The sequence below is a fragment of the Aythya ferina genome (genome assembly GCF_964211825.1).
Source record: "Aythya ferina genome assembly, chromosome: 1".
Lineage (NCBI taxonomy): Eukaryota > Metazoa > Chordata > Aves > Anseriformes > Anatidae > Aythya > Aythya ferina.
In genome coordinates this window covers 169,450,017-169,724,377 of record NC_140296.1, presented here as the reverse complement: position 1 = coordinate 169,724,377, position 274,361 = coordinate 169,450,017, and the positions used below count along the sequence as shown (strand labels likewise).

The 274,361-nt window shown below is 41.7% G+C and overlaps 6 protein-coding genes and 3 long non-coding RNA genes across 18 annotated transcripts; 6 read left to right on the top strand and 3 right to left on the bottom strand.

Moving 5' to 3' along the window:
- Positions 1 to 4,777: 4,777 nt before the first annotated feature.
- Positions 4,778 to 9,349, bottom strand: LOC311430404. The gene is made up of 2 exons (XR_014688769.1): positions 8,938 to 9,349; positions 4,778 to 5,841 (listed from the first exon to the last, which is right to left on the bottom strand). It is a non-coding gene; the product is annotated as an uncharacterized lncRNA (long non-coding RNA).
- Positions 9,350 to 21,907: 12,558 nt separating this feature from the next.
- LOC311430043 lies at positions 21,908 to 23,633 on the bottom strand. The gene is made up of 3 exons (XR_014688515.1): positions 23,229 to 23,633; positions 22,764 to 23,014; positions 21,908 to 22,669 (listed from the first exon to the last, which is right to left on the bottom strand). It is a non-coding gene; the product is annotated as an uncharacterized lncRNA (long non-coding RNA).
- Positions 23,634 to 73,181: 49,548 nt separating this feature from the next.
- RAP1B (RAP1B, member of RAS oncogene family) lies at positions 73,182 to 105,081 on the top strand. Its single transcript, XM_084492260.1, has 8 exons — positions 73,182 to 73,334; positions 91,750 to 91,834; positions 93,220 to 93,288; positions 96,079 to 96,135; positions 98,068 to 98,208; positions 100,247 to 100,390; positions 102,368 to 102,483; positions 103,857 to 105,081. Exons 2-7 carry the CDS (start codon positions 91,778 to 91,780, stop codon positions 102,452 to 102,454), a joined length of 555 nt encoding a protein of 184 aa, XP_084348386.1. The 5' UTR covers positions 73,182 to 73,334; positions 91,750 to 91,777; the 3' UTR covers positions 102,455 to 102,483; positions 103,857 to 105,081.
- A 6,753-nt stretch (positions 105,082 to 111,834) lies between these two features.
- On the top strand, positions 111,835 to 140,438 carry NUP107 (nucleoporin 107). The gene is made up of 28 exons (XM_084492088.1): positions 111,835 to 111,884; positions 111,976 to 112,061; positions 113,813 to 113,902; positions 116,737 to 116,852; positions 118,772 to 118,898; positions 119,404 to 119,507; positions 120,339 to 120,466; positions 120,790 to 120,838; positions 122,049 to 122,120; positions 122,609 to 122,697; positions 123,635 to 123,713; positions 124,872 to 124,985; positions 127,022 to 127,112; positions 128,118 to 128,194; positions 128,727 to 128,786; positions 130,465 to 130,610; positions 130,723 to 130,771; positions 132,023 to 132,092; positions 132,538 to 132,656; positions 134,965 to 135,003; positions 135,334 to 135,484; positions 136,019 to 136,125; positions 137,126 to 137,228; positions 137,472 to 137,632; positions 137,885 to 138,010; positions 138,740 to 138,853; positions 139,150 to 139,317; positions 140,110 to 140,438. Exons 1-28 carry the CDS (start codon positions 111,877 to 111,879, stop codon positions 140,215 to 140,217), a joined length of 2,751 nt encoding a protein of 916 aa, XP_084348214.1. The 5' UTR covers positions 111,835 to 111,876; the 3' UTR covers positions 140,218 to 140,438.
- A 627-nt stretch (positions 140,439 to 141,065) lies between these two features.
- On the top strand, positions 141,066 to 146,878 carry SLC35E3 (solute carrier family 35 member E3). Its single transcript, XM_084506418.1, has 5 exons — positions 141,066 to 141,558; positions 141,649 to 141,759; positions 142,916 to 143,074; positions 144,045 to 144,127; positions 144,598 to 146,878. The coding sequence occupies exons 1-5, from the start codon at positions 141,169 to 141,171 to the stop codon at positions 144,782 to 144,784; spliced, it is 930 nt and encodes a 309-aa protein (XP_084362544.1). The 5' UTR covers positions 141,066 to 141,168; the 3' UTR covers positions 144,785 to 146,878.
- A 14,492-nt stretch (positions 146,879 to 161,370) lies between these two features.
- On the top strand, positions 161,371 to 178,081 carry MDM2 (MDM2 proto-oncogene). 5 transcript variants are annotated; one of them, XM_084492183.1, is made up of 11 exons: positions 161,371 to 161,470; positions 161,991 to 162,059; positions 163,782 to 163,856; positions 164,174 to 164,307; positions 165,250 to 165,299; positions 166,513 to 166,580; positions 166,719 to 166,812; positions 169,361 to 169,521; positions 169,852 to 170,007; positions 171,110 to 171,187; positions 172,779 to 178,081. In XM_084492183.1, exons 2-11 carry the CDS (start codon positions 161,991 to 161,993, stop codon positions 173,346 to 173,348), a joined length of 1,455 nt encoding a protein of 484 aa, XP_084348309.1. In that variant the 5' UTR covers positions 161,371 to 161,470; the 3' UTR covers positions 173,349 to 178,081. The 5 variants fall into 5 exon arrangements, with proteins under 5 accessions (XP_084348309.1, XP_084348308.1, XP_084348312.1 ...); XM_084492182.1 differs by having other exon boundaries at positions 161,987 to 162,059; XM_084492186.1 differs by lacking the exon at positions 161,371 to 161,470 and adding an exon at positions 161,692 to 161,845 and having other exon boundaries at positions 161,987 to 162,059.
- A 1,207-nt stretch (positions 178,082 to 179,288) lies between these two features.
- CPM (carboxypeptidase M) lies at positions 179,289 to 209,849 on the bottom strand. 2 transcript variants are annotated; one of them, XM_084492224.1, is made up of 9 exons: positions 209,753 to 209,849; positions 209,475 to 209,629; positions 191,276 to 191,369; positions 184,723 to 184,895; positions 183,349 to 183,533; positions 182,911 to 183,081; positions 181,895 to 182,047; positions 180,784 to 180,932; positions 179,289 to 179,964 (listed from the first exon to the last, which is right to left on the bottom strand). In XM_084492224.1, exons 1-9 carry the CDS (start codon positions 209,768 to 209,770, stop codon positions 179,731 to 179,733), a joined length of 1,332 nt encoding a protein of 443 aa, XP_084348350.1. In that variant the 5' UTR covers positions 209,771 to 209,849; the 3' UTR covers positions 179,289 to 179,730. The 2 variants fall into 2 exon arrangements, with proteins under 2 accessions (XP_084348350.1, XP_084348351.1); XM_084492225.1 differs by having other exon boundaries at positions 191,276 to 191,373; positions 209,479 to 209,629.
- Positions 209,336 to 215,576, top strand: LOC311420908. Its single transcript, XR_014684614.1, has 5 exons — positions 209,336 to 209,709; positions 211,022 to 211,108; positions 211,600 to 211,664; positions 212,927 to 213,192; positions 214,568 to 215,576. It is a non-coding gene; the product is annotated as an uncharacterized lncRNA (long non-coding RNA).
- A 34,009-nt stretch (positions 215,577 to 249,585) lies between these two features.
- CPSF6 (cleavage and polyadenylation specific factor 6) lies at positions 249,586 to 274,004 on the top strand. 5 transcript variants are annotated; one of them, XM_084492105.1, is made up of 11 exons: positions 249,586 to 249,700; positions 256,725 to 256,934; positions 258,814 to 258,917; positions 259,694 to 259,839; positions 260,549 to 260,722; positions 261,774 to 262,278; positions 263,503 to 263,595; positions 264,552 to 264,667; positions 265,008 to 265,161; positions 265,922 to 266,113; positions 273,586 to 274,004. In XM_084492105.1, exons 1-10 carry the CDS (start codon positions 249,641 to 249,643, stop codon positions 266,106 to 266,108), a joined length of 1,749 nt encoding a protein of 582 aa, XP_084348231.1. In that variant the 5' UTR covers positions 249,586 to 249,640; the 3' UTR covers positions 266,109 to 266,113; positions 273,586 to 274,004. The 5 variants fall into 5 exon arrangements, with proteins under 5 accessions (XP_084348231.1, XP_084348229.1, XP_084348230.1 ...); XM_084492103.1 differs by having other exon boundaries at positions 265,919 to 266,113; XM_084492104.1 differs by having other exon boundaries at positions 265,919 to 266,113; positions 266,226 to 274,004.
- Positions 274,005 to 274,361: the final 357 nt, after the last annotated feature.

Sequence of the window (274,361 nt, the reverse complement as noted above, 5' to 3'; positions counted from 1 at the left end):
AAACCAAGCCAAACATAATTTCAGTATATTTATAGGGTGTTTTCCAATTAGCCAAGCTGTAATAATACATTTATAGATGGTTTGGGGCTGTCTGGATTCAAAGGTGGGTTTGAATCTTTAATCCAAAAACATAACATGGCACAACACCATCCTGAAATGCTAGGTATTACATTTCTTAACAATGTCTTCCCTATCTTTTTTAAGATAAAGCAAAATACGTTATCCTGAAACGATGGAATACATATTCATCTATATGCATTGATTCCTTTAAATTGTGTTTTAAATCTCCTTATAGCTAAGAGATAGCTTTAGCTGATGTGGAAGAAGTATTTCAGTAAATATGTCAACCACTGAGCTACTTGATGCCCTTTACCACTGCTGATGCATATTAGCTACTTCAAGTTCAACGTATATGCATTACTGAACACACAGTTAGTCAAGACAATATGATGTAAGAATGCTAAAATGCTTAGGCTGCTAAGAATATTTTCGTGTCAGTGCCGAATAAATAATGCAATCATTAAAATGAATCCACGTGCAGGAAAAGTTACAGCATATGCACAAACTCATTGCACTGAAAAGAAAGAAAATATTGTGTCCCAAAGCCTATAGAGGTTTCTGGAAAATAAATTAGCTGGGACTGACACAAACATAAGTCCATTGGTAACTGGTCTGTATTATTTATTGGATCCAATTGCTTAAAAAAAATAAAATAAAATAAAAAATAAAAAATTAAGGCTTGTGTTTCTACACAACACAGTTAAACAGTCTTAAGCGTGATTCAAGTCATTTCAGATTTCCTCAACACTTGGGAGGGTGACTGTTTTCCTCCTTTGTTGCCTATAAAACATGCAAGTATTTTATTTTGCTTTACTGATAGATCTTTAGATCTTGCTGTTGCTGTTCTTCAAATGACTTAACAGATGTAATTTGCTAAATCACACATGAAAATTCTCTTTAATTTTTACATATGTAATTTTAAGTGGATAATTTGTGACCCATGTATTTTTCTTTTCAAATTGTTTGCCAGTTAGCTTGACTGCCTCTTGCTGCATATTGTGACCCTTATCTCTGACCTTCTCTGTCTCTTGACCCAAGCTCTCTGGAGTCCTGACTTCAAGTGTTTGATTAGATTTTCCCTGAGAACCTGTCACTTGAACATCAGCCTGTGAAAAGCTTTCTATTACATCTAAGTAAATGAGGACCTCTTCATGACCTGTTGCTCACGCTGCTTGTAAACTTGCATACTACAAGCAACCCTGCCTTAAAGAATCGGTAACCTGAAGTCTTTTTCCTTTCTTTTGCTTTAGCATTGATGGTCTCTCCTGCCAAAACGCACGATTTGTCAGCAATCCTCCCTGCAGCCAAAGAAGGCTAGACGCAGCTTGCCGTGGAGCCTGTCAACTCCATGTGTCAGCCTGAGGGAATCAAATGAGAGCAATGAAACACGTCTTCTACCTCCAGCGTCTGTAGCCTCTAGCACCTACTGGTACATAAGCAAAGGAGGAGTAGCACAGCTGGCCTGGCTCCAGTCCCATGGTTTTACTCTTAATAGCAAATGTTTCTAGTGCAAACTTGTTCACGCTTATTTTACAACTCATTTAGAAACTGCAGTGTTAAAACTACTCTAGCTTCACTACTCATTTCAATCCACTTTTCAAGTTATAGAGCTGATCCAGCAGTCATTAAAGGGTAGCGTTCTGTTGCTTACAGAGATCTGGATTCAAAGATCCTGGATTTGTGCCTCAATAATGGTTCTTGAGCGCTAGTAAATGCGTTAACTGTTACCTTAAACTAGTCTGTCAGTCTGATACAATTTCATTCTGAATAGCTGACAAGCCTACACAGTTCATCTTTTTAGCAGCAAGAGGTCATAAAGTGAATATAAAACATGGAAAGCAGGTTCAACTCTGGGCCCACCATCCACTTTTTTATACGCTTTGAGCTCTCTCAAGGCAAAACACTGTCAAAAGTGACTGCTGCCTTTGAGAACTTAATTTTTTAGCCACCCAAGGGCAGGCACATACTGCAGAGCTTCCCATAGCCAGGAGCCACTAGCCTCCATGGCAACCCTGGGTGATCTTGAAACTCCACAGTGCCTCAGATCAGACCACTCTTGAAATCGGCATCCTTAGCCTTTCTGTAATTCTCCCCTCGCTAAAATGAGAATAATATGAAATTCTTAGTTACAGTTTAGTATCTGCTAATCATGAGCTTATTTTGATTATAGAAGTAAAAGATTAAAAAAATAAAAACATACATAGAATTCAAGTTCAGAAACAGAACAATCTCAAATGTGTGTGGCTGATGAAAGGGTGACAGTGACCAACTTCAGAAGAAAGCGCAAAGTAGGAAAAGTAGGATAGCGTGTGTAATTTTGATCTAATTTTGATCTAGTGTTTGCCTTGAGAGCACAACACACCCACAGCTGCTCATCCTGCAGTGAAGATGCACATACCCAACTTGTGGCTATAAGCAATAGAGATCTGTTCCTGTGGGCAGCACAGGGAATCACTTTGTTGTATTTGTGTGGTGGCATTGCCAGTCTCCATGGCTGTTCATAATGCAGTAATAATCTCCTTTCAGTTTCTAAAAGTGCGTGAGATTTACACACCACAGTAGCAAAATTGTGCAATGCTGGCATGAATAATGTGTTATGACAACCCCTCAGGGAGCAACTCCTGTTGGCAGTGTGCGTGTAATCCCTGGCTGGCCTGCTGCACTGGTAACGGCACGGTAACAATGGAAACGTGAGCGTGGCCTCGGGTGTCGCATGGCTTGGCTTGGCGGGCTCAGCTGTTGGCAAGGCAGTGCAGCTCAACACCAAAGCAGAAGAAGTGGCTGGTGGTCACTGCAGAGGTGGCCATCTGCTAGATGACCCAAACTCCCTATGCTGTATCAAGAAAAGCTTTTACAAGAGACCTGCTGAACTTTCTGTAGAATTAAACTTTAGTTATCTCTCACTCTGCTCCATATGCCCTCTGTAACAATAATCCACTGTAACACTAGTACAAAATTGTTCTTGCTCTGCTAGTAATGATCTATCAGTGCAATTTGCTAGTGCCTGTTATCCGTGCTAATATCTGTATCTTACCTGTTATCTATAAAAAAAGAGTGTAAGGAACAGAGGTAATGTTCTGAATAAAATGTATGTGAAACTCTTTTTTACAAGAGTAAATATTGAAAGAGATTGCATTAATATCTTAAAATACACTGTACCAGTAGCTGTAATGGTGTTTGGGAGCATGATTTCCCCAGATTGGGAAGAGAACAATATTATCAAAGGGGAAAGCAGGAAAAGCCATTAGTGGCATTTGTGTAGATCATGTATTTCCCTTCATTATCATGAACTGCTTCTCTCTAGGTACCAAGGGTACCTGCCTCCAGACACACAGCTCATTACCCACTTTCTCCCTTACAGATGGGATCTGGAGAAGCTGGATATTCTGCTGTAATATGCATCTGGCCTGTGCCAATTTCTTAGGTCACCACACCAGTTTGTGGTGATGGTTTTCTGTGGCAGAGACACACAGAATTATTTTGTGGTAAGATCCTGAAGTCAGATCAGCTTTTTTATTTACCTACCATTTTATCCATTAACCCTGCAGTAACTGTAGTGCAAATGTCCTTATTCTTGTTTTCACTTTTGGTTAAGCAAACCATCAGCAGCTGGCCAGCCTTCACTGGTACAGCCCCACAATTTACCTGTACCAAACACAGGCCAGACTTTGATTCTTCAGCCTCTTCAATGGGTGCCTCTTCCTGACTCCTACCAGCCCACATGATTAAGAATAATGCTCCAGCAGTTAGCTGCACAAACCTACATCTATCCTTAAACTACACAAATTGATAAATATTACTGTGCCAGCTACAACATGTCTTAGCGAAACTAGATTTGCTGTGCACAATTACTCGATTAGCTCCAGTGTAATCTAATCAGGTTATCTGAAGACACTGATTACAGTAGCTTAGAAGAGGGGTTCCCAAACTGTTCATGCATTCTCCCCAAGCACGCATGGTTTGCAGGACAGTATAGGAGTTACTTTCATTACCTGTGGCCACCGCCACTGCTGCTGGTAGTGGTCCCTGCCACCAGCACAACCACCAGAGGCGATACCTTGCTTTAAAAGTTTGTGACAGCCACATTTAGAAATTTCTTTCCCCTCAAAGAGGGTAACCAGGGCATCTGAATGAGCTTTAGCAACCTTTAGCTATCCCAGCTCAAACCTGCAGCTACCGAGGATCCCGTAGTCCTGGACTACCAACCACAAGCCTTTGTTCTCCTGGTGCTCGTCTGCGCTAGGTACACACAGCAGGTCAGGTAAACACGTCTCAGCCTCGTTTAGCTATTGCAAGGAGTCTGTTTTACTGTGTACCTGTTTCTGATGGGCTGTTCACAAGGTCAAGAGCTTTTGAACACTGTGTAAGCTCCTGGTTACCGCAGCTCAGCGTTTCAGTTGGGATTACGTTAGGTAATAAACAAGAATGTTTCAGGGCACTTAATGCTGCACTAAAACACTGCAGGTGCGAAGTGCCACAGGCGTGTGACTCGTATGTGCTAAAAAAAAAGTTCACTTTTGTATTAGTTTGAGTATATTCTGTCCATACCACTCTGGTTTTATGTCAGACTAGATACTGCCAGTCCCCCACAGACAACGTAAAGTCAGTACAAATACCATATTGTGGATAATTCAGCAGCAGTGCAATCGTGTGCTCCTGCACAAACCATTCGGACTGCTAGGTGATCCAGTACCACACAAATCAAACCTTAGTGGTCCTGTCAGTATGTCTTTACTGTAACTGGGATTTCTTAATTGTCTCGGCCTCTCTTCTGTCTGGCACACATGTGAACACAAAGAAATCTAATATTTACCAGAGCAGCTGTTTCCTACCTCCTTCCCCGCCTGTAGCCCCCCGGGACACCATCCTAATAGAGTTCTGTGTAAACAGCAGTTGGCAAAAATCCTAAAGTCCCTTCAAAGGCAAATATGACATCACTGTGACACGTTATCTCAACTTCTTGAGAAAATTGTTTCCTCGAGATAATGCCCACCGGAGAAATTGAGCAAGATGAGGGTGTTCCCGGAGGGCCTCATCCATGGCTGTGCCTTGTCCCCTGACAGCCAGAGCTCCCAGTGGGGGGAAGCTCTCAGGGCCTTCACAAAACAGGCACATTGGGCATGGCCTTGTTTGCAGCTGGTCTGCACAAACACGATGCTTTCTAGTATTTTCTTTGTATTTGTAGCAAAATCTAAAGCTCTCATTTACTGTTGGAAAGGAAAACGCCACCCAACCAGCAGGCTGGTCCTTATCTCACCTGCTCAGTCTCAGTGTCCAAAAGGCAAGTTTCAGTCAACTTAATCCTGCAGGCCTTTTCAATTTCAGACGTACCAGAGCTTTCAGTACTTTTGAGAAAATATATGCCATTAACTATGGTACATTAGATTCATTTCAAAATACCTGACTTGCAGCAGTACAGTTCCAAAGATAATTTCATTTGGGTTTTTCTTTCCATAACAGGACCTTGAAAAAAAAATCTGCAATTTTCTTCTCTTGCGTAGTTTCTGCTAAAATCAATGGAGTGACCTCAGTGGCACAGTCTACTGAAGGTATCTCTTCTTTCCACAGACCTGATTAGCTGCTTTGCAGGCCAGATCTAGCCACAGCATCACTGGCTCATCACCTCACTAAGAGATCTAAAAAGGATTATGTATGATAACCTTTTGTCTTCCTGTCACTGGCTGGAACTTGGTCTGTGTGAGCAATGGCTTGATGTCATTTACAGGATCACTCTGCAGTTGTAAATTCTAGTAAAACTTTTCCTCAAGTAAACAGGTTGTCCTATGTAAAATTAGGAAGGGAAAAAAAATAGCTTTTTAGTTTCTGGAGTATCTCTAAAAAGTTTGTGAACAAAATGTAGATCTCCCCACCTGCAGAACCGCTGGGTCTCACTATCACCAGTTGGAGGTAAGGTGTCAAAATCCAGCCCATTTGATTATAATATCCATGAAAAGATATCTCGAATTTCCAAGAACAGTTCTAACTTGTGTCCAGAAAGATATCACTAAGTCTTGGATAAAATTCTTCCCTCAGAGGTTGGTGAGGCACTAGAACAGGTTGCCCACAGAAGCTCTGGATGCCCCATCCCTGGAGATATCATGAAGACAGGGATGATGAAAGCATTCATGTAAGGAGCAATATCACAGTAAGTTAAAACTAGCAATGGTGGTGATACCTACTGTTTTTAAAGCATAGTTCAGGCAGATGTTCCACCACTCCTGGTAGCATGAACAAGTTGAAATTGGTTCTTCATCCCAACAGGGGTGTAAAAGTTGCAGGAAAGAAGCCATGTGAACATTAGGTAGATTTTTAAATGCCAGTTTTAAAATACAAATGCATAGGAAAAACTCGTTGTCTTGGTTGACTTACGATGGAAGTTTCCATTTGGTTTTGGATTTGCACATCCAAAAACATAGGGTCAACTTTTTCAGAATATTCTCTCTTTTTTTTTTCAACTCCAAATCTGCATTTTGTCTAGTGTAGCAGCATGGTAACGACAGGCTAATTGTGACTAATTAACACCCATTTGTGAAACTGTTGGGGCCACCACACCAAGCCGAAAACCTATATCCCACCTTATATTTGGAGAAAAGTGTTCAGGGCAACACTTTTACTGTTCAGCACTGCTTTACTGAACTTTTTTACTGTTTTACTTTTTTACTGTTTTACTTTTTTACTTTTTTAAACTGTTTTACTGAACTTTTACTGTTCAGGACTGCTGAACAGTAGTAAAATACTTAGCTATCTATCTGTCCACACATAGCCTCCAGTGTGACATTAACCTCCCTCAGAGTATTTTGTCTGGTAGATACAGTGCTATGTAGAAACAATTGGAAGTTAAGTATTTCATGTGCAATCACCTGATTAAAAAAAAAAAAAAAATCACAATTTTCCAATTTAAAAAGCTTCAAATTTTCCAAAAACTTTAATCTGTGTTGAGGGAAAGAAAAGAAAAGAAAAGAAAAGAAAAGAAAAGAAAAGAAAAGAAAAGAAAAGAAAAGAAAAGAAAAGAAAAGAAAAGAAAAGAAAGAAAGAAAGAAAGAAAGAAAGAAAGAAAGAAAGAAAGAAAGAAAGAAAGAAAAAGAAAGAAAGAAAGAAAGAAAGAAAGAAAGAAAGAAAGAAAAAGAAAGAAAGAAAGAAAGAAAGAAAGAAAGAAAGAAAGAAAGAAAGAAAGAAAGAAAGAAAGAAAGAAAGAAAGAAAGAAAGAAAGAAAGAAAGAAATTGGAAAGTATCCAGCTGCTCTGTTCTTATCAGAAATTGGACTTAGTAGAAATAGTATAAGGAAAAAAGTTTGAAAATCATTTGACGTGTTAATTGAACAATAGCAACAGGATCCAAGAAGGCAATCCAGCTTGACTCCATTATCACAGCTGGTGTTTTGGTCTTGCTTGAGAAAATGGGTGTTTTTGTTTTCCTCACCATTTTGGATCTCTCCTTTAAGCATGGGTCAGGCTGGCAGTCTCCATGAAATTGTTGCCTTTTCAAGCTTAGAAGAATTATTTGAGAGTTAATATGTTTGATTTTTTATTTCAACTCACAGCCTTATCTTCCTCCCAGACACAGTCAACCTCAAATCAACAATTTGCTGTTGAAGGTGTTACATTAGTTCCTGTCATAACACACTGCATCTGTCCTAACTATAACTTTAAAATGTAACTGTAATGCAGCAGCTCTTCCAAGTGATTTTCCTCCTACTCTTTCTACATCTGCACTTACTCCACCCAATACTCACTGAACACTGAAAGCATGGTATTAAGACAGCTTAAAGAAGGCATATTTCTCACATTTCTTCTGTCTATACGATGCTTAATCCTTAATAAATGATGCTTTTCTAATCTTTTTTTTTTTTTTTTTACATTTATTGAGAGCCATTGCTCATCTCTCAGGCATACTTCTGGTTGTGTTTTGAATTGGATTATTTAAGAAGTACTGAGAAAATGCCTGAAAACCTTTATTGGTATGATATCACTTCTAACAGACAAAGAAGTCGTACTTGTTTTTCCTGGACACTTTGGCTAATCGTTTTTCCTGGGAACTTTGGCTAATCCCAGTGGCATAAAGGCTTGCTGGAAGAAGGAAATGAAGGCCCACACATCCCAGATGGTGCAGGAACTGAGGTGATGGAGTAAGGGTTAGGTCCAACAAGACCTTTTATCAGCAGTTTCTCTCAGAGAAAGTCATAAGAGATCCTAGGTTTAATTTAAAGCTAATCTCATAATATATAAGATTATAAAATAGCAGTTTCCAGAAAAGAATGGAAGCAGTGCCATGTTTTCCTGTCCACCAGGCTTCTAAAGCAGCCTGGGGTTTTGGATGGCTCCTACTTCCTCACCAGGGCAAATCAAATATTTAATCTCTGTGTGGGGACAATGCAGATTTTATGGCACAACAGCTTCTCTGAAGACTTGAGTGCTGACTTTCTTTTCAATATTGGCCTGCATCCACTAAACTGTGCATGAATGTACAATACCAGAAATTTTCCACTGCAGCCAATTCATTATAACTACAGTCTGTTTTCTGGCTTGTTCAGTGCAGAGAGATTGAAGTCAACAATTTCTTGTGTTGAGTTTTGGTCAATAAATATCCTGGTCCAGATTCATTCCTGGTGTAACTCCAATGCTGCAATGTTTTTTTCTCACTCCCTGAGTAAAATCGTACAACCAAAAAGATGACAAACCTTCAAAAGTATTCTGCTGGAAATGTCACTGAACAAAGACAAATGGAAAAATTTTAATTTAAAATTTGCTGAGGATTTGCTGACAACTGGTTGTTAAGCAGATCTCTTCAGAGTGGAGTTTAGACAATAATCATAAATCAAAGCGAAATACAAGCTCCGTTAAATAAAGATGTTTAGAAACATTTCGTTTTAAGCTATACCTTCCAGGGTTCCCAGGCAATATATGGACTGTTGACAGCTGTGTTATGACTTGGGCAAATGAAGAAAGCTGCAGAAGTGGCAACGAGGGAGGACAGCATGAGTCTGTATTTTGCTTTTTTATTACCACACCGCCTCTGGCTTTGAGGCCCAGGCAGAGGCCAGCTGTAGTGGGCAGGCAAATTGACAGATATTAACGCTTGCCTCCGGCATTTTCTTTCAAAGAGGTTATTACCCGCGGTTGTCTGCGGGCTAACGTGCAGTTTGACAGCGAAAAGCCAAAACTTGACTTGGGCATACAGGGCACGGACCGGTAACTTCGGACTTAAGCGAGTGAAAGCGCATTGGGAGCGCGATTATTTCTCATTAGATTTGAGAGCCCGGCGCTGCGCCACGGCCGGGACGCGGCAAAATGGCGGCGCCGCCGCTAGGTGGCACGAAGCCGATGCGGCGGGAGGGCCGCGGGGCGCCATGCGGCGGGCGGCCGGTGGGGGGGAGCCCGCGGCCGCCACACCGGCAGGGCCGGGCTGCTGAGGAGAAGCCGCTGGGCTGCGATTTGTTCAGCTTTTTGCTACATAGCAGGGGAAGGAGGAGTGTGTTCGCGACAGGACTGCGTGAAAAGTCACTGCTGTGACTGAAGTTTTCTGCATGTCGCCGCAGCCAGGCCTTTGAAGCGCACTTTTTTTTCTTTTTCCGGCTTGGAGTTGGAGCGATGTGCAGAGCACGGCAGCACCATAAAAGCTCGCCCAGCTGACTGACACTGCTGTCCCGTTCCCCGCAGCCACAGCCACACCTCTGGTTGGGTCCAGGCTTGCTTTCAGCCTCGAGGTTGTACACACCAGCCTCACAGCACTGCTTTTAGGCCGGGCAGATCCCTCAGTGCCCCCAAGCAACCCCCAACATTTCTTCAGGGATATGCACTCCTCATATCTTACACAACTCATCTTTTATTCAGATTCGCTGGTACCTAATCCATTACTTCACACAGCATTTGTAGGTGATTATGATGATCAGTCTCCCCTAAAACACAAGGTTGGCCACGCCGCTTACGATGCAGGAGACAGCTACAGAAATAAGTTCTCGTTAGGCTTACAACTGTTGGTTAAGATGTTGTAATAAAATTTTATTTCTTCAGTATCGCAGATGTGGAAAGCACCTTCAAGAATAAATACTGCAGGCCCTTTTTCTAAAATAACTGTGCTTTAAATGTGGTATCATATATGCAGGAGGCACTTGAAAGTAAGCAAATGGAAGGTCCTTGTACCAAAGCACCTATACTTTAAATGAGATTAAGCGCAGGATAAAATGACAATAAACAAAGGGCTAGATGAAAGGCTGGCAATGGGAAACAGTCAGACTTAATAATATGACCATATCTTATTTCCTCTTTAGATTTTTTTTAATACAGTAAATTTATTGTAATAGGATTTCTGGACAGCATCCACTTTGAAAGCCTGTGTAGAGGTTAGCAATAGAAGAGTGGCTGAAAAAAAAAAAAATCTGAGTCACAGCAAAGGATTTTAAGGGAGTCTGAGGTTGCAGGAAGCAAGAGATCAGAGACTGGTCCTCTGGAAACGCTTTTAACAATACCTATTTCTTATAGAAACAGCGTGTTTTAATACATTGCTCTTATGTAAGTTCCTGAGTCATCTGTGTCAAATGTGAATTTGGGTTGGTTTCCTGGAAGTGTGATGCTACGTTCAGACACTACGGTGACGAAGGTTATATACATGAACACAGTCAGAAGTTGCGTGCAGGAGTAAGAAAGAGGTTCCTTACAGGAAACTTGATATTTGCCAGAAAACTCACCATGGTCTCAATTTTGGTCGAAGAGTTTTTTCCAAAAAAAAAAAAAAGAGGGGGGGGGCAGGGCAGGGCAGGGTAAAATATTCTTGTTTTGTGAATCACAGAGGAAACCAAACTATTTTTGAGAAATTTTTCATTTTTCCCAAAACTGATTTTTTTTTTTTTGTCAGCATAAGTTTTATTCAGCAACATTCAAACATTTCTAAAGCATGTAGATGAATTGTCACACTGCACGTGCCTTGCCTGAGAAGGACCATTGTGGTTTAAAAGGCTGGGCTATAGGGCATGGCCCTGAATCTGAGCTCAGGCTCAGAGTCCAGCTCATCTGCAGGAAGCAGAACCGTACACCTGCACAACTTATGCCTGGAGCAAAGGCACAGAGTGATTGCTGGGAGTCGGTAGTTGCCAAAAAAGAAAGAAAAAAAAAAAAAAAGCATAAATGCTCACATCAGGGATGCCTAATCAAAACCTGAAAAAATTCAAAATATCCACTATTCATTCTTTTCCTATAGAAAGAGAGGCTGGAATCTGGGCTATTCCACATGCAGTCGGTCTGTGCTATTTCAGAGCACCAAAGAAATCCAGGGAGAGGCACTCGCTGTTGCAGCCAGAGCCCAAAAAGCACAGCCCTGGACTTCCTCGTCAAGTCTGCTTTGCCCCTTTCCAGCCCAACCCTTTGCCTCCACCCAAAGTTCAGAACGACGCAGCATTTTGCTGCACAACTTTCCTGAGCAAAACAGCCTGTTTGTTATTGATGGGCTGATCAGATTCAGGTCTGTGCTATAATCAAAGGAACTAATTTCGACCAAATCTTCCTGGGAGAATCTCCCTGCTTATTAGATCTTCTTTTTCTCTGATTTCTGTTCCTTCTAAAAATAAATACAGATCAGCAACTGGAAATCTGCTGTCCTAGTAGCAGCCCTTCTATTATTAATATATTATTTTCTGAAGGAAAGCCTTTTCTTGTGTCAAAACATTGCATGGGAGTGCTGTCTGAGGTGCTACACAAAACATCTGTACGTGTTCCCATTAACTGCTCGCGTGCCAGATCGATATTCAAACAGGGTCACTTGTTCTCCACGATAGCGACAAGCATCTAAAAACTCTCTAAAAACTGGGTGGTTAATGTGAACCAGGCATTTTTAAAATAGATCATCCAGCCCACCCATGATTATAAGGCTGAGCATAAGGGAGCATGTTTTACAAGGTCAGTTCCAATTAAAGCTCCTTTCCCAACCCAAATATCTTTAATCTCCAAAGACTACTTGTGTGCATCATTTCACTTATGTAAGTCTGTTTTGTGATTGCTTCCAATTATTTCCCTGCCCACGTAGCTCCCTCACCCTCATCCACCATGGTTACAAAAACACACGGAAAGAAGAAGCCAGCCCTAGCTTACTACAGCTGCTTTCCTGGGGAGCTTTTTGTAGGGCAGTGCTCTCCGAGTGATTTAATACTCTGCAACAAGCAGGCAAGTGGGGGAAGGGAGAAGAACTGCTCAGATGATGACGATGCTTAGTATATCATGTCCCTGCTAATTTAGTTACTAGCTTTACTTTTTACTCTATAGTTTATACACAGGCATGACGCTGCAAAGACAATAAAAAAGAGCTTAGAGGAGGGGTTTTTTGACAGCAGAAATAGAATGAAATGCTGGTCTTGAATCTGGCAGAGTCAAAACTCCTGGTCTAAACTAGGGACAGGCTCAGATGTCAAGGGCAAATTTTCATCTCACTTCTCTGAAGTGATGCCACGCTTTGTCGAATGTCCTGCTTTGTTGGAAATCTCACTGAGGTTCCAGTCCAAGCGTGAGTCTTTGGTCTTCAGCGTATTGATTCAGGTTGCAGCAGAGACCCGCTCGTGAACTCTGGCGCAATCTGGGACTGAGAATGGAAATTGGTTCCAGCCCATTTTAATTAAAACATGCGTGTTAAAGATGTTAATACCACAAAGGTCAATCAGGACACAGATCACTACGTTACTTGAACAGAGCAGGAGGGTATCTTTCAACACACTCTACCATAACAGACTGATTTCTTTCTTACTTTTCAGCAGGCATAAGAAACGATGGGCTTCTGCAGCTCCAGGAAGGGGAGTTTCAACTGATTTCACTGATGCAGCAGTGCCCATCTGCCTCCCTGCTTTTCATCACTCCACTAGCCCACAGGGAGGTGGAAGGTGGCCTCCTGGGCTCGCTGCCCTCCCCTGAGGAATTTCCATGTCCCCCTACAGAGAGGGGAAAGGCAGGAGGAAGGTGGCTGCTCGTGGTCCTCCCAGCCTTGGGAGGATGGAGAAGCCTCCAGGCTGCAAGTAGCTGTTCTGATACAGCTCGTCCCAGCTCAGGCGTGCCAGAAAATCAGGCCCCATGGAGTTACACCAGCATGCATGAAAGCAAATTAAGGCCCTGGCTCCTTAGTTTCATTGTTTTGCATTTTGGTGATACAATATGACTAATTTGTTAGGAATAATAGTGCTGCACTCAAATATGCCCCTCTCAGAAAGCATTTCCCCACAGCCTCATTTTAAAAAAAAAAATGCATTTGCCTCAGCTCCTGAGAGCAGAGTGGCTCTTTCAAATGGCATATTCTCATTTTTTTCTAATACCCCTTTGAAACTGCAGCATCTTGCCAATGTATTAAGTAAACGGACTAGATAGCACCGTGCTTTGTTTGGGTGGTGCATTTGGACAGGCTCTCTCTCCATCCCCACCAAAAAAACAATCACCTAAAAAAATCTTTTTGAATGGAAATGGCTTTCTTTGTATCATTCATCCACTCCAGTACCAAGGCTTGACATTTTTTGGCTAGGGTTGCCACTACACAGGGTTCTTGTAGTGCCAAGACCTTTCATCTGAGCTAAAGAAAGCAGGTATTTAACTGAAGGAAGACCCCAAACGTGCACAGAACATTTCTAACCACTGCCCCTAAACACAGCTGATGGTGGGGGAATTCTGCCTTTGAAGTCATTGTTCCTATCAGATTTGTTTTTAATTGAGTTCGGAGAGTTGCACTGCGAATATTTTTTAGAAAGGAAGCAGTCGTATGCAGAAAAGATTGGGTTCTGTGCATTGCCATTGGGGAGCAATGGTGAATTTTGGGATTGTTATTCTACTTCTCCCTGATGATTGTGTTAAGGATTGGAAATTCTAGCATATTTTATTTTCTATGAAGTAGGAAGATGTGAATATCTATCTTAGTGGACCTCACCCAATACGCAAGAGGCCGGAAAAGCCTTACACACTAGAGTCCTCCTACACATTCAGTCTCCATGGTTTCTGCAGTTCTGGCAAATCTAGCCCCAGGTTTTATGTGTGGGTTTCCTAGGAAAGCTGGTGATTGGATGAACACAAATAAAAATGGCATAAAATGGAAAATGTTCTGGTACAGTATCAACCTCAAGATAAAAGGAATTCCTTTGAACGTGGAAATATTTTGGGAATGCCTGAGGGATTTTCCATTGCCCTCCAAGCTCATCATCTGTAATCTCTGCCTTGCTGCTTCCCACCATATTTCAATTTGAAAGACTTCTAAGGTCATAGCAGAAGACAAGAAGTACTAGGAAAGATGCCACATGAAACTGGTGTATTTATGACATATACCTATACAATGAGCCTAGGTTTGGAGGAGAAAAAGAACAAATATATGCATTTGAATGAAGCAATATGTTTATCAGCCAGGCTTCCTGCACTGAGTATTTTCTACATTTTACGAAATATCTCCCATATAAGTCTGGTCTTTGCAGAACTTACTGCAATAAGTGGGTTATCTGAATGGTGAATTGTACCTGAAGTGTTATTCCCAATAATCACATTTGATTAGAGAGTGCATCTGTGCTTGCTTTCTGCAGGAGTTGCCCACGTTCTGAGGGTTGGGAGTTACACCTGTTTTCACCAAGGTAGACCTTTGGAGCAGATGTTGTATCGATCAGACTTCTAGGACACACATCACTGCAGAGCCCAAGTCACCTTAGGCAGCATATTTCAGAGCTATGTATAAAGAATATTGATTTTTGGCCATGTATTTCTAAACACAGCAAAAGCAACATCTGCATCTTTGTCCTGAACTTGCACCTGGCATTTTCAGTTCTTTCTGTACAGACTGGCTGTGAAACGTTTCTAATACCTAATCCCACTGAAGTCAACAGCAGCCATCTTCATGTGGACAAGATCAAACTTTGAAGAAGTAGATTAAGATCAAGGTGAAGGAGAGAGACATAAACTTCAGCTTCACAGCTTCATATTGGAAGCCTCTTTCCACTAGCAAATGTCTGATAAATTGCTTCATCCAGGGGAAAATGCTTTGGAAGAAGCGATGCTGTTGCAAAAGATTGGACAGCAAACTTCTGTACTCCACCCTTTACCCCTACCAGCTCATTCTCAGCTGATTCCTGGATTAAAAAGTGGGGCATCATCATAGAAACAGAAAACACGATGAAACAAAATAATGGTCCTGTGGAAAAAAAGGAAACACACCTCACAACACTTAGATCCAAAGGTAGAAGCAAAGGGTTACGCTATTACTGATACTCTCATGAGCCTAATCACCAATATTCAAGAAGGCCTGCCTGAAAGTTATTTTCTTCACACATTTTTGCAAGCACAACTTGCAAGTGCAAACAAGAACATGACCACAGAGTAAGTTTAGGTTTAGATTGGCGATAACTCTAGCGGAGTGGAGACTGTTGGTACCTGATGGTGCCCAGTGACTCTTGTGAGTTAGGATGGTCCCTGCAGGGAACAAATATTGCACATGGCCAGGAAAAACACACCGTGCTCTGGTTCTTTGAGCAATGCAGGTATGACCCTCTCTAATAAGCAGACACAGGTGCAAAGAGTGGACCCAGCTCACACCTTGGAGGTAATTTAACTTACATCTCAAGGTTTTATCCAACGTTGAGAACTTTGGGCAAGCTGTACGTGTAACTTATCCTGATAGATACAGGGAACTTGCTTGCAAATGTTGATCTCGTTGACAAATGCAGGCTATTAAAAAAGTCTTGCATTAGCAGCACTGTAGTTAGATGACATATGAGCAAGTCAGGGGTGATTAGGGAGAGAGAGTCCTTATACTAATTGATTGGTTATGTTCTCTATTATAGGGAGCTCATCCACTATGTTTTAGCTAGGCATAGGTTTTAAACGACAAGGTTTTAAAAGTGCCTTTGGCGTTGAGAGCTAATATGAAATATATTGCAACATAAAGTTCCTTCAGAAAATGTAGCCCTGTTTAACACACTGGCGTTAGGAAGACAGTGAGGATTATTTTCATGAATAAAACGTGCAGAATTTGGCCCGACTTTTTATATACTGCCTGAGTGGTTCTGTGTGATTGCTTCTGCATTTGTTTTTGTTTCCAACTAAAAGCAAGTTGTTTTCTGTGGGAATCTGAATTGTGCTCTGTGTATTATTTACGTGTGCTGAAAGAAGCAGTGATGTACGATAGGAGCCAGTATGAGACTGCAGCAGAGGAAAGCCATTAAAACATATACATGCTGAACTCATTAACTAAATTTATCCAGTATTATTTTTAGTAAAAGTCCAGATGACTGTGTATCCCCATTACATCTCCCTGGGCTTGTAAATGATCTATTTGTAAAACAAGAGAAAAGGAAGGCTTAATGGAAATTTATCAAATTATCTTTCTAAAATGTGTTTCATCCACCTTGTAGCCGAACACTGAGGGGCCACAGCAGCTGCCCCTGTAGCTCAGTGGTTGCAGCAGAAGGCAGGCCTACACCACATCCCACCTTCACGTCCTGCCTCCCCAGCCGAGTGCTCTTAATTAAGGCATCATTATCCCCTGTATAAGGGAGCCTCTGCAATAGGAGAGGCTGAAAAAAACCCTCATGCTGTGAAATGAGTTGAAAGCCGGTGCCTTGCTTGTCTCCAGCAGAGGAGGTGTGGAGTCAAGCACCCTCAGGCCAGGGAAGACTTTCAGCCTGCCGTCACCATGTCTCAGGCAGGTTTCTCTCCAGGCAGCAGAGATAATGCAGCAGAAAGCCTGAGCAGGGACACTGTCACCACAGAGTCCCTTAGGAGGACAGACTCCCCAGTCGCAGTGGCTTTTATCACTCCCCTGGCCCGGTGCCTTATTCCCCCCCAGGTCTGCACAATGCCACGGCTCTAATAGGTGACAGCTGATCCTTTACAGAGCATTTCATCCCGGGCTATAGCGGGCATTTTTCCATACTGCAGTGACAGTCAAAACTCAGTCCTAATGGAGAACACCAATTTTTTCTACCCAGACCTCTCAGCTGAGCAAAGCCCTCTGCACCAGTGCTTGCTCCACCCCTGCCTCACACCTCCGAGCTCATCTTCCCCACCACTGGAGGGTGAAGCATCCTCAGGACACCAGCAAGACAACTCCTTCTTCCAGCACCCTTTCCTCTTCACAGATGCTGTTTGCTACATGTCATTCAAAAGCAGAGAAGCAGGCAGTGAGATCACCCTGGCTAATTGCAGTCTGTCCCTCTGGCTCTTGACATCTTCACTCTTGGCAAACAGCGAGACGCTGACTGTGATGGGGGGACAGGGACCTGCTGGGGGAGTTTTATGGCAATTAAATCTATGTCAGAATAATTCAGGCACACTTCATTAATTCTGGTGCACCATTGATTTTACTGCAATTAAGTTCTGAATCTTTCAGACTTGGTTGAAATGTCAAATATCAATTAAAAAAAAAAAAAAAAAAAACAACTCAGGCATTCACAAAATGGATACTTTCTGGAGATGATTTAGCAATACTTCACCACTCCCTTCCATTTTGGTCACCAGCTCTGATAAACTTCAAGTATGAATCTTCGTCTGATAGTGTTAAAATGTTGGCCAATGCGTCTGGGAATCATTAACACTTCAACCTTAGAGCTAAATTCATGAACATTAACCAAGGAGAGGTAGGTACCCAGTTGCCAATGCAGGCTTGAAGACAACATGAAAATGAGAAAAAGCTCTGCTATCATGTGTGAGCCAGTGCAAGGTAAAATTAAAATACATAATGGGAGGAGTCAGTCAAGTTTTAATACAGAATAAAACATAATACAGTGGTGATAACACAGTGATCACAGAATCACAGAATCATCTAGGTTGGAAGAGACCTCCAAGATCACCGAGTCCAACCTCTGACCTAACACTAACCAGTCCTCCACTAACCCATATTGCTAAGTTCAACATCTAAACGTCTTTTAAAGACCTCCAGGGATGGTGATCTTCAGGGATGGATGATGCATCGATGTCCCTCCTAAATAGAGCTGGTGTCTCATGAGCTCTGCTCCTGGTGCCAGGACCAGCTGTGCTGGATGGGGCTTGTCTGTGGACCCCATGCACAAGGGTCCACCCTCCTGACTTCCACGTGTTTCCAGTGCACACATGCTAGAAATCCCTGTTGCACCTTGCCCACATCCTAGGAACAGCATCCCTCCTTCCTCTGCTCCTGCAGTGGAGAAGGGGAGAGGACATGATAAACACCACTGATTACGCTCGAGAGATCTGGAGAGTGAATTTCTAAAATATGATGCTCATTTTGTTAGACACTGTTTGAGGATATTCTAGATGAGAATTAATGAAAACCAATAGCTTTCTAGTTGTGTTTATTGTTTTCTCATTTAATTAGGGACTTAGCTCCATGTTCCAGTGTCAACAGAGCCAGCAAATATTTAAATGAGGTTGGGATACTCATTTCTTCATCACTTTGCTTCAGGGGAGAGGAAACTCCATTATCAGTTTCTCCAATATTTTATTATGAAGCTGCAAAACAGTTTTTGTCCACATCGTGCATTGCCAATAGAGGGGGAGAACACAAGACGCCGGTGCACAGGAGGCTAACACACCTTGTGTCTGCATTATGCAGGAGCACAGCTGGGCTATGGCAAAGTGCTGTCCTAGGCAAAACGCAGCACGGAGCCCCCTGATGCTCCCTCGACTCCCCCAAGGGCACGCCGTGTGCCCTCACATCACAGGGGACTTTGCTTCCCTGGCAGGCAGAGGCTGGGACTTCCCTTCCAGCCACTCCTGGCACCGTGCTGGAGGCCAGGGGACATCCTGTAGCATTTCCCCATGCTTTTTGTGGGGTGCCCTGCTGTGTCACACTCCTCCTGCCACATCTCCCCGCCAGGATGCAGTCACTCCTCAATTTTAGGGTTTGCGCTCTAATTTTATGCTTTGGGCCAGCCTGCCTGCTACCAGCAGGCTCGGGCATCACCGCACCCACCAAACACTCCTCGCCTCCAGCACATTTCCTCCTGAGCACGAGACCTAGAAAGACACACGAGCTTATGTAGCTTATGTTCAGATGCAGTCACACGTCTCCCGGACGCAGAGACCAAGGCTCAGGTGTGACGTTCGGCTGCCAGCAGCACATCTAGCGCAGGGGTTGCTGCTGGGAGCTTTCTTGTTTCATGCCAGAGTTCCCCTAGCATGCTGAAAGATCGGGAATGGAAGGCTGCTTCAACCGTAAAGGTAGCATCCATTTGTATTTAATAGCTAGCATTGATTTCCAATTTCATATCTGCTGAACAGTAGCCACCGGCCACATTAAAATTCATCATCATCTTCGCTGCACCTTCCAGTTCAGACTCTGCCATCACCCTTAATGAATCAATCCATGTCAGCACAGCCTGCGTGTGTTCTTAAACAGCTCCTGGTGACATTACAGAGTGAGCTCAGCTGGACCCTGCACAGCCCGGTTTTAGTCCACGGGGCTACAAGGATGATTTAGGCATAAAACACTCAAGCAGCTGGAAAGATGTGCTCAATCTTTATGGAAGAGCTACTCTTTGTACTCGTTGTGCTACTCTTTGTCCTTAACGCACACGTTTATTGCAGGATAATTGTATTTATCCGTCATTGTAAAGCTTTGCTGTTCTTTAAAGCAGCACGGAAGGCACGGGATCAGCTGTGTTATCCTCTGCCAGTGCTGAAATACAGCTCCCTGCCTGGCCTGCCCTGCGTGCACACCAGCCAAACCTTCCTGGGGGTCACGTGTTTTGCCATGCAGGCTTTGTTGCAGATGACCCGGAGCCACCCCACTCTTTTCACCTTATTACAGGGCATAAATGAAGCGCATGTCAATGCTGGTCTCCTCCAGGCCTGTGCAGCCCTGTGCCGGGAAGAGGCCCGGATATTTAGTGAATTTAGTGCACTGTCAGCAGACAGCAGCAAGCTCACATCAGTGCTCGGTGCCACGTTCGAGCGGGGCTTTTGTTTGGGGAAGGGCGGCTCTGCTCGGATCACGTTCTCCTTCAAGAGATTAGTTCTCCCTAGACCTAATGTTAGCACAGTGAGCCCAGAGATATTACTCATCAATTAAAATTTCAATAAAAATAAGCTGTCATTACCATAAGCCTTCTGACTGGGAAATGTGGAGTTGAGAGCTTTACCACCCCGGCCTCTGACAAAAGCCCCGAAGACGGGCGGCCGTGGTGTTAATTGATTGGTGTCATTTATAAGTAATCTAACAATGCTGAATAATTTATTTGGCAGTGACAGGCACTGAAAATATACAGCTGCAGGGATATGGGCCCAGCCCCGGAAGAAATGGTGCGAAGCAGGGCGCAAGGCAACGATTAAGATGCGGCGATGTCCTTGGGAACACTTTCTCGTGTGCTTTGCTCGCCTGTGCTTTGATTATGGCAGAGGTGTATAGATCTGACAACGGGAGAGTATAGATCCGGGTGGCCAAAATGCACGGCCTCGATACTCTCTTTTGCAGCAGATCACCTATAATGAATTTTAAAGGCCTGCACCGTGGATGCCTAGCAGGAAATGTGTGGTGTTGAGTGCAGCCTTGCCAAAAGGACGTAAAAATTGACCATAGCATTTCCACGCTGAGGATGCTGCTGATGGGAAAAGGCCATATGGTTTCATCTGTCTGACCAAAATGGAATCAAAATTCTTGCCTCTCAGTGCCTGCGGAGTAGGCTTTCCAAGGGTCACCTAATAGGGAGTGCCTCTCATTAATCTGCATTGTTTTTGCAACTGCGTGAGTAGTCCCAGTTCGTACGCTTTGAAATCAAGAGAAATCACCCCAGGGAGCAAGAAAGGCTGGAGAGGCTGGCTGGCAGAGCACAATCTCTGCCCTTGCAGATGTAGGAGTGAAAAGTTGGACTTAGCTCTGTATTCGCTCAGGCAAATCTCCCCCTGCAGCTGATGGCTCAAAACCGGGACCAGATTCAAGCCCACGTCACAGCAGCAGGCGGGTGAGTCCTGTGCGGGGGCATCCCACCCCCACAGGCCAAACCACGGCTTTTCAGTTCTCTGGAGCACAGGATGATTTTCTTAAAGGTCCATTTTACTGGGAAAATTAACTGCATTTCTGGGACTTGCTTTAGAAAAGGTTCCTGTGCTTTGTAACTCTGACGTTGGTCCCACTGGGGTTTGTAGAAGAACTCAGATTAGCCCCAAAACAAAAAGGACGGTCCCTTTACTGCATCATTTCTACACTGTTGAATAAAATGTAAAAAAAAAAAAAAAAAAAGAGAGAGAGAGAGAGAATTATATTGTTTAGACCTTATTCATGTGGCTAGCTTCAAGTTGCGTGTTTACAAAATATAGGTACTTTAACAAGCGATGCAGGGTGGGGTATTTCGCCAGTTTTTGAAGTCAGGCGATTATGTGGAAATCTTAACTTTCACAAAGCCTTTAGTTCTCCAGTCTGCTCCTGGAAGTGAGCCTAAAAATATAACCAAATATAGCCAAATGCCTCAGAAACTAGAATGTTAGAAAAAAAAAAAAAAAAAAAAAAAAAAAAAAAAAAAAAAAAAAAAAACATGCAAAACTCTAGTTTAAATCCATCTTTTCTTTTTTTTTTTTTTCCCTTTCCCCTAGTTAGATGTTCCTTCTCAACATGAGCTTGATGATCTCTGCCTTCTCCGAGTGACTCTTCAGCATTTCCAGAGCTGTGCTTACTGGAGGGGAATGCTGACTGCAGACAGCGGCTCCAGCCTTGCTCTGAACGAGTCAGCAGCAGAGCTCTCACCGACTTCACTCAATGCTGGATGGGGTCCAAAGAGAACAAGGGCAGGAGGGAATATACTTGTTTTCATTACTCATGTTGGTTGTGTAAACAGCATTCACTTCTCACTGAGAAATATGCGACTTTATTTCCATCATTTTTAGAAAAAAAAAAAAAGAAAAAAAAGGAAAAAAAAAAGCATTTACCAAGAAAATAATCATTACTGCACGCTGATTGCTCTTTTATTTTTTTTTCCATTGCTGCGCACATCAGAGCACACATTGGTACAAATACAACTGATCTGGTTAAGTGTTTTAATACACAGGGGAGTAAATTGTTTGGGATGAAAGAAATTCATTATCCACAGTTTGCAGGGCTGAAAGTCTGGCTGTTTTAATGTTACTGCAGAGCAAAAAAAATTTAAAAGTGCATGCTGCGACAAGCTGAAGGCATCTTTAGGCTCCATTATACTAGAGTAAGCATATTAATTAGATTATTGTTCATTCCTTCAGGAAAGCTGAACCCCGACATGGCCAGTAGGAAAACCGAAGGCAATCAGCCAAAAGAATGGCCAATTTCCCCAGATTCTTTTTTTTTTTTTCCATTAATTTCCTTCACAACGGGAAAACTCCTGGTTCCCTCCTGAGATAAGGATGGGGAAAGCCTAAGTGCACGTTGTGGGGAGGCCACACGTGAGTGCAAGCAGCGATGTGTGTGCTCGGCAGGGCAGGAGCGTGCGTTAGGCTGCAGACCCCGACAGGGTGCACGCTCCCGCTCAGGGCGATACGGGTCAGAGCCTCTCCTCCCCCTGCAAACAGAGGTCTCCCACACACAGCAAACACATCCAGGCCTTACACAGAGCTCAGCTGTTTGGACAAGAGATTCTGTGATTAAACATTAAAGGACCTCCTCGTCCAGGCTTTTGCATCAGCTTTTTCCTGCAGGGCTGTTGTTTTTGTCCATACTACCTGCCAGCTTCTGTCTGATAAAGGAAAAAGAAGACATATTTATTTACTCCCTTATTTGTTTACATTTTACCCCTACTTTGGCAGAGTTTTGTGATCCAGAAAACTCACCTTGTGCTGTCTGAAGCTTTGTGTACAGCATTGGAGCAACATCTTGGGAAATGACGTGTTTCCCACCCGGGTTCTTGTACAGGGCTGCTGCCAGATCCCCCTTTGAGCCCCGAGGTCAAGACATTAAAGTGAAATCATTTCCAATCCATGAAAAAGCTTTGTGGGGTGGGATGGCCCAAGGTTCAGCACAGAGCTGTTCTTATAGGGTTGGGTTTGCAAGTACTGGGTTATCTGCCTTCACAAGAAAGTACCTCGAATGATTAGGTTAATTACCTAGAACCAAGCCTTTTCCATCCAGAGGAGCAGCGTGAAGGCCGAGCAGGCTGCAGGTGTTCCCAAGGCAGCCCCCAGCTGCAGCTTTCTGTCCAGGTTGCATTTAATACATCTGTTCTTATAGGGTTGGGTTTGCAAGTACTGGGTTATCTGCCTTCACAAGAAAGTACCTCGAATGATTAGGTTAATTACCTAGAACCAAGCCTTTTCCATCCAGAAGAGCAGCGTGAAGGCCGAGCAGGCTGCAGGTGTTCCCAAGGCAGCCCCCAGCTGCAGCTTTCTGTCCAGGTTGCATTTAATACATCGCCCAGTGATGCTCAGCTCCCCCGAGCCCAGCAGCTCCCTGCAGTTGAAGGCACCTCTGCATGAATTGCTGTCGTGTCTGCCTCGACGATCCTGGTTTTGGAGTCTCTGGTCATATCTGCCTGTGTCAAAGCATCCCTATCCTGCCCTCCAGCTGGAGAGGAAGAGGCAGGATTTGTTCCTTCACAAAGAAAAAGGCATCACCCCAGGCATCGCCCCTAAATTCCTTCACACCGTGGGGTCCTGGCTCGGCTAGGAGCTGCAGCATTGGCCCTTATCACGTACTGACTGTCTGGGAGGACAACAGCACGAGGAATTTTGTTTGCTCAAGTAATGGCAGACTTTATTATAGAGCAACCATGCCATACCAAGCACGTTTAATAATTAAGTGGTGAGATATGACAAGTGGTGAGCTCCAGCACAATTTTTACATGCCTGGGATTGTAGTACAAGGCCAAAAGGCCAAAGAATTTCCATCAGAGGAACAAACTATTTTGCATTTGAATCACCTATTTTGTCTATTTTTCTGCAGTCTGTAGCACAGCTGTGATATTCTGTCATAAATATTGTAAGCATAAAATTTCTCATGGTCTGAGACCTTGGAATCTCTTCTCCCCAGCAATGCATGCGTATCGCCAGCATGCAGGACACCGGAATACACCCCTCTGTCCCTGATTAAGTCTGGAATTGATTTTCAGACCACAGCTAACAGGTCTGAAAAACAGGTTTGCTGATGGAATTGCTGACAGATTAACTACATCGATGCAAGGGCCATCACCTCAGTGCCACAGCTGCTAACGCTCGAATATTTCTCCTTATGCCATAGCAAAGGGGAGAAGAACTTGAGATTTCAAAATGATACTTGTTCTTATCTGCCCCAAGTTTGACGTGAGTTTTGTTTGCTGCTTACTTGTCTCTCTCCAGTGGAACTTGAGCGCATTGTTATGAAATGCAATATTTTCCGCGGAAATGTCGAACTAATGTAGCATCAACCCTGAGACTTTAATCCTAAAGAAAAAAAAAATCAGAACCAAAGTCCTCACAATAAATTTATAACAAGCTCTTTGTGGTATTCTTTGCAAGGCCCTTCTTTACGCAGAGAACATAACACCGAGCGATGTGACGTGCTGTACAGCAAATATTTATTTTTTCAGATAAGCACAGAGGCTTGAAAGGCCTAATGAGCTAATTGAAATAAATAAGGCTCTGCTGGAACTCTGGGCCGGATGCTTGCGGCTGCGATGGGGAAAATGCCCAGCTGCTCTGCTGCTCCTTCTCTGCAAGCTTGCCATGGGCGCGCCAAGCTGCTGGTGGGCCAGGCTCCATGGTTTTAGGCTGCTCACTGCTCCCCACCTCTGCTCTGGCCGACCCATACCTGCAGGAATAATATGAGCCATGCCTGGCATAACCAGACCTGACTGGCGATTAAGAGAGGGTGTGCTTGATCGGGGCAATTAAAATTAGAATCCTGCTCTTAGTAATGGCCAGAACGTGCTGTTCAGCGGAAAGACAGCAAAACCAAACATTAAATCATAGAATCATAGAATATCCTGAGTTGGAAGGGACCCTTAAGGATCATCAAGTCCAACTCTTGACACCGCACAGGTCTACCCAAAAGTTCAGACCATGTGACTAAGAGCACAGTCCAATCTCTTCTTAAATTCAGACAGGCTCGGTGCAGTGACCACTTCCCTGGGGAGCCTGTTCCAGTGTGCAACCACCCTCTCTGTGAAGAACCCCCTCCTGACTTCCAGCCTAAATTTCCCCTGCCTCAGCTTAACCCCGTTCCCGCGGGTCCTGTCACTGGTGTTAATGGAGAAAAGGTCTCCTGCCTCTCGACACCCCCTTACAAGGAAGTTGTAGACTGTGATGAGGTCTCCCCTCAGCCTCCTCTTCTCCAGGCTGAACAGGCCCAGTGATCTCAGCCATTCTTTGTACGTCTTCCCCTCCAGGCCTTTCACCATCTTCGTAGCCCTCCTCTGGACACTCTCCAACAGTTTCATGTCCTTTTTATACTGTGGTGCCCAGAACTGCACACAGTACTCGAGGTGAGGCCGCACCAGCGCAGAGTAGAGCGGGACAATCACCTCCCTTGACCTACTAGCGATGCCGTGCTTGATGCACCCCAGGACACGGTTGGCCCTCCTGGCTGCCAGGGCACACTGCTGGCTCATATTCAACTTGCTGTCTACCATGACCCCCAGATCCCTCTCTTCTAGGCTGCTCTCCAGCGTCTCATCGCCCAGTCTGTACGTGCAGCCAGGGTTTCCCCGTCCCAGGTGCAGGACCCGGCACTTGCTCTTATTGAACTTCATGCGGTTGTTGATTGCCCAGCTCTCCAACCTATCCAGATCCCTCTGCAAAGCCTTTACACCCTCATTCGAGTCCACAACTCCTCCAAGTTTGGTGTCATCAGCAAACTTGCTCAAAATACCTTCTATTCCTACATCCAGATCGTTTATAAAAATATTGAAAAGTACCGGCCCTAAAATGGAGCCTTGAGGGACCGCACTGGTGACCGCCCGCCAGCCTGACGCAGCCCCATTTACCATAACCCTTTGGGCCCTGTTGAATATTTTGTAAGATATCCAATGTTCATTAGAGATACCAAGAGGGTGCTTGTGATTCCCACCCTAAAAAGCTTCTGCTTCTGCAGCAACCTGAAGACCATGCTGGAGACCAAACCCACAGCGGTGACAGGCAGCCTCACCTCGAGGAAGACGGCCATCGTGCCTGGATTGACGGTGGCCATGTGGAGCTGGAGGCAGGCAGGCCAAGCAGGAAAATATGGGATGGTCAGTGAGCATCACCTCAGCTGCTCTTAAAATGCATCCTGTATGTAGGCAGTTTGATTACAATACAGAGAGGCAAGGGTGAGGAAGGGAAGCATCAATTGAGATGTGATCATCTGGCCGCATGGTGAGGTATTTGCACATCTTCCTGTGTGCTCAGCCAGCTGTGTGTGTAACATCTGGAATTAGGAGGGGGAGTACAGCTGGGACACATCCCTTTCCTGATTCCTGCAGATAATCAGCTTGTGCCCCGAGGCACTACACTTTGCTAACCATCTTCTTCAAATCCAATTTTAAATGGACTGCAAGATCATACTGTCATGCTGGCTGACTGGTACGGCACATAAATACATAAACCCAAGGTATGACCTGCATGTTACAATGCAGTTCAGGAACTGGGAAAATGCAGAAGGAAATCTCTTATATTAAAAAAGACAACAGCATTCTTTCTATGTGACCATTCTTTTTATTAAATTACGTATATCAAGATTTCTACCATTTTTCCTGAAGAAGTAAAGGCTGTTTCACAGAAGCTTCAGGGAAATGGCTGCATTTTAATACAGTCTAATTGACTTTTATGGTTATCTCTGAGGAGTCCTGGTCATAAAAGCTAATTAAATTATACTGATCTACATATTCAAGAACCATTCTATTTCTCACCCTTGAAGACAAAAAAAAAAAAAAAAAAAAAGAAAGAAAGAAAGAAAAAGCTGGAGGATCATCCTCATGATTAGGACACGTTACAATCTCCTGACACCCCTCTTTGTGCAGTTTGATTTGCTCAGTGTTGCAGGATATATTTAACCTTCCTGAACAAGTGACTGTCCTTACCAGCTTTAAGGATGTCGGCGATGTTATTTCAGATCTCTCCTTCTGCAAGTGTGTAGAAAGATGTATGTGCTCAATTTACAATTCTACACTCATCTAATAATTCTCTAGAGAAAAGGTTAAAAAAAAAAAAAAAAAGTGAATGCAAAAGTAAATCATCTAAATCTACATGACAAGGGGTTTAAAAGTAGACTTTCTGTATTTCTTCATTTTCTTTTTTTTTTTTTTTTTGAGATTTTTTTTTGTTTCTGCTCTCACCTTGTGAGAGATTCTGACTTTGTTGTAATAACAGCTTAATAGCATGCCAGACCTGATACAGTAAAAAACAGCCTCACTTTTTTTTGTCTGACCTCCCATTATTTTCACATCCTGATTACCCACACAGTGCCAGATTTCCAAGATGTATGAGAGCCAAACAAATCAGACTTGTGCCAAGAAGAATTTTATGAAGCAGGAAAAAAAGAATGAATACCCTGGTAGCAGTCTATCTCTATCTTTCAGTACCCAAATACTTTTGCAAATCTGGCCTAAGGCTGTAAGCAAAATTCTCACCTAGAGTTATGGCCATTGCCCTGAACAAAAATTGCAGAAATGAGTTCCTCTGGAGTTAACATCAACATAATTAGACCAATTTTTTAAAAATAGTCTTCTGACACAATGCCCCATACAAATCTCTGTCCAATGCCTTAATCCAGCTAATACACTGTGCAGTAAATAACTACTAAGAATTGCTCAGCAGCAGCTCAGAGTCCAGCAGGCTCCCTTGTACTTGCAGCCACCAAGTCGGGGGGTATAAAATACTATAGGCAGCAGCAGTGACATGGTAATATCCCCCTTTTTCTCTTTTATTACTGCCTGACTGAGTGGCTCAGACCTTCTTTCATCCTCTACCTGCCTGTCCCTCCTCCTCTGAACTCCTTTGGCTCCAAGCATCCTGGGGACAGCTGTCAACAGAGCATCTGCTGCTTCTGGTTTGCATCTCAGAACGATCTGCCAATACAACAGACAAGCATTGTCATATCCAGTGCTGCTACTTATTGCTGACCTACTCTTTCTCCCAGCTCCCAGAAGTTTTTGAAAACACCCATAGCATGATTTGAAAGAAGTCCATTCACTAAACATAAAAATGTGGGGGAAGGCATTGAAGAACTAATGCAATTGCTTCTGTAGTTCTTATACTTGCTTCTATAGCATCAGCAAATCCCTGAAAAGACCCCCAGTAATGTGGGAGTTTGTAAGGTGAATATATGAAAATATAAAAGTCACTTCCAGCTGGGGAAAAAAAAAAAAAAAAAAAAAAAAAAGAGCTGATTTGTCAATTTTTTTATTTTTTTTTTCTACAGAGCAACATGTGAAACTACCAGATTTGGGCAAAACATCATGAACTTCCATAGGAAAACATGCAAAGAAAAGGAGGTATGACTTCTTGGTAATCGAACCAAATTGGGAAAGGGGATGTTGAGGGACCAACCTCAAGATTGGTCCCTGCCTCTGTTTCATACTTTGTAAGGCTCCACCTCTTTATGGCATGAGCTGTTAACCAGCTCTTAGCCATGCTAGGCAGAGAGCTGGGGGTGGTCTCAGTTTCTTCGGTGAGGGCAGACTGGTGACAAAGCTCCATTGTTCTGGTGCCTCGTCGTCCTGTGCTGTGTGATGAGGAGGTTTCCATGCCAAGCTTCTAGCTAAGGATCAGATTGCAAAAGAGAAAATCCCTTTGGCCTGAGAGCCTGTACAAAACAAGGGCTTTGTGAGACAAAGAATGAGGGCTCCCATCGAGACAGGCACCTCTTGCATTCTTGTTGACACGCATGTTCGGCACCGCGGTGAAATCAGTCACGTGCTTTGCATAGCTTTCTTGACCCTAAATAGGACAAAATTCAGTGTCCCATTCATTGTCTTTTCGGAGAAATTCCTGACCAAACCAGACATTTGTAGTTACAAGAGTTCTCTATTTACAAAGATCCAACTAGTTCTGCTTCCTTGAGCATATAGCTGCCATCAGACAAGGCAGTCTTAGTCCCATGCTGCTGCCCGGGACCAAGGTGGGGCCGGGAAGTCAGGCCAGGATTGAGGGGACATGGCCTGGCAGCACTGGAGACAGCACTCCTGCAGCACAGCTGGTGGCTTTTTGTATATTCATCCTGAATGGAAAGCAGCTGATATGCCCACAAAGCTTAACCTAAACCAGAAAAATATTAGCTAGAACCAGGCAGTCTTAGATACCGTCTTATTTCTATTTGCTTTACACCCAGCCCCTCAGATAACAAGGAACAGCAATATTTCAAGGGTCAGGTTTCAATCGTGAATTTGTGCATACAAAAAGCACAGGTCTTATCTTTGCAAGTGGTCTAGTAATCTGGAAAGTCTTTGTTTTCACCTGGGAAATCTGACCCCCTGGTTTCATAGCTGGCAGGGCTTGGCTGCAGGTGCTGCTGCTAGCCTAACGCAGTGTGTGCAGTGTCTCTAAAGCGGCTCTCAGTGACCTGATCAGGCAGGTCGATAAATATGGCTGATATACTTTAATTGAGTAGTTTCACGGCTCGGTTATGTCCTTGTTTGTAGATGGATTGCTAGTGTGGAGATTCACAACTTTTGTTATTAGAAATGTCTGAGACGCTTCCCCACCACAGCCATAATTCAGAAGGAAACTGCACCAGCTGGACCTCTTCCCTTTTAGCAAAGCCACTCAGCTGTGTGTGTTTGATCTAAGGATGGTTATGTTATATTAGTGTGAAACATCTGATAAACAGGGTGGATGATAGCATTAGAGCCTGTGGTGTTGACAGAAACTCTGCCCATCCACCAAAACCTGCTCAGCCTATGCGGTGCTTGGTGAGGATGTACTGAGTCCTTTCCCTGGTGACCATATCCTGCTTCTACTTCCCACCCTCCCTCACCCACAGTTTTGTTTTGCTGTTGTCTTCTGCCCACAAGGCACCACAGTTTCTGCAGCTGCTGACTTCTATGACTCAAATGCTTTTCTGAATCCAAAGCCGGGTTACAGAAGTACTGATGAAGCAACCACAGCCAGTGTTTTGGCTTCTTCTGTAGGCATATGCTATGAAGAAGGGCAAGTGTACCCTTTTAGCACAAGGGCTGAAATGTAGCTACGCAGCTTCTTGGTCTTTTAGGAAAGCTGTGTATTATCCATTCATGACAGTAATATAAATCCTCAAGTTACTGCCTGACTGTACTCTGCCTGAGTGACCAGGGAGTAACAATTTTTAAAGGTAACTCACATCTGAGAGCCTTCCTTCCTATTGGACTTGGGGTGTATTGGACACTTAAATAGGAGTTAGGAGCCTAAATGCCGTTGGTCAAGGACATTGGCCTTGACCTTAGGGATGTTTCTAGGGGTAGATCTAAATCCTTAGACCTAAATTTAACTTAATATGTGAACAACTGCCACAGATGATTTGTATCGTTCTGGAAAGCCCAAAGACGGCCAGGAATGGTACTCTCTGTACTAGGCCTTGCTTGGACACCAAATGCAAATACAGTCCCGGCCATAAAAACTTACAGCTTAAGGTTAGGAAAATATGTGGCAGATAAGCAGAAAAACAGAGAGGAGAGCAAGTCCTAGGAAGTAATGAAACAAATATTTGTTAGTCTAATAGGTTTCACTTGAACTCATAGAGGCACTGTGGCAAAAGGAGAGTTTTAAGGAAGGACTGAAGAAAAATCGTGGGGCAGCTTTGCTGATGTTTACAGAGATCTCCCAAGTGTTGGGGGTGGCTTAAGACAGAATGTGGAGGCAAAAGCTAGCAAGAGGCAATGAGCACTGATGCAGCGATCTGGTGAAAGGCAGGATTCAGCTTCTCAGCCCTGGAGGATATGGTAGGATGGGATGAGGATAGGCCATGCTTCTCCCCACCATCCCCAAGCTGGCATGGAGGGAAGGTACCCACAGAAGAACTCCCCTAGAGCATTACACACGCTGCCTGACAACTGAAAGCCCCCCTTCTTTTGACTTGCCACAAGTTGAATATAACTAAAAAGCTGAAATGGAAACAAATGGATAGATAAATGCTGAGGAAACAGACATCATAGAAACATTATAAACATGCACACTGTTTTTCAAAGTTTTTTTTGCTTACGATTCAGTAAGAAGATATTGGATGTACCTTCTGAAGTTAGTGAAGAATTTTATACGCTTTGAGTGTAAAGTTTATTCCTCCACTTACACTTTGGCTTGTTTGCACTTATTTTTATAGTTCTTCCTTACCACACTCTTTGTGTTTGCTAACATTTAACATCCACTTCTGGCTTCAGCTGCAGCTTTTTATATCAGTGTAACCACTTTTCTCATGGTCTCTTGGTGCTTGTTCTCTGCTTTGTTTAGATTAAAAGGAAGGACAGGCACTTGCAATCCAATCAATTGCTACTTGAATATTTCCCAGTACCTACTTGTAAATTCCTGGAAGTTTTAGTGAGTTTTGCATAATTCTTCTGATGATTATCTCTATTGCCTTTTATAAAGCAAAACTTGTGTCAGAGTCATCAGTATTCTGCATTCTGTCTGCTCCAGAAACAACCATAAAGTCAGACGTGACATTTGCCTGGATTTGACTCTGCCAGCCTGAGCACTTTCTTTGCAAGGCGTCCAGGTTTTTTCTTTGCACATCCCAGACCATTAGATGTGCAAGTAGGAGGGAACCAGAGCTGCAAAGAAGAGACAACCTTACCTTTTTACACTAGGGACACCGTGTTCCTACCCCTCTCTCAGAAACAAATTTTCTACCCATTGCCAAGGGCTGTCACTGCTCTGAGCCAGTCTTCAGAGTGAGGAGGGTAGGACTGAGGTAAGATCCTATCCTGAAGAGATATGTGTTGAAGTTAAGGCACAGATAGATATCAGAAAAATATATACCACTGTGGTGTTGCTACCTTACACTCAAATATTGTTGACCCTTTCTCTCTTCAACCTTCTGCTTATTATATTCACCTTAAAACAGTGTGGAATGTGCAATCAAAATTTCCCAAATTATCATTAAAATTTATTCCTTCATGATTCTTTTGGACTGATCTCTATCATCTGTGCAGTGCACAAATATTTTTAACTATTGTAAACTATACTGATGGGCCAGAAACATGCAGTTTACTGTATTTCATCTGAAATTGTGCTATTTGGATCAACATACAATGTGAATATTCATGATAAGTCACCTACATCAACAGTGTATTTGTCCCCTATTAAAAACCATACTATGCAGATTGAAGTTCCATAGCTCCCTTTTTAATCTCCTGTTCCACAGTTATGGGGATATGACTGCAACCTCTATCCCATTAGTCCACCACATGGGGGGTTTATGAACAGTCAGGGAAGTGTACATTCAGTGGCTCATAAAGAAGTCCACTTCCACAGTTCTGCAGCTAAGTGCTCATATATAGCTAACATTGCTTTAACTACAGGAGACAGAACATTTCAAAGAGTAGTGTTTTTAAACGGTTTAACCATTTCATGGTTTTTGACTGTGCTTTATGTTTTATGTAGAACCTACAAATATCTGAAAGAAAACTCAAGATTCAAATGTAGGTGACACCAAGATCCTTCACCATATTTCAGTCCCATTATGCCAAATACAGGATTGACATCACAGTGAAAGAGGTTTACAAAACTGACAGCAGCAAATATTCCTTTGGTTCAAGCACTGCTGAAGACAGTAGAAAAACCTGGACACTTACACCAACAACTGCCAGCAGGAAACGCTAGGAAGGGCACTGATGAGGAAATGAAAAGCACCAGGGACAAGAGTGTCTCTGGGTTATGTTGTCCATAAAAGAATTGGGCTTAGGTTTCAATATGCTTGAAAAGTCCCAGGTGCTATCATGAAATCAGGAGAGTGCCCCCAGGCCTGTGGTATGTATATTGTATATCCTGGAAATGCAGCACAGAATTTTACGTGTACATTTTTGAAAACACTGCTATGCAAGATCGACAATCAGCTGAATTATTCATTGTGGAGAATGAGAATGAGAACAGGAATGAGAACAGAAATAAGAATGAGAATGGTCCAGCTGGTCCAACATGGGACTGGGATTAAGAACTGCTGGGTCATGTTCTGGGTCTGTCTTTGAAATGGCTGTTTAAGAGATTGTACAACTCACCTAGCACACATGCACATTGCCATGTTCGTCTTTTAAATAATAATACCAATCTGCTGAGAGGCTTATATAATTTCTGAGAAAGTCATTTAGATACTTGAATGACAGAAGCTATGAGCAGGCATTGCATTATTACTGTCCCATGTGGTCTGCGGCTATCTTCACTGAAATATTAAGCAATGACCCGATTGATTATTCTTATGACTTTTTGAACAGAGCCATTACACAGAGTTACATGTCTTATTTGCTGACTTGACAAGAAGCCTTGTAGTGGGCCCCAGGTTTCTTGCCCATGGAAACAGGACCTTAAGAAGACCCTTTTCATGCCCAGAGGTTTACCAAACAACCAGCCACCATTTTGCTGCCCATGAGTCCAAGAATAGATCTTCGTGCTAGGCTCTCCTCACAGCTTGTTCAAGCTTTGCTTTTATTTCCTTCCCCCCACCCCCCCCCACCCCCACCCCCTTTTTTTTCCTTTTTTGCTGGGATAGGAGAGGGTTATTGGTACCTCTGTCTGTCACACATATTTCTTCCAAAGGTATTAGCCAGAAGGCCTCACATCAATCTTATATAGGCCTTTCCTGTAGGAGATGATCTGCTGACTTTTTTCTTTGTAGAAACTACTATTTTCTAGTTTCTTTGTTACGCCCTCCACCTTTGGAGAGGTGCAGCTCACACTTGTTTAACAGAGTAAAAAGCCTGTTTTTTTCCCCTGCAGGACTCCCAGTGACTTCAGCAATAATGTCACTGCAAACCGAGATCAAAATTTTCCCTGCATTTGGGAGTGCCTTGACTTAGCTGCTAGAAAAGCCACTGTATTTCAAATAAATATTTACATTTGTGTTTTATTTGTAGCTGATACTTTGGGAAACAATTAAATGTTTCTTTTCCTTACTAAATCTGAATGATTCATATTTGGAGCTGATGAGTTCGTTGTGTAATTTTTACTTGCTTTGCTGTATTTTTATTGCTGAATTTGTTATGTTGAAGAATCATGTGTGTCAGATGTAGTCAGCAGGCAATTTCATTACTCATGAGTACACATTTCTGAGTGTCACATGGATTGTCCAGAAGAAAGAGCAGACTATCAAGCTGGCAACATCAGAAAATGTTCCTCTGAACAACTTGGAACTTTAGGGACAAATAAAGGTTTTTCAAACTTAAAAATAACCTGCTAGATAATCATTCTATCCATATGTTCCAGGGCTGTTGTATAGTCATTTCCTTATGCTTATTTAGTTTATATGTTAGTATATGTTGTTTGTAGATAGATTGTGGACTGTTTCCTGACTTCAAAACCCTGAAGTTTCAGCTAGAGTTGAAAAGGAATATTAAGGATGTTTTTAATGGGAACAAAAAAAAATCTACTGATATTGAACCTCTACTGAGTTTCATACTTCTGACTCCAAGTAAATGCAAAAATCATTAGACAGGCCACTCCTAATGTGGTGGGTTTCTTGATGCTGATGATGGCTATCGCATGACTCCATAAACCATTTAGGCAGTTTTATACAAAGCTATCTGTAAGAAAGTGCAGTTCAGGGAACATACACACAATCTAGACTCCTCACCCATGTTCTTCTTACCAACATCCTACTGAGGTAGTGGGAAGCATGCGGAAAAACTAGCAGGTGTGTGCCTTATCTTTGCACCTTCAGCACATGCTTTCCCAGGTGGAGATGTTTTAATCTCCCTGAACTTTCTTGATTAACTATTAAAATTTGTTGATATATAGTTTATTTGAAAGTGTAACATTTTGTATTTGCATTTGTTTTATAGAAGTCCTTACTCTTGGTACAAGAAGTGTAGTTCTAAATGGATATTCCACTGTCCATCCAAGCAATCAGGGCTTTAATTCTGCTTTCAGTGAAGTTTTAGTTTTTAGCAGACACAAAAGCAGATCTGCATTCATGACTGCTTTTTATAATTAAACCCCAAAGAGAGGAGCTGCGATTAATGTAATGCAGTTTTCCAAATCAATATTGTGGCTTCTTCCTCCCTGATCTGCTGAAATACAATTTCAGAACACAGAACACACTGAAGGCTCTTGGGGGGGAAAGGCACAGCACCTAGCATTTCCTCATTGTCTGAGAAACTAAAAACTAGGTAGGTGGACCTTAAAGAAGAGAAGCCAAGGGGAATTGGGAGAGCTAAGCAGTTCTATATAGCAAGGGACATCAGCTTAAGACACTGTTGTGCCTGTGATGGTTCCCTGCAGGGGGAAAGTATTATCAACCTCCTCCTTGCTTCCTCATTAGTTATTTTTGGCTACAGACAAGTCCTTCATTCCTCTTTACCAAGAATGCTAGACTTCCGTCACCATCAGAAGAAGAACAACAGCAGCAAAACAATGTGCATGTCTGCATGCACTCAAAAGAATGATGATCAAGTATAGAAACTGTTGTGACATTTGAACAGAATAGAGTGTTTCTAATTTAGCAACTGCATTTATGTCATAAAATGTTATACTGGCAAAGACATAACATACTTTGTAAATACATTTTCCAGGCTTTTCCAAAGTCGGCTCATGCTACGAATATTTCATTTTGCAAAGTTCAAGAAGTAATATGAATGTTTCCAAAACAGGGAGGCCTGCAATTGCAAGATACAGATTATTAGATGAACCTGCAGAGGACTATACGCCATCAGAGGACCAGGTGTCTAGCTGAAATGTAGATGTTTGAATTGCCGATGACTCAAGCTAGGTGAGATGAATCCTGGCCCATATGTCTTCTTGATTTTACAGGCTCTCTTGGAAGCAGAGCCTGGAGTAGGCAGTGAAAATACTGAGGCATTTTTGTTCTGAAAACCAGAAAGTTTGGTGTTCCCCAGGCAGGTCTACTCACCATATGTCTTTACATTTGTTCTGTATCATAAAATTGACTTCTTGTTGCTTGGTTAAATACAACATTTTTAAGAAGCCAACATATGGCGGTATCATGCCACTTTTCAGAACTGGGATGCTATGGAAGAGCAATGGGGAATTCTGTTTAAAAATTGGTGTTAGGACCTATCCTCAAAAAATCTCTGCTAAATGGGGGAAAGGATAAGTTTTTTTATGAGAAATAAAAATCTTAAAATATTGATAAATTACTTAACATAGTATAAGCTCGCTGAATCAGAAAATGTTTGTGGCAGTTGTTGAGTGTTATATTGAGGATTTGATTCTGTGCAACTAAATGCATGAAAATTCTTTACACATAGACAGATGTTAAGATGCAAATACATTAGAGATGAACCTGTCAAGTCTAAAAAAAAAAATCTTTGCTTGCAGTTTTCTCCATCTTTCAAGTAACATTCATTTCATTATTATTTTTGTGTTTCAGGGTAAGGAGTAAATAATGTAATAGCAACCAGCTGTCTCACTGGCACCAGTCTCCCTGCCCCCTGAGGCTTCGATACAGTCAGGAGGTGTCTCATGCTGTGAAAGCCAGCAGAAGAGAGATCAGAGGGAGGAGGGAAAATCAAGAGTTAAAAACAAAAACAAAAATAAAAATATCTCTCTAGTTCAGATTCAGCACACTCTGGACCAAATTCTTGCCCTCAAGGGTAGAGAAGAAGGCTCTGCAGAAATGTGGCGCTGCCCAAGGGCAATACACGTGTTGGGTGATGGCAATGACAGGAGCCACATCTACATTGTTCCAGAAGAATATGGTGATTTTACGGGAGCTTTCTGAGTGTTGCCATTTCCCTCTGGACTAGGTCGCACAGGTTGTACTGAACATCATCTGGAGGTAATGTGGTGGGAAATATCCTACCCACTTGCTCCCACATCATACTATTCCCTACATCCTAATACTTCAGATTATCAGAGTGTCATCTTCAGAGCCATCCACCCACTTTCGTAACCCCCCTACATCTGAGCGGAGGAAGTCTCAGCGGCAGGGTTCTCTGTCAGCACAGCTCACGCCAGACCTTAGGTTCAGAGTAACCCATCCTGTTTCACACAAGTTCCCAACGCTCTGCTGGCGTGCCAGCATCGCCGCTGAATCACCGAAGCGTCTTAGTCAGCCTGCTTAAAATGGCACAGCTCTGAATTGTCTGGTTGCCTCCTCCAAATTACATCTGACCTTCTGCCAATCCCGCTCACTTGTTTCTAGCTGCAGGCCTCTTCTCTGAATGTGCACCCCCATGCTCCCTGAGGCGTCTATGCTCCACAGGCCATGCTGCTGTCTGCATCCCTTTCCTCCAAAGAGGTTCTGAGGCTTTCCTCCATTTGCTCTATCAGACCATCAAACCTTCAGGGCGAGGGCTTATTGTGTGTTAGGCACTGACCTCTTCCTGTACCGCATCATGTACATTTACAGCACTATCAATTATTTAAAACAGCTCTGCCTTCAGTTCAGCCACACGCTGAGTTAAGCTCCATAGCCTTTGGGTAGTTCGCAGCAATTTTATTTTTCTTCCTCAGTGTTTCACAAATTGCTTGCTACTTTGTAGCACTTGTTACTATTTGCTAGAGGAGATGATATGGTGTATTATCACTCAATAGAAGTGTTTTTGTGGAGATAGTGTTAGCTTTCTTCCCAAAAATTCAGATATGCCTGCATCAGAATGTAATCCCAGACCCTACCCCCAGAGGGTCCTTGACTTCATTAGCACCTTCATTTAGTTCAGACAAGTAATTATTAATATCAACATCTAATTCTAGCAAATCTAGCTGTATGTGCCACAAGGTGACAAGATGTAATAAACATAAAACCATATAGACTTAGAAGAAGGAAAAAATGTTCCCTTCAGTTAGCAAGGGACAGACAAGATAACAATAGCAACAAACACTGATGCACATAAGTAGATTCATATTTTTTATCTTAATCTTGTTCCCATGCACCAAGGTAATTGTTTAATGCTTTTTCCTTTGAAGTGCTGGGGACAATTTTAATTATTTACTCAGGTTAATGAAGATGTTAAGCTCTGCCTTGTGCAATATAAATACCAGGATGTTAGACGACACACATGCTATTTTTATTTAGCTCAGGAATAGCTGCAGACAAATGCACAGGGTACACAGGGCAGTGCTCTGGCTGGCTGCTTCAGCCATCTCCAGCCCCATATCCACCCTGTAGGCCCTACACCCCAAGGTAGGCCAGGGTCGTACAGAGCAACCTCAGGACCTTCACCTCTCCCAGTGGCCCTTCAGCTTGCTGGCTGAAGCCTGGGGGAGGTGGGGGGGGGGGGAAGCCTCTGCAAGCAATGTCCTCGTCCTCTTCCACTCCCTCCTCCAGTGCAGGGCTGTCCTTGCCGTACCTGGGAGGCAACGCTGCTCCTCACCAAGGTCTAGGGCTAAGAGTCCTCCTCTTCAAGGTCTAGGGTCTAGCCCTAGCAAGGCCTGTGGGCTCCCCTCCTGTCTTCCCATCCCATGTGTGCTCAGGGATAAACCAAGAATTATGAGGTCAGGGCACACAAGGACATGGCAAAAGCCAGATGGGATGAGGGACCTGTCCTGCTCTTGCCTGTGTGTGTAGGCATGTGGCAATTCCCAGAGGAATCTGGGAGTAAGCCAGGAGACCATGTCACCAAATAACTCACATGCTATAGTCATGAAGAGTCCAAAAACGTTATTGTTCCTATTTTTCTCTCTTCAGGCTTGGACCTCTAAATAATATTTTTTCATCTACCATGCCAAGAACATTAGACCCTAGAACTACTGAGCCTCATCACAGAAGACACAGCATTCCCTCTATTCAGGCAAGCCCTCAAATCAAAACATTACTTAGACTACTCAACAGACATGGTATAACACACAACAATCAAGCTTTTAATGGAAAAGCTGGAGGGAAGAGAAACTGTTACCTGAACCACTTCCCATGACCTGTAGGTCTGTGCCCAGCCTCCAGCAGTCCCATGGTAGCTGGTAGACTGGGAATGTCTCAGCTGAACGTGACCAGCAGTAGCTCAGTCACTGTCAAAGCTTCTAAACTAAAGGACAGAAAAAAAAGGGGCAAAATCCTAAGGCATAGTTCTTAAATTTTGCTCAGATGTCAAAACCTCTGCATGTGGAAAACTTACACAACGAATTACAGAGAAGAGTCTGTCTCCCTGTTTCAGTGCAGTACATCTGAGCCAGGCTGGGACAAGGTTCTCTGGGGAGACTAACACTGGCTGTGACACTGCCTGGCTGCATCCTCAAAAGGAGTATGGAGGAAAGAGGAAGACGAAGACATGGAAGGTCTAAGCCAGACACTTGAATAGTTCTCCTGATATCTTCTCTGTCATTTTAAGCCTTTGGCCAGCAGAACCCTTTTGCACCATGTGTGAAAAGATGTCATCATTAGAAGTGTTTTTGAATATCTGATTGAGAAAAATTCCTTCGTGCTTCAGTTGAAACCCATTTCTTCTTGTCTGACTGGAGCTCTTGACACTTAGCTTCTTTATTCTTTTTTCTTCTGTATCTCCAGAATCTCAATATTGTGTTTAAAGTCTCATCCTCTCTTCCAGTGAACTCATGGTCACCCCACAAATGGCGCTGTCTGCAAATTTAATAACCCGTTTCATCATTTGAGATGTTAATGGGAACATTAAATAGTACCAGACCGAGAGAAGCCTCTGTCCTACCCTACTGCATACCTCTGTACAGTTTTGGTGAACTATTAGTTACCACTTTCCAGACACAGTTATGCAATGAACTTGGCTAATCACGCCTTGTATCACACTCAGGAGCCCCAGTAACTTCACCAGTGGTCAGGGGAGGTGATCCAAGAAATCATAAGGACACACCTCCAACCTTCAGGATCTTCCACCCTTACTCCTCATGTTTTTGCTGCTTTCTACACTTCCTCCCATTCATCACATCCCTGTTGGAGGCACCACAACAGCAGCAGGATAGTGCCAGTGCCACTCTGAGGAGCAGCTACCAGTGGAGCTACACAGAAAAGACCCTATGGCACTGGGCAGGTGACTCCAGGCAAGTTCTTACTCCTACATTTTGTCTAGGGAAAAACCTAGAAGTCCTGGAGAAGAGTTCAACAATGCTACTAGCTTTTATGATTTCAACCTAGGGATCTTACTCCGAGACCCTGTGGTGAAATGCAGAAAAGAAGAACTTAAGCAAAAACAGACCAGAGACTGAAAATGCCGAATGAGGAGGAAATAATTTTGAAATTTTTGCTTGTCCACAAAGCTCATTAAAAAGCCACAGACACACAGCAGAAATAAGGCCTCTAAAAGCAACACTATAAAACTGTACCCTTTGTTTGACCTGCAGCTCACAGTTTAGGCAGCCTGGGGCTAGAAGTGGATGGTGTTCTTATCCAAGTTTTAAGTAATCATCATGGTGCACTTGCCATTTTTTCCTATGTCTGACCAAAAAGATCCAATTGAAACTACCCACATATTTTTAAAAATGTTTAAAATTCTTTTTTCAGTGAAGCTGAGGTTTTACTCATCATCCCTCAGCTCAAAAAGGGAAGCAATAGAGGAAAAGCAAAGTATAAATTTATGATGGCTGGTCCTCTATGTATTCCCGAAATCTCCTTTACTTGCCTATTATGCATAGTCTTGCTTCTTTCAGGCCTTCCAAAAGATGTACATTTCAGTAAGGAATTTGAGTGAAAGGAGCAGTGGCCTTAGTGACTCCTTAAGGCAATAGCTGCAATAATCCTTTCAGAAGAGAAAATATACATACACTTAACTTGATTAATATTCTACAGGATAAAGTATTACTTTTAGAATGACTTCTTACGTGAATAGATGAGCATCTTCTAATGTTCAAAGTGTCTTTTACTGCTAAAAGCAGCGTGCAATGCAAATAGCATGACCTTGTAGAGCACACTGCAGTTACAGGACATACTGCTGTGAAATGCATGCGGTATGAACAGTCAATTGAGCAAAACCTGTCCCATATAGGTAAAGTTTTATACCTAAGACATTTTCTGGGTGTAGTCCCACAGCAGGAGCCACTGTGGAAGTCGTTTTATAGCTTGTATTTCTGATTATCTTTTACAAGAATAAAATACTTCAAACAATGTGTATTTGCCATCAAACTTGGGGTAATAAACTAATGCTTCTCTGGGACATATTGTGAGGATAATGGTGTACTGGGAATGCTTTCCTCGAGCAAGAAGTCATTCTCTCTCCTTATCGGGGGACCATTCAGAAAGAGCTGTTTTCCATTGACTCCAAGAAACAGACAATTGCAGCCCTTGTACTTGAACATTCTCTTCATGTGCGCTTCTGTGTGCCATGCTACTCTTCAGGAAAAATGATTTTGGAATGGGTAAACACATCCAGACTAACATTAAGCTAGTTAGCAAGTGTAACGAGAAGTAGTGGCATTTGCAGATGACTACTATGTGTACTCAGGCTGCTTGTACTCTAGTTGCTAGCCTGTGCTGTTGTATCTTATTAAAATTAACACAGGTATCTCATAGTCAAATCTATCTTGAGTAAATATTTATATTCTATGTAGACATATCCAGTTCAAAAGCCAGAAAAAGTGGAACAAGTGTCTCTAAAGAAGCACTTCTCCTAATCTTTTTTTTTGTCTTTTTGCATATTAGGAAAATAGGCTTTCTTTGTGGAAGTTGTTATTATAGTCTTAGAATAGATTGGCATGCTAGGGGCTGAGTCATATTGGGTTTGATCTCCCTTATAAGGCAGCAAACCAGGAGTAACTCCGCAGAAATACATTAAATAAAACTAGGCTAAGTGGGATCAGAATCAGCCTCACAAGCTTGTGCAGGGTTTCCTGCTGATGATACATGTATTTTGAAGTTAGCCCTCACCTTATACATCACTACAGTGACAATCACAGTTGTTGGAATTGGACAAGAGTCCAAATCCACACAGGAGAGCACACTGCAGTACGACCTGAGAAAGAGCTTTTGGTTTAATGTATGATGTATGAGAGTCATTCAAACACACTATCGATACTTGCACTCCATAATGTTAATGGGACTAAAAGCATAAGTAAGGGTTACAAGATAATCCCTGACATCATCCTACTAATGCCTTACACTCATTTTTTTCTGATTCACCTGGCTGTCATATAACTAGACCTGTGGACTTGTGCAATTGGTGTGCAATTTTTTGTGAAACTTGTGTAACTGGACTACCTGGACTAGTGCAAAGCATTTGACACTGTTTTGCATGATATCCTCGCCTCTAAATTGCAGAGACAGGATTTGACAGATGGACAGTGGGTAAGGAATTGGCTGAATGGTCGCACTCAAAGAGTTGCAGTCAATGGTATGAAGTCCAGGTGGAGATCAGTAACGAGTGGTGTTCCTCAGGGGCTAGTACTGGGTCCAACACTGTTTAACATCTGTAGGTGACATGGACAATAGGATCGAGTGCACCCTCAGCAAGGCTTCAGGGGTGGGCCTGTGTGAACCTCCTGAAGTTCAATAAGGCCAAGTGCAAGGTCCTGCTGCTGGGTTGGGGCAACTCCAAACACAAATACAGGCTGGGTGGGGAATGAATTGAGAGCAGCCCTACAGATAAGGACCTGGGGGTTCTGGTTGATGAGCCAGCAATGTGTGCTTGCAGCCCGGAAAGCCAACCATATCCTGGGCTGCATCAAAGGAAGCATGGACAGCAGGGTGAGGGAGGTGATTCTCCTCCTCTACTCTGCTCCTTGTGGGACCCCACTTGGAGTGCTGTGTTCAGCTCTGGGGCCCCCAGCACAAGAAGGTCATGGATCTGTTAGTATGAGTTCAAAGGAGGGTTAGAAAATGCTCAGAGGGCTGGAGCACCTCTCCTACAAAGACAGACTGAGAGGGTTGGGGTTGTTCAGCCTGGAGAAGAGAAGGCTCTATGGAGACCTAACAATGGCCTTCCAGTGCCTAAAGGAGGCCTGCAGGAATGCTGGGGAGGGACTTTTTGTCAGGAAGTGTAGTGATAGGACAAGGGGTAATTGTTTTAAAGTAAAAAAGAGTAGATTTAGATTAGATATAAGGAAGAAATTCTTTACTCAGAGGGTGGTGAGGCCCTGGCACAAGCTGCCCAGAGCAGCTGTGGATGCTCCATCCCTGGAGGTGCTCAAGGCCAGGCTGGATGGGGCTTTGGGCAACCTGGTCTGGTGGGAGGTGTCCCTGCCCATGGCAGGGGGGTGGAGCTGGGTGGACTTTAAGGTCCCTTCCGACCCAAACCATTCTGTGGTTCTGTGATTCTATACACTATGTATTAAAAACTACTGGGGAATTCTTTGTGATTTAGCTCTAAAAACTGGTTCACAAATCTTGTGATCTGACTAGCTTAAAAGCCCACTTGTTCCCAGACATGTAAGCACCACTATAACAACATAAAATAGCAAATCATCTCATCTTCAGACAATTCCTGAGAATGTATTATTGCTTAATTGCTATCAGTTTTGTTGGCAAAGAATGTACCTACTTCTTTTCATGGTATATTCATTTCAAACCATTTCTATTGCAGTCCCTGCTGTTCTTCTTCATCATTTTTATCCTCTATGGGCCATGAATCACATTGCTGAATCCAATGTCTTTTCTTAAAAGCCAGTTTTCCTTGCTAAGTTGTTAATTTTTATTTTTTTTTTCTGTTGGCTTTGATGTCTTTCTTCAGTTTCCCAGTGCATCTTCAGAACTCCAATTCATTTCAGGCTTTTATTTCTGTTGATGTCTTCCCTTTAATTTATTACTACATATGCCAGCAATTTACAACTGTCTGATTTCTTTAATTTGAATTTTTCATGCAATAATAAGTAAGACACTAAGTTCATGTAGTGCTATCAACCTACGGTGACAAAAAAAAAAAAAAAGGAAAGAAAAAAAAAAGTGAGTGGTGTACCAGATATCATCTTCAGTTTCTTTATGATTCCAAATCTTCATTACATTTTTGGTCTTCAAATCTAAAAGGTAAGGACAAAGATATGTAAATTACAAACAACAATGAAAATAACTCTGAAGGAAAGTCCAGTGTATTTGAGAGCATAATTGTGTTTAGCAATGAAGCTAAAATACTCACTTTTTCAAAATGCATTCTAAATTTCAAGCCCAAATGCCCAAGGCCATTTGAAACTCACTTTCAAGAATTGTTTGAAGGTGAACTGCTCTAGGGGGGTGAAAAAAAAAAAAAATACATAGCAAAACCATGCAGATATTGCACACAGCAAAACCCAGCCTGAGCCAAAACTGTTCCCTTTGCTCATCTCCTGTCACTGTTTTCATTGTCTCAAATGTTCGGATGTTCATGTTCCACCCTTCATGAGGGCTACAGAGCAGGGAGAAAGCATAGGGGAAAAAGAGGAGAAAGAGATAAAGCAAAGAGGAAGAAACAAAGACTTACAGAATTTCCCTGTGTCTTTTTTCATTCCCTCCAGAATATTTTGTGCAACCCACCGTTCCCCATTTAGCTCACTACGGGCACAAAAGCATAATGTCTCTGTGTTTTCAGTTCACCTTTGAGATCTCACTCTCCTGAAGTTAAATTCCCGTAAAGCTTTAACATACAGAAACATTCTGCTTGTATTACATGGAAAAGGCTTATATTTTATGTAGATGTAATATATAAAGGTGGTGTTTTCTGTATGTGGTTAAAAAGGAAAATGGAGAATATAGCATACTTAAATTCAAAAAGGGAAAATGTGAACATACTTCTAAAGGAAAAAAAAATCAGACGCAATTCTCTTTGTTATGTTCATAAAATCATCGTTTCTGTGTGATTCCTTTTAAGTTCAAAGCACTGGGTTTTTTTAGCAAATGAGACAAGGGGGAAATGGTGAGGAAATGGTGAAAACAGTTTCCCTGGGGAAAACTATTCCCCAGTTCTGAAAAAAGTTTGAACATATTTAAACCTTAGGGAGATGAAAGCATTTTCCATTACATTTGTGCTTCTCCGTTTTTTTTTATTATTATTATTATTATTTTTACATAATATAGCACAGAAAGAAAGTAGTATACCATTCAGATTGATAAAACTGCTCTTCCTTTGGCTGACACCAATCTCTTCTTTCATACAACCTTTTGAAAGGTCTCCCACCATTTTCAATGGGGTGGCAAGGTACTTCTTGCTGTCTCTACATTGGCCCCTCATTCAGCTTTCAGGGTTTTGTAAGTGTTTTGTGTCTGATGGGACTAAGAAGGAAAATTCAGTACAAAAAAAAAAAAAAAAAAGAGTAGTTTGAGTTATGTCCCAGATTTTTTAAATATATTTCCGTATGAAATACCCTGGAAATCTTTATATATACCATTGGACTTGCAAACAGCAGCCAAGAAGGGACCTCAAGGAGGTCCTCTTGCCCACCCCACTTCCCACAGTAGGATGGACTATACCTATGCCATTTCTCACGGGCACTTCTCAAGTTTCCTCTTAAAGATCTCCAGAACTTAGAGATCTGCTTCCTAGGACTACTCTAGTGTTTCACTATCCTTACTATTAAACATCTTCACTGACACCCAAAATGTGTGTTGTTTTTTTATTATCCCCCTTAACACATTTTTACTGGTCTTATCCAATGTGAACATGGAGGTCAGACTGTTTCCTGTCCTGTCTCTGCCAGGCCTTGATGTCTCTGAAAAAAACATGTTTGAAGGCTGGCATCTTGTCACTCCTCTTTCTCTGTTTCTGCACACAAAATAACCTCAGTTCCTCCTGCCTTTCCTCAGAGTCTGTGTTCTCGTGATTATTTTTTGAGCTTTGATCATTCTCGTTGCTTTCCTCATGAAATTTTGTCATTGCTCTCCCTGTCTTCTGAAGTGGGCTATCCAAAAATGGATTCTGTATGGATGAGAAAAAGAGCCCACCCTTCTCAGCCCCTGCTTCTGCTGATATATGTAATATCAGTATGGGAAAGCTTCATCGGATATAGTAGAAACAAATAGTATTTAAAGATCTATTACACTCAGCTTTCAGGAAATTGCAGTTTGGCCTCGTTGTGTCATTTGCAAGCATTAACAGGCATTAAGGCTACAGCCACACGCAGCAGAATAAGTGGATACACACCCAGAGGGAAGGAAAGTTAGAGGTGCTGTTGCATGTAGACCTGGAGTTTCCTTTCTGCCATGTAAAGACCTCCACCACAGCACCCTTCTAAAGGTCATTTGCCTCCCACACACATGAAGAAAAGAGAGGTAGAAAAACTGAGATGAGAGGGAGAAAGTGCTGACCTGCTGTAACTCGATCAGTGCTACTGCAAGATGATGCTTGCATAGCAGGATCATATCTTAATTCTTTCCTTCTCTTTCAAAACTCAATCCAGTTCATACTCAATAAGTATCAAGTTTTCTGGAGACTAGCTTTTGGAGTTAATCTCCTGTAAGACTGATCTGTAGTTTTAATATCAAGAAACCCGTGCCGCATAGCTGCCCAGGGCTCCTCCTGTGTTGTATTTAGGATTCCATTCAGAAGCAGCTCTCACTTTGTCTGCTGCCTTCATAAATAATAGATACATCTTGCAGTAGAGATTAGCAAAGATTGTTAAACTTGCTTTTTTTCCGCATGTGTAAGATTTGGTAGCTTTTAAAATATTGATATAGTTGTGAAAGTTGGTGGACCTATTATATTTTTAAGCAGGAATGTATTTTTTTTAGAAAAAAAAATGCAAAGAAGAAAATGATAGATCTAAAAGGCAGATCTCTGACAGTCAAAAACACCAGAAAATGTGGTCCTTGTTTTCATGTCTGTGGGAAAATAGTTGCATTACTGACTTTTGTGATATTCTTTTAAGAATATTCCACAGATATCGCTGTAGATTTCAAAGCAATTATGGTAGGTCATGAAAAGCCTTCAGGAAAAGCTGCCAAGGTACTGCACCATCTAAAAGGAAGAACACAGTGCTGGAAACTTTTCAAATCTGATTGAGAATAGACAGAGGAAGATAAATTTCCAAAGCCTTCTTTGCTTATTTCACTGATTTTACTTTTAATGTAATACTTTGCAATTATATCTGTTATTTGAAAACACTTTCATGCTTCGCCTTGGTATTCACTTTTGGGGAAAAAAAAAAAAAAAACCAGATAATTTACTGCATGTTTTTGGTAGAAACCAGTTCTATCAAGACTGGTGACTTCTGTTTTTTCTTTTGTGTGCATGCTACTGATTTTAACTGTCTAAGCAGCAACATGGTACTTGTTATTGTGGTTCTTTGGATGAAACGATGTCCTATTTCCAGCTCTCTGGCCCATCCCTTCCACATATCCCACAGACACGACTCTTCAGTGCAGCTTATTACAGGGACAAGTTAACTGGTAATTCCATTGTGCTTCGTGGCTAGGATCCTGAAGTGCAGGCTGCCTATCCAAAAAATGGTGGACAAGAAAAAATATTAAAAAAAAAAAAAAAAAAGAGAGAGAGAGAGAGAGAGAGACTGCATTAAATAACCATAAAAGTTACAGGGTCTGATAATACACACAGCTATGGCAAAAATCATTGCTTTCATGATGCAGCCAACTTGCCATAATCCAGAGCTATGGGAGAGGAGGAGAGGAATAAAGGCCTGAAATAACCCAGCTAATGGAAAATTGCAGGCAATATGGCACTGAGCAACTCAGTGCCAAGGCATCTGAATGGTTTGCTGTGAAGTCAGCCAGAATGGCTGGTGCCACATTAGTGCTAATAAGCCCTTCTGGAGCACATTGATTCCTTCAGGATCTCACAAGCATGGCCTTTCGTCCACGTTGCACGTTGCAGGGATGCTCAGAGCTGGCTGAGGAGCACAGTGCAGATGTAGAAAGGGCTCTGCAGAAGTTAGCTGAGGTCCAGCTGGACTCAATACCTCAAGCTTAGTGCCAGACCTGCTAAACTGAGGCTGGCTTCAGGCAAAGCCACCTTGAACCACAGGGTGCCTGGACACCCAAGGTCCCTCTGAGCAGGGCCAGTATCAGTCTTGTATGATTAGATAGTTCGGTCTTTGGCATACAGAAGTGGCCTAGCTGCCTTGAAGATAAACCTACTCTAGATATAGCTATGCAACACCATCAAAATTATTGGCCAGGTCCAAACTAAGTCTGTTTCCATAATACAGTTAAGCCTGAAAACACACAACACTAAAAATGGATGGCTTTAAGGACAGACCATTTGAGACACACAATAAAACATTTACTCAAGTCTCATGTCAGTAAGAAGTTCGCAGCTGCTTACTGTCCGAACCACTTCCCAAACTTTAGGTCTTAGCCCAGATTACTTTGCAAAAACAGGGCTGGGGTCCATGTCCTTACCTTCCCCACCTGCAGGGAATGGCAGTGTGAGGAATTCCTACCTTGTGAAATGGTAGCTACAAAACCTATCGTACAGCAAATTGAGAATGGAAATAACAGGACTGAGTTAAGGGGGACTGAAAGGTCCAGCTTTCATGACCACAGAGGGATACCACAAAAACAGTCACGAAAAAAAATACTTGGAAGTTGGAAATCAGGAAACAGGTACACTATACCCAAGTGGATTAGCTAAGGCATGGCTAACTAGAATTGCATATGACTTTTTAAATTACACATTTGGCACCACAAGGGATGTGAAGAGAGCAGGGGGGACTGACCGCATTGTTTTCTTTTGACTAAGAGGCAGACTGTTTGGACTGGAAGTGGATAAGAACTTGCAACAAGCTTTTCAGTCTTTGAAGATTCATCAGGTTACATACAACACATCCAAAAAGGGACTTAGCCTCTCCTCAGATCATAAATATATTATGGAAGGAAAGTCAGCAAATACATGAGAAATGCCAATATTTAGAGCTTTCCTCTAATTTTCTTCTCAGTGACCTCTATTCATGTTCTTCTATAAGCTGTCATTTGATTCCTCCTTTCCTCCGACTATTCCCATGACGAAATGTGAAATATCCTGCAGAAAAATTTAAAAACATGGAAACAGGGACACCAAGTCAGACAGTGTCAGCATAGCCCTGTACCCTGTCTCTAACCGTGGGCAGCAGTAAATGCCTGGAGAAGAATTTAGGAGGAGAGCAAGTGCATGATGTTATTCCCAGAATATCTATCTAGTACACAACAATTTGTGGTTCGGAGGATTCCTGAACCAGACATGGTGATTTTGCATTAATAGTCCCCAATGGATTCATCTTTCATTAAGTTGTCTAGTCACTTCGGAATCCATGCTAATTTTAATCATCTACAGCATTTTGTGGTGAGGGGTTCATACTTTCAGCATTCTGTCTTCTATGTTATTGATTAAGATTCTTGGTATTGGTATTTTAAGGAGATATTTCAAGAGATATTTCAAGAGCTGATGAACTAGAGTTGATCTTTGACCCTGAGATGAACAGAGATGTGATTCTTCTTCAGAACATCAGATAAATGTACCTCAAGCTTTAAATGGGGAGAAAAAGGTGAAAAAAAAAAAAAAAAAAGAAAAAAATAAATAAAACAAGAGCACAACAGTAATATATGTCTTTACACAGTGAAAGTATTTGAGTCTGGTTTCAGCTGCAAGCCTTTTGTCATGCACAGCTGAATTTATTAGAAAAGTTCTCAAGAAGTAATCTAAAGTTGGCTGCATAGTGGCACAGTGCATATGTTAGGGGGTTTCTTTGTTTGCTTGTTTGTTTTTATAAGCATTGAGTTGATTTTATGCTGCAGTGTGGCTAGACAGACTCAATGTTGTGTAGTTTCATAATCAGTGTCTTCTGTTTCCCACCATTCCTTTTTACTTAACATGTGCAGGAGAGAGTTCCCTGTAGCAACTCCTAGTAGCATCCAAAGGAATTTACAACAGAAGTGTGAAGTCTATTGTATACTGAGAAAAAAAAAAAAAAAAAAACAGATCCTTTGTGCCATAAGGTAATGGAGCGTATCTAAAATAATACTTTTGAGCATTAAGCTCAGGAAGACGTGCTCTATTCTGTAACCACCAGCTTATTGACAGAAACTGAAACTGAAAAAAACTGGCCAAGTGCACTTCTGTATTTTCTTCATGCCTGGTTGTTGTGTTCAAACAAAGGCCTTCTATTTCCCAGGCAGTATAAATGCTCCTTGTTTTAATCTAGAGTTCATAACCTAAGAATTTGTTCCTATGGAAATTGTTTTATTGTTGTTACTAGTGCTACTGAGAGAAGAGAAAGAAAAACAAAAAAAGCATTAGTGAAGCATTTAGGATTCCTAATCGTATTAATACAGACAGAAAGAGGGGAAATACTAAAGCAGGGAGATGACTTTGGTCAGCCTGGCCAGCAGTAGCTGCTGCACACTGCTGGTTTGACCTGACATCAGGTGGGAATTGCCACAGAGGGAGGTGCTGAGATTTGGTCAGAAAGCTCTGGTGTAGAGGGGGAAGATGAGGTAGGCCACATGGGAACATCACCTGATTCTGTGGATGTGGGTGAGATGAGGTTGGGCACAAGGTGAGCAGGGAGATGAGGACAACAGGGAGAACTGCCCATAGGCATCCCACTGGGCTCCTGCACCTTCAGATTGCCTGGCTAAAGGTTTGGCCCTGAAGAAGAGCCGTAGGTTGTTGTTCAGCCACTGCAGTGTTGCATGCTGCTGTTTGCTGTAAACTTGTGTTCAAAACAGAGCCAGACTTTTGAACCAGAGGTCCCCGGGGAGGCAGAGCTATGTACCATTACTAAATTTAGAAGCTTCTAAAGTGGAAAATGGTAAAATGTTTTGCAAATAGCAAACCTTTCAGGATGTGGTGCACAAGAGGATCTCCACACAGCCTGGCTGCTGCAAGCTGATGATTGGAAAGTAGGCAATCATTAATCTTTTTCTGGAAAGACATATAGATTCCTGAACTGTTCACAGATGACTTCAGCTACATCCGGAGAGAAAGGCCTGATTTTTCTTCCCAGCTCCAGTCACAGAGAACATTTCACACTGGCACTCCTGCCTAGGAACCACTGCTCCCCAAGGAGGCATTTAAATCCTCTACAGAAACAAATGAGTCAAAGTAAAAGCTGACGTGTTTCCTGGTAATATTTGGGAAGGGTGTTTTCACCCGATTTTGGCTTATTTTTAATGAGAGGTTTTAGTTATCATCAAAACAGATAATCTATTATGTCAGATAATCATGGTATTTACAGTCTTTATCACCTTCGGCTCAGTTTGTTGTATTAAACTACACTTCAGCCATAACACACTTTCCTGTGCACTCTTCTAAGTCATCGCCCCAACAGCAACAGACAGTCACCCCCTTGAAGAAGTTATTATTTCTTAACATTGGGAAACGTAATGTTAATTAGGATGTGTTAGTACTTTGTGTCTTACTGTGGCATATTTACAAAGTTCTGTAAGAAACTTGGCTTCGGATTTCTTTACTCTTCTGAGAAAGCTCAGCCAGTGCATTGCACTACATCATCTGCTTCATGTCATCTCCTCCAAGTTCACCAGGACACAGCATAACAAGTAACTACTAGGGGCTAGATGGCTGGTGGATGTAAGTGAAGGTTGCATCGTGCATCAAATGCCACGGTCACTACAAGTGATCTATGTATTTCCATGGATATTCAACACCCCAACTCCCAAGTAGCTCTGTAGTACAGGATCCACAAACTGGAATAGATAAAAAGGAACAAAAAAGCCCAGAGAAATTCTTCCTCCTTTACTTTTTGTTGATTCACAATAAAGAAGCCAGATGCAGTGAAATAAAATGTGTGTACTTAGGCAAGAATGCTTTATAGTTTAGTTAACAGAATTATTTAATAAAAACAGGCAAAATCCCATAAAAATTAACATTTTGCCTCTCTGATGTGGAAGATATGTTGCAGACTAGTGATTCAGAATAAGACTAGGATAATGCAGTTGCATGAATTATAAAAAATTCCTCTTTATACTACAAAATGAGACAACAGAATTTAAGAGAGAATATTAATCTCTTGCAACACCATCTCTTGGTTTAAGTTGCACAGCAGGACAAGGATTTCCTAAGACAAATTTGATAACCACCATGGAGGTTTTTTTCTTTTTTTAGTTGCCTAGTTACACAGTTTGTAAGCACACACTACAAGGTTAGCCCATTTTTGAGTTATCCTAAATGTGTTAGGCCTGAAAGTATAGCCTTGGCAATGTACCAGAGACCCAAAGGTTTCTTGCAGAAGACTGATATGTATCAGTTTCTGGCAAAACCTACAGATTAAAATCATCTTTGGCATACAAAAAGGTCCAGGCAAGACCCAGACTGACAATGACCAAGTGTTTCTGCATGGATTAGTCATTAGGCTTCTTCATGATTCAATCTACATGGTATCTGTAATATGGGAAACAAAGGGGTATTTCCTTAATTTCCATATACAATTTTAAGATCTACAAATCAAAGAATTGTATACTAGTGCCACCATAATATTAAATTGGTAAGCCTGTATTCTGTGAGTCATTGATTTGCCATCTTTTCCATAGTATTTTATAAAGATACCTTTCAATAAATCTTTTTTTTTTTTTTTTTTTTAATATTTTCTGATTTCATGCTCTGAAACTTGCAAGGATGTAAAACATTTGACCTTGCTACAATCTCTTCTCCCCAACACTTTTGTTTCCTCTTTATTTCTGGCACTACCATGACCTCTCTGAATCTGCCTTTACTCAGCCCTCTAGGAGCACATTAATTGGATTAGATTTAGCGACTCCCCCTTCACCCATTACAAAGCGTAGCAGGGAGTTGCGGATCCAGCCTGCAGCTCATCAGGCAGAAAGCCGTGAAGGCAGGAGGCAGAACCGGGCAGCCCAAAGCTGGGAAGCGGGGGCCCAAGGAGTCCCAGAGCGGAGCTGCCAGAGCTGTCTGAGAGCTTTCCTCTGAATAAATGGAGGAGAAAAAAGGTGCTGAACAAACAGCAGCTGAGCCAAGACCTGCGGAGCAGAGCCCAGCTAAATGAGAGGTGTAATGTCTTAAACTCTCCCACTGATACAAGCTTTGTTGAGAAAAGCCCCAGTTAGTTTCACTGTCAAGTTCGGCAGGCCAGCTGGCCACTAGCCACCTCTGTTTGCCCACCCTGCTCTGGTAGCTCCCAAGACAGATCTGCACAAGGCCAGGTCAGGTCTAGAAGCACTGTGGGCCCTTCTGCAGAACTGTGCCTGCCTGGGTATGTATAATGCTAGCTCACTGCTTTTTCCTCTTTGTGTGCCTTTATAGTCTAATTTAGATATGTTTTGTATTACTCACTTTTTTTCTTTAAACCAAGCATTCACCCCTGTCTCCCCTGCCTGCGTTTTCCTAGATAATTAGAAGCTGTGTGAACTATACTTATGGGATGAAGGTGGGCATGGAGAGCAGAGAGCAAATACTAAGGTCCCATTCTTTCACCCTAGAAACAGCATTTTGTTTCAAAAGAGCCCAAGAATGTTGCCATGGCACTTGGGGATTGTTTTTGTGTGTTGGGTTCCACTGTGCAGTGACTTATATAGAGCTTCTTTTAATTTCCTGACATTTTCAGTGAGGGATCTAAACTATAAATTCTCAGATCCCCGAACTTTGCTCCCATTTTGTGATTTGAGCTCATTTTATTGGCTGATAATGATTTTATAATAAGAGAATTGTTCACTCATTAGTGGTGCAGCTACTGTTGGAGGTCTGTGCCCAGCGTAGATTACTTCTTAATCCAGGCCGGCCAGACATTTAAATCAACCATGCATTTTAGCTATTTCAAATGAAGACTTTTCATTAAACTGGCTTCTATTAATTTTCACAGCCCTCTGACAGCTGCTGTATCAGACTTTCCTTTCTGTAATTACGCGTTGCAATTTTTTTTATATATGAACAGTTTTTAAATGCAGGAGGTAAGTGACACTGGTGCTGTTTACACTGCCAAAGCGATTAGCCCAGGGGGAAAATGAGTATAGCAGGGACAATATGGGAAACATTACAGAAGTGAGTTGCTGCCATATGGGATGTCATTTCACACAGTGAAACGTCTCGGAGTCATTCGGGATCGTGCAGCCTGCAACACCCCACACAGCTGCACAAGCTGCAGCCCAGCACGAGCAGCACTCCTCTTGAAGAGGCCTCGTGCTCTGCTGGGCTGTTGTGTCACCAAATTAACTCTGCTGCCTTGTGTTTAGCAGCCTGGATATGCCATAGCTTGCGATGAGTAGCTCGCATGAAATGCTCGAAGCAAAGAGTGAGGCTCATCTCACCAAATCTTTGCCATGAAGACAAAAGGCCAGCCATGGGAGCTCTGAGAACCTCCCATGGACAAGTCACTCTCCTGTCCTACAGCACAGCAAACAGTTTTTCCCCTCTCAGAGACAGCTTAGCCAGGTCTTGCCATTCTTTTAGCCATTCATTTTTGGTCCCACAAGACTTCTTCAAGCAGGTCAGCAAAACCCCGCATGGCTACTCTGTGACCCCAGTCAAGTGATGGATGTGGCCTAACAGGAGCTCTCCTGGATTTCCTGGTACCACACACTCCACCACCTCAGCAGCTTCACCCGCACCATTCCAAGGACAGTGCGGAGGAACAACAAGGCAAGGAGGCAAAAAGAGGTGGAATTTAATTAAATAAGCCACTGGCAGCAAAGGAAACATCTGTGGTGCCACCACCTTCCCCACCGACTGCAGAGCAACAGTCTGGTGGTACACATCTGTCTCTGCTAACCACAGAGCCTTGAAGACCTCCTTAGACTGAACACTAATTTTTCAGATAAAGTCAGAATTAAAGACCCCACCCAAGACATCTCTGGGTATGTTGTGTGAAAGCACCACATCCTGATATCTTGTTTGCTAATCATTTTTCAGGCTGTCCAACGCTGTTTCTGATCATGAAGCAGTCTTGATGCCCCCTCACTACCTACTCTTTTTTTTCTTCCTGTCCTTTCAATTTGTATTTTGACCTCTTCCTTTGCTCTTGCTTCTGTTGTGCTTCTTTTCCTCTCTCTTTCATGTTTTTTTATCTTCTCTTTTCTCCTCCTCTAGTTTCAGCTTTACATTTCCGTATTTTGTTTTCAGTGTGCCACTGCCTCTCAAGTTGTCACAGTAACACCTCGTACATAATTAGCTCGTGTCTTCCTCAGCTTACTGTCAGGTAGAGATCTAATTGGCCTCTGATTTTCCCCAGGGCAGGACAAGTACAACCTTTTTTGTCCTTTCTGCTTCAATACAGCCATCATCTGTGTCCTCCTGAACCCTTCCTCGCCCTGGTCAACCATTTGCCTTTTGTGAGGAAGGCTGAGAAACAGACAACGTAGCCCCAGAGCCAGCCAGCTCCCCACTTGGGTAGCTCATCACAAACCTGCATTCTTCAAACCCAATTTGGAGCCAGCAGGTCCGAAGGCAAGCTTCAGCAGTCATGTGAACACAGGATTTCAGGCTGGTGTTAGTGACTCTGGGGAGCCACATGCACCAGAACGACCCTCAGCCCCGCAGCACCGAAACCTCTGAAGGATGGAAATAGAAATAATTCTGAGAATTAAAGCAAGAGGTGGCTGGGAAAGGGGGGGGAGGAGGAACAGACATGCTCCTCAGTGTTTGCCAAGAGACAGCTTGCTGTTCAATCTGGTTTATAACCATTAGCTTATAAAGAGGTACTTCTCAGCTCTGTTGTGCAATGACACCGAGGAGTCACTGCCCTGCACATCGCGGAGGGCCTGAATGCAGCCTGTCGTAACCGAACTGTGTGGCTGGTATTTTTCCTCCAGGTATTGCCACGCATAAAAAACATCCCAGGCTCTTTAGCTCCATTAAAGAAAGCAATTACGCTGTCTTCATTCAGCTGGACTGGCAGGCCAGTGTCACTGTACAGGAAATTCATCTCCAGGATCTGCAAATGGCAGAGCTGGCCTCTCAGTACACGAAAGCTCACTGCAGCAGCATTAGCTGCAGTACCTTTGCTGCATTCTGCTTACACTGTACAATATCATGTAACTTGATATTTCTCTGAGTGACATTCAAATTTAAGCCAAGAAGAAAGCTGATCGTCTTTTTTTTTTTTTTTTTTCAAAAACATTATGTGAGAATTTTAGACCTGTGTCTCTTGATATAAATCAGCTCTGTGCACAAAAATCTACTAAACTACTCTCGACCCCTGTAAGGGCTATAATTGTCACGTAATTTTGGTGTGATTATTGTTCATCCATTTATGTGTGACTATGATAAACATACTCCCTTGGAATTAGTCCATTTAAAAGCACAGTTCCGTGATCAGCCTGCCCTTCTTAACCCTTCTTGACCCCCAACTGGTAATTTCTTCTAAGTCATTTTAATCATGTTTTATCATTGCGAGGCTTCTTAATAGGACAGTCTAGCCTTCCCTCCTGACTGCATGAAACACTGCTGTTGGAGTTTGATTTGCATGACCTAAATGATTTCTGCAATCACTGCTCTCCAGTTGTTTGTCCTGGAGGGACAGTGAAGGATTATACTGTTTTAAAAGCATTTCTATTTAGCAAATACCTCATTTGCAATAAGACATCAGCATTTACCACATTCATAATGCAACTGGTCCTGCTAATAAATTTCATTTCAGCTTCAATTTTCTTGCTTCGTAGAAGACCAGAGACAAAGATTGCATAATTGAGATCCAAGAGCAGGTAATATTAATTCCTTACCCATTAGCCCTCCAACTGCAGAACTGTAAGCTTGTTCCAAACAGTTCATCAGGAGCTCGCACCATCCATCCTATCACAAGGACCCCACATGAGGACCTGCATATCCCTTTGCATAAAAGGGAAGGAACCACACTCTGCTGAAGCCCTGAAGTTCTGCCTCTCATCCTACTGCTCCTTTCTGCCTCCTATTTGCTTCATGGAAGAAAGGAAGAAAAGAAAGGAAGGAAGAGAAGGGAGGAAGAGTAGGAAGAGTAGGAAGTTTTTTTTAAAGAGGCTTTTAGTATCACAGATACTTTGAAACTAAAGATGCTGCCTCTTCTATTTGAGGGACTGATCCAAAGAATAGGAATCTCATTATGGAGTTAAATCACTCCTAGTTCAAGCCCTTTTTGGGGGTTTGGGGAACAGAAACACAGCGAGGTGTGGTGACAGGCTGTTGTTCAAGCCTCTTTCAGCTGCTCTCCTAAATGGGCAATCCTCAGTACCAACAGCTAATGTAGGCAGTGCTAGCAAGGCCAAAAGCAATTAAGCACATTTCCTATGCTGCCTGCCACTACGGAGTTGCACTGAGGAAGAGTTAGGTAAGAGGAGGCAGGGTCTGAAGTTTTCCCATCATCCGGCAGCTGTGCAATACAAAAGACATGATTTTCTTTGTTACAGTAAGCTAAAGGAAGGTATGAGTTGATTAATGACCACGGCAGAGGAAGAATAAATAGTGAAAGCATTTATAAGCCTCTGTATACCTTCCAGACTGGGAATGGATTCCGAAGCAAACTACTACATGTAGTGGTTGCTGTTACAGAGAGGCGTTCCTGTCATGTTATTGATTTTGTGTATTCATACACTGAAACCACCCATGTCGTGTCAAAAGCAGCAGTAATGGTCTTCCACATCTTCTTGAAATATCCTATGTCTTAACACGGGGTATGTCTCTTTGCCATGTTTCTGTACGGCCTAGGACATCGATATTGGACCTATTAGACCTTGTCATAGTAGGAGGAATAATTATGGTGTAATCCTTCTAAGAACAATATAGTTTAATAAAAGATCTCCTTTTCTCAGCTTCTATATTTAGACAACGCTACAGCTCCACAGTTCTTTCCATAAAACAGGCCTGGTTCTGGCAACTTCTTTTGGGAAAAAAAAATTTCTTCTGCCCATCCTTGAATCCAGAACCATGTCTCCCTCCGGACCCCCAGCAACCCAGGGCATGGCTGCTGGGAGGAGAGAGCTCTTTCCTCCACACTGCAGCCTGCCTTTGTGAGGGAGAAAAAGGAGCTGAGCCAGCGGACACTTGTTGAATTCTGAACATTCTCCATCACCCACCACACGCGGCGCAGACAGCTCAGCTGCTGTCTGCAGAAGCAGCAACACAGAAGGCTTATTAACAGAATAGACCGTAAGGCATCTTATCAGGTTACACAGACCCTCACACGCAAGTACGCACACACGCACCCACTGAAATAGTAGTGGCCAGAGAGAGAGAAAAGCAATTTGTAAGGTTTCCACCTCTTCGTGCCACAGCAAGTTGAGGGACGGGCAACTCCCTAAAACATGGCAAATGGCCATAACTGGAAGTCTCACTATTAGAAGTCTGTTTCTGTGCTAAATTTGGATTAAGGGGGGAAATCATAAAATCTGTTGTTAAACTGAGCAGAATCCCCTATAAAGCCAGTAATGCTAGGGTTTGCGGTGAATTGGTACAGCACACACAGCAGCAGACAACATGAGGTGCCATTGACAAACAACAAATATCTGGCAGATAATTTTAAGTCTGTAGTCTGGAGCAGAGAAAGCAATCGATATATGTTGGCAATATTTACCCACTTACAGTACTGCCAAATGTGAATTTGCAAGGATGTGTTGGCTGTTTTGAACTGATCTTTGACTTTGTCTCTTCACAAGCAAAAGTGGACTGAAACTAGAATAATCCATATTGCAGAGAAAGAGATATGGCAGGAATACACAGGGTCACCCCTATTATTTGCTCGTGCCGTAAGAGTCACTGCTGAAAAAAAAATTAGGTCAGATACAATTTCCAGAGGGATTAAGTGAGGTAAATCAGATTGATAACAGAATACGAGTCTGACAAAATTTGCCATGTCAGACTTGTTCATCCTTCTACTTGGAGTAAAAAATAGAGTTTGGGGGGGGTTGTTTTTTTTTGTTTTTGTTTTGTTTTTTTAATTAGAACATAAATTTTGGATTTAAAAAGAATGAGCCCATATCTGGTACATTATCCATTTCCAGCTCTCTCACTCTCCCTTCCTCACTCCCTTCAGGCTTTTAGACATATCCCCTTAGAAATACAGAGTGAGACAGCAATAGTTGCATGACCTGCTTCATGTGGGCAGTAAGGAAGAATATACATGAGATAGAAAAGTGTCCTGTGGCAACAAAAACTAGGCCAAACATGACTTTGGCTTATTTAATTTGATTCATGATTGCTGTTACAATCCATGAGCTATGAAAATTCTGCTGAAAAACAATAGTAATTTCAAATATCAGGTCCTAATTAAGAGCAGCAGCAATGTCTTTCTAAATCAGACTAATAATCCATCTCATCACATACTCTGTCTTCCTGGAACTTTTTTCCTGGAACTTTCCTGGAAGGAAGGTCCTTTCCTGGAACTTTATCTTCCTCCTCATTCTGCCGAGGCCAAGAAATAGTTTGAAACTGAAGAGCTGGTTTCTGTGTGAAAGAAAAGGCAGGAGAGGAATCTGGCCATCTGTAAGTTACCAAGAGAAATGGAGCTTCCTATGGTCATAAAGGTTTAAAAAATTCAAGAAACAAGCCCAAGACATGGAATAAATCAAAGGAGAAACTAACTATTGTTCCGGGGCTTTTGCTAGCGTTTTTAATTGTGGAAATAAAAAAAAAAAAAAAAAAAAAGAGAGAGAGAGAGAGAGGGAGAGAAAACTCTCAAGTAGAATCTCTTTGATACAATGGTATTAAAGGATAATTTCCATTCCCCAGATACACCATCTAACTCCTAATGAAAGGTGTGTCCTGAAGGACAGAATTTGGTCTTATGTGAGTCTAATGAACCCAACATCTTCAGCAGGCTTCTCAAATACTCCTTTGTTCTGTAAAGTGCTTTACTGTTCTGTTTACATGAAAGACGCTGTACAAAAAATGAGTCAGATGAAATGCTCTCAGGCCAGATTTCATCTGACCTTCCAGTGATACCCGGGTAAAAAATTAAAGGGAGGTCTTGTGCAGGGACTAGAGACACATTTCTTTTTACTGCATGAAGCACCAGGTCTGCTCCCTCACTGCGAAGAAAATGAGGACTCAGGTCTAACTTGCCCCTGCACGGGGGGAGATACTGAAATGTTGAGACAATCAGCACATTACCCCACCATAGCAAGTTAGCGTAGAATAGCAACCAAAATATAACCTTACCTTTCAATAATATCTACAAAAGAATTGTGGCTTTTTCTAAAACTGTGTCTGCAGGGCAGAGCTGCTTAGGGACCATGTTTGAAAGGCATATCAGGAAGGTTGTACAACTGTACAAAGTTGGAGGAAAAAAAAAATAAAAATAAAAAAATAAAATAAAATGACTCTCTTTATCAACCACTAAGTTATATTGTCCCAAGCAGGTGATGAATTCTGAAAAATTAAGAGCTTCGTTTCTCTTCTGTGCAGGTGTATTCGGTTTTCAGATCTCCTGCAGTTGTATTGATACGGCCTTATAGACAATCTACTTCTCAATGACAAATCTGTTTAGGTCCCTGGAGAATTAATTTCAGTACAAACAGAATAACAGGCACCAGGCCTAGAAGGATCTCTAGTTCACATGTAGCACTCTGGAAGCACTGCAGCTAGGTGGGAGCTCTGTTCAACAGCAGAGCAAAACAGGTTGGGAGAATGATACTAAGACAGACTTTGGAGATACTCCGTGATCCTGGGGGAAGGAAAAGTATTTTGGAGATCATTTTTAATTTACTGGCAGAACTCTTCAAATGTTCACGGTAGGAAAGGAGTTGTGTTGTCTGCAAGTCAGTTAATAAATTAAGGTTCTGATTATGTAGTCATTCACTAGAAAAGACTGATAACCTCTAGATACGGCCACACTCCATTTAATGGAAAACCTGAAGGGGACCAAAGAGTCTCCCTCCTCAGGATCACTAAGAGCCAGCTTTAAAGTAGCTTTAAACTGGCATACAGTGTCTCAACAGTAGAGTGTGAGGCCAGGCAGGAGGAAATAATGTTGAATAGCACACGGCGTTGCTGATGGCTCTGCTCCAGTTCAACTGCCCCCACTGGCTCATGCCCTGGGAGACCCTCTGGAGGTCCTTCCCCTTTCCTGGGCACTGGGGAAGGCAACCAGGACAGATGGACTTGTGTGGCCTCGTGGCCCCCACACCAATGTCTGCACCTAGCACACTGCATTGCCTTGGTCCTCCCTGGGGATGTCCTGACAGGACTTCTAGCAGGACAGCAGGAGCAAGGCTCTGACCAGCCTGTTCTCGTGCTAAGCACTATTTGCCCAAAAGCAAGGGATGGACATGTGGCACTAAGCCTTGGGACTGCTTCAAGCACCAGGTCAGTCTTGGGCCTGGTCTGGTGTCTCTTGACTTGGCCACTGAGTCCTAATAATGTTTAAAGCTAAGAAAGAGATTATGGTGTCTGATGGGAATCAATAGATTGCCTCTGACTTTTGGCCTAGCTATTCCCCATATCTCTGTATTTTATGTGATGTTTCTACTGACAACTGCAACAGAAATGTAGGCAGGTACACACCTATCTCAACTCTCCCACGTGTTAGAAGCCAGTGCTCATAAACTCTTTCCTGCCCCTTTCAAGTTGAGAAAACCACACGAAAAGCCACATGCGACATCCAGCTTAAACATCAGGGGTCACAGAGTTTTCTTCTGAGAACTGCTTTGAATAACCTTTGTGAAATAAATGCAGTATAATGTAATGAGGCAGATGACATTAAGCTGTCAGCTCTACATGATGGATGTGTGTTGTGAAAGGAAACACAAAGACATGTACAAGAACTAGAAAAGAACAGAAAGGAAGTACTGAAAATGCAATATGCAAAAAACATTCAGGAACTGGAAAGCAGGAAATGGATACAAAGAGGTAGACTGGAAGTCTTGCAGGAACTAAACAGCAAAAGTGAGATGACAAAATGCTACAAATCAGAGGTAGAACCAAGGAATGTAAACAGGAAAGCTATAGTCCAAGAAGCAGGAGAGAGAAATTGATTTGTCTTCATGGTAATAAAACTGCAACTATTTAGTGCATAGCCTTAGAGGCTGTTGTTACTCTGAGCTTTCAGGTATTCTCAGACAGATAGTGAGCTGAACAACAGCTGAGAAACTTCCAATATACCCACAGTCAACAGGTCCGTAAATGAACATCAGAGAACCAGGTACCCTCCAACAACCCCAGTACAACAGCTCTGGATGCTGGGAGTGTGTGCAAGGAACGGGCCACACAAAGGGCTGTGGGTCTGGCTCTGTATGGCAGCATTTCTTAAATGCTCATGCTCTTAAACCTTTCAGAAATGCTGTATTAGATGATAGTTCACCACCCACCTCTCTCGGTTGTAGTGTCTGATGTTCTAAATGTTCTGAGAGCATTTGTGGCAGCTTCTGTCACACTAAGGACAAAAATTTCCAGGATGGCCCCAATGGGCCACATTGTCAAGTGGTCTTCTGGTGCAGAGGAACCTTTTCAACAGGTCAACATCTCAGACAGGTTGTAGAGAAATCCTGTGGGCACAAGAGAAGAGATGTGGACTAGAGGAACCCAGAAGAAATATTAGATTACTGTGACAGAACAAAATAAAGCAATAAAAAGTTTTCATTACTTGAAATCCAACAGCCAGGTTCTTGCATCCCTTGTGGCAATATAAATCTGAGAATCCCTGATCTGCTCAAAAGAGTTGCTGGTTAATATATATGCAGTTTTCCCTAGAATTGCTGAGTATCTTTGATTCTTGTGTTAATACTTTATCTGCTTGTATGAAAGCAACAACACCATTTTACACTTGGCCCACAAGATCCAGTGTAAGGAGTCATCAGCTCCTATCATTGCACCCAGTAATTATCTTTGTGATAATTAGCATATGTCTCTTGGAGATCTCCATCAAGATTCCTCTTTCTATTGTGGACTATAACTATTAGGTTGGATCTCTGGCTGGAATGAACTGGTGTAGCACCCTTAATTAATATCTTTTCCTCTCCCTCAGAGCTGAAAGAAAGCCCTAGGAAAAGATGTTGTTAAGGGTTACTCAAGGCAGCCTGAACTGAAGATCTGAATCTCTTAAAATCTGATTATGCATTCCTTGTGCACTCAGAACTCTGAAAGTTTTAGCTTGGTCATAAATCCAAGATCAGACCCTCCACTTGTCTGTATGTAGGAATATGTGCTGCACTGAATGCAGGTGTCATTAAACTGATAAACTGGGTACTGATATAAGCATTTTTCTTAAAGACTGAACTCATTTTCAGACTTTAAAACTTCACAGACAGTATCTATGATGCAAAAGTGCTTGGTCTGCCATCCTTCTCATTTTAATTAGCATAATTATAATGGATTGCTTCGTATCATTTAAACAAGTTCACATACCATCATCTCACAACCACTGGCACTTCATGGATCTCAGCTTAAGAGCAGCGGAGGTCATGATTTTCCTCTTTCTTGTTTGCTTCCGAAACACAACTCAGCCAGTTGTAGCTGCAGGACCTGTTTACAACCTGGGGAGGTGGCTGTGGGAGCAGGACAGTCATGTCCCCACTTCCTTTTACTGATAAAAGCCTCAGGATAAAATGTCAGCCAAGCCAAGTGCTTCTGAATGGGCTGCTCAGGCAAATGGCAGCAGGCTGGGACTGAAGTCCAGCTGCTTACCTCTTCCTGCAGCAGATTTATGGTATTTGCTCTGGAAAGGGGAGAGACTTCAGAAGCTGTCGATGCTCATGCACCACAGTGTTAAAGCAGAATTGTTGACGCCTTTCTGTGGTCACACACTGCCCTTGTAAAAGTACAGTAACTTCTGACTACAAATAAATGTTCATAACATGCCCCTCTGAACTTGTGGAGAATCTATGCCTAGTAACAACAGGGTTTCTGTATCAAAATATATATATTTTTTTATTATTATTATTTTTAATTGGAACACCAATTCTAGAACAACTACTTTTTCAAGTGCATGTAATCCACAACAATTATTTTGGTTAATTTTTCTCTCTGAAAATAAGTACTGCTAGTTACAGCTAGCCTTTCTTAGGATACTGTTACAATCTTTCTCATCATGCATGTTGCATTTATGTATATAATAGCAATTATTATTCTTACATACCCCTATATAATGACTATCCATACTATTGGCATGTATATGTGTTATGCTATTAGAATGATGTATATTTTATAAATAAATGTTATACATTATGTGTATAATGTGTATATGTGTAAATGTGTATACATTTACATTATACATACATACATGTGTTTTTATGCATAGATGCAGAAAGGAAAAATGGATAATTGGACATAGGGTACTATATTTTGAGTCATATGTGAATACAAAATAGAGAAATAAAATAAATAAATAAACAGTGGCCTGGACGCTCCTCACTCCCTGGCTGTGGTCTCCATCAGGGCTGTAAGCAGGAGGGTGGTGGTGTGTTTTGGAAGGTTGCTTGATCAGAGAGTGAAGATCCCTGCCAGGATGCCTCTGCCGAGCACTGCATCTTCCAAGTGCCACCCCCAGCTGCTGGCAGCAATTGCTGGCCGATACCTGGATGTCAGTAAATGTCCTTTATTGTCCCCAGGTGAGGCTTGCAAGAACAAAAAAGGTAGAGAACCCTCCAGCCTATAAAACCTCAAAGAATATATTGGCATTTAACTATTGTGACTTAATCAAGATTTGTAAATACATTAGGATGAGTAAGCGCTACACTCAGTGTCAATTGAAACAAGAGGATGACACAGCACCGAGTTTATGCTAGCCAAAGATATTTCTGGATGATCTGAAAACCGCACCTATCCGCTGCTGATGCTTGAGGCAAATTATTTCTGTAGGCTCAAACAATTAGAGATATCCTCCTGAATGATGTTTATCTAATGCTGCTTTCTTCGCAGTAAAGACTGTTAATGCAGCAGTTGAGCAACTCCAGGAAGACACAGTTATCCTGAGATAATCAGGAGCCTGAGGGCTGAGAGGCAGTCATCTGTGTTCTGTGCCCCAATTTCATCGGTATTTTAAATTAAAAAAAAAAAAAACTCTATGTTAATACATCATGAAGGTCAAACATTTCATTGCAAAGAAGTGTGGAAATTCAACAATAGGATTCCCAGAGCAATTCTAGCTGTATACATATATATATTACATGTATACAGGTATGCTGGATTTTCCCAAATACTATGACTGTTGTCACTCAAGTCTCCTAGAAACATGGAGAAATCATTAGGTAATTGATGTCTCAAAAATTGCTTATTTGTTTATTTGCCTCCATATATGTGTTCATGAAGTGTGTGGGTAAGCAGACAGCCAATTAGTTCAATTTCATTTTTGACGTGTATTTATAGATATTCTTTGATGAACTTTGTATTTCATTTCTATGTTATGTGATTGCATATACAGGGGAGGAATTATTGTTGATCTGTCCACCTTAAAATGGAATGGTAAATATTTCCATGTAGCTACATGGAATCTATTTTATGTGATAATGGTGCCAAATCACAGGACACTGGGTGCAGAACACATTTTCAACATTGCTTTGGAGGAATGACAGATCTTTGCCACCAATATTCACTGAAAGAAAATGGGATTGGGATTTATTAGAAGTGTTCAGGGTTCCTAATTATGGGCCAAGCCCCGTTGTACTAGGAAATAGAGTAACAAATCCAAAATGAGGTGTAGCAAGCTGATGGGCATCAGCTCAAGTGAGCTCTGCTCACTTTCTAGAGCACATGTACCTGTATACTGCTGTCCCCACACACACAGCCTCCGTGAGCAGCCAAAGCCACAGACAGCATGTTCCCAGGAGCTGGAAGATGGGTCTGTGCCTGGAATAGGGCAGACACAGCGTGACCAGGATGTGGGCCAACCTGGGAGAGCCTCAGAACTTATTCTATAAAAGGTAGGATTCCATCCTGAGGGCTTTTCCTCCATTACTGGATGCCCATAGACAGACAAAAAATTCTGCTAAACATTAAAAAGCTATTCCCAAGAACTGGCTATAAAACAACTCTTATCTCCAAGGCACTACTCTTTCTCTGAATCCACTGTTATGTACCAAAATTGTTAAATAACATGGTGCTAATCGAAAAGTGTTTTTAGGAAAAAAAACTATCGTCCTCTCCTTTTATGTCACTGGAGGAGCGTAGAGAAATAGAGTAAATGCTGATCTCTGAGCATAAGTTTCAGCATTGTAGTGTCAGAAAGGAAATGTAAAGGCTATCTTGATTATATCACACAACCCAACCCCAAAACTAACATGAAATCTTTAAACTGCTGCATTAAAGTAAAAGGGGAGGCAAGATAAAAGATAGAGAAGAAAGGGGGGAGGGAGAATGTTGCTGTTTTATAAAGTAATGGAGTGATATATAATAAAGCTTAAACTAAATTATATGAGTTGGAGAAAGACTGCATGAAATCCATCACTGCAATTCATTGTGTCCTCACTGGAGTCTGAAGCTCCCATAATTTTCTCATATTTTAATGAAAAGGAAGAAGGGAAGGAAAAGGAAGAACGCAGAAGAAAACGAGTTAGGAGCAACAGTAACAACTCAGGTGGCAATACCTTTTTAAAAATAAAAATTTGAATTTATTTTAGGTCACTAAAATCATGGTCCTGTGTCTTCCTTCACTTGAATTGAATCTGAAATGCCACACCGTGCATACAAACCAGCTGCAGAGCTAGCACAGCCCGTGGAGTATCGCCTTCACGTATGAAACCCAGCACCAGAGCAACTGCAGCATCACCTTCACACAAGGCAGCAGCCTCAACTCCGTCCCCATCTCCAGATGCGACTCACAGGGCTCCTCGCCACGCAGCCATCCCTGAATGCTAAGACACTGTCTACAGCTCAAATCAGAATGAATTTTATGCTGCTCGAGGTTGTAATAGAAGATTCTGTGTAGCGCAGAGGCGGTTAAAAGGCTTGGGACCTTGAAGCAATTCTGAATCTGTTAGGAAGGTTTGGAGAAGACAGCATTTACATTTCAAATGTGTATTTCTATTGATAAAAATTGAAGGAATAAAACAAAATAGACATCTCATGGGAATGGGATATGAACAAACCAAAGTTCAACAGAACTGCATAGTATAGCAGTAGTAAAATGAAAGGACCCGTAAAATAAACCTATTACACAAACTGCCTATTCAGAACCTCAGGCAGGGTAAGGAGCAAGAAGGAATTTGACCTTGTGTCCTTTTGAGCATCAGAAAGTGTCAAATAGGTTGTAGGCCTATGAGCTGATAAACCACCCTGAAAAACAGGAGGAAATGAACTGAGAAAGTGGCAAAGAGCAAGGAGAGAGGGAGCAGGTGGAGACAGAGAGGGGCACCAGCATGTCCCTGAGCAGCTCCCACACAACATGAAAAAATGTCAAAACTTTTCCTGGCCAGGCTGTGAGCCGTGGTCTATGGCAAACGTAGCAAGTCTTTTGGAGATGGCTTCATTTTAGGATAGGATAGGATAGGATAGGATAGGATAGGATAGGATAGGATAGGATAGGATAGGATAGGATAGGATAGGATAGGATAGGATAGGATAGGATAGGATAGTTGAGTTGGAAGGGACCACCCGAGATCATGCAGCCCAGCTGCGTGACCACTTCAGTGCTAGCCAGAAGTTAAGGCACATTACTGAGGGCACTGTCCAAATGCCCCTTGAACACTGGCAGGCACGGGGCATTAACCACCTCGCTAGGAAGCCTGTTCCAGGGTTTGGCCACCCTCACAAAGAGATTTTTCCTTGTGCCCAGCCTGAAGCCCCCTGGCATGGCCGTCCCCACATGTCCCGGGGAGCAGAGTCCCTGGGTACCTCCCTCCTTGGGAAGCTGCAAAGAGCCAGGAGGTCACCTCTCAGCCTCCTCTTCTCCAGCCCAGGCGGCCCAAAGGCCTCAGACTGCCCTCACGGGACAGGCTGCCAGCCCCAATACCAGCTTTGTAATCCTCATCACCCCAACACCCTTTTTGTATTGTAGAGCGCAGACAGCACACAGTATTCAAGGTGAGGCCGCATCAACACCAAACACGCCAGGAGAGTCACCTCTTCTGACCTGCTGGCTATGCTGTGTATAACACACCCAAAATCATTCATCCATAACACACTCATCCAAAAACAGCAAGCTTGTCAACATTTTCTTGGTTTTTATTATGTGTATTCCTTGGTGCCAACACTAACAATCCCTGTTCAGCCCTCCCTCCTGGTTTGTAGCTTCAGCAGCAGCTTCCATGGCCAGAGGAAAGATACGGCAGAACGAAGCCGCATCGGCAGAGCGAGCTGAGGAGAAAATGATGTAATGGAGTTATGAAATACATTCTGCTCTCTGTGCCGTACATTTTGTTCTTCTAACCAACCTGAGTACCAAAACTAATGAATCGCTAACGTAACTAATGATCGCAAGAGATTCCTGTGAATGCTTCTGGCCCACTGTGTTAATTAAGGCTTGATTCTGAAGTGGACAGAAATGAAAGGAAGCAAAGAAAAATCCTATCTATATTTCAGTGTAAATTGTTGTGTTAATTGGGACATAATTCTGCTGCTGGGGGAAGCAGGACAAAAAATACTGAGTATTTTTAGACCTGTCATCATTAAATGTACTTGCTCCTGTCTTAATATTGAGGTAAACCAGATGTGAGTATATGTTTTAAATGCAAGTATTGCTAAATGTTGCACATCCCTCAAGGGCTGAAGTTGAGTCCTGATATAAAGCTCATTAAAATCAACAGTAACTTTTCCTCTATTTTCAGTAGAATCTGAATCTGGACACAAAGGGATATTTAAAAAAAAAAAAAAAAAAAAAAAAAAAAAGTAATTGTGAGAAAGAAAATTCAAAGATAGTCAAAATGTTGGTGCTGACATTCCTTTATACTTATGAACACTGCTTTCGTAAGTTAAAATTCTGTACTTTCATTTTCTGGTAAAATAGGATCAAATAGGACCAAATACGACCACCATTATGGTCCCAGTGCTGTCCTTGTTCAGACTATTCAGATTTTCTTCTCAGTGCATCATTTAAAAAACTCTGGTAACAGGGTGAAGAAGGTCATTCTCAGCAAGAATACAGACTTATAAGTGGAGGAAACTAAGTGTGAGCTCACAACTTCATGCTGCCATGTTATCTAAGGTGTGATTCAATCAGTCATCATCAGATAATTGTCGTTGCGCCCAGCCCTTTTATGGAAGACTTTGAAGAACTCTCCTAGTATCACAGGAGGCGGTGATTCAGAAGGCGGTAACCTTCTGTCTGCATCATGTGCTGCTCAAAGTGTCCTCTCGGAAAAGGAGGGAAGTAAGGCGTCTGAAGCTTTGAAATTGTTAAAATATGTGTGACTTCTTTTTTTTAAAGAAAAGTGTTAATCCATAGCCTGGACACTTTCTGCTCCAGGTAATTGCATTTCCTCTCTACTTCCACGTTATTCTTCATTTCCTTTTTAAAACACTTCTGTTGCTGTGACAGCCTTGTTCCTCATCCGATCAGCTTGTTGTCCGATGCAGTTTGAAAGATCTTTTCAACACAGGATAAAACAAAGTAGGCTTTTCCTTTTACCAAGTTAATCCTTATTTTTAAGAGTTTAAATTCCAGAGCTTTTTCTACAATCTCCCTGCAAGAGTGCTGTGCTTTCACAACAGCCATGTTGTGAAACAGCTATTCCATGCTTTATCTGAAGTAACTACAGTGATATAAAAAGTAGTCTCACAAAGATAGGGGAAAACAGATTTAAAAAAAAATGACACCCCAGTAAGCAAATGTTGACACTTACAATTTAGATTGCAGTAGTGTCCATTGCTTTAGATTGCTGTAGTGTCTGCAGCTTAGAAAAACAAAGGCGGAGTTTGGCCCTCAAAAGAGTTATCACAGTGGAAAAAAAAAATAAATAAAGGGAGGGCTACATTTTATAAACAAATGGAAGGAATGGAAGGACTTGGGCCAACAACATGGAAGAGAGTCAGACGAGTAAGAGATACTGGCAGGCAAATGTGAAGAGAGTCAAACATCCCTACGAGATAGGAAACATTCATTCAACACAAGTTGGAGGAAGAAGAGGTTTGGAGTGATTTAGAGTTTTCCTCAACAATGAAGAAAATGTGGAAAGTGAAAAAGATTCAGGAATAAAAAAAAATGGAGTTGAATTTCTGTCAAGTTTGTGATGAAGCCCCAATTTAAGCAACTGATTAATTATTGGCAATACACCAAGAAGATGCAACTGAGAGAGGTTAGGATGGAGAACTGCATAAATGAAAGCTATGTTGGAAGTTAAGATGATGAACTGGTAGAAATGATAATCATCAGTGTAAAATTCTCAGTCTGAGTTGTCTGAACAGATGAGAAGACACAGAGAAATTGCTCAGAGTTTACAGGGGAAGACATGTCTCTGAAATGTCTGGAGGAGCTATTCAGGCAGGCAGGGATTCCCCACGTACGTTACTACATCTTCTGAGTGTGGAGAAACACTAAATGAAAATCCTGTCAAAGGATAAAGAATGATAAAGATATCTCACACAACTATGCCTCAAAGATAGCAGACAGTTTTCTTTAGTGTAGGAGATGTTGTCTCCTTATTACTCTCGCAATCCAAAGCACATTCTGACCTGTTAAACACCCTCTTGCTGGAACAACACAGCCTTCGAGCTAAGAATCAAACCCTTTCGGTCCATTCACCAGAAAAGACAAGAACTTTGCTTCCTCTCGGAAAGCAAAGCATCCTCCTCTATTAACCAGATGACATTTCTATGCCTCTAGGACAAATTTCTAGAAAAGTTCACAACTAATTGGCACAGGGCCCGGATAACATTCTCTGGCACCGCGTGCCCATTAAACTCCAGAGTTTGCTGGCAGCGCACGCTCTGCATTCTGTCCCCGGGATGGCTGCATTTCAGCTGTAATGAAACTGCAGTGCACAGAACGCCACATTCCTCCCTCCAACACCCATGCAGCCCCAGTGAAAACAATGCAGGCAAAGTTAGAAAAAAATGACGTGGAAGTGACCAAAGGCCATCCTGTCAAACTTTGATTAAAGCATCATTTTTATAAGTCCTTCATTTTTCCCAAATAAACTATCAACTGTCCCCCGTCCGTCCATCTGTCCCCTAGTCATTCCTCAGCATTTTTAACAAGATCTGTCAATATTTTCATCCTCTTCTTCCAGCAGAAAGGATCTTCTGTGTTCTCTTTTAGCTGTTCCTCCCAACAGCCACGACATTACCAGGCAGTTCACTGTGTTAGTGATGAGCAGGCTGAGCGTCCCATGAGCTTCAGCTACACACAGGTCATGGACACGAGAGGTTTTTGAAGTACAGGCAGGCATCTGGAGAATCAGAGAACATACGTCAGAGCACTGAGAAGGAAAGCCAACGTGGCTGTGCTGTCACTATTCAATACAACAGCACTTCAGCCCCATCTCCCTCATTTCTTCTACATTTCTGGCTCCTCGGGGAGCTGCTGCACCATGCAGGCACCTCCGCACTGGCACAGCTGCTGGAGTAACCAGCAGTGAGCAGCTCAGGCACATCTTAGGCACACAACAAGCTGGGCAGAACGAGCTGTGCAGAGTACCAGCCTGCTAAGCGTACCCAATTTCCACTCACCAGTCACACTGATATGAGTAAAGCTGGTTTAAGAATTGTGCAGAGGATTAACCAAGTGATTCATAGGCAAATCCAAACTTAGGGGCCCGATTTACATTCAAAATATGTAGTCCAGAGGGTTGGGAAAAGGGAACACTCAGTCTCTTGGGTAGAATGGATCCTAATTGCCTATTTCTTCTAGTTATTGTGATCAATTTTCAAGCCTGTCTATATTAAGCAAACCATATGTGTATATATGTGTGTGTACACTTCTTTTAAAATATCGGGTTTCAGATTCCCCCGTGTGAAACTCAAACGCCAAGATCTGCTCGCCAGAGACTCATTCAAACTCCCAAAGGCCCCTTCCTGTTTTCTTGTTGTGTAGCAAAGAGCGACACTTGCCCCCACCATCTATAAAACACGGGGTAATTAACGGCACACTGTAAAACATTATTATGGCGATGACACGCATCTGTTCTCTGAACGCTGCCTGTTATTTGGGTTTAATCTAGGTCACCAATGAAAGTTGTGACGGCAGAGGGTGCATCTTTCTGTTTGTTCTTTTAATCTGTATAATGATTGTCTCTGGGAGCTGATAATAATATCTACTTACAAAAAAAAAAAAAAAAAAAGTCTAAAAAAAATTCTTTTTTCTGTTTGGTGAGTAAATATACTATTAAGCTAATTGTTGCAAGAGATGCTCTTATGTTTTTTACTCCGGAGACGCTATCAGTTTTGACATCTGATTTATGACTTCTGCCCCACATAGGATGCCCTGCCGAGAAAGGACTGGTTTCTGCCTACTCGGTTTCTCACCGCCCGAGCTCTCCGGCATTATCCGTCATTTACAGGGATTCATTATCAAAGTAGTACACGAGGCTTTAAGCTGTAAAACACCAAGAGATTTGCCTGGACTTTGGAGATTTTGTGACGTCTGGGATTTGGAAGCAACACTCAAAAATGTTTTCTAAATGTGTCACTTTCATCGTGAGCCTCGATGAAGCTCCTCCAGCCAAGGGCAGATAATTCACTGGTCGCTCTTTGACCGCGTTTGCTCTGGCCTCCAGCATCTCCCACGCACCCACTCCAAGCTGTACAGCCCCCAAACACCCATAGCGAGGATGTTTGCAATGTGCAACGGGGAGAAACATCATCTTTTAATATTTTTTTTTCCTTTTTCTATCTCTGTGCTACAAGCAGAGAGCCTGCGCTTCCTCCACACCCACTCTCCTTGCCAGAAGCCTCCTTGCAACTTCCTGTCAGTTTCACACACCATGCCGTGGACTTCCTCTGAGCAAAAGTTTTATCTCAGCACACCACGTTAACTATTTGCTTTCTTTTTTTTTTTTCTTCCCTCCCAGAATCATAAATGATTATTTTTAACGTTTATCAGCGGAAGTATTTGTGACTGGAAAATATTAGCGATGGGTGGGAGGGGATGGGGATGGGGGGGGGGTGATGTTGGTGTGGAAATGAGGGAGAAATGTGGCGGGGAGGCAATGATGCTTAATGGGGAGATGAAGGGATGAGGAATTTAATTGCAGGTCAGGGGCACCCCGCTTTGTAGCGCAGGGCTAACAGCAGCCAGCTGGCATCCAGAGGCGAAAGGAGCTGCGTAAAGGCACTGACACACCACGGTTTTGATACACCCTCCATCCACAGATCCTCCGAAGGGTGGAAGAGCCCCAATTCCTGCCATTTCTCCTCAGCGCTGACCCGCGGCCACCATTACACGAAGAGAGGGGGGGGGACGAGCCCACGACCCCGTGAAGCCGGGACAGACTCGGGGGGGCTGAGTCCCCTCAGGGCAGGCAGCGCTGAGGGGAAGGCGGTGAAGGGAAGGGGAAGGGGGCGAAGGGAAGGGGAAAGGGGGCGAAGGGAAGGGGAAAGGGGTGAAGGGAAGGGGGCCGGGCGCCTGCGCGGAGGCAGGGTCAGCCCTTCCCTTCCCTTCCCCTCCCCTCCCTCCTTCCCTTCCCGTCCCTTCCCTTCCCTTCCCGTCCCCGCCCCGCCGCCAGAGCGAGGCTGGCCGTGCGGCGTCACGGCGACGGCCCCAAGCCGCGCCCCGGCACAGGCAGCCCAGAGGCGGCGGCGGAGCGGAGCTCGGGAGCTCAGCGGGAGCTCGGCCGGCGGGGTAAGGACGGCGGCGGCGGGGAGAGAGGGGAGAGACGGGAGGGGAGGGGAGGGGAGATGGGGGCAGCGGCAGGAACATGGCGGAGCCGCCGCCGATGCCTCGAGGCTGCGGGGCGCTGAGTTGGGGGGGAGCAGGGGAATGGGGGGGGGGGGTGATGGGGCCGTACCCAGCCCTCGCCCCGCCGCCGCCGCTGCTGCTGCCCGCGGCCGAAGTTGCAGCGGGGGCGGAAAGTTGCGGCGAGGGGAGGGAGGGGAGGGCCGGGCCCCAGCCCCAGCCGCAGCCGCAGCCCCGGTGGTGGCGGTGCCGGCTGCGGGAAGTCCGAGCCCGGCCCCACCTCGTCCGGCGCCGCTTCCGCCCGCCTGGGGCTCCGGGAGGAGGAGGAGGAGGAGGAGGAAGAAAGGGGGGGGGGGGAACCGGGGCCGGGCCCCGCTCGCCGCTGCTCAGCCCCCGGCGGTGGCGGCGGGGCCGAGGCCGGAAGGGACGCGGCCGGGCCCGGCTGCGCTGTGGCAGCGAGTGGAAGGGGCTGGTCCCCTCCGGTTTTGTTGTTTTTACCCCCAAATTTAAAAAAATATAAAAGAAAATACCCCCCCACACACACCCCTCCCCTCACAGCGACACAATGCCGGCCCCTCCCGGCCCAGCGCGGAGGTGGGAGCAGCTGGGCGAAGTTGCTGAAGGGGCAGAGCGAGGGTGACAAAAAGGAGAGGGGGGGAAGGAAAAGCCCCCCCACGGCGTGAGGTGGGGACGGGCCGGCACAGGGGGTGTTCCTGAGGTGTTTCTGCTCGAAAATCGCGTGGTTTGTGTGTGCCCTCCTGCCTTTGGGTGCTTTGAGCGGTATAAGTTGCTGTTTCCACCATCTAACAGTCATGTTTTATCCCAAATTGAGGTGCGCAGACAGGGAATGACAAAGAGTTTTCTAGGGACTCTTTCACGGTAAACTGCGTGATGCAGAAAAAGAAGCCGTAAAACACTCTTCTTGTTCCCATAGATTGTAATTAAGAGATAAAGAAGCAATCACATTGTCTTACATAGTCACCACTCAGATAAACGCATTCCCCTTCGGAAGGAGGTTGGAAAAAACTTGGAAAAACAAACCCAACGCTCTGCTTTGGGGTGGCTTAATTCAGTGCTAAAATCTCCAGCTTTGGGAAAACAGAGCTTAATGTTTAGCACAGCCAAGCGTTTTCACTTTCTTCATCCATTCCTTTTTTAAAAAACTCTTGTTCCAAGTCCATCCCGGAGACTTCATTCTAGCGAAAAACGAGCTGAGGGAATAGCGAAGGTTGCCTTGGTCGTTTGCACCGAAGGCTTTGCGGATAAACTTCCCGAATAACCATGTGCACTGTTCTGATCCTCGGTGCCTGCCTGTTTTCAGGGTCGTTTCATGCACTTGTATGGACTACTTGAAGTTTAGCTTGCCACTGGAGGGTAAGGCTTTATGCAGCTAAATAGCTGAGGTTTGAGTTGCTCCATATGCTATAAATGTCATGCATCCTTTTCTTTTTTATACTTATTTTTTTAGCAAAGCTGATCATACTTGGCACCTGGCTGCCTGGGGGTGAATTAAAGCGCAAAACAGAGCTGAGAGACTATAAGCATAAAAACAGAAGTCATATGAAAAAAAAAAAAAATAGCCTTTTGTACTGTTTGTAACTGGAGGTCCTGCTTCGATTACTGTATGCATGCACCAGATAAGTTTTCTGAGTGCAATTAAAATTTTGCTGTTCTGTTCTCCAGCTCTGCTGCAGGACAGGTCATCAAAAATAAATCTGAAGCGAGCCATGACAGTTTTCTTTGTGCTGTGCCAGTTTTGCAGGGCAAAGCTGACTGTCTTTAATTTGAGAGCCTTTCTGGAGCAGAAGCAAACAGATGGGAATCTAGGTGAGAGCCTACAAAAGCAGAAAGAAATTACTGTATGGCTGAGAAAGGAAGCGTGCTGAAGATGACTTAGCTTGTGATCTAGCACTTAGTAAGCACGGGAACTGAAATAAATAGGTGTCCACCTATCGTCTGGAATATGAGAAGTGCAGGAGTCACAGAAGTACTCGGTGTGTGCTGCTGTAGTGCCGGTCCTGGCATCCGTAGTGCCATGCTGCCTGCTCCGAGCTAGAGAGGTGCTCCGAGGGGTAGGGATTAAAAACGGGCGCGCTGTTATCCTTGAGTGGGTGGTGAGACAATAGCTGGGTCCTTGGCCAGCAATGCTGAGATGACTTTCAGATACCTGGCTGACTTCTGAGAGCGCTCTGTAATTCTCCGGGGCACGCTCTGCAATTTCTCCCAAGCTATTGTGAGTTTTAATCAGAATTACTCTTAGTAAATAGATGGCTAAGTATACCCTATGCAACAGAAGCTTATATTTAGCTTGTGGTTGCAAGCAGTGCCACTCTTCTGTCTCAGAACAAACACAGGAGCAGACTGAAGTACTCTGTGTAATGTCAGCCTATTGAGTCCCCGCTGAGCTGGGGCAGGCTTCTGCTGAGTTCTGTCGCATCTAGGTCAGGTAGAGGGATATTTTAGACAGCCTCCTCCTTTGGAGAGAAGGAGGGAGTGACTGCAGTAACTACACCTTCCTTTCTGAAGGCAGACTTTGTTTTCCTGCGCACATATGGTTGAGATAGTCAGGTTGTATTCTTCTCGCACAAAGCAGGGAAGAGGAAGGTGTTTTTTTGGTTGTCTGAAGGCATTTAACAGGGGACCTGCTTATTGCTTGACACTTCTCAAAGTTGTTCAGCAGCCGACTGCAGGAGAGCCGGAGCATCTCACTCGAAGCATCTCGTGTATCGCTTCCGTCTCGGGGCCTGTCAAGCATGAGAGAGCTGAGTGGGATAGGCAGAGTGGAAGTGAGTTGATTACGAGGCGGTGACGCTTTGCTTGTAGTAGGCAAGCAGTGTTTGGAGACAGCCGGAGACCTCGTCTGGTGGTGCAGATCGTTTCTTGATAGCTCAACTCAGCCAGGCTACCTTCGGAAGTGGCGGTGAGTTCTGGCTTGCAGCCCTTGTCTCCCATGCTTTAGGATGCCCAACAAAACACTGGGCAGCTAAAAAGGCCTCCTATTTATTTATTTATTTTTTTAAACTGTCTGCACATCTCTGTGCAGTGAACTCCCAACTATCTCCGTGGGCTTTTAGCGACAAGGGGAGGGAGGAAGGCTGGACGCACAGGCTTGGCAATCTGCCTCCTGAGTGACTTTCGAAATAAATACACAATGAGTCGCGGGCCCTCTAGCTCTTCAGGATGCTCTCTGCTCACAGGCAGGGTTTTTCCCAGCACGGTCCATCAGTGAGGCAGAGGGGTGAAGGCTCTGCACGACCCCGCAGGGAAGCGAAGCTGAAGGGGCTGCTCAGAGCTGAAGCAGGCAGGCGAGGAGGCGTTTGGCAGCGCCGAGCGCATTGTCCCGCTCAGCTTTCTAGTTATTAATCTGAGGAGCTGCTGCTGTTTGAAGTAAATCCCTGCTCTGCAACTCTGAGAGGAGACTGCCAATTACAGTCAGCGTGGTTAGCTCGGCCTCGGCCAAGGGAGGAAGGCCAGACCAGAGTGCAGAAGTGGGGGAGCCTGCCTGGCCCTTCCCGTGGCCGAGCGCGTGCGTCCTGCGGCACAGCAGCAGCATCTCGTGTTTCCCCCCAGCCTGAGCTCCTCTTCAGGGAACCCCTGGCTGCTCGGATCAACCTATCGTTCCTGCAGCTGTTACAGCACAGGAAGGTGTTCGAAATCCTAATTATTTGACCAGTTCTTCTGCAAAAAGGATACCAGGTGGCGGTGTTCCTAATTCACCAAATAATTCTCCATGTAACCCCAATCTTAGGGCCATGAGAAATTTTGTATCATTAAATTTCTGGACAGGGTTGAAGAAGTGGAACAGGAGAACAGTTTATTTTCCTTAACTTGAAGACAAGCCTTAAAGCAAGCATCTGTAACTGTAATTCCTGGCTTTCCTCAGAGAAACTCTGAAGAAAATGTGCTCTTTGCATCAAAATGTATTGATGTTGGTGCGAATGTTAACTGTTAACCTTACTTGCTTTAACTATGAGGTTTTATTAGTCTTGGTTTTGTTAAGTAAAAGGTAAAGATTCAATTCAGCAACGTTATTTTCTTTACCACAGCCTACTTCATAACTTCATGAAATGAGTTGGTCAAAGCTGTTTCTGAAATGAATTTGCTGTCTGCTGCCCAAATCACACGTGTTGGCCAGCCTCCTCTTCAGTTAATCCAAAATAACTCCCAAATACAAATAGTCCCTGCAAGTGTTCCTTTTTGTCGCTCTGTGTTAATTATCGTAGCTTTTGGAGTCTTCTCATATTTTTTCCCCACGCAGTCTGCTTCTGCAACCTAGTCAGTTGCATCTTGATTTCTTTTTTTTCATGTCTTCAATGAAGGGAAACTCTTTAAGGCATTCTTCATGTATTGAGAAGAAGCAAAAAGGGAACCACCACATCTTAAAGACGAGCTGCAGACACCTGTGAGTTACCTGTGTGGAGCTTGAGAGGGGAGGAAGAGGAAGCAGGAGGAGGACCTGAACGATGCTAGCTGTGGGACTTCCTTCAGCATTACCGAAATCAAAGTGTGTTCAAGGGATGTAGGGCCAGGCCACAGCAGCTACTTCCTTTTTTAAAAACTTAGCCTCACATGCAGTCAGATTTTTATTTAAGATGAAGTTAATATGCTGAAAACCCTTTGGACTGGATGAAACTGATAGCCAAGTTGCACAGTTCTTGTTTGCAGTTAAACTTCTGTAACACCTGGTCTGATACTTCCCCAAAAGTGATTCTCTGGAAGAGGAGTGGAAAGCTGAAGCACATCTTGTTTGTTTTTTCTAAATGTGGAGGGGAGCAAACTGGACTGTAGCATAGAGGTAATCTGTTAAATGGAAGTTGTTTAAGAACCTTTCTCCACGACATAGTATTTAGGACTGGATTTATTTGTTTATAAGGTGATGTTTACACTTGGGACTGAGCTGTGTGCTTGTGTGTCCAGCTTGTGTGGTCAAGTGCAAGGGCAGGAACCTCTTGCTTATTAATCTTGCAGGCCTTAAGTAGGTAAGGTGAATTGTTAAGACATTGTAAGACACAGTCGGTAACCCTCCTCTCATCTTTCATTATGAAACTGCGTACAAGATAATGTTCCAAAAGCTGGATGTCCTTAAAAAAGATGACCCATAAAACATACCCTGCCTAGTTTCTCAGTGGTTGTTGCAGACAGCATTGTTGGAGGATTTACAGGCTGCAAAACCTCGATCCTTGTGCTCCTGCAGTTACACAGTTAGTGTGTATGTGTAAGGGTATATCAGGCTGGCTTTCTGTCACCCTCCTGACTTGTTTTAAATGGAGAATTGACGGTGAACGTGGTGTTCTTGACCACATTGTGCTGTTATTTATGCGTGCTGTTACGTTGCCCAAGTGTATGGGAAGTGCTGGGTGTTTTCACGGATTCCACCATGAGCAGCATCAGAAACGTGAGTTCTTTGCGAGTACAAATTCATCCTCAGAGTTATTGCCCATGCCATTACCAGTCCACAGATGAATTTCTGAAGTCATTTAACATCATCAGTACTCCCTGAATAGAAGCACACAAGTCGAGTTGCCCTGGACTTGTGTTCTTAACGTGCTGTGAAATGCTCTGCTAAAACCCAATGTCTTGCTGACACTAGTTAATTGAGAATATGCAGTGCTTCTAGAAATTGGTGCCAAATAGTCATCTTAGCTCTTGGTGGAGCATAGGGGGCTGTGTAGTAGTCCTGTGGCATCAAGCAGGAACACTGGAAAGGCAAAAATAGCTGACTGTCATGCTAGAGAATCGCTCTTCCGTCTTTCTCATAAATCTCATCTGATTTATGCAGCAGATTAGGAGATATCTCGCTGAAGAGACAAGAGGCATCCTGTTACTTGATTATACATCATTCTGGGCTTTGAATAAGTTTGGAGACCAGCAGGGGGAAGCTTGCGATCCCACAATAAATCCAGGTGCTCATAACTTTCCTTCTAACTGGATGCTTGATTTTCACATGCTCTTACTTCTGGTGCAGACTTTTATGCTTGCTTTTTATATCTGAACACTGGAGAGAAACAAGCATTTCTGAATAACAATCATTTGCTCCTTGTGTGCTCTTTTAGTTTGTTACCTTTTCACCTTGCTTTATGTTTGAGTGTGCCCATTGCTTTCTTTTCTTTTTTTTTTTTTTTTATGATGCTCTTTCCTTTTCTCATCTCCCTCAACCTTTTATTTCAGGATACGCCCTGAGCTATATTGAGGTTCAGCCAGAGATCTTGCATAGAAAACCAAAGTGTGGTGGCTGAAGTTTTGCAAAAACAGAGTAGCTGAAAGCGCAGTTTTACAATAAAGCGCTTTAGGCCACTGTATGTGCGAGTGTTTGGCATCTTTCTGATCTGTGTTGCTTTTCATCAAATTCCTAAAAGAATCTCAGAAGAGAAACGCTGTGTCTGTGCAAGCAGGAATTAGAGGGAGGAAATGGAGTTCTACGTGTGAAGCCATCAATGAAAAGAACAAGTAGGTTGTACAGTTTGTTTCTTGACAAACAAAGATACAAGAAGTCCTGAAGCTGCCTTTTCCTTTTCTGCTAGGAATCTGGGTCCTGTCTAGCCGGCATGTTAACGAAGAAGCAACATTACATGCACGTTAGTTTGGACTCACTTAACTACAGCAGCCAAAAAATGTAGCTTTGCTCACTGGAAGTACATCCTGCTCCTAACTAGAGGCAAGATCTTAAGATGCAGTTTGTGAATATCTATTTTCTTTCAAATTTCTTGAGTTGAAAATCTTTGTAGTCTCAAATCCTGTAATTCTTCCTTAGTTAACTGCATGCAGAGCGCTTTTTAAAAATGAAATTCTGTGCTGGACGTTTCATAAAGGAAAGACAAAACCTTCTTTCAGAAGCTGAATGCTGAACCTGCTGTGGCAGTAGACGTGAAGGTAAGGAACCATTCACAGCCTTATCTACAGGCGGTTGAAGCCACATGCCGAAAACCCAAAAAGAGGATGCACTGGCTGTACCGGGAACTCCCTGAGTGATGTGGAAATAAGAGCGGTTTTGTGAAGGATAAACTTGTTTCACTGGAACGAGGGGTGGACTGAAAAGTTGTTCTTCCACCGAGGCTTTGCCCAAAATACAGATTGTTTAGAGATGCACATCGTTGGTTTCCTGGAGGTAAAACTCGTCCAGGAAAACGTTTAGGATGTGGTGGTAATACCTGTTGAAATAGTGCAGTGATTGTCTGAATAATAGATGACTCTTAGATGACCAGGCATGCTGCTCTGTACATAGAAAGGTCTTCCTGTCCAAACCTCTGGAGCTGACTTTAAATTTTGGTTTGGACAGCCTCTGCTGCCCTGTGAAAGTGCACGTTTGATTTAAGTTAACAGCAAAGCAAATCTGAAGGAAGTACAGGTTTCTCCAGTAAGTGACAAGCTTTGAAGATGTAGAGGAACCAAAAAGCGTGGTCTGAACAAGAACGAGGCTGGTCTTAAGAAGATTGAAATAGACTCTTGTGGAGACTTGTTTAATCAAGTTTAACCCATACTAACTTGATAACTCAAGATCCAGTCCGTGTAATAGCGGCGTGGGGCTCAGTGTGATTCAAATTCATTTGGTTAAAATTACTTAGCTCTGTGTGTGGGTGTCGTGGTGTGTGTGAGCTTAGGCTTACAAACGTGAATTGCTTCTCTTTGGGCTCCTGCTTGCAACTGTCAGATTTTTCCTTCTCGGAAATTTCTGACCCATTTAATAAGATTTTTTTTGGGGGGGGGAGCTGTCTGAGATGCATCAGCGGCTCACAAAGCAGGGAAACTACTGCAGATCGCAGCTTGGCATGCGAAGATAAGCTAGCATTTATTTTAGTGTTTTTTAAGCACTCTGCTGTGAAGCTGCAACAACTTAGCAGTTGCCTCTGACAAACAGGTTGTCTGTGCCTCTGTGCAGGGCTTTGGGCTTGGGGTTAACTTCTGCAGCTGTCGTCTTCTAGTTGAGGTGTGTCTGGGCTGCCTGAGGAGCTGCCATCCCTGGTTCATGGTGTTCTGCCTTGCTGCCAGTAGCAGAGCAGGATGCTCTAGGACAGAAGAGCTGAGTTGGAAGGAACCACCAGAGATCATCCAGCCCAGCTGCCTGACCTCCTCAGGGCTAGCTGTAAGTCAAGGCACATTACTGGGGGCACTGTCCAAATGCCCCTCGAACACTGGCAGGCACGGGGCATCAACCACCCTGCTAGGAAGCCTGTTCCAGGGTTTGGCCACCCTCACAGGAAAGAAATTTTCCATGAAGTGTTTCATATCTCACACAAAACTCACCTTCATCGGTGGATTCAGCTAATAAATGCAAAAAGAAGCGATTAAGTCACGCCTCCATTATTGCAGAAGTAGAATAATCGTGTGGCAGGAGATGGTAGTTGTTGCTGGTGGTTTGTGTGCTTTTTTTTTTTTTTGCCTAACTTAACCTCATGACAGAAATCTTAAGCTTTAAAAAAGGAACTGTTTATGGAATTATGTATAACTCAAGTAATGTTTGCTCACATTCACATAACTGCTTCTATTAAGGAAGCATTGATTGAGAGCTCAAAACAGACCCAAGTTACAATTACGTGACTTTTCTGTTCTGGTTCATTTATCATAGAAGAGCTAATTTTGTTGCCGTAATGATTGCTAGTACCTACTGTTCTCAATTTGCATAGGATCAGTGTCCTTCCGACAGATAAAACTTCTAATCTTAATTAGAATGGCACATGAGAATTGCTAAGACAGATCTCGGGCTACTAGCCTGAGTTGTAACGGAGGGACTGTAAATCATACTACAGAAGGATACTTTGGCATAAGTTGCACTTCGGAAGATGATTTTTTTCTGTATCTCATGATGTTGTTAGCTTCTAACTGGAAATAGGAAATTTTCAGGTGGTGGTTGAAGAGCTGCATGCCAAGGAGCTCCACCAGCCAGTCTTCGGTGGCCAGTAACAAAAGGGGATGTAGTGATGAGGGAAATGTCTGTGCCTTGAGGAGGTGTAAGTAATGTCAACAAACAGGACTGAAATCCAACTTTTAATATTGAAGACGGTGCAAGTAGGCATGGAAGAACGCAAGCTCTGGTGTTGCCAGGCCTGTACACGATGCGTAGATTATAGAGAGAAACTGGCAGGAGTGATAAAGATTCAGGACATCCTGGAATTGCAGCTGGACTCAGCGTTGATGTACATTTGAAGGTGGAAACCTGACACGAGGCTGGATGGGTTCAGCAGCCAGCGGCACAAGCAGAGGAGAGCTAAGGTTGGCAGATGTTACGCAGATAGCGCCTGGAGTTCGAGGGTAGGTCTTGTTTCTGTGGCAGGAGTAAAGCTGCCTCTTTTCCTAAGAGGAGTGCCTTAAACCGACCAGAAAGCTTAATTTTTGACGTAACTTTCAAACTGCAGAAGTGTGTTTTTACAAGGGGAGTATCTTGACTCTGAAAACTTGGGCGCCTTGCTTGTAGTCCTGCTATTTTTATCTCTATCTGTAACTTGAAAGGTAAAATTTACTAGAATGGTTATGAGGAGAAGCAAATGATCAAATCCGCTGTTAATCAGGAGGAGACACTGGGAGGTGCATCAGGTCAAACCTGGCAGGTTCTCCGTGTCCATTAATTAATAAGTTCAGGCAGTCTATTAATTAATAAGTTCTAGAGCTAAATACTGGCCCTACTCTAATGACAGCAGAGACAAGCTTACAGCTGTAAATTGCCGTCAGTTCTCAAAATTTGCTGCATAGTTGAATACTTATGCTGGCAAGATATTATAATGTGATAATTATGCTTTCTCTGAATTTAATACGTTTGTAGGATTTTTAAAAATCTGAGTGGTCTTTCTGCTTACTGTCTGCCTGGATTTTTCTTTGCAAGCATCAAAACCATTTGCAAGTCGGTTTCTTCAGAAATTCTGAGATCATCGTTTTAGCTGGAAGTCAGGCTGGTAGAGCACGCACAAACAACTTCTCTGGGGGATGGTGGCTGCTTTACTCAGACTGGAAAAAAAGGGTGCCATGGCAAACAGTTACCAAAAACAGATCTGATAGAAGTTACAAAGTCCAACTGAGGCTTAAATAGGCTTAATACAACTTAATTTAGAGTCTCTTATAAAACCTGAACTGGCATAGTAGAGTTTTTGCGTAAAACTGAAACTTCAGCTCAGTATTGGAGCATTGCATTATTTTTAGTAGCTTAAGAGTGTTCACGGCATCACTTGTTTTGAAACAAGCTGGCTTTTTACTCTTGGTATGAAGCTGCTGCAAGTTGTGCATGCGCATTAGTCTCATGCTTGGAACCTCATCCTGAGATGTCTGTGGCTTCGAGTATGCGGTTTTCAGCCTTAGAACATGCATCAGGTGTGTGTTCAGATTTAAGATCTAGCTGGGAGGTAACTTTGACTTTGGGAGGAGGAGAAATTACTCAGTTACACTAATTATAGACCCCAGAACTACCCAGAGGTAAGCTTGCATGTGACGTTTAGTGTGCTAGATCCTTTGCAGAATTTCTCCATGTATGTCATACCAAAGTAGTTCCCTTCAATGGTGGGAAGAAAACTTGGTTATCTCTGTAGGATGAGCATCCCCATGGGATGTTCGAGTAGTAACTTAAACCTTCGTGCCCTGCTTGTGCTGCAGTAACTTGTTTTTGTGCTTCTGCCTCTTTCTCAGGTGGTTAGTATGACGTATCCTGTCACTGGATAAGTTTAATCGTCCAGGCAAGTTTTCAAAGATACTCTGGCATCAGTTAAAATATTTGAAGATAATGGAAGAAATCTTTTTGTCCAAGAAAAACTGCTGCATTAGGGCCCAGAAGAACTAGCTAGCTAACTGACAAATCACTTTCTTTCAGAAATAGCTTCTTGTCTTGACAAAAAGGTGTCAAAATCAGGTAAAAAGTAGAAACAAGAGGTTCTGGCGTTTACTGAGCAGCTGATTTGCTTCCAGAAAGTCTGCATTAGTAATGGATTAGCTATTCTTCCCAGAGGCTTGAGTATAAACATCTTCAATTAGACCCTATCATCTTTTCATTGCATCTTGTCTCGAATTGATTTCGGAATAGTGTTTTCTGTAGATAAGTGTGATAAAGTCAACTCTGGAGTATTTTAACTCAGCTCTTCTAAGAGAGATCACCCTACTGAGCAAGGATTATGTGAGTTGCTTTAATTCCTAAAACATCTAAAAGCTTGTGGAAGTGAATGGACTGAGAAAACCCTCCTTGTTTTGGTGTTTAGAGCTAAGAATTTAGGACTTCTCCTCGTGTAAATATTTGAGGAATGGTAGGAACAGCCCATGTTCTCCCTAACCGCTTGTTCCAATAAAGAAGGGGCTCTAAACCAAGAGACTCAAAACTTAGGGGAATCTGAACAGCCCAGGCAATTAGAAAGATTTAGGTTTGGCCAGTACCAGAGCTGGGAAGCAGCTTTCCTTGGATGAAACAATCCCCTGGCCTTGGTCAGAGTGACTTAGTCCTGTGAATGAGCTAGAGCTGTTCTTCGAAATGTCTGACCGCTGTCCTGTCATTCCATCTCAGGGCTAACATCCCCTCTCTGAGAAGTAAGATTTCTCTTCCATGGTGAATTTCTCAACCGGTAAGCAGGTAAACCAGTCAGTTGATTTGCTTGATCTGTCATTCAGATGTTTGAAGCTTTTTACTTATGGAAAGAGTTGAGAGGAGCTTGAGAGCACTGTTCCCAAGGTGGTTCTAATAAAACACCTCTTCTGAAGAGGTAAATATGCAGAGGCAGAAGAGTTATGAAAATTTCAGTGAATGCACTGAACAATACAACCAGTACATCAAGACCTGAACATGAGAGTGGTGTCTGCAGAGTTCTGAGAACGATAATGCTTCTGGGAAGGACTATTTGCTTAAATCCATACCTGAACAACTAACAACTAGTTTGCATAAGCAAGTCTCAGGGATATCTTCAAGGACTGAATGTGTTTAGTTCCTGTTTTGGCCTGGAGGTGAGTTCTAGTTCCAGCTTCATTTGGTTTAATATCCCTTGGAAAGATTGATTGATTGGCTTTCCCATTCCTCAGACAGGTACCAAAGTTGAATCAGAAACCAAAATTTGAGGCTGAAAGAGCTGGGAAAAAAAAATAATTGTCTTCATAACTGTCATATTGAGTCCAAATCGTTTCAGATGCCTGAAATGGTACTTGAACTTGCCTGAATTCTGAGTTCTTCGTTGTGTGGTTGCTTTTTAGCAAGGCTTCACAGGCAGTAAGCATGCAGCATCTTCAGTCATCACTAAAAGAGCATTTTTTATTCCTTGACTTCCTTAGGGTCATCACTTTGGTTCACCTTTGTCTGGAGACATGCTTCAAGAAAGCTTTCCAGAAAATGTCCAAGAGGCACTTCTTCACACTTTATCTGATCAGGGCAGAAGCAGAAAGCAAGCTCTGTGTAGAGGGGTCTTGAAAGCTGTGAACCTTTTAACATGCTTTCTTTCCAATGGTTTGTCTTGCTTAAGCTTTCCTCTTTCTGTTCAAATGGTGTTCATTCAAAGATGCCCTTTGAAGAATGAGCAGTGGTTCACTGGATGAAAGTTGCAGTCATTTGCATAAACTAGAGGAGCAAGAGCTGTATCAACTACTTTGATTTTGAAGAAGCGTGCCAGTCAGAAGTGGAATTAAGCAGGCTGTCCTGCTTCGGGAAGAATTCTCCTCTAAAGAAGTCCCTTGTTTACTCTCAACCATGTACTTTGTTTGTTATCATCTCTGAGTTAGTTATCACCTTTTAGTACTCTGTTCAAAACTGGGATGACCAAAAAACAAAAATGTCATCTCTGCTCTACTCTATATTCAAGAAGTGATAAACCTTTTGAATATAAGGATGTATAAATATAAAAATAAAAGGATTATATCTATATATGAATATAAATGTCTGAGACTAGGAGTAATCCCCTTCCCCTGACAACGTAAGAGATAGCAGAGAAGAGTAAGAAAAATTAACGTTGTTCTTTTTAATGTATTAATGTATGTATTAATGTGGTACATTAGTTACATTAACATGCTGTATATTAATGCGGTGTAGTAGCACTAATGCATTAATATATGCATTAATTAGTAAAAGTAATATTGACGAATAAGAGGCTGCACAGTCTTGGAGGCTTTATGGGCTGTTACATCTCAGGAAGCACACAAGGCAGCTACTGAAGTCACCTCAACTCCATCAGCTGTGAGTACCAAAGGGAGCTTGCTACTTACGAGAGATTGTGTACTTCAGACAGCTCTGGAGTCCAGTTTGTGTGAAAATTGTATTTTTGGAGAAGAGTAAGTTCCCTTATTTTCTAGCTAAATCTTGCTTTGGATGCCTCCAGAATTTGGCTGTGCTGATATCCGTGCATATAAACACTTGTCTCAGTTGTGAAAGACAGTCCCTGCTCCAGTGAAGGGGGGTGAAGGCCACTGTTTTTGCATGCTTCCTATCTTCCTCTTCTTTAGTGCCTGCATAGAGACCACAGTGGACAGAGTTTTTCTCTGAGTTAGAGGAGCAGAAAAATGAAAAAGCAAAGGAATTATTGCTCTCATTCCTTGAACGCCTGTCACCTTAAAGACAGCCACTCTTCAAAGCAGCATAAATCTCTGTTAAAATACTCCACTAAAAGAAGAGGGAAGGTAGGGATTCAAACAAATTGCTTGGTTTATTGGGTCAGAATAAGTTTGAAATTATTTGTGTCTAATTGCTGGGCAATTCTGTGGATACTTCTTATAAACTACTGTCCAATAAATGTTTTTGCTTATCTATTAGTCAGATACTGTGCTATTTTCCTTTTGATTACTCCCTTCTGAGTATATCCATTTCTCATTCCTCCTGAGACTGGGTGATCTGGGGAGTACAGACAAACATTGTTGGACTTGACCCTGTCTTGCTCTGGATGCTCTGACCATGCTGTGATACGGCTGTGGCTTTAACACGTTAAATTTTAGGTAGGAAACACTCAATCTTGACTGTCTCCTGATCTGAATAAGTGAAATCTTGTCATTAGAGCAGTGGATCTAACGATCCTTTATTTTTCCAGTTAAGTAATACAATTGCTTTCTGATTGCTTTGAATTAAAGGCTATCATTGAAATGTCTGGTTAGTGCCAACTGCTGAAAGCTATTCTGAAGGTGCCACTTTGAGCTCTTGTTTGGATCGTACAAGTGGCTTCATAACTGTGCACTCTTACAAAGTTCTTCCAGTCACTTTTTTCTGCCTCTTGGGGTAGTGGGCGAGAAAAGGGCAGGAAGGAGAACGTGTGAAATGCAAGGGGCAGATTTTATAAGGAGAGATTGCACACAGTCAGTATCTGCTCTAGAATAGCTAGTGAAGTTTTTTGTTTGTTTGTTTTTGTGTGTTGTTTTATTTTTCAGGCAGAGAAGGCCATCCACCAGAAATGTGTGCATCCATCTTAGGTTTTACAGCACGCATAGCTTTCAACACTTGAACTTTTTACATCAGTGTCCTGCTTTGAAGCTTAATGGCTTCTGTTGTTTAAAATGCCATTAGGTAACTGAAATATTGTGTGCTTTATGGCTTAAACCTCCCCTTTTATCCTTTGTCTTCCATCCTTCTCCTCTGCTTCCACCATTTGTCATAAATGAGTCAACAAGAAATTGTCGGCGCTGGATGGAGCTGAATGCAATATTAATTCCAGAACCCAGCATTATGTCAAGCCGAAAAGCAAAGGAAGAGTAAGATCAAGGCTTGGGATGCAAGCAGTCTGTACGCCACACGATGCAGAAGGATGGGTTGGAGCTAGAGCAGGGCCAGGTCAGGCTGGTCAGGAACCACGGGAAAGTCAAGTTCAGGCAGGATCAGAGTCCTAACCCAGGCTGGGCACGCTTATAGCCAACAGGCACATACTGGTCAGTGGAAAAAGTGCTAGCTTTTCTTTTACTCCACACAGCTGCTGGTCTGCCATGCTCCTAGCTTTGCAGACTGGTGGTTTCTTGGCTGAGAAAGAAACAGGGACCTCTAACCAGGAAATTTTGCTTTCCTTAGGAAAAGTTCTCCTAGCCATGAAGTAAGTTTTTCCTGTTAGAAAGCAGTGCAAGGAAGGTGAAGTGACTTCAGGGCTGCTACCCGGAGCCTGTGGGGTGGGAGCAGATGGCAGCTGGTACTTCTGCAGGTGCTATTCCAGAGTTAGCTTGAAAAAAAGCGTTTTGGAAAACAGGTGGTTTTGTGTTTCATTGCAAAGCTTTTTGCTTAGGCATTTCACAGATTAAGAAGGCTGGCTGACCGAGCTGTAAGAGTGTATACGTGCTTCAGTTACGTACTGTGACCAAAAGCAGTGAAACCAGCTCCAGAGCACTGGATATTTAGGGCTTTCCTTCCAAACCTGGATGCCAAAAGCAGCTTTGGCTTGTGTTAAACTCTCCTGAAAGTCACAAATGACTCAAACCACTGGGTAAGCAGCAGCTATTGAATATCTATTCTAAGTCCTATTACTTCTAAATTACTGTCAGCCTTCATTACTGACATCTGCATATTTAGTTGCTAACTTCAGACCAAATACTGAAAAATTCTGCTGAAACCATCCTTTACAAGACAGTGAAATTGCTGCAGTTCACCCAGATTACTGCACTGGGATTTCCCCTCTTCTGACTAAGTTTGTCATTCTAGTGACACCTTTCCAAAAATAAAGACATAACTGAATGTTTGTTTTAAAGAAATGACAGGTGAGGTAATTACAGGCTTAACTCGTCATGAGTTTGAAAGGTGTATTTCAGAACAGTTAGATGAGCCTTTTTGTTGGCAGAAAGGTTGGACGACTTAGGGCTTTGTGGGTCTAACTGAACGTTTATGAGGGTGCAAAGCAGGTAAAGCGGTGTGCGTGGCTCTGGTGGAAGAAAACTATTTAAAGGGAGGAATGAAAAGTTGTTCTGTTAGGTGTGAAATTGGAGAGTCCTGATGCTTGTTGAAGCCTGTGGAGAGACCTGCATTGCTGGGCATCAGGTCAGTGTTAGTTCCTCGCTGCTTTCTCCTTGCACACCCATTGCTTGCTTAAGGTGCAAGAAATAGTTCAGGTAAATAATACTTCTCATAACATGTTTGCAAGAAGAAAACAAAATAGGGCCTGGCTTCTTGATTTCTCAGTCTTCAGATAATGTGGGGTTAACCGTTGATGGCGTAGATGAGCACTGACATGGAGGTGCTCTAATTTCTATGTAAATCGTCTTCGTGGTGTGTGCTAAACAGATGGCGTGACTCCCAGAGATGCTGTGAGGTTACTGCTGATGAGAGGGCTATGTCCTACCTTGCTTCTGCTTCCCTTCTTTGCAGGGAAGTTCTTCTGGGGGAGGATGATTTTGTCTTTTGAAGGCGGGGAGGCCGTACAAAAACAAATAACTCCATCTGGTACCTGCTGGAATCAGTGCAGGGGAGGAGCTGAGACCTTCCTCCTGTAGAGTCACAACTGCAGCAGTTCTTGGTTGCTAGCAGGACTGTAAGAAGTACATTTTCTGGTGTGTATAACCCAAAGACCTACCCCAACATCTGCGGCACTGCTTTAGTTTTTGCCAGGTTGGCTTCCAGTGAAGAGGCGCAGGCAGATCCAGCAGGCAGCTGTGGGGAGGCACACCAGCTAGCACACAGCTCCCAGCTTCTCGGAGAAGAAGGGTCTCAAAATAGTATTTTGGTTGCTTCAAGTTAGTTGTAAAACCACAATCATTATAACAACATTTAGGTATCTAGCAGAACATTAATCAGTCCTCAGATTTAAGCAGGTTTTTTATTATTTTTTTAATACTAACTTCTGTGATCCTGCTGTTCTTTTTTGAAAAATGGTTGTTCAGTGGGAAGAGGCCGGTTTAATTTTCTTATACAAGTCTCTCTGTGAATGATTCTTCGTTTGGCATTTAAGTGCTTCAGAATGAGCAAATATATGCCATCTCCTCTTGGATAATTGTTTCTTGTTAACAGTAACTGTTAGCTTTACTACAGTAGGGTTTATTCAATATTTCTTTTATGGCAGAACAGTGGTGTGAGAGAGAAAATACTATTTATCTGATTGTTCGTAGCTTGCTGTTGTAGCTTCATTAAGAGTTGGTGGTTTGAAAAATGGCCATTCTGCATTTAAAAAAATAAAATCTTGAAGCCTTTTTATCAAACTCTGCTTAGTGAATTGGGTTGTGGTGTCAAGGTTGTGCTTTCTGGGTGTAGATCAAACTTGGAGCCAGTAGATAGAAGCTCTGGCTGATAGTCCACATAAATGAAGCCACAAATGAAGAGATGCTGTTCACTCAAGAAGCTTCCTATCTGTTTTTTTTAGTCAGTACTGATGTTCTTAGTGGCATGGTGCAGGTTTTCAGAGGAAACTGGAGACACTTCATGCAAGTCAGCTTGTATGAGCAAAATCCCTTACACATGTGCATGTATATATGAAATCGCAAAAACTTGTGTGATACGAAACGAGTTTGGGGGATGGCTGCGGAGAGGATGTAGTAGCTGTGAAACTTATGTCTTTTTAGAATTGCTACCTCAGTACCATGGGCGATGAGCATTAGCAGCTGTTTCCTTGATAAACGTATACTCAATACTGGGAATGCTGCTGTAAAACTGCAAGCTTTTTAGGCATCTGAGTGACTCCTGGGGATAATGATTTTGGTCTCCTGTTGCAAGACACACAGTGCAAGGAACTTCTTGTGAGGGAAAAAGTTATTGAGAAACCTGGGAAACACCTTAATGCTCCCTGAAATAGTCACAGCGGGGTGCTAAAGACTTGTTTTCCTGTCTAGAAAAGCTTGTATAAGTTCTTGCGGTGAACACAGATCAATAAACAGTGTGCTGTGATACAAGTAATTTCCCTATGAATAGGAGCAAATTTAATTTCTGTGCCTAATTCCTCCATGCTATAAGTGAAGGATACCTATATCCAGAGGCCTCCGAGGGAGTGCTGTATGCATGTAGGTACGAGCAGCTCTGCCAGGTACTTTGACTCTTCCTTCAAAACACCTGGGATATTTGGGCAAGATCATGATACTGAGCTCTTCATTACAAAGAGTCTTAATCTGTTGTTGCCTTTTCTCCAAATTACTGTTTCTTAGGATATAAAAATCTCCGTTTGAAAACCATTTCCAAGTCTGTAATATTTTGAGCGTGAAACTATACACAATAACACATGAATAACAGTTCTTCTTGAAGCTTTCAAATCCTGTTCAAACGAAGCACTTGTCGGTACTTTACTTGCACTAGGTGGAAAAGTATTACTGATCACCATTACTGTCTTGAATAAGTGGCCATGGTGTGTAATAATTAAATGACATCCTGCTTAGGTTAAGCCTGCTTACAATGGTGTCTGTCCTGCCTTTATCATTTTATATCAGTATTTAACTGTTTTTGTCTTGTTATACACGCAAGCTAACAGTAATAATGTAGTAACGCTAAAATAGTAATCCTGTTGAACAAAACTGGTAAATTTATTGTGTGTTTTAGGTATTGAGGGCGACTTATCTCTTGCATCATGCGTGAATACAAGCTAGTGGTTCTTGGTTCTGGAGGTGTTGGAAAGTCTGCTCTGGTAAGTACTGTGAAGCAGCTGAAGTTGTTCTTAGATTCCTGGTGTCTTGCTTTTTCTCTAATACCCTCTGCTAACCCATTATTTTTGCACATTACATGTAAGCAATGACGGCTGAGGGTTCCTGGCTACAATAGCTACACCCTTTGCTGTGTATCTGTCAGCACTTTCCGCATCCAATGGTGCACTCTCGTGTGCTGGTATTTTTGGATGCGGTTGGTTGCTGGAGCTTGGTCAGATCTCTGCCAGTCCCACACAGTGAAATGCATAACCAGAGCATTATGAAGGTCTCTGGCTTCACTGGATAACCCAGGCATGCGTAGGTTTGTGGGAAGTCAAGCTGCTTTGGGAAACCAATATGATGAACTGTGCCAGGCATGTGCCTGGCCATGGTAACTTCTGTCTCTAGAAAGTTCTCTGGTGTGCTGTTTGCGTAATGTTTGTTAGTGTCCAAAACATTAATTTTTTAAATGCAAATACTTCTATCCTTCTACATATTTGTGGGAAGTTTGTCATGTTTTTATGTCTTTGCCTGCAAGTAGGTGAATAACTGCAGCAGGTAGATGACTGTACACCAAAGAGCCTGTGAGTTTCAGCTAAATGGGTCCAGAAAAGTTAGAGTCAGACTGACAGACTAGCACTAAAAAAGTTCACAGAATATGAAGTTTTCAGCTCAACTGAGAACTTTACATCTTTCAGTTTAATTGTGCACCTTATCACAAATTAAGATCTAGAGGCGCATTTTATCAGGTAGAAGCTATTCTTTTACAAAGCAATTCCTAAAGGAAGACATGTGACAAATCATCTTAGGTTATAAAAGAACTTTTTCCTTCACCTCCATTCTTACCTTACTGCAGCATGTCTGGATTTGAACCTGTCTGCTCTGGCTTGGCCATTGAGTAGTAAAGCTCCACTTGTGCTAAAAATCTCCTACACACTAGGTATACAGGAATATCTTACTGAGTTTAGTTAGGAGTAGTAAGTGCTGGCAGTTATTTTGTGACTAATTCCTGTGCTGGCAGGTAAGTAGTAAAAGATGCAGTGCTTCTAAATACAAATGTGAAAGCCATGCAGCTGTACTGTATCCTATTCAACTGAAAACTAATAATGATTCCAACAGTTAGACAAACCTTAAATCAATGCATGTTTTAGTTCTTATGTTCCAAGTGAGAGTGCCTAAAAGAAAGTGTAGTATTACTCTATCTAACAATATGTAGTCAAATAGGCATATGCCTCTAACTTCTTGTAATTTCACTTCATTTATAATCATCACTTGCTTAGTTTGCCTTCAAAGCTGTGATGGATAAGTGAATATACACCTAGAACAGTAATTTAGGACATTTTGTACATTATTCAAGAAGGATCTTAAAAGAACTTTTGTCTTGCAGACTGTACAGTTTGTTCAAGGAATATTCGTTGAAAAATACGATCCTACGATAGAAGATTCCTACAGAAAGGTAGGTGCAAAGATGTTCTTGCATCACAGGAACTTAAATGCTTGCTTCAAGGTGCAGTAGATGTTGTCAAATATTTGAGGTTTTTGCTTCAAAAAGGGTATGCCTGGTAATGTCGTGTCATATCTAGTAACTGAAGTTTGAACTGTAAAGTTGTTCTTGAAAAGTTTGTCTGAAAGGAGTAATGCAAGATTAGCATTTTAATAGTTAGGCATAGTACTTTACTGGCCTGTCAGTTTAAAAAAAAAAAAAAAAAACTTGTCAGAAATGAACACAAATATTTTTATTATATAAGTATATACGCATATATGCTATTTTATACATATATATATAGATATATAGTAATGTATTTATGGTTTTGTATACAAATGCGTGTAGGTACATACAGCTGTATATTGAGTTAGTATCTGCAGGCAGATTTCCAGAGGCTCTAAGCGTCTTTGCTCCTATGAGAGTGTACTAAAACCAAATTCAGGTTCACCTTCGGAATACAAGAGGAAACATGCAGTACTCCTAACAATTTCACTGATAGCTCGATACGCTTCCATTAGATGGACTGCTGTTTTATTAATATATTGACACAAACCTATCATAAATGAACAAACACTCTGGCCTGTTAGTTCCTCTCTTCTCATCTTCAGCATGACAGGCTGCAAGGCCTGACTCTGCTTGCATTATCTTGAAATCTCCATATTGCTCACTTTTCAGTTTCAGCTGAGACCATGATTAATATTCCAGGCTTACATCTGGACTACTACCAAAAGAGTTAACCATTTGGTGAAGCAGATCAGTGTCAGTTTCTCAAACTTTGTTACCTGAATTACTGTCCAGTCTCACTGATACTCCAATGTAAGTCACCAGGGGACCACAGAAATATTACTTTCTATATAGAGGAGGCAAGGTGAACAAACCTAGCTAGGGATGGGGCTGAGACTGCAGGACCTCCTCTTTCACCAGCGGGAAGGTATTCCTGCTGGAATGAAAAGGCTCATTAACAGACATTGCAGCTATAGTTACCAGGAGCTCTTCTGAACAGAAGAGGAATTAAAGCAAAACAATTTCACATTTGTTTTCTTTGACCTCATAGAAATCTGTATGCTGGAAAAACCCTGGTCTTACTTGACCATATGGGCTTCCAAACAGGACCAGAACTCTTATTCCTGACACAATGGCAGGAAAAAAATATGTAGCAACTTCTTTTTTTTTTTTTTTTTGTCATATTAGAGGTGCAGGAATTTTTAAACTGTTATAGTCAGTGGGTCTGACACAGCAAAAGCCCTGCAATAAATGACTCCAGAAATACTCACAACGTGTTCTGAAGTAAAATGTTTCCCTTGTTATATATTTGCATTCTTCAGGTCACATTAGATTTCTGATGTTTGTTGGATGATTTTTTCCAATGAATGGTTCTATGGAGCCTGAAAAAGTGAAGCCATCTCAATAAATTTGCCTTTTGCTAGTGATTTTTTTTTTTTTTTTTTTACCAGAGATCTTAAAATGTTTGTTTCAGTTTTGGTTGCAAAACAGCTAGGAATATCTCTTTGTATGCTTCTTTTCAAATCAACTGGGCTACATCTTTTGCTTAAGTCTGGATGACGCTTTATGCTGTTGTTTTCTTCACTCTAGGTGATATTCTAACTTGCTTCTTGACTCAGGTGGCCTTAAAATGTATTTGTTTGTCAGTTGCAATTCTGTATTCTGGACTTTAAATCTAATTTTAAAGTATGTGAAGTTCAGAGAATGTGGCTTGAAAAACATTGTTTGTCTGGAGCTAAATTTTAAAACAGAGTGAAATAATTGGGCGTCTTGAAACTTAGCCTTGATTTACTCATCAAACCCAAGGGAATGGGTGCTGCTTAATTAGCTTGAATACTTTTGTCAGCAATACATGCTAAAATAGTGACTATTAAAGGAATTTCCATTCCTGGGGAGGATGAGGGAGGTATGAGAGGAGTGGACGAAACTTTTTCTCCCAAAGCTCTAATCTAGTTACAGAAGAAAAACTTGAAGTTAAACTAGTGATAAGGGGCGTATCAGGAATGGGGGACACAGTTCTTTTTGAGTGTTCATCTACCATCTAATAATTTTACATGAAGTACAGCTAAGGAAAGTGTACTGATAGGTTGAAAGAGAAAAAAACAGGTGGTCAGCCTGCTTGAAACAGCTTAAAGGTACTTCCATGTCCTTTGTTGCCCTCGAAGACATTAGGGGATGCAGGGAGGTGTAGAAACTAGACAGGCGAACTCAGAAATAGATGCAGAAATTGATCTGGTTTCTTAAACGTTCTATTTTTAAGCTGAATCAGTATCCTAATTAGTGTCACTAAAGGCTTAATTTTGGGAAATCAGTCTCAATGGCTTGCTAGGTGTATTGTATGTTGTGTACCACTTACTGATTTTAATGACTATTAAATGAGCATTAGCGTGCCAATTCAGTTTTGTAGGTTTCACCTGGAATTTTCTGTGAATGATCCCTGGAACAAGTAGAAATGACTTGTGTTAGTTGCTGGTAACTGTTACTACAAATTTAGCAACCTTCATTTTTCATAATCAAAAATTCCTAATCACTTTGTGAAGTGGTACTTGGCTGCTGAAGCTGCTTTTGAAAATGTCACAGGGGCTCTTTGAAAACCTTTCTCCTGCTGTTTTCAAAGTGTATATCCTTATAAACTTCTTAAGCCATTATGCTGCTTTATGCATTATGGATTTGCTTATAAAAATCACACAACTCGTGGTGGTTTTGGAGTGCAGTTGCAAGAGGAAACAGTCTAACTCTGTCTCTTTCTCTTAACAGCAAGTTGAAGTAGATGCACAACAGTGTATGCTTGAAATCTTAGATACTGCAGGAACGGTATGTAAAACTAATTTTCCCAAATACTGATGTGCTGTGTTAAAGCTATCAAAAAAATGTAGGGATGTGAATGATGACAAGTTTCCTTCCTCACTTGCTAAAGAGTAACTGTGGTCAGTGCATTGAATAAAAGTTGTTTTTCAACAAAAATTGAGTATTGCAACAGAAAATGAATTGCAAGTTTCCTGTGATCCAATGTTCTGTAATAAAGGAAACATCAGACTGAGCATTTTAAAAGTGATTCTGCTGCTGTTTTAAGTTTACATTGCCCAGAGGCAAATTTAGACCCAATGGTTACTTGGTTTTGATTTCTGTTGCTGAAGAAAAAGTGCTTTCTTGTTCTCTCCTTTTTCTGTTGTCTGTGAGATGGACTCTTACACGGGATAAAAATAGTATCACTTTAGTCAGCTTATGTGGACTCATGCAAAGGGTCAGCATAAACCATATGCTTTACTGGTCAGGTTTTCTTCCTGTTTAGTTCCAAAATATACTGGAACCAGTCATTTCCCTCATTGATTCCAGTGAATCAAGACTCTTGGAGTATAGCATGTGTTTTCTGAACTATAATAGCAATCTGGTCCCATAATCATTTATTTAAACTCCACATTAGAGTAAGGTTGTGTTAAGCTACAGAAAGATCAAGTGGCTGCTCCCTTGGAGTATACTCTTTTTCTCATCTGACATACAGTATTTGGTACAGCTGTAGAAGAAACCCTGTATATGAAAATAGAGACCTTTTGGGTACAAACATGCAAAATCTTTGTGTGGATATTTAGTATATAGAATAAATCTTGACCTAAAATTTCCACTCCAGCTGCAGAATTGAAATGTCTCGTGTCATTCTGAAAATGTTTGCACTGCATTGTATTAGTTTGCCTCTAATCACAAAAGCTGAGGTATAATGAGGTCAAATTAACATGCTCAATGCACGCAACCACAGAGGAGATGGCCTCGCAAAAGAAACCATAAGTTTATAGGGAATTGTGTTTAAAATTAACATATATAAAACAAATAAAAAGAAGAAAGTAACTGGATTTTACAGCTGAGGCCATATATACAAGCAGATAGAACTTTCAAACAATTCTGTTACTTAGCCTCATAAATCCTGTATCATACTTGAGTTTCGCTCCACTAGAAAGGGCTACATGACCTGGAACAGTTGAAGAGGAATGAAATTTTAGTCTGAGGTCATGCACTTTCAGTTGATGAACTAGTTCCTGTAATATAATAGTGACGAGGCCAGGTGAGTGAGTGATCAGTCACAAGACAGCAAAGCCAGCAATGCCAGAAAGGCAAATGCTAGCACAGTCATAGTAGTGAGAGCCTGCAAACAGCAACAAGTCCTAATGCTGCTGCTGTGTGGTGCACCAGTGAATCTTCATAGTTGTCACCAAAGTCTAGGGAATGTGACGGGTCTGTTGAGGATCTCCATCCTCTGTTCAATCTCCTTGAAAATGAAAGTAGAATTTGACATAGGAAGTGCCTAGACTACAAAATGGAGACTGAAACAGATGCGATTACTTTGCAGTGTGTTTTAAAGAATAAACGGGAGACAGGAAGGAGTTGGTATATAAGGAGGGATTCAGGAGGAATGTAACATCTGTAATCTACAGACTATGCTGTACCTTCTACGCTCTGTTCCTGTTCTCTCTTTTGAGATTACTGCAGTTTCTGTGATGACTTCTTCCAGGGTTGTAGGCCTTGGCAATGTCCAGATGCTTATTTAGCTACCCTAGAAAATGTTCCAAGCTTGAGATTTAGTTAAAAGTATCTTAATTTGCATTAATGCTTACCATAAAACATGAAAATATTAGTCAGTTTAAAAAAGGGGGGAGAATACAAATGCATCATACTTTCTGACCTGAAGTATACATCAGTTTGTGTAAGGAAAGTGCAAATTGAATGCAAGATCTCTATCTTTTTTAATTACAGGAACAGTTTACAGCAATGAGAGACCTATACATGAAAAACGGACAAGGTTTTGCATTAGTATATTCCATCACAGCACAGTCCACGTTTAATGATTTGCAGGATCTAAGAGAACAGATTCTTCGAGTCAAAGACACTGATGATGTAAGCATTGCTATAAATGCTAAAGACTTGTATTTAGAGTTCTCCTTGCGGATGTTGTAATGTATACACTTTGATCAGATAGGTTCCAAGCCTTAAATTAAGAGACAAATCAACCAGCAGATGCATAGAACAGAAATGCAACTCTTAAGGCAAAGGAGGAAAATTGTAACTTGACATATGGTATCTGAAGAGAATTGTGTATTTAATCTCTTCCTTTAAAATGTTCTGCTTGAAGCTGTATATAACCTTATTCTGTACTACTGCAGAAAATGTTTCTAAAGCATCTTTTTTTTTTTTTATCTCCATCATTATACAATGAAGTCTCAAACTTACATTCAATTTTTCGTTATAATATGCGTACTGCTTGTGGTATTTTGAAAGCACAAAGTCCTTACAGAAGACTGTACTGTAATCTTTAAACTTGCATGTTGTGCAGTCTTTATATTTTGTGTGCTCTTGCCAGTAAGTTCGATCATACCGTTTCCACACAATTTCAGTATTTAACCCTTAACATTATTAAGGTTATAAGTGAGGCTAAAACATTCTTGTTTAGAACGGATTTTAAAAAAATAAATTATGGTTATAGGAAGTGAATATCTTACTTTTTATCATTAATGAAAGTAAGAATTTCAGATGTTTCACATCAGTAAAATTGTTTTTAACAGACATTTTGCAGGCTGTAGCCACCAGACAGAAAAAATTCTTTGGGGTTGGGGAAAAAGCAATGAATGCTTTAAGTATGCTCATCATATTGTGATCCATAACTGTGCTCGTAGCATATCTCATTCATAACTGTGCTCGTGGAAACTTTGATCCTTCCTCACTTCACGTATCTTTATATGCTTTAGCTCTTAACAGACACAAAATGTATTAAATCTTTCAATTTCAGTGAAGTTCACTATGACTCTTATAAAGGACCTTGTGCTGTGTTAAGCATAAGTATCTACACGTGTGGTCTTTGTTCAGTGTATTTCTTCTAGACATGATTTATGACCCGTTATTACAAATGTATCTTGAAAGGGTAGTATTTAAATTGCGTGTACCTTTCCCATCCAGAAGCTACCAAGTTAGTCTTTTTTTAGTATCAAATTAATGTTGTACTGAGTTGAACTAAAAACAAGATAATTGTGAGCATGTTTGAAGCAGTAATTTACGTGCTTCATTTATTCTGATTTGCATAAGGTTTCTTTAGTTGTGTCTGTTGGAATTGTACTTTTTCATAACAAGCACCCCTCAGTTTTGAAAGCTATTCCATAGTATCAAGAGAAAAATAGTGAGCTTCAAGGTGCCACTTCAGTTCTCTTCACCAAAATTTACATAAATTTTGCTGTCATAGTGGGGGAAAATTAAAGATCAAAATACTGTAATCTTTTTTTGTAACACGTGAATTTGGGAGAAACTTGCATATGTCTTTACAATTTTTTTTAACTTTTTTTTTTCTTGCTGTAAAGTCAATTTAACATTTTCTGTAGTTGGTGATTTTGATAAACTATCGTGTTTCTTTCCTCTATGTGCATCAGCTTACCAATAAATACTGCTCGAGCAAACTGCTCTTGGAAGGAGTACAGATACGCTAGAAGTAGAGGAATAGTGGAAGGAGCTTTAGCATCACCCTCTTCATCATGCTAATCAGTACAGTGCACTTTTTCTAGGATTTCTGAACATGTAGGAATCCTGTAGTAGATTCGTGAGTTGACTACTTGATGTCTTCAACTCACAGGTGGTGGCCATGCATGTAAAAATGAAACCTCTCTAGGTCATTTAGAGCATGTGAAACCTAATCAATTGGCAGTATACTGAATCCTCCAACTATTCCTTCCACCCCTCCCCATCCTGCAAAATGGCAGGCAAAAAAAAAATGCAGACACTTTTCATTTGAAGCCTCTCGGAGGTCTAAACTTAAGTTTCAGTTGTACAATAGATTGATTATTCTGGGAGTCAGGATCCTCTAAGGAGTCAGATTGGGTTGCAAGTGTTTCATGTTGCACCTTTCCAAAATCTTCATGTTTTTTTTTTGCTGGTATTAAATTGCTTTTAGGTGCCTATGATTCTGGTTGGCAATAAGTGTGACTTGGAAGATGAAAGAGTTGTGGGAAAGGAACAAGGTCAGAACCTAGCAAGGCAATGGAATAATTGTGCGTTCTTAGAGTCTTCTGCAAAATCAAAGATAAATGTTAATGAGGTAAGGCACAACACCTATGGGAAAGGAGGGTGGCAAGGAAATGAGAACAGGACACGGTGTTTTGATAAATGTTTGTCAAGAAAAGAAATATTATTCATAATCCTGTTTTTATAATGGATGACTGTACACTATTAATGTGAGAATCTGTGAAATCTTTATATTAGGGATGTATCTAGCTTCACCTTGAGACTTGTTCAAATTGGGTTTAATTTTAGTATAATTCGTCTTTAAATTATATGAATTTGGTATAAATATTTCTGTTAGGTTCAGGCTTTTCATGCTGCCTGCCCTAGTTGATACAAGCCCCATCCATTGACTTGGCTATCCATTTCTCAGAAAGATTTGTAAGATCTAAGTCTTTAAAACTATTGGATTTAAGCAACTTGTTATTGAACTGTTTGAGATGGTAGGGACAAAACCTCATGGGTTTTATAAAAATTATCAGCTGGTTGGAGAAGAGACCTAAATAGGTGCTCTGCAAGAAAAAAGGAAAGCAAAGCCTCTCTAGTATCTAGTTGCTTACTTATTTAGCAGGATCTAGGTGCCATAATCAAATGCATGCACTTTTAGGGCTTGTCATAGTTCATGTCTTCCTATCCATTGGGAGTGCAAGCATAAAGAAACAGATGCAAAAAATGCTTAGAAAAAGAGGCTGTGTTAATATTTACATTTCTGAAGCAGCTTGAATTTTATGATAAACCCTGCAGTTCATTGTGTCCTCTGGAAGACATTGTTGGCAGTATCAATTCGAGTTGAAAAGACCTCTGTGCAAGACTTGTTTGTAATCAAATGAGTATGGTGTTTTTAAGCACAGATGATTTTAAAAATGGGTAATGTTTGTTTAATTAGTTGAGATTTTTTCTGGAAACTACTCAGCTTTTCTTAAAAATTAATTTGCTTAACTGTATAGAAGTCATATGGTTAATAAATTGGAGCTTATTTCCATCAAACACTAAAAGCCTCTGTTGGAAAGTGTGCTGCTTTGCAACCAGGGCTCTAGGAATCTGCTCGGATGGCTTTAGTATGAGGACTTAATTTAAAAGACACAGAAATAATTGGAACAATGTCAATTATGAACAAAACAGATGCTGTTTAATTGTACGGCTTATAAGTGTTTTAAATTAGCCTTTCCGCAAAACTAGAGTCTAATTAAAATTCTAAGAGACTCAAAGTGTGAGAGTCTTATGCTTTATTTTTCTAGGAAAAATTTTGTTTGTGTCATGCTGTAGTCCTATAGAGGCTACTGCCTGACTTTAATACTTTTTAAAGTATCCAGAAAAGCATGATCTTATTCAAAGACTAGAGAGTATTACTGAATATACACTTTACACATTTGCATTAGAACTGAAGTAGTAGTTAAAACTTACCAGAACTTTCTTCAAAAGAGTGTCCTTACAGCGAGATTTGAGTTAAAGGGAAGCTATGACCTGTTCCTTGACATCAGTGTGACAATCCAAATAGCATGTACTAGTTGATCGTGGTGGCATATATCATGCATTTTCAGATAAATTTGGCCCAGAGTTGAAATGTGTTCAGATTACAGCTGTCATTCCAGTTTGCTTTATTGAAACTGGAAAACCCTTGGCAGACAATTATCTTAAGAAACAGAAAATAAACAGGTGTTAATTAAGTATACGGTTTCACTTACCATCTTTGTGTTAAATAAATATTCCCAGAGGTTCATAGAGTCATAGAAATGCTCGGGTTGGAAGGGATCTGAAAGATCATCTAACTCCAGCCCCCTGCCATGGGCAGGGACGCCTCCCACCAGCCCAGGCTGCCCAAAGCCCCATCCAGCCTGGCCTTGAGCACCTCCAGGGATGGGGCAGCCACAGCTGCTCTGGGCAGCCTGGGCCAGTGCCTCACCACCCTATGAGTGAAAAAAGGTTATCTGAAAATACTGTGTGAAGACTGAAGGGTTAAGTTTATGAGAGAAGCTTCTGAATTCTAACAAGTAATCGACTTTTATATTCACAGATCTTTTATGACCTTGTGCGACAAATTAACAGAAAAACTCCAGTGCCTGGAAAAGCACGCAAAAAGTCATCATGTCAGCTACTTTAATGCATAGCTGTACTGTAGCTCTGAGCCAGGTAAACCTTTTAAATGTGTGTTTTAGCTTTAAAAAAAAAAAAAAGTGGTGATTTCTAGTGCAGAACTGTGTTAAAAATTCACGATTTATGTTAATATAGAAGTTATCTTTATTTTGCCAATGTCAAACTGCAAAATATGTGCAAGATACACTGTTCATACTGGTATCTATTTTTTTTCCAACCTTTAAGGTGTCAGTAAAGCTCATATTAATCATCTTTGTCCTGATGCCTCCAAAATGCAGCTTTTAGAAGCATGGGGTTTTAATTTTTTGAAGGCTGATAGAAATACTGCAAGAGCTTAAATGCAGGAGTACACACTAAAATACTGTGGTTTGCATACTGAAACGTCACTTCGTGCTTCAAACTCAGCCTCATAGTTGCATGATGTCATAGGAATTTATCTTGCTTTCTTTGGACCATATGGATATTTTATAGACTATTATGATTAGTAGGTGATTATTGTAACACTCCAAATATTTGACCTGGAGCTGTTGGTTAATAGATTAATTTCTTGTCCTGTAGCATTTGGCTAATGATCTGCCTGACTAAAGCCATGCTTTAAGAATGCTATTGAAGGCTCAAGCAAGCTCTGGCCTGCCTCTTCAGCAAGCTTTTTCAGAAGCTAAGCCACCAGGCATGAATCTATTTTCTGCAACTTGTTCTTTGACAGGTTGTTTCCCCTTTTCTCCCTCCAAGCTTTAGTACAGGCAGATGCAATGTCAATCAAGAAAGACAAGTTACCTGTTCATCTCAATTCCCTTCAATTTTAGAATTTTTCAGTTGCTTCAGTGCAACGATCCATTATTTTATCATCCAGCAGACATATTTCCTGCACTGGAGGATCCTGGTAGGAAATTTCACTGCCTGTGTCCTTGCAGGCTTGTATTAAAATTCAGGTAGTACTATGTTTAACTCTTTGGTATTGATCTAATAAATAAATAAATAAATAAATTGAACAGTTGGGATCAATTCAAAGTAGAGCTGAGAGGGTTCCAAAAGCATTAGCTGAGGGTGGCAGAAATGATTGCTGCCTTTCCTTAAGAGGGCTTTCAAAATAAGAGCTTCGATCCTCCAAGTGTGTTTCTTAAAGCCACTGGAACTGTCTTACTGTAAACAAAATTACTACCGCTCATCAAATATTGCTTCCACAGTTCAGCTTGGATTGCCATATGTATCCCAGCTCAGTTTTACTTACCCAGATAATCTGTCATTGTATTTGGTCACTAGAGATAGTAGTAATAGAGGAGAAGTGATTAGGTCATTTTCTAAGCCTGTTAACTAAGAACGTGGTTAGTTCCTGCTCTAGTGGTATTAACTAAAGAACAATGAGGAATAGTTGTTGTTATTACTAACTTCTTGTTGTGTTGTTACAGGTCTGAAGAACTGTTGCCCAATTCAACAGTGCCAGCATTCCAACTTTATTAAACCTACCAACATCTTAAATGGACTTTCCTGTGGTGGTACCCTTTGAGAAATGGATGAAAGCTACTACATCAGTTTGCACATTCTAATCACTTTCCAGTGTCACGAGAGATTTTTACTTATAAATATTCTAAGTGTATGCAACTGGTAAAACCAGAGCCTACATCCAGTATTACTGATAAGAGACATTGTTCATCCACCAATGTTGTACATGTATGAAAACTGTGTACTGTATACTTCAACAATCCCCACTTTCTATTGGAGAGTACAATAATGTAAATCCTAAAAGCACCACTATTTTAGCATAATAAAAGAAAGTCCAAAGAGCTCCTATATAGACTACTCCAGATAACTTTGCTTCATCGGTATTTGTAGCTTATTGTAACTTTTTTAAAGAAATACAGGATCATCATCATTGTATTGTACAAAAGCGCTTTGATTAACACAACAGCTATATAGTTTTTTAATTTTAGGAAAAACCTGTGGAGACAGTGATCTAGTCTTTAAGAGTCCTTTCAGTATAACGTCTGACTAAAGACATGGCCTTTAATATCTGTTGGGAAGGAAATGTCCAGACTTTTCAACCTTTTATTGTATGTTTCCTTTTCCTTGTTTACATAGGGAACAATGTTTATAGTTGTGTGTACAGTGGGGGTCTACAACAAGAAGTGTATATTTTAAAACGATTTTTTAATGATTTAACAATTTTTTGTAAATCATTTTCGGGCTTCTGCAGCTGTAGATTCTCACTGTGAATTCCCTTGCTTGCTCATGCATAAGTGTATTTGCAATACCAAATATACAGGTTTAGTACTTTTGCCTGTTAGTGATTGTTTTACATGTGTAACGTTTTGGTTGAGATGTTAAATGGTGGAAGAGTACTGTGGATGTGAATGTGGGAAGTAATTTTAATCATGTGTAATTGGTCACAGGGCCTAAGTTGCAGTAATTAACTTTTGCTGATTTATTTAACAATGCCTTGTTGCTTTGTATGCATTAACGTTTGGGTGTAAAGATTGTGTGTATATCCAACAGGGAGCCACAGTATTTAAATTGACCAACCTAATGTTACAACTGCTTTGAGGTGGCCAAATGTAAACTAAAAGCCTTAATTAAAGTGGTGCAATTTTGTATGACTTAGCATCAGTAGTTCAATAAATTTGGATTGCCATGCAAGGGCTTGCATTACAGTTATATACTACTTGAATGTTTTGTGTTTTAGTAGTGCCAGTAAATATTGATTTAAATCTCTTGCACAGTGCAGACTCATACATCATAGGACCAAAAGGAGCTGTTACGACTTTGTCTTCTGACAAATACATCCCGTAGATACTTTTCATAGCATCATGTGCTAGGGTGGATGAATTTCTGACCAAATTAAACTCCATTTACTGTTTTAGACATGGAATATTTGTAGTTCTAATGTAGGGGACAAAGTCTTAAGTATGTCTTAAGAAAAGTATGTCTTTAAAAGTTAGTCCATCAGTGGCTGTTTTGGGAACCTGAGGATATGCTGCCCGCTGTTTTCCTTCCTTCCAGGAAGAATTAGTTGTTAAAAATGACTTAGTATAGATTTAAACAGAGAAGCGTGTCTTGGGAGAAAACATGGATGATTCTGGATGATTAAACTAAATTTGTTTGGTTTCAAGGAAATCTGCAAAAGAGCCTTCTGGGAGCATTAGGTGTAGTTGTGCAGACTTTACATCTGTTAACACTGTTGGACTGTGAAGTGGAATGCGTGGACTGTGGATGATCTTCTGATCTTGGCTGTGCGTTTGAAAACTGTAATGCCCAAGTACTTGTTACCTCTTCTTTCTCTGGCACAGAATTATCAAAGCTTGTTCTAATCCATTCCTGCAAAATCAACCAGTAAGTTTTGAGATACTTCGTTACACAGAGTGATTTAAGGAGCCCAGGTGATCCTTTCTACTGATAATTTTCAGTCACCACCATTGTTTAATTGAGATAATAGACTTTCACTGTGCAGAGTCTTAAGACTGAAATTTCTTTCCATTTATCATTGGAAAACAGAACATGTTGTTGATGATCCCCCATAAAACTGATTTGGTATACTTTGCATCTCTCCAGAGTAGGCTAGGCTGGAGCATTGGATGCTGTGGTTCTTTTTGTTTTGTTTTGTTTTTGTTTTTTTTTTTCCATGAACCTCTTTGATGAGCTAATCAAGTTTTCCTCCCTTCACTTTCAACCTTTGCTTATTCAGGTCTTTCTACACTTTTATGTCCCATTGTCAGTTTATCTGTGTTTTAGAACATGTTTCTGTTCCAGGCAGCTGTACAGATGGCAGTGGGTGGGAGGCAGAGAAAAATCTTTAATAACAGCAGAGGGGGCCCTGGTTTGGTCTCAGTGTCCAGCCAAAGAGTACTGATCACAGGGAACATCAGGCTCTGTACTGAAAGCTCTGTACAGAAGCATTCTTGGTTGCTCTGTGGAGTAGTAAATATACAATTCCTCAGTATTAGAGGTAGGTAGTTTCTGGGAAATTCATTGAGCTCCAGGAAGTAACATTTTCTATAAACTCTAGGCTTAACCATCTAAAGATTCTGCTTTTAAAAATAAATTAAAAAAAAAAAAAATGTATTCCCCAATATTTAGAACTCAGGCCAGACTTGCAAAATTATTAAATCATAACTCAGATAACAACTAAAGAACAGTATTTTTCTCCTTGAAAACTTAAGCAGGCTTCAAGGGAAGGGACTCCCAGCTGTTAAAGGGAAGATGCCTAACAAAATGATGCTGAGAAGTGATGGACGTGAAGTGTAAGGAATAAAGCATGAAATAATCCTATCTAAGTAATTACTGCATAAGAAACTGTTTCCACTGAGGAAGGAGCATTCCTCACAGGAAATGAATCTATGTTAGCAGTTAATTCTAGAAAAGAATCCAGTCTGCTGAAATATTTTTTGAAAACTTCTACACGTCTTCGGAATAACTGTTTTGTCTACCATCGCTTAAGAAGTTCACACTTCAACTACTTCTATAGAAACAGAACATTTCTCTTAAAGCTTTGGATGAAAACCTGCATAATTCATATTTTCAGGAAACTAATGCAGTAATTTTCTAAATTCAGCGTTAATACATATGCATTATGGCCTATAAAGTTAGCTAATGCTTACAGCGCACAGAGAGGTTGACTGCTTTCTTTCCAACCTAATCTGAAATTGGTTTATGTCAGTATTTAAGTGTCTGAGCTTTCTATGGAAAAAGTAATGTTTATCTCCTGAAATATAAAAGTATTTTAATGGAATTGCACTCTTCCGTTTACAACTTTTCAGCATAAATTTATTTCTTATAACTTGTTACTAATGCCCTTCTTCATTCTCAAATTATTCTGTGAAATGAATGTCTACTTGCCTAACTTAAGGGAATATTTTGAGACTGCAAGATTTTTTCGGATGCCCAAATGAATGCACTGTAAACTCAAACTACTGCTGTTCTTCTGCATAAGGAAACTCAACTTCTGGAAAAGTGTCGTAGAGTTAGATGTTAAGTTCGTTTTGTAATATGTGCCGATACTGCAATGATAGAAAGGGAAGGTGGGAGAAGAATATTGATGCAATTTTCATTAAAGCTGTGTGTCTTTCTCCTGTAATGTTGTAATTAGAATTGCTGTTCCCTCATGGGTAAACACTAAAGATGAGGATTTTCTTCTCTTTAAGGGGAAAAAAAATAATAATAATGATGAATTGAGCTTTTCTTCCAAAATTTTCTAGTCTTTCCTAATTTGGGTGATAGCTTGAGGGAGGGAAACTCTCCCGCAATAGTGAACTAGTTCTAGATAGGCTTCAGCGTAGACTTAATAACAATAGAAATTTAGTTTTAGACTTGAATTGTTGAAGACGTTAGTCTGTATACAACTCTCTGAAGCTCTTTTTGAATTGTAATATGAAGATGTAGCCAAACATCAGTGAAGAAAGAGAGCTTTTAATCCAAAGTTAAACTGCTATCCCAGCAGCGTTAAGCTATACTTCAATTTATAGCTATTGTTTCTTGTCTGTGCATGGGGAGGATAATGAAAGCAAGTAAGTTGCTCAAACACGTAACAAAATGCAGTTGTATGTAGTTCTCAAAGGTAGCATTAGAAAAGCAGAGCTCTTACGTTCTCATTTCTGAGTCTCAAGCACCTTCCACTTTGAAGGGTTTATGAACTTGAAGATTCTTAAAACCTAATTTAATTTCTCTGTTCTGTAAAGTAAAATTCTGGAATGATGCTTGTAGCAAACCTTACATTCTGTTTTGAAGTACAAGCAAAGCTGTTTTCTTCTGTTCTCAGCATTCTAGTATCTGAGCTTCAAACAGCAGATAGGTGCAGAGTTTTGTCTCTTTCAATACCATCCAGAACCATTTATTTTCAGAATTTTTGAATCATCGGACAGAGTGGCTTCCTGTTTTCAATGAGATATTCTTTAGGGAGAGGAATGAACATCTTCATCGTTCCACTGCACTCACTTCAGCCTCAAGAAATACTAGTTCTGCGTAACAAACCCAAGTTTCATTGTTTTAAGAAAGTTTGTGGCCACCAGGATTTGTTTTCTTCGAGACTGTGTTTGGTATGAACACTTTAATTTGAAAAAGTGTGATTTTGAATTAATTCATACAGGGTTTTTTTGGCTACTGTATCTTGGAGGGGGATGGGGGAAGTACTTCAGCAATCTTGGATACAGAGTGAAATTATAGTAGAAGTTGTCGTTATTTCTTTGGTCAGTATACGTTACCTTTTCATGCCACCTATGTGGCATCTTTACCGTCTTAAGTTTACCAGGGAGGATTCAGTAATTCACTGTCACACAGGACACAAATCTAAATGTGAAATTCCAGCTTTCATAAACTGGGTTCGCTGCTTATAACAGGGCCAATATAACACAGGCCTTTGGCACTAATGTCTTGTTTTTCAGACATAAAATGACAGTTATGAAATTGTTAGCATTTTCTTTTTAATAAAAATATTTAGTTCAGCTTCCTCATACGAGTAGGCCCAGGAATCAACATCAGTTTGGGGTGAGACCCTACACCCCCCAAAAAAATTAATTTGAGAGTCATCATAGGTATTTTAATACTAAGCAAGCGCATTAATACTTCATGTCATTCTTGAGATTAACTTAAAGAAAAAAAAGACTGCTTGCATTCAAGTTTTACAAAGATGAAAAATTATACATGTCCAAGGATGCATTCTGTCTAAGAAGAAAAATTAATTAAACCATGAAACTCTTTTGGCTTTAAACTAGAAGAAGGGAGATTTAGATTAGATATAAGGAGGAAATTCTTCACTCAGAGGGTGGTGAGGCCCTGGCACAGGCTTCCCAGAGCAGCTGTGGCTGCCCCATCCCTGGAGGTGCTCAAGGCCAGGCTGGATGGGGCTTTGGGCAACCTGGGCTGGTGGGAGGTGTCCCTGCCATGGCAGGGGTTGGTGCTGGGTGGGCTTTAAGGGCCCTTCCAGCCCAAACCATTCAACAATTCTATGACTACTTTTCCTTCTCATAAAAAGAGTTGAGGTATGGTGTAGGTTCCATGGTTTTCTTTGCACTGAAATCTCAGCTAATGGAGTTACGCTGCTGTCAGCTTCATACAAGAACTTTCTCATGCTACTGCTTTTCATGGTTCTAAATTAAGACTACAGTTTTGTATATGCAGATGTCATGTTTGCAGCTTAGCAATGCATTAGGGTAATTTTTTATCAACTATGTTAAAACATTTTGTAAAGCGTAATGAAAGTTTTGAGTTAGTTATACTAGATGAAAATTACACAAGTAATCCTGAACCTTAATCTAGTATATCCTGTAAAGCCCTGTGAACTTTAAAGAAAGTTAGAATGGAATTGAGGAACATCAGGCATTAGTGACAAACCTGCAGTGTGTGTGTTAGTAGTGCTAGCTGATGAGATCTTGTTGCAGCACTGCTATCCTCGGATAAACTCGAGATTCTGACAACATGGTTACACTTAGGATCAGTGCTGGTGCAAATGTGAAACTTGAGATTTATAAATTGTAATCATAGTTTAAATTCAAAGTCCTTTATATCATGCTAAAGATTTATTTGCATTCCCTTTTGCTACTTGAAAGCGTAAGGTGCTCGCGTTAGACTTTTTTAGCTTTTTTCTCCTTTTTTCTTTTTGTTGGATAAATGAAATGGGACGGTAGTCAAAAAAAATACTGCCTGAAACACACCTCAAGATGTTTGTCCCATTCTCCCCTGTGCACACCCCTTACCTGGAGCCAGTTTGATGACTGTAAGGTGCTTTCCCAGCCTGCATTTAAAGAGGTTGTATAGACTCAGAAAACTCTTAAGGTTCCTGAATCTTCCATTTTCTTTTAATGTGATGGTGTTTTGTTTTTACTTATTTATTTTTGAAAAAACGTGTGCTGCATGCTGCTCTCTTACTTTCTCTTCAGCCTTGTTTCTTTTCCTTGTTTTCATGTTGCTGCTTTGAATAAACTTGAGGAGTATATAAAGGAAGCATTTTCTCTCTTACTACACCTCTCACTTGCCTCCAGTTTTCTGCCCTAAGGTAGGACTAGCCCAAGAGTTTGAGCTGGCGGCAAAGAACTGAAACAGATATTAATTTGTGCATTACACTGAACTCCTCACTACAGTACAGACAGTAATAATGTGTGTTGTGAGGATGTGTTAAGAAGTCAAATGCACTGAGTATGTAGTATTGCATCAGATTATAATAGTTCCTTGGTATTAATATTTGCTTTCCTGCTGTAATGAAGGTTGTTGCCTGACACTTTCATGATAGAAGGGCAACTTCAGGCTTACATTTTTCCTTCAGAACTTCAATTCCTGGGTGAAGCATCACCCCTCTAAAGGTCTTGATTGCCTGTGTGCCTGCACAGCTGTGCTCCATCAGCATTCTCAGTGTCCCTCTTTGTGTGAGGCCCTCCTAGGTTAGGCTCTCCAACAGCTCCACTGAGGCACTGTGGGTTGGTGCCACTGCTTTTCATTAGTGTCTTAATCAAGCTATGGCACTTGTGATGATGTCTTGCAATTCTGCTTCTTGCAGCTGTTTTTTTAGATGTATTACTTTCCTGTCCATACTAACAATGCCACGTGGACAGTTTTCCCTGTACTAAAGCACAAGTAAATGGGCTGTTGGTAGCGCCTGGCTCTATTATTTTCCTGTAGTTAATGAGTGTGCAAAACCTTTTCTTGACGAGGAAGGGGAGAGGCAGCTTCGTACCTTTGTCAGCTTGCCCTGAGGACTCAGTGACCCTGCACAGCTGCTGCTTCTCTCTTAACAGGGATGGCAGGAGCCTGAGTAGCTCTGGGGGAAGGCAGTGAGGCAGACACTCGTCTGCAAGCTGCTGGCCACAGTCTTGTCCCAGTTTGGGAAGGAGTAGGTGCTGGCTGGTTCTAGCTGAGGAATAAGACATTTTGTGTGACAGATTAATCATGTTCATAGGATTGCAGAGTCACAGAATGGCTTGGGCTGGAAGGGACCTTAAAGAGCATGTAGCAGGGACACCTGCCACCAGACCAGGTTGCCCAAAGCCCCATCCAGCCTGGCCTTGAGCACCTCCAGGGATGGGGCACCCACAGCTGCTCTGCACAGCCTGTGCCAGGGCCTCACCACCCTCCGAGGCAAGAATTTCCTCCCAGCCTCCACTCTAAATCTCCCCTCTTCTAGTTTAAAACCACTCCCCCTCGTCCTGAAAAGCCGCAGGGTGCCTCCCCACAACCACCTCTTCTGCAGGCCGACTACCCCCAGCTCCCAACATCAGAAACGTGTGTGTATATGTATACGTGTCTGTGTGTGTTTGTGTGTCTGTGTACTCTTTATTTTTAACCACCGACCCAGCACTCCGCCACAGGAGGACGCCCAACACCTCCCCCCCCCCGCCATGCCCGCATCACGCAGGCGTGGGGCGGCCCCGAGCCCGGCGGAAGGGCGGCCGCGGCTTCCGTGCCCAGCGCCCGGGCGGGAAGGGGAAGGAGCCGGGCGGGAGCGGGGCCATGGAGAGGTCGGGGACGGGGACAAGGGACGGGCACGGGGACGCCTCAGGCGTCGCCGCCCCCCTTTGCTGACTCCGCGCCCGTGTCGCTGTTTTGCAGGAGCGGTTTCGGGGAGCTGCTGTCGCCCCGCGACGCGGAGGTGGCCAGGCCTGGCCGGAGGCAGGGCTCCCAGAAGCGGGTGCCCGGTATCCTTTTGCTGTGGCGCCTGTCCCAGCCGTTTAACCGCCGCCGTGTGCCGGCCTCCATGCCGCCTCTGTCGCTTCGAGCATCTCGGGAAGGGTTTTCAAATAGAGAGCAGCCTCCCTGCTGTTTAAGGTTATGATAAAAATTACTCCTTGCCTTATACCTATCCAAAGTGAGTAATATTTAAAAATACTTTGAAATCAACTGCTTCATGAGGTATCCTGCAGTGAATTTTGCTATTGAGCAGTTCCTTTTATTCTTCTCCAGTAGCCTGTTTTCTTTTCACGTGGTATTTTTATTCCATAAGAAGGAGAAAAGTTCAAAACTACGATTGCAATATCTGAAAGCTAAAAGGGAGGGATGGTAACAGCTGGCAGAAGTTGTGACTAGGAAATTTGGGTGAGTTTCGTTTAGAAAAACGTTGTGTTTTCAGCAACACAATGCGTTATTTGACCCTTCAGTTAGCAATAAGCCAAAGGATGCAGTGTTTGCCTTCTCTTTGAGTGGTATTTCTTCTGAGTGGAAATTCTCTCTCCCTTCCTTTATCCTCCCTGCTGTTTTCATAAATCTCAACCTGTGTCAAAGCTTCTGTAGTGATGTCTTGTGTTTGCTAGACTTCAGGGAAGTACAAGGCTGTCGAGGTGCTCGTATAGTCAACTCTTGACTGTATTTAGACTGATTATTTTGATTCTGGGCCAATATGATTGCCAGGACGTCTTATTACCTCCCTCCTTTCTGTAGCAGGGTGTTTTTACAGGGTTTTGTGGGCTTACAAACTCAGGTTATTGTCAGCCTGGAGACTATGTGATCCGTAGCTGGCTCCATACCTGAGTTTTCTTCAGTCTGTTACATCTTAATTTTGTGGGTTTATGTTCTTTTGCATATATTTTTTGTTCTAATAGTATTGTTTTCATTCAGTATGTCGTAGCTTCCCATCCACAGCAATAACAAGAGATGTGCACATACATAGATCTGAATTTTCACAAAACTTTTTTTCCTCCTCACTTATTTACAGTAAGAAGAAATACTTAATTCAGCAGCTAATATAAAGGTGTTTTTTTTTTGTTTTGTTTTGTTTGTGTCAGCAAAGGAATGCAGTACCTGTGCCCATCCTTCTGCTGTTAGTTGTTGTTTGTTTTTGTTTTGTAAGCTTTATAAAGCTAGTGAGATATTGGCCTTGTTTATGTTGTTGTTTAGAATTAATGTTTCTGGAGACTGACGTGAGAGAGGCCACTGAAACTTTCACACCACTTTTTAATAAACCATGCCTAGAGCATCGAAGTTGGTTGCTGACAGGAGGAGGTAAAGTAGAGCAACAGAGGCCTTTTTGTTAAAGTCATCAGCATCATGGAATGGAAGGATAGAAAACTTTCTTAAAGCATTCAGGCTTGGATTTTCTTGTTGTGGTTTATGCAGGATATAGCATCTCCTCATGGGGAAGAAGTACTCTCTTTAATCCAAGCAGTTACAAGGACCAGGACATCCCACACCTGTTATGCTTATGTTTCTGAATTTTATTTTAGAGTGTCCCTTCTAGCTTTCCAGTTTTTGGTGAAACATTTTATGACCTAATTCAGGATTATGAATAGGACTTTCTGCTTTAGTCTGAAAGACAGAATGTGTAATCTTTATTAGATTTCAGTCTCACCAAAATGTTCTTCCTTTCCAAGCGTTCACAATAGAACTGTCGTTGTTGTTGCATAAACCTGAAAGTTTGTGTGGAAGAGTGTTTCTTAACTTATTTGTTAATTAGTTTTTACATCCCTGGATGACAGCATTGGAAACATGACGCCCAGAAGCCATCTGATTTCCAGAACTCCCTGTTCGTTGCTTCGCCAGCCACGTAAGACTTTTTTCTTTAGTATATAGTTAAAAGGAATAATATGCTTGGACTTGATAATTAATAAGAATTCCTAATGATAAAGACATGGACGCACTGTAGGGGGTCTAGTGAAGGGCCAAGAGGTTGATCAGGAGATTGAGGCATCTGATAGATGAGGAGAGACTGAAAGGAGCTGAGATGGTTTAGCCTGGAGGCAAGAAGCGGGGATCTTGACAGCGCCATATAACCAGCTGATGGGAGTGAGAAAAGAGGAGTAAAAAGACAGTTGTACTCTTCTTGGTGGTGCCCAGGAAAAAGACAAGAGGCAGTAGGCACAGAATGAAATACTCAAGTATCACATTGAAACTGAATGATTTTTGCCTTGCTAGTCAGCAGTCTAGTTTTTGTTCCCCTCCTCTTCACAAACTTCTTTTGTTTTTGCAGCAGGTTCAGTTCTTCAAGGTATATTGTCTTGTAGTGTCTCTTCAGGCATTTTTTCATCCCTAAATGGCAGGCTAGTTCTGTTGCTGACCTTTGTAACAAGTGTATGTTTTGGTTGCATCTGTGAGTGCTTTCCTTCTCCACTGGAGAAGAGATGAGACAGCACACTGCACAGGAAGGGCTGTGACTGCTGGTGGTGGCTGGGGTCAGGTTGCTCTGACATCTCCCAGTCTCAGCCCCGTGTTCTGCAAGTTCTGTCAAGTTCTATGTGGCCCCTGTTTGTTCTTATTTAGTGTAATATCTAGTGGCTAAGATATAAAATCTGAGCCAGCACCAAAGATACGTGCTCTTAGCATCAGCCTTCTTCTCAAGCTACTTGTGTGTCAGCATTGACAGCTCTCACAATGAAGCTGCAAGTTGTTCTTAGCATTGCCTTGACACTAAACACACTGTGAAAAGATCTGTAATCCTCTTAGAGCCTCCCTGGCTAGTTCTCGCTGAAATGAAGAAATGCCCATTCCTCCCATTCCCATGTCATCACCAGGGCTTACCTTAACTTTTTATTGTCGGTCTCTCCCTGTAGGCTTTATTTTGTCATCATTCAAGTGCTCATATAAGGGGTTTCTAATTTTATTGTCATCTAGCCAGTGTTTTCCAGCAATCTCTGAGGAGAGGCTTGCTTTCTTTCTGCTGGAGCAGCACCTGCTGCTGCTCCACATCCTTCCAGGACTGCTTGGACACAAGTCATGTGTTAATTCTCCCTTAAGAGATAAGCGTTATATGTCATGCTGTGACATTTTAGTCAGGTGGCTCTCTTTCAACTTTTTTTCTCTTTAAAATAAAATAGAAGTTATGAATACCATCTTGAGCATTGTTTGATTTCACTGAAGATCTTGATTTCACCTAACGTGTTGATGTAACAACTTGCCTGGATTCTGTCACTGTGAAATTTCTGTTTTGCCCATTTTCAGGAAGTTTAGCAATAAAGAATTACAATAAAAGGCAGCGTATGGTTTGCTTGTGCAGCAGTTGCCCCCCAGAATACAAGCACTTGATGGCCTCTGCTCTGCTTTTGTGAGACCCCAACTGGAGCCCTGCATTCAGCTCTGGGGCCCCCAGCACAAGAAGGACATGGACCTGTTAGGAAGAGTCCAGAGGAGGCCACAAAAATGATGGAAAGGCTGGAGTACCTCTCCTGTGGGGACAGGCTGAGGTGTTGGGGTTGTTCAGCCTGGAGAGGAGAAGGCTAGAGCTGCTTCTTTTTCAAGCAGTCTGAAGATCCTGCAGCAAAGCAAACACTGGCATTTTTACTCCTGTTTCTGTTGCTGTTGTACAGTCTCATTCCTACAATGGAACATTTGAAGTGTTCTTGTGAACTGCATTCATTACCTCTTCCTCTGGGAACAAGCTTTTTTTTTTGTTTCCTTTGATGTCAGTTGCTCACAGTTGTGCATTTGGGGCTATTGGAAACTGCATTTGAGAATTATTCAGTGTAGTTTTTTTTCTGCCACCCTGTAAATTCCTGAGCCTTGAGCGTATTGTGTCATATGGGCAGGGGAGATTTTAGCAGATATTTTCTGGTACCACGAAGGAGAGGAGAATGATGACCCACTGACAGCTTGAGTGCTTTGACCTACAACTTCAGAGTCAGACTGGTAATGTTAGTAGCTGCAATTCTAGTTCTGAAAATTGGGAATTGATTTGTCTCTTCGATCTGCCTTTCACATCTCTAGAGTTTACAGAAAATTTATTTGTGGTGATTCAAGGTACGTGCTTACACAAAGACAGAAACCTTTGGTTCTTCAGCTGACTAGGTCTGTACAAAACTGATGCGTGGAGAACCAAACACCTCTTGGTGTGAAGCCTTCTAGCCTCTGTCTGCCTGTTTCCAATGGCTTTGTCCCCTTATAATTATAGGGTGTCAGAAGAAGTGACCAGACGTGTTTTTGGCAATCTTCAGGACTTGGGACATTCTAAGAAAGTTCTGTTTATCTGAGACACTTAAAAAAAGCTACAGGCATTGGATCTTCTGCTTCCAAACTGAAGATTAGTGCTTGAGAATGCTTCAGACTTGGCTAATGCTGCTTGTGTAAGCCTAGCATAACTAGAGAGTTAGATTATTAAGTTCCTTTATTGATAATTAACATCCTTACTGCCAAGTGTTCTCAGGCCTAAGACATTTCTAATTGGTATTTGTGGGTTTCGTACAAGCCTGGAATGAAATAGAGTGAAAATAGCAATAGCAATGGGCAGGAGCAAGTCACTTTTCCATCAGGTTGGTTTGTCTGTTGTTTCTTCTGTGACCAAGCAGGATTTCATAAATACTTCAGTCAGCACTGCAAGGTTACTTTCCTTGATAGAGCACAGTGGTTTTAACCAGCTTTTGTTTTCAGAAAAGGCTCTCTGTCTTTCAGTTACCTCGCTGTCTCGAAGCGCCATGAAGCAGACGGATATGTCTACCATCCTGGGAACAGGAGGGAGATCTCCTCTGATCCTCCAGACTTCTGGACTGCTCGGCAATATGTCAATGGTGAGATGGTTTGAGCACATTTTTCTGTTTAGCTCCTGTGAAACTTACAGTAAGCTACCATTTTTCAGCGTTTCCATGTTTGCACCAAGGACGAACTGCAGGTGGGACAAGCTTGCTCTTACTACTGCTTCTGTTGCTGCTTGCTACTCGTGTTATTTAGTAATGTGGTGTTTGAGATGGTGCAGTAAGGAATGAAGAGGGTTTTATGGATTTCTTAACTACACTATGTTAATCTGTTCCTTATAACATCTGCTTGCGACTACAGAAAACTTGACTTTGCTTGTTTACAGATGCTTCAAAGATGATTTTTCTGTCAGCAAATTAAACCTTCAGAGTTTTTCTTATTTTAGCACAGTATTAGGCTTCCTTTGGATCTTAATGTTTGGACTTCAAAGAGCAAGTTGTTCTGATTGCTTTTCAGATGACATTAATTATCTTCTACTATAACATCTTTGGAAAAACAATGATTAGAAAAGTCGTAAGTAGGGACATCTAAAATAATTTTTCTCCGTTTATTTTTAAATTGACTCAAAAGATGTGTTTCTGTGTGTGCATTTGAAGTCATTCTTCCTTTTGCTTGTTTCTATAGTTTGTAATGGCCTGCTTGTTTCTTTAAATTGTAAGGTTCTGGGGCCTACAGGCTCTTGATCAGCATTGATAAAGCTCTTAGCAGTAGCGCTGTTGTCCTGATTCAGAGCTTCTTGATGTTCTTTAAATAGCTAAAATGAACTTCACTCACAAAATGCGTAGCATTTAGTGCTCTGACTCAAATCCAGTTTAGATTAGCAAGGGAAATCTTGGGACTAAACCAAAGCTTTCACAGGAGGGTGATGGAAAAAGGACTTAAAATTATGTCTCATGGAAATTTACGTGCTGGTAGATTAGAACGCTCATCAGACCTTTTTGTATTTCCCACAGAGACCTGATAATATTTTAGTAGAAGTGAGCTTCTTGTTATTTTTACTCAGTTGTCTGGATGTTGCTGAGTGCAATAGCTTTCTGTTCTGGCTGCCTAGAGGGCAATAACGGCAGAGAGAAACCAGGCAAGAGAAGTACAGCATGTAGAAACTGGGGCATAAAAGGAAGAACAACAGTTACGTCCACAGTTTTTGGATACACTTAAGAGACTTATGACAGTGTCGTCTGGTTTGGGTGTGACCATTTTAACAGTCAGGAAAAAGAATCAACCATTGTCATATCACGGGATCTTCATATGGCATTAATTGCTGCTGAGAAAGCAATTGCTGTCATGGAAACAGCTACGGGAAGCTGTCCTGTCAGTGCAGTGCATGTATGGTCTGTCTCCTGGTTTGGCCATTTTGCTGCCTTATCTCTGATATGTTATCAAATACCTCCCCTGAAATACTCCCAAGAAAGTATAGCTGTGTCTCTGTTTCCCACTTTAATACTCTTTATATTTTCTCCTTAAAGATGTATTGCTTCATTCAATCAGGGGTTTTGAGCAATTCTCCAAGAAGGTTGGAAGACAGAAGTAAATGGTTCTGATCAAATTTTAACCACTTTGTTTAACTTTTCACAGCTGCTTTACAACCTAGTCAACAAAATACTTGGTAAATGTTTATCAGAATACAAAAGGATGGACTGATGCATTTATTTTAAGGGGAAAAGTGATACACAGTGATGTAAAATGCAAGGTCTGATTACATTATACATTTTTTTTTAATTTCCCAGTGGGGGGAAAAAGAAAATAAACATGAAGAATTTCCTTTTTCCAGATTAAAATTTATCTTTTCAGAGCTGTTTGTTAAAGTCATTGCGCTTTATCTAAAGGCAGATATTTCATTTTTAATTTTTAGAATTGCTCTGCACCATTCAGATAGCATGAAAAAAAACCCAAAACTTTGAAGCTAGGCTTGCAGTAGTCTGAGATGGCTGTTTATTTTCTGTTATGCTTTTAGTTGGATGAAAGTAACTGGACAACAGTGCTCTCACCTCAGCAGACGGGACTGTTTACAAATGTGGACATGACAGAAGATGTCACTATGAGCGCTGTGCTGTTGCGTGAGGATGATCCCGGAGAAGCTGGTGAGATAATCTGAAGTTTTCATCGTAACTGACCACACATATTTGTTCTTGGTTTTCTGTATCATGTTGTTCAGATATTTCTATGCCAAGAATTGTCTAGTTTTAAAAGTTGAGAAAGTTAACTTTTCCAGTCATTGCAGTTTTGCCATTTTGTGTTTTCTGTGGAAATTGATGACACAAATGGGACACTGTGGTGATGCAAAACACAAACTGGATTAGCTTTGTGGAGACAGACAAACAAGTTTGTCTTTAAAACTCTCTCAGATGACAGATTTACAGCAAAAGTTTTATAATTATTTGACTTACATCGTAGCTTCTGCATATCTTACTGTCTTAGCTGGTAAATTCTTCTGACTTTATGGGATATAAATAGTTCGTATCATTTCTGCCTTTGCTTAGCTTTATTAATGACAAGATGCCTTGTCATCAGGATTTTTTTTGTAGCGTTGGATTTTTTTAACCACATTGTGTCTAATATGACTGTCTCTTCTTATATGTATTCTAGCTACTATGAGCATGTACTCAGATTTTCTACATTCCTTCCTGAAGCATACATCAACTACCATTTTTGATCTGGTAGATGAATATGAAAGTATATGTAACAGTCAGGTAAATAGTTTGCTGTGTTTTTTTTTTATTATTATTATTATTTTAATATTTATTTTAATTTGCAGTCCCTTCCTTAAGTTCTGTTGTTCCTTTTCTTTAAGCTGAGAACTCACAGTGCTTAACCTAGATGCTTTTAAGTCTTCTATCTGATTGCAGTCTCCAGTCACTGAACACAAGCATACCACTTTACTTTGCCACAGGAATGCCCATTGTGTAGCTTGCTAAATACTTGCTAAATACATCGTCCAGCTGCCATTCCCCTGCATGTGTCAAGTGACAATAAACATGAGCAGATAAATAGTTTTTTTGTTAGTGATGGTGAGCTGGATTAACAAATACTTACTTGTCTCAGGTATAAATAAATAAAATCATTTTACTATGATGGTACTAAGAGCTTTCTAGTGCATTCCTAATAAACTGGCAGTAGAGTTCTCAACATAAAATTCAAGAGGTCTGCTTTTAGACACAGTTTTTGAATTGATTGTTGATTGACACTTTATGACCAGCAGGGATTGGCCAATTGAAAGGAAGAAGTTATGAGGCTTCCAGCAATAACAGTGTTGATCACAAAAGTGAGAAGAGGGCAGAGTTTGTAGAGCACCTTACAAAACAGAGCTGCATTCTTGTTACATGGCCTAGAGACCATAAAACATTTTTTAAACATTCTTGTGGGAACTTACAGTGTGGAGTACCATCTACCTATTTAAAAGAGATGGTAAATAAATTTGTTTTTTGAGGGAGTATTCGGGATAATTAAAAGATTATCGTAACAGCTTAGAAAAACATCCAGTGATGGGCATTATTAACTATGTATGCATTTATTTACCTTAGGTGAACATACTAGGCAAAATAGTTTACAGAGCAACTCCTGGACAGCAAAAGTTCTCAAAAACTGCCAGTGTCTTGTGGCTTCTCAAGCAGGAGATGGTAACATGGAGACTCTTGTCCGCACTTTATAGGTAATTTACTTGAAAAGCGTGTTACTTCTTTGCAGTGAGATGACTTTCTTAGATACATTATACATAATATTATTTATATGGAATAAGGTAATTAAGTAGCTACTTATTATCTGTTTATGGAACTAGCTGCTGATAATAATGCCTATTTCCTTTGCGTGTATGAAATTGAAAGTTAACAGTCCTATTATTACTTTTTAAATGTATTTTTGTAAAAGAACACTTTTTTGTAAAGGTAGTTTTAAACACTTTGACTTATATTACATATTCTGCTGAATTTTCTCATCTTTATTTTAATCGTTAAGGCTTTGCACTTTTATTTCTAGAGACAGAATACAGTCGGCACTGGAAGATGAAACTGCATTTGAACTCACAGTAAGCTTGAGGGGGAAAATTATTACTACTGTTTGTAAGGGATGTGTCTTAAAGCTAAATGCTTACATTTTAGTTTTTACAATCCCAATGCTACAGCCACCTCAAAAGTCAGAGATAAAAGAATATAAACAAAGATGAGGCCAATTTGAACTCTAGCAAGATAAATATTAAATTATTCCACATGTTGGAAAATGTGAATTTAAATAGTTCTAAATGGAAAATACTATTGTAAGAATTTGTATTAACTATACTTGGTTTTGTTTCATTAAGTATTCCCCACATACTTGGAAAATCCACTGGAAGCAACTACATATTTATTTTTAAAAGTTGCATCGGTAGTGATAATGTTTCCCCTGGGGCAGAGATAATTTTGCTTTGCCTAGAAGTACATGTGGTCTCAAGCTGTGTAGTACTTTGCAATCCTGATTCTAATTTATCTCAAAAGAAATCCAAACTTTTGTATCATTCTTATTTCAGCTGTAGTCGTCTTGTCTATGTCAATACAGTGTTTCCAGCCTTTGCTGCCAGAATATGCTTAGGAAGACAAAACAATAAGCAAAGTGACTCTGCCTTTGTAAAATTTATGATTGTTGCTGGTTTTTTCTCAGTCATGAAATAGCTTCATCTATGATTCCCACTGCAAAGTTGTCAGTACTTCTAAATTAAACACGGCTGTGCAAAAATAAGTCTCTTCCTATCTCTGTTTATTAGGAAAATTCATATTTTGTTCTCCTTTTGTTGCAAGAAAGCTAAATTAATGCAGGAGAGCAGGAAGAAATATCAGGAGTTTGGGGTGTATTTTTTGTGTGTTTTGGCTAGGTTTTGCTTTGTTTCCTTTTTTCTACTTGCTCATGTTTACAGTTTATATGATCTAGAAAAACGTCCACTTTTTGACATACACAGTAATAAGCAAAATTTGTGATGATACAAATGCAGCCAGTGGAACTGATGGATCTGCTATGTAGAATCTTTCTGTGGTCATACATTTGAACTATATTCAGTCTTAGTTTTACAGATTTTAGTATAACGGGATGTAGATGATGATCCCAATAAAACAAATGTGTATTGTTGTCTGTTTGCAAAGGGACAGGGGAGAGGTAGCATGCTGAACTTGTTGAAAATCTGTAAGTTAATGTGTTCGGTTTGGTATTTGTGTTTTTGTGTCAAGTTTTCTTTTCGAGGAAGTACTAATCAACTTTTTCTTAAATAGCCTTTAAATGCTAGTGAGAAGACGCATATAGAAAACTTGTTTCAGAAAGATTCATTTGTTCGACAAAGCCAGGTATGACAACATTTTTATGGTAAGAATGCAAATAGACCAATAGACATTTAAATGTTTGTAACACTAGTATTGCATAAGCTTCAGAAAATATGAGTTATGTGCACTTAATTAAGCTGTTTCTAATACTTATTTCTTTTTATTCATTTAGGCATGTTATTATTTGTATGTGTAGAAATATCGTTCTTTAGTTTCTAAAGATCAGAAACGTTTTTCAGGCTAGGTTGGAGAGGATGGAGGGCTGAGAGCTATTCTTATTTGGAGCATCTGTTACTGTTGATAATGATTAATAAACTAGTAGCACTGTAGTAACTGCAGTATCTAGTAAGAAATAGATTAAGGGCCAAAACAACCTTCCAACTGGGTATGTACAGTGGTGTAGTCTTTTGATTACTCTCTAGATAACAAGTAGATTTAGAGATGGGAGGAAGACAGTTAAAATATTACTTGTTAAATGTTTGTCTTAAAAATGCAAATTCCTATCATTCCAGATGGTGGTAGACTGGCTAGAGAGCATTGCCAAGGATGAAATTGGGGACTTCTCTGATAATATTGAGTTTTATGCAAAATCTGTATATTGGTGAGTTCAGACTTTGTGTTTCGTGTACATTCTTCATTTGAGTGTAAGATTCACATACCTAGACACAGAACTGGTCCAAAATCACTCTGAAGAAGAACTGTTTTGTTTGTTTTGTTGTTGTTTTTTTTTAAGTTGATCAGTTCGTTTACTTCTTTTCCTTCAATTCTTAGATGTAAAATTGAGCTTCCTCCCCAATTTAAAAGATGTCTTCTCAAATGTCAAGTACTGCTTTTGGGAGGAGAAGATGAAAGGAAAGCCATCAAAACAATTTAATTTACTCTTTAACAAGATGATTTCATTTTTTCATAATAGGGAACAGTAAGAGATGGTCACCTGCTGTTCAACCTGTTATTTATGCTAGATAAAACCTTTCTTATTTGTTTCTCAGGTGTTCAGTTCTTTGTCTTTACTTCTTGCCTGTTCAAGTTCTTGTCATCACTTTGTGTCATTGATCCTCAGAAGTCATTATTTGTAATCTTTTTTATCTATGGTGGATTTTATGGCAGAAAAGACCAAAGCCTGCTTGTGATTCTAGTTGCCTAGAGTAAACTTGGTTTCAGTGGATGGGTGAATACAGGCTTTTGGAATCGTGTTCAACATGATTTGAATTTCTGTCCTAGACTGACTACAGCGAATGCTAATGAGAAATTTTGCTCATGGAGAAATCAGTTCACAGTTTAAATACGTGAATGATTAGAATAATGGGTGCTTTTGAAAGAAATCAAAGCTATGTGAATTGATTCTATTATTGTACTTATAGTGAAATTTTACATTTTCACTAACGCAGTCCATTGATACACAAACCAAACCAGGTATGTCTTTTCTGTAATCCTGTTCCACTTACTCACAAGTATTAAGTGTTTTTTAATATTTGTGTTTTATTAAAATGTGGTTGCTCTAAAACCTTTTTTTCTGAAGAGCATTTCATTGCTTTCAGGGAGAATACGCTACATGTCCTGAAGCAGCGACAGTTATGTACATACACAGGAAGCTCTCGAGCTCTCGTAACAGAATTGGTAAGTTTTATTTAAATATAAGACTTGGTTTCAAAATGGATATAAATTGAATTAGAGAGCATATATGCTATTTTCACAGAATTCCACCAATTTTTAGAAAGTTCTGATATCTACAAATTGCAGAACGCTAAGCTGGAAAAGGTGAAAATCAGTACAGAAGTTGTGAAGCAATAAGGAACTAGCTTAGGAGATGATGTTAGTGTTGAAGTTGAATGTTGTAGAATAATTAAGAAAACAATTACAGTATTAGATCTGTCAGATGAATGAGATTCTAGAAAAGCTTTTTATGATGATGAAATAAACTTCACTGATTTTAATTGGAAGTTTGAACATGTTGTAAAGGAATTAGCAGTGGATGAGACTCAGTGAGCCAGGATACTTCCGCAGTTCTTTTGAGATGTGTAGACATCTGTTTTCTTTCAGCCATCACTTTTTCTAGCACAAGTACCTGTGGTCTATGTAGTGAAATAAATGTCTTTATTAGTAAATTTTGTCTGAAACAAACTCATGTTCATAAGCAGGAAAGTTTACAGAAGTTAGTGGAAGCCCTTGTAAGTAAGGGCATGCTGTTGTTATACAGAAACTAGTGCAATGAAACTAAATCCCATAAATGAGGGGATTTTTTGAGAGCTACTGTAGTAAAAGCTGACAGGAGGAAAGTCAAGGGAAGAAAAGACTGTCCAGTCGAAGGAGAGAATGAAGCAAGGTAGTCGTGGGAGATGAACGTGACTGGGGAGTGATCAATGCATTGATTGAAAAGCGGCTTGAGAAAATCTGTTTGGGTTAAATAGAAGCAAATACAGCTATAGAAAAGGCTTCTGAGAAGGTGGAGAAGGACAGACTGTCTGGTAGGTGGAGAGGCAGAAGGGGAAATGATGTTTAAGGACGAAAAGAACTTGAAGATGAAAAATCTGAGGCAAAGAAAAGGTGGTGGAGTAAATAAAGTGACTGCAGTGGCTCCCTCTGATAGGAATAGTAACGGAGTAGGAATAAAATAAGTGAGAGGGGAAAGACAGGAAAGTATCACGCTAGATATGTTGGCTGTATAGCATATTGTGCCAACGTAAAAATGTGACTCAAAATTATAAAACAGGTCAGGAAATCATTGGAAGAGGCAGATGTGCATTGTGTGAATGGGTGGTGCCTTTTTCCTTGCAGGATCCAGATGCTCCTATAAGACAGAAGCTGCCACTTGACGATTTGGATCGAGAAGATGATGCAAGGTTATTGAAGTATCTCTTCACTCTCATCAGAGCAGGAATGACAGATGAGGTAAGCCACAGAAAGTGGAAGAATCTTCTTGGTTAACTAGTTAAACTTATTTAAAATCTTACTATTAAAGCTAATGACAAGCTGTGTACTAAAATGCCTGTTTAATTCTGGCTTGTAGGGATTTAAGTTTCAATTCATTATCAATAAGAAAGTGAAACTGCTGAAATTGTAGTTATGTCTTGCGTTTAGTTAAGTAATTTCAGGTGTGGAATAGATGCTATGGAGAAAAGTTGCAACTTTATATTTTGGCTGTTTGACAGCGTAATTTTTTTTTTTTTTTCTGTAGTGGCTTGATACTAAATATTGCCAGACAAACATCGGATTTTTTAAAGAACTTCCTAATCACATGTCTAATAATCAGTGGATTATCATACAGACTTCCTTTTAAATGTGTGAACATGCTTTTGATTTTAACTAGAGAAAGATTTGATGTATGCTTTCCTTAAAAAAAAAAAAAAAAAAAAAAAAAAAAGCATTAAATTAAGCAACTTTTACTTGCTCTGCTCCTCTGATGTCCCCTTGACTATATGATCTGAATGGAATTGAGGGAGAGTCATGGCTAGCATTCTACTTTTTGTTTTGTTACCTTTATTGTTTGGCAGGGTCTTCAGCAGCAAAAGCTATGAAAGACTTTATCTGAATATTCTAGAAAGCCTGTAATTCTCCTCCATTAATTCTTTTACTACAATTGTGCTTGTTGCCCTGTCTTACTGTATATACTAAATATATACGTTGCATATACTTTGCATTATTCCTTATCTGAGTAACATCCAGGCAGTCCTAAAGCAGTTCTCAATAAAGATTCCCAGTTGCGAAGCAGCTTTTGTGATTTTATCACATAAATAGTTGTGTTGTCAAAGGCCTCAGTTGGAAACACAGTCCCTTATACCAGGCTCTACATACATGGAATGATACTTGGTTAATGGGAAGGAAAAGGAACATGGGAGTCTTGTATCCAAAACCTTAGACTTAGGGAAATGGTTACTTGCTAGCGTTTTGTTCCCCTGTGGTACATATCCTTTCATTTTCTGATAGTATGGGCACAAGACTATGTTGCTGCAGAGTATGAATATAAATCTGCAATTTCACTTGTTCTTCAGTAGCTGCTAGACGTTGCTACTGTCTGATAAGCACGAAGCAGCTTATTCACTACTGAAATAATAAGTTTATTTAGAGTTTAATCTGAACTAACAGTGAATCTTGGTTAATTTACATTACCACATGTAATGCACAGCTCCTAAGCTAGACCAACGTGTTGGCTTGTTTGTCTGTGCTTTTGTTTGTTACCGTTCCCAAAATGGTTGGATGTCTGCAGCCTTTTCAGCATGAGGCAAATGGAGGTTAGCTAAACAAACCAAGGCCATGTATTGCAGTTTCTCTTGCTGTTCGGTGTTTTGTTAGTGTTGGAATGATACCAGTCAGACTAATCAGATAATCTGTAGCTGATTTTTTTTTTTTCAGAGGTGTAGGATTAGAATTCTAAGCAAGCTTTGTTGCTTTTTTTTTTCCTCACAGAGTTTGTTTTACATTCCACGCTATTCAAAATAGCTTTGAATTAAACCTTTTTGTGCTAGTGAGCAGACTGTTGAATATCATGGGAAAATTAGGATTGCTGGTTTTAGAAGTGCTTGAGGGGTTTGGAAAGCTCAGTTGATTAGAGAAGTAGGTGAAGAGATTGATTAGACCATCTAAGCAACAAGATGATACCTTAAAGTGAGCTTATCAGAAGGATGTGTAACAGCTGTCTAAGCTAGCAGGGTGGGACTGTAACATATTTCTTATATTGCTCTAAGTACTGGCAGAAAAACTGAAACATATAGTGAAAAAACAAGCTGATGAGCTTTTATTGACTTTCAACTCTCAGTTCTTTTGAGTTTAAGGTTCTTTGTGTAGGTTTTTGTTGTTGTTTGTTTGTTTGTTTGTATTATAATCTCGATGCAAGTTAAGTATTTTAATAATGTGTACACTTTTAATGGAGAAACTGGTGGGTTTCCTACCTTGAAGTCCATTGCTGAGAAAATGCATTGTTTTTTCAGGCACAGCGCTTATGCAAACGATGTGGTCAGGCCTGGAGAGCGGCAACTTTGGAAGGATGGAAATTGTATCACGATCCTAACAGAAATGGAGGTATCTGCTTCCTGCACCTGAGATGTATAAAAACACGGAAGAGGGCTTTCTCTTAATGTCTGTCTCTAGCAAAAAGAATCTGTTTTTTCTTTACATCTTCAGGGCCTTTCTTATATCTAAAATGTTTTTACCATGTCTGTTGAACCTACATAAAAACTAATATGCAATCATTTTAGTTGAAGGTTTGAGCACACTGAATCCACTTAACACGCTAAAGTCATTTTCTTTTTTGAAAAGAAAGCATAATGGATAGGAAACAGATGTCTAGGAATTCCATACAAATCTTTTCCACTACCATATAATGTTTCATTATGTATTTTCTCAACATCTGACTTCTGCCTTCTAGCAAAGGTGTCGTTGCTTACAGACTGAAAAAAAAAATAGCTTCAGAAAGATACAGTAGGACTTGAGTTCATCGAATGTAAATGAAGGAAAAAAATATGCTTTTATAATATTTGGACACCAAAGGATTTAAGAACATGTCTTATATGCTAGGCACAGCTGGGACTGGGAGGCATACTGTTTTCCTACTTTCTGAATCCTGATATTCCACTATTTTTATCTGCACAACTCACTGGTGTCCTAGCCTTGTTTTGAGTGTTATCCACCTAGTCTGCAGTCATGTATTGTTTTTTTTTTCCATGATGTACGCTTATGCAGCGGCCTGCAGAATAGCAGCATTTATTAGATGCTTATACTCCTAAAAAATACTTGCTCCCTAACTCTGTGTTTTCTAAATGTAAATAGATATGCTGCAGTCAAAACAACATTTTTTTGCAAGGCTAAATAGCAGGTAAATGCTTAAAATACTGTAATTTTTAGTTGTGCATTTACCAGGCTTCCCAGAAAAGCTACCCCGCAGCCCAGTCAAAAGCATTGAGAAGCTTTGGGAAGAGTTTCAAAGGGATTGGGGTAGGGTTAATAACGGAAAATAGGTTTTACCTTGTCACTGTTTTCTCTTTATTTTTTTAATAGTATGTTTGTTTAATTATCCTTTGCATATAGGAAGAGAGCTGGAGCCCGTTGAAGGGAATCCATACAGGTGCATTTGGAAAATAAGTTGTTGGCGTATGGCTGAAGAGGTAAGTTGATGTTAATTTGCTTGATATTAAAGATGAATTTCTTCAAACTCGATAACATGATTTTAAGTAAACCTACCCTGTGTTTGCTGCTTCTAGGATTTGCAGGTAACTTTTCTAAGAGGACTCCTGAAATAATATAGTTATGTCTTACAGTGAAAAATCTACATAATTGTCAGCAATTTTTAAGGCTTAGGAAGTGTCTTTTTTTATTTGGTTGAAAGTGAAAATGCTCACACTGACTTTGATTTTCATCTTGACTCGGTTGATTGGGAAAGGAAAAAACATTGCTGTCTTTCCTGATACATGCAAATTTTTCAGATAAGTTACAGTGTTTTGCTACAGAAGGGGAAGTCACTTGCTATTTTTATTTCGGCTCCTGATGTGTCCTGGGATTTTCCAATTTCTTTTTGTTTGTTGTTTTTTTGGAAGCAAGTGGAACATTTTGTAATGGATTAATCACTAATAAAATTTAAAGTGATCAGGAAACATACATGCTTTTTAACTCAGTTATGTTTTCAACTGCTTATTTTAGGAGCAATTTAATAGATACGAGAGAGCAATCTATGCAGCACTCAGTGGAAACCTCAAACAGGTATGTCAAGCCTCCTAGTGAATGGTGTTCGATAGTTGTGCATTTTCTTTCTTATATGTGACAATAACATCATCAGACATGCTGCAATTACTGCTTAATGTGCTTTCAAAAATCTAGTTAATATGAGAATGGCAAACAGTTCTGCTTTAGTCAATGTGATCTCTAGGATTTTCGTGCCTTAGCTAAATATACTTGATCGACTTCTGTTAGTATCATTCATGCTAGCTAGCAGTACAATCCGTTCTAATTCCATTGTATTATTTCTTTTTCATTTTAGTATTACTTAAGAGCTTATATAGTCATTTTTCTGCTCATGCACAGTATTGTGATTTGTCAGTGCTTTAAGCTGCAAGCGTTAGACAAGTTGGCATATCCACAGGTTATTTTGTAACCAAATTTCACAATCAGTAGTTTTTATTTTTCTGTATGATACTTTTTTTTATCTTTATGTAATTCTCCCTTTTATTAGTTTTAATTCTCCAGGTGCTGTTGTGCTCTCCTAAGTAGAGATTTTTCTTTTAAAGAACAATGAGGAAAGTAGCAGTCAATATCATAAAGGTTTACTTGCTGTTACATTAACCAGTGATGATCCCCTACTTGAGGAGATTGACACCCCCTCCCCCATCTTAGAATGATGTATTAGGAAAAAAAAAAATCAAAACAAAGGGAGGGGTGATGGTGAATGTTTTCTGATTTTAGTCATTGAAGTTTAAAAATTGGTTCTTTGGCAGAAGAAGGCATCATAAAACTGTACAGACATATGGAGTAAGAAGTGTTCACCTTCTTGTGGCAGAGGAAAGACACACTTAATGAAATTAATTGTTTTCAATAATTTCAGTAATTTTAAAATCTCTGTAAGAGAGAAATGCTTCATGAAGTGTGTTGTTGTCTCTGGAACTTGTCCCAGGGTTTCTCTGCTGAAAGAGCCTAGTAAGATTCAGAGAAGAACTGAATATAAAGTTATTCTCCAAAGGCAGTTATTAGTCTATCTATAATAGTATTATCTGGGCTGTCCTGCTCAGTTCTATCTCAAACTGAGATTTATCAAACGTCCTGTTACCAATTTTAGAGGTGTAGTGAGAATTAATATATTTATATTTGTGTGTGTGTGTTATTTATATACATTATTATGTATATATAATTTCTGTGTGTATCTGTATCCTCTTAGTTTCTGAATAAAGTAACACAGTTCAAAGACTTCCAAGGTGTCACTGATGCAAAGATCTTCCTCCTGCCCTTCACTTTTCATTATTCCACGGTGACTTGTGCAACCATAACATAAACCAGTACGGCAAAGTGATCCTGTTGACAAATGACCTGGTAGAGAAGTGGAGTTCAGTTTTCATCTGTACTGGTTATCTGAGCTGTTACACAAGACAGGGAATGGTGTCAGAGCGGTGTCACCTGTGAAAGGAGGAAATAGGAGTATTTATTTTGACAACCTTTGATTTAAAATAGTCAAGGAAGTAGAGCATTACTTAGTGAAAGGATTTTTTTATTGTAAATTGTCCTTCATTACTGTATCCTGCACTAATGAAGGAACGGTTGCTGCTCGAGATGGTCTTCAGTCTGCTTTGACAGAACAAATTCTGACCCTAAATTACAGTCGCTATGTTTGGATTCTGATGGTTCTCAATCTCTCATAACTTTTGCTCTTTTGTTTTGTGTATATGCATAGCTTCTTCCAGTTTGTGATACCTGGGAAGATACTGTCTGGGCATATTTCAGGGTCATGGTAGATACTCTTGTGGAGCAAGAAATCCGAACGTCAGTAGTAACTACAGAGGAGACGGAAGAGCTCCCCAGAGAGTATTTAGAAACCAAGTAAGTTCTAAGTAACAAATACGTTCGTACACTCAACAAAAGATCCTGTGTGATCCTTTTGCAATACGCAATCTAATGGGTTTTTTTTTGCCTTTTTTCTCCTACTTTGAAGTTGGACTTCAGAAAAAGTTTTTGAAGAACTTCAAGCAACAGACAAAAAGGTATGTATTAATTACAGTTTCTGCTCATTGTTTACTATTTTTAATTATTCACTAGGTTGTACTTACACTCCACTATTTAATGAAATGTTCAGATATGTACAGTGGCTGGTTTGTTATAGGTTTGTATCTTTGTAATGCGTACTTTTTCAATTCAGATAGTGTTGGGTTTTTTTGCCACCTTTTAATGGTGAAAAAGATGCAGGTTTTGTCTTGTCCTGTATCTGCTAAGCTAACTAGATTTGCTAAAGAAACAGGGGACTATCAAGTGCTGTAAGGCATGCAAAGCAGAGAAAGTAAATTACCTTTTTAACACTTCGACAGAATGTGCAAGGATTGATTTCATGCAGTTTTCTTTGTAGGAGGCTTGAGTGCATATTTCAGAACAGGTCATTGAAAATTAAGAAGCGTATTTGCGTAAGCAGACTGTTTCTTCACGGAATCACAGAATTTCTAGGTTGGAAGAGACCTCAAGATCATCGAGTCCAACCTCTGACCTAACACTAACAGTCCCCACTAAACCATATCCCTAAGCTCTACATCTAAACGTCTTTTAAAGACTTCCAGGGATTAATTAGAGATAGAATATATAACTTACCTGTTAATTTTGTAAATATTAAATTGAAAGTAGATTTGATGAAATCAATTCAAGGGAATCAAATCCATTCCATTGGTGGAACAGACATAGTATTCAGCATATTGCTAAGACAAAGACATGCTGAAGGACAGCTTACAGGTTGATTGGGTTAGCCAGATACACCCAGCTGCCATAGCCTGTTAGTGCTATTCTCACCATGCAGCAATTTCACAGGTGCAGTTGAATTGTATGTCACGCATTAGTTCCTCTACAGAAAAAAAAATCTTTTCCTTAAGTAAGTTTCACAGGCCTTTTCTTTACATCTTTATACAAAATGTTGCTTGTTCTATGGCTTTGTAGAATCTACTCTCTGTAACATTGCTATTTATTCACCTCTTCAAAGCAAAAAGCCCTTGGTCTTGAATTTCTTCCGTTACATGAAAGTATGAACTTCACAGATCTATATTCTGGTTCTGTATCTTTCAGTTTGTCAATATTCTTGTAATTTGACATAGAGATAACAGGTGTATTTTCTTTTGCTTTTTATGCAGAATACCCTTTGAAATAGAATAGCTTTTTTCCCTAAGGAACCCTTGCTTTATTTATAACTTTGCTTTCTTTATATATTGTGCTATAAGATTTTATTCACAGTTTGAACTTTCCTTTTTCTTCCCTAGAGGGTTATAGAGGAGAACCAAGAACACTACCATGTGATTCAGAAATTCATTATACTGGGAGATGTGGATGGTGAGCTTTTCTCTAAGTGATTTTTAAATGTCAACTGACTGACTACATTATTTCTAGTGACCTTTCCAGAATCTTTATATGCGAATGGAATGTAGAAACACACAGTAGGCAAACTCCACCTAAAAGCTAAGCTGCTTCTTTAATCAAGAACTATAGGGACTTTCTGCAGTTTGACACACAAAATAGTTTTCAAAGAAGCCATGAAATCATGTAAATGTGTCAGAATGTATGTGCGAATTAGTGCTGCAACTTTTTCTGAGAAATGACAAAGTGCAAGCAGATATTTAAGCCAAACAGCTGAATATTTACCAAACTGTTGCTGTTCTGTTTTGTTGCACTTCTAAGGCTAAATTACGTTTGTTGAGTAGATGCAGAGCTTTTGAAATATTTCTTAGGCGTTTTCCCAGGATATGACTAATAACAGACATTTCCTGGGTGGCTACAGGTTTAATGGAAGAATTCAACAAATGGCTTTCTAAAGAGAGAAGTGTGCTGCCAGGGCACCTCCTTCGTTTCATGACACATCTTATTCTGTTTTTCCGTACGTTGGGCCTGCAGACTAAGGTGAGTGATTTGTTCTCTTAGCAGTATCTACTCTTTGAATTAAAAATGTGTGTATGTTAATACATAAACTTAGTGCAACAATGGTAAACTACGACCAGGCTGAGGAGGAGCTGCATGCTTGTAGTGTATTTGTTAATCTTGGAACTAAAGCACAACAATCAAAATTTAAAAAGACTATCAAAATGATCAAAATTTTAAAAGAATAAAATTTAAAAAGAGCCCTCTTCCCCTGCAATTCAGCTTGAAAATATTTCTGAGGACGGTGGGTTCTCTTTATAAGCCTTTTGTTGAGAAGGGCCGGACTCAAAATTCAAGATTAGGCTAATAATAGCCAAGATGCTCTGAATATAACCCGATTTTAAGCACTGATCTTGGAATTGTATATTTTGCTGGGAGCTTGTAAATGCTGTTTTGCTTGATGTAATTGGCTCCTTTTGCTTCTAGCCAAAACAGTTCTGTATTTTCTATAAATACACAGTGAGTATAGCTTACTAAGTATCTAATCACTTTATGCTGAAAATGCAGATGCAGCTATGTGATCCAATTACTTTTTTCTGAGACAATCGCAAATAATTAGAAGTTCTCCTTTTCTACTACTTTAAAATTTAGAAGTGCTTGTATAAGTTTCTGAATATAACCTATTTCAGCAAAATACAAATGTGTGTTTTCCTTAGCTGATTTAAACCCAGTTTTGAGGTTTTTTTTTTCATGTTTGTAATCATTGCTTCATTCCCCTGTTGAAATTGATTTTGAAGTTAGTTATCATTTAGGAGAACGTGTGTGTCTTTACAAAAAAAAAAAAAAAGGCATATATACATGTATACATATAAATGAATATATGTATATATATATATATATTAGCCAGAATCAAAATTTGATAAACTAGGTCTTTAAGCTACAATGCAGTAGAACTAATTCTTAGCATGTTTAATAGAGAGAACAAAATAGATGCAATTTCCTATGTGAATTCCACTGTGGGATGATGACCAGTTGTCAGTTACTTCCCGTAAATTCACCTTCTCCAAAATTTTAGAGGAAAGGTACTCATTCAACTCAGTAGACCTCAGAAGTAAGAGAAGGTTGTGCAGGCTTTTATGATATTCCTTAATTGGTGTTTTGAGTACAATTTATATAGGTATGTGCTTATGTACTTTTAGTTTTCTTGCTGGTAGAGAAAAACTTAGCGAAATCTCCTCAAGTACTGTTCGTATCAAAGTGCAGAGACAAAAAAATAAAGCAAGCTTGTTTTTATCAAGTGTTGCAGTGCTTTATATTACTTAGAGATGATAATGTGAATTTGACAAAAAGCAGTTTGCGTGCTTTCAGCATTTCCCAGCTCATGGACCGAATATGGCTGATTACAGAAGATGTCACTGCCAGTAATGTCTTTAAGGAATATGAAAGTGATTTATGAACTAATAGCACTGGAGTCAGCAATAGTAAGATACATACTAATTAAACATCTTAAGATGGGCTGGCACTTTGCTTTATTTGAACAATTACAACTTCTATATTGTGGCATCTGACAATCCAATGACTTTAGATTTTTCAGTTGACTGGTTTCTGTAAAAGAGATACAGATCTTGTGGGCTGAACAGGAATTCCAAACACACTTCAGCAGATGTTTCTTTTAATTTTTAAAACCTTTGACAAGGGGTATCACTAACTGCTTTTTCCTGTGTACACAAGTCTGCATAGACACAAGATAACCAACTCAAACTAAAATAATAGCTCTTCAGTAACAAACACTTGATTCTTAGCTAAAACAGTCTCAGTTGTTCAGGCCGTATTTGGAATTATTTAGTATAGACTATAATAAATGAGCCAGGTGATAAGTAGTCTCCCTCCATCACCCCCATGTATAGGAACATCAGAATTTTCTGTCATAGAGCAGAGCATATAGCACATTCCAATAGTCACCTCTTTTCATGATACTGGATTTATTAAGTAATAATAAAAAGCAATAGAGTAAATTGAGAAGATTAGAAGAAAAAAAAAAAAAGTAACTTTCCAGTTAGACCCAGAAGTGTATTAACTACTTGCTGCAAAATAAATTCCTTGAAGCTAAATCTTTAAATAAGTAGATACATTAGCTATTTTTAATCACACTGTAAGAGAAACAGTTCTTCCAGCTGAGCTTGTAGGAAAGTGTAAGTTACTGAAGCATGGATAAGCAAATAACCTTGTGTTTGTGTTACAGTAGTTGTCTGTAAAGTATCTTCTCTATCTTTTTTTTTTTTTTTTTTTTTTTTTTGGCAACATCTCATTCAATTTAATACAAATTGAATTTATATTTGTTTGCAATAAGGAGGAAGTGTCTGTTGAAGTCCTGAAGACCTACATTCAGGTAAGCTTTCAAGAATATATTTCGTTTTCTCTGACAGTTTAGACAAAAAGGAAGAAAAAGGACTAAAGGTTACAGGATGGAAGCAGCTATGAGGCAGTTCGTACTCTCTGAATACATACAAGAAGCTTGCTGAGTATGCAGTGTTTCTGTCAGCAACACTTGAATAAGATGTAGCTTGTTGACCTTTGCTTAGAAGCTGAGAAAGAAATGGAATTTTCCAATGAAAATAAACAATCAGCCATCTGCGTTACACATCAATTAATGTGCATTACTTAGGTGTTCACACAGAGGAATATAACTTTTTTTTAATGCATACTTTTTATTCTGCAGCGGCTGATATCTGAGAAGCACACGGATTTAATAGCATTTTACGTTAGCTACTTGCCCCCAGAGCTATCTGTTTCTCAGTATGCTCTGTTCCTAGAAGATGTTATTGAAAGTGATCAACGCCACCACTGTCTTGAATTAGCAAGAGAAGCAGGTGAGATATGCTGGTATTCTAATTATAGTTTTATATAATGGGTTATGCTGTCTTTTAGCAGATCTTAATGCAAACCTGGCTATGAAGATGATGTTTTCTTCCTGTCTCTCTTCATTTTTCAACTAAATAAAATCAGCTTACCGATCACTTCTTCAAGTATTTAAATTAGGTCTTCTAACTGGAACCTGGAATTGCAGTTCTTTTTATAAAGTAAACTGAATAGCACTTCTGCTTGCGAATCACGTCCAAACACAACAGGAACTGTGTGCCCACTTCCTGTCTCAAATACACACTCTGAAGTTTGACAAATGATCTATATGCAGTCCAGGACGGACTGATGTTTGGGGTTTTCTGTTATCTCAGATAAACCTACAATAAATTATCTATATCAAAAGCCTGTAATTTAGGGTGGCAATGTGAGTATAACTAGACTGATTACTAGGAGTAAGAAGTAAGACCTACAGACAGAGTCTGAGATTCATTCAGTGGCAAGTTTGAATTTCTGATCAGTGTTGCACAATACTTTTAACCTAGGTCTGGATGTTGCAGCGATAACAAAAACTGTTGTTGAAAACATCCGCAAGAAGGATGCTGGTGAATTCAGTCACCATGATCATATGTTAGACACAGGCACGACAGAGGTGAGTAACTTTTTTGGGCAGATACTCCGGTTTCCAGAAAAGTACAGAGTCCTTTACCATATATAATCTTAATTTCTCTTTAAACAATGGTGGAAATTGTCTCGAAAAAGGCTGTGAGGAAAACAAGCTTTCCATATGGTCAAGTGAGGAGGTGAATTGGATGAATTCTTAACTTTGTTTCTACATCTCTTTGATCTGGGCTGTGATGTGTGTCATTCAGCAGTGAGCTTGTATGAGAGCAGTAATTGAAGATAAAGCCAGTGAAATAACTGGGACAAAATATGTTGTGCTGAGAGCAGGGTATTATCCTAGCTTCTGAGAATTATGAGGATTGACACTTCGGAGCTCAGGTGCACCTCATTACATGTTCCAGTAATATATTCTAGCTACTACACACATAGCCTTACTGACAGGTTTTTTGTCATTACTGATTCAGCTGGATCCAGTCCAGTGCTTTAGTGCCCACGAGGCAGTTAATAGCTAGCATTCTTTCTGCAGAGTATCCTTTAGAAAGCAAGCAATAGTTTGCAAACTTGTAGCAATGTTTTGCCCTTTAGTAGAAAGTTTACTCTTGCATCCTGTCTGAGCTAAAATAGGAAGCTTACCTAAGGCAACAGCTGGAAAACTCCGGTTGCAGGCTGATTGAACCCCTCAAGTTTATAGCAAGGGTTCCATAAACCATGTTTATGCAGAGCGTTCATATAAAGTTTGAGGAAGGTGCAAGGTAATCCATAAAAACTCTTGAGAGTTGTTGCTCATCCGTTGGTCTGAAAGTCTTGGCAATACTTGGAAATGGATTTTGGCTGAATCTCGACTGCAGAGCTTGTTTTGTAAGCTTTTCATACAAAACATAGGAATAAAGTGATTCTTACTAGTATGTTAAAATGCTGTCCAAAGATCTCTAGAAACCTGCGTGTTTTGTTGACCTGATTTATTGTATTTAACACCATCTGTATGCTTGAAATGTTGGTGAATCTAACTAATATGTTGGCTTTTACAGGTGGATCGGCTGAAAATAGATGTAATTGACTGGCTCGTATTTGATCCTGCACAGAGGGCAGAAGCACTTAAGCAAAGCAATGCAATCATGAGGAAGTTCTTGGGTAATAAACTTCACAAATACTGTAGGCTTTTTAAATGTTGTTTTTGTTCTCATTGACTATTGGGATTACGTTTTATGTAACTTTGAATCTAGTATGCTAAAAAGCATGGGCAATATAGTAGAGAGAGCACAGTCTGATCCATCTTTTTTACTTTTAATGAACAATTGTGGTACAGTTTGTCTTTTTATACAAATAAAGTATGGTAAGTACAACATTGTTGACACTCAGTTTGCATTCTTGTAGCATCCAAGAAACATGAAGCTGCAAAAGATGTGTTTGTGAAGATTCCCCAAGACTCTATAGCAGAAATATATAACCAATGGGAAGAACAGGGAATGGAGACTTCACTTCCAGCTGAAGATGACAATGCCATAAGAGAACATTTGTGTATTCGGGCATATTTGGTGAGTTTCAAATATAGTTCCAACCATACTCAAGTTATTACTTAAAAATAAGGGTGGCTTTGCCTCGGTGGTGAGATTTTAAACTTTGTCCATTTGATTTGATTTCTGATTCCTGGATGCATTGTAGCTGAAAGTTTACAAGATAGTGAGGTCCTTTCTATACTTGTTACAAAGTAAATTTTGGCTTTTGGTGCATTTAATGACATTCTTAAAAATGAGTGAAAAATGTCCATTGTTCCCAATGCAATCCAGGAAGCCCATGAAACCTTCAATGAATGGTTTAAACACATGAACTCAGCTCCGCAGAAGCCTTCTTTGGTGCCGCAAGCAAGTTTTACTGAAAAAGTGGCCCATGAACATAAAGAGAAAAAGTATGAGGTAGGTAAAATTTCCAGTTATTTACTATAAATATTTATATTCTTGCATAGGAGGCAGTCTTAGTTTAACCAAACAGAAGTCTGCTAACTCATCTTGCGTAAGAACTCTATTATAAAACACCTTGTTTCTGTGCTGAAAAGGGGAAGTATAAAACAGAAGAATAGTAAGGCAGCTGCACAATAAATTCTCAGGCTTCTTTCTTATGTGACAGCTGTACTTATGATACCATATGGTAAATATTCATTATATGTGTCAGCGTTATAAATACATCTGACTACTTGATTTTGCTATTAACCGTTCCCTAGAAGTGGAGGATGAAGGCTGTTTTGTGTTTTATTTGTCACATTTTCATTTCTGAAAGATGCTGCTGTGTTTTGGTGTGTTTTTTTTCTTTCTTTTTTTCAGAAGTTCTTTTTGGATATCTGTCCAGTATGAGTATGCTATATTCAGTTTCTTCAAGTATTGTTTTTATAAGCATGACAGAATAAATTATTTAAAGCTAGCTTCTTCTAGTGGCTTTGACTGTTCCTGAACAACTTTTTGATACTCTGTACAGGGAATGAAGTGGTGATGGCAGTTAGCAGCAGGCTAAGTTTTAGCCATTGGCTGAAGATTGTAATTTGAATTAGAGCTGTGCTAGCTGCTATATGCAAGGTGAAGGTTCTGTGTTAAAATAGCCTCGGAAATTATCCTGTCTCGCAGCAGATTTTTTTTTTTTTTCTTTGCCAGGTGGACTACGGTATTTGGAAAGGTCTCTTGGATGCTCTTACAGCTGATGTGAAAGAGAAAATGTACAACGTGTTGCTGTTTGTTGATGGAGGATGGATGGTTGATGTTAGAGAGGTAAAATGAACTTTTATATCATGGCATAAACCACAAACGCTGGATCGTACCCAGCTGTACCTTTGTCATCTTTAGCTTGACGTCCTTGTGTTTACTCAGCAATAATTCTCTCTGGCCTTGCTGTGACCGGTTTCAGATTGCTTCCCCTTCACTCACTTTATAGATCAGATCTGGCAGTCCAGTCTAGGCTGGTTAGCCCAGTTTTTTGCCTCTGACACTGCTAATTGCATGATTGTGTGGAGTTGCCTTTTAAAGGTAAATATTCATAATACTCATTCATGTTTTGCTATGCTAAGGATGCTGAGGACGACCCTGAACGAACACATCAGATGATTTTGCTGCGCAAGCTGTGTCTGCCAATGATGTGCTTTTTACTGCACACGGTGTTACACAGTACTGGACAGTATCAGGAGTGCCTGAGATTGGCTGACATGGTCGCTTCTGAGCGACACAAGCTTTATACGGTGAGTTACTGAGCTCTAGACAGCTTGGCTTCCAATTAAAACTTCTGTGGGTTGACTGTGGGAAAAGCTTCTATTCAGAAAGGAAGATACCATATGGTACTGAACATCCTCAGTTTCTTCATCTCTTCCCATTCGCTGCAGTAGTAAAGGCTTTCTTTGTGTGCTGACTGAAAGCAATCTAGGAATTAAATTTGAAATTCATCATCACTGAAGATGATAACTCAGTTTTTCTGAGTAGTGCAGTTACTAATTTTTGGACGAGGGCTATTGAAATAAGTTGAGCTGTAAAACTGTAACTGATTTTTTTCTATTACATTTCAGAACATTTTATAAGCGTGTTTCATTTTGGAGTACTTGATTTACCTAACCTCTCCCTCCAAGACCCTGAAAAACAATCCCTCCAAAATATATCACAATGTCCCTTGCTCCCTCCCCCCCAAAAGAAGAAACCTGATGAGAACTACCAACACTAAGAAAAATACTGTGATGTATTTACATGGATTGGCTTAAAACAATGTGCAGCAATAACAGGAACACTAAACTAGGCTGCTTCCCAATAATTTTTGTAGTAGTCATAAGACAGAATTGTCTTGATGTTACTTGCAGGTTTTGAATACTGCCACTAGCTTCCATTCCTTTAATAAATGCCATTCTGAAATGTCTGTTTTGGACACTGTCCTAAGTGAAAAATAAATGAAAACATTGTGTAACTCAGTCAACCACCATTTATTTTGATATCAGTGCAATTCGTCGTACAGAAATATAACTCAATTGAGTATTTTTTATTTTTAGGTGTTTTCAAAAGAAGAACTCAAAAAACTTTTACAGAAACTGAGGGAATCTTCTCTGATGCTTCTGGACCAGGACCTCGATCCACTGGGATATGAAATTCAGTCATAGATTTTTGTGTAGATACTTGCAAAGACTTCTGAACATGAAGTTTAGACACATTGATTACAAGAACAACAAAACCACACCTCAGTGAAGCTGTTCTGATTTTTGCTTAAAGAAAAACAACAGCTCAGCTTTAAGTTATGAACGTGACAAAGCCTGACCAACGTGAGAGGATATTTGTTACATGCCCTCTTTTGTATTCTTTTCTAATAAAAGTGGTTTTCAAACACGGTGTTCATTCTACTCTAAACTGTCTGTGTATGGGGAGGGCGTGAACCTCTGCTTCAGTGCACTGAAGCACTCCCTCTAGAGCAGAAGCATTATTCAGCAGCAGGAGAATGTGCAAAGGGTGGGTGAAAAAGGGATGAGGAGGCATAGAGCCATTAGGGTTGGAAAAGCCCTCCAGGATCACCTGGTCCAACCATCACCCTAATAGCAATGTCACCACTGAACCGTGTCCCCAAGCACCACGTCCAGCCTGTCCTTGAGCACCCCCAGGGACGGTGACTCCACCACCTCCCTGGGCAGCCCGTCCCCGTGCCTAATTACTCTATGAGCAGCCATGCCTCCTCATTCCCACCCTGAGCCTCCCCTGGGGCACCTTGAGGCCATTCCCTCTGTTCCCATCCCTATTTCCCTGCGAGCAACGAGGCCCCCCCTGACCCCCCTCTCCCCTCCCGGCTCCCCCCAGCCGCTCCTCACCGGGCTTTCACAGCGGGGGAAGGCGCCGGGAGCCGGGCGGCGGCCGCCGGGCCCCGTCCCCGTCCCCCGGTGCGGGCGGCGCCGCCGGAAGGCGCGGGGCCACGTGGCGCGGGGGCGGGCACGGCAGCGGCGGGGCGGGGCGGGGCGGGGGCGCTGCTGCCGCTGCCGCTGCCGCTCGCGGTGCCCCCGCTGCCGGTGCCCCTGGTGCGGGTCCCGGTGCGGGTCCCGGTGGCGGTGGCGGCCCCGCCGAGCGCCATGGGCTGGGTGCCGGCGCAGGGCCGCCTGGCGGCGGGGCTGCTGGTGAACCTGTCCGCCTCCATCTGCATCGTGTTCCTGAACAAGTGGCTGTACGTGCGCCTGGGCTTCCCCAACCTCAGCCTCACCCTGGTGCACTTCGCCATCACCTGGCTCGGCCTCTACCTCTGCCAGGCGCTCGGCGCCTTCGCCCCCAAGAGCCTGCGGCCCGCCCAGGTGCTGCCCCTGGCCCTCAGCTTCTGCGGCTTCGTCGTCTTCACCAACCTCTCCCTGCAGAGCAACACCATCGGCACCTACCAGCTGGCCAAGGCCATGACCACGCCGGTCATCGTGGCCATCCAGAGCCTGGCCTACGGCAAGACCTTCCCGCTGCGCATCAAGCTCACGCTGGTGAGGGGCTGTGAGTGGATTTGGGGGGGTTTGGGGAGGTTTCGGGGGGCTTCGGGGGCGGCTCCGTCACCAGGTGCCTCTCGCCCGCAGGTGCCCATCACGCTGGGCGTCTTCCTCAACTCCTACTACGACGTCAAGTTCAACGCCCTCGGCATGGTGTTCGCCACGCTGGGCGTCCTGGTCACCTCGCTCTACCAAGTGGTGGGTAGCAGCTTGGGGTGGGGACAGGGGGTGAAGGTGGTCACCAAAATGCGCTTGGTGTTCTGAGGACCTCGCATCTGGGCCCTTCCCAGATGGGCAAGATTTATTATGGGGAGAAAAATTGGTGTGTCTGAGGGTTGCCTTAGCCCTTTCTGCTGTAGCGCTGGGCTAAAATCCCATGATCAGCACCTTGTCTGCCATGACCCTAAAAGATTCCCACATTAGAGTCCCCTGTCATGTTGACCCAATAGCCATTGTCACATAAAGCTCTAATTTGTTCATGACAGATACTCTGTGCCTCCAAAAGGAGCAAGGCTCTGCAACCTGTAGCACGCAAGATGAGAGATAATGGTCTTCTGTCCTGTTTGGGGGCAGAAGGGGAGAGACGGGGCGTACTAACCTCAGGTGGCTGTGCACTGGAGAAATGACAGCACCTGAGTGAAATTATTCTGTAATTTTTTTCAGAAAAGAAAATAGCCAAGTTATATTATATGCACTGGAATCCGTGTTAGCAGTGAACATGGCATGGAAGGAGCAAAAGTCGCTACATTTGGTCGTCAGTTTTATTTTTTAATATAGCTCTGGAAATATTCCTGACAATAAACTGCAGAATTTTTGTCTGTGGAAGTAAATGGACGGCTTTGAAAAGCAGCATAAGCTGCACTGCAATCAGTGAGGATTAGCAAGCGATGTACACAACATCAGAAGCACAGCATATAAAGAAGGGGGGTGAGAGGTGCTCCCTGCAGCTGCTTGCTGTTTTGGCGGAGGTGCTCAGCTCCATCCTAGAGAGGGTCTTGAATTTGCCTTGACTAGAAGGGAGCTGGCGTTTTCTTCCCAGCTCTGCTACTTTTTTTGTTCCTCCTCGAGTATAATACCTTGCTGCCAGGCAGGAAGGAAGGAAAAGGAAGGTTTAGGTGCTAGGCATTTAGCTGAGGGGGGTTTCACTGTTTTCTCTTTCCTCCTCCCGTGGCTGCGTTCCGGTGCTTGTGTGCTAACAAAAGCCAACACCTGGCCCTCTGGATAGGGAACAGTAGGCAGCAATGCTCACCAGTTCAGTGTTACCCTAATATCGTCTGCATGGCGCGCCCTGCGTATTAGTACATGGTTTGGGGTTGCTTTCCTCCTGTTTAACAGCTTTCTCTCTTGGTTTTAGTGGGTAGGAGCGAAGCAGCATGAGTTGCAGGTAAACTCTATGCAGCTGCTGTACTATCAGGCACCAATGTCCTCGGCTATGTTGTTGTTCATCATACCCTTCTTCGAGCCAGTCTTTGGAGAAGGGGGGATATTTGGGCCCTGGACACTTTCTGCTGTGGTAAGACTTTCATTGACTCTTTTTTTCCTTAAATAAGCCATCGTTGCTGACGTATTTAAATTTGATATTTGTTGCTAAGATCTGTTTCTTTGTGAAACAAACAGATTTTTGTACAGTCGTTAACTATGATGAGATGAGAGGGGCATGTGGAAAGACGAAAAAAACCAAAAAACTTGTGTCTGCCCCACTTCCTCTTAGAGGAGTTTGTCTGTCAGTTGATTTACCTCCTTATTCTTGTTTCTGTTTAGAAGGCACCTGAACCACAGGAAAATCTGACAAAATCCAGAAGCTGCCCCTAGGGTATTAAATTAGAAATATGTAAGTGCCCTGGTTCCAGCTCTTACTGTCCACTCAGAAAAGAGATAAGCATGCTCACTTCTGCCACTCTCAACTCCTCTTCTGTGGAAGGTTGCCAGCGTTGGCTGCTCTCTAGAAAGGCCAGTTTGCTTTCAGCAAGAAGGCTGCAACTTCTCTTGAGCCTTCTGATGTCCTTGGTGTCACCAGAAGAAAGCCAGTGGTGTTTTCTCACCACCGCTGATCACACCACTCCATGATGGGTGGAAGTAGTGCTGGAGTTTGTGAACGGAATAGCAAGTATTCAGAATAGTAAAATTGGATAATTTTCCTTTTTTTTTTTTTTCTTTGTTGACCATCTCTCGAAGGTGATGAACGTAACTTCTGTGCGTATGAGTAGCCAGGTTTTCCAAATCACTCATAGCTGTTTGTTGAGAGTAAAGGAGAAAAGGCGTGCGGTGCTATCAGTGTGTATTTATGGGCATCATACCCTGAGCTACTCATACGCACCACCGGTGCCTGCACTGACTTGAAATTGTTTCTGTTTTTGTTCTCAATATGTCTTTCCTGCCTGATATTTTGCATTTGCAAGTAAAGGAGCCTAACTAAATAACCTGGAATGGGTATGGATGGTCTGAAGTGTGCTGGGGTGCTGACTGTGTCCATTAATCCACAGATAATGGTCCTGCTGTCGGGTGTAATAGCCTTCATGGTCAACTTGTCCATCTACTGGATCATTGGAAATACGTCACCTGTCACGTATCCTTTGTAACCTTCAGTGTTTCTCCTGTTCCCAGATAAATTATGTTAGCGTTCATTTGGCTGGGTCTGCTGTGGGAAAACTGCTTTGTAACCTGCCAGATTGTTTTACATGATGGAGCTGGAAAAGCACTTTCACGTTTTAGTGCCTTTTATTTCTTTGGTCATGGTTTGTAGAGATCACCACCGTTAACTCCCTGACGTGACCTTCATGCCTACAAGGGTTATTTAACCTGAGTTTGGCTACCTTGAGGAGGAACTGGTGTGTCAACGCGTTTGGTAGGACGGGTGGAAAGCTGTACATGGAGGTTAACTCTTCCCATGGCTGCAGAGATGCTAGGGAGTTGTGCGAGATGAAGTCAATGCGATGCACCTTTACGTGCCTTGGATGTAACCGATGACGTTCCCGAGTGTTTCTGTTAACAGCAAGTATCAATATTATTTTGTTGCAATCCTTAACAGCCACCTAGATATAACATGTTCGGCCATTTCAAGTTCTGCATCACCCTCCTGGGAGGCTGCCTCTTGTTTAAGGACCCGCTGTCTGTTAACCAAGGCCTCGGGATCCTTTGCACGCTGCTGGGCATTTTAGCCTACACGCACTTCAAGCTGAGCGAGCAGGAAAGCAATAAGAGTAAATTGGCTCAGCGCCCGTGAAGCTTTGGTGTTCTGGAGACTGGGAATATTGGGAAGGAGAACAAATATTTCAGTACGCGTTGGTTCCAGAATGCACGAAATCGCCTCATCCGTTTTGAGCCATGGTTTTAGTTTAACTGCAGGGATGGTCGCTCTGTAACCGGGACAAACTGATTGAATTATGTGACGTGCCAGGGTTTGCCCAGCGTGGTCTGGCCTATCACTTTTAATTTAAATGGTCACTTAAAAAAAAGAATGCGGCACACTTCAAATTGCTGTGGAAATTTTACGAAAGTAATTATGTTTTTTGCATACCAAACAAAATCGCGATGGCTACTGGACTGAGAGAGAAGGAGAGAAGTCCTCTTGCCTTTGTGACCATGCCAGTATTTATGGTTGTGAGGAAACTCGGAGGTGCTTTAATGCAGAGGTGCTGGTGTGTAATGACGCTTCCTCCCTTTTGTCTGGTGGATGATGACGAGGACAAGCACCTTGTTTTGTTGTTTTAGGCAGGGCTGCCAAACTCATTCCTGTTTCTTACATCCTTTCTTCCGTGTGCTTGACTTGAACGCACTGACGAGTTTCGGCTAAAGAAATGAGAGAAAATTACTGGAGGAGGGAGACATTGGAAGACGGTGAAGCCTTGGGCCAAGCTGTAGAAAAGCAGGAAAACGGTTCTGAGCTGTCCATCTTAAATTTTGCTTCTGCTCTGTCAGGACGTTAACAAATTCATCGGGGATTTCAGAAAACGTGTTGCTGCTTCGTGATTTTTCCCTGTGCCAAAACCCAGGCTGGACACGAGATCTTGTCCGTACTCGCGAGCCTAATCAAATCTCCGATTTTACGGTAATAATCGCCAAATATTTTGCAGGCCGTGCTAAAAACATTCCCGGAGAAATCTTTGGGAAGGTCCCAGCCTGCAGCGGGAGTGAGGGCTGCGTGGTTCCCTGCTGCCCCAGAAGCCTTGGGCAGCATCCGTGCATGTCTCTGGTTTTGGGGATCACTGCCAGGTGCCCGGGCAGCACCAGCAAGGCAGTGGTCACCCACCAGAGAGGCCCCAAAAACGTGTCCAAGGGACTGAGGAGCGCGAGGTGGGACCCACTTCTGCTCTAATTCGGGAGCGCTTTGAAAATTACTTCATGCCGGTAGCGAGCACTGATTTTTGACAGCATGGGAGGAAGGAGAAGTTGAGCACTGTTCTATTTTAAAAATGGAAGGAGAAATAAAAGCTCTCGGTGAGTCTGGTGGAAGCATATGCTCGCTAGATTCGCGAGGTTCGAATCGATCTGCGGCATCTTGCTCCTTACGCTCTGGAGTTTATTTTGCCTTCATCTACCTCTAGCAGATTTAAGGAGGGGAATTACGTGAACAGAAACAGGTGTTCGAGTTTTGCAGCCATCAAGAGAAATATTTAATTCCTCTGAGCTAAGTCTTCATGTAAGAAACAACGCAGACCTGACGCTCATAAGTTATTTATTCTGTTACAGCAGTCGTGGCTTAAGAAACAGTAACTTCTCTGTGCAACCTCAGCTTAGGCTGTAATACTCCATAACATTTCAGAGTCAGAAACACCCCAGTAACTTCACATCTTTACCGACTGTGTCCTAGCCATTGTACTGATCCAAGGGTAGTTTTTAATGCATTTTTGTAATTCTATAATTAGTTTAAAAATCCAGCCTGGACTGCTGAAGGATGTGTTCGGACAGGACAGGCTCTGGATGCACATCCTTCAGCAGGTACACTACGAAAGCCATTTGCATTAATTTGTGCTGTGCACAAGTTCTCCTAAAATACAGACCACAGAGACTCTGACGGGTAGCGAACAGTGAGTTTGAAGCCTCGATGATGACAGTATTTGGGATGGGACTGGAGTGTGGCAAAACGAACAAAACAGATGCCTGAAAATACAAAAGGCGCTGCAGGGAGGGGAGCAGATCTGCAGGAGAAAGGCAATAGCACGGCGTGAAGCAAAACGCTGTAAATACAGCCCATTTCTGGAACGTCCAAGTCTCGAAGGTCACTTAGGTGACGTGATTTTTTTTTTTTGCGTATGTTCAAGAGCTCTCCTTTGAGATTCACCTGTTGTACCTAACAAATAAAGTATCTTGAACTTTTTCTTTGTCGTGTGGTTCAAAGTGTTGAATTTGGGAGGCTCTTTATGTGTGTTTGTTCTTTGGATACCATACGTGGGGTGGGAATAAAGGTTTAACCACTGGGCTGACAGCTGCTTGTTGAGGGGGAGAACAGATCTTGTCTCTTTTCATCTCCTGCTTGAATCGCCTGCACCTGAAGGATATAGGTATATGTAAGGCAAAGTGGTGCCACTCGGGTTTCTGTCTAATTTTTGGAGCTGGCACATTTTAGGGCTGATCTCGTGAGGAATGCAGGAGGCTGCGTGCCTGCCCTCCCTGACACACAGACCCACCTGGAGGTGCGCACGTGCCTGCACGCTCAGAAGCTGCCTGGCTGCCTTTATTCACCCCCTGCTCAACCTCCCCCAAAACTTAGGCACCAGCCAACCCCTTCCCTTACAGACCAGCTTATGGAGAGTTTGTGGGAATGAATCCTGTGGTAGGTTGTAAAACAGTAAAAAGGAAGGAAAGGGTGAAAGGGACTTTCAGGTTGAACCATTGTACTATAAGTGCTGTGATAACATACTTAGCCCAACTTTCGAATCCTGAGGTAAGAGCAGAGTTTTAGGAAAATCACTGATGCTTACTCAGGGGCAGAGTCACTTGCTCTGCTTTTTGCTGCATCGCTTTAATATGTGTTCATGCCATTTTTATGTATTCGGTTCAGTTTGGGCTTCCACGGAAGAGAAATCAGAGTCTCAACATCTTTAACAACGTGTACGAACCGTGGTATTTACTGTCTGCTTCTGTTTTGACTTCATATTTTATATATGACTGAGCTGTAGTAACAAGTTGGACTTTGGTCCTTTTCTGCTCTCAAGTGCTTTGCTGCCTATCTTAGCTTATTTTTTACTTTACAAAGTTCCCATTGCTGTAGTTGCAGGGTAAAAGCTAGCACAGATACGAGGGTGGCATTTAAAAATCAGAGCAGATCCAGATGGTTCTGTGAAAAACATGAGTCACTGATGGCAGAGTTATCCTAGCTAACCCCATCCCTGCAAGTACTCTGTAACGCATCCACCAGGTTTTCTCGTTTTCCCCAGAGGACGGGAAGCAGCCTTCGCTCACACACAGACTCTTGGCTCAGAGCTCTGTGTCACCCCGACCTTTGGTAACTCAGCATTTTTTTGACGGATTTTGTGTCTGGTTTTGTGTAAGCTCTTGGAGGCAGCACACCAGAGGAGTTTTCCTGTTGATGGGCGAGCGGCTGCGCTCTCGGGCGTGAGGTCGGAGGAGAAAGCTGTGCTTCTGCTCAGCGTATGAAAAGGGGACTTGTCCTCCAGGAAGCCTACCTTCAGGACAGAGCGTCAATTCAGCAGCAGTATATCCTCCTCTGTCTCCTGTCAGGAAACGAACGCCCAGCAGCGGCTGAAGCAACCTTTAAGCCTAGTGTGGGCTGCCCCTGGATTTCCTTAAACTTTTTTTGGAAGTATTATCCACTCAATGCAGGTTAAGTATTAAGGTAAACGTTCATTTTGATAGTGCCCTACATAACAGGAACTTCAGAAGAGCATTTCATAACATTTGGGCGTACAGCTAAGGTCTGACCCGTGTCCACTTTGTCACATCTTCAATATCTATCAAAAGGCAATGATGGATTTCTTAACTGGCTGTGTGTATTCGTCCAGGTGGGCTGTTGAGAAGAGACAGTGCTGTGCTACTAAACACTGGCATGCTGTTAGTGTACAGAGCAGCGATTTAGAAACATCCTGTGGCATATTGCTGCAGTTCAGGGAGGGAGAAGGCTCACTGATAGGTGAGAGAGCTTTTCATCTTCTTGGGTTTTGACAGCAACCAAGAGGCTTTAAGGGAATTCAGAGAGCAAGCCTGACTGTCCCTCAGTTTACCTTTCACATTAAGATTTTTCTCCCAATAAGTTTGTTCTGCTCCCAGTTACACAGCTGGTATCTTACCTAGCTTTTAAAAAAGCATATTTGGGGTTACAAACCTGCACTGTTTGTTTAGGTTGTGTTTTATGTTTTTGTTGTTGTTGTTGTTTTGTTTTGTTTTGTTTTCTTCTCCTAAAATTTTATCGTAGCCATTCATAACCCAGCTTCCCTGATCGATGAGAAACAAACGTGAGGAATGCTGAATACATGAAAGGTAGACTGGATAGGTGGTGAAGACGTGCTTTGTTTCACAGAACATCACTCTCCTAACCGTGGAGATGCATCCCTTTCGTTTTGTTCCCCGAGCATTGTCATGTAGATGCCCAGAAGCACCACGATCTGTTGCATACAAATCCTCTTCCTGCTGGTGCTCTCTGATAGCTGCTCAGCCTCCCATTTGACAGCTCAGTTGCTGCAGAGATGATCAGGATGACATTAGGATGTCAGCTGCTGAAGGTTAAGAACATGATGTGAAAAACCATTACCATGAGCTGATACAATCTTGAGTAACGAGAAATTTGTTCGAAAACACAGACATCTTACCAAAAAGACCCCTGGGGAGAGGTGTGGGTTTCTCTCTGGACAAATGTTGTAACAAAGTGCAGGAGTTGAATTGGGTGAGTTCTTGCTGCGCTGCGGTAGCTGACAAATTTAGTTTCAAGCATTCTTTAGTAATACTCAGACATAAATGCCATGCAAAAAAAAAATGAATAGCTGGATTCAGGCAGTAAAAGATCTTTGCCAGCCCCATCCCACAGCGATGGGTAACCTCCCTGAAAGAAGGGAGCTGCTGTTCCTCCTCCCGTTCGCTCGGTGATGCCCGAAAGCTGCCCTGTGTGTTCAGCCCTGTCAGCTGCTGGAGTGGAAACCCCTCACCTCTCCCCGAGCAGCAGTAAAAAGTAACACAAACGCCGTCAGCTTGTGCTGCAGTGCCCGGGCAGCCCTGCTGCAGGGGATCCGACCCAGCCTGAAGCAGCCTGTGCTACAACAGGAACTGATGAAAGGGGAAAGGCCAGCCCTTCTCGCTGCTTTGGCTGAAAACAATTACTCATCTCTTCAAAATTTAGTCTTCGTTACTTCCCTGTAGGAGGTCTGTAAGACAGCTCCCTTTCCTGTTTCACTCTGCCCCTTCTGTATCAAGTGTGAAGATGCAAAGTTTTAGGGAATTTGGCAGTCGAGACAGGAATTGTATTCACCGCCCGCGTAAATGCACTGACCTCACGTGCAGCCTGTCAGAAAAGCCCAGGATTATTTTTAGACCTGGGTATGGCTGTGTCACGTCCAGGAAGTACGGGGAGGAGGAGATCTCTGCTCGAAGCACAGCAGGGGAGTGTAATTTTTCATGACCTTTGTGTGTGTGTGTGTATTTACCTCCTTGTGAAGCGCAGGCCGAGCAGCAAACTTGTTTAAAGGAGCTCTCTTCTGGCCGAGGGAAGCACGTGGAGCAGTCCTGGCTACTGGGACCCCCAGCACAGGGGGGGGGGGCTGTGTGTTTGAAATAAAAAAGAGAGACTGGATTAAGAGAAAACTGGGAGGAGTTCTCAGCACATACACATCTAGGCAGGTTTTTGAATATAGGGTCTAAGTTTAGATCCCTAACTCCACAATTAGGCATCCCAATAGCAGGGCTGGATTTGTCAGTGTGAACTCGTTCCCTTTCGGTTGTACTTTCTGGAGAATGGCATGTGCTCAGCATTTCCAGAAACGGAGCTGCATAGCTGACAAGCTTGACATTTTTTTGGTCTCCGAATAAATGAAGTATGCTGCTTAACAGAGAGCCAGAGTCCTTGTTCTGCTGCCTTACCCTGCCTGTAATGTTTTTATCTTTCTTACAGAACATTTGCATTCCTTTCCTTTTTTTTTTTTAATATATATATTTTTCCTGTTGTGCAACTACATGCAGTGACTAAAAAAGGTTTTGTTTTACAATACGCTGGAGTTGCACAGTAAAAACTTTTATTAAGATCTTGTGATTTATTTACAAGTGTGCGTGTTGAATCCGTTCAGGTTTCCGTCTCTGAGCTGAGTGGAAAAACCCCTCATGCTATAAAACATCAACTGTTGTAGAACAAAATGCTCCTCCCCAGGGAGTGGAAAGGCAATATGAAGGTGTTCTGGGATCAGGCTGGTTTGCTCGTTAAATATGTTTCTCGTGGTGGTTACTCAAAGGCTGGTTTCCTATTTCTTAGTCCAGCTGAAAGGAGAAACCAACAGCAGGGGTCACACGTTCTTTAGGAAATTGCGACAGGTTTCTGAAAACGCATGATCTTGCTTTTCCAAGGGCAATATGACTCTGCTGATCAGGATAAAAAATCTCCCAGTGCTTTGCTGCCCCTGAGGTGGTGCAGGGGACGGGCACACGGGAGGCTGATGTTGAGCAGGGGCTGCTCAGCACCCACCCAACGCTGTTTTTGTAGACCTGGGTATGAGGCTACAGAACCGGCTGCCTTTAGTTGTGGGTCAAACCTCATCTGGGATGCTGAAGGGAGAAATTCACACGTAAATGAAGCAGCAAATGGACTGGCAGATCTCTGTTCTCCCTGCCCAAAGGTCTTTGGGAAGTTTGTGTGTCAGTCCCGCTTTTCAGCCTGCTCCATTGAGCTGAACGAGTCTGTGCTGCATCAGCTGCTTCTGCTTCCCTGAAGAGAGCTTTACTCATCTGAGAGCCTGTAATAATTCACAGTGTGTCACACAAGCTGGAAATCATTGAGATATTACTTCTAAAGGCTGGTTAACTTCCTAGCGCTGTCACGTGTCCCTCAGCGAGCCAGAATTTAAATTTCTTGTAGCTAAATATTCTCAGTGGTTTTGGAACTGTGTAAAGGTGAGATGAGCAGCCCCCTGCTCTCAGGAGCTTCCTTTTAAAAATACGTGTAGGTCAATATGAACGAAGATATCTAAATAAATTGTTTTAGGATGTGACATCCTTATTTAGTAGGAGCATTTAACATGTTAGGGCTATAAATGAATGAAATTAAACCTCTGGAAACAACTGCAAAAGCAGTTTGTCAGGATTGGGTTGTAGCAGAGGAAAAAGCACTGTTTGCATTGAAAACTGGGATGAAAAACAAGTGAAAATGGAGGGCTGATACACATACAGAGTGTAGATAAAACCATGCTGTGTTCTGAGTTTTACTGCAGTTACCTTTTTGGTCTTGCATAAAGTAACTGCGTGGCTGCGTGGACCAGGAGGACAGTGATGAGAGACACCAGCGCTCCCCAGCTACTTGTGGCTTCTCTTCCAGAGACTATTTTCCTTTCCCACCCGTGTCAGCAAAGAGGAATGTGTGCCTGTGCTGTGCAACCCTTTGAGCTACAGCTTCATACAAATTGTGAATCGAACCCACCGAGATGTGGCAGTGATCCCCCTGCTCTGTGTGTTGCAGGGGCAGTGACTTTGGCTAAGAAAGTGCAGTCGTCAGCAGAGGGAAGTGATGGCTTGGACCTGAGCGACTTTATTTGCTAGCTCTGCTTGCTCAAAGCTGCAATAACAACAGCAAATCGTGCCTGCTACTAGGCAAAGAAATATCAAGGTTGTGGTTTTGGAATTGCATGGGGAGAAAGCTCCAGGAGCGTTGCAAAGATAGCTGCATGACAAGGGAGAATTCCCTTAAGCCGCTGTGCAAGGGGAATGCAAAATCCACACCTGAGAGGTGCTCTCTGGGTGTCAAAATGTGCATTTCCAAAGAAGTTTCCACCAAAGAGAACAGGTTCATCCTGAAGTACAGAGTTAATGAGCTGTAAAACAGAACAGTCTGCAAATTACCATCAGAAGTGTCTCTGCGGACACAATCAACCCAAGGTATCTTGCAAAGAGAGCTTTCGGCTCCCTTGCAGCACAGGAGCAGCTGGATAGGGCCAGCTGAAGCAATTCTCAGGGGTGATATGCACTCTGCTACCACAGCTAAAAGAATGATGTGGGTGATCTACTTGGGTGTTATCATGGATGCCGTGAAACCAGCTGAATGAAAGGATGCCGCAAAGCCCATGGACTTGCCTTCTCTGGGGGCAAGAGATAACTGAGATATTAAATCTTAAATGGAACAAAGCAGAGCACAAAGGAAACTCATGGCATGACTTTTTCATCTGCAATCAGAGTTTGTGTCCTGCTTTTCCAGTGGCATCAATGGGTTTGTGAAATTTTTCTTCGTTTATTTCAAAAAGAGACTTTCTTTGCATACATGTATTTGAGAGGAAAAAAAAAAAAAAAAAAAAAAAAAAAAAAAAAAAAAGCCACCTTTTCTCCAGCAGATGGCAGAATCACTGACAAAACCATCACTGACGAACCTTACACAGCCAGCACAGTCTCAGGCTGAGCGAGGCAAGGTTTGTAAGCCGAGTAATGGCTGTCACACCAACTAATGTAGCCAAGAGAGGTGGCACAAAACCAACGCAGTGACCTACGCAGCCTTCAAAAATGTATATACCAGTCGCACTGGCAACTCTACAACCTCTTCTCTGCAAACCTCGCCTTGCTGATAAGGATGGTTGATGTTATCCTCCTCTGTATTGCCCACTGTTAATTAGAAAGAGGTTTCGGTTTGTAGGGCAGCAGGGGTAAGGGATTCCCCTTCATTTTATTCTGGAACAAAAACAAGTCACCAGAAAGAGAGCCACGTATCTTGATCTTGTTCAAGTTTCTGTAGTGCAGCTGGACCCATCAGAGCCCTCCTCCAGCTAAAACACGCTGGAAACCAGTACCAGGTGACTTTCAGATGGGAGCTGTGAAAAACTAAAGCTCTACAGTAAAGCAAGAGAGGCAGGGTGTCAAATATATGGATATTAAAATGCTAGCAAAGAAGTAAACCTTCCAGCTATCTGCTTCTGTATTGATCCAGTTCTGGAAGACTTTTTTAAACATAACTATAGAAAAATTAAGACACATCAGAGTATTTGCAGAACGCTTTACAAGATCTTTATATTAAACTTTTTTCATATGTTTAGAGACTGTATGTTTTAAATAGACCTTGGAAATACGAACAAAATCTGAAAAGCAGCAATGACAAGGAGGGGAGAAGGAGACAAAGAATGCGCAGGTATGAGAAGAAAGACACCAAAGGAAGCAAGTGGAGAAATCAAGAGGGATATGTAAAAGAGCACAGGAACTCCAGAATGCCAAACTCCACTTCATTAGCTTCTCACTGCAGCTTTGAGAGTGGCAAATGTATGTAAGAGCTTTCCGCATGATTCAGGAGAAGTCTGTGACTGTCATGTTCCAGGGCTTTGTCACCCAAGCTGGCACAAGCAGATTAATCATCAAGGCTGTTGTAACTGATGCAGAAGTGCCTGCTACATCCCTTTGGGTCACAAAATCCCTCCCAGGGACACCCAGCTATCTTCTCAGCCAGCTCAAGCACCTGTGCTTAGCTCCTTGCACCTGGCCTTACAAGTCTGCCACAGAAAAAGTGTGGGGTTTTTGTTGTTGTTCTGTTTTGTTTTTGTCTCTGTGGTTACTCGTAATAGAAGGAGAAATATTTTTTGCAGAAAACCCCAAGATCTTTAGAGACATTTGCCTGTTCTGTTAAAGCATAGAAGTGTCTACTTTTTCTCCCTTTACAGTCACGGTCTGTTAATTCTGGGATGTGAGGTTTAGTCTCTACTTCACAACCCTTTTTTTTTTTACCAGGCATTTGAATAGGAAAAGGATCTGTGAGATGTACTCTGAGTAGCTGTAGAATGGGAAATTGATACAGCTGATACACGGGTGGAGCCTAAATGCTGGAGGCTAAATAGGAGCCTCCTGTGTTCTGTTTTGTTTTGTTTTGTTTTGTTTTGTTTTCTTTTCTTTTCTTTTGTTTTGTTTTGCTTTGCTTTGCTTTGCTTTGCTTTGCTTTGCTTTGTTTTAGGCCAGTAACCTTGGTGAGAACAAGGAACAAACTGTCAGGACCAGCGGAAGGAAGTGGTCCCAACCAGGGACATTAAGAACATCAGTGAATAAACATTTTTCATCACATCCTTAACATTCACTGATATGAATATGCCATAGCGATAAGGTACTTAGACAATCCTGGCCAGCGGAGAGCAAGATGACCAGTTACATCCTTTGTGGACACCTAAGTAGAGAAAAGCCATGCATGTGGCTGCAGGAGATAAACCACATGATCACCCATAAACAAAAATGAAGTTCAAAGAGATTTCAGAAATATAAATTTTCTTTGCTAGAACAAGTAATCTGGGAAAGGGTCGCTCAGGATGGAATTACAATGTGTGGCCCACTTCAGCTGTATGGTAAAGTGAATGCTAGGCCGGTTGAAGAAGATTCTCTGTTTAAATCACGTGTAACTCCCCTTCAGATCTCTCTTTTAATCAGAACAGTAATACACCACTGGAAACATCATCAATAAATAAACAAAACTTTACTGCATATTCAGTATGCTATGCAAACTGAAAGATCAGAAGACTTCAGGAAGACTGCCTCTCCAGTATTCCCTGTTTTCTGTGTAAAGCTCAATACGCTTGAGGTACCAAGCACTGTCTCACGGGCTATTTTGTCAGCTAGGTAGCTGTCTGGGATTCACCCGTGAATTTATTTTGTACTCTCCCAGCTTGTCATTCTTGTATTTATACACACTGGCCCTTGATCTAGAAAGCCTGCCTATTTCTTCTATGTTTTTCGTATAAGATGGCTTCTCAAACGGAACAGATGCAGCCACCATTTTGAAGTGAAAAGGGCAAGAGCATGGAGCAATCACTGTCTGGAAAAAAGAATTGCACAGTCATTTATGCTTGCATGGTGTCAAAGAGCAGTGCTGTATGTGCAAACTCACTATCAGAAGTCCACGGATTGTCATCTTCTTGGTTTGGGTCTCAGCTGGAGCTCAGGTTGATTTTCTGACTGTGATCAGGGTGCTTGAGGACATCTGTGAAAGTCAGAGTTTCCTAATTTCACCAGGTGGACAAAATATCACTTAGTGAAGTCCATAACACCATAGTCACTGAAAGGTGATAGAACTAGCACAGATATAGCTCCCCTCCTACCAAAACTGCACCACTTCTCTCTCATACATTATGCTGATGTACTCCAGTCCAGAGAGAACCTCTAGGTTCCTGTGGTGTGGACGTGTTCCTTACTTAGATGTGGTTGTTTCATGTTTGTGGTAAAGCAAGTGGTAATTCCATGGCAGACAACTGGACACTATTAAAAACTTCTTGTCTTGCTTGGCAGCAAGTTGTTAGTTGCATGCCAGCAACTAGATGGTGAGGTGACATTTTATCAAGATCCACCTGAATCAAGGGAGGGCATACAGATAGAGAAAAATGCAGATCGGATAGCCAGGGAAGCAGTGCAGCTCTTCAGAAGGAAGACTTAGCCAGGTACAGATGTGTATTTCAGGAGCTATGTGCATCCATGCCTGGATTGGAGGAGACCTAATCTCAAGGCTACTCTGAGGAAACTCATCCTCTCAACAAACCCATTTCCAAAGTGGGCTTTGGGATACATATTCAAGGTTCCTAATGTAGCCTATTCGTGATGGCAGGGGACTCTTGGTGTGAAATTACTCAAATAACCTTCAAGATTTCAAGCTGAGGCTACCCCAGATACTGGTAAAACCTCTAGTGAGCACTCCAAACTACTTGCCTAACTACTAGGATTGTTGTTTTACTCTCTGTTAAAAGCTGCATTGGCAAAGCTATGCTTTTAAAAGCAGAGATCGATTTGATACCAGTAGAAAGGTGACTTTGGAATTTATAAGCTGCATCGATCATGTCAGCAAAAGGAAAATGCTGAGGCTTTTTCAGGAATAGGCAGTTCTTTCTGTGTAAAGTAAAAGCATACACCAGTCAATAAAGCTGCATCAACCGAACATTAAACTGTGGGGCTGACCACAATAAAGTCATAACATCTGCAGGGGAGGGCATTTATAGTAACTTTTTGGTAAAATATAGATATATATATATAATTTCTTATATAACAGGCAGTTAGAAAGCAAGGATGGGAGCATGCAGGAGAGATGTGGAGAATTGGGCACAATTCTAGGAGCTACATGACCAGACACAGAAGGCGTCCGAGTTAGGAAGCTGCTTGTGCGATGTAACACCCTGCTGGGTGTGGGTAACAAACAGCGCAAATCACAGCCAGGCAGCTGGAATCCGTTTTTAATCTCCCCTCCCCTAACCCAAAGTGCAGCCTGCCTGCAGCAGGCCTGACCTCAGCACCCACTGCAGTTCTGTCCCTCTCTGTCTGTCTGTCCGTATAAGGCATCCCGAGCAGGCAGCGCTTGGGCTGCTTGCTCGCTGCCTCTAATAGAGCTAGCTTCTCCCTGGACACGTTTCAGACTGTGAATCCACTTCTGGCTCTCCTCAGGAGCTTCTGGAGGAGATCTGTCTTTCACTTGAGTCCCATGTGCATGCCACACAGCCTTCTGGGTGACTCCCTTGAAGAGAAATGTGTTTCGTGCTAAACCCGGTGGTAGATTTGAATGACAATTTAACACTGAATTAAAGAAACAGTTCTAAACCGAACTGGTGTCATCCTCATTTGCTTAAACGAGGCAGATAACCATTGTTAAGCCGAGGCTCTCTTTGATCTAATTACATGCCATCAAGTACTCCTCCAGCTGGAGAGATCACAGGATTGTTCAATCCTCACAGCTACAGATTAGTAGAGCAGGAAATGGTCGCAACCTAGCCACATACTTCACCCCTGCTTAACAGCAGCAGGAGAAAAACTGAGTTTCTTCACTCAGTGATATTTGTCACCAAGGCTTCCAGGAATCAGAAGAACTTTTTTCTGAGGTTTTATCCTTTTCTGTTCTTTACAATCACTCCACAAGCTTCAGTCAAAAGCGAGGACTAAACTAAAATATAGAGGGGGAAAAAAAAATAATAAATCACTTTGATTCTATGTTAGATTTTGAGCACTTCTAAGCAGAAATTCTAGATAATAGCCTTGCATTTTTGCTACTATTGTTTCATTTAATTTTGCTTCTGGCTGACTGAGCTGCTACCAAATAGGAATCAGATTTGGGCAGACAGACAGACACTAGTGCCTCCCAGATGCATGAAGGAATGTGCTTGTCTAGTAAACAAAAGAAGAAGGAAAAAAAAATGTGTCTTCTGATGTGGGATTGGTCCAGCTCCAGGTGCTTTTGAAGCTGCTCGCCCTTAACACTTCAGAAGAGTTTACCTGAGCTAGCAGGTTGAACAGCTGTTAGAAAAACGTTTTGTTTGAGACCATCTTTGGCAGCCCACCTGCATTTTTCAACATAAAGAAGGTTGCATGTGGCACAGCAGCACACAGAAGTTTAACAGCAAAGTAGAGCCCGCTGTTCCCTGTTAAGCAGCTGCAGGAGCGCTGAATGTGGTCTTTGGGTTCTCGCCACTGCGGAGCCCTGCTCTTTATTTCCACTTGGCATTAGTTTGATCGAAATTGCCCCAAGGAAGGCTTCATCCCTTTTTTGTTTAATAGAATTCGGTTTACAGTATGAGGTTTCTGGTGCTACTGCCAGACCTCTCTGTTGGGATGGGTCTTAGCTTATGAAGTATTCGGGCAAGTTCTCTGAAGCAGACTCTCATCAATGTGCTCTTTCTTACAGAAGAGAAGAGGAAGGTGGAGAAAGAAAATAAAACTCTCTCCCTGCTCCTTACACAGAAGTGTGCTGACCCGGTGCGGGGTGCGTGGGGTGGTGGCTGGAGCAGACAGGCCTGGCCGCAGGCCTCATTAAGCCACACAGGCCCCAGCTGCACCTCAGCCTGCTTTTCCCTCTATCCTGTTATCTCGCTGTGCCCGACAGTCTGTAACCAGGCTGATCACAGCTTTGTCACACTGATAGAGATACAGCCTGAGGCTTAGGAAGGGTCCACAAGCACAGCCTATGGCCCCAGAGACTGTTTTGGTTTTGGCCTGGGAGCAGTGGATAGACAGCACGTGAGGTTAACCCACCTGACAGCCAAGCATCACGAGAGAGACTGGAAATCAGAACAGAAAACCCTGGCCACCTATGCCTTTGATCATCTTATGGGAACTTCGGACCATTTCACACACACTAGGAAAGAGTAAGAGGGACACATCAGGAAAAAAAAATAAAAAATGGTGGTGACAAAAATCTGAAACTGAAGCTTTTTATGACCCATCTGTTGATTTGAGTTGGGCATCCCTGCGGCACAGCAACCCATCTTTCTTCTGGCCTATGTGCCTATAGGTAGGACAGATCCAGCCCGGAGAAATAACTTAAATGAAAAGCATTAAACAACAAAATGTCTACAGTTAGAACCTGATTTTATATTAATATGGATCTCATATACTATGTAAGTTAACAATAGTGTAAGGTGGGTATCTCCAGTGAAGGTAGATGAGCTAGATCTGCTCCAGATATTTTCCCTAACATTAGAAATAAATGCACAGAGGTTGAAAACCTACTAAGGTATAGTGATGTCTCCTTTTCTTTTTAGGAACTTGAAGCAGTGAGGAAGTCATCTCTTGTAACTATAGAGGCTTATTACCCTTCAAGTAAAACCTTTAATTATACTTGTCCAGAATTATCAAGCTTAAATTGTGCATGTTGATGAAATACCACATGCTGTCTTTGTGAGAAATGGGACAAAGGTGGTGCAGTATTTCATGTCAGAAAACATCCCCCTATCTTTAGCAAAGCACAGAGAGCATATTTTACCTATTAGCAGCCTCCTCTTACTTAAGATTAGTCTGGCTGAGAAAAGAGATAAGATTGTCCTTAAGGAGAGAGAAAAATTCCAGACAGAATCTGTTCTTTTTTTTTTTTTTTTTTTTTTTTTTTTTTTTTTTTTTTATCTTAGCAGTTAGTGAAATCGCAAGGGAAGTTATTCTTTAAAGAATCACAATCTAATCACAAATTCATTGGTCACAAGATGCTTGTTGGCTGAGAAGTGGAAAAAATAAAGTAATAGCAGCCAGTTTAGTATTGGACTATATTAATGTAGAAAACTTAGTGATAATTTAAAACGCACCTTTATATCCACACTGCCTGAGTAAAATAATACCATCTTTAAGACAAAATGTTCAACAACGTGATATATTTTCAGAACTAGACGAATGCTCTACTTGTTTTACTTCAGTTCAGTAAGATGCATTTTGTATAGGAATACAGTTTGTGTAGTACGACATCATTAGTTTGAGCACTGATAAGGTTACTGTTCAGTGTTAGATCTACTGACCACAGCCATTAAGTTCAAAGCTCTCGCATTTTTGTGTAGCAGTAATTGTCTGCTAAAGATCAAGCTAGCTAAGGATCTCTGCAATTTGTGTGCTGGATGGAAATTGGTAGATACCTGACTTTGCTAATGGCAACACATTCCACTTAAAGCAGATGTCTGTTTGTCTTGAACCTCTGGTGCTAACAGAAGGTAAGCACGCTCTGTGGAATTGGTGCAGCTTCTCTGCTGCCCATCAGTAGACCTTGAGCTTTACTCTCAACAGGGATAACAAGCTCATCTTGAAAATCCATCATCACACAAGTATCTCAATTTAAACTGTTACTGGAATTTTTACAAGGTGACATTCTTGCTGGAAATCTGGCTTTGGCCAAAGGACAAGTCCAGGCAGCTATCCACTGCTTGTTTGGGCAAGTTAGTTGTCATGGAAAATTAGCATTATTGAGTTGTGGCAGTGCTCTCTCTGCTATAGCTTATCTTCACACGCTATTTGCAGCACTCCTGTTCCTTAACAAATCTTTTCACCATTCAAATATAAGTTTGAAATGTCATCATGAGCAAAGAATAAACCTGAGAATTAGAAAAGGGAGTCAGGCTGAAAACTAACCATTTTATAGTTGAAGTGTAGCAACGAATGAGTACCTGTCAAAATAACATTCTCCTAACTACCCTATATTTAGCAGAAATTTGAAATTACAGAGTTGGGAGATGACAAGAATATACTTCACGTTGTCCATTTCTCTTTGGATGTAAAGCTTTTTGCCGCTTTCCTAAATATCGGTGAAAACAACAACAAAAGGCACAAATGAGCACTGCAAATTGAACTGGTATCCAAAGGTGTCAGCCTATTAGCCAGGTGAGCAACACTTCACGTTTTTGCCACTGAATTTATGTGGTCTGTAAGGAAGTTTCCACCTTTATTAAGCTGGAGAGAAGTTGACATAATGAGGCCTTTTCTCATATGCACATGCTGCAGCTGGGTTTACAAAAGCACAAGGTTAAATCAGAGGTCTCAAGGCTTTTGGTGTAAACCAAAACAAAACAAGACAAAATGCGATGCTTCAGAACTGGTGGGCACCGCAGAGCTGCTGGTGGTGTCTGAGGCGAGGCTGGCGAGCATAACCACCACCTGCCTGCAACTTTCCGCGATTTTTAGTGGAGGTGAGGCTCTGCGGGGGAAAATTCAGACTCTTTGGGGCTTGCTACTAGCGACCAGCTCCGTCTCCTGGGTGCTTCAGTGCCACAACACGCTTTGTTTACCGCAACCCCACGGCTTCAGGGAGCGGCCGTCACCCTGGCCACTGTCGCGAGGGGTTACGAGGGACGACAAAAAAAAGGCCCGGGCTCTGCCTCTTTCCTCCCCTCAGCCGCAGGCGTCCCCCGCGGGCTCCTGAGGCGGCGCGGCTGTTGCCCCGCGGCCATTAGAGGGCGCTGGTAGACGCGGGCAGGGCAGGGCGGCCAAAATGGCGGCGCGGGGCAGCGGGCGCGGCCGGGTCCCGTAGCGCCGCCGGTTCCCCGCCCGCCGCGGGCCGTGAGCGGAGCGGGCGCGGCTGGCGGTGCGTGGGGGGGGCCGGGGCGGCGGCTGGGGGGGCCGCGGGGCCGCTCGGGGCTCGGAAACGAAAAGAAAAGAGAAGAGAAGAAGGGGAGGGGGTGAGGCGAGCTCCACGGGGAAGAGGGGGGGAGGAGGGCGGCGGGGATGGCGGCGAGGGGGTTGCGGAGCCGCCGCCGCCGCGTCCCGGGGCCGCCTCCCGCCCGCCGTGAGTCAGCGGCGCCCGCCCCCCGCCGCGCCTCGGTCATGCTCAGGCATGTCGGGCGGCGGCGGGCGGCGGAGCTAAGCCCCGGCTTGCCTGCGCTCGGCGGCGCTATTTAAAGCCCGGCACGGCTCGGAACCGCACGGCTCGGCCCGCTACGGCTCAGCCGAGGGCGGTGAGGTGAGAGGGGCAGCGGAGCGGAGCGGGGCGCGCAGCCCGGCCGCCATTTGGTGGCGGTGTGGTGGTGGAGGGGGTGTGAGGGGGAGCGGGGCCGCAGCGCCGCGATTAAACGTGTCGGGGCTGTGCCTCCCCTCGCTGCAGGCAGATGTGCAACACCAAGATGTCCGCCCTCACGGATGGCGCCGCTGTCACCGCCTCGGAGCAGGAGGCCCTGGTCAGTACCCGGGGGGGACGCGTGAGGGGCGGGGAGGGGCTGGGGCTTTCTGTCAGGAAACGCGGTGGAGGTGGGCGCCCCTCCGCCTCGGAGCCGTGAAAGCAGAGCTGAAGGTGGTGCTTCAGGTCCAGGCGCTGTTCCCTGCACACCCGTGGCGTTCAGGCTGCTCGCTTTTCTACCTCGCATAGCCCGGGACGTGCAGTGTGAGGGCAGTGCTCTCGGTACATTTGTGGGTTGTTTTCTTTTGAATTGGGCATTTTCGCTTTCTGTCGTACCGGGCTTCATCAGGAAGCTTTAGCAGGAGCCTTAGTTTGCGTTTGTGGCCTCGCATGTTCGGGCGTTGTCACAGCACGGTGACAGCCAGCCCTGGCCGTGTGCTTTCGCGAGGGTGGAAGCAGCACACGGGTTTGTTAAACATCACTGTCTGGATGGTGACAGCCTAATTCACTTCGTTTTTGTACAAGGTTAAAGCCTAAAAGCATACACTGATAGCAGAACTTAAAAAAAAATCCAAATAACAAAACAACAGGGTGTTCACAGGGGTTTTTGTTTATCTGTGTATATATATATATTTTTTTTTCTTTTTTTAAAGTCACAGTAGGATGCTACCCAGCGTGCTGTCAGACCTGCACAGGAGCACAGCCCTGCAGGTGCTGGGGAGGGAGGGAGGGCTTTGCTAACGTCATCTCAGCTCGCGGATCGAGTTGTGGATTCAGAGGTCTGAAACTGCCCGGCATTCCTATCCTGAGCTGTATTTCCTAGTCTGATAAGTTAGTGTTTGCTTCCTTTATGAAACTGCAGTATATCCTTCATGCTGTAAATGGCTGTAGCATTTAGGAAGGGAGTGAATAGCAATGAAATGTTGCCTATATTTGTTTTTAAGTATGATTCTTTCAACTTATCTCTTACTAATGCACTTAAACGTACTGCTAGCTGTAACACATATTTGAAATGGAGTGTAGGAAAGTTTCTCCTACTTCCTTAAGCATCTGTTCCTTGCCTTGTATCTTTCTCATGTTTTCCTGTAAGAAAGAAATTATAAAAACATCTTATTATAGCTAAGTATTAGTCAGTTCTTAGAATGGTTGTGCTATTGTTCTAGGGGTGGAAGTAATGCTGTACCCGCAACCATCAGACAGTGGTTACACAAGCATTTTGTTTGCAGTTGTGACATCCCCTGGAGCTTGTTCTCATCTCCTGCATTGTACTGGCACAGCTGTTCGTGGAACAATGCAAAAAAAAAAAACCAAAAAAAAAAAGGCAGAGGAGGGATAGGAACATTTCCTCCCTCTGCCTCAGACCGCTGGGTGTTCATAGACTGGCTGCAGAAATAGCTGCTGGCACAGCATGTGGGCGGGAGGGCAGAGGGCAGTGTAGAAGTAGGATCGATTGAAATACAATGGGAAGGACAGGGTCTGCTTATCCCAGCTAAGAAAAGACTAAAGGGTAGAGCCAGCTGGCCAGTGTGAAGCCATAGGTAGCCCCATAAACTGTCACAGGAGCCAGAGTTCTGCTTTGTCTCTTGCACTCTGGACCTGACAGCGATAAAGGTCTTAAGCTTAACTTTGCAAAGCCAAAAAGTTGGGAGTGGGTGGATTATCACTTAGTTGTGTCTTTTCTTACATGAGGTTAACACGGACAGAGGAAGCTAATCTGTATAAATAATGCTTTGTTTGGTGAACAGTTGCTGCAAACTGTTTTTCTTTTTTCATCTCCACATAGGTGAAACCAAAGCCACTGTTGTTGAAGCTGTTGAAGCTAGCTGGTGCGGAAAAAGACACTTTTACTATGAAGGAGGTGAGAACTTTTTATTCAGTGAAGGTAGATGACAGTAAATACAGGGAGATTCTTCTGTTCTGGATGAATGGGAAGCAGTGAGGTTCACAAAAGGTGATGAGACAGGATATTTTTTGCAAGTTTCTTACTAAACAAAGACTTTTGTCTGTCCTTAGAATAACGTAGTACTGGGGGAATAATAAAAAACTCAAAGGGAGTTTTAATCAATTAGTGTGAGAGGAATAAATCTCAATGAACTTAATGTTTCCTCTTGTATTTGAACTTGAAACAGCAAAACCTGTGTGTGTGCTAATGTGTGTATGTGATTTCTTTTGCAGGTAATATTCTATCTTGGACAATATATTATGTCTAAACAATTATATGATGAAAAAGAGCAACACATTGTGCACTGTGCAAATGATCTCCTTGGGGATTTATTTGGAGTAACAAGCTTTTCAGTAAAAGAACACAGGTAAAATTGAATTCTTTTCTGAGGGTCTGATTGTGAAATAAATAATGGAGAACATAATTCATATGGCCTTTTATTATTTCTTTATGTCTTGAAAGATGGTAAGCTCTTTCTTATGATTACTTCTCACCTGATCTAGTCTTCTTCTGTGAACTAATGTCTGTGTCTATAACCAAGAAATCTCAAAAAGTTCCACAAACTTGAAGGGGTTTCAGTAGCCTCAAACCATCCCAAGGTGAAATGGGAAAATTCTCAGCTGTTGAGTAACAGCTACAAAGGGATTGCAATAACAGTTGAGACAAGACTTTTGACTTGCAGGCAATGCAGGTATACAAGTTAAGAGTGGAAAACTGTAGTATGTAGTCACAATATGTTCTTCTATTCAGAAATCATAAATTACTTCCACACAAAGCTTCGGTATTTTAACATTTCTTTTGAATAAATTGTTCTGCTGCAGAGTCTGTATGTAGAGTTTTCTGAATCCTAACATAAATCACAGTTATACTGTAGGTTTGGTTGCTTTGCAAGACAAATTGTCAGAAGTTCCAGAAAGAGTACTTTTGAATCATTGTTAGAGGTAGAAATAGATGCTGATTTGTTAAGAGCTCGTTGTGAAAAGGATTATGACTCCCAGAATTTTCTGACTCTGAGTGAACTGAAAAAAATCATACTCTTTCAACTCTATTCAGATGGATAAAATCTCTTCCCTTTCTTCAGAAAGGAAGTAGGGATCTGCTTGCTTTGAGGAGCAAAACAACAATGCTGAAAAAAAACTTCAAGTCAGAATAACTGTTTTCCACATTTGTCATAGAAACTGTCTCGCTTTTGTGCAGTCTCCAGTTACCACACTAAAAGTTAATGCTAACACCATCAGCTAAACGTGCAACATAGGTATGAATTCTGCAACCTAACTTGCAACATCTCTTTTCTTTATCCCCATCGAAGGAGGGTGTACTCGATGATTTGCAGAAACTTGGTAGCAATCAATCAACAAGGTAAGCCAGTTTGGGAGATAGGAGTGGGGAAAATACAACTGATGTTAATGCATCTTGCATGTAGCGACCAGAACACATCTGTCTCTCAATAATTAGCTGTTTGACTTCACACAGCGTCTGGAGTGATCGCAAATAGTGGTGAATTAAAGCACAATGCTGTGTTTCTTCTGGAAACAAAATTGATTCTGAACAGCATTTGGGTAATTTTGTGGGACTTGTACGGAACAAACATAATCAAAACTGAACATAAACAAGACTCAATTGAAAAATTGCTTGTGTTTCTTACAGATAAAGCTTCTTCTGTTGTTGAAGGCTTTAATACCAAAAATGACCTGCTTGAACTTGTGCCAACAAGGAAATAAGTTCAAATGCTTTCTCTTTCTGTTTGTTTTTTGAAAAACTGAATCTGACATGTTTAAAACTGCTCACATTCAGATACACTGGCAACACTGAGTCCTCTTTAAGAGGTCTACATACTTTTAAAGAAATGTTAACTTTGCTCTAGTATAAAATACTCAATATAGCTGTAATTTTTGACTGACGTAAGGAGTAAACCAGAAGTTAAATAATGGTTGCTGTTTTGTAAGTTAGTTTCTGAATCCATACTGAGATACCCTTTGGTCTTGATTCTTTCTGAAGGTATGTGTCTTTGGGAGGGCTGTCTTCATTACCCCTTATTGTTATGTTAGCAATCTTAAACTTACCTATTATTTTTTTTTTTCTTGGAAGGTAATTGATTAATTCAGCATCCATCTGGTTGTCAGGAGATATAATTAACAATGCTCAATTTTGCTTCTATGGAATGTCTCTTGAATGTAATGTTCCCATGAGATGATAATTAGTAAAATATACTCTATAGAAGTATAAAAATATTTTCCATGTATATTATTTCATATCTGCACAATCGCAGCTAATGCACAACTTTCATTTGGAGGCATTTATAATAGAATTCAGACATACTTGGCTATTGAGATTCCTTCCTTTTCCCTGTTTTCCCACTTTCATAATATTACAGCAGAAGTGCTGCACATAGTTGTAAAGCAAGGGAGCAGTGTTGCGTTTTCAGTTGTCAAAGAACGTCTGGTTTGTAAGTTCTGTTCAGAACTTTGTAAATGCTGTGTGCAGTTGACTTCTGTTACTTCTGCTGTAATGTTTTTGAGCTTGAAGTTGACTTTTTCCACTTTTCTAAAGCGTGGTTTTGTTTTGTTTTCAGACTGCACACTTGCTGACACACCTGAGGTTGACGCCAGATTTCAGCTTGAGAAAGAAAATGTTTTAAAGGTAATCTTTAATTTTTTTACGTTCTGAGATGTAAATTCAGTTTCATTTCTATAGTGTCCATGGCTTGGATGCAGTTAGAGTAATTTTAGCCTTGTACCAAATTCATATTTGGGCTTTTTCATTACTTCCATTAATCAGGAATCCATGCAAGAGTTAGAAGAGAAGCAGACTTCATCAAACGTGACTTCCCGACCAACGTCATCATCTAGGAGGAGAACTCACAGCGAATCCGGTACGTGCAGATCTACGATGCGGAGCTTTCCATGTCACGGACACTTAGGAAAAAATACATTCTGTTACCTCACTGACTTGGAAAGATGCTAACAAACACTATCTGTGTTCCTCTGCATATCTAAACCAAAATGTTCAATCTGGAAGAAGTACGGGATTGCTTGCACTGCTCCAGTGTGGTTTTACGGTTCGGATTTCTGGAACTGTTAGCAAGATGATAGAATAATTTGTTCCAGGGATCTGTTCAACATCTTCACATTAGCAGGACATAATCTGTTGTGCTGTCTTCATGATGAGAACACTTCTTGTACTGATGTAGTCAAAGGCATTTCCAGTCCCTCTGTAGATAGCCGCAACATTTTACATTTTGTTTGCACTCTGAAAGCAGTTTTCACTGGATTTCAGTTGGTGATACAGATGTGAAAGGTCCAATACTAACACTGGATGATTTTGGATGTTTTTCAAGCACTTTGTAAAAAAAAAAGTCTGGCCACTTAAGCATTTTGTTTGTCCCCAGTTCCTCCTTATTGTGGTTATTAAGAAATCACTGGCAAATATGTTTTCAAAGTATGGACTGTTTCTTCTGAGAATTGGCAAATAAGTTGGTCAGCATAAACCTGTGTAACATTCAGTTGCTCAATGGATGCGTTCTCTGTGCAGTTCAACTTGAACACTATTTCAGATTCCTTATGGTAGTTTGTTTCTTTGCTCACTTTTATTACCTCGTGACTTGACACCTGTACTTACCTGGACAGTGATAACCTTCTGTCATTGCATAGATACTTTTTTTTTTTTCTTTATTTTTTTTTCAGTTGCTTGGGAACATTTTAAAGTTCCTCAGCATTTATGTAGTTGGTTTTTTTTTTTTTTTTTCTATGTTCATCATAGGCCACTGTTTTTATTAGCCAGTCGGAAAACTGTGCTGTTTTGCTGAGCAGTTTGCACTAAATTAAAAGAACATTTAATGTTGTAACAAAAACTGGTGAAGGGATGGAAAGCTGCAGTTAAGCATCATAACCTGTAATATTTAGGCATGACCCAGAGCACGTAAGGTCCTGTGTTGTGCTTACTTATTGTAGGTTTGATTATTAACTCGTGTCTTTGCATCCATTTATTAGTCTGTTACAACCTTAAAAGTTCTTTTAATATAGTGTTTTTATATACACTTTTTTTCTAATTTATAGGAAATCTTCCTTTTAAGCCACTATTCTTGTTAAATTATGATGGTAGCGGCTCCTGTTGGAGCCGCTTATATAGTGTATAGAAACCTTGTGGTGGTACAGTATCAGTACAGCATGGAGCCATGGCAACTAAATGAGGACAACGATGGACAGGAGCAACCCTTGGGCCTTGGGGGCACCAAATGTGGTGGGGCTCTCAGGGCGGAAAAAGAAAAGAGAGGGGCTGAGCCAAGAAGCACCAAGGGAAAGTAAGAGAAGTCTCAAAGTATGTACAAGTGTTTTGTTCTCTTTTCTTTTACGATGAAAAAGATTTCAAGGCTTGGAGACTGGTGGATTGTCCGTGTGTTTTGCAAGGCCAGGGCAAAGCTGGGCAATGAAGGGTGTACGCAGAGGGCGCCTGTAGGGGGCAGCAGGCCCTTACTGAGGTCTGTTGAACCACGTTGTCAGTCCTCTTGGGGAACTTTCACTCCACTGCACATACAAACCGACTTTGCAATGCCTTTTTAAGAAAATTGTTTGATATCAAACACACCAAAAGGCAGTGGAGGTGAATTTTGACTTACCTACCCCTAAAATGCTGTCCCCCTACTGCTTATGCTGCCCTAGATTGTTGTATCAAAACATGATACATTTAAAAAGCATTGCTTTTTGGCCTTCAAACTAGGCATACATAACAAGCACAGCTTAAAGCAATGTTTTCATGGTTCAATTTTTACACTGTGTGTTAGCCTTGAAGATTTTCTTGCTCATGTGTTGTCAAAATCGTTCACATAATGTTGTAATTTTTGAAACAAAACGAGTAAATACAATCGCATATAGTGCAGCTATTAATTGATGGATTTGCTGGGGTATCTGAAACTTGAACCTGAACGTGCCTTGCCTAGCTCGAGGTCCTTCTTACACATTTGACCTGGGATCTCTGTCCAAATTCTGGGATGGGCTAGCAAGCCCCCTGAAAGTGTCTTTCTGTCATACGACTGTAGGGGGAGCTCCTACAATTAAAATCTTAACTGTATTCCTCAAAGTTAGGAGGGATTTAATGTGTGTCATGTGTGAATTGGGGTAAAAATGCTTCAGAATTTGCAATTACTTTATTTCCTGCATGCGGAGACTGCCATTTACAAGCTGTGCAGGTGGGAGAAGTGGGGAAAGGCAGCCTCTGAATTGTTTTCAGGAATGTTTCTCAGTGTGACTGTCTTTTCCTTTCATTTGTTTTTGGTGCCTTTTTCTATACAATAATACTGGATAGCTTTATTCTTCTTCAATTGCTACATAAATATATTGTATTTTAAGCTGCTGTTAAGAACATTCAAAACTGCACATTGTATAGATATTTTTGGAGTAATAAAAATTCTTGAATGTGCCCAGAAGAAAATCCTTCAGATGATCCGCATGCTGACAGAAGAAAACGACACAAGTCAGACAGCATTTCGTTGACATTTGATGAAAGTCTCTCATGGTGTGTAGTCAGTGGGCTGTGCCGTGAAAGAAGCAATAGCAGTGATTCAACAGATTCTCTTTCCATTCCTGTAAGTCAAAACATGTTTTTTTTTTTGGTTTTTTTTTTTTTTTGCATTTACCAATTTTTTTAAGATTTAAGATTTTTAAGTTTACCAAGCTGTAATCAGTTTGTCTTATAAGTGCTGTTCCATCTAACAGTGGCTATTCTTATTTCTACCATAGCTAATTAAACTGGATAGTTTTTGTTTTTCTTTTTTTTAATATAATTCTAGGAGATATCTGTCTCTTTAACACTTTCTTAAGGAGATACTTTTTTTAAGGAGACGCTGTCTTAACAGTAATGGTTATGTGTATGGACTAGCGAGGTTGACCCTCTGTTTCCTTTCTTTTTCATTCAGGATCTCGATGCCAGTTCACTAAGCGAAAACTCCGATTGGTTTGACCATAGTTCTGTTTCAGACCAGTTCAGTGTAGAGTTTGAAGTTGAATCTATTTATTCAGAAGACTATAGCCATAATGAAGAAGGACAGGAGCTCACAGATGAAGATGATGAGGTACTTTTTCTTTGACCAGGGGGTGACAGCGCTAAGGAAAATTAAAGAAAATTATGTTGAAATTCCAACAAGAAGCAGCTGTAATTCTTCAGGAGTGCTCCATAACAAATTGCATTCAGTCATTGATTAAAACAAGTTACGTTCTTTGCAGTTGGGTCATCACTATATAGCCATCAGTCCAGACAGCAGAACAGAGCCACAGGCTCTCACACAGGCTGGTGGTAAAAGTCTGGTAAACTTTACTCACGAGCTATTGATGGCATTCCGTGTACCTGAGTCTGTTCTTATGTAATTACAGAAATGTTACTTGGACATGTGTTGAGCTTTTGACAACAGTTTTCATTGATAATGAAACTTTCCCAGTAAATCTTTGCAAAGTGATATTTCTAAGTCATTTGCTTCCATTAATACAGATGTTTTGTAGAAATACGCTGAAATATAATCTTAAAAATTTTCATAGGAGGCAAAAAGACAGTTTTAAAATAGTTACTGCCATCTTTTTTGAGAGATCGAGCCGTGTGGAATGTCAGGAGGGAAGCAGATTTTTGTTTCTGTTAGTTTTCTGATACTTAAGAGCTAAATTAGCTCCTGAAAAGATCAGGTAAGTACCAAAGGCAAAATCAGACAGGGATATACATGATTGTAATTCATGACAGGGGAGGAGTGGGACTGTCTGTACTGATTTACAGTGGGTTGGATTGCTTCAGAGAGGTAAGATAGTGGTTGGAGGAAGAAAGGATTGAGGGTGTGCCTCTGCCCCCAGCAGCAGAGGAGCCCAGAACTGGACACTTTATTCAGGTGTGGCCCCACCCCTGGTGAGCAGAAGGGAAGGAACCCCTCTACTCTAGCAGGCAGTTCCTTCTGTCTGTATAGTCTTTTTGGCAAACCACACGTTCCAAGTGGGAACACATTCCCCACGCCATCCCCTGCCAGCTAACCATCAGATTTCATGGAGTTGCTTGCTAGCTTCTAGCTTTTTAACATAAACAGAGCAGTACTTTTAATTTAATTTAATTAAAAATGATCTATCAGAAAACAGATTTTTAATTGAATTCAAAACCAGTTACATCAATACTTTTTTTTCTTTTTAAATTTAAATCAGGTGTATCAGCTGACCATTTATCAGGATGAAGATAGTGATGCCGATTCATTCAATGAAGACCCAGAGATTTCTCTAGCCGTGAGTAAAGCCTTGACTGGCAAAACATCATAAGTTGGGCGAACTGACAGTAGGTCGAGGAATATAGAAGAATTCAGTCGTTACCTGTGACTTTTAAAAAATACAGTTGCCTTTTATTTCTCACATGCATGAGGATTCCAAGCCAGTAGCTTAATTACTGAACATGTGATCACTAATGAACACGGGTATTTTAAAAAATGTTTTTAGTGAGTTTCCTGAGCCATTAAAAATGATACTAATTTACAGTTTCACTGACTTAGTGGGAGGAAGCTATTTGAAGCTTAAATCAAATTTTAAAGCCTTAAAAAAGCCTTAAGAAAGGCTTTGCCTTTTTACACAAAATGGGGGGAAAAAAACAACAAACAAAACAAGAGAACAAAAAAAAAAAAGAAAACCTAGTAAGTTCACATGTATTTAAAAAAAAAAAGTCTATTTTCTTCTTATGTAGACCTCTCATAGTTCATAATATCTGGTTTTACTGTCCAGTCTGAATAAACAAATCTGTAGCATAGAGAAGAAATTCAGGGTATTGGAGCAATAGATAAAGACATGAAAAAAAGACATGCTAAAAATATGCTAAAAGCTGGTGGTTTTAATAAAAGGTTCATAGTTTAAAATCTTCAAATTAGTTAAATACTTATACATTTTTTTAGTTTATTTTTTTTTAATAAAATATTTATAGTTGCTTTTCATCATAGAAGCTTGAGTACAGCTGTTTTACAAAGCCACCTGAAATGTTTGTCCCTTGGTGGTCTGTAGGACTTGAGGGACTTGACTCTAGGTGTGAAACACGGGGCTAGCCGTACATACATAGTGCTGCTTATGGATGGAAAAATATGGAAAAAAAAAATATGTTTAGGAATTAAAGTTAGGCTCAAACTTCTGATGTCTCTGATGCTATTTGGAACTTGAACCAAAAAGCGTTTCAGGCATTCTAACTACGTAGTGTTTGGGTTTGTTCTGCCACCCCACCCCTGCCACATAATTTATTTCTAAGGAGGGTACTTCTCCTTAAAAATGAAGTGTGTTTTTAATGAGATGGTGTCTGTTTCTCGTATAGTGTACGGAGTAAGCTCTGACACAGTGATGCAACTTGTCCTAAATGGCTGGTTGTTTTCTGTGCTAAGTCTCATTCTGCTATGTCAGAGTGCCCTCACCCGGCCGTTTTGCAGACCAGCAGTTCGGCTTTCCCCAGGTTAAAGTCTTGACTAGTTTCTAGTTCAGAAGTTTATCATTGAAACTGATGGGAACCGTGTCCATTTTATCAGAAAGAAATTCTCTGTGAAGACTTTATAGTCTAGTTTATTCAGTTTTGTCTAAAACTAATAAACCGTTATTATTCCACTTCTATTTTCTTTTTACAAATCTACTGCAAGAAGGAATAAAATCAGAGAGTCTTAACAAAAATGAGGCTATTTTAATCCAGGACAGTAAAATGGTCAGACACCCAGTGGAAGTTTTAAACGATAAGCACGTTGATAGTTCAAGATCACTGGTATTTTGGCAGTAATAAACTCTTTATAATCTCTGTGTACTTCAGTTGTAAGCATTCCAAGTAGCTTAAGCTGTTTCAACCTTTAATTTACTCAAGGATTATTGGAAGTGTCCTGAATGCAGCGAAATGAATCCTCCGCTTCCACGACATTGCCACAGATGCTGGGCCCTTCGAGAGGACTGGCTTCCTGATGAAAAGAATGAGAAACTGGCAACGAGCAAATTAGAAAGTTCTTTCCACCTAGAATCTGAAGAAGGTTTTGACGTACCTGACTGTAAGAAAGTGAAAATGACTGAAGACAAAGAACCACCCGTAGAGGAGAATGAAGAGAAAGCAGTACAAATATCCGAGTCCCAGGAAAGTGAAGATTATTCTCAGCCGTCTACGTCTAGCAGCATGTTTTGCAGCAGTCAGGAGGACTACAAGGAACCCGAGAAGAGAGAAATGCCAGGCAAAGAGGAAGGCGTGGAGTCCAGTCTGCCTGTTAGCAGCATAGAGCCCTGCGTCATATGCCAGAGTAGACCGAAAAATGGGTGCATAGTACATGGCAAAACGGGACACCTCATGTCGTGCTTCACGTGCGCAAGGAAGCTGAAGAAGAGGAACAAGCCGTGCCCGGTGTGCAGACAGCCTATCCAGATGATTGTACTGACTTATTTTGGTTAAACCACGTTGAGTGAAAAGCGGCAGAAGGAACCTTATAAACTGGTACCATAATTAAGAGAGTAAGAAACTATTTTTATATACTTATTGGCAGATTGATATTTTGGGTGTCTTTGCCTTTGGTAAGAAAAGTCGTTATTGAAATAAATGCACTGGAATTGTTAAGTTTAGCCTAATGCTCATTAGTCCACTTGGATATTGTAAGTCCCTCTCAATGGAAGTAACCAATTCTTACCAGGTACTGTTTGCCTTCCCAAGTGTTTTACCGCACGCAGAAGTTAGCAAGATTTGTATTACTGGATTGATCACACATGAAAAGTCCAAGCTCAGTGATTAACAGAGGAAAGACATTTTGAAGAATTCATTTAAAGTCGGTTCCTCCTGTTACAAAGAAAGGAGATTCTCTACATTCCACTACCTGTTGCCTGGTGAAGACACCAGGCAGAATAAGAGCCCTCAGAATAAGTCAATAAAATAACAAGATAGAGCCTTGGCTCCCACGTTCCCAAAGATTGAGATTCTCCAAAAGGGAGATTTTTTTGTATACATTTTGGGAAATGGGGGCAGTTGTGATAGAAAATAACACCTAAAAATTTGCGAGCAGGGAAGGGTACTGTGTCTTTTGTTTAGGATATGTCCTGAGAAGAAGTCATTGACCAGTTAGGCTTACAATTACCTCTTAAATATTCGGAGAAACAGACCTCTAAAATGCTCTGTGGTTTGGCAGTCTGTACTATCCTGGTATCTTTAGCAGAGCGTGAGAGGTGCGAACAGGCAAGGTAAATGAAGGAGAGCTTACATTAAAAGGCAGGCAAATAGGTGATACTGGGCAATGTTTGAATTTTCTCTGCACTTGTTTCTGACTTCAGTAGCGTGGCACACAGCTTGATTGCTCTGTTCGCCTGAATAAAAATAGTGGGGAAAAAAAATATAAAAAACCCACCTCCATCTGCATAAACAAATGAGCTGTGTAGTTCTGTTTCACACTGTTCGTTTGGTTTTGTTCGTTTGTTTTTAAGTTGAAGCAGTCTTTCTGACTTGGGCTGTTTCTATCTGTACCATAAGCATTTTGAAAATCTCTTGCAAGGTGTTTGGTTGAATCAATGTTTGTCTGAGTTGGATCTGTTCTTACTGCTTTTAGCTCGTCTCCTCCCTGTACTTCGCCAAAACCTGTGTGGAATTTACCAGTTCCTTATTAAGAAGTCCAGTAACAGTTCTGTGGTGCATTCAGAGGGGGTAATGTGCATATTTTTGTATGGTCGGGTTCTAAAGATGTAGCTAGCTTACTCATCTGAGCTGTTCTTCGGATGGAGACTTTCTGTAGAAGCGGGTTGTATTTATTTCTTCCGAGAGCTACATTACCAGAGAGCTTGCGTGTTCTCAGCAGCTTGTTGTTTGCTCACCTAGTTGAGCTAATATTTGAAAGCTGCTACTAAAAGATACTGATATTTCTGAAGCTTTTTTTTTTTTTTTTTTTGTAGTTCATTATAACTAAACATAAACCCTAAGACGTCCTGTGTTTCTTCAAAGGAAGAGTTGTCCACACACAGATGTCTTGTTCTTGCACGTTGTGAAGTGGAAGCTGCTGAAGCTGTTACAGGCTTCAGTCAGCAGGAGCCATTCAGCTGGGTTTTGGCAGTCTTTCAGCCTGAGGTGGAAGAGTCGTTTCAGCAGATAGTGAACATTTTTGGGTAGCAGTGCTCTTAATACATAATTACCTGCCTTAATTGACATTGCTTTCTATTTATTTTCTGTATTGTTATTTGATAAACTGAAGTGCAGTACTGCTTGCAGAGGCTGTGCCGTTGCACCTGCAGGTCAGAACTGAGCGGTGGTCAGATGGGTCCGGAGTGTGCAGTTCACAGAGTTACAAACCTGTACATTCAGGGGGAGCACGGATAAACTGGGGAGAGTGCTTAAAATCTTCCTCCTTTCCATTGTCTGGTATGTCTGAGTCTTTGTTTGTTTGTTTGATCCTTCCCTGCAGTCACTGTAAGGGCTGTGTCACTGCAGTTGTGGGGAGCGCCCAGTTCCTGCTGGGACCAATGGTGTCGTCCTGGTCTTCCCACCCCTTTAAGTGCTCTCCGTATGTTTAAAAAAATAAATGAGATGCTTCAGCTCTCAAAGACGCTTGTATGGTCCCAGCAGTGATCTTGCTGTTTGCAAGCGCTCAGCTTTGGAATTTGCCTTCAGAACCAATCCCACTGAAGCTTTCTGCTTTGGCATAAAGTAAAATGAAAGCATTCAACACAACAATTTTCTCCTTGTATGCTAAAAAATTTTACATCCTCAGCGCGTCTTCTGTAGGGCAAGGCAGCCCTGGAAATGGCCTCCGTGTAATGCCAAGGAAACAGGTGCGTTTGGTGCCTGCTTCCTTGGCCAATCGACTGTGTCAGAGCCATGTGTTTTAAAATTGTTTTCTGGCCTAATATTACTTTTAACACCCAGTAAGTTTGTTTGTTCTTGAGCTTTGTTTTTTGTGTACAAGAAATTTGTGACTTTTGCCTTGTGCTGCGGACCAAGACCCGGGCTGAGAACAGGGGTTTTATCCAAAATGCTGAAATCCTGGGGCTCGTCTCTGTGCAGCCGCCCTGAATGCGGGCTGTGACACCAAGAAGGGGATGATGGTGAGCAGCCTCTGCTTGCTGCCCTGTTCTTTTTGGCCCGTCCTTGGGTAGCGGTGCAAAGGTTGACCTTAATTCTTACGCGGTGAGGTGTATTTAATATTGTATGCGTTTTAATTTATTGCAGTTTGTAAATATTCTTGTGCTTGTAGTTAGTGTTTTGAGCTTTAATTTATTGAATTAGCCTTCTGGTACACGTGCAGATAAACCCACGTGCGTGCTGAGTGAAGCGCAGTTACGAGGAGACAGTTCAAGCAATGGTAGCATTAAAAACGAAGGTCAGCTGAGCTGTGTTCAGGCTAAGAGCAACACAGGAAGACTTACGTCGTCGTCTTCTCTCCTTCCCTTAATACAACTCGTGTGTTGAAACTGTACGGCAGGTATTAGAGGTGGAAGCTGATGCTGCAATAGCACGGTGGAAACCCATTGGTGGTGCTTTCTGTTGGAATGCTTTGCCCTCCCCAGATACTGCTCCCGTGTGGTGTCACCGCTGGGGGTCACCGTATGGACGATGCGACACGACGAGAGGCTTCCCAGTCAACGTCTACACCGGGTGGAAACTTCTCTCTCCTTTGGTCAGGAGGCTGAAGGAATGGCCGGATGCTTGGAAAATTTGGAAGTATACAATGTCTGTCATTGCCATAGTCTATTTCTTTGCGCACTTCAGGTCGACGGTGTTTAGGTGCAAATACTTCAAGGACTCGCATTTGTACAAGAAAATCACTTTTGGCTAAAATACGGCTTCATCACTTCACCCAAGAAGGCCAAGTGCAAAGTGGAGATCCCACGAGAGGTGCCACAGCCGCTTTGTTTCAGCATCTGACACTTCCCCAAAATGCTAAGACTGAGTGTTAAAACAATTGAGAAAGTTCACTTAAAATTTATTACATTACAAGCCTGTTGCCTTCATCTTTTAAAAAAGCCTTGTCGGGGTGAAGCTGGTCGCAGGGCTGCTGCTTGTGCTGCATATCCACTCTGCAAGAACTGTCGGCGGAGCGCACCCACCCCGCGTTGCGTCTGGAGGACGTCCGCGCCGTGCTGCATTGCACAAGAAGCTCTGGTGCCCCTTCAGCGAGGCGTCTGATTCAGGAACGGGTAAACACACTACAAAACTGAACGGAGGGGGTGTTCTATTTATTTCTAGCAGCCTAGTACAGTTGTATCACCGTGTTCCATTTTCTGTTATTTTGTTTAAATGTCACTGTGTGAAATTTCTGTATGGGTATGAAAACACAGGGAAGACTTCGGGCACATTTTTTTCCAGTGAAACAAGGGGAAAAAAACAGTTCCTCATTGCAGAAAGCATCAGCAAGAATAATTTTCAGAAAACCATGCTCTTACAGGAGAGAGAGCGGTGTATCTTTTTTTTTGGGTTACTTAGTTTAAAGTTTGAGCAAGCAAAAGATTTAAAAAAAAAAAAAAAATAAAAAAAAATCCAACCAACCCCCAAGTGTGGGCTTAAGGTATTTTTTTTTTTTAACAATAGACTGAACCTGTTTAAAAGGGAAAATTGTTGCTTTCAACTAATGTGTACGTGCTCCTATTTACCACAGCCACACTGAACATTTGAATGCATCGCTGTCAGGCCTATTGTACACATAGAAGTTGTGGGTTACATTCAGGCGTTCTCTCCCCTTTTAGTAGATGTTGCTTTAAGGTACCAGCCTGACTTTCAAGGGGCAGGTTTTCCTTTTTTTTTTTTTTTTTTTTTTTTTGTTAAATTGAGTCAGTCAGTGTGAAGATTACATAACACCTAAAGTAACAGATGGCTTTTCCAAAAGCAGAGTCTGTCTTTGTTGTCTGACTGTGCGGAGTTGGAATTGCTGTTCAATAGAGAGTTTAATAGTGAAGTTCATTAACTGCAATTTTGCCACCACGTGTAGGTTGCTGAACACACTTCTGGTGACTTGTGTGTCCCTTGTGGCTAACCACGGCACGTCCTGCTGCGTCCAGTAACCATTCATGTGCAGCTGCCCACTCACGTTGCACAGCGCCGTTACCTTTATGAGAAGAATTTTCATGTGTACTGCATTTGTGTTTTGATTTTCAGTTTTTCTGAGAAAATTAACTATGATGTCTAAGAGCTTTAAATAAAGATGTGTTTATATGCTCCTTAGTGTTTTTTTTTTTTCTTGTTGATTTTTTTTAAGTTCTCCTGCTTGATTTTCAGCCAGCCTCTTAATTCATAAAACAGCAGTGCAGCTTCCTTCTCCCCTCATGAGGCTGGTAGCATGGAGTCACCTCTCACGTTCCTGCTTTTGGAATATTTTGAACATCAGGGCTCTGTCTCTTCCTGCTATAGGTGATGGTATCGGAACCAAGCCTCTCTGGAGGGAGTGGTGGATAATTGGTTACTGCTCTGACTGGTAAACAGTCCACAGCATTTAAAAGGGGGGAAAAAAGGTAGAAAATTGAAATGGATGAGATCTAACAAACAAAGACAATGACAAAACGCTATCTGACGTACATTCTGTATGTAATGAGATGCCATTCTGAAGCTGCACTGGTGTTTCAGTACCAGAAGTGTATTCACACTTAGCCTGAGCCCAATGGCAGAGCTGGTGTGTCTTGATGTGAAACACAGGAGCACCTCTGCATTACCAGTGGTACATTTCAAATAACTGTACTTGTGTCAAAACATCAACTGTTCCTGCATTCTTGATTTATGGTGTGCAGGAAAGGGTAGATGTTTCCAAAGACCATCTCCTCTGGCTGCTTATAAAACTGCTTAAGAAAACAAGTAGCAGCTTAAGTTTCAAAATAAACACAGGAGGTGGTACTGACTTCCCTTGGTAAAGTCTAGTTTGCTGGACAGCCTGAAGATGCCTTGAAAATGGTTTGCAACTGACCAGGTAAAAGGAATCAGCTAAAGCTGCACCTGAGTACTGTTAGCAAGGTTTGCTCCTGCTTCCAGCTTCCGCTGCATACAGGCCAGGCATAATCCAAAGAGGGAGGTAAGAGGGCTGTGAAACATGCTTAAAAAACAAAAAATAGCTGAAGTTATTTAGATTGAAAGATGGTGAATTACAGTTCTACTCTGTAACAAATCCAGTTCAAAAAAAAAAGCAATTGTGTAAAGCTGTAGGGGGCTGTCTTTGCTTTTGATAGTTCTATTTTGAACAGTTACTCAGAGACCTGTGTTACTGCCTTTTGCCTGATGGCACAGGCTATCATCGAGCTCCAGCAGCATGGCCCTTGGGCATTTACATATGGTTATTTAATTCCAGCTTCTTCTCTTCCCCCATGTGTTACCAATCTTATTTCAGCCTCAATTGGTCTCATTTGTCTGGACAAGAAAGCACGCTTTAAAATGTCATTCTTCATTTACAGCAGTGGCTTTATTACAAGAAATTAGGATTGAGCTACTTGCTTACAGTTGTGTGGGCACATGAACTGTTAGTTCAACACTGAAACAGTTTGAAACAGTGGCAGAACAAGCCTAGACTTTTTTTTTTGAACTCTGGCAAGTTCTTCAAAAGCTGTGTAACCACCTGCATCAGAATGCTACAATTACCTCCATAGACTGTACAGTATTTCTTTAGAGTAAAATATTTACTCCAAGTATGTAGAAAAATAGGATAGGCTATTACAAGTCAAGTAAAACGTCTGATTGTCAAGCCAGTAATTTACAAAATACAATAAATGATTAAAAAACTGAGAATTGGGTTCATAAAAACATACATTCTTTTACATACACAATTTCTTGTTTCAAAAGCCACCTTTGTGCAGGAAGACTTTGCCCTGTCACATCATCCCTGACTTTATCTGAACAGCAGAATCACGGCGGCCATTAAAACCAAGAGATGTAGAGTTGGTTTTACTGCCGCTGAAGAACGTTCAAGCTCTTGGTACAAGGGCACTTTAGGACATGAAGCAGGTCTTGTCCTGATAGAGACTTCTGAGAAAGAGAAGTCTTGCTTCAAAGCGTTGAAGTTAGCAGTGTTATTAGGTATTTCCACTGTCTTCAGCATCGACTTAAATCCAGGTACAGTAGCCTAGGAACAAGCGTGAAAGATTTCTTTAAGCACCGAGTTCGGCTGTGAAACAATCATTGTCTAGGCACTTTATTTATACTTTGAATGTGTAGGAAAAGCATTCTAAATATAAATGGAGCTACAGCAAGAGAAAAGTTTTTCACATTACAGCAGTAAGTCTAAACAAAGCTGAGATGGAAAGGGTAACAGAACATATGCTTCCCCCTCCCCCAGTTCACGAGGCCCTTAGCTCATTTTGCTTCATTTGGGTCATTACCTTGCAGTGGCTGAACTGAGTAAATCGCTTAGCATCAAGAGCCACACCGCCTGGAGGATGTGACCTGGTGGGTAGCTCACCGTGTCGCGCAGCAGCACAGCTCTGAGTGAGGTCTGCTTGGTGCGAACGGGACCAAGGAACTACGGGTTGTACGAGCCCAAGGCTAGCAGCAGAATTAAGTGCTAGGTGTCACGGGGCATTCTCTGCCACAGTAAGGGAATTTCTCTCAGGCGTGTTTATTCCTTGCCTCTTGTAAGGTGCTGCCACGGATCGAGGTTGCTCGCCTCTAGGGACCAAACCTCAGCCTGCTGCCTTACAGCCTGCTGCAGCAGGAGGGTGGTGAGGACAGGGGGCTGAGCACTGTCAGGAGGCCCTCGCTGGCTGCTCATGTCCAAAGAGGTATTACAATTAATAAATTGATTTTTTAATCTGCTCATGAGTCTTTACAGCTCCTGTATTTGACTCAAACAAGTCCACCTTACTCGGCTATAAGGATTCGGTCTCACTGTGCTCAAGAACTCAATGTAATCAGAAATGATAACTGAGTAAGGCAGCACACTTACATTGATCACATACTTCCCAGGCAGAAGGAGAAGGAAGTACTCTCCGTGTGCATTTGTCCTGTACGGGCAGACGTGAGACCTCCCTTGGGCTTCCACGATCGCATTGGGAATAGGATTTCCATTCCTATCAGTAACCTGGCCTTTGACTCCTGTAAAAAAGGAAGAGGAGAGAAAGATCACAGTGCGTGCTTGTGACGAGCCTCCTCGACTGGCTGAGTTGGACTATTTGTTTCTGAACTTCCACAGCTATTTCAATGATTTCAAGTACATTTAATAATATCACTAGTACTTACAGCTAACCGAAGAGAAGCAAAATAGAAAATCCTTTCTGTTGTTAGCAGCTTCCCCTCATGTTAGCTTAGAAAGCACCATTCTAATCTCTGCTTCTGAGTTTCACTTGCTGAAAGCATCCTACCTACTTACTGTACGTGTCTTGCTGAAGGGCTCACATTTCCAGTAGCGTGTGTGTGTGTTCTTTGTGTTTGTTTGTTTGTTAAATAGCCCAGCCTCTTATCTAGCGCTTCCAAATGGCAGAATAACAGTGTCTGCTTCTGGAGCAGTTCCCCTTAATTCTCACAAACCACCTTAAAGGCAGCGCTGTCATTAAGCAAAACAGCTATCAGACATTCAAGGCAACGAAATGCAAGATAAGCAACAGATCCCTGCGAACCCTTGAACCCTCTGCAAAACACCACCAATTCACTAAGCACTTCTCTCTTCCAACTGTGAAGTCCAGACCACACTTAGGTCTTAAAAACACAAAATCCAAGCCAGGCACCGTGCCCACATACACACACGTTTAGAGACCTCGGAGATAAATGACTGCCCCAGGGCTGCTCAGGAGAGCAGGCTCCCTGGAGGCCAGGGAAGGTGAGATGCCCCAGGGCCTTTTCCTTGCTCCTGCTCCACACCTGACAATCCCACCTCTAAGTTCTTCTCTCACCCATCCCTAGCCTTGTAGCACTTGCCTTTGAAGTCATTCCTGGAGCACTTCAGCTCCCAAATTCATGCCGTAGCTCCCCACACAGACCCAGGCTGCTGCAGCCTGCCCGCTTTGCCCACCGGCCCGGTCTCAGCTTTAGCTCCCTTCCTTCCCCGGCTGCACACCCACCTAGGTGTACTTGTTTTATGTATTCAACCAGAGCAACTTTGTTGTCTGTCCAGAATTTCTCCAACTGGTCTGCCGGAGGATATTTACAGCACGACAGCTCCAATGTGATTTCAAAACATTGTCCCCAGACGTAGTTGTAATCTTGCATTCCACCTTAAAAGTAAAATAAAACAAGCCAGTGTTCAGCTGCAAAGAAGCACCAAGCTCAAGCTGTAAGAAAAATGGAAGTTAAAAATGTTGGCACCTGTAAGAAAAGTAAATTAGACAAATTATTCCTCAATGCCACACTTATATTCACTGCTTCCTGTGGAAAAGCAGCTTAATAACTCTCTGTATACTTGTAGGGTGCTGTTTTTTAAAGCACAGCGATGTTTTGGAAATGATGATTATTGTGGTTGAGGAAGGGTGGGTCTTTGCCTTAAGAACTCAGAAGGCTTTTCAAGCGCTCCCCACTAAACGGAGACATAAATCCAGGGGTTGGCATGGGGTTCACTAGTCTTGGAGCTGTCCTAAGAGCCTTTTAAGGCTTTGAATTCAGACTGGAAAAGCAACACACGGTATGTACCAGAGTACACAGGACCCATATTGTATTTGGCTACATGTAAACAGAAATTTAAAAAAATAATTCAGCAAAGTTTTTTTGTTTATTTTTAAAAGGATGATACATGAACAGAACATTTGCTTCCTTTCTGAAAGGAGAGAGAAGTTTTTGACCTTATTGCAGACTGATGTACCTAAACATATATGAAAGCTCTTTCCCTTCAGAAAGGACAGAAGAAGTCAGAACTGCAGCGACTGCCTCATCCATTCGTGTAGCTGCTGATCAGCAGAGCCTACAAACACCCGTGTCCTGCTCCAACAATCTCGGCGAGTGTGTTGGCTTACACAGCTCGCTAGCTGCTTGTATCAGCCCTCTACTCTGGGCAAAATGACAGCCCTTTCATCACCACAGGTGGCAGAAGCAAGTGAGAATATCGTATCTGAAGCGGCTGAAATAATAGCCCTGCCATTCTTACCCTCCAGCTGGTACCAGGAATAGCCATTGGTGATGCCGTCTGGAAAGGTCTGCCTGCTGTCACAGCCAGTCCCTTTGTACATGCTGGCGTGGTTGAAAGAATAGGTCTTTGCCAGGTGAATAAAGACATCATCATCTGGAGACCTGCTGTAGCCTTTTGACGAGCCAGTAACTGCAGAATAAAGACAGCCATCATGCAATTCTCATTCCTGGTGAAACAGGCAGCGCTATCTTACGTACGGGATAAGAATCTGCCCAATAGCCAGAGCAGGCAGTGAATTTTGATGCCTCATTTTGTCTTTGATGTTTACCAAAGTCTGCCCATCCCAGCTCAAAAGCTGAAAAAACCCTTGCAGAAAACCTTACAGATGTTGCTTTGGTACAGCTACGATTCCTAAAACAAATCAGCTTTGGGGACAAAGGTCTGTTACCAGCTTACCTGAGTTACCGTTATCGAACGTGTAGCTGGCAACCAGGGCACCCCCGTGCAAGTTCGCTGAGAGAACAAATGTTTCATTTTTTATCCAGTTCATCACTGCTCGAGTCTCTGGCTGAATGGTGACGTTGTTGTTCTCAAAGGCATCAGGGAAATTCCTGTTCAGATCCTCTCCATTCTTGTTGTACCTTAGAAAGAGAGAAGACACTGCCGTTACTGTTTGCCTGTAGACACTTCCACACCACCAGCCCCATGGTGCCTGAGGTCCATGGCACACCAGTGCCTTTAGGGAATGGGCAAGATGACCACTGCAAGGTTATCTTCTCAAGCATTCAGCAAATGGACTTCAGTATGCACTCTGTCAGCACCAGGCTTTCCATAGGACACAATAAAATAGCTCTTCTGTTGTATTCCAGGTGGAAACAGAGGATGATATTTAATATTCATATAGGACATACCCACACCTACACATACATGAACTTAAAAATCTAAGTCAGGTAAGGATATTGTACTTCTGTGTTTTTTTTCCACTTGTCTAGGAAGATCAAGGTAACTGCTGGATGGCGATGTCCCTTGTATTCCTGTCACTCTGGACAGACAGCAAAATAAGACACAGGATGGATTCTGTGAATTCCACCTGTACGTGAAGGTCCAGCCTGGGCAAACGCTTTCTTCCTTTTTCACTCAGAGATGTCAGCACAGAGAGTGTAAGAGAGTATTTTAGTGTCAGCTGTGTTAATTTGTTTAAACTCGGTTAGTTAAATTCTATTTGACAGCAAGGGGATAAAAAATCCTGCCCTCCATAGGAGTCCTATCTATTTGCTGAGGAATACTTTTCCTTCCTGATAAAAAGAAGGGCCTATTCCAGTCACCCAGAGAATTAAGCTTTCTCTACCTAACCTACTTCTTCACTTGCTCCTGATGTTGCCATGGCCAAAGAAGAGACACGTTTGTGGAAGTCCATTCAACGAGCTCAGACACACCTTGTTCTCAGTAAGAAGGGTTACATAGTTCTTCAGTTGACGAAGATCCCTGGGGGTGGACTTTTTATTTCACCTTTCTTTGTGGTACCCTAGAGGTCTGAACAGGCCATTGTCCTTCTGCTCTCAGTTTGGGTCTCCTGCCTGGTAGGTTAGCTCATTATATCATTCTGACCAATTTTCTCTCACCACACCACAAATAAACACCAGGCTGACTCACTCTTCCAAAACCCTGTGCTGTAACAGTGCCTCTTAGAACAGCACAGACCAAAATTATCCCTCACGCACCCACTACGCTATTTTCTCTACCAAGTATGATTCAGCCCCTTGGCTATCTCCGATTATTATTCCCCACCCATTTCCTTTACCCACTCCCACCCTCCTAAATCAGCCTTACCTTCCTCGTGAGTAATAACAGTGAGGCACTTTTGTAGCTTCAAATCCATCAGGATTCATCGTTGGCATGATGTGAATCCGGGTATTATTGAGTAACTTGGTAATATTTGGGTCACGTCCGTAGCTGGTCACCAGGTAGTCTATCAAATGGAGCAGGATCTCTCGCCCAACGGTCTGTAAAAGAAGCACAGATTTTATTTTAAGCCTGCTATGGAAGAAAAACAGAAAAAAAAACTAACAAAAATAGCCCAAACCCACTGCTTTATGCTTAGAGGGTTTTGTTTTGACTGGGTTATGCAGACACACAAGGCATACAAGAACATTCTGGTCAATACTGTTTCGTTTCATGCTCTCCCTCTAATTACATTTAAAGCAATTTACGAGATTAAAGGAGTCACTGGAAAGTTTTCACAAGAGTTTCAAACCCAGATCAACCAGAACTACTTGTGTGATGGGAAACCAACTGTGTCAGCTACGCTGCTTAATCCCTGCGTGGATAAGGCAGGGCCTTACCAAAAACCCAAGCTGCGAGGGCTGCCTGCTGCAGGCCACGTGGGCTGCACAGCCCTGCACCATCTCGGTGCTGCTGCAGAGTCAGCTCGGGGCTGATGCCCCAGGGACCCCGGGCTCTGCACATAAGCGCCCGTGCTTGGCAGGGCTGGCGAGGGCTGGAAGAAAGGAAATTTATGTAAGTCGTGAGAGCTGGCAGGACACCTCCCTTTGGCCTGCTAGGTCAGATCTTAGCTGAAACAGCGACAACTTCCAGCTCCAGTGAGCTGAGAACAATCCTGTCCTGCCCCAGAAACCACCAGCACAGCGTGCTCGCTGGACCAGGCTTTCCAGGAGCACTCTCACAGCACCATCAAGGGCACTGTGGGGTTCCTAAACTCTGGCGGGGATGGGAACAAACCAAGACTGGCAACTGGATGTGCTCTGCACATGGTTTCTCTCTACTTTTTCTCCAAGAACAGAGCCTGGTAAATTACTGCGGGCTCCAATTCAGAGCTACAGAGCCTCAGTAACTTTTACAATGACTCTTGCACCACTACGGTGGAAAAACTGCAGAGGATTCTCCCCTGCTCCTAAACTGAGAAACATGAGTGATATTACAGGGTGAAACTGGCATCACAGATCAACAACCTCTTGCTTGCAGGCTGGGACAGGGCAAGGTAAAAAGCAGGTGAAATCAGACAGAGGGAAGGGAATATTCCTCTGCCGCTATTTGCTGCATTGACAGCTTGTGAAATTTTCACATCAGTGCAATTTAAGCAGCAAATCCCGCTCTGGACGTGGAGGCGAACAGGAACATGGAGCTCAGCTGGCAGAAGGTGGCTGGTACAACACGGGTGCACAGGCTGGGAGCAAAGCACGTCCCGTCAGCTGGCAGCAACTGATGCTTGTCCCAGCAGGAGGAGGGGAGGGCGGCAGCGCCAAGCACAGCCCCAAGGAGCTGCAGATCACACCAGCGTCAGGCTTAAACTTACTCTGTGAAATGTAAGAACCTGAACCTGTCTTGTACGGGCAGCTCAGGTAATAGACAGCTTGGGCAGGATGCAGCAGGGGGAAGAAGGGAACAGGGAGAAGTCAGCCAAATCATGGCCCTGGGCAGGAGAGAGAAAGCCAGCAGGCTCAGAAGAAACGAGAACAGCCCTACCACAGAGAGAGACTGCAGGCAAGACTGGGCTGCTGTCTGGAGGGAATGGGAAAGGGGATCTGCTCCTGTCCTGGTGTTCTTCGGTGTCTGGGGCAGGGGGAGCAACTGCAGGGAAAAAGGAGTAGAGGAGCTGGAAAAGGAAGAAAAGGTGGTTGGAAAAGGATAGCGTTCATAAACAGCAGCTGACCAGTGCTTCACAGATCACATTCTTTGCACTCCAGAGTTAAGCCCAGACTTATTTACCTATGCAGCACTAAAAACAACTACAAAACAATAGAAAAAAAAAGAACCCTATTATATGGGATTCCTTGCATAGCTCTTGCTGCATCCAAGCACTTAGCCCACTGAAGCACTCAGCTAAGGTCTGTCACAGAGGGCTGGTGCTCTCATCATTTAAAGAAACGTGTGTGTTACCACTCGGTTTTGGTAGAGCAACAGAGGGCTGTTTTGGTCCAGATGACCCCAGATTTCTTGAGAAAGCATTTCTGGAGGTGGTTAAGGGAAGGGTTTCATTTCTGAGACAGTGAAGCTCAACTTTTGACCAAGCCCTCAGAAGGCACCTCCTGCCCAGCAGGCTTCACCCCGCCTACACCTAACACACGGGGAGAGCAGAGGGAATACCTCGTGTCTTTGAGGGAACACGACGAGTATTCGGTTTTAATCGCAGCCCTTTCACAGATTAAAAGATTAAGGTCAGCTGCCACCGTGCCCACACCGGGACGCTCCCCTCCCGCACCCCTGCGTTGGGCAGGCTCTCACTGCCACGTGGTAGAGGCCTAGTGCCAGGGGGTGACGGGTGGAGAGGCTCTGCCCATTTCTTTAGAAGATTAAAATTCTTTCCTTAAACGTGGCCTGGTTTTGTTTATTTTTGCAGCTGAACTATGTCGAAAGAAGACCCAAATCGTCAGGCAGGGCCTGTGTCAGAGCAGCCCGGCCTTGCCGGCCTTGGCACAGAGCTGGGGCAGCGCAGGCACCATCTGAGGTGCAGGGGGAGCCCCAAAATCCTGCCGGCTGTAACACCTCGAATTAGGGGCACCTGAAGCACACCCCATCAAGTCTGGGGGATATCAGCTATGAAGGGCAGCCTTAAAGCCACTGCTTGTGTCAGCACCACCTGGCATGCACCCAGCATCTTCCAAAGCGGCAGCCCGGCTTATGCTGAGAGGAATCTCAAAGCTTTTTCAGGCACGACAAAATATTTCAGCAAATAGGCCGGGTTACTGGGAACTGTGAAGTTTCTGGTGCCTCTGACCTTCTCTACATCCTGCCAGCTGATATTGAAACCAGGTAGAAAATAGTTCCCTATGCAGGAAATACACACGCAGTTCTTCCCCTGTTCTCTTTTCTAGGGTACGCGTTTGTAGCCCTGCCACACCTTTACAATATTTTTTATTAAAAAAAAAAGCACCAACTGTATCAATCACAAATAAAACTACCCCAGTCCTCAACCACCCAAGCCCTACTAAGTCACCGTATCTCTGGACACCCCTCTGTGGAGTTGATCGCATCTGTGATGAGGTGCAAAACAGGGTACAGCTGCGTTAACCTCACTCCTGAGATAAGCCAGCAAAATAAGCACAGCCGTTCACGTGGGCTAGTTCAGGCCCATCACCACTCGCTCAGCTTCGGGGAGAGAGAGAGAGGCAAATACTGTTGCACCAAAAAAAAGCAGAAGTTATGAGAAGGGGAGGATTTAGGATAAGGGTGGCATCAGTAATATCATCCTGGAAAAGGGATTGATCTTATGATTGCTCTCACACTAGCTGTAAGGCACCCAAGGGAACGATCAGAAAGGCACAGGAAGGTTACACTATGGACAAGCTTTCCCTTAGAGCTCTCCTGCTACAATCTACGTGGTTTAGGAGCAGTCTAATGAAATGCCCTAGCTCGGTTGTACAGACTGGACTCCAGTCAGTGGCACTGCTAGACAAAAGCTGACCGGTCTGCTCCATGTACAGCCTAAGGGTGCTTGGGGATCTGGGTTTGGTCAGCAAGAAATTGAATGAGTTTTTCCCCCAGAGAGTGATGTGTGAATATGGACATAGAAGAAGAGCTCTGTCAGTGAGAACACAAGCCTGGGATAAGAGCAGGCTGCTCCCTAAATCAGAATGAGCTGGAGCTAAAATAAAAACAGGAAAATTCACATCACTACTCCCCTCAGAGAGCAGACTAAAAAATAACCAAACCCTTAAATTTCCTTTGAGCTGCCTCCACTAAAGCACTGATTCAAACACCGGGACTGCAGCGCTAACGAGCAGGCCCTAGAGCGGCAGGTTCCTCTTCCTCATCTTCTTTAGTGCAAATGTTACCGCCTTGTCACAGGGCTTTGCATTTCGTGCAGTCTGTTAGTGCTGTTTTGGTTAAAGTGCCATAGAGCTGAAAGCAACCGCGCTACCTCTGATTATCAGGCAAAGTGTGGATTACAAGCAGAACTGCTGGCAATGGTGACCAGCCTCGTTCAGCCACAAAAGCAAGGAGGGAAGTCTACTGATGCATCTGTGGACCTGGGGCAAAAGTTCACTATTTACCAATGGCTGTCACAGAACAAAATCATTTAGCCTTGGCTGGTCATGTTTTATGCTATAAAGTAATTAATCTACTCTGAAAACAGTCTTTCCAGTTCTGATTAGAAAAAAAAGCTCTCTTCCTGGTGTGTTGTGTACTCCTGTTATCTTAATAGAACTGCCCTGCTGGGCAACCCTCCAAATAACCTGGGTTTTCTTCCAGCAGCACGTGTGAGCAGCCTGCACATATGCAATTCAGGCTTCTCCGTTTTCCAGTTTTAGGAGCAGCCTGCTGGCTGAAGCGAGGAAAAGTGCCATCTACATGATCACAGCACGTCAGAAGGGCAGTGGCTCCAGTGGTACCAGAGAGCTGCTCACCACGTGGAGAAGGTCTCACTTCCATGGGAAGCACCACTGGAGCACAGAAGACATGCATAGCTCAGTGAAGCTATAATCCTACAATCTCAGGCTACAGGAGACTGCGGAACACAAGTCGAAGCTTGTCATCTAGTTCGTGCAGAGCCTATCTGCTTAATCTATTACAAGGGGAAGCTGAGTCTTTCCCCAGTGACTGGTCCAGCAGTCTTTTAGATTATGGGGAATAAATATTTATTAAGTTCTCCAATGCTCATCTATATGAGGAATTCATTTCCTGCCATGCGAAATGCTTTTATGGTCAGATAGGAAAAAGTAAAACCGTGTTATATCCATATGCAAAAATATATATAAGGCATAGATCAACACGAGGGCCTGAAAAGGAATAGCCTTAATCTGAAAAGGAATAGCCTTAATTCCAGAATCTTCCCTAGGTGTGTGCTTGGTCTGATGAAGAGGCTAGAACATGGTTCACTGGAGGGACACATAGCACAGCACCTAGTGCTACGGCACCGCTAGCTCAGGGAACAACCCCTCTCAGACAAACTGGTGACAATGCCAGTACCTAACCTCGCTTCGTTTGTCGTAGTCGATGCAGAAGTTTTGATCCTAGGCAGTGATTCAGGTTGTCTAACCCCAGAAACATGCGAACACTGCGTGCCCCCGTGCTCAAAGCTCCTTGTGCACATCCAGCTGGGTGGTGACAGCAGCAGGAGCGCTTCATCGTGGATGTTCTGCCAGGAGGAGCGGCAGCAGGAACCTGCCCTTCTGCAGTCCAGGACTGCTGGACTGGAAGGCCAGGCCACGCTGGACAAGATGGTGTTCTCCCCTCCAACCCCACCAAATTTGGGTCATCTGTAGCCACAGTCTCGAAGCTTTCTTCAGCAGTCAGCAGGGACCAGCACGTGCAGCCATGGCTCCCGTAGGCACCCCGCACCACACACAGCACCCAGAAGCGTGGGCCACGTGGGGCTGTGAGTCAGCTCCCTCCCACACAGAGTTAAATTCCAGAGCAGCCAGGCTCCCAGAAGCACAGCCACTGTCAAACAAGGTGAAACTGGTCTAACTTGGGGAAAATTCTTGGCACACCGTGTCGCAAGTGCCTGGAGGCGTGCAAGTACTCAGACAGTATCGGTACTAGGGAGAGCTGGTGATAAGTTGTGCTTTACACAGCATACACTTACTATTCCGCCTGGTTTCATTAATTTGGGGAATTCACAGTCTGGCATCTATATATTTTGCCACTTCTCTGTTGAATTATTTACCCTTTGTACTTAGAGGCTGCATAGAAACATACCGTGTAGTTTAAATTTATCCTGAACGTGCCTAATAAAAGCAGGCAGAGCTAATGAATACGGGAAATAGGAAGCAAGAGAAGATGAGAGGGAAGTGTGAGAAGATGAGAAGGAAGTGTGAAGCTTTGAATATTTCTATTTCAGGTTCACGTACTGTACCAGCAAAGCTCATAATCACCATTACCTCCTCTATCATTAACAAATGGGCATTCTTTCCACAGCAAATTAGGCCTGAAATTGCTTTTTCTTTTGTACTCAGTGTTACCTTAGGTGAATCTGTGTATTCCTAGCTTAAGGTTCCTAGGAGAAATTGCCTTCTTAAAAACCACATTTGGTAGTTCACAAGAATTATTATTCACTCTTTGGATGGGTTTGAAGCGTTTTATCACTCATATTTCATTCCTAGGTAATAACAACTTACAAGCAAACCATTACAACTGATTCATTGCCAGTAAAATTAAAGCCTCTGGGTTTATTCTTGTGGAGAAGACAAATCTCTCTCTACTTGAGAGGTCTTAGGAGTAGGATTCTTTACTTTGATGGAAGGTCTCTTAAAACCCTTCTGCCACACGGGAACTTTTCCTTGAAATTCCTCAAGAAACACACACGTCAGTTCTTCTGTGAGGATACACTTGAATAATAAACAGCACACACCTGAGAGGAGTTCACCCTAAACCTCTGGCAAGTATATTTGGTATAAATGACATTGCAAAAGTTGAAACCTACCTCATCCCCATGCATATTAGCAACATACTTGAACTCTGGAATGCCAATCTTATGTTGGGTTGGAAACCTTCCCAGAACAAGAACCCACAGGTCTCTACCTTTAAGAGGGGAAGGGGAAAAGACAATTTTTAAACAAAGTATAATATTATACAAACCTTAAAGAAACAAAAAAGTAAAAGACTTGGTCATCAAGATGACCATACAGGTTCTTACATTTCACTGCTGCCCAATCTTATAATAGAGTGTTTTAAAGTAGACTTATTTATAGAAGTGCTTGTTAAATTGGTTATAGGAACAAATGTGCTGTCTTCCAACTAAAAGCGTGTAGCGAACCCTGCAATTTCAAAAACATTTAAGCAGTGATAGAAAATAAATTGGGGCTTTTTTTTTTTTAAAGAAAACATTTTTCAAATCCAGTTCTGTAGGCAAGATTTTGTCAAGCAAAGTCACCAAGCGACTATGTAATATTTAAAATAAAACACACTTCCTCCAAAAGCATTAAATCATTTTTTTTTCTGAAGCACATACAGAATTTTCCATTAACAGAGAAAGAACTTATTTGTATTAAAGACAAAGTAGAAAAGCTCAACACATTAATGAATTACTGCTCAGGAAAAAAAAGGGAGATGACAGGCACAGCTGTATCAGAGACATACCCCAAGAATTAGCAAAATAAGAATTAATAGCTACAGAAAGAGCATTAGTCAAGATCACTGCAGTTGCACAGAAAGCTGAACTTTTAATAAAATAAATATTGTGGAAATCCTAATTTAAAACGAGGGAGGGCATATTATTGGTAGTGATGTTGTGGCATTTCAGATCTCTCAGCAGAGCTACGCTTCCCACTAGGCTGCTCTCAAAGCAGGTGGACAGCTCTGGTTTCAGCAGACGGCAGCAAAGAAACTGGACCAGTTCTGGGGTCACAGCAGCCACAGCCCAAAGGCTGCTAACAGCCAGACCTCACCCTGCTGGCTGAGGGCTGCCAATATATAAGCAGCCTCATAGATAGAAAGAAAAATAACTGCAGCACCTTGACGAACAGGAGAAAAACGTTGAAGAGAACAGAAGAAATGCTACAAGATGCGCTGAAACAACTGCAAGAGAGGTGAGCCAAAGCCTGAGGTTGCCAAGCTAGGTTCTCACTTGACGGGTTGGATCAGAGCCTAATTAGGGCCAAGAAGCACCGAGGCAGCAGTGACAGCAAACTAATTCAGCAAGTGGTCTCGGCATCCCCTGGTTATGCCTGGTCACTCTGGAAGACGTCCTTACAGCCAGATGTTACCCACAAGGCTGAGATGCCACCACTGACATTCATTGCAGAGGATGATGTCAGCAAGCAGTCCATACCTTTTAAAATAAGCCTGCATTAAGTGCTTTGGTGAGGAAGCTAGTTATTCAGCTTCGCTGCATGCAGAGCTGCTGTTTCATTTAAAAAAAAAAAATAAAAAAAATCAAACAGCTTGTCCTTTGTAAGTCTAGACAAGGAACAGAGTGGAGAAACCAGAGATGCTAGGTTTTAAGCACATCCTTCAAAAAGGAAAGGAACCACCAGCTCCCAGCACCCTAGCCCTCTTCCCCTCCAGAACCCCAGGGGTCCCTTCCAGCCTCAGCCTTTCTGCAACTCTGTGGAAACAGAGGATAAGCCTTCCTGCAGCAGTACATTTGGATATAGGAAAATAAACCCTAGTGCTAAAAAAACAAAAAAAAAAAAACACAAAGAAAAACCACAAAAAAAAAAAACCCTTACTTTTATTTATAATCCAGCATGCACAACAGTCTCAATCTAGTTTCCAACATGTCATCCTCCCCCTGGCTGTAACCAGAGGTATCCTACAATGGAAGCCCTTCAGGAGTGCTCCTAATGAGCCTTTGCCCTTGCACCCTCTGAGCCGTTCTGTCTCTCCTTCAGTCTATCAGAAAACAATTCAGACATCCCTCCTTCATATTAAGTCCTCAAAGTTAAAAGGTAGCAAAGGACCCATATAGGGGATGCGATGGTGCCCCAGCCCCCTCTCCTATAGGGAGGGGGATAGAGCTAACCCTATAAAACAAAGGGCTTTCTATAGGGCTACAGATTCACCCAGCTCCAGGGCTGCCTGTTGTCAGAGGGAGTACCAAGCACACAGGCAAATCTTCAAAATACCTTGAAACCAATGGGTTAAGTGAATTACATGTCAAAAGCCCTCTCAGAGCAAGAGAAATAAGCGCCAGCTAAAAGCATTATAGCTTCCACAAATCCTCTATCGCCTGCCACCCAAACACAGAGCAGCAACATGAAAGGCGAGATAGCTCAGAGCAGGACAGGGCGTTAAGCCAACCGATACGTTGACCATGTAGATATTACAGCCCTGCATCTAACTAGATAGTATATAAAATACCTAACTAATCACAGCAGACAAGCCCCCAGAAGATGCAGCGTGTTATCTCTCCAACGACCAGACACGGGGATCAGCCGCTGGTTTTGCGTGCATGGAAGCAGATCACAGGGGCGATCTCACACCCGACCAACAGCAGCGATAACACCCACACCCATCACACACGGACCTTTCAGAGCATCTCACGAGCTCACGCAGAGCAGCACCATGCTTTAGCCACTTCCCTACAGCAGCAGCAGCACTACATTGAGTGCCACAGCTCTACAGCAACAAGAGCCCAAGAACACCTAAAAAGGTATCATCTATTTCTGTGACACTTGAGACTTTCTGCAAATAATATTGTATACTGATTTCAGATAAAAAAAATCTAGTGCTTTAGAATGACAGAATGGTTTGGGTTGGTGGTCTTTAAGGTCCTTTCCTCGTTCCAGCCCCCCTGCCATGGGCAGAGACACCTCCCCCCAGACCAGGTTGCCCAAAGCCCCATCCAGCCTGGCCTTGAGCACCTCCAGGGATGGGGCACCCACAGCTGCTCTGGGCAGCCTGTGCCAGGGCCTCACCACCCTGACTGAGGAATTTCCTCCTTGTATTAAATCTAAACCTACCCTTTTTTAGTTTAAAACCATTCCCCCTTGTCCTATCACTACAGATTCAGCTCTGACCACAGCTCAGTGCGACCACGCAGCCAATTTATCCTCGGAGCGGTCCATCCCTCCGATCCACATCTCTCCCATTTGAAGAGAAGGATGTTGGACAGTGTCAAATAATTTGCACCAGCAGCACTCATTCCTGCTGTTATCGCTGCAGTTGCACTCATGGGAAACACAAGGAAGACCTAAGTATAGGCTAGCAGGAGTTACTGATCCAAATTGGTCTTTCCAGCATTAGCATTTAGGCTGTTTATGGTTTGTGTGAGGGCCATCTAAATGATAAACGCTCTCATGAACCGAGGCGTCAATTATTTTCTGGCACTTCCAGCTTGTGAGCAGCATTACGCCTACCATTAACAATTAAAATGAACTCCTGGGTCTGCCCAGCCTGCAGTACTGGATAGTGAACCTGTGAGGGATGATGTCAGGTTTCTTTCCATGTACCAGTCATTTGCTGCATGTGAAGAGATTCACCAGATTGATAAAAGTTTCCTTTAATCAGTAAAACCCCTGATAACTCTGTTTTCATACCTGAAGTTAACAGCTAAGCCACCTCCCACGTGCTTTGCATCAGCTGAATGTACACCAAGAAGCCGTTTCTCACTGCCAAACCAGAAGTGATCTCAGCTAATCAGCAAAGGATATTTCAAGTAATCAAGACAAACTTGCATTTGTAACTGTGTCTCAGGACAAGTAAAGAGACTTCAAAGTTAGCGTTGGACCAGAGCCAGATTACACAGCTTCTAGTAGAGGGAGCAGTCTTTTCACATACTTATTTTGAAGTTCTCTAGCTTTGCCTCGGCAATATTCATGGCATGGTATCGATATTCTAAACAGCTCTACAGAAGCTGGGAATTGAGATGGGAGAACTGATCTTGATCTCCAGATCCAGTGGGAAAGAAACTGATTTATCTGCAGGGACTGCAGTCTGGATCACAGCCCTTGGATCGTTCTGGAACACGCTCGTCTTCTTCACTTTGTTCTTTGCAGTCCCATTTATGAAAAAGAACCTGTTTTCAGACTAGGACTACTGATTTAAAAGCTCAGATGGAGGTCCCACTAACTCAGAGAAGGCAACATGCTGACTGCAGTTCCTCCGGGCTGGCCACGTGCTGCAGCGATCTCATGGACAGGAACTGCAGCGATGCTGGTGCAAGTTGAAGTCGTCCCTACCTAGAAAAGCCCAAGATGGGGCAAAGAGGAAGAAAGCCCAATGATCGTTGGAATATAAGGTCCACAAACAGTTCACTCTGGCTCCAGGTGTGACTGAATGCCTATTTGAATGGTACAGCACCGATCTCAGGTCATAGAAACTTGTTCTGACAACAAGCAGTCCTGACAACTTACCCTGTCGGGGCTTCATTCCACCATGTACCACACAAACTGCTTAAATATGTTTCTGTCCCCCGAAAATATGAAATCAAAGCAGTGCAAAAATAAGAAGGGGGACCAGACAGGCAAGGTTCTGATCAATGGGAACGTAACAGGGTGGCGGCTATGCCCTAGGCAGAGCTTGTATCAATCACGCTCAATTCCTGTATAAGCAGAAAGGCTTCAGCCTAGGTTGTGTGCTGAGAACACCGAGTAACAGTAGTAAAATAACCATATCAGCTGATATAACAGCTTCCACTGCAAAAGCAACCACTGCTGTAATTATGGTTTGACGGAAGAAAGAGAAACGATGCAAATAACCAGCACCTGAATTACTTATACAAAACACTGTGGGGAGACAGGGTGGCATGAGAGGCGCTCCTTGATAAGTCCTTCTGCAGATACACCACCGTTCCCACACACCTCACTCTTTAATCTACTTACACAATACAGATTGATATTGGAAACACTTCCCTAATTGTATCTGGCAATGCTTGGCTAAGTCTCAGGATACTCCATCCTTACACTCGTGTTACATACTGGTAAATTGAGGTTAATTGGTACCGTGCAAGGCATTAAGGGATCTTTGGAACATACTGTGACATACCTCTATGATAAAAGAAAACCAAACTGCAGCTGACACCTCTTTTCTGAGGATTCAAGTCGACCCATGCTTACTACTACACAAAATTTCTTATTTTGCAGGAGGAGAGATCAAGAAATCAATACTGACTTGTCACTTCAAACTTTTGTGTCACAGCCACGGTAATCTGTGACAACATAAACCTTCCTTTGGCTTTTGTGATCTGTACTTGCATTTACTGCAAGGCTCAGCAATGCCAGTGTTGAACACAGTAGTACAGCTGCCCCCCATGCACATGCACACCATTGAGGTATTTCTCAAATGGCAAGAAGAGAGAAATTTAAAGACATTAAATAGCTGTGATGCTCAGGATTGAGCTTGTAAGCTTCATGAAGAAAGCAAAACATTAGTTTCTCCATACTGAGTGTAGGGAAATGTATCATCTTCCAGCAAAAACACTACCACAGCTACTAAGAGACTCCAGGAGAAGACTCCCTTTTGCTAAACAAGTGCCAGCGGTACCCTTGCCTTGTGTTACTCTGATTTGCCATCACCACTGCAAGCTGGAAAATCTAAAGCTATTTTGGATCTTGTCTTCTGCAAGAGGACTGCCAACAGCACAGATGACTTAACTCACGCTCTAAGAAAAGTTGAGTTACCAGCACATTATTTATACAACCCAAAACCTTTAATCAGTATGACTGATACGATAGTACTGCAGCAGTAGCCTTACAGACACAAACAAATATGTGAGTTTAATCCAGTCAGACTGTTGTGTAAAGTACCTTTCAGATTACAGAAAGTAATAAAAGTGCCAGGGACATAAACTTTGTGAATTATCAACCAAAAAAGGCAGCTGTGTCTGCTCAGAAAACAGACAATCTAGATGTATAGTTTATACTCTGAATAACCTACATACCTGAAACTGGAGTCAGATGGATGCATGAACAACCATAGGACAGATTTCTCTGTGAGAGTTTATCGTTGCTGTCAGTATACCATGCTCTCATGGTCTACTGCAACAAAAAAGATTATCCAAGACTTGGACTGGATTTCCATTAGTAATGAACAACAAAATCGGTATCCCAAGAGGAGCTAGAACATTTAAAATATAAGCAAGACTTCAAGCTATTTTGAAGTATTAAGAAAAAAACAGGTCAGTCACATACATTACCCATGTGTATCTGACAATATTCAGCATGGTGCATAAGTCAGCAAAACAAACCCAAAAGAGCCCAAGGTAATTAGATTACAGGTCTACCACGGCCAACCAAACCCCCAAATCAAGAGCATTTTGTATTCGGGGAGAGTGTAAATGTCTTGCTATTTTCTTCCTGCTTAATGGAGAACTTTGAAAAGAGAGCATACATCACAAGAACCACTGTACTTAATAGGTTATTGGCAGGAGTGAAAACCATCAATACAGAAGTAAACACCTGTTTGAGGATAGTAACAGTAAGAGAGAGAGATTAGGGAACTACCTGCACTACCTGTGCAGCACTTAATTTTTATTTCATGGTCTTAGGACTATCCCATGCTCTGTATTTCCACTTGTCAGCCTTCTGAGGGCTAGTACAGGCTGTTCCACCTCAGAAAGTTTGCAGTATTTTTGAGATACAAAGGACCAGAACATTTCAACATGAGATGCACCATCACTGATGCAGTTACTGTGCTGAGCCCACTGCTTAACCCTTCTGCTTGCTTCTCACATATCCCTTCGTACAGGCTTAAGGCCACCCCTCACTCAAATAAATAAAATAACTCTCCACTATTCAATAAGCACATATTTCCACTGACTATACCAGCCAATCCGATTTGCAGTCAGTACCTGATGAGCAGGACTGGAGGAATGACCCTTGGAAAGCCAGGTGCTGTTTATTTGTAACCAAAGCATTTGAGAATTGAAGGGTTCAGAACAGTTCAGAGTTCACGTGCTGGCTTATCTGCCTAAAGGTTTACAACTCTTGGGTTGATTGCAACATCCACGGCTGCCTAAGCACTTTTATGGGACTTGTATGTTACGATGATGACAACCCTTTATTTCTTACATACGTGTGAGTTTGTGCAGTACCACTTCCAGTTCTCATAACCAAGCTGAGCACACTCCTTATACGTCAAAACATTAAGAACCGCCAACGCAGAGCATGGTTTCTACAACAGCACCTTGTCTTTCAACACAAGAAATAAAAGGAAATAAAAAGATCCAAATAAAAACCACCCAGAAGGGAACACCATTTTTAAATTCATATACACTAACCTTATTCAGTGCTGGTCGCTGAGAGGAAAACGCCACAGACACAGAATCAGCCCGAACGGGCATTCCCTGTTATTTACACTACCTGGTTTATATTCACTCCCAGAAACCGAACAGGCTTTTTCCTTCTTCACCAACTCTTGCTTCTATTAGCACAGGATTTTTTTTAACCTAATTCTAAATGTGTCTTACGTTATTTTCTGAGAGAGCTGTGAAACTGGTACACACCCGGTAATTTTCAGAAAAGCAATTGTATTTATAAAAGAAACATTACCCATTCACGGTAACACCACTGGATCAACCCAAGCGAAGTCACTGCCTATAATGCAAGCCAGGCACGAGGAAGGGGATGGCTTGTTTTTAAGTGCAATTTATCCAGATTAACTGGTTTTATTCGGCCTACCCTTTTGCCACCAAAGGCAGAGGAGGCCAAAACTCTTCCTGCCACTCAAAGGCAGAAGGAGTAGGAAACTAAGAGAAAACTACAGGCTGTTGCTCCTAGATGGCTCCAAAGTCACTGGTGTACTTTGTGGGTCACAGCGCACTGAGGTGCCTCGTCAAGAGGCTCACTATGCACACCCCACAAGCATCCTTGGCATACCGCATGCATTACACTTGCCACAAGAACAGGAAGCCTCCAGAGATACACATCTCAACGCTGGCAAGCAGGGTCCTAGAATCTGACACAGAGAGCGGCTTTTTCTTCTTAATTAAACTGCCTGGAGGGGAAAAAATGCAAGCTCAATTAACTTATTTTAAATAATTCAATCCATATCATCATCTTCGTTCCTGATTTAGTTAGTAAGTTAGCCTAGTTTCACCAGCCACTTCTAGATTCTCTCTCAAAATGGGTAACGAAGTGTCTCTGTGGAAATATTAATGACTGTCTTTTAGGAAACACAACCTGTTTTAACAAACATTACAAGAACATAAAATCCAGGCGGTGTTTCTTGAAGAGACAAAGGTTGTCACATGTGGTGGTGGCCTCTGTTTCCTCTTGGATTTTGGTAGTCACATGTTGTGCCCATTTCCTCTTGGATTTTGAGATCAGCCTGATGCAGCTGTGCAAAGCAAGCTTTGTATTTTAACTTACCACAACTAGGAAACGTGCTTTGTCAGAGACCTGATTTGCACATTGCCAGCAGTGCGTACTGAGGAAGTATCGTTCTGTGCTTAGCCTATTCCTGGATATTTTTCTAGCTATTTTCTCTAGCTGTTCTTGGGAAAAAAAAAAGAAAAAAAGGAGACCAAACTGGACTTCTGAACCAACACAGTTGGGCTGCATTTCTTCCTGAAAGGAGAGTTTGCTTTATTTTAACTTTAAGACAATTATTACTTTTTCAGATCTGCACAAGCTCTCCCTGCTTAAGTGTCCCAGGTAGCTGCCGACCCTTGGATGTGGAAACTTGCTAGGGACAAACAGGAAATGCAGCTCAGCTGTCCTAAATCCACGGTGACCTCAGCAAGTTAACACAGCAGCTACAATCATTCAATTAAGTAACTTCAGCTACCACAGGCTGACCTTTCCCATAACAACAAAAAATGAGTAAGCAAGCCTTATACACCAAACAGCAGCACGATCTGCTCAGAAGCATCATCTGCCACATCTCAACCACTGCAGAGATTATGAGTTACTGAGTCAGAAGCGGAGCCATTTACAGGCAGGGCAGTCTCTTGGCAGAGAGGGGAAGGAGAGCTATACCCAGTCCTATGCATGTCCCCCCACCTGCCAGCTCCAACAACTACCCAATTCATAAAAAACATTCAAAAAGCTGGAATAGCCATCGTGCTCATTCAGCTTTCATTCACAAGAGAAAAGCCAGCCTTACAAAAAAATAAATCTAGATCTCTTCTGTGCACGACCAAGCATAAAACCTCCCAAGGAACAAATGCTTCGGGTTAGAAGTCGCATCTTGCCTCTGTACATCTAGTCAGTAGGCTCACGTTTGTACTCACTGAGGTAGCTGAGCACAATCTGCCACACCACGGTTACGTACAGCAAAGCTTTAATTAGGGAACCCTGAGAATCAGCAACACTGCTAGCCCCAGGGGTGCACAGCCAGAAGGCACAGGCAGAAAGGCCACCCAGGAAGGATGCAAGGCGTGCTGCTCTGCTTCTGTGCGAAGAGGATGGGAAGCTGCTGGAAATACTTTTCTACTAAAAAGCTGCATCCCCCAGAGTGAGGAAGAAGGGACGTGTTACCATGCTCTCCTTGTAAATAAGAGGAAAATGCAGACAGGGAGATCAACTGCGGGTAAAACTGCATTTTTTTTTCTTTCTTTCTAAGGAATTCTGACTAGAACTTGTTTAAAAATTAATAACATTGCACTGCAAATTGCAATCATGTCCCATTGCTGACCACTAACATCAGCATCCACCTGATTTTCCCTGTTCCTAGAGAAACAGGGATCTTGTAGCATGACCCAGAGAGCAGCAAACGTAACCTGTGACAGGATAACGGAGAGACCCAATCTGGTGGTAGAAGACTCTCTCTTCAATTATGGATGTTTTCTGTTTTTCTCTTTATTGTAGCATCTTATTCACTTCTTGTGATATTCCATAGCAATCTGAGGACGTGAATGTTTAGGATCAGCTTAAACTGACACTAAGTTACATATAAAAACTAACCTGAAGTATAAGTAGATTTTCAATTTGTTCCTTGCAATCAGCAAGGAGCAAATTCAAGTTGAATTATCAGTACAGTAATAAACGAAACAAGGATTGCGATCCTAGGTATAAAGACCACCCTTCTTATTTGCATGGCTAGAAATTTATATACAGTGCTCCTTCCAAAAAGCAAGGGAAGAAAACAAGTAATTTGTCTACTGTGCACCTGAAGTTTCCTAGCATATTGAGCTCTATTTTCTGTTTGTTTGTTTCTTGTGGAGGTTGCATTTCTTTCTACATCTTCACTTTCCCAACACCAGTTAAAGGACGTGGAGATGGATGTGAACCAGAGTGTACCCACCAGTCACACTTGCTGATTTTAAGTTACACAAGTTCCCTGGCATTGGGAAGTTTACCAGCACTACTTATGATACGCAGTTGCCACTTCTGTTTGCTTCTAATCAAACACGGAAATCTGCAGTCTTACCGAGAAAAAGCAGAACAGCTGTGTGTTTAAGACCTTCACAGCTCTAAAGACACAAAGAAAATCTTGACATATATTCTGCTTCTAGACACCTAGAAAGCAATTGGCTTCATAGAAGAGGCAGGAGAGATGCAGCTTTTCCCACAGCACTGGTTTCAGGTAAACTGCTCACAGGAACAGCGAGGGGACTATTTCTAAATAGATCCCATTTCCATTTCAAAGTTACAACAAAGATCCCAGTACAAGATAAGTCTTTACACAAGAAGTGTTTGGACTATGTTGCTAGGAAAGGTTTCCTTCAAACATTTGTTTGAAAATCTTCCCTCCCCTCCTAGGAAGAATCTCTGATCTGGCAAATTTCACTGAAAAAAAAACTTCCCACAAGATTTTCTGCAAGAATTGTGTTGGAGTTTCATTTGTGTGCATGTATGCATGCAAAAAAACCTGCACATATGTACACACACTTTCACTATTACTTTTTGATTTCAGCAGGTTACTTTACCTTTACTGCAAGAGAACAGGAACATGCTTACAGTCACTACACCTCAAAGATTAACTTCTTCAATGGCTTAGCTGTCTTCCAAGGCAAACAGCTGACAACGACCAAGCCATGGACTCTTTATAAATCGTGTAGAAAGCGTAGGCATTCTGCCAGGGCATTACTGCCAGGAAAGCAGTGTGAAGTCATGTTATCAGCCAAAATTTGTAATACTTGGCTATTGGAAGACAAATTGCACACAAAGCTACCCGTGTCAAACTACACTACAGCAGTCAAACTACTGGTGCGGAAGGCTGAAGTGCTGTGGCTTTCCTCCTCCAGAGTGACATGCACAATGTTCAGTTAAACTAATTCTGGTAACTAAAACACTAGAAGACACAGTCAGGGGAAATCTGTTGAAAAAAGACTATTTTTCAACATTTAAAGACTTTTTAACTTCCACTAGTAGAAACAGACTTGAAAGCTGATGCAGTAAAGGTAAGCTCTATATAAGCACATGATTTAGAGTAAAGCTCAAGTGGAAGCTAAAGAGCTTTTGAAATGCAACCTAATACTTTCTTGCTTTTCAAGTCATGATTTATTTTTAAAGTCATGACTTAACTCGAACAGATAAGCCCTGAAGGACCCAGTCCTCCTCCTCTTCTGTTTTTTTCCCTTCCCATCACAGTGACTCACATAATACCCTGCAAACGGAGTTTACAAGGCTGTTAACATCCATGAATCCAAACACTTTCAATAATAAAATGAACATGTAAATCTATCTAGCATCTTGTTAACATACATTTTCATGCCACAAGTACTGACAAAAACTAGGACAAAGATGATTAGGAAGATAGAGACCAAAGAGACAAAGTGGCATGTAAGGAGGGGATCAGCAAAGAAGCAGGCAAGAACGGGTAAAGTAACTATCACAATAAGTTCTAGAGTGCCCTTTTAAAAAATAAAAATAAAAAAAGGGAACTTCGGACTTGAGCCAAATGACTTTAGTGTGCTTCACATGGGGCCCTCGGAGTGGGAAACATCCCATTCATTCCTGTTTCTAAAAATGAACACTGAAAATCTCAATGCTTATATTATCTACACACGCCATGCCTGCATGGTGAGCCTGCGATTCACGGGACCAGGGAAATTTGTGGGGTGGGAGACAAGGAAGGGGGAAGGGAACAGGAGACGTTATCAAGGACCGGAGACAGGAGGAAAGCCATCTGCAGCAGTCACTCAAACGGAACAAACAGAGGGTAATGCTCCCGTACACAAACACCTCTCTCACTATGTGTACACAGAAAAAGTTATCTCAATATTCGCTTTAAAGGCATCACGTTCCCATCGATTTTCCTCTATACAGTTTCTCTTTGTCTTGAAAATTTTCAGTCGCCTTTATCACCTTCATGGGTTTTCCCTTTTTTGAAACATGGGTACTCACATTGGGTTTGTGCAAGCCTTTATTAATGAGTAGCAGTGAGAAGCTTACCTCGGACCACGCTGGGCTAGGTATAGCCTCGTTCTCCAGCAGCGCAGTGCCAGGACCCCAGAATCTAGCCAGGTAAGAGCAACTCCAGTGAAGCACAAACATTTCATAGATACACTTTTCAGTTTTGTTTCCTCCAACAGTAAAACTTGTTTTCCAGTACTTAAAAGCATCCAGAATCTAATTTGTTCCTGATGTAAGTGCAATAAAGCTTGCAGTGCATTGTCCTACTGATGGGAGCAACCCAGGCGCCTTCCATGTCGTATCACAAGAAACACCTGAGAAGAAATTCCTATTTTTCCCCATTTGTCAGCTAAATACACAGCCTGCCAGCAGTTAGACTAGACAAACACAGTAGCTGATCTTTTATTAAGATCCTTTAACTGGAGTGCAATGACCTTGAATGCCACGCTCCCCCGCAAAAGAGCCTCCCCTAAATACCTACAGGTGTCGATCACGCCGTAACAGCAGGTAGCGGATTAACATCAATTCCTGGCATACCTCGGGCACGACTTCCACTGATGTCTGTGCAGAACGGTGTCTGGGGCAGGTGCCTGGGTTCTCTGCTGGCTACAGCACCAGGCAGGCACCTCCCACCCCGCTACCTGGTCCTCATCTCCAGTGTGCCCTTGGGCTGTGTCACTGCTGCTCATTGCCTGGAGTCCCAAGCCCCCAGAGCTCCCTTCTGCTGCCTGAGAAGGGAAACCCACAAGGGTTTCCACAAGGAAACACACACACACTCACAGCAACCCAACCAAAACCAGCCTGCATGCTTCAGCCTCTGCTTGTAGAGCAGGGATAGCAGAATGCTAACAAATGAGCTTTTTTTTTGGTGGTCTAGTGAAAGCTGGTGATGTGTTTAAGATCAATGGCTGGAACGCTTCAATTTAAAAAGCAACAAACAGAGCCACTGAACAGCAAGCAGCAGAATAGGATGGTTAAACCATGTAGTTCTCACCTGAAAAAAAAAAAAAAAAACCCTACCAACTTTTCAATAGCCCTGTTGTAAGTAGCTATTTCCAAAAATTTGTAGTGGAACCATAATAAAATGTGGTCGGTTTGGTTTGTTTTGCTTTTCGTTGCTCCAATGACAGAACCCAACAAATAAAGGTTAGCCTACTAAGCCAGCTCTTCACTGTGCGGAGACAGAGGTGCTTTATACTTCAGGCATATACAACTTTCTTTGCTCGGTGAGGAGGAACGAGCTTCAGGAAGATGTTTACAACTGTTCCAGTGGGACTGGAATTCTAAAAATGCAGACTGGCCTCCAGAAAAGACAGATCTAAAACAAGCTGCAGTCACCATGCTATCACTTCATCTGAATCCAGAGCATATCTGAAAAGAGTTTTGAAAACGGGCATCTACTACAAAAGCCACTCAGCTGTTTCTACATTGCTTGTCTTTTGCTCTCTTAATGAGGTCATCAGTTCCACCTTTTAGAATCCTTAGGTCTGCTTTCCCACTCCTCCCCTCTACTCACCCTCTTCTTTTCAAAAAAAAAAGAAAAAAAGTGTGTTCAATGAAGCACCACAGACCCCACCCACATTGAAGTATCTTCTTTTTAATAATGTGCATTGTAAGCTCTGCTTGCTGTAGTCAGCCTGTTTTTGATGAGGCTTGTATTAGGCAGGCCAGGTGAATTATGACTACACCAGGTCCCATCCTCCTGGCTGACGCAGCTCTGCAGCCACCCCTATCATCATACAGCACACATACTGTGCTGAGGTTGAACAGTGCGCAGATTAGAGACGGCAGCTCCTGCCAAAGACCTTTTACTAGCTTATTTAACAAGGCATCAGAGACAAAGAACTGGGATATTACCCTGAGCCATCCCACGTTTCCATTGTTTGGCCTGAAGTAACCCTGTGAGGGAAGCAGAGTTCCTCCTGGCAGACACAAGCCTCTCGTAGCTGTATGGACGGGTCTCTGCGAAGGGAGGAACCAGTATTTTCTAGAACTTAATTGCATAATAAGTGGATTCTTCACACAGCCTTTATGAGAACTGTCAGCTGCTATTGACTAGCCTGTGAATAGCCAGCTCTGTCAATACCAGGTTTCAGGAGCTTTTTTTCCTTCCAACTTGTAAAGAAAAAGCCACCATTAGTCATACATGGAAGCAGCCCAGAACACAGCGCCTGATGTTCAGCCCGCATGAGCCAGATATCCTTGCCAGGTATGGAGGATTTATTACCTTTGATACCGTTGCTGAAGTTTTTTCCACTGTGTTTAGACACCGCGTCAGAAGCAACTGAAGCAACTAATGCTCCTTTTGCAGGAATATCAGGAAATCAGACTGCCCGCCTACTTGTAAGACCTACCAAATTAGTTGTTATCTTTTTGTTAACAGTTAACTCTCAGTTTAGTCAGCCAATGCGTTACATCTTCTTTAAGATTCCTCTCTACCTGTATTTCATTATTTATCTCATATTTCCCTATAATAGTTTGGGAGATAACTTCCAAAGCACCTGAAGAATGAACAGGTCATTGCTAGTCTAGAAATCTTCCCAGAAATCCGACAGAGAAGCTGTGAATTTCCATGTGGTGATGTAAATCACAAAACAGATTGGACATCTTTTACCTTGGTTTCCAGCGAAGCTCCTGGTACTGGCTTTGTTTTGTACCTCGCTGTTTATGTACATCAAATAAATCTGCCTTCTAATTCTCACCTCACATTTATCCACAGCAAATTGTACTTGATGGCTTAGCTTTGCATGAAAAATGAAAGCTCAGTGGGAGGGATGTGAGTACTAGATTTCTTTAACCTTGACCTTAGCAAGGCTTTCAGCACCATCCCTCCAAGTATCTTTGCACACAAGTGAGGAACACATGGATTAGATCAGTAGACTACAAGGATGTCAGAAACTGGCTGTTAGACTGAGCAATCAATCAGCAGTCAGGTGGGGGGTCAAGTGACAGCAAGTTATCAGCACTGTTCCTCAGGAGTCAGTACTGAGGCTGCCATTCAGAGGGGCCTCGACAAGCTGAAGGAATTTCTCAGCAGAAGACTCCTGAAGTTTGACAAGGGAAAATGCAAAGTCCTCCTCCTGGGACAGAAGTGCCTCAACATTGCGATTATCAGCCCAGGAAACTAACCCAATGCTTGCACAGGCTGCAGACTGATGAGGCAGGTTGCAGATCTGCAAGCTAGGAGTTGAAGGGGTGTCCATGGGGACAGTAGGATGAACACGAGCCAGCAGTGCGCTCCTGCAGCAGAAAAGGAACCTCTATGCTGGGCTGCATCATCAAAAACATAAACCAGCAGCTAAAGGGAAATAATTATTCTCCCCCAGTCAGCACTAGTAAAGTTACAACTGGAGTACCATGCCCAGCTATGGGTTCCCCAGTGCAAGAGGAACAACACCGCACTGGTGGAAGTCCAGCAGAAAGCTGCTGAGATGATTACAAAGCTGAAGCACACTAGACCTGAGGAGAGGCTGGAGAAAGTTGGTTTGTTTAACCTGGAGAACCACACAGCTACACCCTCCCACTACCTAAAGGATGATTCTAGAGAAGACAGACCCAGGCCCTTCTTAGAGGTGCACATCAAAAAGACACAGCAAAGCAAATTCTAATCAGATGCAAGAAAATATGTTCTCATAGCAAAGGTAGATAAGCGCTGGATCAGGTACCAGAGACCCTACAGGACCTCCATGCTTGCAGACAGTCAGAACTTGAGAGGAGAATGCTCCGAGCATCGTAATTTAGTTCTAAAGCTAGCCCTGCTTTGAACAGGGCCTCAAGTTAGACAGCCTCCAGAGCTCAATTATTCCATAATCTGCATGGAACATGTGAGACTTCCATCATGAAGAACATTTAGATATTCCTGATAAAGAACTACAAGCAACCACCTCCTGAAGTGGTGGTACAGAGATCCCTGTTACCCCTCCACATTGAGGCTTCAAGGGTGGACCCTATAGCCTTGCAGAGCTCCAGGTCTACACAAGCCAGAAATAAATACTTCAGTTCACTGACTGAATAAATTATTCAGTTCACTTTCTTCATAATCCAAAGCTAGATGACAGTATATAATGCTAGGTTGTAAAAAGGAAAAAAAAAAAAAAAAAGAAAAAGAATGAAACCTAGACTAAAGAAAAAAATAAAATGAATGGTCAATGGTCATTCACAGTAACACCAAAGTCACGTCTGGTGTCCTTACAGACACCACGCCAGTTCATAAGATTTTGTATTTATTATCTATATTCTCCATATCAGATGTATCAAGGGTTGAAAAGAAGACTTACTACATGACATTCTCAGCTTTATAATATTTAAATATTATTTTCTGTTTCTTCTCCATAATCTTGCTATCAGGGTTTAGCTAATTGGTTGGACAACTTAGTGGGATGCACTAGTAAATCCGTACTAGTTTATGTACATGCATATGCACATTCAACAGCTTAACTAAGAAAAGAACTAGAACTTCAGCATGTTGGCCAAAATTGAAGTTTAATTTTTACCAAAATTACATAGCCACCATTGTTAAGAGTTTTTTTTTTTTTTTTCAATATGAGCAAAGAAAATAAGACCCTAACTCAGTTCCATCCTTTAACATATTTCACAGAACTCTACAGAATTTACACCAGAGAAATCAAAATCTAGCCCTATGGTTAAAAAAAGTTAGCTAAGTCCCCTCAAGGTAGGAACGTGGAGATGTTGATAATTAGTAGTTTGTACTTGAGGGAACCGTACACAAAGGGAGTAGCCTTCTCTTGTGTGGGTGAATAACATATTTCAATAGGATTCTGCCTTTGATGAAAGCAAGAGGAACACGACTTAACTAACTTTGAGATTCCTTGTCTAGTTTGAGTCTTCCCATAATGAGACTTTCTTAGAAAGAAGCGTGGATGTGCAGAGAGGAGGTTCCACCTCCACAGCACCAAGACAGCTGATTGACACCTCACTGAAACCGACCAGACCCTCTCCAAAGAAAAGTTATGTCTCAGACAAGTAGGAGTGCATATTTAAAGAAGACATTGAAGACACAATAACACGAGGAAGGATGTGTGAAGAGATAGAAGCTACTAGTGCTCTTCACATTTATCTACCTAGAAGAGCATGGATTTAAAAAAAAAAAAAAAAACTAACAAAAAAAAAAAGTAAAACAAGTTTCATCTGGCCTTATTGTAGTGCCTATGAAGTAGGATTAGAGGAACAAATGATGTTTCTAAAGAGTGATCTAGTTTTACACATCATATAAAAGCATTTTTTTGAATTCTACATAACTTTTTTTCCACTTAAAACTAAAAAAAAAGAAGATTAAAGTGTAATAAATAAATGCTAACAGTTACTAACCTTTCTAATCTCTTCAAGGGAGAGAAAAAGCTTTTTTTTTCCTCCATAAAATTACTGTAAGGAAGTTTATAGATAAGTCAAAACACCTATATGAGACTAGAAAGGCTTGAGCTGTTTTCTTATAGGGTTTGAGACTGAAATCCCAGTTTTTTACTTAAAACCGGATTCCGGTATGGAATTTGAAATCCTTTTTCTACCTAGTCAGCCCAGTTCTAGCCAAACAGCTGAAGCGGGATGGGATGATCCTTTCTTTAACGCAGTTAGGGACAAGTTGGAGACCACAGGCTGCCACCACAGCCGCACCTCTAGCGGGTGCCCAGCAGCGGGGCAGCGACACCCCAAGCTCAGCAGCCTCCCTGCTTCTGAAATTGCCACTCCGCCGAGGTTTCGGTCCCGAAGAGCAGGAGTTAGGCGTGGGGAGAGCTCCCACCCGAGCCGTGGGTGCCACCGGGGTTTGCTACTCACGTCCAAGCAAGAGGAAGAGGAAACTGAGGAGAGGCTGAAGCAGAGGCACCCGGCACTTAGCAGCCCCGCCGCCACCCGAGGCCACGGCACCAAGCTGCGGGGACCCTGCGGGGGGCTTCACGACCCCAAAAGAGCCGGTGCCGCCCGCACCTACCTTCCACCGAGCGGCCGATGCTGTGCAGGTGGGTGAGGGCCGGGTGGGCGGCGTGCACCTCCCGCAGGTACGCCTCCAGCTCCTCGGCGTGGTGGTACCCGAAATCCAGCGCCGCCGCCAGGGCCAGCAGGCAGAGGACAGCCGCCACCTCCTAGGAAGAAGCAGAGGAACCAGAGACCCCCACCCCTCGCTCAGAGAAGCCCTGAGGGGGCAGCCCCCTGCCCGCAGCAGGTGCCTTCCCCTCCATCCCCATCCCGCTCCGCTCCGCTCCTACCCCGGCGGCCGCTCGCATGGTGCCGCCGCTCTCCACGACTGGAGCCCCGGCTCCGGGCGGGGGCCGCCATCCCCCGCCGCCCGGCCTCGCCCTGCCCCTGACTGACGCCGGCTTCCTCCACTCAGCTCCCCCCGGCCCGCCCAGGGGCACGGAGGGAGGAGGCGAAGCGATGGGGACCCCTCCCCGCCATCTCCCTGCCCTCCCCTCCCCTCCCCTCACGCCCGCCCCGACAGCGAGCACCTGAGCGCCGAGCGGCGCCTGGCAGCGAGGCCCTCAGAGGGCTCCTCGAGGGGGGACCGCCACCTTCCTCCTCCTCCTCCTCCTCTTCTTCTTCCTCCTCCTCTTCTTCCTCTTCTCTTTCACTGGAGGTCGAGGGGAGAGAACATGAGGTGGGGGAGCCCTGAGGAAACAAACCTCGTGTGGTGCAGGGGGGCGAGGGCTGCCATGCCCATGGACAAATCCTGACAGGATTTGGTGTCCAAGTCTAGCAGTATCCCCGTTTAACAATCGTTTTTTATTTTAAAGATGAGTTTTTAATAGGATTCACTTGTTGAAAGGGCTGGATTATATCTCCAGAATTAAACGCTTTTTCTTGGTTTCGCGCTAACCACATTGCCTGGGGGATATCCTATTCTTGGGATTCACCACAAAGACTTTTTCATCACCTTTTGTTGTCTTCTTTTGGATTGAGAAAGGCTCAGAGGAGAAAAAAAAAAAAAAAAAGTGAGGCTGTGCTCCAGCAGCAAAAGACAGGAGAGCATCAACATTTCTTTTAAAATATGATATTGGAATACAAATGTCTGTAAGGACAGGATTTCCTCTGCCGCTTTCTGAAGTTTCTCATCGTGGTCAATGTTAAAAAAAAATGATACTGAAGCAAATGAATGTGTGGGCTAATCCGAAATAACAAGTCCTGAACTCTGGTTAGAAGACTAATAAATAAAAAAAGTTATTAAAAGAAGATTTTTTTTTTTAACCCAGAAGCTTTAGGAAAAAAAAAAAATCAAAGTATATTTTAACACAATCTGTAATATCACAATGTACTTCTGTTGAATACTGCTCCTTCGAGCACGGCATTAAGGGGGAGGCAACAGCCCCATAGCCCTTCTCCCATGTTTCAGATCCACCGTGTTCTAACTCCCATAACTTGACAAGATCTTCTCACCTGTTGTCAAAGAAATTTCTTACAAGACCTAAATATGGATGTCATTTACCTTCTTTACTTAAAGAAAACAGTTGGTCGCAGTTACTTGCATTTGCTACATGCAGTGGGAGCGAAGCTGCGGGGCTGCAGGGTGAATGTCTCCAGAGAAGCAGGAGGGAGAAGTCAAGTACATGAGCTTCACATTTCAGTTGGTGAGACTTGAAAATATATATATATATTTATATTTATAGGCTCCTTGAAAGACAATCTGGTGACACCATTTGAGTAAGCAGGGAAGAAAATATGTTCAGCTGGTAATCCGGTATATACATGCTTGGAAACGGCCCCATCGGAATCACATGAAAGCAGCGGACTATGACTCTAAGAAGAGCAGGGTGTTGGCAGCATTGTGAAATGACAGGGGGGCTGTAAAAAATTAATCTCAGTGAAATGAGGAAAAACACCTTTGATACTAGGTAGTCACAGCATTATCGCCTCTTGAAATTATGCCACCCTTTACTGTAGCTAACAGAGTCATGGTTACATGAGATCATTGCAGTTTTTAGGAATCTCAAAACCACTTTGAAATGATAGATTGTTTTGAAGATTGCCTGCAAGTTAAGACAAGTCAGCTTTTTTTGGCATTATTTGAGTTACATGTTACTGAATCCATTTTTTTGTTTGTTCGTTTGATTGTTTTCAGCCTGCATTGTACCTGAAAGTACAAAGTTTAAGGATACCTGTTGCTCTTGAGCCACTTTTCAGAAGGTCAGTTTAATCCAACCCGGGCAAATAATATTCTGGTATACACCGCTGTTATTAAACGTCAGTACTAAAGACCAAATCCTGTACAAAACTGTGACAAACCTCCCATTGGCATCAGTGGTTCAAAATCAGGGACAGTCTGTGTTAGGACTGAGACCGACTGCAGTACCACACTCAGCTCTCCAGTGCACAATGACCCCTCTAGCCAAGGGAGACAAACAAAGCCGCATTGCTGCAAACAGCATCAGCTGCTCCCCTCGCAGTGACATTCAGAATCGTCCATTCAAATCTATTCAACAAGTGACTATTAAAGCTAGCACCGGAGCACGGGTTTTGTAGGAAGAAAAGACATTTTTGATGTGAAATTCTCAGCTGTGGATCTCATCAGAGTTCCGCAGGTAGGAGTAGGTCGAAGCAGTGCAGCGATGCGAGTAGCTCTGTTGCCACCTAGTGACAGGTTAAGAAAATCCTGTCACAAGCAACAGGTGTGAAAAATTCTTCACACGAGAGTTAGGTAGCAGTCTAAGACTGATAATACTTTATAGAGATACAGTTGAGATGGGTCTCAACGGTAAAAAGATTTTCTGGAAGGTTTTGTGACTTTGAAGAACCAAGTCACACAGCTGATCTTGGGTTTTGAAATCTTACTCTGTGTTTCATCATCAGTCTGCAGGATTTCTGCATTTCACAAAGATTAGTAAGAAAAAATAGTGTCCCACGTTATAATATCCAAAATATTTTTGGTGAGAAATAAAAAGAGGTCACTAGCAAGGATTACATTTTTCAAGGATTGCCACTGCTTTTAAAACTTCCTCATTTGAAATAATGTCGAGGACTTACAGACTGGAGCTTCAGGTTCTTTGCATCTCTGTAACACACCAAGGACCTGACGATCAGATTTGTGGTGTGGGAAAAAAACATGAGATATCTTCCTTAAGTGAGATGGACCAGATAAGTAAGTTCAGTACAAGTGACAACACAGAAACATGAACTTGATACAACTTCACAGTCCTGAATTAGCGTAAGCCCAGATACCAATCACTGGAATAAACTGCAGTGAAGCCATCCTGGTGTGTAACACCCACAGTGCTGAATAAACAGGCTGCTTCTTAGCATGGTGAAAGTTGGATTCCCTGCATGAAAGAGCACAAAAACACAATGAGTTGTTCAAGCAGTCACCAGCTTATTTGTTGTGTCTACCATTCAAGCAGTTCTCAGCTGAGGCTTGCATATTTGGTTCATAAATCTCCTTCCCTCCACCCCAGCACAAGGATTACCCCCGGAGAAGAAAGGGATACCCTGCTGTGTCTGGTAATCTGCAATTAGAAAATGATCCCGAGGGGGACTATTAGCAGCTGGTATCGTTTAGAGCTGTCCAGACAAGCACTGAATTAGCTGGAGAATCTGGAACCACAACTAGCTGCTTGACAAGCCTCTCGCTCATCCTATCTTGCAAACAGCAAAATCTGCATAGAGCAGAGATTTTGAGCTGCTGTCTGATGATACATCGGCATGTGCTATGGTGGAACAGGTCAGTTCTGCTCCACGGTGGGTGAAAGCATTTGTTTATTTAGATATGGAAAGCATGGGAATGTGACCCTGCTCAAGACAAATGTCTTGGGTGTTGTGTGCTGGGTATTGTAATACAATTGTAAAATGTTTTGTCTTTCTCCTCTTAAATTGGCTTCTACTTGCCCTTTCAGTAATACACACAAAATTAGATCTAATTTGAAAATAGATTATTTCTGGAACAGCAGAATTTAATTTTGCCAATGGAGCATAATGGGTCCCTGGGTAAGCAGGAGCACAAGACACAACAGGGAGAGCCAGGAGGGTTTGGTGGGAAGTCCAGTGGGTTGGGGAATGATGGGTTTCAGGGAACTAAGTGGGAAAAAGGAAGGGGAGGAATGTCCATAGAGGTTTTGAGGAGGTGGGAGGAGTGGAGGCTGGGGAGATGGGACAGAAGTAGAAATGTTATGGATACTGTTGTTGGGAAAAAGCAATGGGCAGGATTCGGTGGGGCATTTCATGGGAAAAGGGACTGAGAGTAGTCTTTCTGGTCATCAATATCCCAGTAATCTGACTACAGGATAACCAAATGTGAGGGATTTAAGATGTTGACATAGCACTCTGTCAGGCCTCCTAATTGGCATATGAAATGCATTTCAGTTAATACCATGGAAATTACAGATTCTTCATAGTTAATTTCTTGTTGGTATTAAGCAACATTTTTGAGAAATCTGAAATTTGTCCTGTCAGCTGGGCCAATTTCATCTTTCAACATTTGCAAAAGTTGTCAATTTTTGGAATAGCATTCTGCCATTTTTGCTAATTATCTTAGATCAAAACATCTTCCTAATTGCTGTTGTCATGAACAATGCAACACTGTTACTCACAATGATAGCTAGCCTGTATCTTTAAACAAAATTCCTCCAGGCCACTTAATCAACATATCTGTTTCAAGTAAACAATGGTACCATTTCCTGAACAAGAAATTGAGACGTTTTTGGAAAACTTAGTTGTGTAATAAAAAGATCCTCTATTTCTCTGTACTGATTTATGCAAAATGGCTCTCTACACAGGCAAACAAATAAACAACGTGCACTGCAATCTCCTGTCAGTGAAAAGTACACATCGCGGTGTTTTGAACTAAATTTTTATTCTGGGGGGAGAAATGAAAAGGTATCTTTCTAGATATAAAAAACTGCCAAACAGCAGTTTAAGAATAGATGTTTAGTGATGCAGCAAACAAACATGCAACTTGCTCAACCTATTTGAAAGCAGCTGGCAAGTCTTTTCTTGGATTATTCTGTACTTTTTGTGTACTGGTTAGATTGTTGTTCATTAAACCATATGGTTCTGTGAAGCTCCGGTTCTCAGAGATAAGGGTGTTGTTTCATGTCCAGCTTAAACCAACCTAAAACTGAGCTGTCCCTGAGAGAGTCGTCGCTGAGGCAGCCATCCCTGCACCCAGCCCTGCTGCTTCCCATTATCCAGTGCAGGCACTCAAGCAGCCATGTGGACAGCTGGATCAGGGAACTGGTTCATCTGGAAGGTATCCCACCAAACACAAACACAATGTCCAAAAAAAATCTCTTCCTTTTCACCTGGCCATATAAGCATTGGCCTCGGCTGAGGGAGCAGAAGCGCTAGATGGCCAGAGAAGGATGAGAATGTGCTTCTTGGGAAAGACCCACCCTGGCTCAGCCAGCAGCGATCATACATCTGCAGTTTAGATGGGGTATTTCAAATGAACTGCTGGCAAGATGTAGGTAGGTACGTGACACCTCAGGTCAGCAAGGAGCTTCTTTCCAAACCGTGAGCTCTGCTCAGAAGAGAGAGGCTCTTGTCTCTTGACTCTCGCCTCAGTTCTGGTAATGGCTCATTCCTTAGAGATAGGCTGGTCATGAAATCCTATAACTCTTCTTCCCCACTAACAATACAGGCATAAGAATACCAATTTTAGCTTTAGATTAGTGTTTGTCAAGCCAATTAAATAAAAATTAAAGAAAGAGACTGCTATTACAAATATAGAAACCCTTGCTGGTCCTACACTATTGCTTGTTCTGTATAGTGGTAACTATTGAACAGTTCCTTCAGACAAAGTCTTCCAAGGCAACCTCTCATCACAGAAAGCTTACTAAGGTTTTCTTAATACTATTTGTGGCTGAAAAAATCAATAGTCTGCACAAATGAGCACTAGAAATAATAACTTTTCATCACAAATATTTGCAAGTCCATGGAGAAAAGCTGCTCCCAAGATGGATATGGAGGCTGGCTAAAGAGCAGCCTTTAACAAGAAACAATCTGCAAAAAAGAATTTTTCAGTCCTCTGGCTTTGAGGACAGTTTATTAGAGATCATGTATAACCTCATCAGAAAATCAAAGTGAAAATAAAAATTGTTGCTAACACCAGAGAACTTTATTTCTTTTTTTCCTAGTTCTTGTTTTATGAAATGACTAGACAACTTAGAAAGCTTTGATATGCTGCAAGAAAGGTCAGGCAAGTTTTAATTTTCCCTTTGTTCATTGAATTTTTATATGATTAAGCTTCTTCTAATATTACTTACAGAGACTTTTAAGCGATTTCTCACTTCAGAATGCTTTGTAATTAAACTAAGTTATGTAAGAATAATCATTTTGCTATCCTTCCCTAAGGGTAACCATTCAGCAGGGTTTCCTGTAGAATCAAATCCGTGCTTAGGGAAGATGTGCAGGACGAGGGACAACCTTGCATTCTTGGCGTGTCCTTGGAAAGTATGCTTCTAAAAACCATACATTATAGCAGCCTTAAGCATGGTTCTCAGGCATCAAACTGGTATCTGAGCAAGACCCAGAGTAGAGCAATTTTTTGTCCCAGCTTCAGAAGGAAACAAATCTTGTGGGTCAAGCATTTTCATTTTTAGTTTATTAATATATGACTGTGTAAATATAATACAAAATTCTGCATTGGGAATGAGGTTTTCAAGTTCTTAAGAAAGAGTATCTTCATCTCATTTGTATTAGTAATACCTTTTGGCAGTCTCCTACACAGGAAACCTGAAAATACACAAGAAAAAAAAAAGAAAGAAAGAAAAAAACCCCACACCATTAATTCCTCAGAAAGCCTGTAGTAAGGAGATCACTAAATTAAGTTAACTTAAAAGATGCCCTCATACCAAGACATCTGTTTAAATTTCCACAACAGATAGCAAGGCTGAATGTTGCATACATTGCAAAGCTGGATGTACTGCATACCAAAAGCACTTCTGTAGTCCATTGTTTTTTGTGTAGTTTTAATTATTTTTCATTCTGGGCAGTTTTAATGGATGATTATGAATCCTCAATCTGCCCTTTTCATTACATACTCAGTAACTTTTTTGAGGCTTTACCATGAGTGCTCCTATGCAAGTCTAGTTCCATGAAGAACTCTGATAAAAGATTGGACTATTCAAAGAATTATTTGTCCCTTACAATGATCTTGTTGTGGGCTAATACTCTACATTGCACTATATATTGTAAAAGTTGCTTCGAGATTGCCATGAATGTGGATAATCTGACTTGATCATTCAAATATTGCCATGTAGATGGTAGATGTTTTATAGGAGTGGAACAGTTCTTATGGGAACTGGAAGAAATTCTTGTATTTAATTTATTTCATTGCAATTAATGGACCAAACCTAAAGGAGAGTCTAAGCTGGCAGAACTTGCACCTTCTTCTGATCCTATGGTGTAAGCTACATTAACATAAGCTTAGACTTCTGACTTACTTTCCTTAAATACATATTTCATGAGATTTTATGAGATCTAAATGTAGTCCTTCTAGTCTAAATGTATTCAGAAAACTGCTCTGAAACCTCCTACTGAAGTTTCATTAGGGTGGTCCCTATACTAGATCATCTTAAAAGGCTAATTTCTTCGTCTTGAAACAAATTATCATTTCTTTTCCTTGCCTGTGAGAAAAGAAGACAAAATATATTGAATTAATTATTCCTTGTGTAAGTTTATGTCTAGGACATTATTACTTGTAAAGCGACCTAAATTTATTTCTTCCTCTCTAGCCAGTGTTGTCCTAATTAATCTCTGCATTTCTGGTACTTTTGTTTAGATCTAGAATTACAAAAATAAAAATAAAATAAAATATAATCTTTATCTCTGTTGTCCAGCCATACCCAGCTGCAAACAGAGAATGTGAACCAGTAAATCACGCAGCCATATATTCCAACAACTTTACATCCATGCAAAAGTTCCCTTGACTTCAATCACTGTTAAGCCTATTATTAAGATTACATGTGTACTACTTTGTAGGAGAGGACATAGGCTTGGGAGCTTTCCTAGATGGGAATTTTACTGTTCTAGAAATGTTTGTTCACTATTTACTCTGGAGTTTACACTGCTTTACATAAAATTAAAGTTGGTCAATGGACATTTAGTGATTTGGGATCAGAATTTTGGTCATCATTAATTCCTTCTGTCCTATTCTGAAACAAAATTGTAGCGAGTTGCTAGGCCAATAGGGATTTCATGAACTTCCCCTGTCCTTTAGAGCATTTTATCTGGTTAAAATATGATGATATTTTTGCTCACTCTTGTTCAAAGATGTACGCATCTTTTGCTTTCTTTCTTCCTTCCTTTCCTTCCTTCCTTCCTTCCTTCCTTCCTTCCTTCCTTCCTTCCTTCCTTCCTTCCTTCCTTCCTTCCTTCCTTCCTTCCTTCCTTCCTTCCTTCCTTCCTTCCTTCCTTCCTTCCTTCCTTCCTTCCTTCCTTCCTTCCTTCCTTCCTTCCTCCCTCCCTCCCTCCCTCCCTCCCTCCCTCCCTCCCTCCCTCCCTCCCTCCCTCCCTCCCTCCCTCCCTTCCTTCTCTCCTTCCCTCCTTCCCTCCTTCCCTCCTTCCTTCCTTCTCTGGTCAGAAATGACCACAAAAAATGTCCAAGGGAAAGTATTATGAAAATGGATATATCTCCATTCCGTTTTTGTTGTTGTTTTTCTTTAATGAGGTAGAATCTGTGGCTAAAATACTGTGACCAACTGGAATTTAACTAATTCTAATGGAAGAGTTCTCATTATATTCTCCACCCTGTTTTGCAAATCTCATCAATAATTCTTCTTTTAATACAGTTAGAAGTACTAGGGAATGGTTTTGAATTCAGTAGTTTAGTTTCTCCCTTTGAATTATCTTCTATCTGTGAGTTCATAAAGGTTTATGTGGTATCTCTTACTCTGTATGGGATTGAGGTCTCTGAGGACAATGTGGACTGTGTTGATCTCGGTTGATATAGTGATCCTCTTCCTGATATCTTGATGTACGCATAGAATTGAAAAAACATTAGTAGAGAGGGGAAAAAAATAATTAAGGAATGACAGAATAAAGATTGCTGCTGTAACGGTTACTTTCATAATTTGTAGCTGTATTATGATATACCTGTATATTATATGAACTCAATTTTGTTTTCAGTACCCAGAACCCTTATTTTGGTCAGAGAAAACAACGAGTAGTGCCACTTAATGAGCAGCAATTTAATATTTTGTTTCATATTCATTTTCCAGAGGGTTGCCTGCTTTCATGCCAAGAGATCAGTCAATGCATCTTCGGGGTGTTCCCTTTAAAATGGCAGCCTAGTGACGGGATCAAGCATTTCATTAATACAATACAATCTTTTTCATTTAGGAAGAGTGACAGTCATGAAGTCGTGTCTTGCTGAACTCAGTAAGAGCCAAACAAGAAGCATTTTCTTCACTTACACTTCCAAGCAACATTAGCATTAATTCTGCTGTCCCTTCAGCTAAAGATCTTCCACACAGAGACCTCTTCTGCTGACCAACTTTGCACGTATTTGCAACTGACTTATTATAAAAATAAGTGTAATTCTCCTATTTTGTATTCAGGGTGAACTTTGAAAACAATTTCAGTTGCATGACACTGGCATATTTCAGTAAGCCGCTAATTTAAGCACAAAAAAGCTATTCCAAACCCTGTTAGGGAGGACCAAATTATTAATTATCTCCATTGTTGTTGTCATTGTTTGGTCATGTTCCTAAAAAATGAATGTGAATAATTCATAAGCATTAACATATATTTATAATCCTGTCTGAAGACTGATGTTATCCTTATTTTACAGATAAGGCACTGGAGCACAGAAAAAAATAGGACCAAAAGTTTTCATCTCTCTTAGGAGCCAATTGGAAACACCAGCAAACTGATTTTTGAGGGTTGTAAGCTTTATATTGCTTTCCTTCTGCTTAAGAGACAACTATCACTGACTTCAGCTGCGGCTTTAAATACCAGACACTCCTACAAATTTGACCACCCCATAGCTGCTTAGGTGCCTTAAACCTAGGGGACACACCATGTCTGGTAAGTCTAGTTTTACAAAATCGCATGACATAGTAGAGACAGAGACATAATCCTGTTCGACTGGACGGTATTGGCAACCTTAAACTCATAACTCCGTGTTTTCTGCCTGCAGTCTGTGATCTCATGTAATCCCTTCCAGCTTCAGCAGCAAATGAGATCAGGACACTTGGCTCAGCTATGACCCTCATTCACAGCCCAAATTCAAGTGTCATTTAACAAGGCTGTTACAGAGCCTACACAAGAAGGGGGCAGGAAAAGGATGCAGGGACTTTCTATTTTGCAATGATACTCTTAGCAAAGAGATTTTTTACGTAGTCACCCCCCCCAAACACACAAATATAAAAACAAAACAAAACAACAAAACCCACAACATTATAAAGAACAGGCATTTATGTCTTCCCCTATAAGCACAAGGTTATATTTGCTCACTGCCAATTCAGTTAAGGAGAGTCCATTATCCTCAGTGTCACCGGGTTCATCTGGGACAGGGCCAATGCCTTTCAAAGAGGTTTGATGCCAGCAGAGATTTGGGAACCTCAGGGATCTGCTCTCAGCCTCAAGTTGGGCACAGTGTCCTCTTCTTACTCAGCTTGATTTGTCACCTCCTCTGCACACCAACCTCCTCCTTTTCCAGTCTGATTCACCCTGCTGCTTGGCTTCTGTTTCCAGTTCAATTTTCTTTTCTTTTTAACAAGACTCACAAGATGTACCAAGGACATGCCAAGACCCAGTTTGCATCCAGTTCACTGAAATAAGCTATTATATTACTTTCTTCTGTACTGTCAACCACTGTATTTACCAACTAATTTTTAGCCATTTTCTGGACATAGAGGAGAAACCACCTACCTCTGAGTGAGGCTGACAGCAAAAAGCTTAAATTCGATAAGCGATCATTTGCTTCAAATATATCCTTGTGACTTATTTTCTGTACTGGCAACAGCCTCAAAAATATCCTCTCATTTTCAAGATCATGAGGTTTGTCAAAGTTCTGTGCTTACGTTTCTATTTGCAGCATTGTAACCAACTGGATACTTGAGAAATTCAAATAAGGTGAATTTCTGTACCCCTGAAACGACTATAACTCTTGCCTGTCACATTAGGTAAATCTGTACAGTGCTTAAATGCTTGCATAGTGTCTTTTTCCAGGATCAGGGTGCATTACATTAATCACTTCATTTGCCTGTATCCTACCATTTCTTTCTACTTATTTGTATTAGCTTGAGTGAATTATTGCACGAGTATTTGGTGATTTCTAATCTCTCTGTATTTTTGGATAGTTTCTATCATATTTGCTAAAAGCTGAATAAACAATCTGGAAGGGAAGCACCATGAAGATAAAGGAAGATAAAGTGAAGTAAACCATTTGCTGTAGAATCTTCAAAAGACTTTTTTTCCCCCTTCCAGTCTGATTACCAAGTATTGTGAGATACCCAGCAGGTTGTAAGGCCACTCCTCAGATTTTCTTGAAGGCCACAAGCATTTTTTCCTTTCTCTCTTTTAGCATTGGGGAAGACATGATGGCTTTCTCAAAAGCATTTAGGAAGCAGCCTAGGCCATAGTAAGACAAGGCATTTGAACAGTTCATTGATCAGACTGTTTTCTTCTCTTACGTATCGCTGTGCCTTCATGTCATCAGTGGCCACACAGTCTCTCAAGCCTTTTGTGATTTTAGGCTCTGCCATTTCTATTTTATCTGATATTGCCCCACTACTGGAAATCCATCACGGCAGGGAAGCATAATAACTGCTGAGTCTTATTACAAAGGAAATTAGGAAAATACAAAAATGTATTTCCCACTCTGTGTCAGGTTTTCAGAGGAAATCTGAAGTAATAATGGGACTTTTCAGAACCCTGTCTTGCTGACCTAACAGATGACAATGGTTTTCTGTGTCATGCCACCTACTCATTTCAACTTTAACATCTAGTTTGAAAGGAATTTCATGTTTTTATAGACTGCAGTGTATGAATTATCACAAATCTGGTATTTTTCTCTTTGTTTACATAGCCCTCCCCTTTTGTTGAACCTTTTTCCTGTCAACATAAATAAACAAAGTTTGGTCACAAAATACAAAACAATTGCACAACTATGCAGATAATAAATGGATATAAGTGCATACTTTGGGAAAGCACAGAAAATACCTGTATGAATCAGGGGGAGAACAGATATTCATTCAAAAGGATAAATTGCCAGCAAAAATGAGGGAAGAAGAAAATTTAACTTTGAGATGCCCACTGATAATAAAACTGAATTTTCTTAGCAGAGTGTGTATCCCTCTTCCAACACTTAAAAATCCAACTATTGTCACTCTTTTTATGCCTCCACTTATCCCTCCTATTTGATCTGAGACCTATAAAATTGGGGACAGCAATCAGGCTGGTAACCTAAGGATCTTGGGTTCTGATTAAATACCATTCATCCAGCAAAAAATCTGAGCACTCAAGGAGTCTTATCAAGAAAACACAAATACTTGAGTTGCTAAGTAATTCATCAACATGAACGTGTAATATAAGCAAAGAAATAGTTCCAATAAATTCTGTATGACAAATGACCTAGGTCATGACTACAGACCAAATATCCTTGAATAGTACCTTCAGCAATGTGGGAGATATGTGAAGTTATATAAGGGCTGAACTAAGTCTAAATATACATACAGTTTATGTAAGTTTCATAAAGAATGATACTGGGAGTAGAATTAAAGGCTTTGTATTATATATTATAATCTAAACAATGACAATACATACACAGATAAATGATATTATTAGGGCATTAACATAAAAATATAAAGAAATGAAATATTAGAGAATTAAAACCCAAGGTAAAAACACTAAATTCAAACCCAGACCTTACAATTAAACCTAGTTCCTAAATTGACTATTTTGACATCCTCTTCACTGTAAAAAGGACAAACTCAACACTTTATACTTTGAAATGACACAAAACTCAGAACCTTTGTTTCATCCCTAGTTAGGACTCTCAGCCTGTGTGTGAAATAAATGGACAAATAAACACATTCAACAGAACAAAATTTTAAGAATAGTAAAGGCAGAACAAAAGAGCCTTTCACTAAAAATTCCGATTGCAAACTTGCATATTACAGAAGGATATTGTCGATTCATGGCGATCGGAAAAGGCTTTGAATTGAATGGTCAAATAAACTGCTTATCTTGCTGGTGTAAGATTGCTCGAAGGCACGGAATGGAATTTGCAGCAGCCCCATGACACCTTTGTCTCTTGCAACTTATACAGGTAAGTGAAGACTGAATTCCAGCTTGGAACCCTGTTTGCTTAAAAAGAGCATTTCATGGACATTTCAAAATGATCTGGCCAATGTTTTGGGAAAATTGCACACCAAATTAAAAAAAAAAAAAAAAAAAAGTACATAGATAATCTGTTGTTGTACCCTGTAAACAAACACAGAAAAGAGTTCAGGTTTATTATAGCCCTGTACAGATTGCTGGGTACGTTGCTATTTTGCCTAACCCATGATATATTCAGGTTGGTCTCATCTTACAGGGACCCTGCCCTTTATCCTATGGTAAACGCTCTAGCTCCACCAACAGTAAGGTAAGGTAAAGAAAGAAAAATGCAGGCAGGAGATCTAAAATGTATGAGCAGCTTTATTCGAGGGGGGGATTTATCCATTTAAGCTGTTGTTGCAGTTTCCTGAGATGACTATTTGGATTGCAGGGTAGGATCAGGCCTTGACACAGGAGGCTAAGGTGGCCCTTCAGTTTTACTGGGATCGTTAGCTCCACTGTTACACGATCAGCTACGACTGCTGGGGCTAATTTAGAGAGATCAGGCTCTTGCAAGCTATGGCGTGAAGAATTCTGTGCAATAGATGTGTTGAGCGAACTGCCACACAATGTAGTCCAATGTCTATAGCTATCGTCTTCGCCTGTAATGGTTCACGGGGCTGCCCCAAACCAGCAGTGGGTGTTGCACACTTTAGGAATGATGAGGGTTCTCCAGATAGCTTTTTGAACAAGTTTCCTGAGAAGGCTCACAAGTCAGGCTTCCTTACCCTTCACTAGCAGTCTTTGCAAGGTCAGCCTGCTTCACAGGGGTATTTTTTTGTATGTTCTGAAAGATTTAATGTTGTCCCTAAGCCACTAACACGGCACCATTGCCTTGTGGTACGGACTCTTACTGTGTTAGTGCTCTGTGTTCACAGAAACGAGCTACAGTAGGGCTGTTGTGCTGCTGTTCTGCGATGCACATCACTGTGCCAATCTTGTCCTTTCACTGACGGTATCTGGACTGTTCTGATGCCTAGGACACTGCAGTTTTGTTCCCATTTCTCTGACTATATGCTTTGTAATGCCATTTCCTACCAGCATGCCCTTTCCATTCTGGTAGACAGGAATTTGGCCCCACCATCTGTTTCTCCAACTGAAGGCAAATTTTTACAAAATCTGTCCTCTTGCATCACAAACTTAATATTTGGAAAGGCAAGGAAGCCCGGAGAAGTGCTCTGTGATTCCAGGAGAAATTTCTGCAGAGCCAGCCCATAAAACTTCGTTCCCTGCCACCAGTCCTATGGCAGGCATTATTTCTAACGTTACATACATAGTGTTATCATGAGGAACCAAATCTTCCACTTCTGCTGGTCTGCAAACCTATCACTGGCTGTCGTTCACAAGAGCAGAAAGGATATTTTAAGCACCTTTCTGGCTAAAGGCTCCCAATCAGCACCAAGCAAAGGCTCTTCTGGGAGGAGTCATCTGCTCTTTCCTATACCTGGTCCTGACTTGTGATGGCAGCTTGTGGATGGCATGTAATCACTGCTTCAGTGTATTGCCATTATTAATTTTGCTGAGCATTTCATTTTTATATCCAATACAATTCGTGTCGTTAACATAATCATTCTAAAAATTAAAATGACAACTGCAAAAGGGAAAGCCCCATTTGAAAATATCTGTAGTGGTGGAAAGCTACCATAGGAGGGATTCCCATCACAGTAATCTCCCTGTTATCCTAACATACCGTAATTTCTGGAAAGCCACCTAGCTGACAAATCCAGTAAAGGCAGGATGTCAAGTAAAGCATCCATGTCAGTAGTTTAGCATATACTTAAAGACAGTAGTTTAAAGCTATCAAACAATTGCCTTTACATGATGGAGTTTGACTGTCATTTCTTTGTCATGTCACAATTCTAATTGCATCTATTCGTGGAGATTACACTAAAAATACACATATTTTTGTCACTTTGTGTCCTGAAGATATTTACATACAGGACTGACCCCCATTTCTAATCAATCTATGAAGTTACATGTGATTAAAATAAAATATAAGCAATCATCTGATGGTTGTAGGCGCGGGTCTCCATTTTGCACAGGCTGGTTTGGAATTTGGACTAGCAATATCTGGCTAATGAAGCTATCCAAAAAGTTTAATCTTGCTCTAGTCCATCTTCACGGATTAATAGCAGGGTTAAAACCCTGAGAGAGCAGGTGGATTTGAGATTGTACAACCCAGTGGCAGTGTTATTCTTATAATACTGTTGTACACTAACATTATCTGGTCAAATCTTTTAACAAAACAAACAAGAAGTTTTAATATGGTTAATATGGGATTTATTTTGCTGTGTTATCTCAGTTTGTTCATATTTTTTTTCTTGTCTTCACGTTCATCCATAGCAATCACCCTGATAATATATCTTTTCTCTTTTGTTTGCACATATATGATAATAAAAACAGAACAAAGACATTAAAAAAAAAAATACAACAAACAAAGAACCTCTCTCTGCTGGAGTCTCTTTTGATCTGTTTATCCGTCCTCATATTATGTATGTTATCTAGTGCTTCCACGTCATCTCTATAACAAAATATAAAGTTTATAGCTTAACTTAAATCAACAGTACCTCATTACACAATGAGAAAAATTGTCTTTAACATATCGGTTAGAAACATACATTTAAAGAGCTGACTTCTGTCTTTCGAAGCCAACAGCATCCCTGTTCGATGAGAATATAATTCATTCTCTCCCTATCTCAAATCTTCAGATGCATATGCTTAACCCATATTTCTCTCAACTCTTACCCATTTCATACTGACAGCACTTATTCAGGTTCTCATTTTAATCTCTTTTTTTTTTTTTTTTTGGCTGTGCAGCTGATGTACACACTCCTCCAAGATCTCGTTCATGCATGTATTCACATAATTGGTTTATAATTGAAAACACATTGCTGATTTTCATAATACTACTGTCATTAAGCCTGTACTGTTCAGCTTTATGCTGACACCATTTACATATACTTATCTTTAATGCCCTATTTTAAATGCCTTAAATTTGCTAAGAAGTGAGAACTTTCATGTGTATAACTTTTCCTTCCTAAATCGTCTTTTTAGAAGTCATGTTAGCAATTCCAAAAAGTTAAAGAAAGAAAAAAAAAAAAAAAGAAAAGAAAAGAAAAGAAAACAGTTCTCGTCTTCTACCTCTATTTTTTTCTCTCTTTTTTTTTTTCATCTTAGTAGGTATCTTTTACCTAGGTTTCTTCATTATGCTGCTGGGATATGCCAATCTCTGGCAGCTCATATCAAACAATATGCCAATATCCAGCAGCATCCAATGACTCTTTGTTCCTTTTCACCATTTAATTCCACCAGAATAGCGAGCCTTTCACGGGGGTCAAATTGTAATTTTACTACGAAGTGCCAGGAAGACCCTTTGTATAGATTCTGAATGTGATTATAGAATATAATCTGTATATTAAATTAAATCTGTACAGATTCTAAAGCTGGGGAAGTGCCTGGAGCACAAGCACTGTGAGGAGCTGCTGAAGGAACTGGGGTTGTTTAGTCTGGAGAAGAGGAGGCTCAGGAGAGACCTCATTGCTCTCTACATCTACCTGAAAGGAACCTGTGGGGAGCTGTGGGTTGGCCTCTTGTCAGAGGTAACTAGTGTCAGGTCCAGAGAGAATGGCCTCAAGTTTTACCAGGGGAGGTTCACATTGGAAAGTAGGAGACATTTCTTTTCAGAGAGCAGTTAGGCACTGGGACGGGCTGCCCAGGGAGGTGGTGGAGTCACCATCCCTGGGGGTGTTCAAGGAAAGGTTGGACGTGGTGCTTAGGGACATGGTTCAGAGGGTGACACTGGTGGTAGGAGGTGGTTGGACCAGATGATCTTGGAGGGCTTTTCCAGTCTTAATGGTTCTGTGATTCAAAATCATTCCTTTCTCTGGAGGTTTTCTTTTACTCGGTCACCTTTCTCCAGATTCATTCTGCTGTTTTTATTCTTTTTGCTAGTTTCTCCCATGGTTTATCCCATGTGAATTTTACTCTGGGAGTAGGGAATAGAAGATTCTTTTCCTTCTTTTGTAAGGTTTGTATGTTTAGTGGGATATACCACTGAACAGAGGTATAGAAACAAACCTGATCTTCTTTCATATGAACCATCATATATTAACCATCACTAGCTGAACGCTACTTAGCTCTTATTTTGGAAGTTAGAGTTTGTAATTTATTCCAACATCATCATCAAGGAGAACAAGCAGGCAAAACAACTTGCTAAAACTCTGTCTTCACGAGTTATACCAGACTTACATTTTTAATAGATAATCGGAATATCCAAGCTTCTTTTTATTATTCTTGTTAAGAGATGTACTTTAATTTGGACATCTGAATTAAAAAAAAAAAAAAAAAAAAGAAAAAAAAAGAAAAAGAAAAAACAAAACCAACTGTGTTGAGGATTTGAAAGCTAGCTCTATTCCCATTTGATGAGGATATTTTATTATTCATTGTCTCCTTCTCAAACCTTCAAATACACATGCAACATTTGTTACAGTGCCAGAAATTTATTGGTTTAGTATGGAACAAGCACTTAGCCTCGCTCAGAGCTAAAGACTGCCTCTGTTCTCCGGACAGCATCTGGCAACCTTCTCCTGATAAATCTTCCTCTTCTATCTTGTCAGAAAGCACACAATTCACAACAATGAAGAACATATGGTATCGCTTTTTTTGATACATTTTCTGTTTGAAAAGTTCTGACAGCAGGCATAGACAACGTGGTTCTTTGTGTCTCATTGGAAGTAAAGTACAACTGAAGAATAAATAAAGATTTCTAGTTTTACTGGAAAGCTGAATAGCATTTCCACGAAATAAGGATATGGGATTTGCAATCAGGTTTAAAAAGCACAAACAAAGTGAGGGTGAATTTTTATTTATTGAACAGTTCCAGGTCTGGATTACAGAGATTGTACGTGCTAATGCTGAGGTTGTGGGGAGACCTGCCCATGCAACACTATCCAGTCATGACTATAGGTTATTACTCTTTTTAGTTAACTACAGATTAAATGCAACTCCAAACAGACCAAGCTGATGAAGAAGGCATCAATAATTTAAACCTTTCTAACACAATGACTCTGATTTCATTTGGAAATATGCCATGAACTGTGCTTCTATGATTACACATTTTTTTTGGTGTCCAATGCTGTTCGTTCCAAAGTCACAGCGGTAAATCTAACACCCAAAGACGTTGAAGGCTGGTTTTGATATATCTTACTAGCAGTATCTGTGCAGGCTTACCTTGTTTGAGTTTGGACAGGAACTCTTTGATATATGTTACTGGGTGTGCTCAAAGCTAGGAAAACAATGCTCCACACTGTTGTTTAAGGATCTTGCATTTTTTTTTCAGACCTTGCCTGCTAGATGATCTCCCTATAGTGTATGTACGTAGCTCCTTCTAATATTTTGGATATATTCATTGTAATCTAGTCTATGGGGTTGCATTTGCTATCCATTAATTTTGCCTCTGCAATGCCTGGCACTGCTGGCTCATCAGCAAAACTGTGGCAAAGAGAAACGTCTCTAACTGTTAACTTGTAGGAAGCTTTACACTCAGATAATAAAAGTTGTCCTTAGGCTGCCAGTACCCTTGGCAGAAGAAGGAAAAAAGCCACCTTCTGTTGGTTTTGTTGCCCAGCATGGGGGCTGCACCCAGGGGGTCTCTGGGAGAGCCTCATGGTCCCGAGGGACATATTGTGACAGGGCCAGATGTCTCCAGATAAATGCTTACCTCCAGATCTTACATCCCAATCCTCCAGAACAAAACAGTGGGTGCCTCAAAACTTTTTAAAATACATCCAGAGAGTGCCTGGCAGCAGAGGATTTCTGAAGGCCGAGAAGCGCAGAGCCGGCCTCTCCAGCAAGATGGCTGCCAACACGGGCACGGAGGCCCAGCTGAAAAAAATTACTGCAGACACTTTGGAAATTAAAATCACAAGCAACAGTACTGCTAGTTGCTACTTCAATTAATTCTTGGCAGTACTGCTGGGACAGATGAATGTATCTCAAGGGGGATATTTGTGGTGGAAGATGAAGTAAAAGAGACCCCTGCCTAGATCCAGAAAAGCCTTAAAGACAGATACATCCTATGTGCAAGTGGAATAGCCAAGTCCTGCAGCCACAAGGGAAGACAAACCCTTAAGATTTGTCTTCCTGTTCATTACAAAAATGCTCAGATGTCTGGTGGATGCTGAGTTTCATTTAGCAAAAGCTCTGCAACTGACTCCAGTTGCAAACAGAGTATTCCGATATTCACGCACCTCAAACTGATTATGAGGAGGGAAAAATGCAACTCAGAGAAAAGAATTCTTTTGGGGATGCCACAATACAAATGAATCATTTCCCACAGCTTAGCAAAACATACTGTTGGACTGCAATCACCCCTTTAAAAAGTAGGAAACCTGCCAGGTGGCAAGGACTTCGACTTTTTAATGAAGTTTCCAGTTCAGGTCTGTTTCCAGATCAGTGAGGAGCCACATCTCCTACAAAAGCTACTGGTTTCTAGTCTTTAACTTTTAATAGCTCACCTCCTGCATGCTAGAAACATGGGAGTTACCTTTACTCTCAGTAAGACGTCGTGGAAAAATGCCAAGTAATAGCTCCAGCAGTCAAATGAGTGGAAGAAGAGATCAGCACAGGATGATTCATGCTATCCGTAAGATCACCCATTAACCAGTTCCCATCCCTTATCTGTCTGTATCCTCTCCTATCTCCCCTCCACGCCTCCCATCCTTCTTGCCCACTCATTCTTCATTCCCATGGTTTCCTTCACCCCTCCCTCCCTTTGATTTAATCCCTCATTCTCTAAGCCCCTTCACACATCACATGAATCCAGACCTCCCATGCATGAACCTGGAGTGGAAGCCCATAATAATCAGTTGCTGGGCTTAATTGTTTGTGCTTTTTACTGCTGAAATTTACAATTTGTCCCTGCAGTTAGATTTTTCTCCTGATAGTTCAAAGTATGCTTTGCATGGGGGAAGGAAAGAGGCTGCCTGCTTATGAAGAACAGGAAAGAAGAAGGCTGAACCCTCCCACTCCCCCAGCACATAGCATCTCACTGAGAGCACAAGGCAGTCGATGAGGGTTTCACTCTGGCAAACAATAAATCACAGGGCCAGCATAACAGGCAGACACACTCTCAGTTAAAGGAGATGCCTGCAGAGTGTGAATCTGCCTGCACAGCGTGCTCACCCTTCAAGCTCTCAGCTCTTTAATAGTGCAGGCGGTGTCCAGGGGCAGCAAAAATGCCAGCAAAAGGGTGAGCTCTGCCCAGGTGGCAAGGCAGTCACCTCAGCTCCGGCATCTGCTCCCAGAATAGACATTTTCATTTTATTCTGTGTTCTAATAAGTGGCTTTCATTGGTGTTGCCTCCCTTGAAGTGCAATTCTTTAATGTCCTTATTCCCAGGCCAGCACCTCTGCCCACACTGTTGTCTGTGCCAGGGAAGGCTGCGAGGAGCAGGGCAATGGGGAGGAAGGTGAGCACACTCATCCCTCAGATATGCCCTCTCTCTCTCCTTATAGCCATTTCCAGTTGCTTCCAGTTGCTGCTGGCAGCCCCCTCCCTGGTGTCCTCCTTCCCAGCTTCCTCTGTCTGTCCCACTGCTGCCAGTGGCAAGTCTCAGCCACTGTCTGGAGCAACAGCAGCTGGTGGGAACTGGTCTCTCTCCAGTATCACAGGAGCAGCCTTTAGGGCAGGTTCTCTTCTCATGCTGTCCTTATTATGGCTCCTGTATTGCGCCTTTATAGCCAAGAGACCAGCAGCATCCTGCCCACCAAAGCGAGGGCTGCAGTCTCAAAGCCAGACTCTGTCTGGGTATATTCCCTCTGGCCTCAGAAATTGTTAATTCTTTTCTTCATGGGGGTACAGATTCATCTGGAAGGTGGAGTAGCTCACAGATTAGTGGTTAAGCCAGTCTCTGAAAGAGATGGGAGATGTGAAATAGGAGTTATTAATGCTCCCAGGCAAAGGAAAGGGCCAAGAACTGCAACTATGGGGCATTTCTGTGAAAAAGGAGTGATGGTACCACCCCAACCACACCCCATGATTTAAGTGCAATCAGTAGCCTGTAAGACTATCCCTGCTGATGTACAAGAAAGGTTTTGAGACCTCCTGGAGCAGACCACCAAAGACACTTTGACAGAGAAACCCTTGTTTCTGAATTCTGGTGAGGTACAGACAGGACATGCGTGAGTCAGAAAACAATTTGCTGAGCTCTCAAAGATGCTACAATGCCTTGCCTGTATCCCCCTCTCCCCCTATGATCAGCCTTGTCAGTGAGGATAAGAGATGTCCCATGCCATAAGGACCTTCTAGTGTTGTGCAGGTCACACACCTGAGGGTCACGGGGTGCCGTGACGGCTGCCCAGCACATGCCACTAGGGTTGCACCCAGTCTTGCAATCCTTTCTCTCCCATATGAGATCCTATCCCAGACCTCCTGAAAGATAACCTCCTCGAAGATGAGGTAGGTCCTAACAAAAAGTCAATGCACTTTTCACTGTCATGACAGTAAAAAGGTCAGAAAAGTCATGACATTTTCTAGTTTCACCCAATTCCCAAATCATAGCTGTGACTATATGGTCACTATACAATCCTTAGTTCTAATTCATTATAGCTTCTGCCTTTTTTTTTTTTTTTATTTTCTTATCTTTTAGTGCTAATATATTATTTTGGTATCCTCATATCTGTATCCAGATTGAACGTTCACTAAATTTGCTTAAAGACACATTCAGCATTCCCAGCATTCACTTGGTTTTATAGGGATTACCAGCAGCAATCACCTGAGTTGCATGTTAGCTGTAATTCCTCTCTCTTCCTTGCCTGTTGTAAGCACTGAGCCAAAGGAGTGATTTTTTTGTGTGTGTGTGTGTATTCCTCAAGTACGGTAATTAACAATTTGGAAAGTAAATGAAGTACACAAAGACTTGTGTTTCAGTACACACTCCCATTTTCTATACATGTTTGTATTGTAATTCCACATTTCCGTCATAATATAGGAACTTTCAGGGGAATGCAAGATGAAGACAAGGACTTATTGGAATAATTTGGTGAAACTGATTAACCACTTGACTGCTAGATTAGCATTGGCCATTTCATGGCTTGACCCACTCTTAATTGTGCAGAGGATTGTTAGAATTTATTCCCTGAAAATTGGGCTGTCCAGAGATTCCTGGATCAAACAACAGACAAAGTCCTTGTATTGCCACTGAAGGCTTACCTACCTGGGCATGTTCAGTACAAAAGAAGGTAGAGAATCATTACCAGAACAATAAATATAGATGTGTATGTGAAAAAAACATATATATATTTCCGGTAAAGTCAGTTATTAATAATTGGAGTGTCTGGGTGTATTAAGACAGTGATGATTGTTATTTCCCACATCAACACATCTACAGGTTGGTTCTTGCAGGGAGATCTAGCAAGAGGATGCAAGATAAGGAGCATGTAAATGAAAGGCAAATGCTCCCTTTTTAGGGAATAATGCAGAGCACTTGTAGATCAATGGGATTTTTCCAATGACTTTTCTTAGCTCTTAGCTGCCTAGAGGAAGGAACGGGGCAGCTGCACATTCTGAACCACTCGGACTGGCACCAGCAGAAATGCACCTTTAAGCTCAAGGTTCTTGGCTCTGTTTTACTTCCCATTCATGGGGATAATCTTATCAGTGAGAGCAAAACACAACCTAAATGTTGATGTCAGTTGCCTCCTCTAAGGAAAAGAATCTATGAAATACAGTTGAAAAGTGTGCTGAACTTTTGCTTTGCTCAGGAAAGATAACGTGGATGGATGGATGGATGGATGGATGGATGGATGGATGGATGGATGGATGGATGTGCCAAACATTGCACCCTGTACTTGAAAGCTAATGGAAAACATCTTCTGTGGTTTTGACAAATTAACAGAACAGAGCAACTTGGTTTTATATATCACAATCTTATTATTTCCTGTTTTTCTGGTGAGTTTTGGCTTGGAAAGCAAACAGACTTTTGCACAGCTGAGTAATGTGCTTAGCTTTAGATTTGGCCAGAAAATAAAATCCCAGAAGATCTTTCTACTTGGATGGAAATAATGTATGTTACTCTGATATTACTCTTTGGGATTCACTTCTGTTATTACTTTTATAGCTGATCGCAGTGCGCTAGTATGAGAGAGCCAAATCTCAAAAGACTTAGTGAAGTCAGTGGGAGTTTTGACTGAGTCAAATTTAAACAGTCTCTGAGTAAGGTTTTAGGACTCAGTTTATCAGAAGATTCTCATTGGCACCTGAAATACTTTATGTCCTGGAAAAAAAATAAATAATAATAAGTAACTGAGATGGCTTCTGGGGTGCAGGCAGGCAATACGGAAAACAACTGCAAGTAACACCACCAGGTCACAGTGCAAAGGACATTTCCAGGACAGAGTAGAGGACGGTATGTTAGAAATGCCATCATACACACAGCACTGAAGTCAGGAAACTGCTAAGGCAAGCAGGGTAACGTGAAGGAGACAGTCAGCATCAGCCCCAGCTGGCCCCTCTACATTATTTAGGTAAAAGGGATGATCTATGGAGCAGGAGCTCATGAAAGGAGTTCAGAAAGGTGGCTTAAAACTGCATCAGTTCTCTCTTGAGCTGAGATTTCTGTTAATGCAAACCAGAAACTCATGCTTTATGTGTTGTTGTTTTTGTTTGTTTGTTTGTTTTAATTTATGTCACGATGTAGAAAGTATTGGTCTGGCTGGACTCTCCTGAGCCTGACTCCTACCAAGGCTCTTTGGCAGCGTAACAGAACTCCTTCACCAGCACAAGCCAAGCTCCTACCACCACCGGATCATACGATAGTATCAACTGCTATCTGATTGCTTTCTAAATAGTTGTAGTTTTCAATAGATTTCGGGCATTTGTAGCAAGAAAATGTGAACTATATGGATTGAAAACTGGCATACCAACGAAAAGAACATTTACTATTTTTAAAATCTCTATTTTTAAACTAATGTCATGAATCACTAAGTTCTGTCTCTGGGGTTTTGAAGGGTTGCAATTCACATCACTTCCCAGCTCCAGAGGGTGAGAACCATTTTGTGTTCTTTCCTTGAAATTTCCATTAACTGCATAGATCACTATGCAGTATCACTAGGTATCACTAGGATAGCTTTGTAATTGGGACTTCCTTTCAATAGAAGGTAGTTGAAGCCATAGATGCTTTTTGTATTATATATAATAAAATACTCACCTAAACATATAAATTCTAGGCTTTCTTACACTCTGATATTAATCTGGTTTGGGTGTTAACCAGCTGGGTATCAGTGAGGCTCTCTAATCAGCAATCCTCTACACTCTCTTCATCCTTCCATGCACTTATGAACGTATAGAATGGTTGAAAAAGTAATTCAGGAGTCCTGGTATGAAATTCTGAAGTATCAGTATGAAGCCATGTCCAGTTCTCTTCTGACTGGTACATTCCTGAAGAACAATGTTGCTCACTGGCATGCACCAGTAGATATACAGTACATATACACCAGTGTACATATACATGCATTTTTCACAGTGGGGACAGTCCAACAGCAGAATAGGTTGCCCGAAGATGTCTCTATCTTCATATGTTTTCAAGACCCAGCTGGATAAAGCCCCAAGTAACAAGGTCTGATCTTGTGGCTGACCCTGCTATGAGCAGGATATTGGACTACAGGCTTCCTGGCATCCCTTCCAGCCTCAATTATCATGTAATCCTATGATTCTAGGGCTACACAGTGTATATATATTTATTTTTACAATGGGCTTTGGAAACGTTTGCCTTCAAATAGTCTCCATACCGCCACATTATACTGGCTTGTGTAAGCCAATAAAACCTATATAATACCCTGGTTTTCTTTGAAGTTACAGTGTTTGTAGTAATTTTATCTATTCAAAATAACAATGCCAAGGGTGTAAATATTTTATGAAATAAATTTTAGAATACACATTAGGGTTATTTTTTCCCCTGAAATGCCTGGGGGAAATACCTTAGTTTTTCTAGTCACCAGAACTGAAAATTCTCGGTGTGTATGGCTGAGGACACTTTTAGTGTAGGGTGTACCTGATCACACACAGAAGGGTAAAAGTGGAGGATATAAACCAGGAGAGAGATAAGTCAGAGCAGACAAAAGAATGGGGAATGCAAGAGAGGAGAAACAACATCTGGTGATATTTTTCCTTGGTTAAATAGCATTCATTGCTGTCCTGAGAGTCTCCGTTGCCAGCTTTACGCGCTGATTGCACACAACTCCCACTGATTCCCTTACAGAAGAGGTTTCATGCAGCTTGTGACATTTTTGCTACACTCACCCCTCTGTTCTCCCGTTTATCTTCCTTCTTTTGTTCCTTTCCTCTGCCCTAAAAGGACAGGATTTTTCTTCCCTCTCAGCTTACAACCTCTCAGGGTTCACACCCTTTTCATCCTTTCTCCCAAAGACTCTAGCAGTGACCTTTCCAGAGAAAATAAACTTTGAGATTGCATAGTGATTAGGGAGATTATCCACATTAAGCATTCCCCTTGTGAGTACGAATATAACAAAAGCTCATTTAAGAAACTCAAGCACTCTGCTGTAAGTGGCAGAGGTATCAGCTACCTCCTGCAAAAGTGGCCCTTTTATTCCACTGCTAGATTTAATCAACTGCTCGTGTCTGTCATCCCAACAAGCAGCCCTTTTGCTTCCCAACGTTTGTATGAGTTAGAAATGCTGCTGCTAAATCACCAGAACAATTGTATTTGTTTCTAATTTTTCATGAGATTGTTCACAGGGAGAATGGTGGCTAGGCTTTTGCCTTCCTGTCTGCTTGCCCTGTGCTTGGCATATTTTGATATCCCACTCATAATTAAGTTCGTACCTGTTTTTACGAGGTAGAAGAGCATTAATTAAATGTCTGAAAGCAAACAGAAATGCCTGCTGTTTCTTCACAATATTTCTCTCTGATGTTCTTCCCACCTCCATCACTGTGGGGATTAAAATGACCTGGCATGAGGCAGAACAAGAGGAAAAGTTCATTTACTGGGAGACTTCACTCCAGTGCAGAGAACTGTGCAAACCATAAATCTCTCTACATTATCATCCCCCTTTTCCAACCAAGTATCCTGTTGTCCCAACAAATTATCTACAGGGCACCACTTGTCCAATAATTTGTCTCTAAGATAAATATTTTGACATTTTCCCTCTTTTTAGAAAACACAGGCATGAGGTGTTTTCAATTAAGGCTAAAGAGTTTGTTGAGGGTTTGGGAAACTCTTTTGAAGTCCAGAAAAAATCAGTTGACAGCTCTGATCATTTTGGCACAGCACCAAGAATTACAAATGCAAGAAACCATGTGATTGCCTGTTACTGCTGTCTCCAAATGCAAGTGTCACCCTGGAGGCTTTTGCTCTGTTTCTGTTCGCTTCTTAAGCTCTTCTTTGTGCGAACGGCTAAATAAGTGTGCTTTATTCGCCTTATGGTTGTTAAATTCACCATGACAGGTGTAATATAAACATGCCTACAAGAAAATAGGCGTCTACTAAGCACTTAAATGTTGATTTTCCTTTTACAAATAAAGAAAAGCAAACAAAAACATCCAGTAACTCTCATGTCAGTCATGGTCAGTTTGGTTACATGCGAGGTAATACATGAAATCCCCAAAAAATATATTATAAACTTTCTATTTCTGACAAGTGTAATAAATGCAATGTAAAACATTTATAATTACTTCTTCTTTTAAAAAGCAATTACAGATGCAGAAATAGCTATGATTTTATGAGAAAACGTGTTCTCTTTCCATAACAGGATGCACAACCACTTTCATTTTGATCTATGGACTTCATTTCCCTGATAACATGAGCAGAGAAGTTTACCTACTGTCAGATTAAAACCAAGTCAGAATGCATGCTGGCTCAGTACACAATTTCAGCTTTTTAGCCAAAATTTTAGCTCATATGAGGCCTCAGTTTAATACCAGTTTTGCGTAGGTGTTGTATTCTTGCCAAAGATGTACGAAGTACTAAATTTTTCCAGCCATAGATGACAAGGAAGCTGAAGAACTGCAAAAGAAGCTAGTGAAGATCAGGGGTCGATGCTGTCTACCTTACAAAGAATTGCTTCTTTACAAAACAAATTGTAATGCAAGATTGGAGGAGATAGGAAAGATATGTACAAATAATGTGTTTAAAAATGATGTAAGCATTTTAAAATGGAGCTTCCCAGAAGTGAAATTCTTAGCTTGAGTCATCCTGGTTTGTTCAGTAGGTCAAAACCAGGGCAGTTGCTCCACTGCCTCTCCTTGCAGAATCAGCACTGAATATTTATTTTTTTCCCAGGTATTTTCATGACCTCACAGTACCTGTGGAAGAAACAGAAGACTTCAATAATTCTGGCAAGATAGAATTCAAAGAGTAGACTGAATACTTCAATGGCAAGCTTGTTTGCATTAGTAAATCTGTTATGGACAGATGAAAAGAATCATTCTGCCGATAGAATTAATATAATCACTATTTTAAAAGCATATTTTCAAGGTTATTCTTTCAAATATATATAATTGGGTTAAACTGTGAACCTGTCAGAGACACAGTCCTCAAGGCAGTACCCTGGATGGAAGGATTTTGACTATTTTATTACATATTTGTAGCTTAACGATGTAACTGTAACATCCAGTAAGCAACCTGCTAGAACAGCATGTAATTTTTCAGCAAAATATATTATAAAATGATAGTAGCCTGAGAAGGACAGTCACCTGTTTGAAGTAAGGCAGTTCGGAAGCCCCATGTCAATGGAGTGAGTGAGGCTCCTCTCCAGGTTAACTCAGGGAACCTAACCTGGAAGCTTTTTTCCACTGCTTATGTAAAGACCCCAGATAGGAGGTACACAAAACCCCTCATTATGTTTGGTTTTAAGACAGGTCGCATAGAAAGAAGACACCTATGGAACTAACGATGAGCTTTCTCTACTGTTATTTCCTAGCAGATATAATTTCCTACAAAATTTTCTCTGTAATTTTTTGTCTTTAAAACAGCCCTTAGAAACTGCTCTTTTTGGAACAGAAAGATGTGGCTGCAGTTTGTGCTTATTTATTTAGATTCACTGCTTCACCATTTCAACTATTTGTCTTATCCACCCCCAGCTGTTCACTGTTTCAAGTTATGCCTGGAACAGTTGCTCATTTGAGGACTCCTATATGGCTGTTTATGTGTCAAGGTAAGAAAAAAAAATCAATCTTAAGAAAAATGTACTTTATGAATAACAGTTCCCAGTTTGCATAACTGTGCTGTTTTGTGTAAAAATGTTCTCCCTGCTTTCATTCTGGTAGTTTAGTGTACTCTCCTGTAAACTTGAACCACACAAGATTTCGTGTTTGGAAAGGTTTTATGAGCTCTTTACCAAACTAATAAAATTTTGCAGGCAGCAATACCATGTTCTCCCTGACTTTCAGATTCAGATCTTGTTTCTAAATCCTCTTTTTTACACTAGAAAAACATGTCCATGCATTATAGGAAGCACTACTAGCAGCATAATTGGTCTGATGAACGCAGTCGTATACATGCCAGTAAAATATGGTAAAAAATACCAGATCCTTTCTGCACTACTTCCCCATTAAAGCCAGCATTGTGATAAAGGTGTAAATATCCCTTGTCTAGCCAGATCCACAGAGAAAAGCACTTTTTTGGCTTGCAAGATGAAATGGCTTTAGGCTGTTTCCTTCATTTTCTTTTGAATGTGACATCTTCCAACTAAGATGTGAATTACACTAGGATTCTTCATGAACGCAATCCAAAAACTTTACACCTCAAAAACTGGTTTCATTTTGGCCGTGTATTACTGAAGAAACAAGAGACCATACATATCCAAAATTATCTTGAAGAAAGTTGTGACCCTGATGGAATGCAGTAGCTGCCACAGCTGAACTTCAACATACACTGAACAATAAAGTGATACACATGGGAAGGTTTACATCTCTTGTGCTTTCATGGGGAGTAATGTCTTTCTCTGCTCCTTGGAGAGATGCAGCTTGTCTTTTAAGTACATTATCAAGTAAGAGAATTAATTTATTTAAAAGTCTTCGTGTTTTTGTTTTGTTTTTTTGTTTGTTTGTTTTCCCTATATACTCAAAGTGGGTTAATAACAGGTACAGATGCCCTCAGCTTGTCTAAAGCAAACATCTTTATCTTAGATCTTCAGATTTTCCAATATATATAGGGCTTAACAGTAAGACTTACTTCAGATCAAGCCTTCATTCTGCAAAATACAACTTAAGCAACAGTGTAGAGGACTGTGGACTGTTTTGTTTAAATGGGATATCAAAAAATGTGCTCTATGCACATCTGAAATATAGATTTATTCCATACAAAATGCAAGTCTCCATTCTAACAGAATGTCTGTGAGAATGAGGCGAAGCCATTTGGTGTACCTGTTCTTTGGTTTTCTATTTGGATATCGGAATAATATTGCTAGCTTACCTCCTGAGATTTTATGAGAGGACAAACAGCAAATGATTTTGGAGCATAAAAGAGTCAGGTATACATTCTTGCTCAAAGATAGGAAATTCATGTTCAATTATAGAGTGTGCATGGTATCATTCCATAATGTGATCTTCTCTACTTACAGCAGGAGATGATTGGTTTTGTTAGCAATGATAGCAAGATCAGATCATTATGTTCTATGCTGCTCATAGTGATCCAAAGACTTTCATATAATTTAATACAGAAAACAAGATGTATATGTTTTCAGGTGAAATACCAAAAGGAACAGAAATAAGTCTCTGAACTGGAGAAGTGCAAGCAGATGGAAAAACTATTATGCAAATGCATGATTCATAGTTTTCCTAAGGAAATAATGACCTGAAAAATCTAAAATTGGAATTTGGTCACAGCACAGATGCATGCCAAAGGCCTGATCCTTACTTATTTTGTTGGAATGTTCTTTAAAATGGCACAAAGAATCCTATTATTTAGACGGTTGTAAGATTCAGTTCAGCTGACTTGCTCGTTTGACTTAAGTTATAGTGCCATCTGCTGTACTAATAGCCACAGAGAGTCCAGATAGACCATTTCCCCCCGCTGAGCTTATTTGTCAATATTTTCCACTGTAGCTGTAATCAAATCAAGCTATGAGCTTAGAAGCACTCAAAATAGTCTCAGATATAAACATAAATAGAAGGGATGTTCAGAGATATAACAACATGATCAGAATGCACTGTTAGGAAAATAAACCGACCTCAACATTAAAATTAAGACATTTTGAGGGGATATAACTCTTGCTTTAGGGTTCAGGATGGTGAAAAGGACCTATCCTTAAACACAGAAATTAGAAGGAAATTTTCCTGGTCTTGAGTTTTCCCGAATCTGCCAGGTTTGGAGATTTCACAGCTTCTTTTGAAACTCCTGAGAGTGCTGCTGATGGAGAGGGTCCCATACCAGATGAACCGTTCCTCAGATTCACTGCAACAGGGATTTTTTCTGCACTATTAAAGGCACTCTCTGCTAACCTTAACCGCCACCTTCCCCCACAAAAAAAAAAAAAAAAAAAAAAAAAAAAAGATGCCACAGTTGAATATTGTGCCCTAGAGCAGGGATGCAAAGTTGTACGTTTCCACACATGTTCTCCTCCGAAGCCCCAGTGCAAGGAGTTCATGTAGCTCCTAGAGGACACCGACAGTACGTGCTGAACGAGGCCTCCGAGGCAGAACTGGGGGTGAAAACCTCCCCTTGCACAGACATTTGTGACACTCCGGAGGGTCAGATGCTAGTTGGAGGCGGTTTCCCTGATTCAAGCAATGCGGAGGCAGATGGAGAGGAGCCTCCGGGGAGCCTCTGGCATGTTGGCGTCATGACTGGGACACAAACAGCTCTTAGGACAGGAACAGTCAACAAACAGCTCAGTTTTGCAGCCCATGTGTTCATTGTGCTGCCGACAGCCCTGCAGAGTAGCTAACGACATACAAGCGTCTCATTTTCCTACATGCTCGTTAGAGCAGAAGTAATTATGTTCTGGAGGCTCTCCACGCTGATGCAAATGTGTAATTACATCACACGGCACTATCAGCAAAAGTGCCAATAGCATTTCTTACCAGGCCTTACTTAGTCTTCTAAATGCAAAGAAAGAAATCTTCGCCCTGAAGACCGAGTGAGCATTTGTACGCGAGCATTTCTATTCATGCTCCAGACAGCAGCCGCTATTTCACTTAACCTGTAGTCAAATAGCACTTCATATCTTCCTAAAAATGCACGCGTCAGCTTGCAAACAAAGTCAAGTGGACTCACAACTACAGTTCCCAGCTGGTTGCATCACTGAAGGAGAAATGTGACAGAAGTCAATACTGCTTTGTGTGTCTGATGGGGCTGGATTGCTCTGTTCTCCTTTCTACCTTCTTGAAACCAGCCCTCTGCTCACTTCTGGGGCCGCTTTGCAGCTGACAGTTGCACTGCAAAGCCAGGAGATTTACAGCTGGTTAATTACCTCTTCCCAGTGAATTGCATTGAATGCTCTTCTCCTTTTCGCTTGTATTATGGCTGATCCCCCTGTTGGAATTTTTATTGAGCAATGGAAAACAAACCTTAAAAAAACACATGATATTAGAGTTCACCAGGAGGTCACCTAATATAAAGCCTGGTGCAAGTCAGTTGTGTCCCATGTGGCACTTCCTGAGATTTTAATTCCGTACCAGCCAGCTGAGTCTGATACTGGGCATTTTTAGTAAGCCTATCTGAAAACGCTTAACTGTTTGAAGGCAGCCCTGGAGAACAGCTTCCATAAAACTCTTGGTTCTTGATCTTCTGCAGATTGCACACAACGACAACGTGGCCCCAAGTCTTAACTACTCTCTTGTGTGGGTGTTTTTTGGTTCAAAGACCCTGAAAGAATGGGATGCATTGCAGCTTACCAGGAGAGGGTTTTTATTGCGTGAAACAGCGTCTGTGTGTTGCGGTCTCTGTGATAACAGCATCAGAGAAGGGCGGGGGTTCACGAGGAGGGAGCAAAGCTGGGGGAGACACAGGACAGAGGGACCCAGAACTAGCACGGTCCCATCCATCCTGCCCTTTCTGTCCCCAGGCACACAGAGGAAGATGCAGGCAGGAGATGGAGGGGTTGCAGAACGGCAGCTCACCTTCCTTGGTGGTGTTGTTCTCCACCTTGAAAGGGAATTCAATCTGATTCCAAGGATTTGAAAACTGCTGAACTAGCTTTGACGTATCTAAAACTTGGGCACCTTTAGCTGACAAAAAGCAATGGGTGAAGGCTCTGGTTTACTGCACGGGGTGCCTGCTGAAGACTCTGCCAGGGACCGGTCCTTGTCCATAAAAGTTAGTGCAGGTGCTCTCCATGAAAGTACACAATGGCCACACTGAACCTGGACGTGTGCAAGTTTGGGGCTGAGCATATTGTCTGGAGTATGTGCCAACAGATAGCAATGTATCCTTGCTGAGGAAAAAAAGTGAATTTATCTTCAGAGCCATTCATTTTTAGTTGCCATAGAAACAGCCATTAGAGCCATTTTATACCTGGCTGACAAACCTCACACATTTTCTGATTCTGCTTTTCTGATTTCTCTTCCTTTCCTTTCCTTTTTTTTTTTTTTTTCTCTTTTTTATTTTTTCTCTTTTTTTTCTCCCTTTTATTTTTATTTCAGTGCAAAATGACTGACAGAAACAGATCTAGTTAAAGTACAAATACGAATTATATTTCTCTCTGAAACTCTCCATTGCTCCTCATATACGTCCGCTCTGTTCATAATAAAAATATCAATTTCTAGTTTTAAAAAGTGAAAAAATACATACAAGACACAAAATTACAGTCACAGATACTTTTCCTTTGCCCTTCTGTTGCAATAGAGTATCAGATTAGTGTTAGGATGATATCACACTTCAAATGAATCTAATATAGATTTTCATCTATTTTCCCGGTTTTCTCATCTTCAGTCATCCCAGATGGGCTACAAATACAAACCAGGAGTCTGTATTTTCCTGCTTTCATTTTAAATTAGTCAGGTTACATGATTTCTGTGATGTTTTCATTCATTGAGGTGTTCTTCCAATACTTCTGAAATTTTATACTTTTTTTTTTTTTTTTTCTGCTTTGGTTATGATACCTTATCACCTCACACCTACAGGAATGGTGAATCAATGTTCTTTAAAATGTCCACTCCTTCTGAATAGCTCAAATGCATAGGTGCTAAATTCCATCAGCATTTACTGACTGCAAGTAATACTGCAGTGCCTGGCGCTCTGGATACCAGAATCTCATAATTTCAGTAGGTGCATTCGGAAATTTCAGCTCAAATGTCTCCTTTTGATTAAAACAAATATCATGATATACTTACCTAACTGACAGACTTAATGAATATATATTAATATTTACAAAGTATGTAATAAATTCAGGTTTAAAGTGTTGGAAAAATACAAAATAATGATGAATACTTTGTGATTTTCTAAAACACCAAATGAAGTTGGGCTGTCAAAATGATACCTTACAGACCAGGATTTACTTATTACATATGAAAATTATTTATTCTTAAAAAAATCCCTAAAACTCTAATAAATTATTGATATATATTCATAAATATAAATTTAGAAAGAAATTATTTATTTCTAAAATATCCCTAGAACTCCCTAGAACAGCCTAAAAGAAATAACCCTGCTGAGAATATGGAATATTTCTCTATCACTAAGCTGTTAACAGCAAAAGCACGGTCTATTTTGAGTACTGAAGACGCTAAAGGACTCCTTGAGAATGGCTTTGAAAAATATGAATTTGTTCTATTGCTATATTCTGGCAGTAAGTCTGATGGTGTTAGGTCACCAGGGCACATGCATTCATCTTCTAAATTCTGCTTAGATGCTTCCCTTTGCTGCCTTTAAAGATAAATCTTTGCCCTGTAACAAATGTAATTGGTGCAGATATAATTGTGATTTATGGATTGGGCAAAGCTTGCCAGCTCATCCTTTTGGAGAGTCCCCTCCACCCTGAATTGTATGGCAGCAAGAAGCTGCCATGAGAGTTCCTACAGTGATTTATTCTGCAGCACCCTGAGATGACCCCTGGCTATCCCCAGCCTTGTCCCAGGGCACTCTCAGAAGCTGTAGTGCCGGGATGTCAGAAGGAAAACCCCCAAACTGCTATCCCTCCCCACTCTCTCTGCAGGCAGTATGGCCCCAGTAGGGCCACAGATAAGGGCTATGTTGATCACCACAGCATTCCCGTGAAGGCACCCTCCCCTGTCCCAGCTCCATGCCGTCCCCTCGGGTCCTGTCGCTGTCCCCAGAGAGCAGAGCTCAGCGCCTGCCCCTCCGCTCCCCTCGTGAGGGAGCTGCAGGCTGCCATGAGGCCTCCCCTCAGTCTGCTCTGCTCGGGGCTGAGCAAACCAAGGGACCTCAGCTGCTCCTCACACATCTTCCCCTCTAGACCCTGCACCATCTTTGTAGTCCTCCTTTGGGCACTCTAATAGTTTTATGTCTAATAGTTTTATCTTCTGTACTGTGGTGCCTAGAACTGCACACGGTGCTGGAGGTGAGGCCGCCCAGCGCAGAGCAGAGCGGGACAATCCCTTCCCTCGCCCGGCTGGCAGTGCTGGGCCTGATGCACCCCAGGGTGCGGTTGGCCTCCTGGCTGCCAGGGCACGCTGCTGGCTCGTCTTCAGCTTGCTGCCAACCAGAACCCCCAGATCCATTTCTGTGGGGCTGCCCTCCAGCCTCTCACTCCCCCTTCAGTCTGTACATAAAGCCAGGGCTGCCCCTTCCCAAGTGCAGAATCTGGCACTTGCTCTTGTTAAACTTCATATTGTTGATCATTGCCCAGCTCTCTAATTCGTCTAGATCTCTCTGCAAGGACTCCCCGTCCTTGACAGAGTCAATAGCGTCTCCCAATTTAGTATCATCTACAAACTTACTTTAAATGCCATCTAGTCCTACATTCAAGTCATTTATGAAAACACTGAAGAGAACTGGTCCTAAAATGGAGATCTGGGGAACCCCACTAGTGACTGGACACCAGCCCAATGTAACCCCATTTACTATAACCCTCTGCGACTGACACAGCAGTCAATCATTCACCCATTGTATTATGCACTTATCTAGCTGTATGCTGGACATTTTGTCCATAGAATCATAGAATGGCTCGGGTTGGAGGGGACCTTAAAGATCATTTAGTTCCAACCCCCCTGACATAGGCCAGGACACCACCCACTATATTGGGTTGCTCGGGGCCTCATCTAACCTAGTCTTGAACACCTCCAGGGATGGGGCATCCACAGCCTCTCTGGGTAACCTGTGCCAGTGTCCTCCTAACCTCTAATCTAAATCTACCCTCTTTTAGTTTAAAACCAACCCCCCTTGTCCTGTCAATATCTGATTGAGCAAAGAGCTGCTCTCCATCTTTTTCAAAAGTCCCCTTCAAGTACTAAAAGGTTGCAACGAGGTCACCCCGGAGCCTTCTCTTCTGTAGGCTTAACAGCTCCAGCTCTCACAGCCTTTCATCACAGGAGAGGTTCTCCAGCCCCTTGATCATCCTTTGTGTGTGTGGCCCTCCTCTGGACCCACTGTAGCAGATCAACATCCTTCTTGTGCTGGGGGCTCCAGACCTGGACGCAGTACTCCAGGTGGAGCCTCACAAGGGCAGAAAAGAGAAGGGTAGAAGGAGTCTGTGTCTAGAAGGATACTGTGAGAAACAGTATTGAAAGCTTTACTGAAATCCAAAAATATTACATCAACTGGCTTCCCTTGGTCAACTAGATGGGTGACCTTGTTATAAAAGGAAATCAAATTTGATAAGCAGGACCTTCCCCTTGTGAACCTGTGTTGGCTATGGCCAGCAACTGTATTGTCCTTCAAGTGTTTTTCAGTAACTCCCAGAATAATTTTCTCCATCATTTTACCAGGCACTGAAGTGAGACTGACAGGCCCGTAATTACCAGGGTCTTCTTTCTTACCCTTCTTAAAAATTGAAATGGTGTTTGCCAGCTTCAAGTCAACTGGAACCTCTCCAGATTCCCCAGACTGTTGAAAAATAATTGAGAGAGGTCTTGCAATGACATCTGCCAGGTCTCTGAGTACCCTGGGATGAATCTCATTGGGCCCAATAGACTTATATGCATCCATGTGGTGCAGCAAATCTTGCACAAATTTGGGGTTGGATGGGAGTTTATGGTTCCTGCAGTCACAGTCCTCCAGCTATGAGCCTAGAACAACTGAATACCTACAAAAACAAATCTGGACAAGATAAAAATCATGCCAGATACCTTCCTACAGCAGCTGTGTCAGCAGGAGGTCTTGTAGATGCCCCTTCATTGCAGTTTCACATTACACTTAATCCATCTAACTGTGAGAAGGAATTATTCCCCTTTTCCCAGCATGGGCTGTTGCTACCTTTGCTTGGGCATGAGAACGTCTGTCCCCTTTCCTTGTCAGCTTACTGTTATGTTAGAGTTAAGAAAACTTGACATTTCTGCCTTTGAAAGTAAGTACACAAACAAGGATTTGTCTCCATTTACCTCCTCACTTGGAAAACACATTTTTCTCAGTTGCTCTCTGTGTGGTCTTATAAACTGGGGTGTTTCAGTGGAAAATTTTTTACTACTTGGGATGTATGGACTGTTACCATTCGGGTTATTTTATTGGAAGAAAACCAAAACAAAACAAACAAAAAAAACGGGAAGGGAAGGGAAGGGAAGGGAAGGGAAGGGAAGGGAAGGGAAGGGAAGGGAAGGGAAGGGAAGGGAAGGGAAGGGAAGGGAAGGGAAGGGAAGGGAAGGGAAGGGAAGGGAAGGGAAGGGAAGGGAAGGGAAGGGAAGGGAAGGGAAGGGAAGGGAAGGGAAGGGAAGGAACATGTACAACAGCTCCAGGCAGCTTTTGAAAGATCAAAAGCTTCAGGACTACAGCTGAACAACAACAACAAAAAATCACATATTCAGTGCTATTGGACTAACATAGCTAGGACATAATTTTATACAACAAAACATACATTGTACATCTCAACTAAGTTGAAGCCTCTTTTATTTTGAGTATTATACTGATTAACACAGCATTTTATTGAATTATCTAACTTTTCACTTTATTGTCACTTTTCTTTATATGTATATAATGTTACTGCAGGAACAGTCTGCTTGAAAATTCCTGTACCACTCTCAGTCTCGATTCCTCAGGGAAATTTCTATCTTTTTTTTTTTTTTTTTTTTTTTAAATATAAAAATAGATTTTTGCTTTGTTGATGTTAGAAACAACAGATTACTTTTAAAAATTGCTATTCTATTGTAACTAGTTCTGCCACTCTTACCTAAAGTAGTGTATTTAAATGTATTTTGGGATAATTGCATACAATAAAAGTAGGTGGGAAAAACCTCCTCCTCTCCATTGTCTTGTGGCAGTTTACATCCTACTAGAAAGACTCCAAAGGGCCCTGGAGAGGAAAGCATGGAGAGGTCTGTGGGCTAGCAAGGCATGCATAGTGAAGTTCTCAGAAGCACCAGCTGCTGCTTTTATGTTTAAAATCAGGATTATGCTTAAATTTACATCATTACAGCACAAGGGACCAAAGAAGCAGTAGACAAATAAATAGGCTCCTGGGGATCCATGAGAAACACAGACTAAAAATGTGGGCCACTTTCTTATGTAGAGCTGCCAGTGCCCCTTTTTTGTCCTTCTTTTGTTACGAAGAAAGCTCCAGCTGTTGCTGTCAGATGAAAGACAGTGTGGTATGAAAGAAGAGCTGATGGAAGACACCAGCTCATCTGCCATCACACGCTCTCAGGCTGGGCAATGGGTTTGGAAGGTGTGCAATCATTTTGTAACTTGCTGTCCCCTACAAAACTCCTCCCATACCACTGACAATTCTCTCACCACCACACTTCTGCTTCAGCCCATGCTCTGCCTCAGCCTCTGAATGTTACGGGGAGAAGGCAACATATGGTCTCAATGATTTTGCTGTGTACAAAATAAGAAGTACGAACATTTCCACTAGAGTGGATCAACTCTTAAGCTGCTCCATGAAGAGGATAATTCATAAAGAAGCTATTGGTGACCACAAGAAAGTTGAAGACATATTTATTGAGTCTACTCATGAAAAGAATGAAAACACAGCAGAAATTAAATAGAACAGCTTGCATAATATTAAGTCTCTTACACTGTTTACAGAATTTGCTTAATGGTATGTATATAAGAACAAAAATGATAGTACTATATTCTGTTAAAGCCTGTGTGCAATAAATAACTGAAGTTATTTAGAAAGGCTCTGAAGTGGAAAAACCTCGTGAGCAGAGAAACAAAACACAGGCAGAGGTCTACTGGCTTCACTGATCACCCTTCATTATCTCCCAGAGCAAAGAGGCAGTGTCCTTTCCCACCTCTTCAAAGCCCCCTGGAGGGGCTCTTCAAATGCTAGTGGTGATCCCTGAGGTGGTTTCTGAGGTGAGTATAATGACTTTCTCATTTGTATTTCATTTCCTTGCCCCTTTAAACATCATTAGGATGTACACGCAACTTTCTTAAGGCATCCAGATGCATATAAACCATCCATCTGCACACAACCTGCCATCTCCCATGAATTGGTCAGATTGTAGGATAGGAAGGGTTCGTTTTTCCTGACTTTGGTAATTTTGTTCAGCATGGCCAGATGGATAGCAGCGTCGTGTCAAAGTGCTTTGTGTTGTTCTGGTAAAATACTAGTCACTACACCAGTTCATCATTACGCAAACACATGAACTTATTTAAATCTCAATACTTTAACGGTGCCTGGAAGCACCTTAGCAAATCTTCAGGTGATATTCTGATCTTTGCCAAAGAGTAAGGCAGCTGTTAGTTCCTCTAACCCGGAAAGCCCAGTGTAGCTGAGAACAATCTCCAGCTGCTGGGTTTCTGGCTTCCAGAACTATTAACAACTAGATAGGACACAAGATGTCAGCACCTGGTAAATTTTAGTATGCCACAAAATGGATGGGGACTCCTGGAATAACCTAAAAACCCGCATGCCCAGGGGCTGTTGGCCAGTGTGCTCCACACCATATCTCTTGTTGTGGTTTTGTGATTTTCATCTCTTTTCTGGTCCGTTCATCTTGCCTTTCAATGAAAACTACACTGTGAGGGCAGTGAGGTAGACAGAGGCAGTATCCACATGGGTCTTGGACCCAGTGTGAAACCAGCAGAGTGCAGGACATAGATGCTGGTCCAGGAACTGGGAACTACCCCAGCCACTGAAATTTTTAATTTGGTGAGGCACTGGAAGGGGTTGCCCAGAGCAGCTGTGGGTGCCCCATCCCTGGAGGTGTTCAAGGCCAGGCTGGATGGGGTTTGGGCAGCCTGGTGTGGTGGGAGGTGTCCCTGCCATGGCAGGGGGCTGGAGCTGGGTGGGCTTTGAGGGCCCTTCCAAACGGAGCCATTCTGGATTCCATGGTTCCATGGTTCCATGATTCTATGAATCAACTTGTAAACAGCACCCCACACTTTCATTCCAGTCATTTTTTACATTATTTTTACGCGGTCTGAAAAAAAAACGAGTTATTTTGTCAGGTCAGAAGGCAGAGAAGGTGTGCGTGTGTGTTTTTTGTTGCTCTTTTTTTGGGGTATGCAACACGATGCCCAACACAGCACGTTATCCGTGGCGAAGAACATTGTGTATGCCGTGCATTAGGGGCTGCTCACGGGTTGGGGACCAGCAGGGAGCCCCCACACCCGCCTCACGGGGCGAGCCCCGCGCCTCAGCCCGACATGGCGGCGGCGGTGGGGGGGGGCGGGGCAGCGACCCCCAGCGCGGGCAGGGCGGGAAGGGGGGGCGGAAGCGGGCGCGGAAGTGACGCCGTGGCCCCGCCCCCTCCCCTCCCCGTCCCTCCCCCTCCCGGCGGCGGCGGAGCCGGGCGCGGCTGGCGGCGGCCCCGAGGCGCGGCCGGGCGGGATCATGGCGGACGGCGTGGACCACATCGACATCTACGCCGATGTGGGCGAGGAGTTCAACCAGGTACGGACCGGGCCTCACAGGGCTCCGCTCCGCTCGGCCGGGCTCGGCTCGGCCCCGCCTGCGCCGCCCGCAGGGCCCCCAGCGCCGCGGCACGGCCCGGCCGGGGCCTCCCCGCCGCCATTGTGCCTGCACCGGGGGGGCGGGGAGGGGAGGGAGGGAGGGAGGGGAGGGGAAGGGAAGGGAAGGGAAGGGAAGGGAAGGGAAGGGAAGGGAAGGGAAGGGAAGGGGGCCCGGGCGCCGAGGGCAGCTCCCCGGCGGGCACGGAGCAAGGTGCCGCCAGCAGCGCCTTCCTCCCGCCTTCCTTCCCTTCCCCTCCCCTTCCCCTCCCGTCCCCTCCCCGGTGCCGTTCCCCGGCCCCCCCCCGGTGGTGGCAGGGCCGGGCCGCTGCCATTGTTCGCAGGCGGAGGGAAAGCAGCAGCAGCAGCAAACAGCAGCGTCTTCCCGGCCTCCCGCCCGCTGCGGGGGAGGCCCAACGAGTGGCAGCTTTACCCAGGGGGAAAAAGCTGCCCTCTGCTTTATTTATTTATTTTACTCTCGTTATTCTGTACTTTTAAAAAAAAAAACACAAACGCATCTCTTCGTAAGAGGAGATTTATTTTGATGAGGAAGCCGCGCAGAACTTCGGCGGGTTCCAAGCGGCCGACTTCTCTGGTTCTGTCCTGCCCCCTCCTCCTCTTTCCCTCCAAAATCCGCTTTTTCGCGGTGGCTTGGCGTGCCAGCTGGCCTGCTCGCCAATCCTGCCCTTCCCCAGGTTGTGCCGCCCCAGATCGCGTTGTTCCTGACCTAGAACGGCAGGAACCAAGCACAGCTCCTCTCTCACAGGTTTACCGGGCTCACCGAGTGGTGCCCAGTGCCTGCCCGCCCTCCAGAGAACCGGGAGACAGGTACTAGGTTATGGGATTCAGAGTTAGTCATGCTGGCAACTTAAAGCCATCTCGGGAAACTTTATTTCCTGCAGCTGAAGACCCATTATAGGAATTTAAGTGGGGCTGAACCTCAGCACAAATGGCATTTAGCATATGAGTGCGTCCCATCAGCTTCTGTGTTAATTTTGGCTTTGTTTTGGTCAGTTCCAGGTGAAGTACTGATAACGAATCAAGTTTTCCTGGAAAATTAAGTTGAGTCCAGTAATGTTTCATTCGTATATGCAGAAGCCCTCGAAGCAGAGCAGTTCCTGGCTGGAAGCACAGTGCACACACATGCTGCCAGAGCAAAACTGATGGGGGTTCTCTGTGCACCTCGGTCCTGGGCTACTCAGTGCTGGTCGATCCCAATACCACCTGTAGCCACGTTGCGAGGAAGGCTGCTGGCACAAATGTAGACAGTCTTGTGGTAGCTTAGCTTCTTCCAGCCGTGAGGGGCTGCTTTTGCTCTTTTCACCATGCTCACCACAGTTACAATCCCACTGGGGCTAAATTTTTGCAAGCTGATGCTTCCCTGCTTCGTGAGTCGTGCAGAGTAGAACATAGGGGACAAAAGTGAGAAGGGACTGGTGCCCGTTTTTTCTCAGCTTGGCTCTTTTATTTCATTTTTGTAAAATTTGGCTGTTTATTCTCTTCCAAGTTTGATTTTTGAGACTTTGATCTTGTCTCACGACCTGCTCAGTTGAACTGTGCTACATTAAAATAGAAATTTGTACCGGGGGTGATTGACACCTCTGCACTTCCCCATTTCCTTCAGAGAAGCACGAACAAAAGCTGGTTGTTACCGCCTACGGTGTTACTACCTTTAATCCTGACGTCGTCCTTGTGATAGGCCCTCTTGAAACTTCTGCTCATGGCTTCTGATTTGAAGCTGACAGCTTAAATTGATGGCACGGAGGACGTGGTTCAGCAGAGCTGTGCAGGGGTGAAGATGACAGGTGGCAAATGCTGCGGGGAGAAAACAATCGATGGCAACTTGGGTAGCAGGTATCTTAAGGGGTGCTGTGTTTGAAAGGAAAGTTTGCTTGATAAGTAAAACAATCAACTGTTTGTTGTTCTTGAATTCGGTGGTTCACTTCCTCAATATTCATTTGAGTTAGGCTGCAGGAACCTTTTCCACAAGTTTTGTCTGTAGCAGGGATGAAAAAATCTAATTTGTCACTTTTTTGGTCGTCTGTGGACAGTACAACTGTGTTTATAACAAAGGCAGGACAAAACTTTTGGTTGTGTCTGTAGTAAGGAGATCTTTTAGGGCTTGTGGCTTGATGAGCTTCCCTTCATTGCCCTGTCCTGTTCAGGCCTCGAGGTGCTCGTCCTCGGGGATATTTTTAATGCCTTTGTCCGGGGGGTGGGAAGATGTTCCACTTGATTAGCACTAAATGAGCCACAGGCTAGAAGGGTGAAGTAAAGACCACAGCCCGTGGGGTTCCAGGCTGTCTGAGCTGAATGAAAGCTGAGGACTGGCTTGCAACCAGCCGTAGGTTGCAAAGAGCTGGCTGACTTGACTCCAAGTCAGAGCTGTTCAGCGAGAGCTCTTCTTTCCATCCCATCTGGAGCTCATCAGAACTGTGTCTGCGATGCCTCTTCCCCTTTCATTAACTTATTGTTCATCATCCTCTTGTCCCTGTGCTTACAGCTTTACTTCACTTGGCTCCCGCCAATTGCATCTAACTTTTTTTTTTAATTGTATTTCCTTTTTTGGGTACTTTACTTGACTCATTTTTTATTTTCTTCTTTGAAGCTGGCTTCTCCACCCAGCAGCCTTTCACATTAAGTGTAGGGTCTTGTTCTGAGACGAGCTGCCGAAACGCAGCGCTCCCTGCACGCGTAGCTGGTGACCTGTAAGAAGCAGGAATTGCTGTTCCCAGGAATGCATACGAATACACACATAATTAAACTATTTTAAAAACACACAGTATTTACTGCCAGCTTAAGCAGCATATATCTCTGCTTTACTGTTACATCATCTGCTTGATCAGAAGGATCTCTTGCTGGGGCAAAACGTCTTGCTTTGCTTATACTCTGATAAGTGTAGTTGCATCATGGATTTATCTAACCATGCCTTGAAGAGTTCTGGTTTGATAATTAAATCCTAACAAATGAGAAATGAAAGAGTTTTAACTTTGTATTTTGTAGCTGGCTAATAAAAGTGCTTTAGATGGAGTAAGCAGCTAGGAGGCTGAAAGTCTCTGTGGCTGCAGAGTCCTGGGAACATGTTACTCTCTTGCCTCGTGGTCTAGAGCAGCCAAAGACAAAAACTATTTTGTCTAATACATAATAAAAGCTGCGAGTGGTTGGGTCTGTAGTGTAAATGGGAATCTTATGGCCCGACAAACGTGTCCCCATCGTAGATGTTCCTGCCACAGACAGTGTGTTCTTTCCGACACACCAAGGGCCTGCTGTTCTGTTAGACTTCCAGCTTCTGCGTTCGGGCGCTAATCAGAACCAGAAGGGTTTCTGCCTGTTCCTTGTGATTTTTTTTTTTTCTGGACTACCACTGTTTTTTAAAGTGAATTTGCTAACACGTATTTAAAGTTTTTGACTCCATGCATTGTAATTTTGAATTGGAAAAAGTAGTAAAGGAGAAGATGGATAACTTGCTTTTTATTAACTGAGTGCTTTTTTCAGAAATTATAGTGATTATTTTCATGAAATTTTGTCACTTCTGTCATCTTGGGGATGTAATTTAGCACTTGACTCTCACATTGAACAGAGGGAAGAAGCAGATCTGAGAGATGCACGTACTGTTCAAAGAAATTATACCCCCGAAAAATAAGGCAGCATTTTCCAAAACAGCCTTGGGTAAAGGGGAGAGAGACCAATTCTCTGCCGCAACTCGCAGTATGGCTGCTAAGCTTCAGAAAGAAGTAACACTTAATTTGTCCCTTCTGCAGATGACCGTGATGTTCCATGTGTTTGCCTTTCATTTCTGAATGTTGCAAAACACTGCGAGCGTAATTAAAATGTAAAATACCGGGGAGGGGCTGAGTAACTGGTAGCGTGACAGCTGGTCTGGGGTGAGTTTTTTATGGTGTATCTTTCCAGTGCCCTTTTTGTTCACCCAATGCCACTCAAATAGCACTGAATGGGGAATTTCAGTCCTGATTTTGCAGAGGAAATGATCTGAGGTTTCAGACAGCAGCCTGTTTCTTGGCGTGTTTATCAGCAGGGTTGTGAATGGCTGTAACTCAGCAGAAACCATTTCTTTTCGTGCTTGCTCTTCTCTTCACTGCGGAAGTCAGGTGATGGCAGAGCCAGCCCGTGACATGGGTGGCACATTGACTTCTCCAGCCTCAGCTATTTGAGCAGGGCTTCCTGTATCCTTTCTTACTCATCTGCATCTAGGAGAGAAGAGCGTGTTGGGGTGAATCTCCATGGTCCGTGTGTGAAGGAGGAAGGGGTTTTTGGATCTTGGGTAACAGCCGTTGAGAGATCTCGGGTCTCTTCTATCTACACCTGCAGCTGCTGACTCAGATCACTCTTAATCATCTAACCACATGCCTTGTTGACTGACTGCTGAGTGAATGCCACGCTGGCTGCAAAACCAGCACGATGTGAGGAGAGATTGTAGTGAGCAGCATCAGGTTTGCTGTTGGGTCGTTATTGAGTTAAATCAGGGCACTGAGGCTGTCAGACAAGCTGACAAAGAGATTACATTCAACGCGCAGCGCCCAGGTAATTCTCTCTCCTTTGATGGTGATCCGAAAGCCTGTATAATAGGAACTTGATCCGTTTCAGAGGAGTTTCTCGCTGCTGAGGAGGTGCAGCAGAGCTGTGGACTGCTAGCTGCTCTGGTAGGTACTTGGCAATGCTGAGCTCAGCCTTCTCAGAGAGAGGTTGGGGTACCTCTGCCGTAAGACCGGTGGCTGCTTGTTTGGATCTGTCTACCGGGACCAAATTCTACTTCCCTGAAGTCATCACCCCCACACAAATGGGCAGAATTACTCCATGTTCAGCAGAGGATTTCCTTAATTGCCTTGTGACATCAGCCGTAATCTCCCCGTCAGGTACCGTGTTCCAGCCTGTCCCAGGCGGTTCTTTGAACCTCCTTTCATTAATTGTGATGATAGGAGGAATCGAACTGACAGAGAGCTGGGCACACTCAGGGAAAATACGAAACTCTTACTGAGTGTGGCCAAAATAAACTTACCTCAAAAGATGTTGATTTCCTGTTGAAGTTCAGGGTATGTGGGGCCTGTGCAGTTTACTGAGGATCAAATCTACTTGACTGATGCTGCCGAAACTTTGTGTATCAGGTTTTGGTTTTTGTTGTAGCGCTATCCTCTTGGCAGGAGTAGCACTTGATAATGAATGTTTTTATGCTTCCAAGAGAGCTGATCATCTGATGATGATTGTGAATAGAGGAGGTTTTCAACTAAGTTTGCTGGCTTTGCAGCCTGTTTTCTGTGAAATCCAAGTCGATTCTCTGATCACCATATCTGGTATCCGGAGCTGTTCTATCTGAGACGGTTATGTGGGTTTGTAGATGCACATTCACAAGATAGCAGCCCCTGAAATACCTCCAATATCAGAACTCAGTGAAGCAGTTTCTGTGCTGGATCGGCGTGGAAGAGTCCAGGAACCCTCTGCAGTCATTTGAAGCCTCTGCATATGGCAAAACCACTTCCAGAAGTCGCTATATAAGCTTTGAAGGTTAACGTTAAACACTGCTCAACCTGTGCCAGTGCCTCACCACCCTCATAGTGAAGAATTCCTTCCTTTCATCTAATCTAAACCTACCCTCTTTTAGTTTAAAGCCATTCCCCCGTGTCCTGTCACTACACTCCCTGACAGAGCCACCTTTCCTGCAGGCCCCCTTTGGCTACAGGAAGGCCGCTGTAAGGTCTCCCCAGAGCCTTCTCCTCTCCAGGCTGAACAACCCCAACTCCCTCAGCCTGTTCCCACAGGAGAGGTGCTCCAGCCCTCTGAGCATCCTTGTGGCCCTCCTCTGGACTTGCTCCAGTGTATGATGAGTATGATGGATGATTTGTATAAGATGACAAATGGAAAGTATCACGGGAAGTCTTTGAAAAGTAATTCCTTAATGCAAATCTGCGCCACCTATTCATTCCTGTTTGGAGTTAAGCAGTCCCGCTGATGAAGTTTACACTGTTTTAAAATTGTTTTGCATATTGTTGTGAAGAAGATTCTCTTTAACTCTTCTCTTGCTTGCCCATCTTCTGTGATGAGAGTACAGCTGCCTCTGTAGTCAAAAGCAGTATGTCTTGCTAGGAGTGCATCAGCAGCCTGAGGTAGCTGGTGCTCAGGGCTCTCCATCTTCCTAATGCCCTGTTTTCATGGTCTCCCTCAGGCTACGTTCAGTCTGGTCTTTTGGACCAAATATTCCTTCCATGCTTAGAATTCAATGTATCTGAGGGACTGCTGGTTGATTTTGACCCGTGTGTTTGCACGTAGCAGGTAGTATGCAGTTGGAGAAGGGAGCGATTCACTCCAAAACCCCGTGATAATTTTCTCAACCAAAATGTTCCGGAGGCAGCCTTGATGCTGTAGAATAGTCCCTCTGTAACCCATGAATAAATAAATATTTAATAGGCGCAAACCCAAAGGTTTATTAAATTTAATGAAATAAAATAGAATTCTGCCCCTTTCTGGCCTCTCTGTGAATGAGGAGGTAAAACTGAAGTTTGGAATGCAGTAGAAATCTGAAATACAAGAGTTTATCAGTTTGGTCCTCTTGAAGCTTGGTCTGTTCATTCTACCAAATGTTGTGATTAAAAAAAAATAAATAAATGCTGGAACTTTGCATATAGCTTGTACTTGCTGATGGCTGTAATTCTGGGAGCAGGGCTTGTGTCTTTTGGGTTTTCTGTTTATCTTACAGGTTTGAAAGCATTGCAGTGCCAAACGCTAGTTGGAGGTGGTATTTGTTGTTTTTTTTTTTTTTCGGTCGTTTAGAATCCATTAGAAGTCATAAGAATTTGATATATTTTCATGGGGATGAAAATGGATGTGGATGATGTTGTATAGGTGTTAGGTCAAACTAACTGTGTCTGTGGAATGTTGTCAGAGTATTTTTTTTTTTTTTTTACACTAAGTTTTAAGAAAGTTAAACTAATAATTAGGTGCTTTTTGTATTTTAGGAAGCTGAATATGGTGGACATGATCAGATCGATTTGTACGATGATGTGATTTCTCCGTCTGCAAATAATGGAGATGCCCCAGAAGATCGTGATTATATGGATTCTCTCCCACCATCAGTTGGAGATGATGTAGGTAAAGGAGCTGCACCAAACGTTGTCTACACGTATACTGGAAAGAGAATTGCCTTGTACATTGGAAATCTTACTTGGGTAAGTACCTTATTACTATTCAGATGAAGCCAGCAATTTCAAAATTGTGAACATAATTCTTTGTGTTTTTTCATTTAAGAATTGTTATATGAAATATTAAAAGTGCAGCAAATAAGGTTTTTTTCTTTTTTTCTTTTTTTTTTTTTTTAACCTGCAATTTAGTGAACCTGCCTGGAGCTGTCTTGATGTCTAAAAATGGATTAAATTTTCAGTAAATATCACCTTTAAAGTTTTCTCTGCGGTTCTAAGTGCTATGAAGGGATATTTGTGGTACCACCATCTTTTCAGAGAACTGAATGAAAGAGAACAAACTTAAACTGTCAAACATCTTATGCTTGGAGATGCTTTAAGGCTACCAAACAAACCTGTTTTTAAGTAATCCCTTTCCAAAGTTTTTAGTTTATAAAGAAACTAAGATTCTCTGGGATTTTCTTGAAAATGCTTTTTGCCTTTTTCCAGAGCAGTGACTCTTGCAACAAAGCTGTTTTCACATGTTCGCCCTTAGGCTTATTTCTGCAGTCTTGGGAGTAACAGTAACTCCCTGAACTACAGTTGCCCTTCAGACAATTACTTTTGTCAGCATTAAAGTATTTTCAATCAATTGCACTTAATCAAAATGCAAGTAGCTGGTCAGTAGCTAAATTAACTGGAGCTCCTCTCTCTTCACCTGAAATCCAGTTCTACCAAAGTCCATGCATGCAAAATTTTCATTCAGGTTTTTTTTCCCTTGCAATGAAATTTTTGCCAGTGCTAAGCTTGAGAAAGAATGATTTGTGGATACTTCATTAATTTTATAGTATCCTAATTTCAGGAGCTAATTGTTAAGTAAGAGAGTAATTGACTTAACAGTTGTACTGCTCTAAAATACATGAATGGAATCAGCTGAACTCATCCAAGTCTAATGTCATGATTTCTAAAGTAGATAGGCCACCAAGTACTGTTATTTTTGCTTATTACTCATTATTTGGCTTCACAAATGAAGTTACCACAAGTGCATTCACTCATTTGAGCGTCACTATTGTATTTGTTTCCTTTGTGTTTAGATCTCAGCAAAGTAATTTATTAAAGTTTTAAAAGAAGCCTTGATTTGAGGGAGGTCAGATAAGTGGTTAAGAATCTTGAAAGCCTGCTTTGAAGTTTCCATACCAGATTTAAAGAGATGATGGAGTTAGAGAAGTAGGAAGAAAACCATGAGTATTAATTGTTTTAATGTGTTATACATCTTTGAATATGTGTGAAATTGTTGAACATTACATAGTAACTAACAGGAAGATAGAGCAAGTGGGTTGAAGTGAAAACAGTTGTTAATAACCGTAGGTTTTGTGCTGTTTTTCCCATCTTCTGTTTGTAAATCTTGCTACTTCTGTGCAAATAGTGTCTAGGCTCTCCCTAATCAAAGCTGTCTTAAAGAGCACCAGTTTAATAATAGGGTGATAAAAATAGACTTTAGGTTTGGAGATGGAATTGATAGGAGAAAAAAAATGGACTGGATGTCCAAAAATGTAACGGTTATTAAAATAGAATCAATCATAGGATCGTTTGGGTTGAAAATAGTTCGGTTTAAGCCTGATACTCTTGAAAAAGTGCTTTCAGAAAAGTTAGATATAAATGTTTTTTGGCGTACTGTAGCTGGTATACTGTGTGGTGGAACGGGGGCAACACATGCTATGAGGAAGTGTGCATTTTTAAAACTTAATTTTCTGAGAATTTTAAAATGTCGATGACTGCTCTGTAAGAGTCAGAAAATATTGGCAACCTGAATAAAGTATTCCTCTTGACAGCTCGCACAAAAAAAAAAAAAGCATGTAAAATTTGGTTGTCCTTTCCATAATGTTACATATAAGTTTTCATAACTGAATATTTAAAATATATTTTTCAGTGGACAACAGATGAAGACCTAACTGAAGCAGTTCATTCGTTGGGGGTAAATGATATTTTGGAGATAAAATTTTTTGAAAATCGTGCTAATGGCCAGTCTAAAGGGTAAGAACTTGTCACTTCCTTTTTCTTTAAATAAACTGGCTTTGGGGAGGATGGGCATCGGGAAGAGTTCTGATTTTTCATGACTGTCAGTATGTAAACTGATTGCCTTTGTTTATTGACATCCAGTGATGGTTGGGCTTATAATTTCATACTAATGATTTAAATTCCAGATGTACATTTTATGGCACTGTTGTGTGTCTTACTATTTAGTATGTTAGATTTTATTGGTGATGTTCATGAAGACTCTTTTCCTAAGTTTCAGTTAGTGTGGTAGTGACAATGATGTTCTTCCTAATGTAAATACAATTTCCCCTTAGCCCCATTATTGAGTCATTTTTAAATGCCTGATTTTTCTATTAACTGTTAGAAGTGAGTGCTTGAGCTGATTTTTCACTGGCAGTCTGATCTTCCATGCATGACTGACTGCCTTTGTCTCTCCTTAGTACTAATGGCAGTAGTAATGAGAACACAGTGAATTCTTGATAATAACTTGATCATATTAATTCATATATAGTGAGGTGATACTCTACCAGAAAACGACCTTTGTTGTATATTTTGCTGCATGTTATTGCTGCATTGTGGTTCTTCACGTATCTTAGAATGAGTTACTTTATCTGTCTTTAAAACTGGGCTAAGATCTGTGAAAGAGTTTCTGTATTTGTTTTTCAGGTGTCCTTCCGCTTACTCTGTTAAACTTTTATTCATGAGGCATTAGGATCTCCAAGGAGTGGAAAAACTGCAGTGTAACCTTTTTTTTTTTTTTTTCTTCCTTTCAGGTTTGCCCTTGTGGGTGTGGGATCAGAAGCATCCTCCAAAAAGCTGATGGACTTGCTGCCTAAAAGAGAATTGCATGGGCAGAATCCTGTTGTTACTCCATGTAATAAACAATTTTTGAGTCAGTTTGAAATGCAGTCAAGGAAAAGTAAGTCTTTCTTGTGTGCTGTCTTGGAAAAATAATTCCAAAAGCCATACTGCATTTTTTTTCAGCATCTGATAATTTCTGCACAGCTTAAAATAGCTATAAAATACTTATGTAAATGAATTTGCAGTTTTGTTTAAAAAAAAAATCCTCTAAAAAATCAATATATTGAAGGTCTGTGGTTTTAGCAGGAGATGGCACTTACTGGAAGAAGATTGCAGCTTTGTAAAACATTTGTCTTACCGTTGGAGAAGGTTTCTGAATTCATTCTTGTGAATTTAACTGAAAGCAAACAAAAAAAAAAACACAAGAGTATTTAGAAATTTGACATTCATAGACAAATGGGACTAAATTCTCATGTCTGGATAAGTTGTGCTTATGATCATGTGGAGAAGAGAGATTCTGTGATGTGCTTTCCTACAACACCTTGTCTCGTGGTTTCTAGTCCTAACAGTGAGTGGCCTCAGGCTGCATTAAAGCAAGGACTGACAGTCTCCCCAGTTGCTGTTCGATTAGTATGGGGATACTGGAACACTGCTGTATTTTAGCACTTTTTCCCTCTCCACTCTGGCCCCTTATTTTCTTAGGTGCGGAGGAACAAGGCGGTGCTCATAAAGTTTTACTTCAGTGCTGCATAAAACTTCGGGCTGAGAATTGGAAAGCTTTACCCTATTTTGACTTACATAATTACACTTTTGCTTTTCCATCACAGCCACGCAGTCTGGCCAGATGTCAGGGGAAGGTAAAGCCGGGCCTCCAGGAGGAAGCTCACGAGCAGCATTCCCACCAAGTAACAGAGGGCGAGGCCGTTTCCCTGGTGCCATTCCAGGTGGAGACAGATTCCCTGGGCCAGCAGGGCCGGGAGGGCCACCACCACCTTTCCCAGGTAAAACAATTAATGCGTGGGGTTTCGTTTTCATTTCTGTTTTCTTCTATTAATGCGGTGTAGTTATTTGGAAATTACAAAAATCAAGGCAATTCACTTAATATGCTATAATGATTGTTCACCACTGGATTGTAGGTGTCTACCCTACTCTGTTGTTGAAATGCAGAGTTGTGCTTCCTAAATTAGCTAGCAACAGTGTTTGTAGGGACATTATAGTGTGTCAATGTACATGTCTCTTTAAGTATGAAAAAGATCGAGGTAAATCATGTTACAGAGTAGACTTGTATTTTCTGTGGTGTAGTTCTGATTTGCTATATGGGGTGAGAATACTTATGTTGCAGACTGTATAATAACAGCTCTTCATTGCATTACAAATATGCACAAGACAAGAATGTAGCTTTGATTCATGCCCAATGACAGGTCAGTTAGCAGGCACTTAGAATACTAAAATTTAAAGAGCAGGGTGTTTGTGTATGGTCAGGTATCTGATCTGGGACAAATCTCTGTTTAAACATCAGGCTTGCATTACAGTGAAGTTCTCATTTCAGCTTCGCTGTTTTTTAATAGACGTCGTTCTGTAGTGGATCTCCTACTAGCAGTCAAAGGGACGTAGGTTGAAAAAACACTAATGAGGACCTGAAAGTAGGTATGGTAAATGTAGGAGCCAAATATTCTCCAATATAGCTTTTCACATATTTTTAATAAACATTATATCTTATGCCCCATATGAAAGGCAAGCCGTAGGGGTAGGTAGGGTGCAATATTTTTTTATTTTTTGTAAGCTTTGGTTTATTTCGATAGCAATAGCAACTGGTTAAGTGATTTTTTTGGGTCTGTTTTCATGTTACTAATGTTTTCTTTAGATGTTCATAATAAAGTAATTATTATAAATTTACTAAGCTACTGGACCCCAAAGTGCAAGATATGCATGTCTTACACAAGTTGCAAATTGTTCAGTGAGGGTTTTTTGTTTGAGAAGAAAAAGTTATTTCACTAACTCATTTCTTTATATTAACTTTTTTCTTTTTTTCTTTTTTTCTTTTTTTTTTAGCTGGACAAACTCCCCCACGTCCACCGTTAGGTCCTCCTGGTCCACCAGGCCCACCAGGCCCTCCACCTCCTGGTCAGGTCCTCCCACCTCCTTTAGCTGGACCTCCTAATCGTGGTGACCGTCCACCACCACCAGTTCTGTTTCCAGGACAGCCTTTTGGTCAGCCTCCTCTCGGGCCCCTTCCTCCAGGCCCTCCACCACCAGTTCCAGGCTACGGGCCACCACCAGGTCCTCCACCACCTCAGCAGGGTCCACCTCCACCTCCGGGTCCATTTCCCCCGCGTCCACCTGGGCCTCTTGGGCCTCCCCTGACTCTCGCTCCTCCTCCACATCTCCCTGGGCCACCTCCAGGTGCTCCACCGCCTGCACCACATGTGAATCCAGCTTTCTTCCCCCCACCTGCCAATAGTGGCATACCTACTTCAGACAGCCGTGGCCCACCTCCGACAGATCCCTATGGCCGACCTCCACCATATGACAGAGGTGACTATGGGCCACCTGGCAGGTGAGTGCTTTTGGTGTAATGTGCTTCGTAGCAGATTTTATGCCTCGTAGGATGCATTTGATCGTTCTTTTTAATGCAAATGTTAGTTAAAAGTGAGAAAAAAAGCGGAAGAGGTCTAATCAGTCTTCACATTTGCCCCGTTTACTTCTCAGTGAAATAACTAAGAAATATGTTCATAGCAGTAAGAAAATCCTAAAATGCGACACTAGTAATCTTACTTTCCATTTTCAGCTTTGAACTGTTTGTCTTCACTGTTTGTATTTGGCAGTGTCATTATTCCATGTGTACTACATGTTAACTTATTATATCACTTCCTATCAGTAGCTTGTAGTTGTGCTTCTGTCTTAACTCAAAATTCTCACTTGTTCCTTTGCCGTCTTGCTTTGCAAGCTGTCATCTTAGAATGCTTTGGAATTCTCCTCCTTGAATATGTGCATATGTTGAGTATGGTGCCACACCAAGCCCATACTATTTTCATCTTTTAGTAGCTCTGCTTGTCTCTTTCCTGAAGGATTCAATTCAAAGTTAGTCTTTGACTCAAAAAACAGGTGGGAATTTACTGCAAGACTTTTATCTTCCTTTCCTGTTAAGCCCCTTCTGGTTACTTGGTACAGTCTTCCTGTGCTCATAGCAGTGGCCTTTTCTGTGGTTAATCCTATCTTGGCCAGGGTTTCTGAGTCTCTCTGACTTGCCTTGTCAAGTGTTTCACATCATTCGAAACGTCTTTGTGCTTTCAAGCATCTATGTCTGACTGATGTTTCTTAATTTTCACCATATTTGTATTTCTTAGAACATCTTGGGATAAGTTGTAAGAAAGATACCTTGTGCATAGTTACGTGTGGATTTGTCACTTGTGGTTTTACTGCTATTTAGAGAGACTTCCCTTACCTAAAATGTTCTCTGCACAGGCACTTTGCTTTGAATCTTTCTTTTACATATGAGCACAAAGTTTAAAAAAAGAAAAGCAAGCATTTGTACGTATTATGTTAATACAGAAACTGTAGAAATTCAAGCATTTGGCTTAATTGCCTGAAATATAATAAAGATAAGGTGTTTTATTTTATTTTTTTGATGGACAAAATCTAAGTTGTCTGCAGTTGATAGCATGGCTGGGGAGGGAAGGAATGGGGATAGGACAGAATAACTTACTGTCCAGTATTTTCATTAGTAATGTTAAAACTATCATCCATAACTATTTAAATTGTCATTAATTATATATCATAGGCGTTTCACTGGAAATAACATGCCCATAAGAGAAAAATTACATATTCCATTCTATGGGAGGCACACGAAAAATAATACTCAAAACTCAGGGAGGTATGAATTTTTAGACATTTCCTCTTATGCTAAACTGGCTATAGGATCTTATTCCACTTCTTGCACTTAAGAGGATAGCATTGCTTGTTATTCTGCATTTTCTTTCTACCAGAAGAACTAACGCTATTTTAGAAATATCAAGCAGTGGGGTCAGTTTAACAGTCTCAACTTTTATCTCTTAACACATTTCTTCGGATTGTGTGTATCGTTCAGAGACTGGCTAATAGGATGCTGCAAAACTTCTGAGAACAATTTTGTGTAGGTTAACTTCTGTTTGTAACCCATTTATAGGTAGCTAATAATTAAAATGTAATGAGTACAAGGATTCTCATTTATTGCTTCTTCTTTACAGTGACCAATTTGTAGATATATTTGAAGTACCTTGAACTTGACCAGAAATAAATTCTAGAATTAGCTGTAAAATGTTGAAGTGTCATTCGGATAATATATTGTTTTAAAAATGACAGACTATAGTTGCTTTTCGTAAGTTACAGTACTCTGGTCTTACTTAAGAATCTGGAAAACGGTATCATACAGTTTTAATTCCATCATTTTCATAAGAAGATTCCTAGTTTTGCTCAAAGTTGCGTTATCTGTGTACATACCTTATCACATCCATTCAATTGGGGTAATATCTGCTCACATACCTTGAAGGATTTTATGAAAATGATAAATATTTGTAAAGCACAGTTTCAAGTGCTGCTGAATTTTCAAAATAGATGGGATGAACAAGAATATTTTGATTTATTTATTTATTTTGTTTGTTTGTTTTTATCCTTTTTTAAGCTTTCAGGATTTTGTACTGTAACATGGTTCTTAACACAAACCAAACCCAGATCCTGCTTTCTTTTCTGTTTGTCACTTTGCTTAAAGTTGTGAACTTGGATTGTTAAAACTGCAATGATAACTCCTTAACATTTTCTTAATCTTTTAAATAGTAGTTTTATTACTTTCAGAGAAATGGATGCTGCAAGGACACCTCTAAGTGAAGCAGAATTTGAAGAAATCATGAATAGAAATAGGGCGATCTCAAGCAGTGCCATTTCAAGAGCTGTATCAGATGCCAGTGCTGGTTAGTAAAGCTTTATTAATGTTTTCTATTCTACACAGCTAGAAAGAGTAGAGTTTTTCTATCAGGAAACCCACAGCCTTGAAGCCGTGTCTTGCTAATATGGCTTTCAGGAGGCTGAAGTTAGATACAATCTATGACTGTTTCTGTACTGTACTCCAGCTGATGTCTGTGAATGCTTTCTGAGTACTGATCTGGACAGTATTTTAATGCTTAGTCCTACAGTAAATGATCTGGATGGTTATTGAAGAGAAGACATCCTGAATGGTAATGTTACTACAGATAGAATTTTTTTTGTTTTAGTTGATACAATTTTCTCACAGTGATTTTATATTGTTTTCAGGGGACTATGGAAGTGCTATAGAGACCCTGGTAACTGCAATTTCCTTAATTAAACAGTCCAAAGTATCTGCTGATGATCGTTGTAAAGTTCTTATTAGCTCTCTTCAAGACTGCCTTCATGGAATTGAGTCCAAGTCTTATGGTTCTGGATCCAGGTAAAACTTTCCTCTTCCATCTGCCCTTCTGAAGGGGAAGGTGTAGGGCAAGATTAGTTCACAAAGGAGAAAGAAACTAAGTCGTGATAAGATTAATGATTCGCTCATGTGCACAAGAAATGTGTTTAAGAACCAAGTGTGGATTTTGAATTTAAATAATCTGCTTTTTAACTAATCCTGTTTTTAAACTTGATCTGACGACTTTTTTAACTCTTAGTTCTTAATTAGTATCCTTTTCTACACGGTAGTATTGCAGCCTGTAAGCTTCAAAATTGAATTTTACTTTATCAGTTAAGTTGTCCAGTGTATAATTTGATAATAATTTGCTATTGAAAAATAATGTAGCAAACATCTTTTTTTATATTTTGAATGATAAAAACACAGACATCTGGTTTTGGCCCATACTTTCAGTACCCCAGTGAGCAGCCATGTTGTCGGAATCATTTAATCATTTAAGGCAGAGGATGATCTCAGCTGTCCTCCATTTTGAACGTGTGCTTTTTGACTTTTCCTTGATTATGAAGTGGATGACACCTATTTGTAACTGCTGTTAGCCATCACCACCTTTCATATCTTCCATGTTATACACAAAAACATCTCTGCATCTCAGCGAAGAGTTATTTCTCTCACATCTGAGGAGATGATTCTCTCATATATACTTTTTTGATCCAATTCTTACTAGTCAACAGAATACAGAATTGGCATGTGAGTGGCTTGTGTTTTGAAGAAAAAAAATTAATGAAGTAATTTCTTTTAGAAGACGTGAACGATCCAGGGAGAGGGACCACAGTAGGTCACGAGAAAAAAGCAGACGCCACAAATCACGTAGTAGAGATCGCCATGATGACTATTACCGGGAAAGAAGTCGGGAAAGAGAGAGGCATCGTGATCGCGACAGAGATCGCGACAGAGAACGAGACAGAGAGAGGGAGTATCGCCATCGTTAAAGAAGGTGAGCATTTGTGTTCTTTAAGTTTACTGTTCTACTGTTACTGAATTACTAAAAGTGCTCTAGATTTGGGATTATTTACACCATTAATATCTGCGTTTAAATGGTCCTGCAGAACGTACTGAATTACTTTCTTCTTTTAGCATCTGAAACGAAGTCAGGTAAGTAATGACAGGTAACTCTGGTCTTGGGAGGGAGTATTTGTGTCACTCTTTTCTGCAGTTGGCATGCCTTCTTTTTAATTTTAGGTGGTATTAATGTTTTTAATTGTTATGAAGTGCAATCGAGCCATTTCTTATTAAGCAGTAAGTCAGACTGATGTCTGCTCTCTTGTAATCTTAAAAGATCGTATGAAATTTGTTTGTATTTATCATTTGTATTCTAAAACAAAAAAAAACATCTAGTTGTGTGAGGACTGCAGCATTTAGCCCTTCATATGTCACGTGGGGATTGTATCTGTATAGGGAACATGTACATACAGCTGCCGTCCTTGCACTAGTAGATTCTTTTTGTTTCAGTGAGTTTTACTCAAATTCAGGAAACGTAGATAGACTTTGCCTGTTATTTTCTAAAATGTGGCCAGTCACTTTTTTCTGTCTTTTAGCTAAATTTAGGTGTTATCTTCAATAAGATTTATGGTTGGTTTTTCCCCACCACCCTGCTTTTTCATTCCCTGCCCTCTCTGACAGTAAAGTCATTTTCTGAAGACTAGTAAACAAATGTACAACACAAGGGTTGGTTCTTTTCTGGTTGTTGACATGCTAAAATGTTCTTTTATGTCATGTTTCTGGAGTCTTTCATGCATCAAATGTCTAGGTAGCTACAGAGTAGCACAGTAAATAACATTTTCTTTGGTGTACTGTTGAGAGCTTTAAAATACATATATGATGTATATAATGTATATCACATTATATGATGTACAATTTTGAGGATTGGTAATTTGAGCTGCTCACGATTCCTTATATTTGACAATAAGGGGAGAACAGAACAAAACTACCTATTTTTGCCGCAGTAGTCTTTTCCATTTTTAGAACTTTCTCACCACATCCACATTCAAACTGAAACCCAGCAGATTTGCCTGTCTGCCCAACTTCGATTTCTTATGTCTGCCCCCAAATGTAATTTCCAGATTTGCTTATGGCATTTATTCATGGAAGTTCATTTTCAGAAGTTAAATAGAGCAAAGCATATTAGAAATCATATAAATTGTAACTTGCTCCGAAGTAAAAATATTTATATAATTTTGCATTATTTGAATGTCAGTTTTTCCATGCTAGGCTTTTGTGTCACTGACTCCTTCTGGAGAAAACAAAATCTGATCTTAAATATACTAGTCTACTGAGTGTTAAGCGGGATATTGTCTTGGGTTCATACTCTAAAAAAGCAGTAATGGATGTTGAGAAGGGGAGTCAAAGGCTTTAATAGGAAGGTGAAACTGAAATAAAGTTGGCAGTAGTTCATGCCACTTTCTGTCATCAGAAATGGAATGACAGAAACAGTTCCGGAATGGCATAAAAATAGCAAGTGTTGTTCTTAATTGAAAAAATGTCAGATTTTTGATGGATTTTTCCCGTTTATCATAAAATAATATTTGTGAAATTTGCCAATAGTTACTAATGGGAAGTAACCATTGAGCTGAATGAGTTTTTTACTTCTGTTGGAGATGAGCAAGCTATACTAAAAATTGTTAACATGGAACTTAAGGCAACTTTTTTTTTTTTTTTTACCCTTGATGTGCTTTATTAATACAGCTTTTATTTTTGTGTATTTAGACTATTGTGGATGTAGATGTGGAATTTCTTGCCCAGTACAGATTCCCTACCCTCTCACCCCAAGAAAACATGACCAATACTGTTAGGTTGCTGCATTTTATAACAAATTAAGCACAATTTCAAAAAAAAATGAAACTGAGGTTTCAGTCTTAGTTCAGGTGGGATTTGTATATACAACTTCTTTCAACTTTGTTGTGTGCTGGGACTTCTTTTCTGTCAGAGGAGTTGCATAGGTAAGATACCCTTGCACAAAGAAAATAGGTCCTAATAATTTGGTTTAAAGGGCAAATTTAGTATTCCTCATGTAAATGAAAACATTTGGTATTTTTTTAAAAAGTTAAGTTGTAAACATTTTGTCTTGTTTCTGTCTTAATGAAGAAAGGCTTTACTGTAGTTTTGTTTATAAATATAAATACACATAAAAGCGTACAGTGATCTTTTGGTTTGTATGTTTCATTTTCACCAAGATGTATGTTGCCATACATTTTTTTTTGTTTTGCTCTTTACATTAATTAATACTCATAAATAGATTTAACAATCTCAATCACTATATATATATATCAGCAGTACTGGGAAGAGTTACTCCCCACATTACTGTGTTTTATCAGGTAACATGAAGTTGCCTGTGTGCCTACACCCTATGAATGGCACCTATACTTCTTATTTCTGTGTGTACCTACAGTCATAAATGTGATACTGTACTGACATATAAAAAAAAAGTGAAAAAAAGTGTTACGCCTAGTTCGGAAGGATTTTAAAGGTCCATTGTGAATATTTTTGTATACAGTGAAATTCACTTTGTATTATTGTATTTACTTACAGTTAGAGATGGATTAAATTGGAGTAACTTACTAAATGTATTCATTATAAAACCCTATTAAAAAGTTCAGATGTACCATAGCAGGTATTTACACTTCTGTTTGTACACTTTCTGATTTAAAATTAAATTCTCACGAGATTCTTGTGTGCCTTCGCTAGAGTAAGGCTTCACATGCATTGATAATCCATTTTACAGAATTACTGTAACCTGAATTACCTGTAACCTCTTGAAACGTCTTTGCACATAGATACAAAAGAGAACAACAGATGTATAAGACAAATGTCTGACTTGTAATAGTCAAGAAAGCTAACAGAATGGTATTGAGAAGGATTAACAGCAAAATGCATGTGTACAAACAGAATAGTAATGTAACTTCATCAGCATGAGTCCTGATTCTTTTTTTAAGACAGATTTTTTTAGTTTATCTGATACTTAATGATGTATTTCTAGCTGATACATTGTCCCAATCTTAATCTGTCTGAATTTCTATAACTACTGAATGTTAAGTTTTTCATTTTATGTTTTTGTTATTGGGTCATTTGATTATTTCCTATTTAAACTGGATTTGGACTGAATTGCAAAGAAAAAATACACTAACAATGTAACAGTTGATAATGTATGTAGACTTTGTATTCCATATTTTGTGGCTTTTCTCTGATTTTTCTATTCTCAAACCACTGTAAGCAAAATCATTTAGTCTAATGTACTTTTGAGGCTCATATGCTTCTTCAGAAACTGCTCTCAGGTCTCTGAAGTAGTTTCAGCTTTGGAGTGGTTTAAAAACTAACACGCTTGTAATTTTTTTTTTTGTGTTGTTAAAAGGGGAAATGGTACTTGATAGTTTTAAAAAGGTACGTTATATTTTGTCTGTGTAAGTAGGAACTGTCCTGTAACTGTGTTAGCAAACATCAAAGTATGAAATTAGCCTTTTAAGAAATCTTGTAGATAATAGGAAAATGCCTATTTTTGTAGGTTGTTTTTATAAGCTTCTAGTTAATAACTGAACCTCAAGTGAATCGTGGTAGCATTGTTCAAGACCCTAGTTATATATGTACATGTTCAGGATTGTTCTAGATCCTATTAATATTGAGCTATTATGAACATTATTTACCTAATCTCTTTTTTTTATGTGTATTTTTCGAGGAAACATATATGTGGGGCTGGCATTTTTCATGTGTTTCTTAGCAGTCATCAGAGAACTCATGCTTTTTGCATCTGATTCAATACTTGAAATCTACTTTAGAGTGAAAGAGTCAAGCAGTGCCATTGTTCGATATGCTTCTTAAACTCTGTTTTATGGCTGTCGCGGTGCTTTACAGAAGCATATCCGTTGTTTGTTAATGTTCAGTATCTTCTCTCATTTCCTCAAGGGTGATAAGATGGTTTGAAAAAGCAAGTGAACTGAAAAGCCTGTGTTCTTATGATTTTTTTTCCTCCATGAACATTGCTGTAATTTTGTTGTCTTATGAGGTATCTTAAGACACAGTTAAGTTTTTTGATTCCCTACAGCCTGCTTTTTTCTTTTTCTGAAATCAGTAGTATTAACAAATTTGGGCTGTATGGAAGTTCCTCAAGAAACTCATCTGTAAGTCATTATAACATTTGAACAAATAATTTTTACTTGCAAGTAAAAACATTGGTTTCCTACAGCTTTCTCCAAAGAATGAATGAACAAATATTTTTTTCCTTTTGCTCATTGTGGTTTGAGAACTGATATCTTTTTCCCAAAAAGAGAGAGGGAAAGATCTTCATTTTGTATTTTCCTAAGGCAGACAGATCTACTTGATCTACCTTCTATGTCTTCCTCATATATTAATGTGAAATATACTTGCCAACCTCATAGCATTTTGATTTGTAAACTCAAGATCTGGTTTTTGAACACACCCCTCTGTTCATCAGTTGTCTCTGGTGAGTAGACAGGCTGGGACAGTAGGAAAAGCCACATAAAGAAACAAACTGTAGCTTGGGATTGTTCTCTTTCTATCCATACAAAAATATTTATAGAATCAAGAAATTGTTCAATCTTAGTGTAGAACTTAAAATCAACATCAAATCAAAGATGACAGGTAAGTACACTAAAAATAGGGGAACAATGAAACAAATGGAAGAAGTTGTTAGTGGTGGTAGAATAGGTTATTTGTACATGTATGGTGGACAGAGACTGATACATAATTTACGTGCAGAATGACAGAGTCAAGCTTGCAAATCATTCCTTCTCACTGTATTATAGCTAAAACATCACAATACTTGAAGGTGTCTGACAGTCTGGGATCTAGATAAAGTTAAACAAATTTTGGCCTTCAAGCTGATTTTTTTGTGGGTTTTTTGCTTTTGTATATTTTTTCTTTATGTATAGAGTACAATAAAGGACAATTATATTCCTTCTTAGGAGCTGTTAGGATATGGTTATAAATATGTATCATGCGTTTTACTGAAATGTGAACATTTTGTGGGATTGAAATTCGGTCTGAAAATATCAGATAAATAACTACACTTACAAACTTGACAGATGTATGCACATACAGCTTTAAATTACTGTAGAATTTTCGCACTTCAGAAAGCTGTTTAAAGCTTTCATATGCTTATTTGGATGATTGGAATTAAAGGAAAAAAATCAGTTGTTACTGCAAGATGCTTTATATTTATATGATACCTACTGGGTTTTGGTGTAAGAGTCTGGTTTGGGGGTGTGAAAATGCTCAAGTTGCATCTTGCATAAGTATAAAAATGTTTGATCCCTGAAGTTCTGGGATTTCATTTCTGAAATGTTCTGGCATAAAAACATAGCTTTTAGACCACAACTTCACTATTTAACAGACAAGTCTGCAATTTGGGTTTTATTAGTAGAAATGCTGAGAAACTGATTGCTGTATGATGTTAAATTGTACAAACCTAATATATACGTGCTTGGGACAGATAGCTCATGAACTTGAGGCAGTTGGCAAAACAGCATTGCAAAAAGAAGGCTTAACTACAGATTCATTTTTTCCAAGTTGTTTCTTACTTCAATATTCTACTTGCTTGTAGAATACTGAAAAGGGCTGTTGATGAAGGTATAATCCATACAGATTAATTTCTTCCCTTTGGAACTGCAAAGCTTCTGATTTTGCCCAGGTATATGGGCAGAGTACTTGGAAACAAAATTCACCCCACTTCGGATTTTAGTTGGTCATGTTTTTAAAAATAAAGTAAAATAAAAGTTTTATTGTGGTGCTGACCATCCTAAGAGCCCTACATTGACAAGTACTAATTCTAAATACAGTTTATCATGCATTCCTTAAAGTTCCTGTAGTTCCAGAAGTGCCCTTACAAATCTAGCGAGTTATTCTCAGGAACTGAAGCTTTCTTATGCTAGGGTTTTAAATCTTACATACGGTGCTTTGGATCTGTTAACTGTCGCCATAGAAGTGATAAAGATCCATAATTCTTGCCACAGCAATTGTATTATGAGAGCAGCAAATTCTGACATGCAGACTCACAGCTGTCATACACCGAGTTTCTCCACTAAAAACCTGAAATTCTCCGCTGTGTGCACTACCTTAGCCTGCAGCTCTGCATGAGTCTGCTTGTGGTAGGAGGCGGCACTTTGTCACTTAGCTACTGAGAAAATACAAGTACCTTGGAAAAAAACACAAGTACCTGTGGAAACTTTGGTCTGTGATGAAGAAAATTCACCCAGAGTAGTTACTGGTTGATGCATGGATAACTTGAGAACAAAGTCTGCAAATAAAAAATTCCCCTTGCTGCTTCAGCCTTGAACTTGCATACTGTAATGTATACAGCTTAAGCTCTTGGTTATTTGTTTTTTTTAAAGTTACCGTTAATTGTCATCTTGAGGAAGGGAGGAAGAAATGTGTCAATTGACTATACAAAAATTGAATACTTTGTTTCCCCAACTGTTTTACGAATATTACAAAAGCAGCAGAATATTTGACAGCTGTGTACTGATGTATGGTCATGAAATTGCTCCTCTAAATGTCTGTTTTTCAAATGAACAAGCTGATGTGTTGGGTTTTAAACAATTTGATTTAAATTATTTTGACATTATCGAATGTTGAAATTGTGAATGATTGCTGAAATGAAGCTAGCTAACTGGTTTGTAATGGAATTCAACTGAAATCCAGTGTATGGAATTATACCATCCCAAGTACTTTGTGAACTCTTTCCGTAATTAACTTTGAATGGTGTGGTTCCTTATTTGCCAAAACAGTTGAGAGTAGGGAGTAGGGTTTGGGTTTTTTCCTAGGGTAACTAGGTGAGGAAACCTGCAGATCTATGTTGTATTATTTGAAGAGCGGGTTTGCGTGGTTAAAAAACATCAAGAGTGTATTTTTAGATGTGAAGCCTGTCCTGCTTGCTACTAGGTTGAAAATTTTGGAGTATTGGTACCAGATTCTGTGCACTTTTAAATGTTACTGAGCTGTGAGCCATCCACTTCGTTATACAATCAGTGCATTATTCAAATGTCAAATCAGTTTAAATCTTCTGTAAGTGGGCAGGTAAAAATGTAAAAACCTAGTTGTGGCAAAATTACCTTACGTGCTTGTTCGTTTATTCTTGCAGAGTGCATACTTTAGGAAATGTTCTATATAAATGTTTCCATCAGTCACAGGAACAGTAGCTATTGCTTCCTTTACCATTCAGTACTTCTAACTGTGGAATTTTTGTTCTTTCGATCCTGTTGTACAACAACACCAATTTTAACTGCTGTACTAGGAAACAATTTCTTGCACAAACAAGTAGCTACTGCTTCCGGGTATCTTGTGTTAGTTTACATTATGGTGAAGTAGATGCACGACTTGTGTATGTATAGATAAGCCAACAATTTTCTGTGTATTATGGGGACTAGCAAAATCTACATCACAAATTTTGACACATTACAGCTGAAGGAAGAGGAACAGCGTGCAAGACAAGATACGTTCTTCAAGGAAAGATGCTTGTCCAGCAGTTTGCTTCATGTGATTGAACTGAGCCTGTAAGGATTCATGGATAAAATGAACAGGAATAGATCTGAATAAAGCAAATCTGCATACATGGTAACCAGTAGCTCTTTTACTTTTTTTATGTTGCTTAACTGTTTTATTTGAGGGAAACCTGTGTGATTTAAACCTTATAGCTTTTGCAACTTTATTACTGGTTATATACATTTGGCAATTATAATGTGCAAGCAATTGGAAAAAGTCAAGTAAATGCTTGTTTTTATAGTAGTTTGTTCATGTTAAAATGTTCATATGATAATGTCTGTACACAGCACCACTTTGATTACAGTAGATGTAGTGTTGTAATAAACTGTTTAATGGGGCTGATGTGTAAAGCTGTTCAAGTTATTTGATGTTTACACCTCAGGGAAAGTCTTGTGTTCAGCAATATTTAAAGATAATGTTACAATGAAAACATTGATGCTGTCTTTAAAAACATCGCAATAGTTCTTGCATATGCCTCAACCTAATCTTGCATTCAGTGAGTTGAACATACTAATGTTGCTCTCACACACTCAATTTTGATACGAAGACAGATGGTTCCAAAAACCTTTTAATGCTATTTTGCTTTCTAGCAGTGTTTGCCTAGGTGGCTTGTGAATTTGCTAATTGACATATAAAACTGTAAAAACTGCAGTTCCTCACGGTCTGATAGGGGGAAAGGTGGTCCCAGGGCTCTG

Excerpts from the sequence above, each read along its gene's own strand:
- RAP1B (XM_084492260.1), top strand. The coding sequence starts at position 91,778 with ATGCGTGAATACAAGCTAGTGGTTCTTGGTTCTGGAGGTGTTGGAAAG. Across the intron at positions 98,209-100,246 it reads GAGTCAAAGACACTGATGAT|GTGCCTATGATTCTGGTTGG; the intron begins GTAAGCATTGCT and ends AATTGCTTTTAG. Across the intron at positions 100,391-102,367 it reads CAAAGATAAATGTTAATGAG|ATCTTTTATGACCTTGTGCG; the intron begins GTAAGGCACAAC and ends TTATATTCACAG.
- NUP107 (XM_084492088.1), top strand. Across the intron at positions 135,485-136,018 it reads TGAATTAGCAAGAGAAGCAG|GTCTGGATGTTGCAGCGATA; the intron begins GTGAGATATGCT and ends CTTTTAACCTAG. Across the intron at positions 136,126-137,125 it reads TAGACACAGGCACGACAGAG|GTGGATCGGCTGAAAATAGA; the intron begins GTGAGTAACTTT and ends TGGCTTTTACAG.
- SLC35E3 (XM_084506418.1), top strand. The coding sequence starts at position 141,169 with ATGGGCTGGGTGCCGGCGCAGGGCCGCCTGGCGGCGGGGCTGCTGGTG. Across the intron at positions 141,559-141,648 it reads TGCGCATCAAGCTCACGCTG|GTGCCCATCACGCTGGGCGT; the intron begins GTGAGGGGCTGT and ends TCTCGCCCGCAG. Across the intron at positions 141,760-142,915 it reads TCACCTCGCTCTACCAAGTG|TGGGTAGGAGCGAAGCAGCA; the intron begins GTGGGTAGCAGC and ends TCTTGGTTTTAG.
- MDM2 (XM_084492183.1), top strand. The coding sequence starts at position 161,991 with ATGTGCAACACCAAGATGTCCGCCCTCACGGATGGCGCCGCTGTCACC. Across the intron at positions 164,308-165,249 it reads TTTTCAGTAAAAGAACACAG|GAGGGTGTACTCGATGATTT; the intron begins GTAAAATTGAAT and ends TCCCCATCGAAG. Across the intron at positions 165,300-166,512 it reads GGTAGCAATCAATCAACAAG|ACTGCACACTTGCTGACACA; the intron begins GTAAGCCAGTTT and ends TTTTGTTTTCAG.
- CPM (XM_084492224.1), bottom strand. Across the intron at positions 182,048-182,910 it reads TTCCTGGTACCAGCTGGAGG|GTGGAATGCAAGATTACAAC; the intron begins GTAAGAATGGCA and ends TTTACTTTTAAG. Across the intron at positions 179,965-180,783 it reads CTGGGAAGTATGTGATCAAT|GCTACTGTACCTGGATTTAA; the intron begins GTAAGTGTGCTG and ends GCTTGTTCCTAG.
- CPSF6 (XM_084492103.1), top strand. The coding sequence starts at position 249,641 with ATGGCGGACGGCGTGGACCACATCGACATCTACGCCGATGTGGGCGAG. Across the intron at positions 262,279-263,502 it reads GACTATGGGCCACCTGGCAG|GCGTTTCACTGGAAATAACA; the intron begins GTGAGTGCTTTT and ends TATATATCATAG. Across the intron at positions 263,596-264,551 it reads AATACTCAAAACTCAGGGAG|AGAAATGGATGCTGCAAGGA; the intron begins GTATGAATTTTT and ends TATTACTTTCAG.